The 288,358-nt window shown below is 40.2% G+C and overlaps 3 protein-coding genes and 1 long non-coding RNA gene across 29 annotated transcripts; 3 read left to right on the top strand and 1 right to left on the bottom strand.

Annotated features, from left to right (window-relative positions):
* Positions 1-9,827: 9,827 nt before the first annotated feature.
* AFDN (afadin, adherens junction formation factor) lies at positions 9,828-128,644 on the top strand. Of its 22 annotated transcripts, none has more exons than XR_014850817.1 (36): positions 9,828-10,319; positions 43,685-43,880; positions 45,392-45,507; positions 47,050-47,213; positions 47,667-47,827; positions 48,807-48,964; positions 54,103-54,214; positions 54,644-54,811; positions 56,180-56,224; positions 61,096-61,190; positions 61,929-62,191; positions 63,706-63,775; positions 65,928-66,043; positions 70,870-70,931; positions 71,807-72,012; positions 75,723-75,743; positions 76,482-76,627; positions 78,882-78,976; positions 81,031-81,296; positions 81,790-81,933; positions 83,082-83,280; positions 84,951-85,054; positions 86,529-86,615; positions 105,699-105,764; positions 105,923-105,996; positions 106,554-106,672; positions 107,724-107,918; positions 108,176-108,267; positions 108,705-108,893; positions 111,561-112,583; positions 112,823-112,915; positions 114,403-114,438; positions 118,905-119,039; positions 121,164-121,260; positions 121,371-121,458; positions 125,637-125,715. XR_014850817.1 is itself a non-coding variant. In XM_085055362.1 (36 exons), the coding sequence occupies exons 1-36, from the start codon at positions 10,203-10,205 to the stop codon at positions 126,612-126,614; spliced, it is 5,871 nt and encodes a 1,956-aa protein (XP_084911488.1). In that variant the 5' UTR covers positions 9,828-10,202; the 3' UTR covers positions 126,615-128,644. The 22 variants fall into 22 exon arrangements, 21 of the variants coding, with proteins under 21 accessions (XP_084911488.1, XP_084911487.1, XP_084911504.1 ...); XM_085055362.1 differs by adding an exon at positions 126,470-128,644 and having other exon boundaries at positions 118,911-119,039; positions 121,164-121,683; XM_085055361.1 differs by adding an exon at positions 126,470-128,644 and having other exon boundaries at positions 45,395-45,507; positions 121,164-121,683.
* Positions 128,645-132,743: 4,099 nt separating this feature from the next.
* Positions 132,744-172,852, top strand: KIF25 (kinesin family member 25). Of its 2 annotated transcripts, XM_085055382.1 has the most exons (16): positions 132,744-132,928; positions 133,623-133,688; positions 137,718-137,834; positions 139,718-139,856; positions 140,659-140,706; positions 144,154-144,257; positions 145,596-145,684; positions 147,169-147,211; positions 150,447-150,514; positions 155,453-155,527; positions 159,878-160,027; positions 161,093-161,266; positions 165,868-166,019; positions 168,537-168,734; positions 171,105-171,260; positions 172,454-172,852. In XM_085055382.1, the coding sequence occupies exons 1-16, from the start codon at positions 132,851-132,853 to the stop codon at positions 172,609-172,611; spliced, it is 1,815 nt and encodes a 604-aa protein (XP_084911508.1). In that variant the 5' UTR covers positions 132,744-132,850; the 3' UTR covers positions 172,612-172,852. The 2 variants fall into 2 exon arrangements, with proteins under 2 accessions (XP_084911508.1, XP_084911509.1); XM_085055383.1 differs by lacking the exon at positions 140,659-140,706.
* An 11,824-nt stretch (positions 172,853-184,676) lies between these two features.
* Positions 184,677-224,988, bottom strand: FRMD1 (FERM domain containing 1). Of its 3 annotated transcripts, none has more exons than XM_085055384.1 (14): positions 224,831-224,987; positions 215,459-215,623; positions 210,574-210,664; positions 201,705-201,784; positions 199,543-199,619; positions 197,697-197,883; positions 195,319-195,474; positions 192,729-192,794; positions 192,451-192,519; positions 192,086-192,260; positions 190,880-191,215; positions 190,614-190,742; positions 189,840-189,919; positions 184,677-187,785 (listed from the first exon to the last, which is right to left on the bottom strand). In XM_085055384.1, exons 2-14 carry the CDS (start codon positions 215,552-215,554, stop codon positions 187,498-187,500), a joined length of 1,830 nt encoding a protein of 609 aa, XP_084911510.1. In that variant the 5' UTR covers positions 215,555-215,623; positions 224,831-224,987; the 3' UTR covers positions 184,677-187,497. The 3 variants fall into 3 exon arrangements, with proteins under 3 accessions (XP_084911510.1, XP_084911511.1, XP_084911512.1); XM_085055385.1 differs by lacking the exon at positions 224,831-224,987 and adding an exon at positions 224,235-224,348; XM_085055386.1 differs by lacking the exon at positions 190,614-190,742 and having other exon boundaries at positions 224,831-224,988.
* A 28,989-nt stretch (positions 224,989-253,977) lies between these two features.
* Positions 253,978-262,668, top strand: LOC146439506 (uncharacterized). Of its 2 annotated transcripts, XR_014850820.1 has the most exons (4): positions 253,978-254,092; positions 255,103-255,197; positions 261,220-261,339; positions 262,169-262,668. It is a non-coding gene; the product is annotated as an uncharacterized LOC146439506 (long non-coding RNA). The 2 variants fall into 2 exon arrangements; XR_014850819.1 differs by having other exon boundaries at positions 261,220-262,668.
* The last annotated feature ends 25,690 nt before the right edge of the window (positions 262,669-288,358 follow it).

Consider the following 288,358-nt stretch of genomic DNA (forward strand, 5'->3'; position numbering starts at 1 on the left):
GAATTATATGTATTTATTTCCATTTACAGAGATTTGTGAGTGATTAGAAGCTTCTTCACACTTTCAGTCATCAAAAGCCTAGTTTTAAGGAATGAAATTAATTGTATTGCCACAGACAGAATTTATTCCTCCTTAAGATACTTTATGTTTTTTAAAAAGACATATGGCTAGAAAGAATGCTACTGTGCACATGAAGGAATGTTGTCTTAATATGCACTTCTTAAAATTAATTTGGTAATGCTTTGTACTCTCAAATGAAACAATACAATACTGGAAGTTCAGGAAGAACTTGATACAAGAAGTATGGCCTGATAAATGCAGAGTTAACCTTCATGCCAGGAGGCCCTGGAGAACTCAGTCTGTGTTCCAACTCCTACAGGCAGAAATACAAACTGTTGTTCTGCTGGATGCTAGTATCTCCTTTCTGAAAAGTCAAGATATGCTTGCCAAGTGCAGTGAACAGCCTTAGTACTTACTTCCAAGCTAGAAAAACTGTGTTACGTTGAGAAAGAGGGTTGTCTCTTCAGCTCGTTAAAAAGAAGATAAATTGATATCTCTTTAAACCAGCAGGTAAGAGATGAGTGTCTTAAAAGAAGAAAATAGAATGTACCAAAGGGCTATTCAACCAAACAGAGAAGTGTGACAAGTACTAGTGCCTGGAAGATGGATTTGGGCACATTGGATAGGACACACCTCTCAGCAGCAAGGATGATTAATGGCTGGAACAAACCCCATGAGGTACTTTATCCTCAGTCTCTTGCCATCTTCAGTTCAAGCCGTTATGAAAGATGAGACTTCACCACATGTAAGTCACTGAATTACTCTAAAGACCAGTTGAATTAAATTCTACAGTTTGCATTAAACAAGCCAGAACAAATCTACTGCTTATTCTGCCTCATACAGATGAGTTTTCCCATTGCTCCCTCTGCATAGCGGCACATGTGCCACAGTCCATGCCTGCAGCAGAGCATTTTGTATTATGTCTCCTTAGCAGATGATGCTTGCTTAGTCCACTGTAAATCAAAAGTTACAGTGAGAAGGAGCTGTAATCTCATCATACTGCCTTCTCACAAAATGGTAATTCTGGTGCCAGATTAAGGTCAATAACTGCATGGAAATCCAGCATAGGTTTAGTACTTCAAAACACCATACCCACGCTGAACTGCCCATGTCATGGGATGACTACACTGCCCTAGCTGTAAAATTTTGCTAGCAGCATACCCTGGCAGCAGAGAGGCCTACCACACCAACCCCTGGGCTGAGCATCATGCTCAGTGAGTTTTGTGGATCTCCCTGCTGCCACAGCATTCTTGATAGCAACAGGCAAAGTGACCAGGGCAGTCAGCACTGATGGGCCCAGAGCAGCTGATCACTGTGCTCTGGGGCCAGGGCTGAGCAGGCAGAGCCCCTGGAAGGCAAAATGCACAGCCTGGCAGCACACCCCAGCTTCAGAGCAGTGCCTCCAAACACTGGTGATTTGTCACACTAAGCAGTTTACATCCATCTGCCATAACCATGTCAGGTGAAGCAATTCTGCAGTCTTTCTGTTTGAATTCCCATATTCTGATAGATGCCATTGGGAGGCAAAGGACACATTTTTCAAGCCTCGTGGTCCAAATTTGTAAATGAAGACTCGAAGGTGCCTTTGATAACTAGGAATTTATGACATTTTTGAAAACAGGTCGTTAATCTAGGCGCCTATTTCTGTGCCTGTGTTTCTAACTTTAGTCAGAAAGCGAGAAAACAGTGATCTTCCCATTTTGAAATGTAGAAGTAATGTAATTCAGGAAATCCTTCGCTCACAGAGTTATACTCCTCCATAACCTTCTTCTAACAATCATCTTTGAATTCTTCATTTCTCATTTGATTAGCCTGCAGGGCTGGATCTGGATCTGGATAAACTTCCTTGGGATATATGCCTTGGAAATGGTACTTTGTTTATGTCAGATCTCCTTCAAACTGTTTATGGTTTGGTTTTCTTTTTTGTCTCGTAACATCTATCAATGCACTTTTACACTGTGAAAACAATGTAGGTACAAATTTTGAACTTAGCAAAACTGCATTTGGGAAAGTTTATCTGGGAGGTGTTGACTCTGAAGGTGCTTACAAGGTAGAGTATACTGTCTTTAGGATTTGCTTGAGTGAATAGATCCTACAGTGCCTTGCTGGATAACATTAAGTAATGACACTCTTAGACATTTCTTAACTGACCCGTGAGGGTCATTAACAGCAAGGTGTAGCTGTAATTGTGTCAGCCTGACTGTACTGGCCAGGAGATGCTCTGCTTTTTCCATTCCCTGTTATTGTACAAAATTGCACTCACGGGAGAGAGAGCAAAGGATACAAAATGCTGATGATTATTGTACAAGGGTCTGGTAGTCCCACTTGCTTTCCAGCAAGCTTTAATATTTATCACATGGTGATTCAACTTTACCCTGCTGTTTTGAGCTATGCTAACTGCTACACACATGCACAAAAAATTGGTCCCTGCCTCAGACCAATATGTAAATCCCAGCGCACATTGAAACACAGTAAGGAGAAAAGAAATATAAGGACCAAACAGAAAGGGGAAAGATGTGGAAGACATGGTAAAAATGTGAGGTTTGCAGTTAATGTAGCAAAAAGGTCACAGCACACCAACTGCCTTATCCATATGCTGGCATTTCACAAACTTCATGACTGTACTGAATTTAGAAAGGTCTGAAGGAAGTACCTTTGTGATTTTGGCTGGGTGTCTTCCCACAATAAAGGAGTGGCGTGGGATAAAGGAGAGGGTGTCTGACAAAAAACCAAAACAAAACAGAACAAAAAAACCCAAACAAACAAGAAAAAAAACCCAAAAAACCAAAAAAAACTCCACCCCACAATCAAAAAAAAGCACAACCTGGTATTAAAGGTTCTCACAGAGAAGAGTCAGGGCTCTGTTATTTTAAAGTGTATTTATTGAGTATTCCTGTGCTGGCAGATGTGGTATTAAGCACAGACATCACAGAGCGCTGTCTAGGAGGTGAGACAGAAAATAATTTTACATGGACTAGTTTAGCCACCTGAAAAGGACACACTAAAATGTAGCCCAGGTAAATCTATTTCTGCAATGTAAATAAACTTCATAGTATGCCCCCCACAGCTATTTCCTTCTTTACCCAGTTGGTTAGGGCTGAACTGTGACATCCATAAATTGAAACCCAGGTCCTTCATTGAGTTTGAGACATTTGCTTTAACACAGATGGAGCAACTCATCTTTGTGTAAATGAGATGACCAATACAGTTGTACCATACTCGATAGAAAAATGGCATCATTGGCCAAAGCAATGGAGGGCTTGGAGCTGAAGCCTATGCTCCAAGCTGAAGAAGTTGAGGGATGGTAGCATTACCCTCAAGGAAGAATTTATCTCACTTCTCTGTAGCCTTCTAAAATTACGGTTTAATCCTGTCACAAGATACGTGTCAATTGCTGTCTATATTACCTACAGAGGGAATCTATACTGACCCTCTTGTTGTAACTTTTAGACAATTCAGGTTAGCTAATATAAATCCCACTGCAGGTTTCTGCAGAGGAGTTCCCTAGTGCTTTCTGTTGCTTTTTATTTGTACAAACTCCACTTCTATTCCATACTTGGTCTGGATGAAGACCTCAAAATCACAGAAGCATTACTAAGGAAATGTTGTAGAGGGAGAGACTGACCTTTTTTTTTGCTGAGCAGGCACTTTCATTTCACAGGTTTACATCAATGTTTTCACTTACAAGCTTCCTGAAGTATTTTTTAAGGCTATAGCTCTCCACATACAGAACTCATCTATGTTATATGGGTTAAAAGAACAGCAATTCCTGGACCAAAGAGATGAATATCCATTACATTTTTAGCTTGTTGGATATTTCTATATGAAAATCCTTTTAGTGCTTTTTTACTGGTTCGAAAAACATGAAATAAAAACAAAAAGCCAAGAGCATGCTGACCCAGTTTGCTCCCAAATCAAAAACTTTTCTAACAAAAACTGCTCAGATGTGGCCAAACAACTTCTACTAATATGTGAAATGTACATATGAGTTATAGTCATTGTGTGTGAAGGAAGATTAAAATTAATGCTCTTTTAATTTTCTATACAATGTAGGCTTTGAAAGGTGTTATTTTTTCAGTCAAATAATTATAGGGTGGAGAGAATGTGTGGCCAATGGCAGGAGGTTAATTACATGACAAAACACCCACTACATCTTGCTCAAAGAGCCCTGAAATGATTACACATTGTTCTAACTAATAGCCTAGTTTGGACTGCTGGTTGGAGGGCTACTCTCAGCGTAAAAGAAATGCATACCTTCTACTTAAGAATCTTTACCATTTTCAAAAATAATGCTGTATACCACAAAGAGATTAGCTAAATTTCTGGAGACAGAAGATGTCAGTTTATTTACACGGTCCACTTGAGAATTTTACATAGACTCTATTTCTTCTTTTCCCTTCTTATGGCCAGCCAATTTCTCATCTTCTTTCACAACACAGCACTTGGGGAGAAAATACTTAAAAGCAGAGATCTGTAATTAAACATAAAAACCATCAGAAACCTTTTTTCATACCTGCAGCAGCTCTGAACTTTGCTTTAACTGATTTAATTTTATATTATATTGGATAAGGCCAGGAGAAATAATCTGATAATCTAATGTGTATACCAGTCATTAAATATCTCAATACTTCTGCTTTCAGAAAAGCACTCCCTGGGTGTAAAGGGTATTCAAGAAAAACATTCAGTATTTATCTGAAAATGAATCCAGCAGATATTCCAGTATTAGGATAACATTGACTGCTGACCTCTTACTGGGACCCAACTCTCTTCCCACATGCTTCTGATTTCCAGGAGCTGTTCACCTGAGGACAAACACACATCTTGCTGAAGTCAAACTGAACACTCACATCCTACAAGACATTTCAACTCTCATCGACCTTGTTGAACACAGATCACAGCACAGTTCAGTAAAGACAGGATAAAGGCCGTCTGTGCTCTGAACTACAAACACAGGTATGACTGAGCACCCCATCCACGCAGAGGACCTGCCTTGAAGCCAGATGCACAAGAAGATCTTCCAGACTCTTTCTCCACTGCTAAATGGCGCCCTGGGCCATTTCAGTATCCTGATCCATTCCTTCCTGCCCAACTATCTCTAAGTTAAATGGCTGCGAAAGGATAGCTCATAGACAACTCTCAGGCATGGAGTAGGAAACAGCATGTGTCAGCAACCACTCCAGCATGCAATTTGCATGCAGCCACTCTGTTTTAGAGCCAAAACAATTTTAAACCATGGAGGTGGTCAGGCTAGGTCAGTTGACTGAAAGGTCCTTACACTGCCTGTTTTATTAGTACAAATCTAGCTAGAGAGGTTTTGACAGAAGTATTTACTAATAAATTGCTTTGAAAGAGCTATACAAAATAAAAATGAAGCATTTTCCTTATGCAAAGTTTATTGACAGCTTTTGTAATTCATCAATATATAAACCAAAAAGTAAGATACATTATTAAGACAGCTGCCATTTTATACAGTTCTCTGCTTCCCCCTCCCTAAAAAGAGAGCGAGGATAATTGAACTGAAAAACCTAAAGATCTCCAAAACCCAATTACATAACTTGCCACACTTCCTGTTTTCCCCTCTTACTTGCATTTTAAAGAGGTCAAGGTTATTAAATATAGGCTTCTACCTTCATACAGTAAGAAAAGCAGGAACTGAACATACAGTAAAGATTTTTCATGTAAAGTGAATTTGCTCACTTAGCCTATATGTACTATATTTACTAATTTGGCTATGAAATTGATACTTTGATCTACACAGTGTGTGCAATTCGTGCAGGTGAGATAATGGTGCATTGAGAAACTTCTTTTGTCTCCCTGATTTATGGGTGCTTATAGTGTCCAAAGCTGCAATCCTTATTCTGGATAATTTATTCTCTTCAGTGGGTGTGTCGTCTATGTAGGGACTGCAGCTTGATGACCCAGGTTTGTACTGTTAATGTTGCTCCAACATAAGGTTTCACACTGCATTATGAAAAATTACAGCTCCAATACCTCTGCTCTCAGAACACATGCACACTTGGGAAGCCATGAGAAGGGTTACTTTAATAATTTTGGTCTTACATATGAATTTATAACTTTCAGTAGTGTGCTGACTTACACAGCGTGGCACTATACATCAGATGCATGCTGCCTCAGAAAATTAATGCTGCATTCTGGCAACCATCTGGGCAGCTGGCGAGCAGCCAGGAGACCAGCAGAGCATGACCCTACCTTCACGCAAACCTGCTCTATGCAGGAGAACTGTCTGCATGGACTGCACTAGCCAAGGAGCAGAAATGAAGGGATCCTGTACGTGGTTGTTGCTCATAACCACCAGATCCCTCAGGGACCGATGTATGCCAGTGTGATTAATGACAGGAGCTGCACAGACAGCAGACAGACCCTTGTGGCAGGTAACCACATGGGCACCACATTTCTTGATGTCCAGGGAATGGAGAGGATTGTAAAGGCTTCCTTGTATATCTATGTTTTCTCTTTAAGGGTCTCTCTCCTAGTTGGTACTCTCACCTGTGACAAAATTTAGCTTGCAAGCTCTACAGGGAAGGGCATTTATCTTATTTGTTCTGTAAAATGCATATTATACATTGAGTGCTGAACAAACAATCAGAATGATAGCTTACAGTAGCTTAGTTATCTTTAGCGCCTTTAAAAAGAACACTGTTCAGCAAGAAATTTTAAAAAAATTACCATTGCTTCCAAGGAAAGCAGTTTTTGTTTCCTATTCTTTTGCTTCACTTATCCTATTATTTCTTATCAAACATGTGATCTTCTAAAGACTTAAATCTAACTTTGCCACCAGCTTCAGTGGCAATACCTGCAGGAATGATAGCCTGAATTGGAAACTCCTCAAATAGTATTGTCTTCTCACTGTGTAAATGATAAAAATCTCACAAAGAATACAGAGGAAAATTCAATTTCATGGTTTCAAGTAACTTTATGCATTACCTTAAAAGGGAGATGCCTTGATGATAGTCAAACACACAATCCTGTTTATAATGTGTTATATGCATATAATGCTTTCCATTCATAAATATCTCTAATTTTTTTACAACTGTTCACAGGAATCATGTCACTCTCCAGGCTTTACAGCAGCTGTTCTACTTCTCATTGCAATGGCCCTATGAAAAAAAAATAGGGATTGCAAGTGAAACAGCACACATTTTCCACTGTAAACGAGCTGGTACACTGTAATTTCATGCTTTAGTTCCCTACACACTAGCTTTTCCAAGGAAATCAGGGCTCACACTTTATCTCCCACAGCACAATCTCTACGTGCTGGTCCTGCTGGTGCACTCAAACATCTAAATTCTTGTCTACACTGGTGTTTTTCTTAAACCCTGATTCTGTACTAAAGATGCTGTCATTTGACTGTTGATGGTAACAACTTGTTCAGCAGGTACAAGCAGGCCTAGTTTTTTTCAGTGCTGCTTCAGCACTGTCCAGCTCATGGCAGAGTTAATCAGCAGCATAGCTGCTGCTGGTATCTGACCATCAGTAGCATTTCCATTGCTCCTGCCACAAAGAAATACATCAGTCACTTGGGATTTATGGGAAGTGACATCTAAACATTATTAGCCTGCTCCAATTCTGCTCTGTTTGAGGGATTTGTTTGTATCCAGGATGGAGTCTAGCTATGGTTTAGAAATGCTGATTAGACACAATTAAAGTAGAAATAAATTCTCAGCTGATTATATACACCATGTGGGTCCAGCACAATGATAATTTTATTCCTGGTGTTCCCTGGCATTTGAAAACCCAGGCATGCCAGCAATGCTAAATCAACTACTTTCAGTAGCCAGTTTTCCCAGAGCAACCACCTCTTTTCTGCAGGAAAAACAATCTTATCTATGTGGCTTGTAACAGCAAAATGCTAATCTATGCACACCGTGTACCTAAGTCTCCTTTCTAATCCTGAAGTAATACAGCCATGGTTTCTCGCCCTGTGAATTGAACCAACCCATTTCAGCAATATCCGAACAGAGCTAAGCATACAAACCAGCACAACATTCCACAAATGTCACTGGTGGCAGAGCACGCAGATATCTGCCTTGGGTAGAGAGCTATCACATCACAGATTTTTACATGGTTTCTGGCAGGCACTGCAGAACATCCAATACTATCAGGTAGCACATTCTGGATTTGGAAAATTAGCCCATTTCTCCCTCTGCTTTTATGTAACAAGACTTATGTTTGGTTTTTCCTTTTCTCTATACTTTACACCTAAAAGGAATATAGTATAGCTTTAGTATGATGGCACTACAAGAACTTGAGGTTTTGTGTCCCCACCTTCTAAGTTCTCCAAGGTCTCTCAGGAAGGCTTTCAAAACCTCCCGAAGTTTGGGACCCAAGAAATAGGATCACTTTCTGTCCTTGGAACTGTAAAGACTGAATATGGCACAGTTACATATGTAGGGCAAAAGTATAACTGACCTTCACCTGTAAAACCAGAACTGCTGGTAGTTATGCAGGTGCTGTGCTACTGGATAAAAACAATAATTTAATTGCTTAATGTAGACAAGGCCTCTGAGGAATCTCCTTCTTTAAATAACCCACCCAAATCAAAACTCCATCAGCAAAACTCACTCCTCTGAACTCCCTCAGCAAAGAGGAACTTGAAATACTTTCCCAGGTACGCCGAAAAGGAAACAGTATTTCCCCCTTTTAAACCACCCGAAGAAACCAAAAAAGATACACACTTGGACAACCGAGTTCAAACAGGACCGTTCAAGTACTAAGTTTCAGAAGATGCCCAATGCACAACAAATACAGCCGCTGAAGCATCAGGATGCATTACTTACTTCTGCGGGTTAAGAAACAAAGCCAAATCCCCAGAGCTGGACTGAATTCCAACGTCTACACAATGGGCGATGCCTCTTAGGGCAAACTGACACGTTTTGTGTGAAACCACAGAAAAATGACGTGTCTAAAATCCATTAAAGCGTATCTGATGCTTTAACTTCTTATCAGGTTCATCGCAAGCTGTGGAAATTTCTGTCAATACAGCCTTTTTAGACAATTCCTTTCACGCGGCGCTCCCAACACACTCCATAGCCATTATCACACGCAGCAGCGCCCGGGGCACCAGCGGAGCGTCGCTCCCCTGGCTGTGCCGGGAGGCGCCGAGGCACCGCGGCGACCTGGGGGCCGCAGGGCGAGGGGGCGGCCTTGACCTGGAGCCACCCTCCGGGCCGTGCGCCCTGACCTCCGCCCGCGGGCAGGGAGGGCTGGGCAGCGCCGACATTCCCGCCTTAGCGCGGGGAAGGCACGGCGGGGCCGCGCCGGGATCCGCCCGCAGGGTCTTTGTTCCCGCGGCCGCGGCGGCTCTTTGTTGGTGCCAGAGCCCGACCGCGGGCCCCGCGCTAAGGCGGCACCCAGGGCTCCCGCCGCCTCTCCCGCAGGGCCTCCTGCCGGGATCCCGCATCCCGCTCCCCGCCGGGCCGCGCCGCCCCAGCCGCGCCAACGCTGCCGCGTGTCGCCGGCCGCCGTGCGGGGACTCCCGCTGCACCTGGCCGCGCCTCGCCCCGCCCCGGCCACCGCCGGGCCCCGGCCGCCTCCCCCCGCCGGCGGGAGCGGGGGAGCGGGAGGGGAGGGCGGGACGGGACACGGGGGGCACTCTCCGGAGGCGCGCGGCCGCCGCCGGCGGGAGGTGACGGCCGGCGGGAGCGCGCGCAGGCGCGCACACGCCCCGGGAGGGGGAGGAGGAGGGCGTGCGGCCGGGCGGGGGCGCGCACGGCCGGTGTGTGAGAGAGAGAGCGAGAGGAGGGCGATCCCGGGGCGGAGAAAGGCGGCGGCAGCGGCGGCTTCGCTGGGCTCAGGGCAGGCGAGCTGCCACAGGCGCTGCCGAGCCGGGAGATACAGCGGCCGCTGCCGACTCGGGGCATCCTTCCTCTTCCTCCCCGCCCCCTGCCCGCCCTTCCCCCTTCTCTTTCTCTCCTTCCCCACTGTCCGCCGGGGCCGATCGCTGTCGGCGGCACAATCCCGGGGCGTTTCCGCGGCGCCCGAGCCGGCAGCGGCCGCGGGGAGAGCCGGTCCCTCCCCTCCCCGGCCGGGACTGAGGGACACCCCGCTCCGTCCGGGGCTCCGCTGAGAGGGCCTGGCCCCGGCGCCGGCTCGGCTCCCCGGCTGCGGCGGGCTCGGCGAGGATGTCGGGCGGCGGCGGCGGCGGCAGCCGGGAGGAGGAGCGGCGCAAACTCGCCGACATCATCAACCACTGGAACGCGAACCGGCTGGACCTGTTCGAGATCAGCGACCCCACCGAGGTGAGCGACCCCTGCGGGGGCCTCCCGCCGGCCGGCCCGGTGAGACGCCGCGCCCGGGCCAGGCCGCGCCCCGCGGCAGCCGGGCCCCCGCGCCGCCCCCCGCCCCGGCCGGGGCTCGGGCATGGGCTGCCCTGCGCTGGCCGCGGCCGAAGCTCCGCTCCTCGCTGGGAAGCGAGAGTCGGGCCCCTCGCCGTGCCCGGGTGAGGGCAGGTTGCAGCGGCCGGGGAGAGGAAGGGAGCGCAGGGCCGGAGCCTTCCCCTCCTCCCTCTCTCCACTCCCGCAGGCACATGCCGGCCCGACCCTGCGGGACAGGCGGGTTCGAGGCAGGGGAGAAACCCGCGGGGAGATGGAGGTGGCGAAAGGGGGCGGGCAAGGGTGAGAATACAGGAGCTGCCCCCCTGCCGAGCCCGACACCGGCTACCTCCGTGGGCTTTTTTTTTGTCTGTCTGTGACTTTAACAGTACCGACAGGCGGCTGGTGGAGGAGGAGGAAGACTGAGAATCCCGGTGCTGGGCGCTTTTTGTGTTGCTAGCTTGTTTGTTTCTTTAAATATTCGTCTTTGTGCAGAAGGCGCCTCTTCCAAAGCAACCTGCCGCCTGTAGTCCCGCGGCTCTCCGGGCTGCTGGTGCAATCCCCGGGGTGGCTTTCCCAGGGCGTGACGGACGGAGCGCGTTGGCTCTCCGAGCCTGCACGCTGCCAGCCCGCCGCCTAAAGTAAATAGCAGGAGCAGGTTCGTAGTCCTGAGTTCACATGTTGTACTGGAAAAACACAGCGGGTAATTTCTTCCTAATGGAATGGGTGTTTCTAATGGCCGGGAGAGGTTGGGTTTTGTCCTTTTTTAAAAAAAAGAAAAAATGTAATAGCCAAACCACACCCTCCCGCTGCCCCTTGTCATGTTCCCTTTGGCTGGTTCGTGCTGCGCGTCTGGTTTGAAAGCAGCGAGGGGGGGTAGGGGGAGGGCTGGGGACGCAGGTTACAGCCCTGTTTGTGTGTGACACGGGCTCCCTGCTTACAGGGTGGAGGCTGATCATGTGCGTGATCCCGGGGAAAAGGAGGAAATTCACACTTGCTCTTGGCCTGGCCCTGGTTGTTTATTAACAGAAGCCTCTGAGAAATCACGTTGGCTTGGTCTTGGAGCTGGCTCCTGTTTCTGCACCCAGGTGCTGACTGCTAGCAGAGCCACGAAAAAGTGCTGAAAGCAATTCTAAGATTAGGAACTATGACAGCTTTGGGTATTTTCAGGTCTGCTCATTACAGACAGTTTCTTGATCACAAAGATGAGGCTTTTCTGTGATTATTTCCTACATCTTGCAAGATTTATTGTAATTAGAATTCCTGGCTTGCACTGGGCTTAGACTTTAACGATATCACTGTTGGCTGACAGTCACTTTTCCAAAAAAGTGGGCTGAAGCCAGTGTCAAGGAGCCTTTGTGACTGTGTTTCAGAACATAGCACAGTCTTTTTGGAATTGCAGGTTGACTGCTAACTGGCTGTGGCTGACCTTTTTTGTCTTATTAATGCATTTGTCCATTTCCAATAAGTTCTAACTCCAGCATGTCTTCTTCGGTGTTTATGGCAGACTGTGCTTGTGTAGTTTCGTTAGAAAGTAGTTTAACAAATCATACTTGCTTTAGGTCAGCTGTGCATATTTATTATCATAGTTACTAAAGTTTGCACAAAAGCTACCTGATTCATTATAGTTATTATTAAAAGAAAAAATTAATTTACTTGCATTCACTCCACACTTCTGCAGTTAAGCCTCTGAACCTGTATAGGAGCATACTCATGTCAGCGATGACATTTCAGTTGAACTACTGAGAGTGAAAAATGAAGTGCATGCATAATATCCTTGAATGTATGAGCTCTTTAGCGTGCTAGTTCTAGAAGCATTTGATAAGACTGCAGGTGCGTTTACATCAAACTGGCAGCAGGTAATGATTTTATAGATAAAGTATGTTTTCCTTCCAGATAATTACACTTAGAAATGTTCACATTTATTTTCACTCTTACCCTGAGCTGACACAAATCTGGCTGTATTTTCAACCCAGATGATGGTGTGATTCACATTTGTACTGTTTATCAGCTTAAATGAAAGCCCCTTTACTAGACTGCTCAAGAAGTGACAATCCTCTGTTGTTTCCCTGTTTTTCCAGGCTCAGCTTGACCACAAGGCACATCCTGCTTTTTGTAGGGACTGCAGCAAGTGTGGCATCTGTGAAGATGCAGTAACCTGGATATGACTTTTGGCTGTGTGTGCCTGAGCTGGGTCAAACCGAATCATTTTAAACAGTGCAGACATGGTTGTTGGTCTGCTGGGTTAACTTTGTAGCCCGAACTGTACACTGTCATCCAGGAGCTGATGGGTGTATGTATCGGTAGAGTTGATGCCTTGTAGTAATTCTTCAGGCATTTCCTCAGTGAAAACTATCTGGTTTAAGTGACTGGTCTTGTAACTTTCCTATATAAGAGAGAGTAGGGTTTTCCAGACAGGGTAATCACAACCTTAATGGAAGGGTTCAGGGAGATTTATATTTTCAGTAAAGTAAAGGAAAAGTGAAATCTAATGTAAATTGACTGGAGTTCTGGCAATATAGCTTAGGCATTGGCACTGAAAGGTATTCACATGTGACCGACTAATGTACCTTAGTATTAGTTTGAAATGTCTAGCTCTTTGGTGACGTGCAATTGTTCCAACTCCACTAGATCCTCTTCTCTTTACTTCAGCATGTAAAATGTGACTTTGTTTTGAAGGTAGAGTAGTATTTTGAAAGTAGTTCAAATGTGTGGGGTTTTTTTTCAGAAAAGTGGTTCATGAAATGAATCTGTTCGAGCTCCTGTTAATATTTTATTGAGTAGATGAGTCCTAAGGGATTAGAGATCTACTTGTCTACTTGCCTCTTTTGAGACTTAGGAACAAATTATTTGTTAAGTTATGTAAGACATTGAGAAGCAAAAGCCTTGGATAGGGCATATTGTTGTGTTACTAACTTTTTCTTAACTTCTCTTTGACTCTAATAATTAGCTAAGTCATTCAGTGCTGCTTTTCCCCAGCAAAACAGAAATGAAAACTTTCTGTTGCATGCTCAAAGCTGAGTATTCCTTCTCTGACTCATGTGTAAGGAAGGCTGAATACTTCTTGGGAGTGAGAGTTCCATATCTTCACTTGCTTTCAGTGAAGTAATTTGTGGACTCATGTTTGAGAGCATAGTGGTAATTTTAAATTTATTAGGTGTTTACCTATTCTAACAATTGTTGCTGTTCTGAGAAATCTGTTAATTTGCATGATTTTATTCTGAAAGTTTAGAATTCTTTTTATTCAGAAAGTAGCTGAGAGAAGCTCTGTGGCTTGAGAAGCTTATAAATGAACAAAACCAAAACTCTGCATTGACTAGCAGTAGTTTAAATGATAATGTTTCAGGAGTGCTGCTAGGTACAGACCTTTGCTGAAGATGTCTGTAATACTGATCATCATTTAAACTTGATGAAACTTTACACTTACCATTTAGTTAAGTGTCCGCTTTAACTTCTGAGGCAGCTACTCACTTTGGCAAGTCTGAAAAAAATACTGCAGTTTTTGGGGGAAGGTGGAAAGGTGGGGTGAATCATGTTTTTGATTGTAGATAAATTAACAGATTCAAATTGAAGCAGCATTTTTGAACCGCTTTTTTCAAATGTTTCCCCTTGCCCTTGTTCCAAGTATTACCAAGTTTTGTTGGCGCTTTTTCCTTATTTTAAATTTTTTTTTTTCTGGTCAAGCATAGAAACACAGTGAAAAGACTTAGACCTTTTGCAGTAGGAGATAAAATGATGGTTTTGATCTTAAGTCTTGGGTGCTTATAGCACCCAAAGTTTTCAAAAAGGAATAAGTGTGAATGAATGATTTTGTAATAAGTTCATAGAGTTGTTAAAAACCTTCTAGACAAGAAATTATTTGCATTTATACAGTGTAGGTTTCTTTTTTTTTTACTTTCTCCTTTAATAAAAGTGCTAACTGGAATTAAGTAATTGTTATATAAAATAACTGCACATGGATGTTTTGGGTGAGAGTAAGAAATGAAGGTGTACTGTAGACTAGTGCATTTATCACTATCGTGTAGAACACATATACATTTCCCTGAATGCATCTAAAACTTACTGGTTTAAGCTGCCATGTCTGAGCTAGGTGTTACAGTTATTGTTGGTAACAAAATAAGGTTTCATCTTTAATGTGTGCTTTCATAGCTGTATATGAGAGGAAGAGAAGTGTTGTGTTTTTTTCTAAACATGGTTTGTGGGCTAGGGATGCGAATTGCATTTAATTCTTTTGAAACAGACTTTTTAAAACAAGTGGGATTTTTTTATAACAATTGCCCAAGGGCTGGGGGATTGTTGTCAGAACCATTGATCTGTTGCAGTTTTGTTTTCTGATGGAGAATGCTGTTCTAAACTAATATCTGTGTTATCAGAAGTAGCAAGGTCTAATCAAAAAGCTTAAAGAAATAACATGCTTTGCATAAGAATAACTTGTGGTAGATTGACTTTTAAATGGCCATCATGTGAAAAAAAAAGAAGGCATTTGAAAAGTCTTCGTGGCTGTTTGCTTATTTTTTGTCTGAAAAAACTCATGTAGGCTTAGCAACAAGGTATTAGAAATAACCCTTTAGAATGTGGGTGGGGCTTTTTTTGGTGTAGTACTTTGTTTTTGTTTTGTATTTTAATACTGACTTCACATGTGCTGTGTTATATATGTTTGGTCTATTCAGTAGGTTTTAAATAGTTTTTTTTTTTGCTTTAAATACAAGTAAGCAATCTATTAACAGAAAATGTTGCACAGTACACTGGATGGCAGGATATTTTAGGGTTGATGGAATTTTTGTCTTTACTGTTTGGGTTCAGATCTGATTCTGGTTCATTAAGCATCACAGGGAAGAGTGGTATATGACATTAGCTTATAGTAAGCCTTTTCGTAGTAGTTGTGCAAGCTTGTTATTTAAATCTAGTTAAAACAGTAAGAAGTGGGAATTTTAAGGTTTTAACCCCCCTGCAGTTTATCTGCATGGTTGCTCACCCATGAGCTTTTAAACAAACTGGCTTTGAGGCATTTTTAAGACCTGTTTTTAAAATTGGTAACCTATTGTGTTGTGAGTGATACTAGTAGTGGAAGTGCAAGTCTGGAGCTAAGCAAACACCATTTAAATGGTAGCAATGCTTGTGCCTTCTCCACTAGTTGGATTCTACCACTTTCAGTACTTTAAACAAGTGCAAGTCTTCATGCTGTATAGACCTCAAGAAGCTGGTAATCTGTCTGAAAATACTGTCCTTTTAAGTTTGCCAAACCTGTGGTATGGTAAATAATTTGTCTTTGCAACAAATGTTTAAAGTAATATTTAGTCGGTCTGGAAAGGTGATGGGAATCCTGAGGACTGATGCTTGTGCTTTTTAGTGAACAGAATATTTTTCAATAATTGCTACCACTAAGCAGACACAGTTCAAGAGGAGAGAAAAACACTGAGGCATTAGTTAGAGGTTCGGGATTACTAATTGCGCTTTACTGAGTCTGTTGAGCTCTAGTTCTGCATTGAAATGGTTGGAGAAAAGAAGTCAGGGATGCAGGTCTGCTCATTTGCATCAGAAGGACTGTTTGGAGACCAGTTTTCCTTTAACTCTGAGTTGAAGTGAATAGTCTGTCTTTACAAATGAATTCTTAGTGCTCTCTAGATAGTACCAATTATAAGTTTGAATTAAGATATTGACCACAGTCTACAGACAACATAATGTAATGAAAATAATTCTAGGAAGAAGTTTTATGCTGTGCTTTTAATATTCCTCATAGAAGTTATTTCCTAAACTAGTGGCTAATTAGGTCCATGCAATTCAGACATAGTGGCTTTAAGAATTCCTTCCTGATGTGTGAATCTGTTCCCTGCCTAAAATGCCATTGACAAGCATTACTTTTCAGCTGAAAAACCCCATAGTCCTCTGGACATGTTAGGGATTTGCTTTGTTTGTGCAAGTGTGTTTTTTCTGTCAAAACTCTTTCTCTTTTAGAGAGGTTAAACCAAGATGAAAGGAACACACTTTTATGATTTTTGAAGGAAACCTAGCTTTATATTACATGAAATTCTGCTCTTGTGTCTAAATGATTTTGTCATCTAAAGGGGGTAACAAAAACTAAAACTTAGGTGAAATGTTGAAATGAACTGGTGTTTGTGGTGAGGCTGTAGATCATAAGAAGCCACTCTGATTTTACCTTCATGTTAATATCTGTTGGAACAGTTGCTTTGTTATAAGTGAAGGGAAATAAATTGTAGCTATGCAAAATTCAGAGCAGACATAAAGAATAATTCCTTGTTTTGACCAGTGGTTCTGATGAAGGTGGAACTGAAAATCACAGTGTGAAGTAGTAAACTAAATATTATGATAAACTTCAGAGAAGCCTAATTTAGCAGGTATTGCTGTTAGGTAATGTTGCTCTGTCTTTCAAAGTGAACTTCATGCTAATGGAATCCTCTTCCAGAGTATTTGAGTAAAGCACTACTTAGGTAATTCTTGATTTTTCAGGATTTTTGGCTAGAAAAAATATTTGCACATGGAATAGATCTTGAGTGGTGCTCATTTCATCTTGTGAAATTATCACATCTGTTAATTTCTGCTGTTAAGGTTGCTAGATGGATAAACCAAACAGCTATTTGACAGTTGTTCTGGGTGCATGCATGGCTTATAATTGCTGTTAAACTTTTTGCAGAGATTCCCCATTCCCCTCAGGTCTTTAATTTCGAGTAAAAATTACTTACTACTTTTCTGTAACTGTCCCTATCTGGAAGCTTGATAATATAAGATGAAAACTTAAGTCAATAGAGATAAAACTCTGTAGTAGTTCAGACCTAGCAGTAGCAGTCAAGCTATCGTCCTGGACTGTATCATGCCTTGTGAGCTTCTGCATAATGAAGATGTTTAAGGTTGTAACATAACTTCTTTCAGTGTGGGGATAAGTTTTCCATGTGATTGGTTGCCCTCAGTCATTGAATTGTAATTCTGCCTTTCGCTACTGTCTAGTTTGGTTCTCTAGTAAGACTAAAAAAATCTGCTTTGACATGAAACTCAAGGTTCATAGCTTTTTTTTTTTCCCCAGCAATCACCTATTTTTATCATACCTTCTTATTCTATGTGACTTTTATGTTTTCTCATGTTGAGTACATGTAACTTTGTAAAACCATTTTGTGTGAATCTTCAGGATTTTGGTCATCTCCTTCTGTTACAGGCATTGGATCATCTTCTAGCACAGATATTCTTACCAGGGAGCCATTCCTCTGATTTCACATTCATTCTTGTCTCCCATGAAGATGCCCTCTGTCTAGATATTGCTTTCTTCCTTTCTCTACACACTGAGCAGAACAGGGCTCTTTGTTGCCCTGGTCTGTCTTGAACATCTTTGGTGTAGATTACTCATTATTTTGGGAAGTTTCTTTGGAGTTTGAATTCTGCAAGGACTGGAAAAAGTCCTAGGACTAGGGCATCTGGAAGATCAGTATAGGGTGTTAGTTTTAAGTGCAAATTTGCATTTAAATGTAAATGTAAATTTTTCTTGGTTATATGTATTTGTAATACCTTTGAATTTCATCATATAAATAGAAGAGTCGGTTAGAGTTTATGATTGTACTGATGAAATTGGGTACACTCCTATAAGTAGTGTATTTGTTCATGTCACTTCTTCCAGCGAAGAGCAGAAATTACACATCATAATTTTTGAAAGTTTTAAGCTTTTACTAAATGCTGCTTGGTATATCTTAAGAATAATTATGAATGGATTTCTAATTTTACTTATGCATTCCAAGAGTATAAAATAAATTTGACTTTAAAAAATAAGAGTTACTACAGTGATTCTTTTCAAGGACATTAGAAAATGTGCTGTTTTGTTATGGAACTGGAAATTGAGTATCTGTTTGACTATGACTCCTAATGCCAGGCCAACTCTTGGGTAAATATTTTGGAATGGGTTTTATGCAATACAGTGCTAGTTGCTATAGAATGGTGGCAGACTGAAACAATGGCTGCAGGGTGGGGTTTTTTGTTTTATTTGGTCAATGTTTTTCTTGCTACTTTGATAATTTGCGCTCTTGTAACTACAACTCAGGAATATGAAAGCTCTCACAAAAACTCACTACCTAGCAATAGATAATAGTTGCTTGATGACCTGGTTTAAAGCTTCCCCTTGGTGAATTGTGTCCCAGGGTATGGCTCAGTATCTGTCTCTACTGTGTAGTTAGAGCACCTTTATAATGTGGAAAAAGTGGAAAAGAATGAGTTGTCTGGCAACAATATTTATTTGGCCAACAAAGTATGTTGCCCAGAGCAGTATCTATGAACTAAGGTTTCGGTGCATAGATTTTTTTCAAGCACTCCATGATGTGTTTAGTAGAGCTTTCTCTTTTTTAGATGACTTGACATGTCAGTCCACACTCCTGTGTTTTCTAAGAGGCAGGATACACAATTTGATGGCAGTGTCATGCTTTCACATATATTTTCATTTTGCTTTTACATATATTGCATTGCTTACAAAACCCAGTGGAAGATTAGAATCTCCCTTCTTAATGAAAAGTAGTGGCTGTTGGATAGCCCATGGTTGGGCAATAGTTCAGAGGGCAAAGAAATCCTCCCCCAATGTCTAAAACAAGGAAAGGTCTCCTTCCCGCTGCCCTCCAGATGATGCTCTGCTTCAAGCAGTACATCAGCTTGAAATTGCAAAGGACCCTTTAAACATTCTGTTGTTGTTCTCAATTTTAGTAAAAACAATTAAGCCGTGTTCTTAATTCAGAAAACATCAGGACGATACTGTCTGATAGAGTGTCCTCCTGGATGGGAAAATGTCTGTATGGAAGCAAACAAAATTGAACCAGGTTGTGTTTCAGAAAGCTTTACATTGTTAAAATTGTTTTCATAGTATCACTTCTTTTATGTTGAGGAATCTGGTTTGCATTCACCTTCCATGTATAGTTTGATAATATTTTCTGTGTTCAGATCATATCCAAGCATTGCATACTTCTTGTAGAATGCTGGGCATTTTATTGGGAAAGATGTAAGTTGTTTCCACTTAAAGTGATAGCCTTACTGAACATGATTGCTTCTTACTTTCAGTGTAGACAGAATGAACTTTTTAAGACTTCTTTAACACTCACTGTACGTATTCTGGCTGTTGAAAGACTGGGGTAGTTTCTTTTCATAATTGGAAAAGGAAAAGAACCTGAAAACTGTGAAGGAAAGACAATGTTTACTAATGAAAACATTGCTCTATCCTCCTAATTGATTTTGATGGATTTGCCTGCTAGGTCTAGTGTTTGATGTATAGTGAAGAAGCTCAAAAGTGGAGTTACTTAAGATTACTGCATTTTGTGATCTAATTCTTTAGCTTTTTTGAAGCCTTAAAACAAAAATAAAAGGCCAAACAACTGTTTCCTTCTTTAAAAATCAGTGAAATGCTCTAACAAGGCCCTTCTTTGTTTTGTGTGAGATGTATTGTAATACTTTTGATAAAGTCTCCAGCAATACTGAAACTGTATCTAGTATTACATGAAAGTTTTTCTTGTTGCCATAGTGTAGCAAGGACTATTTCAATAAATTCAGTTGTTATGCCTATAGCAAACTGTTTTCAGACAGATAAGGATTGATATGTAGACTTAAAAAAAAACAAACCAAAAGGAACAATGAAGTAATTTTATGCACTGACTACCGGCATATTCACCGAAGCCATCTACCAGCATCCAAAGACCTAATCAGCCCAAAGTGATGAAATGATTACAGTTCTGGGGAGTTTTCAGTATGTGAGCTGGGTTTGCAATCTGTCTCAGGTGTTCTAGCCATTTAATAGGAAAAAAAGAAAAGTGAAAGAAGAGAGGATTTGTTTCTCTCTCCTAAAGCCTTTGTCAGGATTTATAGTAAAACATCTAGTTTTCTATTACCTTGTGATTTCTGCCTGTCTGTAGCTTTTGACTAAAGTTGGCCAGTAAGGTAGGATCTGTGATGAAATTACAGTGCTTGAATTTTACAGTGTTTAAAATTCTAGTAGAATTTTCTGAAGCAATAATCAACAATATATCCTAACATTCTGATGCTGGCTCAGTAACTTGAGTATTAGTAGTTCTGAAGGAGTTACTAATTCTTATTGTTGAAAATAAATTGTGTTCTACTACAAGTTCCAGAATACTTCTGTCTCATGATTTACTTTCTCATTTGCATTAAGTTTAAGCTTGAACTCAAAAAATCAGTGCATCAAATTTTTGTGAGATTAGGCAAACTTGAAAACAGCCCTCTCAAAGTAGTCTTCGTTCATTTTGAGTGATGTATCAAGTCACAGCACAAAAGTTGGTAGCATTGTACCAATGTGAGACAGTCATGTACTGAAGCTCAAGTCTTGTACAATGTTCTGATATTGGTGGTTTGCAAAAACTTACTGAAACTCAGCACTTACCGTAAGTGCCTGTTGTATCTTCAGTGTTCCACATTTGTATCCAGGTCTTTGAACATTCTCGTGTGTATGGATGCTCGTAAATATCCATGTATATAATTATAAATACACTGTAAGCCTACCTTTTCTCCCTCATTTATTCCCACACAGACTCAGCACTGGATATCTCACATCCACAACCTTAAACCAGACACTCCAATCTTCCACTAGGGGAAAAATGCTAATTACAGCAGTCTTCAAATGTGTTTATCCTGCTACACTGGCTTCAGAGAACAGCCTTACAATTATCGGGCTCTGCCAGAAGCTTCCCATGAGGTTACAGATCAGCCAGTAAATCCTCTACACCTGCCATGTGGACTTTGTAGTTTGGAGTGGCCTTACAGTTGGACTTGTTCATAATCAGCTAGTCTTGGTGCTGATGGTGGCTGTGACAACAGGGTTTTCTTCTAAGGGAGTGCTTTTTTTGCCTGCTATACTGTTAAAACCATAGATACTTTTTCCTTATTTTGGAGAGGATTCCTTTTAATAGGCTTTCAGCTTGTGACATCTCTTCTGGATACCTGCTAGGTAGAGACAGACTGAGTTTTCCGGGTTAACCTTACACTGAATTCCTTAGCTGGTGAGAAGGAAATCTTGCACCAAGGGGAGAAATTCCTTCTTAACCACATCAAAGGTAGTAAGGGTGGTACTCAGAGCATGTAGAGCTAAATTTTTCCAAATCCTGAAGATAAAGAGGGTGTTTCTTTGTGCTGCACACTGGTCAGGACAATTTCTCTGATCCTTGATAGCCATGCCTTTTTCCTAGTGTCAGAGATCTTCTTTCTATGGTAATACCATGATGTTGTATCAGCAGTACTAGAAACCCGCAAGCAGAGTTAGGTACTGACATATTTCTGATACCTTTCTATCCTTAATTTATGAATTGAAATATTGAATAGCAATGTTCTTTGTCATGGCTGATAGCTGTGTGAGTAATCTGAAGCTATTTCCACCTCAGCAGCTGTAAAAGAGGATGAATACTTTCACAGGTACACACACAGTGTGTTCTTCAGCCACTTGTTCACCCACCTCTCAGCACTTCTAAGGCACAGAAAGAAGCAGGCAGTGTTGACCCTCTTCTGCCATTGCTGCCATCTGATTGCTGTCATGGAGTTCTGTCTTCTGCCACGCAGAACTGCCCATCTTTGATTCTTTTCCAGCTCTGTGATGTTGATGATACTGACCACAAGTACATGTTAGCAGTTAAATTTATATGTTGCTTTTTACTATGGCTTTCAGAAACTTTGGACAGCCCTTTTGCTGCCTTGTTCTCCACCCACAATGTCCATCTGACTTTAACATCATTAAATGCTGACAACATTTTAAAATTGGTGCTTAGTTTCTTTCAAAAATGTCTTTCTATATCTGCATATGTGAAATCTAGGTAAAAAAAAGGAAAGAACCAACTTCTGCAAGGTTAGGTTTTGCTAAAGCTTACTGCATTTGTTGCTGGGAAAAGCTGCTTACTTGCTATATGCAAGGAGAATTTTTTCTTTAATTACTGAGCTTTCCTGGTTGTATATGCCAGTACAAAATAATGTGGCAGTCAGTCTGACTTTTCCTTACATTGACTATCAATCTAAAACACTTTTGTAGGTAGAGTATTTATGATTTTTTTAAAAATGTGATGAGCAGTTTTGAGTCTTATTCTTGGAAGTGAGCAGTGGTCAGTCAAGTACGTTTGAAACTGAGTTCTATTACTTGATTTTTAATTTTTTTTTTCCTTAGAGTGCCTTCTCCATGCTGTTATTAAACAAAATTGGGGATTGGGACTAGATCTTTAAGGCCCCTTCCAACCCAAGCCATTCTGTGATTCTAAGATGACATTTATTGAGATCATACTTAGCTTGTACTTGAGTGCAGTTGTATCACCTCCTAAACTGTCTTGTGTTTGTATAAAGGACATCTAACGTTCTCCCTTTATTATAATGCCTCCAGGACAGTGGGATAGGAAAAGCGGTGCAGATACATGAAGTATCTGTTGAAAACTATGTTGTAAATTTAGTTACTATAGAGCCAGGAAAAGAAGCCAGATTTCTGTAAACATATGCAGTTAGGTAGGTCATCCTAATTTGAAATTTAACCTTATAAAAAGAGGGGAGGGAGTTAATCACATGGTGCCATATACCATCACACATCACACCATCTCTAGTTTAAATCTTAAGCTGAGTTGTATGGGATGGCAAAGAATGCCCCTTTTCTCTATTGGGTAGCTGTATACAGTAGGAAGAGAGTTATCTATCTTCATAGAAAACTTGAACAATTTTCATATTTGGGTGAAGGTGGTTTTTGTTTGGTTTGTTTTACTTGTTTCAGAACTACTTCTATACTAAATGTACATAAGACTGCCTCATTTCGGTCAATAGGTAGTTTAAGTTCCAAATTTGATGACTCAAACTGCTAAGGAGTTGGAATGGACCTTGAAGATCACCTAGATTTATAATCCCACTGCCATAGGTAGGGACACCTCCCACTAGATCAGGTTGCTTAAGACCTTATCTGATCCAGCCTTGAACACTGCCAGGGTTGGGGTGTCCACAACCTCCCCTTGAAACCTATTCCAGTGTCTCACCACCCTCACAATAAAGAATTTCTTCCTAATATCTAACCCTAAATTTTCTAGATTTGTACCCATTACTGCTTGTCCCATCACTGGAGTTCCTGACAAAGAGTCCTTCTCCAGCTTCCCTGTTGGCCCCCTTCAGATACTGGAAAGCTGATATGAGATTTCCATACAACCTTCTCCAGGCTGAATAGTCTCTACTTTTTCCCAGTAATTTCCTTTTTCCACACGTGTAGCTTTCTGGTATTCAAGCAGCTTGTAAGCTTTTAATTAAGGCAAGTATATATGTTTTACTAACATTTTTGAAATGAATACTGAATACAGAGAAATTCAAAATCCCCAAATACTTTGCAATAATAATTTAAAAAAAATCAAATCTTCTTGAATGAGTTACTTGAAGTACCTAATCATACGGAAAATTTGTGTCTCTGGTCAGTAATAAAAAAACCACAGAACAAATGATATGGTGTTCACTGGGACTATATGAAATGTGCATGTATTTTTTGTTTGGGGTTTGGTTTTTTGTTTAATTTGTTTTTATTTCTTTACAAATAAAATATATTTGTAGGAATAAGTCTGGAAAAGTTTGCTGTCCTCAGTAGTAGAGAAACATACATGCTGTAGTCAATATACATACTATACTGGGAGACATTATTGATTGTTAATTAAAAGGAAAAGGAGTTAGAGACTCCTTAGATTTTTAAATTCCTTTCTGCTTCTACGTGCTGCTGTCTTCTGCATACTGCTGTCTTTGCTTCCTGACAGAATTTTTGTTTTGGGTCATCTTCCCATACTCTTGCGACATACTCCCTCACTAATGAGAGAATAGACCTGTCTTTGGTGTAACTTTTCAGCTGTGTCAATCCTGATTTGCTACAAAGATTCTTTGGGTAATATCAGCAGTTAGTCAAAGCCTAAATTTTTTCACTGTGAGTCAGAGTATTCATGAAATCTTGTATGGTAGTATCACTTATGCCTTCATTAACTATGTTTTAATATCTGAGTAAGCCAAACTAAGTTACTAAATGCTTTTGTAATCTGAGCCTGTTTAAACTCGAAATAGTCCTGTTCGTGGTTAATCATCTGCATTAATGTTTGTATTGTAACTTGTCCTTGCTCTGTGTGCCACTGAAATGACAGCCCCTTGATAAGAGTAAAATTAAGGGTATGTGATAGAATTGTGTTTTAGAGCAAGAGAATGCTTGAAAGTAAGCAACCATTTAATTTTCTGATAGTTTCTTGCAATGTAGAGATGACAAACGAAAGGTGGTAATTTTTTAAGTGGGGTTAACCAAACATACAAACCATGTCACTGGCTGCAAAACTAACTGTTGGGCAGAAGTGCAGGGCTTGCTGAAAGTAAGAGTTCATGCACAATATACTGGCAAACACATTCTTCTGGCAACTCCTGATTAACAGAGCTGTAGATACTAGTTTTGTTAACCAGTGCTACATGGTAAAACCAGTAATTTGTTCTCTTCTAGAAGAAACCCTTAAAATAGAGCTGATGGCACTTTTTAAAACATAGCTCTTTGGTAACCAAATGTGCTATTTGAAGGTGAAATGAGCATGTTCATAAGTAGATTCCTCTGAGCAAAGTTACTTTTCTGATTTGGGAAATATTTCTTACTTTCTTATTCTATGTGAAAAAATGTATATATTTTCTGTATTTCTGACGCATATTACGTTACATTGGTTGCAAGTATAAAATTGCAGTGTAAAATTTACTTCAAGATATTTGACAGAATTAGATTGTATTTTCAAAATGAAAAGCATTTCAAGCTTTTTTTTTCATAAAGCTGATGTATATTGTAGAGGGTTGGAATTCAAATAGTGAACAAATTTTAGTTAAGCGTAAAACAAGATTGCATTGATTTAATAAAAATGTATTTCATCTGGGTTTGATAATTGTCAAAATCTGCTCCTTGAGATGACTTTCTTCTTGAAACAAGTAGAAAATTTTCAGTGCTTATTTCTGTAAATCTTACTGATGAGGAGGGTGTGGCATGTAGGACAGAGAGAAATGGCATGTCAAAGTTCTTGATCACAGCTTAAAAATGAATGGATACTGGAACTGCCATTTCTGACTTCGATGTTGTAAATGAGTCCGTCTAAGTTTACTAGTGTGGATCTGTCCAAACAGAACAGCTTACAAACTGGACACCTATACTTTACAGAGAAAATTATACTTTCTCTTTGTTGTTCAGTAGAGCCTCTGAAAAATTTGGCTTTTGGGAAGGGATGTTATATTTGCTGGTCTTGAACTCTCCCAAGGATGGGCATCCACCACCTCTCTGGGCAACTTCACCGTAGAGAATTTTTTCATAATATCTAGTATAAATCTAGTGTAATTCCTTTTCAGTTTAAAACCATTCCCCTTAGTCCTATCCAATATATGCTCTTGCTAAAAAATCCCTCTTCATCTGTCTTGGAGCCCCTTTTAGGTACTGGAAGGCTGCTGTAAAACTGCTTCCCCAAAGTCTTCAGTTCTCCAGGCTGAACAACCCCAACTGTCTCAGCTGTTGTCATAGGAGAGGTGCTCCAGCCCTCTGATAATTCCTCTCTTGATCTCTCTTTTATCTTGGTCTACCCCATTTTCCTTTCGTTCCTGCTTTCTCAGTTTGTTTTCTTCTGATGTTCTGTTGCTTTGGTGCTTGTTCTCAAAAACAAGTTTTATTGCTGTGGTTAGCTTGTTGTTAGTATTAGTATTAGTATTACCATTACCGCCCACTCCTGCCCTCCTGTGCCCCACATACCCTGTAGTAACTACAGGATAGCACCAAATACCTATTGATGGTAGTGAATCACTTTCCTTGTTCTACTCAGATGCTTGTGTGGAACTTCAAGACTGAACTTCATTTGAAAGTAACATATACAACCGGTGGAAATGTCACTGGTTTGAGGATATAGGGAGGGTAGGGAATATTGCATTTTTTTTTTTTTTCCCAAAACTGCTCCTTAGCCCTTTACTTAAATTTCCATGTTTCCCTTGAGTTTTCTGATCTTTCATTGTTTTTTGGTTATATAATCTTTCTTGAAGAATGAGTGTCTGTATTAAAAGAATTATTATTTCAGGCTTACAGTTCATTTTATCTGTATTAAAAGTGAAATCATTATGCAGTTCACTAACTACAAAAGTGTTGTGCAAAAGAAAACTTCTCAGATGCCAGTGAATAGTCAAGTAGTGGAACGGGTTGCACAGGGAGGTTGTGCAGTTTCTGTCCATGGAGATTTCTAAGAGCAGGCTGGATAAAGCTGCAAGAGAGCTTGATAAGACCTCAGAGATGACCTTTCTTTCACCAGGAGGTTGGATTGGAAACTCCTGAAGTTCATTTCTCCCTGAATTATCCCATAATGTTAGATAGTCCCATGATGTATGTAACCATTCCAGTTTATTTCCAAATGTGATGGATTGCATTGCATTATTAATGACTCTTCTTATGTGTTGTAGAACCACTTATATAGGCTGTACTGTCTCTAATGTCTACCAGTTGGACTTGTATCTGAAGAGAAATTTGCAATTGTTATGCTGCCACTTAAACTACATTATTTAGCTTTTTTCATCCCTTCATTTGTAATGCCCCTTCTTAAAACACACATGTTGGGACATCTCAGTACTGGAGCTCTCCTGCTGGTTGGAGGTCAACTTGTCTAAGGGTATCTGCCTGCCTGGCTGCTGTAACAATTAGTATTTTCTGTAGGTGAACAGTCTTGGAAAATTAGCCTGTCCTCCGCAGACGTTTAAATACGATCCTAGGGTACTTTGATTTGGAATACACCTCCTGCTTAAAGCATGGTCAGTCCTGATGCCCCTCAGGGCTTTTCCCATAAGGTGTTGAAAATCCCCTTAGGCCCAATAACTGCAGTAACTGGGCATCCTCCTTCACTAGCTTGATTAGTGAAATGGTGAATGTGGTGAAAAAGGTTTTCTGTATAGTCAGTTTAAAGGCTGCTTTTGTTTCGACTTACGCCCAGTGTTTCTTGTCATCCCACCATGCCCTGTTGATCACTGCTGCATCTTCTTCTTGGCCTCCATGCACATCCTATGAGCTGCTTTGTAGGTTTCCCCAAAGCTGGCTCTTCTCCAGGAGGAAGAAACCCAATTCCTTCTGTCTCACCACCTTAGATGATTCTTCAGTCTCCTGATCATTCTGTAGCCCTCTGCTGAACTTTAGCTTGTTTCTGTCCTTCCTGTAGTGACAGCCCAAAACCAGAGTGATGAGTAGAGCAGTATATAATTATTTTACTTGATCTAAAGCCCACATTCCCCTTGTTAATGAAACTAAGCATAATGTTGACTTTGCTGCCAGAGTATGCATCTGAATCATCTTCAGCTTGCTGTCCACCAAGATCCCCAGATCTTCTTTAGCAGAGCTTCTTCCCAGCCAGTCGTTCTTAAGCCTGTGTTGTTGCAAGACATTTTTCCTTCCAGTGTCAGAACTTTGTTTTTGCCCTAGTTGAATTCTGTTGAACTAAAAAGCCACTCAAAACCCCAAGCCAAAACCAAAGCAAAAAACCCCCACCAAAGCATAAAACCCCACCTTGAAGAATTTCCTTTGGCAAAGCATTTGTGCATGTACTTGAGTGCTTTGAATATTGAAATGCTTAGGTTCTTCTTGAAGTTGAGCACAGTATTCTTCTACCCATCCTATACAACCTTCGTGACTGAAAATACCTTAATGTTTCAGAATCACTTTGTGTATCCTTTGACTTAAGCAAACTGTGTTCTGCCAGTGTATCCTGTGTGATAGGTTGCCCAGGGCAGATAGGATGAGGTCCTAGTGCTGCAGGACAAGAAGTGTTTGTAAGTGGTGTAAATTGCACATGGTTTGGCTCCCATTTTCTGTTCCTGTGCTTCATACTTCTCCAGATCACCTGCCTGTATCAGTTACTGGAATAAATACTAGCAGTGAACAAGTTGTGCTGGATTATTTTTGTTGATATGTGTTTATTTGGATTAATACTTGCTTTCACTCCTGATTGTTAGTTTTATAAAACTGTATTTGTGCAGTATGGTGTGTTGACTAGTTCAATTACTTGTACTCAACCTCACGTTCTTTGTTTTGAATTCTGCGATTGCGATATGAGTCTCTGTGTGATGCTGAAAAATGGGCTATGCTGATAGTGTACCATTTTTGATACACTAATGGCCTAATGTTCTTAGGCCAGTATTAACGTAACAGGAATTTTAAACTGAAATAAACCACGTAAGAAGAATCTCAGAAACTCAACATTAAATTTTAGATGTTGATATTAAGTTTAAAGAAGCTATAAGTCACCTTTTCTGCATGTTATGTTTGAATCTTTTTTAATGCAGACTTGCTACCCATTCTTAAGTAGCAGAACTACTACTTTAGCTGATAATCCCCAGGTCCAGATGCTTGTTCTTGGATTTCCTTCTAAAGAAACATGGTTAAAAAGGTTTATTGTGCACCCTGGGAAGTCATTAGATCAGAACTTGTTTGTCTCAGAAGTTCAGAGATCAGAACTGGGAGTTCCTCATGAAAAATATCCTTCTGATAGTCTCCTTTCATGAAAGGAATCTGCTCAGCTGAAGACAGTCATAGCAATGAGGGGGGGAGACTGCTTAGGTTATGACAGTATGAAGTCTTACTGTTGGGTGAAAAAACTCTGGAAGGGAGCTGTTGAGTTGTATTCTGTAAGATCTGTAATCATCTGCTCTCTTAGTTCTAGGAATGAAGCTGCTGCCTAGTCTAAGCAATGTACAAATACAGAAATGTATTGTTTAAGTGCATTATTCTGGACTGGGGTGGATAGGAAGGGTGAGGAAGAAAGTAGTAATGTGAAGGATGCCTATGGGATGATTAAGTATTCAGCTTTTCAGTTGTCTTTATGTTGTTCCTATCTCCTCCCAACTCCACACACCCAGTCTTGTAACTGATGGTCTGACTGACCTGCACCCGGAAACTTCCTCACTCTTCCGTAAGCAGGCGGTGGCAACCCTTTGTGAAACAAAGAGCAAGACACTACAAAATGAGGGGGCAGTATTATTTTGGTTGCTGATTTATTGGATTACATTTGCTCTGATGCTAAAATGAGAAGTGAGCAAGTGATTCTTTACTACTTCAGATTCTGAGTACTTAATCAACTGAATCAATCTCACGGATGTCTTTTAACCCCTCATCATGTCTAAAAGTGAAGTCAGATTCCTATATTACCTGATATTGTAACAAAATGATAACTTAAGATGTCTTATATAGTTTTAAAGAAATAATGATATATTAATGTTTATGACTAGTAAAAGAACTGCCTTGCTACTTTGGTAATCATATTTTTTCATAAAACATGAGTAGTCTTGTACAGAACACTTACTCAACCCCAAAATTATCTGAGAGGTTGTGAATAGCAATTATAAAATAGTAAGTCAAACTTTTTTTTCTAAGTCTGGTGTGTGTATCTCTGCTCTGTTGTTTGAAAAACTAATGGTGGTTTCTGACTGAATTCATTCTGACAGAAAGTTGCTGGAATTGGTCTTTATGCTACTACCACATGATACCTTTCTCTAGATTATTTATGCTATTATGAAGAGAACTGCAAAGGAAATGAGGAGCTTCCTATGTAATCAACTGGTCAACTGCTGTTTCCTCTATCGGGAATAATGTTGGCGATTACTCACAGTCGCTGTGTTTGCATTGTTGTCCTGAGCATGGAATAAGAGACTCTGAAGCAGTAGGAGGGAAAGAGAAAATACAGTGGTGATGGCTGAAATACTGCTGTTAGAAAAAGAAAGTAGCTTTTTACTCTTATAGTTAAGCTTTTAAGTGCTTCTCTCTTTTAATGACTGGTGGCACAATGAAATGTTATCTTTAGCAGATTTAATTGAGCTTTCTAAACATGTGTAGCCCACCCTGCCTCTGGACTGACTTTAATTGACTGCTTCTTGAAATCTCATTTTCTTTTAATAATTTTGTTTCCTTCTCTGGCTTGTTTTGTTGGAATGGTGCTACTGTGGTCTCTGCCAGACTTCGGAGACTCTTGGGGCTATAAAACTCTGTCAGTGTTTGTGTGTGGACAACATCTGAGACAACATCTGATGCAGTGCTTTGCAGAAGATCTCCTGGCACTGCTGTGTAATTCCTCCACCATTTGTTTCATTCCGGCTTTAACTGAACCCTTGTCTTTTCATGCTCAGGGCATTTAAAAATATTTTGGAGGCTAGTGTTAGAAGCTGGTGATTGGAGCTCTAATGTACTCTGCACTCAGTGGCTCCTGATGTTTTGGAGAAAACACTCTTTACAATAGAAAATAACATCACCTTGGCATTTGATAACTTTAGTTATGTACTTTGTTACTTGTAGTTAAAGCAATAGAAAACTGTTTTTACTTGTGTGCAGTACTACTCATAGCTATGTCGTCTAGTACTAAAACAAAATTATGATCTAAGTTCTCCTCAGTTAAGTGATGTAATAGTTGAATTATAGTCTGATTTTATTTTAATAGCCTTTTTAAGGTCTGTGATAACTGAGTTTCAAATACTGTATTACTTTCATAATGTTTTGTTTGTTCATCCTTAGGCAAGTGAAATAGATGTTTAGACAGGGATGACGAAATTCCTGCATTCCCACAGATAACCAGCTTATTTTCACTGTAGAACCCAGCCTCTAGCATACTGCCGGTTGGTTGGGTTTCTGGACCTGCAGAAGCATTCCTTGACTCTGTAAACTACTGCTATTGGTTTTGTTTTGGGTGTCAATAGCTACCCAAGGGAAAAGTATGTGGATGAGATCCTAGATTTATAGCTTAAGCTGGTAAAATGGCTTTCTAGCAGCAAGAGAATGCTGCCTTCACTCCTTCTTCAGTTAAACAGGTTTGTTTGGGTTTTTTTAATCCCTGCTTTATGCTGACATAGGGTTTATGTGACTCCATGGTAAAGTTCTTAGGAAAGCTGGGAGACTAGGATTGATTCTTGTTGGGCATTTCTGTCTGAACTAGCTCATTGGATGCTAAATGCTTGTGGTGACACAGTTGAAATGACACAGGGCTGGAGTGGGAGTAGATAGGGAAAGGGAAAGCACCTTCCAATGTAACTGTTAGTTGCCGTTGGATTAGTTTAATGTCATATTCTCCATCGCTGCCACAAACAGGACATATGGAGTCATTTTTTTCTTGAGGTAGCCTTCCAGTAATCAACAATTAGGGACTTTCTGGGGAATTTATTTCTAGGTCTCTGTGACTAGTACATTCCATGTTCCGTTCTAATAATAATAATAACGTGGAAGATACATAAAATAAGAAAGTGTTCTCGTATAGAGATTTTCATGTTAGATAAGCCTGTTTAGAGGGCAGGACCCTTCAGTCTATGAACTTGTTTCCAGTCTGGCTAAAGAGACACTATTGTAGATTGGGAGCTAGTGTGGAACCCCACTGGAGAAAAGGAAGTTGGTAGTAACTGGAATGTAAAATGCTTGAGAAGGGCGCCAGCTCAAGTACAAAACATTAAAGGGTATTGTTATGCTGATAGCTGCATGGTATCTTCTCTTTCAAATCTAAAAGTAAACAGAGTAGTGAGGGAGTAAAATCAGAAGCAAAGTAATGTTTAGGTTGTGCGGGTGCCTTAGGAAGAAATCTTTTTATATGCTTGGACTGCTTTGAGCTACCTTTTTGTTAGAATGGAGGATTTTGTAGTATGAGAACAGTCAAAAGAAAATATCACAAAAGAGGGAGTGCAAAACTGTATCGCAAAAGAGGAAATGTACAACCAATGTCAGTATGAAGATACTGTATATGGTGTTACTGCAGAAAAAAGCCCTTTTTTAGCTGCCAGCAGTTGTTTTTAAATGCAACTAACTGAGGCTGAATGTCATTCACCAAGCACAGTGCTTGATGAAATTGTTGCCAAAGATTATACAACAGGATTAAGTAGGATTTGCAGAGAGAAGGCTATCAACAGATGAATTTTACCAAACTATTCAAATTACTATAAAGATTTTACACAATCTGTCACCTTGGTATTCCTGTCAACCAACATTAAGATAACTAATGGCATTAATAAACTGCTTTGTAAGTTTTAAGAAATGACCTGACTTCTTTAAGTATACAAATAAATACGTCATTCAAAATGAGTCTTCCTGGAGGAGTTTTTGAGTGACATAATTAAAAAAACCCAAACAAACAAAACCATAGCTCTCTTTGGAACATGCTCATGTTTGGAAGTTGTAATGTCAACCCTGTATTTCTGTTGAAGTGTTCAAGTTAATGCTTCTAATGTCAAAAACTGTGTGGCAGTTTCATGTGTAAATTCGACTACGTGTGTGGTTGTATCTGTAGTGAATGAATATCCTGTTTTCTGAATGTGTGGTAGAAGTAACCACAAGGATGTCTTAGCTTATGTGTGTGTGTTTACTCTAGATGAAGCTGCATATAAAAGCAGCGTGGTTGTGTCTTTGCCTATTATGACACAGATCATCTCACTAAATTTCATTCAACAGTGCAGATTTTCAGTTCGGGGTCTTTTTTCAGAACTGTTTTTGTAGATATTGATTATTCCATAGCCTGAAGTATGGCTGTTTTGCCCTTAAAAAGGAAAGGGGAAAGTAAGTATTTCAGGTAGGGAAGAAAAAAAAATAATAGTTCAAAAAGAGCTGTTTTGCCCCATTTCCATAGACTTTGTTACAATAAAATTGCAGTTAGTGGTACATTTTGGCATTATATTGTTACTTCAAAACTTTTTGACTAATTTTTTGAAATCCAGTCAAAGGTTGGATTTAAATCAGAGTGTTTAGTTTTGAGATTTGGGTGGTTTTTTTGGTTTTTTTTGGTAAAATCTTCAGGTTTTTTTCATGTAGATTCCCAGCTGCAGTTTGTCTACTTCAGGAGAATCAGGTGCTTGTTTTTCTATTAGGCTTGTTAGCATTCCTACTTCAAACTCCTGACTAATTAGCCTAGTTGCCAAAGCTCCTGCATGCAGAGTATCAGATAGCACCAGCATTTTTCTAGTTCAGTCAGTGTAGCTGGATGTCTTAACCCTGTTGGTGCTGATTCCAGCTCATCCCAAAGGCGTGAGAAACTAGGCTAATACAGTCAAGTTTATCATTATGGAGTACAAGTTGGCTCAAACTTTACTGGCTATGTCAGCATAAATATATGGCATGACCCTTGTTGCATTATGTAAAAATGACTCTGTTTTTTTGGTTCCCTTTGATACTCTGTTGCATTGTACTAAAGCCTGATACTAAAGTAGTAAAAATGCAGTGCTAATTACAAGAAATGAACCCAGGCAGCTGTTTATTTAAAGGATTGTTGGTGTCACTTTTTTTTGTCATGTAGCTAGAGTTTATTTGCTGTATTTCCAGTATAGAGGTTATGCTGAAAGCAAATAAAAATGAATACTTTTTCAAGTGAATGTCAGGTGGTTGAAGTGAGAGTGGTTTCTGAGCTGCTCTATGTATTTGTCATCGATGGATACCAGCTTGTGAAATTTGGGGTTTAATTGATCTGATGGTTCTTTGATTTAATCTCCAGCCCATGTCAGGAATGTGAAGTTGCCATTGTAAATGGTCAGAAAGAGACAAGATACTGGCTTTAGTTTGTACTATGTAGTGTATGTACTTCTGGACACTAGAGAATCCATGTGGGAGGGAAATGTTAAGAATAATTTTATTTGTGCCATCTGTAATAAAACCGTGATCAGCTTTGGGAAGACAGCCACAGAAAACCAGGCTTCATGAGTTTGATTGCTGGTGGAAATGCTTTTTTCCGTAATGCAGCTTTCTCTTGTAAGTAGGTTGACATTTCTGTCAGACACCAAGTTTTCACACAAAAAGAAATATCTTGTCAGCTTTTAGTAGTTTCACAGATAAATTTGAAAACTAGTTGTATTGTCACTTTTCATGGATTTAAAACTATTTCTGAGACATTCCTCAATCTGAGTTTTATTATAAAGGAAAAATGGTAATCTTTTTAAGTTGTAGAGAAATTATCATGTAACTCTGGAATCCAGCAATTTGTATGCCAGTCATAGAAATAGCCTTAAGACTACAGTATTCTAAACTTTAGTTTGTGACTGTAGAAAATTCATTTATCTAAATGCCATGTTTGTGGAATAAATCTTTGAAATATTTGAGAGATTTGCCATTCCTGTAACAAGCTGCAACTTCCACTCAGCTCATCAGGACTGCCAGTCTCTGCTAGGTTGCTGCATTTCTGCTGCCTTCTTTGGTCTGGTGCTTGTCTGACCTGTGTAAAGACTTCACAGCCAAGCCAGCATAGCCTGAGACAAAAAGAAAAAAAAGTGCCTCCTGGCTTATAGTGCTGTAGTCAGGTATGTGCTGATGCTAGTGCAGAAGTGGGAAGGAAGTGTCCAGCACAGCACAGGTTGCTGTTTCATGGTTCCTTCAAGTTAAAACAAAGTGCCAGCAGAAGGACAGTTTCCTCCCACTGCCAGCACTGACAATTTCCTCCGCACTGAATGAAGGGAAGAAGAATATCTTCCGAGTTAACCTGATTCATGTTGCTGTGCAGCTGCAGGATGCTGGTGCCTGGCGTAAGAGAGGAGGTGGGAATGAGTCTGACACTATGAGGAAGTGAGTTCTTTCTGCAGCACTAGAGTTTCTGTTGCTTTAAACTGACTGTGTGTCTATGCTTTTAATGTTAAAGTAAGGGCAGTCTTTTTTGTGGCCTGATTGGTGCCTGAAGATGCTTTAAATACAAGGATTGCAGCTCTGCAAGTAGCAATGCCAATGAAAAATCAGACTTCCAGTGCCTGAACTTGCATTCCCCCCTTCAATTTTCCTGTTGTGTTTTGGTTTGAGGTGGATGTAATAACCTGTTTCTCTTCCTCTAAATGGGACTGTTCAAAAGGAACAGTCTTTACCACAGTAAATAGTATGGACAACTCTGATTTATTTCACTGGCTTTTTAAGATGGATCTGAAAAATGTTTTCGGAGATTATCTGTACTTCGAATTCTTCTCCTTAAAGTTTTTTTGGAGTTGCTCATTAGCATTGGTCTCTTAGTTGCACAACAGTAACAGACTGTAGATAGTAGAATGGTTAGGAATATTCATTGAGGCCCATTGCTATTTGTTATCTTTTCTCTTTTAAATATGTCATGATTAATTCAAAGGAGGCTTTGTTTTAGTTTCAAGTGGCTTTTTACCTGGTTTCAAGTATGACTGAACTCTGCCTGTACCTCTCTTCTGTTGTTGGAGACTTTCAGAGTATTTTGGTACACCAAATGTATATCAGTTACTTTTCTGTTTTGTTTATGTCATGTCACCTCCTTCAAACAATTTTCCTAATAATAATAATTACGACAACTTTGTTGACAAGCTTTTTTTGGGTATACTTTTTCTCAGAGGGTGTGTTGACAGTCACTGCAAGGTCCTCAGTATTAGGGTATTGGGAGAGTCACTAAATGATACCAGCATCAATATAGTTTATAAAGGGTGATATGTTTTAACCTGGGGATATGATTAAATCTCATGTAGCTTTATTTTTATTTTGAATTTAATCAGTCTAATGAATGATTGAATAGTTACCAAACTGTTGGTAGTGCTTATTGTTAGAAACATTTTTTGTTTGATTTCTTCAGTTAGCTGCAGTAGGTTTCATTCTGTACAAAGAACAGATCTGCATGTTCTCTGATTGATTGTGAAAATGCTGTCCACTGCAGCTTAACAAAGCCCTGCAGGGGGCAGGCAGCAGCTGTGTTGCAAGTGCTGTGCTGATTTTGCCGATCACTTACTGTATGTTTGAAAATTAAGAGTTGGAAGCTAATGCCTGTCATGCTATTGAGAAGTGCCCTTGGCAAATTCTTTTTTCATTTTTAATGGCAGCTGCTTCCCGAGTCATAAATCTTTATGTGAAGACGCTTCATGTTGCTTGTGTAATAATGTCTTTTGTAAAAGGTTATGAAAACTTCAGTGTATTTAGAATGAAGTGTGGTTGATGTCTGCACACAGAATCTGGTGGCTCTGGTAAAAGTCTATTCTGAAAACAACTTGTTTTGTAGTTGGTAGGAAATACTCTGCTTCATCTGCCTGGTGTAGATGGATCTCTTTTGAAACTTTATTTTTTGATCTGTGAGGTGTAAGTTAGCAAGAAAGTATTCAAGATTACAGTAATGTTTGTTTCATCGCAAGAGCTTTTGTATTAATTAGTCTTGCTGTTGGGGACAGATAGGCAACAGGAAGTAGGGACAATGCATATAAAGAATACAGTAAAATACATCTGTGATAATTCAAAGTTCACATGGGTATTCAAGCTGCATTTATGAAAGTTAATCCTTTCGTAGAGGATGTGATAGTTACAGACTTGAATTTTGGCCTTAGTTTAAGATTTTGTGTAGCATTTATCATACTCTGCAGTGGGTTTTGCATTGACTTCATTGCATAACATTTATATTATGAAAATGTTTGTAGTACCTCTTGGGTTTTGGTTTTGTAGTAGGGCTGGTTCCTAAGATGTAATTTTCCTCAGGAAAATAAAGAGAGGGTTTCACATAGTTATGATCTTTTTTTTGTGGGTTATTGGTAATTCTCTCTGACAGAAAGCTCAGCTGTTGGTCGTGCTTCTGTGAACATGACAGTGTCTAAATTGTTGTGGCAGAATGAGTCATTCTGTAGTGGAAAGTCTTTGTTGATCCAGGTGTCAAAGGTTTGGAAAAGGAAGTAAAGCTGATGAATTCTTTTTTTTTTTTTTTTTTTTTTTAATAGGAGCTGTTTTTTAATCTGTATTGTTCTTCCTTTCTTCTCTTAGAACCATTAGAGGTAGTCTTTCTTTAATCATGAAACTGCACTTTTTCAAGTTAACTCAAAAACTGTAGCTTAACAGGAACACTGCTTTTCTTTGCTATGTGGAAAACAGTTTATACCAGCTCCCAGGATTAAAAACAAACCGTTTTGGAATTCGTTTTTAATAGTATTGTCTGTCCTGAAGTTTCAAGCTGAGCAGTCATTATGGGAATTGAGTGCTATAACTGGGAATGAGTGCTAGAAACCTCACCCTCATGTAATTTCATCATGCTTATTCCTGTACTTTTTAAGTGGGTTTTAAAATATTGCAGGAGATGCTTTTAAAAAAATATTCTTGTATTCATTAGAATTCCACAGATTTGTTGCATACATATGGCTTTCAGAGAGACAAAGGAAGGAATTCCATTTTACTGTGTAGGCTGAGAACAGGTCAGATACAAAGGCATTATATGAATGTTTCAGAATATGCTGCAGTGATAATACTGTTGCTATGCTGACTTGTTATATCAATACTGTGACCTGAATTCATTTGAATGCAACTGGTATGTGCTTTAATTCTAATTTTTGCACTGTGTACTGGTTTTATTGTTATTTATATTCTATTAGCAAAACTCCTGAGCAACAAGTACATGTACCTGAATAGTAATTGCAGCTTAGTTTTCCGTAGATTTTTGCCTGCAGAATTTGAATGGGGCATGAAGAAAGATGTGATGTTCTTAGTGCTGGATTTTGGTATTTTCTAGGTGCAGTCATGCAGAATGTGCTTGCAAGGCAAAGAGTGTTATCAATGCAGCTAAAAGAGATCAAAGATAGCCTCTTGGAGGGGATGCATATAAGGATTTCTGAAGGGGAAACTTGTATATTCTGCTGTATATTCTGCTGCTCCAGAGATTGAATAGTTTACAGAAGAGGTAGTGTGTAATATGCTTAAGTATTGAAGTATGTTGTGCTTTGTGATGAATACAGGTGGGATAGGAGTTTAAAAGCCTGTGGGTATTCTTTGCTGGCTTGTGAGAATAGTAGACTTGATCTCATTCATTGCTGTGCCCCACATTTTGAGATAATTCTCTCTCATTATCTCCTCTGACACTTTAAAGGAGGGGTTTCCTTTCTCATATGTGAGCATGGCTGTAGATTATGGCTCCTGGATGTTACTGCTTTGTTTGCAGAAGCCTCTCTGACTCTTCAGGAAGTCCAGGTTTCCCCGCTGCAAATCCCATTGTATCACACTGCAGGCTTTTTCCAAGCTTCATGTACAGTGCAGTCTTTCTTTCTACTTGTTTTTCGTATTCTTTCTTGACTGAGATATTCTTGTGTAAAAAGAATGGTATGGTTGGCAGAAAGAGATGCTTGGAGAAGAGGAGTTTTTTTTGTGGGGATTTTTTTGTTTTGGACAACCAAAGTATTAAACACTTTTGCCTTCCATAATTATTAACACTTTTCATATGTGGATATAACCAGTCTTCATAACAGGAGAGGGGAGCTTGAGATGCTCTTCTCTGCATCTTTTACTTACTTGCATTTCTCTATAGCACAAATTCGAGTGAGTGATCTTATTACCGATTACTGCTTTCAAGCAGAAATCCACCCTTGGCAGTAAGTAATTGGGAACTAGATTTAAAGATCAAACTGTTTTGAGAAACAGGAAACACTTTTGTGAAGCTTCATGGAAAACATTGATGATGACTGTTGTGATAACTTGTATGTCACATTTTCAGTTTTAAGTGTGACTCGAGTGTTCTGTGTGACTGACTTTGTTATGTATTAAAGTTTGTTTGCTTCCTGCTTTTGTAGTGCTCTTTTTCATTTAATGATGGTCTGAGGTTCTTGAGGAGAATTTAAGAGGAGGGCAATAGCCCTGAGAATGCAGATGTTTTCTAAGAATGCTTAATCAAAGCTTTTCTTGAGATTTTGTAGAATATTGAAGTCTTTTCACTTTGTGAAAGTGTTGTTTCAGATGTTTCATTCTGATGTTTTTGTGTGTTCCTATTTTCATTTTCTAAAGACTCACTTTTGGAATATGTAACCTATTGGTTTTGAAGCAGTTACTGCCTATTATTAACTTCATGCAAGAAGTCATAACTAAGTAATTTAAATGCTTTTATAAACTCTCTGTGCCTAATGAATAAGTGGTGCAGCTTACTTTTGTTTGTAAAACCAATGGAAACAAGAAACAATGGTTAACTGGCAACTATTATGTAAGTTGAAACCTTTTGAGTAGGATATGCTCGATAGTGATATAAAAGAATAATTATGTTTTGTATTTGAGAAAAACAGTCTTTATGATTTGAAAGGCGTAAAAGCTGACTTTTGCTATGGGCTCTTTAAAATATGTTTTGCAGTCTAGATGATCAAAATTAAAATTTTGTGAAAATTGAATGTATTTGTGTGGCTGAAGACTGGTCTGTATCCTCGTTCCTACATGAGCCATGAACTTGCACAGCAGATAGACAAAATATCTGACATGATCAGATGATAGAGCTAAAATGGATTATGATGCATATAAACTGCTGAGGGGAATTTAGGAGTGTTCATACACTTAAGTAATTAGTCACTCTTGAAATTCAGAAAACATTTTAATTTCTTTTTGGTAATTCATAAGTGGCAGTTCTTGTCATTAGAGAAGGATGATTTCAAGAGATTTTTAAGTGTTTTGGGGAGAGTCCTTCACTTACAAGAATACACGAGGCATTAATAGATACTTCTGTATCTACCTGGTTTAGGACAAGCAATTTTTATTGTTTAGCCTCTTCTCTTGACACATTCATTTTATAAACTGCAGTGAACATTCCTAGCAGTCTTGACAAAGAAATTCAGAAGTGAATGAGTTTCAGAATTTTATATTTCGTCCTCAAAAATAAACATTTTAATGCAGAGTTACAGTGGAAAGTGGAAATTTAAGCACAGTGCCTACCTTGTTGTCTGAGTGGTGGCATCAGTCTCTCTGTAGTTGGGATTTATCTGCTAAATACGTGGCCATAAAGTTAACAGTGGCTTGAACTGGAGTTATACACACATACAAATGCACATGGGATATCTAAAATAATAGTTAAGACTAGAAGGGTTTTTTTCTTTTTGTAGTCTCCTATTTCCTGATTTTTTGAGATGTGAAACCAATTACTTCCATGTCATCAAATACTTATTATTTAAGTCTGTAATAGTCTAGCAATGCTCCAAGGTACGGTTTGGAATATAATGAACATGAAACATTAAAGGGAGTTTTGAGAAGTGATAGAAGATTGTGTTGCTGTTGTGCAGACTTCTTTTTTAAAAGAAAACTTTGGAAAAAGTGGGTAGAGGGAGGGGGGGACGGGACAGACTGGGGCATGGTCTGTGGGGACACACCTTGAGAAGCTGCCATAGAAGGAGGATGGGGGAAATGGACAGTCAGTGGTCAGTGCATTCAGTTACTTTTATATCAAGATTGTCAAATGGCAATACTTCAGAAAAACACATTGCTTCTTTCAGAAAATGAAAACAAAACTTGCTTTATACAGACATCGTATCTTGAGGATTCAGAATGCAGTTTTGTCTCGTCTGCTTTGTTAGTGTCTGGAAGTAGAAATTACTTGTAACACTTGAACATAAAATGCTATCATTATTAATATTATTAGTATTAACAACGACAAAAATGGTAGTTTAGAAAGGTTCTTGAATTGTTGTTTACATCTTCTCTGAATGGACTTATGTTCTGTTCCCTTGCTTTTCAATCTCTGCTGTATTGTAAAAAATCTGCCCGTGAAGGGCATGGCTAGTGGGCAGTGGAATGTGTCCTCAGCAAAATAATCCCCTTTCCTTAAAAAAAAAAAAATTAAAAAAATTGAAAAATCAGCTGGAACATTATCTCTGTGTAGAAACTAACAAAGTACCTAATGCATGGAAAAGATTAGCAATGTACTTTTTTTTTTTAATTCTTACTTCAGCAGTATCTTGAGATGGTGATGAAGAAGACCTTGTATAAAGGGAAATAAATGTTCTAAAAGGGATATGATTGTGTTTCATTGTACTTCTGCAGAAAGCTCATGTATTATCTTTTGCAACGATGAAACAAGTGGATTGAAACCTTAAGTTGATTCTAAAATACCATTGCTGTTTTGTGAAGCATCATGGTTAAGAAGTACTAACAGAAGAGGCAACCATTTACGTGAAATCCGCACAAGGCAGTGTGTGGAATATGGCTCAGAATATTACCTGTGAGAATGCTCTCCTTTCTAGAGATCATGACATGCTTTTCCCACAAGAGCTACAAAACTTTCCAATCCACTTGGCAATGCAGCATACATGCCCTAGGAAAGCTTGGTAAAGCTGAAAGGGGCAAGTAGTAGCGAAGTACCTATGCCTGCTGAGAATTAAAAATTATGTGCTGGAGGTAGAGACCAAAAGCATGCCAGCTATCAAGGGAGATGTGAAAGGAAGTTGGCATGGCTGAACATTAGGCAAAGACAGTTACTAGAAAGTTGAAGTAATATCCAAATGAGGAAAAGCGTGAGGATATAAAGTCTGACAAGTAGAATAAAAAAGCATAAGATAGAAAAAAATTGAGGAATGCTTCCAAATCAGCATTTGCTAAGAGAGAACAAAGCAAGAAAGCAAGCTACTAGAAACAGGCAATGTTCGTCCAATAACTCTGTGGGAAGTGAGGATGAAGTAATTTTACTGAGTGGTCTGAAATTGCTCTGTTAGGTGGACACCTTCAGGTCTTTGGATGCAATTGCAGTGCGAAGCCAATACTGCGAAGGTTGTTTACTGGGTATCTTATCTGTGCAAGAAGAAACTTCATTAACCTACAGAATTCATGGACACGTGGTATCTGTTATAATAGATTGTGGAAAGGTCGATAGAACTTGGAAAAGAAGTTGTCCTTCAGACCTTTTGGAACTCACTGAAGGAGTTAGCAAGAACATATGTAAGGAAGCTCCAATTTGCTATGATAGCTAGGATTTCCAGAAGTCATTTGGTAGCCTTCTGCACAAGAGGGGTAAGTCCATGTATGGATAATTAGTTACTAATTAAGTATATATAGTTAAAGACAATAAATGAAGTGGTCAGGATGCTTTTCAGAGTAGCTGTTACAAAAGTGTTCACTGAGTAGTAGCTGTTACAAAAGTGTTCACAGTTGAAGAATTGAGACCACCTTTGTATAATTGTAATTAGGTTCAGAGTGTATGCAGAGGTGGGAGTTAGCTGGAGTGAGGAATGTGGAAACTGTAACTCCTTGAAGGAAAGAACACCAGTTTGGAAGTACAATAGATAGTTCTGGGGAACAGCAGTGCAGGCTCAGAGAGATTAATTCTGTAAATTGTTAGGATAACAACAGAGAATAAAACACAATCGGCCATTGTTTAGGTCCATAGTGCATTGCATTTGACTGCTGTATTGATGTAAGCTTCGGAGTATCCTGGGAAAAACAGTGCTTCTGTGTGCATCTAGGTGACACAGATGTTTAAGTGTACGTTATTTCACTTTTTAATTACTTTTTTAATATTCTTTTTTCTTTTCTTTTTTAAAGGTCTTCTGAATGATAGCGTAGCTTCAATAAATACCTCAGTTCTTTGCTGTTCAGAGAAATGTTGTGATGTGTGTTCTGTGATCAGGTGTACTGGAAAGGGTTGTGCTTAGCATAAAATCTATCACTGTGCTCAACACCTGAGGATTTGCCTATTTCAAAGCCTCTGGAGAGTGAAGACCAGAGCAGTGATTATTAACTTGTAGAGTAAACTTGGCAAAGTCAATTGGAGACGAATATCCTTGATTCCCCTTGAGTGCAGGGCCCCATAAGTAATGGAATTTATGCAAGGTGCAAAAGGTGTTCAGGTGGAGACCACTGGGGAGCTAAAATTTGAATTGGAGTTGTTGTTCAGACCAGTAGTGGAGTAGCATGAGCTGACAGTATCCTGCTGAAGCTTGGTGCGCTGCAGTGGTTCACAGGTTCCAATGGCTAAGGGAAAACACTTGAGGATGTGAATTTACAATAGTTTGAATTGCAGCTGCAGTCCCTTTCTCCACCTTGTGTTGGTGCTGGAGCTTCTTTTCCCTCACAGAATGTTTAGGGAGCTGTACCAAAGACTAGCCTTCTTAAAATATAAAACACAAACAAGTCAAATGGTTTAACTTCCTCAACAGGCTGTTTGTGGGGCAAACAGATGCCAGCGTGAGAGAGGAGTGCATGAAGGGGTGGAAAGAGCAGAGAAGATGATTCTGTGACAGCAAGCTTTTGTTGTTCCTTGAGCATACACTTTCACAGACTTGGGCTGCAGGGGCCTGTTCTCAGTAACAAAATATACTGAAACCAGTTTTCAAGGTGCATTTCTAGGTTTTATAAAAGAGGTTTTATTAATTCTCCTGACAATCGTAAATTTGAATACTTAAATATTCGAGTTCAGTATTTTAAGTAATATGTATTATTTAATTTCTTTTTGCAGCATAGCCTTTTTTGTTCAAGTTTATAGTGTCCTGGTTTTTAATTCTAGTGTCTTGAAAGTTTTGAAAACCAGTGCGATATCTAAAGGTCTGATATTTTCATAATAAATTTGTAACTAATAATAAAAGAACTCTGAACCTTATAACTGTTAGCCAGCACTCAGATTTGTGTTTTTATTTCTTTGCAGGATCTGGAGTTTCATGGAGTAATGAGATTCTACTTTCAAGACAAAGCAGCTGGAAATTTTGCAACAAAATGTATCCGTGTCTCTAGTACTGCCACAACTCAAGATGTGATAGAAACTCTTGCAGAGAAGTTTCGACCAGACATGCGAATGTTGTCATCCCCTAAATACTCACTTTATGAAGTGCATGTCAGTGGAGGTTTGTATTTATTCATTAAGTCCTTCCTGCATCCACACCACCATCGTGTCTACCACCAGCCAAAATACCTTTTGGTTTGCCCCCTGCTTCTGAACCACATGAGACCTGGGCTTTTTTATTCCCAAATATGTTGCTACTGATTGTTTTTTTGGGAGTGGTTTTCAAATGTAATTACACATACCAGGCCTGCAGTTTATGTAAGTTTCGATTATGATCTATTAAATGCTGTAATTGACATCCTGTTAATTTGTTGATATTTCTGAGAGTTGCTATTTTTAGAACCAGTAGGTAAAGACTAAATTTGTAATTTGAGAGCAGGAGTGTTAAAAAGGAGCAATTAAGAGTGCATCTTCTGTTCTTAGAAGTTGCGGGCCTTTGATAGGTAGCCTTGTAACTCATGTTCTTTTACTGCTAAATTGGGGAAAGTTTAGCTTAATATCATTTAAAGCCGCTGTGTGTCTTAAAGAGATCCTTTAATGTTACCTGTGAAGAACTTGGATATCTAAATAGCCTTTGGTACTGCTAACATTTGTGTCTGTTTCAGATTGAAAGGTGATGGTATGTGTGGTGGTGGTGGAGACAGATAGAGGAGAAAGTGGCTTTTGGTTGTTCTTTTTTTCTTTTTTTTTTTTTTTTGTTTGAATGACCTTAGGTTCTGCATTTGGAAATCTGAAAATAATTTAATTTTTTCTGCTTTAGATTTCTTTAAAAATCTGTTAGCACTGTGCCTGGAGTCAAAATGAAATTGTTTTCTTTGTGGAGCAAGTTCCTGCCATTTAAGATGATGCATGCAAGGTGCCTCAATCAATAGGAGTATTTCTTACTAAAGAAAAGTAACCACAAAGACATCATTGTTTTCCTGTGCATATGTACTGTCTCCTACTTCTCAAAGGGCAATCAAATGGCAAGACTTGGTTAAGTTTTTTAACCGCTCTGTCAGTTGTTTCTCCATATACTTAAAATAGATGTAATACATTAAATGAAGTTTTGTCATGGATGTGCATAATGTTATGTGGGTTTTTGATTTGTTTTATTTTTTTAAATGTCGTACTCTTGCTTAGTTTTGTGCTGTCTTTTTAGAATAGTATTTCTTGGGCTGCAATCAGACTGTGGTATAATTTAAAGTAAATTTTAAATAAGAAAAATGAGTATTTGGAAGTCCCAGGATATGTTATAAAGTTCTAAACATTTCTACTCTAGATCTCACTTCTCCAGAATGGTAATGTTGTGTTCCCAGACTTTGTTCTGGCAAAGGAGTTACGCAAGACTACCTTATGTGGGACCTTTAGCTTACATAGATAGATGGAATACACTTGGGTTCCTTGCTAGAAAGGGGATTTGTAATTCTACATTCCCAGGCTTTTTTTTCCTGTCCCTGTACTTAACAAGAAAACATCAACTGATGTGTTTAGTTAAGCAAGCCTTTTGGGTTTTTTAAGAGCTCAACTTACTTAGAAATCTCTTTGCTCTTGAGATGCCAAATAACTGTTACTGCTTTTCATTTTTTGAAGAAGAAAGAAGATTAGATGTTGATGAGAAGCCTCTTGTTGTACAATTAAACTGGAACAAAGATGATCGAGAGGGAAGGTTTGTCCTCAAGAATGAAAATGATACACTTCCTCCAAAGGTGAGTCTTTAAGGAGCATTCTAGTGGTAACAGCTGTTTTGAAATGTGTGCGAGTTGCCTGTGTAGGAAAACATAAGTTTTACTTTTTTAATTCCTGGAAACAACTGCTGCTCATGACCTTCAATATCGGGACCAAGTATTTCTAAATACTTAAATGCATCTTTGCAACACAGCATTTTTGTGATCTTATAGATGGCTGGTGATGCAGTGATTCATGTAGCTGTCTAGTACTGGAGCATGGAATGCCTAGAGAACTTAGAGCTTGCTTTGTTCTATTATGATGACTTTAAAATTTCCTCAAATAATGTGTGGTGCCAAACACCAGGAGGTAATCCTGTCTCTTGCAAAGCTTTTAAAAGGGAATGCCAGGGGGAGTTAAAGAGCTAAAAATTACCACCTCCCTAGGTAACTTCTGTTTCTTGAAACAAACAATGGAAGAGTCTTTCATTTTGTGCAGAGTTTTTTTTTTTGTTTGGTTTGATTTTGTTTTTTTGGTTTGTTTTTTTTTTCTCTTACAAATGCAAAATGAAGGAGCTGCCAACATCAGCCATACAAAAGTTTGCTTTAATATTAGCAATTTAAACGTAAAATTAGATTAGACTTCATCTCCTGAAGCCATATAATTATATGTATTATATGTAGCTTGGATGCTTATAGCTATGGAAAACATGCTGTTCAGAGTGGGCTATCTTAAGGCAAGTTTTTATCTTGTGCTGAGCACTAAATTTCTTTTGCTCTTGGAATTACAGCTTGTTAATTTTAGAAGTGCTTTGAGTATAGGCACATGAGCTTGTACTGCGCTTTTGACTACAGGATACATCCATGTTACAGGGTGGAAGGGAAAGTTAATGATATCTTGCACTACATGTACCAACCTTGCTATTCCTATTAATTGAATTAAGTGATCTTCAATCTTCCTTCTCCGCATTCTTCACTTCCTGATGGAAGCAAGAAAATCTGCATCTTCTTTCTCTCATGCTCTGTAATCTTCTCAACAGAAAGCAAATGAGCCTAGGATTACAGCTATCTTGTGTATGCAAGGAGCAGGAACTGAAGAAGAGCACACTGGGAGGACAACTCAGGAAAACACACCATAGGGGAAGAGTCCTCTGTGATGTTTTTCCTTCTGCAGTTTATTTTTATGTGGTGCTCCAACAGAGTTACCTTGAAAGCAGATTAAGCACAGCATTGTTACAAAGTATTTTTTACTGGGAAGCAAAAATTTGTTTTGCAGCCTTTCAGTTAATCTTTTGGGGCCAAGTAGATAGCAGGCATTACTCAAGTAAAATTCTGCAATTCTTCACTTTCTTGAGTAGAATCAGTTCATGCCTTCTTTGGAACATGACATGATATTTGCCTTCTCTGTGTTTTTCTTGAGAACATTAGTCCCCTTGCTGTGTAATGGAGTGTTGTTGCCTGGAGTGTTCTTTTTGGGTCAGTGATACTGTGTCTTAAACAGATTCATCTGCAGAAGTTAAAACCAATACTACCTTTTCTTTGGACTAAAATTGATAGAAGTTGTTTTAAACTAATTTATTTCAGAAAGCTCAGAGTAATGGGCCTGAAAAACAAGAAAAAGAGGGAGTAATTCAGAATTTCAAGCGAACTCTCTCAAAAAAAGAAAAAAAAGAAAAAAAGAGGCGTGAAAAAGAAGCATTGAGACAAGCATCAGATAAAGATGATAGACTTCTTCATGGGGATGATATGTAAGTGATTTAAACTTATATTTTAAAAATTTAATGATAGTTGTATTTAAATGCATTAGCAAAAGAAAAAGCATGACATGCAAGCACATGCTAACTCACCTTCCTCATGCCTTGCAGTACTGGAAATCACAATAAAGTTAGGGGTACAATGTAAAGTTTCTTTAATGCCTTTCCCTCTGCTGCTGTCTTTAAGAGGTAGAAGGCCTCTTGTTTTCTTTGAAAACTATTAAGTATCAGTCCTTTAATTGGTTGCTTATTTCAGGTGAGCATGGGTACATGAACAGTGTTATTCTTAGCAAAAGTGAAATTCATGTAGAAACCATTTTACAATAACTTAAATGAGTTCCTGTCTGTATGAATCCTACATGCGCTTTTATCCTTTGTGAAGTAATGACGATATATGGATTTTAAACTCTTAATGACATTTTTTTTTTATTTAAACTAACTTGGCAGTGAGAATTTTCGCCTTGCAGCTGAGGTTTACAAAGATATGCCTGAGACCAGCTTCACTCGCACAATATCCAATCCTGAGGTGGTTATGAAACGGCGGCGACAGCAAAAACTAGAGAAGAGAATGCAGGAATTTCGCAGTTCTGATGGCAGACCAGACTCAGGTACTTGGATTTCTTATGGTTAAGTTATAAACAGTAAACTTTTTACCAAAAGAGTATTCTTAAGGCCAGCAGTTCCTGTAAATTTGAGTTACCTTTTGCTTTTTCCAACATTTTTTGCATGTGTCTGGTTTATCTCTGGTGTAACTGAATGAAGGATTTCACAGGAGGGTGTTCTGTGGTGAGTGCAAGCCATAGCTTTCAGTGGTGGGCGGATTGATGGGAGAGAGTATGCTCCTTGAGCTTGCCAATAGTGCTGAACTGGGAAAGAAGGAAGGATGGACTTAGACTGGCAAACTGAGGAGGTCTGCTGAAGCAACTGTCATTCATTGTACTAAGAACAAGCTGAATGACCTGAAAGAGAAAATTCAATCAGTAGCATAAATAAAGGATGTAAAAGACTGATTGTTCTGCATAAAGGATTGTGGTTGATCTTGTAAATAACAGTGATTAATTATTTCTCATTCATGGGGTGGGGATAAAACAACAGTGTTTCTATAAACATCATTAGAAAAGAACAAATGAACCAGTGTTAGAACTGATAAAACCTCAAGTGATGTATTCTGTCTTTGGAAGAGTAGTGAAGAAAGAGGTGTAGAAAACATCATCTTGAGGGAAATTTTAAGTGGGCTTGTTAAAGAGAGGGGAAATTCTTGAAGGTCAGCACAAACCTCCTGTCAAGATGGAAAAGGTGTGTTCTTCAACCAGTCTTTGTCACTATTTCATTTTAACTTCACTAAGCATGGTAAAACACTGGGGAAAAGACTTGATTAAATAAATTGGGGAAGTATCGCTGGAGGTTTTAACCAATGGCAGAGATAAATCTCTTTTGGAGATGTTATGTAGTTTTTCTCATTATAGTGGAGTAATGCAATTATTTCTGAACTGGTTTGTTCCTATAGTCTGTTAAAGATACAATAATTGACTTCGTGTCTGTCTTTTTATTCTCTGGTTACATTGTTAATTTTATTTTGTTTCCAAGGTGGGACACTGAGAATATATGCAGACAGTTTAAAACCAAATATACCATACAAGACAATCCTTCTGTCCACTACAGATACTGCAGACTTTGCAGTTATTGAAGCACTGGAAAAATATGGTCTGGAAAAAGAAAATCCCAAGGATTATTGTATTGCTCGTGTAAGTTGCTAACACACAATCATCTCAAGTTTCATATTTAGTTGGATTTTTTTCTTGCAGTAGCTTCCAAGCTAAATGGAATGACTCAGTTCCGTGACAAACTTCACTTCTCCCCCCCAATCTAACATCCTCAGGAATTGGGAAGTGACATATCAAGTTTCTTGTTTTAAAACTTTAATATTTCAATCTTCCTAAATAACTGCTTGCGATATAGATAAATGTTAATACTGAAAATGGCATATTTCTTTATTTGGCACTGTGGTTTTATACCACTAAGCATGCTGAAGATTCACAGATAGATAAACTAATAGTTTGTCCTGTGAATACCTGAATTTGTGCACAAAACTATTTCCCTGAGCTAAGAGCATGCACTCAGAAGTGGAAGGGCTGAGGTGAGCTCCATTGTAGAAGGCATATGTTGGGTGCTGTTGCTTTAAACCTTGCAGTGGTAGCTTATTGTCATTACAAATTAGAAAAGATGAAACATTTGAGTGACATGCTTTTTTTCCCAGAACTTAATTATTTTATGAATTCTAAATGAATTGTATAATATTGCAGTTTCTTAGAGGTGTAACTTAAATCAAAAAGTCCCATGGGCAGTGCTGAGTAAAGATTTCAAACTTCTGACTACATCATCATCCGAAGAAGTGAGGCTTGGACATATGTGATGCTTGTTTGAGTACAGTGTTTGATCACATTTTTGACTATGACTTGTTTAATAAGCTTGCATTTTTCACTCCTTAAAATAATGAAAAAATAGGAGAAAAGTTTGTTTCTCATGATATTGTGTTGATTTGAGAGAATTATGGGCTACAGCAGATACACTGAGAGTGAATTTGGAAGATAGTTTTACTTCAATCTGTTTAGTTCAGATTTAGAGGCTATTATGATGTACTACAAAAACTTTGGGTATTGCAGAATTTATTGGACGGATTGCACCTTTATCAAGGAAACTGTTGCAAGTCACTCTTGTTGTAGCGGTGGTGTTCCCTTTTTCATCCTATTTTTTGATGTTGGGCGGAGATGTTTAATATAGCAAATAGTCTGAGGAATGTTGCTTTGATCTTGGGAAAGGTTAACAAAGTCTTTGCTGCAAAACAAATTGTTTTATATTAATTTTTTGGAAAGCACTTCTGGAAAATATTTTTTCTGAGTAACACATCTTGATACAGTAAGTTTCTGAACTGACATAAGTTGTGTGCTTAGATTTACATTTGAAATACATGAGTGGTCTTCACTGACTAATAGCAGATCTGTTTTTATAACTCTAAGTGTAGCAGATCTTATTTGCTCAGAGTAAGTTGTTGTAGTTGGCTAAAATCTACTTGGCCTTCCTCAGTGCCTCTGGTGATAGAGTGCTTGGCTTTTAATATGTTAATTCTTTTATTAATAAAGTTGAGTATTTAAAATCTAAATTTTAAAAATCTTCTTTTTTGCCAAATATCTTACGAAGTTGCTTTCCTTGCCTGAAACATTAAAATACGCAATTGTTAGCCTGATGTGTCTTTAATCACTGTTCTCTTTCTTGGAAACTCACAAATGCCTCACTAAATGGGTCCAATGCCCATTGGTACTCCTTTGTATTGAAGTCTCATAGCTGTTCTCTGCCCCTGTCATGGCTTTTGCCCCTATTCTTCTGACACTTCACAGTATTCTGTGGAAGACAAATCCTGCACAAGTTCCTATTCTTTATATTTTCTTGAGTTTAACTATTATCAGTGGAACATATAATTTCAGTTTCTTACTGGTTGGAGTTTTGAAACGTTTTGCTCCCTTTGAGTGACAGGTGAAGTGTCGTCTTTGAAGATTTAAGCAGTTCACATTTACTTAACTATTAAGATGGATTTTAAGTTACAGGACAAGACCATTATAAGGCTGTATAAGCACCTGTAATAAGGATTACTCAATCCTGAAGTTTCAGTTGAAAGATGAACATTGTAAGAATTTTTCAGAACATTTTGGACAACTTTTATTGTAAATGGCGTTTTCCTATTGGTTGTTTGCTTGCATACATTGGTTTGCAGTGTAACAGGCTTACCTTTATGCCCAGTTCTGAAGTGCTTTCCTGTGTAAGCAAGTAAACACAAGTTTGTTCCAATGTGTGTTTTGTTTGTTGCAGTTTGCTTGGTTTGAGTTTCTCTGAGTAGTACGGGGTTCACTGCACATCTCTGAAGATGTCAGATTAATCAGACAGTCTTCCAAGCTACCTGTGCATATTCACCCAGGGCATTAGACTTCAGGCATGCAGCAAACCAGTTAACTCTTGAAAGCAGAATCTTGATTAGACTTTTGTTTTTAGCATACACTTATTTTTTTACTTGAGGGTAAGGCATAAATAAGTTTTTGTAATGTCAAGCAAAAATACGCAGTTCATGGTGAGTAGTTTTATTGGGCTTTTTTAAAAAAATAGTCATTACAGACATAAGGCATTAAGTATTTTAGCAAGATCCGTTGGGGGATTTTTGTGGGCTTTTTAGTAGTGTTGTTGCTGTTTTGTTAGATTTTTTGGGTTTTTTTGGTTTTTTGTTTTTTTGGTTTTTTTCAGTAAGGGCATGTGCAGAGCCTATGTTCCCAGTAAGGAAAATTGTAGATTAATTACAATAAGCAGATGTATTCAAATGTGCAGTAGATATGAGGGTTTTCACTTAAGAAACATTAAAATGACAGAAGAGCTTACTGAAGGCCTGTTACAGCATGGGGTTTTCTTGTGTGAGATTTTTACTAAGGACGCATCTGATAGCTTGATCTCTTTATATTACTTATCATAGTGGGCTCAATACTCAAATACTTACCTTCTCCTACTTGTTTATTCCAAACAATGCTTTGGAACTTAAGTCCAAAGTTGCTATGGTCTTCACTTAAGTTTCTTATCTTGTATTTTCTGTATGTTTCACTGCATTTTAAATTAATAAGTATAGAATGGAATGACATTATGATAATTCATATGTGCTCATGAATGCGCTCGTGATGAAGCAGAGTGTATTTTTCCTAATTCCCAGTTCTGTGTTTGTTTATGTTTATAGACTGTTTCCAAAATTTGTGATATTAAGCTGGTTTGACCCACCTCTATTTCCTGTACTGTAGCAGAAATCAGGGAAATGTCTATGCTTGATCTCAGCAGTCTGTATAGATGAAAATTCATTAAAGGATATTTAAGTGCATCTGTTTTGAAAAATTCAAGCAAATCTTTGGCCATAAGCGAAAACCCAATCATTATACAAACTTATTTCCATGCTTTTCCATTATTCTAAAATGTAGGAATTTCAGCTTTGTGGGTGGCACTGAGGCAGAACTCACCTAAACTAGAGGTGTTTTCTAAAATGGAATCATAAGGATTAGAAGCCCTCTGGCCTGCAGGAGCTCAGATGTGTGGTGTTTTGTATCTTTCTTCAGGTTAGGTCACAGCCCTTTTTAATGTGAGGTATGTCTGAGTTATCAGCTCATACTTCCTGGGAGACAAGGGCAATGGTAAGTGGCTGGGAGGATGAGGGGAGCAGTGCTTTTGTGACCGCTCTTCTCTAGCTTGTCTAGTTCACCATTGCTGCCCTTAAGTACAGGTGCTTATCCAAGTTCCGTGGTAGAAGTAGTGTCAGGTTCAAGTAGTGCCCATGCAGTTGTATCTTACCTCTTCCTCTGGCTTCACTGCATTTGGTTTTTCTTTGGTTTGCTTCCCAGTCTGGTATTGGTCAGCCCCTGGTATGCGTGTATTTCTTGTATTGCAACTAGTTTCTCTTTCAAGGGCTTTGTAATTTTAAGATTGTTGCTTGTTGAATATGGCTTGAAACCCAGTGTGTTACCCTAATTATTCTGTAGATGTAATTGATTTTAAAATCTGAGATGTGAAATAGAGTGGTTTGGCAAGATAAGATTTGAGCGTAGGTGTGTTTCTGTTGCCCCCTGGTTTATACATTTTAATGTTTTCCTTGTTTTATAATATGTTGTCTATTTGAAAATCTAATGAAAGATAATTTAATTAGTCCTATGTTTAGCCAAGTTTTGCATAGAAAAATGGTTTAGGGATTACATACTTTTGATCTTAAATATACTTATTTCCTGCTTGGAAGAAGATGAAAGGATGTTGGAGGTGGATCTGTGAGAACTTGGTTAACACAGAAATGGGTGTGGAAAGGAGGCAACAAATGAGAGTGGAAAGTCTCTAGAGGGCTGCAGCGTAGTAGGGTACTGCAGCCAATGACTGCATCACTTCAGAAGGTCTTACCTTGGTCATAGTTCAGAGATGGGAATAACTTGGAGTAGTTTGTTTAAAATAGAACTGTCTATGAATTTTAATAACATTGTTAGGATTACAAATGAGGGAGTAAAATATATTTTATTTGATTTTTTGATTTAGCTTTGAAAGATCTGCCTATAATAACTGTAATACTGCCTGTCATTGTTACTTGTTCGTGATTGCTGGGGGAAGCAGTAATGCATGAAATCACAGACTGTGTCTCCTTTAAAGTCAGACTTCATGAATCAAGTTTTCCCCCCTTCCTCTGCTCTGTAAGGATATAGCTGTAGGAACAGGTATGGAGGAACAGTATGTAGTTCTGTTCCAAAAGTATACTTGGTTTTGTTTCTTCCTTAGAGCTAGGCAGCATGAAGAAATCATGTGAAATCCTCCAATTGTGCCCTTAGTCTCTTGTGTAGACTAAGTAAATTTTGGGTAAGACAAGGATGCAGGAGGTATGATGTAGCCTTTGTGAGCTTATTGTGCCTTTTCTAAAGATACTTAACATGTTGCATTAGCAAAATGAAAGGCCAATTCCAGTGTGTCTGGAATGTTTTGACTATAATTTGACTATCATCTCCACAGATTTTTTTTTTTTTTGTCTTAGCTGATGAGAAAGTGGAATAATACTTTGTTTACTGGAGGAAGATCTTATCTACTTTAAGTGTAACTTGCTTTTCTTTGCTTTTTAGACATATTTGGTGTTCTGGGAAGTGTGATCTAACTGTAGCAAGAGGCAAGAGAGGAGAATTAGAAAATCTTGGAAAACAGAATACGTTTCAAGTTACTGAATTGTTTGGCCTTCTCTTGTTATAAACAACACATGCAAAAGAAGTAATCAGAGGATATATGCCTGAATCCTCTAACTGTCCACTAACAGCTCTGAAAACTGATCATTCTTTTTTAGGTCATGCTGCCTCCTGGTGCTCAGCACTCTGATGATAAAGGTGCTAAAGAAACTATTCTTGATGATGATGAGTGTCCACTGCAGATATTCAGGGAGTGGCCTAGTGATAAAGGTATGTCCAAAGACCTTTAAGATCTTTTTGTGCCTTGGGTGTTGTAAGTCATGTTGTGGACCCACTGTAAAGTAAGAAATTCTAACATGTATTTTAGTGTGTTTTGGTTTTGGACACTTCTAATACTAGGGAGTATTTTAGTTATTTACTGTTTCATTATGCACTGTTTGTAGTGTTACATCATTAGGTAGTAGAAAGTTCTTATATTTCATCCTAAAGTTTCTAAATTATTCACTATATTGAAGTATGCTATTAATCTTCGTGTAGTTATTTTTAAGTTAGAACTATTTCAAAGAAGTTACAGGAATTTAGTAAGCTACAAGTAATCCTATGGGACACTTGCAGATTAATAGATGTTGGTTGTGTGATAGGGTGACTGATAGGGTCACTGATAGGGTGACTCAAAAGATGTATAATACTGTGTTTTAGGAGTACTGGTCTTTCAGTTGAAAAGGCGACCTCCTGATTATGTCCCAAAGAAAACCAGGAAGATGACTGATGGAAAGCCATTAAAGGGGAAGGAAAGAGTTGACGGGTCTGGCTATGGCTCTTGTCTTCCTCCTGAGAAACTACCATACCTGGTAGAATTAAGCCCAGGTAAGAATTCTGGTTATCTAATAATCTAAATTACATTATTATGTAGTACTTTGATTTTTCAGAAATAAGGCTTTCTTTGTAAGCACAAGAAAGTCTGTGTGGCAGGAAGTCTGTGCCATATGAGTTCTTCTGATGTCAGATTCTGAACTGGAGCTGTCTAAAGGTAGAGCTGCATGTTGCTGTAATATCAAAGCCTTAGCAGTAAATGTTTAGAGTGAAAAAGGGGGAGAAATTATTTACTAAGCTTAAATTTGATTTGCTTTATGTTCACAAGTACACTGTAGCATACCTGGTATTTGACACTGCCATACATGAAAAATCACATTTTTTAACAGGACAAGAACACAAATTTTTAAATCAAACTTCGATGTTAAATATTTTTCAGCCTATGTGGAACTTTTAAATCACTGGCAAGGCTGAGTTTCATTTTGGCATAATTAGAACTCTCTGGGCTTCATTGTAATTTGCAATTAATTTTATGGTCTAGAAACAGCCAGGAGAAATTGATTGTGTATAGCACAACTACTGATAAAATATACACAACTTATGCTCTTAACTTCTGTCGTCCTCATGTTTATAGATTTGGATAAGGACTTTCGGTTTTGGTGATTGAGTTATATGCAGCTCTTTTTCCTATTATATGTAACCTGAGTACACTCAGGTATTCAAGTAAATGTTACAGTTTGCAGACTGGTTGTGTACCCTTTAGGAAGCAAGGTTGGAAATTGGCTGAAACCTTTGCTTGATCAGAACTGCAAAAAATAGATTAAATTCATGGTCAAATAGTGTGGGATTTTTGTTTTAAATCCAGATAAAATTATCAGTACACAGAATACATGAAATGTACTATCATGTTCTACAGGTTGAGGTTTGGTTTGCATATTAGTGTTTTGGGTTCTTTTAAATAGTACTGTTTATTTCTTTTCTTTTTCTCTTACTTTTCATAAGATGTAGTATTTTAGTATGAGAGTGTTGTGCTCAGGCAGTGGTGCGAGACATCCATTAACAGAGAGAGTAAACCCAATTTAAGTGCTGCAGGTGTCAGCGCTGTGTGCTGAGCCTTCACACATTGCCTGTGGGACTGACCTATTGTTCATGCTTTTCTTCTAACAGCTTGTCACTTCTCTAAACAATAGGGATTGTTTCATTCAGTAGCTTTGTAGTACTGATGTCTTTGTATTCCACACAGTTTCTAAAACTGAAAGAGTTTAATGCACTTCATCCTGATAAATTGAATAGGTGTTGTCTGGCTACATTTTCACCCTTTCCTGTCTTTTCTTTTCTTGCCCTCCTCCGCATGTTCTGCATGGTATCTGTCCTGCTGGTGCTGCCTTCACCTGGGTCCTCTGCATGTGTTTCTAACCCCAGGGAGAAGGAATCACTTTGCCTACTACAACTATCACGCTTATGAAGGTAACGCTGTATTTGATACTGTTCTCTCATTAGTCACTAAAAACTTCTCTGGCTGTAAATCTTGTTTCTTTTTGACAAATGAAGAGCTGTCTTACTTATCCTAGGGGTCTTTTTTTTTTTCAAAAGACTGCTTCTGTGAAGTAGTTATCTGTCTTGTCAGTTGCCATTTAATTTTTTGATCTGTGAACAAACATTAAATAGCTCATGAATGTGCTGTTATCCAGAGTTCAATCTTCCAGCTCCAGTTAACAGCTATATTTCAGAGGGTGGTTTACAAGCAGTGTTGTAGTAGAAATAAAAGTTCTTTGATCCATCTGCTTGCAGAATTCATAGTTAAAAACTGTATTGGGTAAACGGCATGGAACTAAATTGTGCTTTTCAGTGTCTGACTGTGTTGATGCAGTGGATGAAATATGTCATAATTTTTATGTGAAATGGTGTGTAGACCCCTGGGAAAATGGCCTCACTTTCTACTCTGTGGTGTTCCATAGCATCTTTTGGTATTTCTGCTGCCTTGTTTGTGGTGTTGTCTAACGTTACTGATGTATATCAGAGATTAAGCACTTTAGACAGTAGTGTCTTCAGCAGTTTTATCTGTAGTGTTTGAAATTGATAACCTAACATAAAAATCATTATGGATCTATGATTCTCCTTAGAGTAATGTGCAGATGTGTTCTGGTTTGACCAAACAGACAAGAATACAAAGCCATTTTCTTTCATTGTGAAACGTGTGCCAAAATATTTTTTTCTTAAATTTTTATCCTGTGTTTCCTCATTTTATTTTCTAGACTGCTAAAGAAGTACTACATGTAGTAGTCAATGTTGCTCACCCTTTCTTTCACAGTTGTGGTACGATACTGGGGTTTAAATAACTGTGTACAAGCTTATCTCCAGTGCTCACTTGTTTGAAATGAATTCAGGCTTCCATTTCATTAACATTGTTCTTCCACAGAAAAGAAAAATTTCATAGAGTGTGCTGAACTAAATGGCATGGATGGGCTCTGAAGGAACACTTGACCATTAACGACAAAGTTGAAATTTGGTTTCATCTCACTGGGAAAAAAAAAAAAAAGGAAAAAAAAAGAAAAAAAAAAGTTTTTTAAATTTTCATCTCAGTGTGTGAAAAGGAGGTCTTCCTACTCTAGAGTCAGACTGTGTCTTTGGAAAAAAGCATTTTATGATACTTGTATTTATTATAGAAATAATTCCAGTAGAAACGTCCTCTTGTCAAAACAGTGGCTATTTATGTTTTTGTAGAAGAACCTAGCAGATTCACTTTCATGCCTTGTGCAATTGCACAAATTCAGTAAATTTGTTAATGAAGTATGTCCAGTTTTTCCACTGTTCCACAGCTGCTGATGTTGCTGTTTGTATGACTGTTTCATTGACTGAAGATTAGATTCTGTGTGGTAGAGGATGCACTTCAGTAGCTTGTCTGTAAATGTGGCAGTCAGCAATTGTCTCTGTATCCAAGTCATGTGAATGAACCATTAAACTGAGATGAAATCTGATAGTAATAGAAATAGACTTGATAGACTGAAGTGACATTCAGCAGCACTTTGAATAGCTCATTCTGTCTGGATTATCTGTGAGTATGGCTTTTGATGAGTTCAGGGTTGTTAATAACTTCAGTTGTTCAATCATAATATTTAAAGGCTGAGAAAAATGAAAAACCCTCCATTTTTTTAGATACAAGCTTCAGATCTTGCAAGCTTGAAATTAAAGTCACAAAGCATAAATAAAAAATAAAAAGGCAAAATTATAAGGCTTTTTTCCCTGCTTCATCACAAAAAAGAGCAACCTTGAACTGTAGAACAGGTAGCAGTGGGAGATGTGGAGGACATGCAGATATAACAACATGGAAAAAAGAATTTCAGGAGGTTGGAGAAGTTGGAAAGCCTTGGCCAGGGTGTTTTCGTGGCCAACCTTCTTTCTAAGAACAGAATTGCAGTATGGCACGTGTAACACTTTTGCACATTAGTTTGAAGGAGCTTTGTTGTCGGTTACAATTAAAAAAGTTTACCAGTGGCTCTTTTTACTGGAAGTGCACATCTTGTTGAAATTTAATAGTAGAATTATCTCCTGAATTCGATGGTATTTCAGGTCTGCCTAACCATCTCCTAAGCTTATTAGTGTTTAAACTCTTAGTAATCAGGAACTTGTACAGGAAATATGCTTTTCAAATGTAGATTTAACTAATTTTAACTCAAGAGGTAAAGTCCATTGTGTGACCGTTTTTGTTCAGCTTTGGGCTTACTTGTTTTCTATGAGCTGATCTTCATCATTTGGTTTGGTCTGGTGCTAAGTCAATAGTATTTCCCAGCATTGTTTCAAGCATTGGACCAGTGAAACCAATTGATGATAATTTCCAAAGTGCAGTAGGATTCATCTTTTAGTGGTGAAGTAATGCATTTCAAATATATATCCACGAAGAGTGGCCTGTCTTGGTTTTTTCTGAGGTTCAAAAATACATGTATGTGTTGCAAACTTGATGGGCTTACAGTGACTAATTTTTTCTGTTCACTACAGTTTTTTCTATAGCATTGCTATAGTGTGAATGGTGACTCGTAAGTGTATAAGCCAAGCAGTGAAATCTGTTTGTATTGCATCCTTTGCTAACATCAGCCTTTGTGGACTGTCATGGCACGGGGAGTAGGGAATAAGGCCTTTGCCATAGGCATTGCATAGGCAGTATCCTGCTGCACTGAGTTATGAGGGATAGATTCCAAACACCATTTAGGTGACATTTCAGCTGTTGAAAAACAGGAAATAAGCTTTACATTGTAATATAATACCATTGTAATATAATACCTTCCCTTCCCTCCTGCGTCCCTCCCCTAGAACGAAAAGGCCTTTCATCCTTCTTAGGATTTGTAGTAATTATCTTCAAGATTAAGATACCCGTCACTGTAGAAATTGGCTTTTACTGATGGAGTATAACAAATAACCCAAATAAATTTGAATAACTCCTTAATTTTTTCTCCTTTTTGTGGGAAGAAAAAATTGCATGTGTATCTAGTACTGTGGTTTTCATACAAGGTGTTTTTCTTGTTACAATGGACGTTGCAGAGAAATAAAGGTCTTAATTTGCCTCAGCAGAAACACTGTGATACTAAAATACATTTCTTAAGTGAAAACGCCCACACGTGGATGCTAGTTTTACCAACCTAGAATGTGGGTAGGAGGAGGAAATCCTTGACTTTCAGATTTGTAAATGAATGAAGGAGCTACTCTAGGTTTTGATGTGTAAGTTGTGGGGAGACATAATAAAAATTCATGGAATTTGGTGCAAGCAGCCAATGCATTCAGTAATCTGTTACATGTTTGCATTTAGTGATACTGAAGATGCAGCCATATAATTTGTGATTTAGCATTGTTAAGCATTTAAAATTGCTAGCAATTCAAATTGTTGAAGATATTGTACTAGCATTATCTTTTTTAGGTTACAGTGTTATTAAATGTGTGTCTCTCTAGACTCAAATGGAGAGATTTAATAAAAGGTTTATCCCTCTACCTGAAAGATGTTTAGAGGATTGAGTGCTCTTATGATTAATGCTTCTTTTGTGATGGATGACATCCTAATGTTATGGTAGTAATTCTGTGTTCAATAACTGCATATTACTATAGTATCAGCACTTAACTTTAGTATTTACAGTACCATTCTATGGACAACCTGTGCCTGGTGTCTTCATGTCCCAATAACATCCCAACAGTCCCAAGAGAAATTTTTTACTACCGTTTTATGATTAAGCGGCTTGCACTCTGATTTTAATAAACAGATCCTAGTAGTAATGCTAGGAGTTTACAGCTAGATTTATGGAGCTGCTGTTTATATTGACTTTCACTTAAAATTTTGAAGATGACTAATAGTCTACTGTAGACAGTATCAATGTATGTGCCATGGCTTTAATAATATTCTCTAATGCATTTTTTGAGATGACTTTAAGTCATTGTTCATTTCCGCAGGTAAGACATTTGTTGTCTTGCAGTCTCTCTTTTTCACAGCTTTGCTTTGGAGAAAATATTGGAGAAAAGTCAGAAATTGCAGTGTTACTTCAGTTTCTGTTAGTATTTAAAGTTGTAGGATTTTCTGGGATGTGGGAGGATTTATATGTATGCCAAAACCCATTTCTGTTAGGCCGTGAAGGCACCAGCTAAATGTGTACACTTTCAATGTCCAGTGGATCTTGAGAAATTTTACTCTGTTTGGACAGTATGTATTTCTGAGGGGAGTAGGAAGTTGGACTTTATTTTTTACCTCATTTTCTGTAAGATGAAAATATAGGTCAATGGGACTGTAAAAATAAGGCTAGAAGTGCTGAAGTCCTGTATATAAAAGCTGTCATAGATAAACATTTTATAAGATTGTCTCTTAATATTGCTCTAGTGCAGTATCTGATAAATTAGAAACAGTTTGGTATGTGGACCACTTGAGAATAGGTACTGCTGACAACGTGTACTTCAGTAAGATTGGTAGATACTATTATTATAGAGATCTACAGGTATTTGATTTTCTTCATCTTTTAAACCCATGCTGGTATACCCATATAAAATCTTAGAGATTTACAGAAGCTCTATTGCTTTAAACTGCTATGGAATAGTGAAGTTTTTCAGAGTATGTTCAGAATTGATTTGTGGAAACAAGTTCTTTGCATTTGTAGGAAACAGCTTCTCCAAGTAGGCTCTCGCTACTTTCAGTGTTCTTACATTATGATGAACAGCCAGGTTCCCAACAAATCTTGAAAGAATGTCACTCAGATTTTCTTTTTTTGTGAACATTGGTATTCTAAACTAAGTTATAGTAATGCAGAAATACTGTGTGAATATTTGAACTTTATTAACTTGCAAATTAATATTTGCTTGCTGTACAGATGGTTCTGACTCCAGAGATAAGCCAAAGCTCTATCGTCTACAGTTAAGTGTCACTGAGGTTGGAACTGAAAAATTTGATGACAATTCCATTCAGGTATGGAAAAGAGCAGACTCATGTTACAATACTGATCTGATCTCTGGTGTGCTATGTGTAATTGTGAAAACTAGTAAAATATGCTGTAAATGCCCTTCAAAGCTTGAAGGGTAAAATATTGCTGCGATTTTGTATCAATGGTCATATATATCTCTTTTAATTTGCTTTCCCTCTTGATGTAAGAGAAGGATTTTATTATTTTAAGCCAAGTTTTTAATATTTAAGGGTTTATTAATTAAAATGGGGTTTTCTTTTCTGTAACTGGATTCAAATGGAGCATATCAGTGTTACTGTAACTGCTTAATGGCTTTCAAGTCCTAGTCTCAATCTCTCTGAGGCAGGATTTTTTAAGTGCATAAAAGAAGCATATTTGTATCAAGTTCTTGCCAGGGAGTCTCTTACAGCACCCTGGGTCCATATCAGTGCAGTTAGTTAATTTATAATTGCTTGGATTGTCACATTTCACATCAAAACAGTATATGACCAAAAAAACGAAAACCTTTTCATTAAGGGATGTCTGCTGCACATGTTAGTTAAATGTGTGTTTTATTATTCTTGTTGCAATGAAAAATTAAGTGAAACTCACTGATTTTAGTACCACTTATCTCTTTTAAATTCATAAGCAAACAAAGTTAAATTATGAGTCTGTAAATAGGGTAAGCTGCATCTTGGTCTTTGGTTTTTATTTCTGCTGCAGTATAGTTTAATTCATTTTATGTTAATTAATTCTGTTCCCAGCTATTTGGTCCAGGAATTCAGCCTCATCATTGTGACCTCACTAATATGGATGGAGTTGTTACTGTAACCCCAAGAAGCATTGATGCTGAAACCTATGTGGAAGGTCAGCGTATTTCAGAAACCACCATGCTGCAAAGTGGAATGAAGGTTCAGTTTGGGTCTTCTCATGTATTTAAGTTTGTGGATCCTACTCAGGACCATATTATTTCCAAAAGAGCTACTGATGCAAGTCTTATGGTTAAAGGTCCAAGACACAAAACTGGGTGAGTAAAATTTATTTTCTTCCCACTAAGGTTAGGAAGGGAGCCTTGGGAAAAAATAATGAGAGCAATTACAAGTGTCCAGTGACTAGAATATGAACTCATTTAAAGCCTTAAGTATATAATTTTAATACTTGAGCTCCACCTTGTGATTTTATTTAGGATTAGCAAGTGTCTTTTCCATTATGAAGTATTCAAACAAGTTTTCCTCATGCTTCTTACTTCTGTGTTAAAAGCAGTATAATGCATTATTGTCATGTATTTCCCAGTTCATCCAACCCCCATGAAAAGTAAAGAATTTGCTGAATGTTTTCAGAATCTGGTTTTTGTTTTTTTCTCGGATAATAACGTTCAAAATTCCACTAAAAGGATTTGGAAATGAAGTAATCATTAAATGAGACTGTTAAGATAGGGAACTATATGTCTCAATATAACAACCACTTTATATAGTGTGATCACTTACCCTCTAGTTTCTATGTTGCAAGGACTGACACTCCAGAAATCCACCCTGTGGTTTCTCTGTATAGTTATATTTTTGATAGGTGCATAATAAAAACATTGATCATAGGTTTATTGACTCGTAGGGCTTCAGCTGTTTTGTTCAATGGCTATAGAAATATTCAATAGGAACAATCTTAAAATCAGTTTATAGAGCAATGGAAAAAACAACATCTTACTTTCCATCTTCTCTGGGTCCAAATGAGGCTACTATTGTTAACATAAACATTATTGTATAATGTCATTTGGAACAGTAACAAATCGGCTTAGAGATGAGTGACAGAAACATACCTATGAAAAGAAGCTTTTATGCTGAGTTAGTACAGATGTATGCTTTAACCGCTCTTATTTTTTCTCCACTTTATTTTCATGTGGATGAACACTCTATGCTTTTTGTAGGACCTGTCTGCAGGAACACCTCCAGCCATTTAGATGTCATGTAATATTTTTGCTTAAATCTTGAGTTCATTCTGCATTTAGCCTGCAGATCAATAAACAAGTGCTCTTGAAGGTTTACAGTCAACTGCAAAGCACTGTATTACTGCAGAGCTTTCTCTGGACAGTAAAATCTGTGGCAAAGGACTGTGGCAGCTTGAACAATGGATTTTTTTTTAATTCTTTAGAATAAAGAGATAGTAATATGCATTACTATGATTTATGAATTATTTACACTATGTTGTACATTCAGCACTGAGGAGCTGAGAAGAAAATTATAGCCAGTCTATTGTAGGGAACACATTGCCATGAACATATTTTATGTGTATTTATGTTTATGTGTATTTATATTTTCTCACTTGACTGGGAAGAAATTAGCTAAGAATCTGGTTTTGCAGGTGAAATTATCTGTATAAATATTTTTAGGCTTTATTAATATAAAAAACTGATACAGTATTTTTAAAAAGTTAATATTAACTGGACTCATGGTATAACCCTTGAATTTTAATTTAGTAATTTCTTGTTTGTTAAATGTTTAACAAAATAATTTCTAAAACATACTGGAAATGTTATCTTGCTTACAGAGCTGTCCAGGAAACCACATTTGATCTGGAGGGAGATATTCACAGTGGAACAGCTTTACCAGCAAGCAAGGTATTATATTATGACTAAGCATATATTATTAGCAATAAATAATAGCATATGTAAGTTAAAGCAAAATTACGTCGTCAGTAGTATTTGGGGAAGTGTGGCCAGTTCATCAGTCTCTGCAGCTGTTTCCCTTGTGGATGGGCTCAGATATCATGTGCATTATTATTTTAGATCTGGGGAATTTTTTCCCCAAGACTCTTTTATTTGAATTTGTATTGGCATTGGGCATGCAACTCATGTCAAGAGTAGTAACATTTTTAGAAAGGGAAACTCCAAACCTGAAGTAGTTTCTCCCCAAATTGACTTCTGGACAGCAGATAACATTCAGGTAGAGAGTCTTGTTAGAACTGGTGCATTGTTACCTCGTATGTACAGCATATGGCTGTTATCATCTGTGATGGGGTAAATAAATGTTTTATATAAAATGTGAAAAGGTGTTCAATTTTAATTTAACTAGGCTTTTAAAATTTAATGGATGTGACTTTAGACTTCAATAGAGCTCCTGTACAACACTGACTAAACAAACTATCTCTGCAGACATAATTATAAACATTTTATGAGGTGATAATATTTTCTTGCTTTCTTTCTGCACTGCCTTTCTGTTAATAGATTTTGTGCCAGAATTGCATTTGCCAAGAGCAAACAAACAGAATAAAATGACACAATGCTTAATGCCTTACTTGCTATGATCACATGCCTCAGATTAAACGAGAGAATGAATTATTTCAGTTGTATGAAATGTCGTAATCATCCCAGAAATGCATTCCCTTTTATGTTTTATTACTACTATTACAAAACTGAAATACTTGTAAATATTTAGTGATATCAATGCAGCAGTGTAGGTATTAATAACTCTGATAGCTTTTGAATGTATTTGCTAGTTGATTTTTTTTTTCTTGCTGCAGTCTTTGGATTCAGTTTCTCTACTTTGTAGCTTTGTGATAGTGCTTTCTCTTACCTTGTATGTTTTCTTTACCTACTTCTGATAGTAATTTATTTAGTGATATTTTAGAAGCAAGAACAGAAACTTTGTGAACTAATGAAATGTCTTAAAATATTGCAGAGTAAGAGTTTCTGGCTTTATAATACAGCATACTTCATATCCTATTCACAGACATTAAAAAATACTTCTATTTTTTACCTAGGCATTAATGGGAAAGTTTCGTTTCATTTTTGGTTGTGCTGTTTGAGAATGTGTATGACGTTGTTAAATCACTGATAAATCACTCATTTTCTAACATTTGCTGTCTTCTAAGTTTGCTTTTCTGTTTGGAAAAGGGGTAACAGTAACAGTAAGTTTAATGAAAGCTCTCTGAGGCGTGGTGGTGAAAAGTGATTTAGTTCAAACTCTTGCTTTGAGATGCACTTGTTGGCAGGTTTTCCTATGTCAAAGCAAATTATTTAGTCCCGGAAATTTCTTATTAAATGTTTAATCACTTCCTGTTTTACTAATGACTTATTTTCAAACTCTTGATGATGAAAATAATTGTTGTGTGTTTTGCTGCTTAAAGCAGCATGTTTGTCCCCTTCCTGACAGGATTTGATTGAATTAGAAATCATAAATTAAAAGCTTCCTATTAAGGAGCATGAGACACCGAAAGAAAACAAATTGAATGGTACATAAAAAAATAACACAGTTTGAATTGGAGATTACATCTTGTCTCAGAAATTTGGTACTGTCTGGCAGATCAGACTTTCCTTAAGATCAGGATAACTTATGGATCAGTAGTGTAAGCACTTGGAACTATTGCAGAAGCAGAGTGGGGGAGCATGGCCAGTTTTAAATCTGTAAATACATTTCACTTCATTCCTTACCTAAAGTTTTCATTCCCAACTCATTCTTACTTTGCATTAATAGCTATGCAACTTTTGATTAAAGAAGTTTGAAAGCTACATTATAAATTCAGCAGTGCATTAACAAAGAGCTGCTCCTAGCTGGCCGTTGTTGTCTGTTGAATTGCAAGCAGGACTCTTCAGTGCTTCACTGTGGCGAAAACGCCTGCTGAGCTGTCGCTCTCTGTGCCATACTCTCCTCTTCTGTTTCCCCAGCTCTTTTCAAGGCTCAGATTGACGCTTCATTTTAGTAGTGCCAGGCACAAATACAGGCTAATGCAGCGCTTGCATGCTAAGCACCTGTCCCACTGTTTTGAATTAGAGCACCAGCAGGCTGGACGGTGACAGGACATCCTCTGCATCCAGCACAGCCGAGCGAGGAATGGTGAAGCCGATGATTAGAATAGACCAGCAGGATTACCGCAGACAGGACAGCAGGTAGGAAACGTGTGATCCATTACTTCTCAGAATCCATAAAACAGATAGGTTTTTCCAGTAGATCGAACACTGAGTTAAAATATTTTAAATTATCTCTTTTTCCTTGTGCAGAATGGGATTTCCTTTGAGATCTCACTCCAAATAAACCCCAGGATTAACAAACAAAGCAAAAAACTTCATAATGCTTGAAAAAACTGAACAAAACTAATCCTTTGCTTCAGTATTCTCTTACTTGTTCTCTTTTTGTTAAGTCAGGCTGATAGTCATGTCACATCATTGTTGATTTGTGGTTAGGCATGTCATATGAAATGTCTTCAATAAGAGAAGTACAATTACTTAAAATTTTCATTTGTCAGTGGCAAGATGATGTGATTTACTCTGGAGGGTGAAATAACCAGGTCATTGCTATGTCTGTTGTGCTGTTGTCAGCAAGTATGGAGTCTCTGTCCTTGAAGATACTTAAAACCTGACTGGACAGGGCAGTGAGCAACTTGCTCTTGTTGACCCTGTTTTGAGCAGGGAAGTTGCATCAGATGATCTCTAGAGTCTCCTATCACACCTCAGCAAATGAGTGATTATGGGAATAGAAATTTTTTTCAAATCTTTCAGAAAATAAAAGGTTGTATTGCTGTCTACATAAATCAGCTTTTAAATTTAGATGAACAGCTATGATAAATGTATGAAAGGTAAAGTAAATGTGCTGCAGGGTTAAAACGTGCAGTGATCCAAGTTGTAAAGCTTGTAGTATGAAGCTTTTGTACCTTTAAATTGATTTATTATTCACTAGATGGAAAAGAGAATTCAAAGATGTGAGTGGCAGGAAAAAAATACAACCAAAAAAGGGCAGAAAACTGTGCTTCCACTTGAAATTTAATGTTCAAGTGTTGTATAGCAGGGACGTCTTTTAAATACTTTCAGTGAAGTTAGACTAGAAGACAACTCACTTGTACTCTGCACTCTCTTGTTAGACTGCCTGGTCATTTCCAGATTATTTTTTAGAATTTTATTAAGTTTGTGAAGATTTAACTCCTTCTTGAATTACTAGTATTTTAACTGTAATTTTCCTCATAAAAGATGAACAAAACTTCCTTCTGAACTTTGTATAGCCTGTCAGAAGTTCTTGAGGCTTCTGCTGTTAATATTTCTTGATCTGTGCATCTGTTTTGTGTATGAAGATTATTAAATTTCTATGAAGAGGATTATTTTGTGCTGTAGTTCTGTATTTCAAAAACACAGAGCCATCTGTGAGCTGTATCTTGGCTTCATTTTATTGAGGGTTTTTAAGCTTCAGTTTCTTCTAAAGAAGCAATTCATTGCTAGTCTTTACAAAGGTTTTTTGCCTTGGTTCCTTAGGGCAGAAAATATTTTCAGAGGCATCTAGATCATACTTAAATTTGTGATAATTACAACCTCAGAGATCTTCATTACCAGCCCTGACATATATTTTATTTCTGTATATATCTTACATGTCTTTATTATATGTTGTGTAATTGCGGTCTTATTTATCTAAATACAGTACTTTTATCATGTGCTCTTCCTCAGATACATTCAGTGTGTTTATGAAGTTAACAAATTAGCAAAGTCAGGATGTCAGATTAGGACTTGACAAATTAGGCAATGAGTTGCTTGAGTACACTGAATTTTTCCCCTTTGTGGATGTATTTTGTGGACCTTTACTTAGGTTTCCTCTGGGATGCTCTGGTCTCATTTTGTGGACTGTAAGGACAGTAATTGTGAACTGCTTTCTTAGTTTGAAGAACCAAAAATTCTGCACTGGCAAGTTCCAGGTTCTTGTTACTGTACAACTTCCAGCCCACACTAAATGTTCTTGCATGTACTCCGTGTGTTCATCACTGCTCTCTGAAGGTGAATAATAAGACAAATAAGACTTTCTTCCAGTAGTTCACTGAATGGGTTGAAGACCAAAGGTTAGAACTTGGCTGCCATGTTTTTTCATTTCTAGAAAGAAAAATAATTGAGATCTGAGAGCATAACTCCAGTTTACATTACTCCAGTTTACTGGGTGTAGTTGTTCTGATTGAAATGTGATTTTTGGAAATATAACGTAATGACTATTTAGTTACAGACTGGGGTCACACATGCTTATTAGATAACTGACTACAATTAGCATGAACAAGCATACAATAAAAATGAGGAAAAATTTTTTTCCTTTGGATACCTTTTAGGTGTTCTTCAAGATGTGTTTGGCTGGAAATAAGTATGATGATATGTAAGTGGTGTTAACTGAATGCAGCCACTTACCTTATTCCTAGCTTTAATATAACTTAAAAATTTTATCCATGGGTAGTGTGTTGACTAAAACAATCACACAAGGATGTTTCATTTTTTATGCAGTTTATCAGAGACAATCTAGGAAAATAGAGAAATATCAGGAGAATGTATTATTGCTTTTAATGCAATTTTAAAGTGTAATATTACCTGACACTATACTAAGAGAGGAGGCAACCCTAATCAATATTTTATGGCCCTCCTAAACCTAACTAGACTTTCAGACTGATTTAGCTCAGAGAATTTAATCACCACAGAGAGGCTTTATCTGTAAGAGCAATAACACAAAGACAATATATACTTAAAATGTATCTGTTAAAATGTGCTATCATATCAGAAGCACAGAGAATTTCTTCAACTTAGATTTCTCATGTGCAAAGCTTAATTAGAGAGCATTTCTTTTGTGTGTTCTTAGGGGAAGGTAGAAGGTGGTACAGGGGCTGGAACTAGATGATCTCTTCAACCTTCCAACCCAAACCATTCTATGATTCTATTGTTTGTTGAAAGGAACTCCTATTAGGGTAGTAAAATAATGCATTTACTGCATCTGTTCCTAGACAAATAATTTACAGGTAAAATTAAATGAATAATTTTTAAAGAATACTTTGTATTAATTTGTCTTGGAGGGCAAATTTCCAGAAGTCTGTAGCAATCTTGCACTAATATCGGGTCTCATCACTCATGACACATTGTCTCTCATTGGCTGGGAATCAAGTTCCTACATTTGTGCTGAAACCAATCAATATAATTTTGTTCTAAAGAAAATAAAATAAATCATCAGCTGAAATCTGTCACTGGTTTACTAGCCAGTTTATTAAAATATTTCTATGTCTTTTTACCATTCCTATAATGTCAGATTAAAAATTTTTCTGAAGTTGTCACTATAGTGCTGTTTTATAATGCTATGTATTAGTAGTTATTCTATGGAAGTAACTAAGTTCTTGGTGAAGATGGTGTACTTTTGACAGTGTGGAGGTAGTGACAAATGAATTAATTTAAAATTTATAGCAATAAAAAGTGATGAAATGCTACAGTTTACACACCAGCTGGGTGCTTTTCATGAAGAGAGCATGCTGTCATGTTTGAAATGTAACTGAAATGGCAGAAATTTGTGTACATACTGCCATGCTGTGCCTGTTACTCCTTAACTTTCAATTCCCCAGGAACTGGATTTCCTGAGTACTTCTTAAAATAAGGCATTATCTAGATGGCATAATTTGAGTTCTGTGCTGGTTCCAGGTTTTGCAAGTTTGTAAAACAAGCAACCAAATTCCCACCAAAACCCAAAGGTACCCGTAATTTTTTGATTCAATATGCTAAAATTTAATTTTAGCTCTTTTGACATCTGCCTTGGAAGTTATATTATGGTTATATTTTGGTTATTATATTATAGTTATATTTACTACAGGAGATAGCTGAATAAAGACTTTCAGTGTCCTATCTCTGCCTTGTGGCATAACTAATAATCTTCAGGAGAACAAGGCTTACACAATTATATTACATTCTTTATCAAAGTTGTTGGGGAAAGTAGAAAGCAGCCTATTGTGTTACATGTGGTTAAAATGGCTGTTGCATGCAAATGTTAAGCTTTTACTTGTTTCCTAAAAACAGGTGCCCAACTGCAAAAAATAGCTCAGTAAATGCGTTTGCTTAAGGCAGTAATGATAGCATGGAAATTAGGAAAAGGTTTTTCACCCAGAGGGTGGTTGGGCACTGAAACAGACTCCCCAGGGAAATGGTCACAGCACCAAGCCTGGCAGAGTTCAAGAAGCATTTGGTCAATACTTTAAGGCAAATGGTGTGACTCGTGGGGTGTCCTGTGCAGGGCCAGGAGTTGGACTCAGTGTTTCTGGTGGGTCCCTTCCTACTCAGGATATTCTGTGAATCTGTGAAATGCATACGTAAACTTTTGCAGACACCAGAAAAATCAAATCTCTGTTCAGTTTTCTACTCTGTGATTTCTCTGATGGGTACTGGTATGAAATAGCACTGCGCTGAGTTTCAGTGAGGACATAATTCTGGGGCTGACTGCTTGTTAATATAGGGTAGCAACAGCCAGGTGGGGGTAGGGACTGGATTTGACTTCCTTTTGCTTCTCACCAGAAAAAAGGACAAATAGGTTGACCAAGTCTTCATAAGTTCTGAGGGCAGGAAAAGCAGCAAAGTACATTTGTTGTAACCAAGTTGATGTTCCAGGCAAAGCTTCATTCACTTTCTTTCATGTGTCCATGAATAATTTGTTACTTGAATCCTGTGAATGGCAGATGGCAAACTGATCCTATCAGTCTGCTGTGCAGCACGGAAGAGGGAGTTCATTATATCACAGACTCCACAATTCAAGTCTGTATTTTTATCTGTTGTGTTGCTGGCAAATACAGCTTGGATGATTCTGGAGGAAAGGTGAAAAAAAGAATCATTTTGTGGAAGGTTGTTGTGTCAATATTTGGAACCAGTGTATTTGGAGAAATCAGTAATTTTACAGTAATTAATATCTCCTATGCAGATTATTTGTTTCAGTTTTTCTCATCTTTCTTTAGATCTCAGGATACCCATGGACCAGAACTGATACTGCCTGCCAGTATTGAATTCAGGGAAAGCTGTGAGTAAATTGTGAAGTTACAACACTAGCCTGTTAATGCTTTCTCCTATACTGTAATATTTCAGTCAGTTTGAAAACTTCAGGGTAATTTAAGTAAACATTAAAAAAAATAAAGACTACATAGATGCTAGACAGTCTAGTAGTATAACTTGTTTAGTTGGGAGGGTGAACAGACCCTTGAGATATTGAGGCAAGTTCATGTGTATCTTAATTCTGATTGCATTTCAACTCTTTATCTTCAGCTATTCAGATAAAATGTGAAAAAGATTTAAGTTCCTTCTCCTCAACAGTACATTGAATTCATTGTCTTCTGTATAGTTCTATATGCCTTGTATAATAGATTGCATCTTGGTCAAAATTCATTTAATATAAAATGTAATTAGGTCTACATTGTCATTTAGAGCTTAATTTTTTATTATCTTAATCCCCAGATTTTTAAGGCCTCGAATCTAGTAGAAAAATATCACACTAGAGGTTGTCCATACTTCAAATATTTGAAACTACATAGATTTGTGAGCAAGCAAAGATGGATTTTTATTATTATGGGAGCTTTGTTGGACTAAAATGTACAAGGGAAATCTTGCATTTTTCTGTTCCCTTGAAGATGCAAGTTTTCAGCAAAGAGATAGGAAACAGTACAGAAATGTTTCTCAATGATCAGATTTTCTAGTTTTATATAGAAGTGTGTTGTTAGTGTGCCTGACTAACTGTAGTACATAACAGACAATTTAGAGTTCAAATTCCTGTAAATTGCTCTCCCTTCCTACTTCTCCCAAAGAAATTCCTTTATGCCTCAAATTATGCAATTGTTTTCTTTAATTTTCTTTCTGTCTTTGGCTTTATGACATACTGGTTTTTTTCCTCTTTGTCTACAGCTGAAGATGCCTTCTTATCTGCCATTATAAATTACACAAATAGCTCGACAGTTCATTTTAAGCTGTCACCAACATATGTTTTGTATATGACATGTCGGTATGTATTGTCCAGCCAATACAGACCTGACATCACTCCTGCTGAGCGTACTCATAAAGTCATTGCAATAGTCAACAAAATGGTGAACATGATGGAAGGAGTGATACAGGTGAGTTACTCTGCCAAAATATGTCAAGGGAATTACCTACATGATGTTGATCATCTAGAAAACTTGCTAGCCTTTTTCTTAGTCTAACCCTTAACAGTGGTTGATTAAACAGTAACACCTGCCTTGGCTGCCCTTATGAAGGTTTGCTTTTATGTCAGTGAATCATGTCAGTGGTAAGAAACTCTCCTGAGCAATGTGGGAAGTTAGGGAGTGGCATAATCTGAAGATTATGTTCTCTGACAAGAGGTGACTCTTTTCTGGAAGGTAAGATCTTTGCAAACCTTTCTGGCTGTGAACCCTTGTAAAACAAGTTGGATGGGCTTATTAAAGAATACTGTATAGGTAGCTTTTGTTTGCACTGATTGATGCTTGAAATGAACATACTAAAAAGAATCGTGACTTTTTAATTTTGATCCTGCTACTTTTACAACTTTTGTAACCACAGAAATGGTAATAAAACTTGGACATTTTGAACCAAGCTGACATAACTGCTTTGTAAAGAGAAATACAAGTTCTCAAATGTTCCAACATTTTATATGTAGTCTAACTCTCTTCCCACTATATACTCTTCTGTAAAAGACTTTTACAGAAGCACAGGGGTAATTCTGTTTTGTGTAGAAATGCAGGATAATATCCACTGGGTTGTCTGTGATATTAGGCAATACCTTGCATTGTGTAACTGTTGATAAAATAGACCAGTCATTTTCTCAAAAAGGAGTGCTAGTTCATGTATCCACAGTAATTAATTAATTAAAGTTCTTTGTCTGCAGGTTTTTCTCAGAGGAAAAATTGAAATACATTTCTCTATTAAAACAGGTGTTTGTTGCAAATAGCTCTGCCAGAGTAGCAGCAAGGGCCCTGCTGCACTGAGTACTGTACAGGCATAACACGTGTCAGTCCTGCCTTAGAGAATTTAAAATGCAAGTATTACACAACAGCTTGATTAAGGGAGAGTAGGAAAGTAAACAACAGGAGTGGCATGCAACTCACAGCAAACCAAGATTGTTCAGTTTCTGTTCAGGTTTTGGAAAGATTTAGTAGAATTTTTAGCAGGGGAATGTTAGCATTAGACACCTCTGTAAACTTATACAGGAAAGATTGGGAGAAAATGCTGGTGTTAAGGACACTTTGCAATAAGAAAGTAAGATTAGCCTTCTGTGTACATTCCAAGGCTGATCGGAGATCAAAGGGTGGTTTGAATCTGAAGCAAAGAACTACTACATTGCTTTGAATCTTGATGTCACAGTCACTGGATATTTGATGAAATTGAAATGGTATCAAAAATTAATATTCAAGCTCTCTAATTAAGAAAGAAAAAAGAAATTAAATCTGGTTGTGAAAGAGCGGAGACTGTGGCTATAGTTGAGAACATGAGCTGGAAAGAGCCTGTACATAAGCAATTCAGCTGCTAGAATGGGAAGGAAACAGAGAAGGGGTAGCCTTCGAATATAAACTGCAAGTTACAGGTCTGAATCAAAGAAAGTCACTCAGTTTATATAACTAATGTATACTAGTAACAATGAATCTAAAAAGACTCGCAGTGAGAAGTATTTTTGATACCATTTCAATTTCAGTGGGAAAGCAAAGATGAAAGTTTTTCATTCTTAGTGTTGTATGGCTAACCATGTAGCTGCTAGATGATATTAGTGGAGTGGACTCAAACATCAGTTTGGTTTGAAAACAAATCAAAGCTAGAAAGTAGATTATCCTGTGAAAACGTTCATTTACAGCACTGAGAAGGGCTTCCCAAGTCACATGCAGCCTTGTGGTTGTTGTAAGCAAATGTATTTTCTACAATCCTGCTAATACTATTACAAAACTGTTAAACCCAACTGTTTGTCTGGACTGTCCTTTGTGAAAGGCTGTTTCTACAGCCTTGTAGCTCCAGCTGCAATCTAATTTCCAACCTAAATTTTAAGGAACACATCAGCAAGGAAGCAGTATTTGTGTTCTGTGAGAGATGATGCCTAGATGCAAGAAATGAACCCAAAGGAGTCAGAGGGTGCATAAAAATCTGGAGGATGTTCATTCAAATGTCAAACTGAAGGAGCCAGAGGAAAGGGGGGAAATTACACCTGGGACAAAAGAGTAAACCTTAAGTGAATTTCAAGGTTAACGGGCTGACAGCAAAGAAATGCATTGATTCTAATGACCAGTAAAATGTCTTCATCTTGGACCTGTCTTAGTGGAGTATAAATGGTTCAAGCTAAGCTAAGTCAAATTACTTCATCTAAGATGTAACATTAGTGCTTGTATTGATGGCTGTTGCAGTCAAATTATCATGCAATAAATTGTATCACAATAGCTTTTTTGTCTCAACTGTTTCTCAGCTGTAAAGCATTCCTGCACTAAGGGGATCTGAAGGTGTGAGAGACAGAGAAAACAAATGAGGAGAGGCAAGGGGAGAGAGGCACCCAAAACAGAAATAGTGAGAAGGTGCACAAACTCCTGTGCTGTACTGTGGGAGTAAGTTAATGGCTGAGATCCTAATTTTGCCTGCCTAGATCAGAAAGCTATCAAGTCTCTTTGTGAAGTTACTCAGGAAGTACTCGCTAACAAATTAAATCTGTGACTTCATATATAATATTGGTATCCAAATATTATAGATGACTTTGTATGAGATAGGGATAAAAATAGGAGAGAGCTTTGAGAAGGGTCAGCACTTTCAATAAAAAAGCAGGGTTAGAAATGTAGAATTATTAAAAAGCCTTTTTTTTTTTTTGTATCCTGGTTTTGTTTGGTTGGTTGGTTTGGTTTTTTGTTTTTTTTTTTTTTTCCCCAAATCATTCTGTGTCATTTTTCATCCTTTTTGAATTTTGAATTTGTTTGTAGGAGCATTTCCTTTTGTTCTGTGCCAACACATCTTCAGTCAGTTCAGAGTGCTTTGGTTGGAAAGGGGGAGGAAACAAAAAAGTAGCAATTTGGTTTTTTGAGCTCTAACTAAAATTAAAATAGTAACATCTCAAATATTTGCATCTAAGCTCACTGTGTTGCAGGTGGGGGAGAGTGATCTGCATAGAAAGCAAAAAATAATTAAGAGCTTGGTTCTAAATAATCAGATGAACATCCTGATTGGTACATCTGTATGTACCAACATTAACGAAACTTAGTGTGGTATTTCCTTTGACTCTTCTGTTATTTAAATCAGTCTTTTTGTTCTTTAATTGAAAAGCCATGTATTAAATCTGTCCTAAGTGTTGTATGTGTTTTGTTTACTTTTAAATATTATTGTTTCATTGTTTTATTGGGGTTTTTTTGTTTGTTTTTTTGAATTGGGGGATTTCTATTCCCTCTTTGTGTGTGTTTGTATATTGTCTCCATTGCAGTAGTGTGGGCAAATAGCTCTCAAGATCTGTTGTTTGGATGGGTAGTTACCCCGTTGCCTGCAAAAAGTTCTGCAAGGTTTCTGTGCCCCACTGAGCATGGAATAACCAATCTGGGATGGCAACTAGTTTAGGGCATTAATTCCTTGAATTGATTGTGATGTGTGGGCACTTCAGTTCATAGCTGTTGTGCTTCTGGTCCTATTAAATTAATTCATTTTTTAGAAGGAGCTCAATTGCATCATAGTTAGTGATTAATGCATCTGTGTATAACTGTGAACATGTGTTGTACCTTCATATTTAGTGTTTGATTTCTAAAGCTTTCATGATTGTTCACAAGTTTCTTTCTTCTATTCTGTTTGATTTCCTTCGTCCGTTTTACTCCAGGAGGTAGACCAGGTTGATCAGGTAGGATATATTGCTGGGAACTGATCCTAGCTATGTTGGCTTAGCTCAGTTTCTCATGCTGCTTCCATATCAAAATACAATACTCAAACAGCTGGACTTGAACAGTTCATAACACTCATTCAGCAACTGGAACATGCAGTACTAAAATCCTTTTTTGACTTTGCAACTTTTACGGCATTCCATAATTTCTGCTTAACGCACTTCAATGTGGATATGAAATGACCAAAGTTCTTTTTCTTCCCTTTATTTTCTTTTTTTGTTGTTTGTGGTTCCTATTCTTTGGATTTCATCTGAGGTTGCCTGGCCTGGCATTTGTGGTCGGGAGATGGTGAGATAGATCAGTACTTGATACTGAATCACGTGGTATCAAAGCCAGTGAGCGCAGTATCAGCGTGGCAGCGGGTAGTAGTGAATATGCGCTTAAAAGTGCACAGATTACCAGATACTGCATCTGCTAAGCTCTTTGCACTGTGTAATTAGATGCTTACACTGTGGCTTTCATTGATATAACTATTGGCAGTTTATTAGCATTTGATGTGTCCGGTGAACATGTTAAAATTGAACTTAGTTACAGCAATTGCGATATTACATGCAAACATTTTGCAAATATCTGGTATCTGAGAGATGTTTGGTGAAATGGGCAGAGGTACTGGTCTATCTTTTGGAGCCTTTTTAAACTGCCATGCTTTATCAGAAAATTATTTCCCTGTATTATCTCTTGCTTCTTTCCACTTACAGAAACAGAAGAATATTGCTGGGGCTCTTGCCTTTTGGATGGCAAATGCATCTGAATTACTCAATTTCATAAAGCAAGACAGAGATCTTAGCCGAATTACTGTGGATGCACAAGATGTTTTGGCACACTTGGTTCAAATGGCATTCAAGTAAGGCTATCAAACTTCTGTTTCACTTATCATTTTCTCTGTTTCTGTGGTTTATAGAAAAACATCACATTTCTGCCAGATTTTAGGTGTAGCAATAATGTCCTTTGTGTATTGTTAAATATCTGAGAGGGAAACTTAGAACAGAGGCTAGACTCACTTCTGTACATGGATGCCTTGTGAATATGGATCACTGAGTGGTGCACGAGTTTCATCTGTTAGATGGTCTTGTGATAGTTGACACTGCCAATTAAAATTTTAGGGAAATTTACTTTGTGTTGATTGCTTTCTCTTAATTTAATGTGAAATTGTGAGGAAAGGTTAGTTTTGTTGTCAATATGTGAATACATAGGCTTAAATATTCCTGGGTCTTTAAAGTAATGGATCTTGTGCTCTTTAAGAGCTTCTAAATATAATCTACTTTTATAATTCTCATAAATAGCAATTTGCACAGTGGTTTTTTTGCACAGATTTTTCTTAAAAATGGAAGGACAGGTTTTGTCTTGGAGCAAAAATCAAGCTATACTTGTCAGCTCAGGCAATTACAATACTTATTAAAAGAAAAAATTGAATGAAATATCCAAATGGGAAGGGAAAGCCTCAGAGGACAGTGTCCTTGAATAAAGATAGCAACATTGGTTCAGCATAGCATTAATCAACAAGAAAGGCTCAATTTTTGTTTGTATTCATATTTTTTCTTCTCCTCAAGCCACTACTGAACAAGCATTTCTCAGCCAATTTGCATACATGCAACTAATGTTTAAAGAAGTCCCTGTGTACCTTGTGTGACTTAGACACAGCCTTACCCTCCTGTAGGATAACTGTTTAAATGTAGTATTTTCATTTTCTGTAATATGAAATACTGTATTCTGTGCTCTTTTTATACTGTGACAGGATTGGGAGACCTAACCATGGTTGAACTGTTTAGCTTTGAGGGGCTGTGTTTCTCAGAAGAGCAATATGTATAATGTGTAAAACCTTGCATTGCTTTTTGAACTTTCAAAAGGTGTCAGGGGAGCACCAAACCCCTTTGTATGAACTCCCACAGCTTTTGTTTTTATTTTTTTTCTGTTGGTAAATTATGGGCAAATAGGGTATAGCAAGTAGCTATTTGGACAAAGTTTTTCAATTTTTATAGCATCTCTAATTCACTAATTGTTAATGAAGCTGTGCCTTTTGCCACAGCTCAGTGTCTTGAATTGGTGTCTTAAAATAACTTCCTGCTACTTCAGTTGGCCAGGTAGTCATCAAAGGCAGAATATTGCTGTGGCTAGGAAGGAATGGTGCTGAATTTTTTTCTCTGCATTATGAGCAGTCTGGAGGCAAAAATATTCCTCAATTTTAGCTGGGTGAATTTTCCCTAAGTATATTGTAACATGGCAGATTCCAAATGCATGTATGAAACTTTTGTAAATCTCTGGAATATATATTTAGAAGGCAAATGTAAAAGCACAACTGAAGTATGAACAGAAAGCAGTCTGCTGTGAAAATGTCACTTTACGGTAACTGGCACACTCCAGGACTGGTTTAAATTGCCATGGATTTTATTTTCTAGAAATTGTGGGTATTTAATTTAAAATGTTACCAGTGAAACAGAAGGGGAAGTTTTAGAAAGCCATTAAATATTTTCCTGTATACGTGTGTTTACAAATTGATTCTTTTTTTAGTTTTGGTTCTTAACAGAAAATGTATAAATGAATTAACAAAAACAGTGTTAAAGAAAACATATTGTTATTTGAGAAGAATGCTAAAATAGATTTTCATTCAGTGTAGTTAAATGTAAGAGAAATAAAAGAATCAAAAAAATTCTCACTCAAAGCACTAGAGCCGCTTTAGGATTTTGTGTTGGGTCAGAGTAAGAAACTTTTTTTAAGTACTACTCTTGCTAGATTTTAAAACAGAGAAAAGTGTTTTCTATTTGGAAAAAAATATTTTTGTAGACATATGGAACCCAAGTTTGGACTGACAGCATCTCTTCGTGTAGCATATGACCTTCTTTTTACCAGTGTGGTAGTGATATTGCATGTAAATGTCTGTGTTTGTCCCCAGACAACCTAATTCTTTTTCCAATGCTTCTAGGAAAGGCATGGGAAAATTGGTCTCTCAGGCCCTTTAAAAAGTATAATTGGGTTTCCTATAGTCACATTTGTAACACTGAAATTTCAGCAATCTTTTAATTTGATAGAACTCTTTTCTTTAGAACCATTTGTAATGAACACGTACAGAATTGATCTTTTTTTCCCCTATTGCCTTCCAGGTACCTGGTTCATTGTCTTCAGTCAGAGCTTAATAACTACATGCCAGCGTTCCTTGATGATCCAGAAGAAAATAATCCTCAGAGGCCTAAAATAGGTTAGACTACTTGATCTTTGTGTCTTCCAAACAATACAATAAATTGTTAAGAAAAAAATCTATTTATTACTACATTTATAGGTTACCTTAACCCCTGATAATTCTTTGGATCAATTTTGTATGGATGATTCAGCTCTCTGCTGAGTTTGGTTCCTTAAATCTTCATTCTGCTTGTGCTGGGGATTCTGAAATTGGATGCTGTGCTCCAGATGCAGTCTCACAATGCTGCATAGGAAGGATTGCTTCCCTCTCTCCTCCCTCCTGCTAGCTGCACTGCCACTGACTGAACAACTTAGTATGGAACTGGGTACCTTTCAAGCAAGGACACACTGCTAAATCACATTCAACTTGATGTTTACTAGGATCTCTCCATAATTTTCATCAGGGTTGCTTTCTGTCCAGGTGGCACTTGTCCTGTGCTGTTGCTCAGACTTACTCTGTCCCAGATGCAGGACTTGGCATTTGCCTTTCACCTTCTTGAAGACCCTGTCAGCCCATTTCTCCAGCCTACTGAGGCCCTTCTGAAAAATGCTGCTGCGCTTCAGTGTATCAGTATTCTGCCCCTGTTGGTATCATCTGTGAACTTGATGAGAATGTACTCCATCCAATTGCTCAGGTCATTACTTAAAGTCATTAAGCAGTGTCAGTCTCAGCCTCAAAACATGAGGGAAGCAACTAATTCCTAATTGCCGACTGGACATTGTATCTGCAAATCCCCCAAGTCCTGTGGTGCAGCCAATTCCCTCCATGCATTGCCATCAGTTTATCCAGTCCTCACCTCAGCAGTTTCACTGTGGAGATGTTATGGGAGATCAAGTGCCTCCCAGGTACTAAGGTCAGGCTGACTGGCCTTGTAGATTCATACCAGGCTTCCCTGCCGTGCTACTTGAAACATGATACTTGCTTCACAGCAGTGAACCATTTTGGGCTGTTCCTGTCCACGAGAGCACCCTGCTATTGTGTGCTGTCGCCCTGTGTCTGTAATCCTGGCTCGGTGACTGTGCTCAGACTTGTAATGCCTCAATAATTGTAGGAAAGGTGGTCTGCAGAGCAGTTAAATACAGTCATTCTGTTGAACTACAAAGAGTATTTATACAAATTGCATAGATACTTTCTGGTTCTTTAGGCATTAAACTTTCTGTTCTTGTTTTTTCCTGCAATGAGTCTTGAAGGAAGACTGAAGATGCACTACTATGTTTGTAGTGTGAGACTACTTTTGGGGATGCAAAACCTGAAAAAGTAGCAAACTGATACTAGACTAAAGGCAGATTCTGGTCTTATTTCAGTTATTTTTGAGCTGTCTTACAGATTTCTTATAACCTACAGGTAAATTTTTTTAACACAATCCTAAGTTTCAATTCTAAAAAAACTAATTTAATGGACTCTTCAAAAGAGATTTCAGATTGAAAGTATTGCTTTAAAAGAAGACCTGGAGATAAATGTGTTGCTTCCACCAGGAAGCAAATGAGGACGTTTGCTCTTGGTGATGCTAGTAGAAATCCCTATTGCTTGTTAGGTAATATTGCAATGAAGTAATATTAGCAAATGGGATTTTGAATAATGTTTTAAAAATGTAATGTGTAAACTGAAGGTGCATTCTATAGTTTAAGTGCATCATACAATGCAAATGACTTCTGAAATTTCTAAATACGATTTGATACTTAACTTCAAGAAGCTATGGAATAATTGGAATATGCATTTGAAACAGTTGAATATGAAAGTTTTAACTTGTTACAAAAACTAATAGAAAAATCATTTTACTAAAGTGAGGATGTGATTTAAATGTCAGGTTTAGACAGTTATGTACTTGAATGATAAATATTTTCCTCTGAGAATTTATTTTCATTTCAGGGGTTACATGCCACCTAGCATTTTAACATTGCTCTATCTTTAAAACCACGGAGCAGTAAATGTATTTCTGAAAGTCTGTGTAACCTAAAGAGATGTAGGTTCCACCTAGCATTCACCAGCCTGACTTGAGTGTCTGTGTTGTTGCCTAAACCAAGTGTACACTGCAGTATGTGAGCATGACTTGCTTTTTGTTTTATCTCTAGATGATGTGCTGCATACCTTGACTGGAGCCATGTCCCTGCTGCGACGATGCAGAGTGAATGCTGCTCTGACTATACAGCTCTTCTCCCAGCTGTTTCATTTCATCAACATGTGGCTTTTTAACAGATTAGTTACAGCCCCAGATTCAGGGTTATGTTCACATTACTGGGGAGCTATCGTTCGCCAACAGCTGGGCCACATTGAAGCCTGGGCAGAAAAACAAGGTTTAGAATTGGCTGCTGATTGCCACCTGAGCAGAATAGTACAGGTGAGTGTATTTGTTGTTAACACTTCTCACATACTTGTATATTCAAAGAGAATATTTGCCTGTGTTGTGTTCCTAGAGAGTAGCATGTGGACAAGTATAGCTTGTGTGAATCAATCCTGGAACATCGAGGTAGCATTGAGGTTAAGACAGAAAACATGTTTTCAACATCATTGATATTTAAGTTACAAGTGAAATTAACAGTGAACATGGCTGTTCAATTTCCATTTAAAAGACTGGGCTGTGACTATAATTAACAGAGACAGGAAGAGTAGCTGAAAAATTGATGTGCTTCATTTATGATAGATTTAGTATTCATCTTTTGATACAGGAGATATATTTAGTGTTTGTTTTGGGGATATTTATGTTGCTTCTGTTACAAATTTGGCTTCTTGCTTTCTCTTTTCCTATCTCTTATCTAAAGGACATTTAGACAAAAGGCTTAAGGATTAATCAGGTTTGAATTTGTCATCTGGGACTTTTTTCCCCCCTCTAGGCAACCACATTGCTTACCATGGACAAATACTCACATGCAGATGTTCCAAATATTAACAGTACTTGCTTTAAACTGAATTCTCTGCAGCTGCAAGCTTTGTTGCAGAATTATCACTGTGCTCCAGATGAACCACTCATCCCAACAGTAAGTCTCTTGTGTCACTCATTGTGCAGTTTTAACATACCTGAGATAAAAAAACACTGGCTGTATATAGCTATTTTCTCTTTGGTGGATGTACTTCACTGACTCAAGCAGGGTATTAACAGGAACCTCTTACACTGAGTTGGAAAGTGAGGTACCACTCTATATTGCACATACTCAGAGGTTTTGCTACATCTTACACCTTTTGTGGGTGAAATACAGAAAGGTGCTAGAAGAGAGAGTAGAGCACCCCTAAAATCTGGTTCTGTATGTAACCAGAAGGAACAAAGATTGATAATTTGTAGAAATCAAAGCATCAGGAACACTACACTGTTTCACATGTAGGATGTAAAAGTCCATGGATCTTGAATCCCTTCATACAAGCAGTGGACAGATTGTCCTTTAATGATCATATTGATACCTGGAATTTTTATTTGTATATATATATGTATAATGTTGCTTTTGGAACTGGATTTTTATCTTGATTTTTAAGATGACTGACTATTACAAGTTTTATCCATGGCAAAAGTCAAAAAAAGAGAGTGTGTTCCATGCAAAATCGTAAAAATATTGCTAAGATAAACTGATAGTTCACTGATAGCAAAAAAATAGGTAGATGCAGTCTAATATTTATACAGCTGAATGCATTGTTTAAAAGGTCCATTTTTCATTAACTTTAGATAATTTGTCTCTTAAATCAGAGGCACTAACACAACAGCTCTAAATGTGTTTGGGGGGGGGGGAGGAGGTACTTGTAGCTTGGAGATGTTTTTATATATTGGCTACCAAACTACAAAGTCTTTTGCTGAAGAACAGAACCTATATTACCTGTTTACACGTAGGTAGAATCCCATAGTTGCTTGGTTATTATCATTAATAGTTTTCAATTAAAAATGTGCACCACAAGTTTGGAAAATACTGAAGTGAAAATAAGAGCTTCTGTCACATTTGCTAATACAATTACCTCTAGGATTTCATAAAATAAAGCAATGGAGTGTACTGACTGTACATAGAGCCAAAGAGGTTTTATATCTGGTAATTAATTTTCCAAATTAATTTTTCTTGCAATCTCAGCATCATCTTAATATTGGGATTTTTAACTTGATGAAATTACCCCTTTTAGTAACAACATCTTTCTGCCTTCTGTCCAGGAGTTGATAGAGAATGTAGTAACTGTTGCAGAAAATACGGCTGATGAACTTGCTCGCAGTGATGGCCGAGAAGTCCAGCTGGAAGAGGATCCTGATTTACAACTACCTTTTCTTTTACCAGAAGATGGCTATTCCTGTGATGTTGTCAGAAATGTTCCAAGTGGTTTACAAGAATTTTTAGATCCACTCTGTCAGAGAGGTTAGTTCTTTTCTTGTTTTGCAATGATCTGTGTAGCAAACCCAGAGTGCACAATTTGTTTAAGTGTAAGCCACTTTTTCTTTGTGTATGTTTCAATCTTTTTATACTATGTTCAAGTGTTTACTTTTGCAGCCTATTAAAACTATTAAGGCTTTTTTAAAACTTGCTTTCTCCCTGTCCCTTTCATTCCACTTCAAGTCTAAGTAAGCTGTGCTGAGTTACTAGTGCCTGCTGAAACATTGTTTTGCCTTCGCTCCAAAACTTTTTTTACTTTTTAAAATTAATATGAATTGAATAGTTTAGTCTTTTTTTTTTTTTTACTCATCAGCTGCTTCCATATAACCCCATTAAAAAACTTCCATATAACTTCCATTAAAAAACCCCCTGAGCTTAAAATAGTTCTTTCAGTATTGATCAGTGTAAGAACTTACAGTTTGGGCATTTGTAGTCCAACAGATTTTAAGATGAGAAGTAGATGATGGATCTTGTGCTTGCATGAAAGGGACTTAAAGTTGAGAAAGTAAAGCAGAGGGGGTCTGTCTGAGCATTTATGGTAAATAAACAAGCTATCATCTTTATTTGGTGCTACTCAATTTTATTAGAATTTCTTAATTTTCTGCTTAAAAGCAATTGTAAAAAATTTGTACAGGAATGTCAAGGGTAAATAAGAGGCCATAGCAAAGGAGGCTATTGAAAAAGCAGACTCGCTCTATGCTACAGTGAAACTTTGCAATTGTTGCTTCCAGCTTAGTTTATTGAAAAGTTATATGCTTGCATTTAAAAGTAGGGAACTGACTGTTTCAAAAGTCTAGTGAGTAACAGATAATGTAGTCTTGAGACTAAAGGATACTAGTAGAATAAATCCTTTAATTAGTAAGTATAATTCAGTTGCCACACATATGGCTGTATATTCATTATAATAAGGCCTTTTCAAAATTTTACTTTTTGGGTATCCCTTAAATTATGCTGAGGGACTTCTTGCAGTAAAACAGTGTAAACTGAATTGATGAAAAATGGTCTTTATGAGGAGGAGAATATAATATATTTGGATGGAATGATTCATAATTTCCATGTGATGTGGATTCTCAGTGTCCCCAGGCTAGGAGACAGTGCTGGATATTTCTGATCTGCTGTGGCTTCTTTTTCAAAATTCTAGAAATTGTTCAAATAACAAAAAGTAAATCAAACGAAATGCCTCTTTTAATTGCAGTGTTGCATTTAAAAACGTAGAAGTCCAGCATTAGAAGTCCAGCAGGCAAAGCTGGACTTCTGCTGAATATATGCCAAATATATGTACTGGTTGGCTACACCCTCTGTAAAGTAGATTTCTGCATTACTGTCTTAAATCAGAGTTCTGGTAGTTTGTGTTTTAAAAGATGATTCGATGTTTCATGTCCCTTTTTAATCTTCTTGATAAAAGCAATATTTTTGCAGCCCCAGAGTTTTCTATGAGCTTGCAGTGTTTTTAAATAAGTATGTTTTTAGAAGCAACAGCTGTAGAACTATAGAATTTTGTAGATAGTAGCATAAAATTACAGCAAGCAAAGTCCATAATGGCATCTGAGATACAAGATTCAACATGTTAATGAATATAAAGATGAATACTGTTTTATTTTAATTAATTCTCTGAGAAAATACCATGACTATATTGATGTTACTTTTTCTTTTAGGTTTTTGTAGACTAACACCTCACCCGCGTTCACCAGGCACATGGACAATATACTTTGAAGGTGCAGATTATGAAAGTCACCTGTCACATGAGAATGCTGAGCTGGTAAGTATTGATTCAGTGAATAATTGTCGACTGCAATCTTGGCAAGCTGTTGAATTTTATGTGATCAGTTTTAGTCCTTATTAGGAAGAACAGGCTTCATTGTTAAACATGTAGTTCATCAGTGAATTCGTGAGTTTAAGGAATTGTTTGCAGATTTTTTTAAGCCACTGTTCTTGTAGCCTGTAGCAGGATTATAATTTTCACATAAGCAAACTTTGTCATATTCCCCTGATCTGAGAATAAACAGTGAAGAAATTTCTTTTAAACACAGGCAAAAATATATATGGACATGAATGTATAAATAACTTGTGAATGGAATTGCAGGCTGCTTTTATTTATAAACTGGCAGTTACCAACCAAATATTTAGCATTAAGTTCTTGTCTGGTGCTTTTTCCTGAAGAAAAAAAAAATCTTGAGTTTTCCTTTACATTATACTTAGTAAAAAAAGGTCTCACTTCAGTGCAAGACAGTTTTAAAAAATATTTTCTGTAGTAAAGGGTTTTTTTGTTTGTTCTGTGGTGGGTTTTTTTCTGCTTGTCTGTTTGAGTATTGAAATTACAGAGCAGATTGGTTTTGGAAAGATGGTGGCTTTATGGGAAATAATTTTTAGAGCAACTAAACAGAAACAGCTTTATAATTGTAATTAGTATTTTCAGCTTAAAAGCTACTTGCTTTTCTAATACTTGAACTCAATCAAAAATTACTATTTTTTTTAAATTACTTTCCTTGGCTTGTATTTTTACTTGTCATGGGTCTTGCAGAGCTTGCAGTTAGGTTTCAATATGAATACAAGGGGCTACAATTTACATGCTTCAGCTAATGAAGATTTTGATGGCAACTTTTTAAGTTGAGGAGCTGGCAATGTTGAAAGATGCAAAGAAAAAATTACTGAATGTGTTTGGGGACTCAGGATGTATTCAAGAGTATTCAGAAGTGAAATTTTTTGGAACCTCATTTCAAGGCTTTAACTCTGCCTTTTAAATTAGTTGGCTTTTTAATAAATTTGCAAAGATAATATAATCTTCTAGATGCAGCACTAAAAGTTGAGCTCTCCAAGTAGATCACCTTCACCTTTGCTGTAGGGGCCTGTGGAGTCTGAACTTCAGTTTTCATGAAAAGTTACTACAATTTTATAGACCTGTTACATTTCAAATTGTAATTCATTAGTAATCTCTTCACTGAATTGAAGGAGAAACAATGAGTAGACCTCAGAGTTTCAGTAGTGTAGTATAACACAAGTTTAGTAAATAATATGAATCTATATTAATCAAATGTTAGATATTCTACCTTTAAAATAGATACCAGATATCTACCTTTAAAATAGATACCAGATATATTATTTAGGATATGAGATCTGCTGCTCTAACAAAGTAGTTTTGTTTGTAATGAACTGTTTTGCTTGGTGACTTTCCTAGCCTGGCAGTGAATATGAACTTCTGAATTTTTTCTTCTTTCCCCTTCACTGTCTTATAGGCTCAGCCTTTGAGGAAGGAACCTGAAATTATCACTGTAACACTAAAAAAACAAAATGGAATGGGACTGAGCATTGTTGCTGCCAAGGTATGGAAGTCAGTTTGTTTAAGTGTTATTGAAAAAGCTTCTGTTTTTATCAGCCTACTGTGGAAAATCATAATTGAAAAAGTCTGTTTTCCCTTAACTTGGTTGTGCATATTGTGTTGATTATGCTTTTATTCTGATGGGAGAAAGTTTCTGTAGAATACACAGTTATGGACTATACAAATGGAAACATAATATGGATACAGTTCTTATGACATATAAATTCAAACCTCTACTACAGGCTTATTCAGTTTTTTCAGAGCCAAAAATTATCAGTGTTATTAAATAGGATTAATAAACAGACATATTTAGCGCTTCTGCTGAAAACAAAACAGTAAATACAAAGAATGTATTGTGTGGGTTAATTGATGAATAAATGAAACAATTCAAATACATAAATTAAAGTTTGAATACTTTCTGCTATGAGGACACCACCTTATCTTTTGCACAGTATAGAGGTGCAAAAATGGCTTCAGGTTTGCTTCTTCATAGTAGAGACCTACAGCATAATATCCAAAACTGTGGGTGTATGCTGTACCTGGGAGCACTACATAGTTATGTATAGAATGCACATACAGCTCCAGCCACCAGATGGAAGACTCCACTAGTTGGTTGGTTTTGCTTTATTAACTGGATCAAATAGCAGACATAATCTTTCGAGTTTAAAACTTGTTATAAATTATGCAACACTGATACTCAAAGGTCTGTGTTGTAATTACGTGGCGTCAAACGATGGAATAAGTCTTTCCTAATGTCTCTTCACTGTGTAGTGCATAAAACTTCAGAATACTGCTGTCCTCCTTGGCATTCAATGCATGAGCTGAAAACATGATTGTTTTACTTTTAAGTTACCTCACACAGTTAATTACTTCTAAACAGCACTCTTTTGGTTTGTTTTTTACAACTTCACTCATTTCATAGTCTGTTCTTGAAATGGTAATCTTGCACGGTATCACCTTTTAAGTGTTATTTCTGACATCTGTAAAGGAATACCTGGTGTCAGGTGTATGGTGCTAAACAATCAGCAGTTATGGAGGAAACAATTCGGGATCTGAAAAATGTAACTCAATATTCTGCTCTGATTTTTGTGGAGTTGGTTAATAATTTGAGAACCAAATACTTGATCTTGACACTGGATTGAATATGCATCAGACTTCTGACTACCATCTGCATTTCTGTTGAATGTTTCAAAATGTGCCATGGAAATTTTTTTCTCCACTTTACACTGTGAAATCTGATTTCTCATATAGAGTGAAGCAGCATATTACAGGTGGAAAAAGTTTCCTTTTTCACTGGAGCTGGCTGGCTTCCAGATGTTTTATCAACTGACATATAACTTCCATTAGTATGTAACAGTGCTCCTGGTCAGTGTGTAAGCTCGATCTGAAAGTTTTTTACAAGTTATTTAATGAATTTCATTATTTCTTTATCATGATCAGTCATGGAAGCTACAGTTTTCATCTTTTCACAGTTGCAAAAACACTGGTTCAGGCAGTCATTGCATTTCATCCTTCTGCTGTGTGCTGCTGTAATATTGGAACTCTGATACAAAACCAGTTCTATATTAAATCTTGGTCTGAAGTAAGCAAGAAACAGGTTGTTTTAGTTTTGATGTATGTACAATGGAAAATTCTGCTTAATGTGAAGTCATCAGATTGTTCATTGGATAGAAGTGATGGTATGCATTAAGTTTGAAACAAGTTGCTGTGGTAGTTAAGTAGGATTATTTTCAAGAGGTTCAAAGTTGCTTATTGTGAGTAATTATTAGCATGTTTTTCCTGTAATAGGCATCATTAAAAAGAAAGAGTAAGGAAGAATACAAAGGCATTAATTTTCTCAATGTGGTCAGAGCAGAACAGCTTAGAGAATAGGCTGAATTGACTGAGAAGCTAGCAAGAGTGGGTGCGTTTTTTCTTTCTGTTCTTATCTTGTTGACTTTTATTAGTAATTTTTTTCTACAGGTCTCAAGTAGTCTATCAAGTAGTATGACAGCATAAAAGTTAAAATTCTCATAATTTTGAAAATAGAGGAAGAAGTCTTGTAGTCTATTTGTTAAATTTTTCTAAACATTAACTGGATAGAATACATGAAATGAGAGGGAGAGGCAAGTGTGAGAATAGATTTAGATTTTTCTAAAATTTTTAATAGTAAAAGGTTGGCTATTAAGTGCTCATGTAGTTGAAGAAATGAAATCTCATACTTTCAGAAATACATAGTTGCTGCTGCCCTGCACAGGAACCCAGTTTGATTGCTGACCCAATTGTGCTCATTGAACTATTGGTTTCTAGAGTGCTTTGAAAATCTTGTAGCAATAGAAAATGCAGTGGCTGTTCAACAGATTGCCCTGTTCCAACCAGTGAAAGACAACCCTGGATCTGTTTAGCTTTTGTTAGGAAAACAGTTCTTTTCCTGTGATGTGACAAAATAGTTGCATTCAGTACGATGCTGTGAGAATACCTTTGCATGTCAGTGCTGACCTGCCCTTCTGCTATGTCTTATGGGCTTCTCATGCTTGTCACAGGCTTTGGATGAAGTTTGTTAAAATGCAACTTGATGATATTCTGGAGGTGGACAGAATAGGCACATTCTCAAGAAATCAAAGAAAAATAATACCAATGGACTGCTTTTCTTCCTTCTACCCATTGCAAAAAAGTGTGTGCTTTCCTAGTAAATCTGTGCTCATCTCTGAGGAAATGGCAAACATTTACAATCTAATAATTGCTTGAGTTTTTATTAGTTTTGAGATTTTATTAGTTCGAATCTGTGTCAATTGAGAGTTTCCAATGAGGAAATTAGATACCATAGCTTACATACACCTTTACACCAAATGTCAAGTGACTGTCACACTTTCTCTGCTGCAATCAAAAAAGGAGGATTGAAGTCAAAGCAAAGGTTGTACAAGTAAAAAGGGATGCACCTTACTTTGAAATGCTGTGCACCTGCTTATTCTTATTATAGAAACATCACCTTGGGATGCTAGGTGATTGCAAACATGTACATTAATGCAAAAACAAAACAAAACCTGAAGAGGGGAGTCATGGAGTATATGAAAGTGTTAGGTCCCTGGGGAACCCTGTATTGGATCCTCTTCCTACCTAGTGATAGGTAAAACGTTTAAGTGCATTACTTCTTTGTCACAGCTACTCATATTTTGTTTAATTAGAAGTTTTAAAGGCCTGCCAGGAGTTCCAGAGAGAGCAGAAATTCAGCACATCACCTGGTTCACCTCACTTGGGTGTTGTCTGAGGCAGGACAGCCCCTCAGAGCAAACATGTAGTAAGTGCATATGCTGTATGCAAACACAGCAGAGAAAACAAGTTTAGTTATGAAACAGCTGTTAGCTGCCAGAGCAGTGTAAACAGTGTTGTGCTTGTTTGGGTTTTGTTTTGGTTTTTTATAAATTGGGAAAATACCTAACAGCATTTCTTAAACTCAGTGCTTTAAACCAATTTTTATTTAAAGCTAAACTGTGTAGCTTAATATGTGATCCAAAAAAGTAACTTGTTATTCTACTGTTTGGTAGATATTGCATGTTTTCTTGCAGTAATACCCTGTAGCTTTATTAGCAATAGCTTTTGCAATAGGTATATGGAAATGCAGTTGGTAGGAGTGGTCGGGTGTAGGGAACAGGGAACAGTGTTGCTTTTTGAGGTTATGTGCAGACTTTGGTTGCTCTAACCCTGAAAGATGTTTTGATGTTAAAAGCTGCCAGACTCCCAACCACATTGTGGTTAAGTTTTTATGAAATCCAGATGATTTGGAAGCTGCGTGTGCATGCAGTTTACTTTAAAAATATATCACTTTTTTCGGGGCTTTCGCATGTGACTTCTTAGCCATCTGTGGGCCAGCACATTACTTCCTGTTTAATTTGGAGGTTTTTTGTCTTTAGTACAAAAGGGCTCCCTTTTTGTTATTTCTAGCAGTTTTCAGAGTTTAATAAAGCCTCTAAAGTAAATGGAAGTCAGAACAGCATAACTGATTACGTAAGAGTCTGAATATTGTATTGGTTATAGCTGGTGTTGATAAATGCTACACTGTGTCATAGCATCGAGCTCCGAGCTATCTTGATGGGTATCTTGGAAAATCCAGCAGACTAGAGCTGGTGGTTGCTGTTGAGGGCTGGAAGAGAAGTGGAGAATTGTTTTTTTTCTTTCAAGGATCTGTAGTCCCGGAGATCAAAATGTGGTTTTCTGTTGTTGGAAGAACAGAATCCATGGTAAGTCCGTTCAGGTTTCTGTTGGGACTGTTTTTCTCTGAAGTTTTACTATCCCTGTACTTTTTCCTGCTCTCTTGCTTGTTTAAACCTGCCAGTAGTTATTTGTTCATGTAGCAACTATGTAATACAGCATGCAGTTAAATACAGTCAGATGTTAGTAGCTAACTTTCTAAAATCTAGAAAGAAAAAACTAATTTTTTAGCTTGTTCTTCATGTGCACTTCTGAAATTTGTGGAAGTGACTATTAATATTTAAAGTTTCAGGTGTGATAACTACTGTTTTACTGTGCCAGAGCATGAATAGCATGACCTGTGATCTGTTTACTTGTCATATTAGTTGGCTTTAATCCAGGTTCCTCTAAAAGTCTGTTTTCCTCTTATAAAATCATAGTAGAATAATTAAAATTGTTGTCCCAAACAGTGCAAGATTTTTAATACTCTCTACACACTCTTGAAAAGACCAGAACATGCAAATTTGTTGCAGTTATGGTGTCTTATTCGACATGTTCACAGAGGAGAGGCATTTAAATTCTGTTTAGATTACTACTGCAGAAAAAGGATTCCCATGTTCTGCAGAAAGGATAGTGCAAGTTTTGTTATCAAATCTGTGCATGCTGGGTATATACTCATCAGCGTACTGCGATTTAATCCTTTAAAGTCTGGCACACTTCTACTTCTTGCCCAGTTATCTCTTAGGAGTATAACAGAAAAAGTTACCTTAAAATACATATGTATATGCTCCTACTGGCACATAAATCAGAGTGTATTTTCTAGGATTTTTTTAACAGGTAGTCAGATTAAGCAGTGCTTACTAAAATAGTATGAGATGTAATAAGGTGTTTTTTTAATAGAAACATTTTAAACACGAATATAACAGTTCAGTAGTAAAGACTCCAGGGAATGGACTTACTGTTCTGAAAACAAGTATGTGACATCTTACCCATAAATAATTTGCATTATTTGGCAACCTTGTTTGTTCTTAAAGGTTAATTAAACTATTCTAAGTTGCTTTAATTCTTTAATTTCTAAACCACTGCTTGTTATTTTATATTTACTAGTCAATTCAAGGTGTGAAATTTGAGGAGGGTTTGAGACTACAGGAATATCAATTTATTGATGTAAAATTTTTCTGAAAGTTTTTTCTACGAAGATCTTGTAGGTGATCCATGGAGAAGGAACAGGTTTAAACAGTCATTTATTTTTTTCCCCCAAAATTGAAAATTGAGCTTATGGTTAATAATACTGGTAACAGTATACAAATTTGGATCTCTCTAACCTGAGTTTGCAAGTATAGAAAGTCAATAAGATTTTTTAAACTGTTTGTTAGCTTTTTACGTGTGTTCTAGATCTTAAGATTTCAGATACCTCAGTATCTGAAGTCTTCTTGTGTCTGTGTTTTCTAAGTATTGAATGAAATTTTCTGGCCTTTCTTCCCATCATAAATTAATTTAAATGTTTCAGTAATAAGATTTGAAATTGTTTTGTGGAAGGTTTTTTGTTAGTTTTGTTCTTTTTTTTTTTTTCTTTTCTTTGTGTTCAATAATAATTCACCTCAGTTGTCTAAACTACTGCTGTTGCCTTAACAGGCTTCTTAGGAGGACTTTTGTAAAAACAGAGCATATAATTCTCATTTTCAGAACAGATTTCTCAGTCTTGAAGAAATTAAATAGTATGTAGACTGCCAGTTTAATCTTCATCATAAACAAATAAGTAGCTGTGTGTTAGAAATTTGCCTGGTTTTTGTTAATTCATAACTTCCAGCAGAGTTTTTGCTTAAATTTTGGCGCCCTGTAGATGTTGTATACAATTTTGTTAATGCTTTTATATCCTGTGTAAAATCTGAAAATTACACCATCGCAGCATGATTGTTTTTATCAGTAGCTGTGAGACCTCAGCTCTGCTCAAGCAGAGTGGGTTTTGTTTTATTTGTTTACTTATATTTAAGTTGATACTGCAAATAGGTGACCCAGACATTTGTATTTGAGGCCTTCTTAAAGATAGTGAGTTTTAAAATTCATGTGGCATTTCCTTATTGTACTAATAACCTCTGTATGCAGGCACTTCTTAGCATGCCTGCAAAAATTGTAGTCCATATATACTTTAGCTAGAATTCCTGTATCAGACTTCATTAAATTCTGGCATTCTAATAACTGTGAAAATTCTGTTTAGATACATATTAATACAGCATTTTAATTTTTTTAACTTCTATTAATGAAAAATACTTTCTGAACTGAATAAGTTCCGTGTTGACTTTCTCCTTAGTAAGTAATACTCTCACTTGGAGTAGAAATTTAGGCACTTAAAGTATGTATTAGTGTGCACACTGATCCTGGATTACGTTGTATCCATCTGAAACTGCAGAGGTGTATTATGTGGAGGTGCTCTGGGCTTTTTTGGGTTGTAATTTATCCTTAGCTATACAGCCAAGTGCCATTTCATTGACAAGTGCAGACATACAGGGTGGATTTTTTTCCAAAATAAATTGCCCAGTATGTCTTGCCTGTGAAGCTCAGTGCACAGACATAATTAAGCTGAAAGATAAGATCAGAATTGACTTACCGAGGAGGAGCATCACAGAACGGGCAGTACAACTTGCGGATTTGTACATAACTCTGTGTAGCTCTTAGTGTGTCACTGCTCATGGAGTATTTATAGCAAATGTACATTTAAAAAGTTAACCCTTGTCTGGTGAAATAGAGCTCAAGCAATATATTTTCCTTGAGCTCAGTGAAAGATCATTCCTTTGAAACAAAAGAGAAGTGGAATCAAGCAGGCTCATGTATTTAATTTCTTTTGTTGAAAATTAAGAGTGTCTTTAATGCATTTGTAGAATATCATATTAAGTTGCAGCATTTATAAAGAGGACTTCTTTTTCAGAAAGTTTAAGGATCTAATGAATAAAATTTGCCTAGTCTTTTACAAATGCTGTATATGAAGCATTTTGCCTTTACTTACTGCTTTTCCCATTTCATGAGAGTAAGAGTAAAGTAAAATAAATTAGGAACTGTTGCATACTTGATTCCAGTCCTAGTATACGATGTTAGGCCAGTTACTTTAGCTAGCTTTTTTTCGTTGGTTTGATTTTCATCAAAGAAGATTTATGTTTTTGAAGTACTCAGTTCCTGGAGTGTGAGAGAAATCATGCTCTTGTAAATTTATATATTTCCCTTTAGCACAGAAGATGCTACAGCTGTTTGTGTCAGTGTACCTGGTTTCCAGGCTGAACTCTTTTAAAATCCCCAAACAACTATACATGCACAAGAGTACAGTCAAGTATGATTTATTAATGCCATTTCAGAAGGTCCACTACAGAACATCCTGGCTTGTGCTGGGAGAAGCGCGTTTAGAAAATAAGAGAGTATATTCACTTGCTTGCTTTATGTGCAAGTCAATCTTGATTGCAAACATTCTTTTATAAAAAAGTAACACTTAACCTTTATTCCGTTAAAAAGAGCAACTAAACTCTTCATTCCTTTCTCTTTACTCCTTTAGAGATTACTTGTAAATAGTGTGTCTGGATACGCCAGACATAAAGTTTCTAGGTTGTTGTATGTTTCAGATATTGGATATACTGCTGCCAATCTGTTTTTTTTCTCTGAGTAGTAAGACACTTCTTTTTCATCTGTTTTTCCCACTCAGTGCTATTTAAAATTGCAGTGGAATTGGTCATAGTAGTTAAATGCTTGATGTTTCTTTACCTGTTGAATAATGTTGATTATCACCAAAGTTTGAATCTACAGTACTTGCGTTATTTAATTGGAAATACTTTGCCCACTTGTGATTGTACTTTGTCTAACTCCAGAAACATTTGGATTTTTGCCCTCAACATGGAGGAGTATGTGAGAGGGGAAAGCAGAAGTTTGTATGTAGAGCATGGGTCAGTTTTAAAATTCTTTTTAAGTCAGGGTACAACATGACTCAGTGCAGCTGTAGCCACAACTAACAGACCAGTTTTACGTACAGTAGGCTGGTTCACCTCATTTATATTTGAAAAGTGTTTCCTCTAATGATGACAGGTTTCCAAAGTGTCTGCATTGGTCTTGAGGCAGCACAGGCCTTAGCTTTCTCTGACAAAGTGGGGTTTTTCTGGACTTGAAAAATCAGAAAAGTGTGCCCTCACTGGAGGTGGGACCAGTAGCTACCAAGTTGGCCTTTCTTCTGCCTCTGGGCCCACAGCAAGCAGTTCAGTGAGTCTTAGGCTTAGTGTGTTTGGAACTTAAAGGAGATAAACTATATACTCATCCAGATACAACCTAAAGAATGCAGCTTTGTGGAATGTGAGTGTTTGGGTGGTCAAAAACCTTCACTTTTGCCTCCTGGAGAATAAATTTGTAAATTGGCTGCATAGTTTAGTAAACTGTTATTTTTAAAAATGCTTACAAGCTTGGGTTATTTAATTGCTTTTAGACTAATTACTTTCTGGAGCTGTCAGAGTGAGCCTTGATTCTTTTCCATAAATTCACGTTTAAGGATATTTATTACAAATTGCAGAGATCTTCTGTGTAAGCTTAAGAACCTGGAATCAGAGAATTAGCTTTGATAAAAATCAGTCAAATATACTCTGGGTGTAGTCAGATAAAAGATGGCAGGCCTGATGGCTGACATCAGGCTTGATAAAGCCACATTTCTATGCTGTTTTCTTTAAAGACATTTTAGTTGCAGTTGATTCATCCTGTATTAAACTGTTTCATTTTTATAGAATGCCACAGAGGCTTAAGTGACTTGGGAAAAGTGTCACCTGTAAAGCATTATGAGACATCCCAAATACCTTTTGTAAGGTGTATTTGTGTATGTACACACACGTATATGTGATAGCTTGTATAATTGTGAAATATCCAAGAAAATCTTGAAAATTACATATTTTAAAGTATCTATGGTTATGTGAACTACTAGAGTAGAGAGTACTAGAGTACTAGAGTTTTTGACATATAGTCTTGGTATCTGAAGCCACTTAAATTGGAGTATTACTTTGAAAAGGTGGGTGACTGTATGACACCTTTGTGGATTCAAAGTAAAATTGGAGAGTGAAAATACTTTCAGTTCAGGATTACTTTTTCATTTTACTGTTTATGTGAAGTGTGAAACCATTTACATGTACATTTCTGTCTTAAGTACATATACATTTCTGTATTCAAAGACCATTAGGAAGACTTTATGGCATTTTGTGGAAATGAAAGTAGGCTTTTAATACATTTAACCTTTTTTTTTTTTTAATTGTTCTTGAAGGGTATGTTTTTTACTCAGGTGTGATTTTGCCAGTCTTTATTGCAAGCTGTTCGTTGCTCCAGTTTTATCGGAGTGATAAACAAAGTATATGAAGTTCAACGGGTGTGGGCAAATGAGGCTTCAGAACAAGTAACGACAAGACCTTCTTGTTAATTGTCTGGAGCAGCACCGGTTTGGTTAGGTGCTGTGCTGCAGATATGCTCTGCAAATGCATAATTAATCACTTAATACAATTCTACTGTTATTTCTAACAACTGCAAAAGTGTTTCAATCATAGTTTTTGTAGTTCTAGTTCTCATTATAGCTATTGAAACAACTAGGTCTACTAAAACTGCAAGAGTATTGCTAACCTTACAGCAAGTACAGCTGTTTTGTGATCCACCTACATTAGGTGAGGCATGATGTGTGGGGATGGGAGTAGTTCAACTGTTAGGAGGTTAGCACCTGGTCAAGAGATGGACATTCTGGACATTCATTCCCACTAATACTTTAGGCTGGGATACTGGTGGAGCTGTGTGGTGTCTCAGCACCTCCAGGCCATCATTCTGCAGGTGGTAGGTCCCCATGTGGCATGTCACAGCATGGGTGGCTCACCTGGGAATGAAGCTGCCTCTTGACTCTCACTAGAAGGAGATGCCTGTTGTTTTCACCGTGCCATTGCAGCTGCTTGTCCTGGCAAATACCAGATGGGAAGGAGGAGCAGATAGGATTTCTTCTGCCTGCTTTTAATTCTTCTGTGGTGACTCACCAGCTCATGAATAGCTGTGATGCTGCCATTAAGAAAACTGTCTGATATTCCTGTTATTCAAACTGTGACTTTTATATACAGTTGCACGATGCGGTGTGTTCTGATTTGATGGCTGATGGGATGGATGTGAGCCAGAGTTTCATGTCTGTTATTGACAAGGAAGTTTTATAAAACTCATCTTGTGACACAGCAACACTAGCAATAAAAGCTGTTCTCAAGTACTTTCATTAAATCTGTTATGTTTATTAATTAATTTCTGTGGTACTTTTGTACATCCTCAATTTTACATCCTCCTGATGTAGGAGTAGTAGCTTCTTCTTTTAGATCACTGTAGTTTAACTTGTTCTTTTCCTCATTGGTCTGAATACTCCACAGAACCATAGCTATGATGGTTTGTTTTATTGGGTTGTTTTTTAATGCTGCCTCTTTTATTTCTGTAGTTTTCACAGTGATATTTTAAGGCAAATGCAGTATTTTGGGCACAATCCTTTTAGAGCGAGGTGGGGATTGCAAAATAATGCTAATTGTGCAAGCAGTTATGGGCTACTGTGTACTGACACATTGCTTGGTAGATGATGCAGATTGTAAGTTGGTGTGATGGAAAACGACTTGTTTCTTGTCTCAAAAACTGAGGTTAGACTACATTATCCAGCTCGGTCCTTTGGCTTCTTTAAAATGACAGAATTTTTGTAGTTAAGTAGAAAATTGTACCAGGCTTAAAAGGGGCAAATATACTTTTGGACCACAGGTATGAAATCTTTGCATGTCATTGTTTCAACTAAGCTTTTTTTTTAATGCATTAAATTGACTTGGCTCTGTTGTATCAACTTTACTCTCCTTCAATGCTCCAGCTCCTAGTGAATTTCTAGATTTTTTTTTTTTTTTAAATAGAAGTCTGTGTGACTCAAAGAATGAAAATCCTGTAAACAAATGTAATATTGGGGGAAAATTGCTTGTTTTCTTGACCTTTCTGGTTCTGTTTTAGTGAGGTGCTGTAGTGGTTAATTTCTTGCTCCCCTGCCCTGGGTCAGTGCCACCTTAAATATATTGTATCAGCTTTCTAGAGGCTAAAGTTGTGCTGACCAGAGGTGCCAAAATTTGCTCTATAACTGCTGTGGGTTGCCACAGTTGCCATGAGTTTTCAGAACTCTTCCAATCTCTTAGGCCCTACAGGAAAGTCATTCAGTCAATTTATTTATTTGTTTATTGAATACATTCTTTACTGAATTCCTTTGGAAAAGATGATGTGTTATTGGATCTAGCTCAGGTTTTCCAGTTGTCCTACTGCTTGTTTAGAATACAATTAGAAGTGAAAGTTTACATAGTCTTTGTTACTTCTTAGTTTTCCAAACATGAGTAGGTAGCAAGCACTTTTCCTGAATTAGTTGAGAAGAATATATGTATCTGTGTATAAGAGCACATTCATCAGTATATACCGATGTTATTTATATATGTTTTAAAAAAGTTATGTCTCAGGTGTGGTTTTAATGTTGACTTTAATTCTTGTATTTTAATGGGTTTTTTTTTTGGCTCTGGTCTGTCTGAATTCGTTAATCTCCAAGATGAATAGTATTGTTTTTTTTAAAAGAACTGAAAGCTCTTGCTGAAGTTCCAGCTGGTTAACTGTTCTCTGCTTCATAGTCTTTGGTCGTATTTTCAGGTGAAATTTGATTTTCCTGGACTCTGCAACTCATGGCCTATGAATAGTACTGATGTGAAACTCGACAATCATCATCATCCAATGCTTAATAAACCCCCTCTGTGTTTTATTTTCTTGTTTTGTTTTATTTTCCTTTGTGTTTTTTTTTAATAGCCTTAGGTTGTAATTTTAGATTTCATCTTGTAAGATTTTTCTAAACATGTTTTTGTTCTGTGATAAGAACTATTTTAAACTAGCCTGCCTTGTATAAAAGTAAAGCTTTTTGAAAAAGCTTCCCTATCTTTCTTCAGTACCACTTTAAATAATGCCAAACCCTGTATGGGGCCACACAGATGAAATAAAGGTAGATCTAAGGAAAGTAGAATATCTGGAGAGTTTTAATCTCTGGATTTATTGATAGTGTTTCATACCTCAGTTTTTCATTTATCCTCTTGACTTGTAGCTCCTTTTATTCTAGCTCTCAGTGAGGGGGAACTCCTTGTTTATTTAATTTTTACAAGGTAGTTTGGTCACTTAAACATTTTCCCATGCATTCTTTTCTTCATTTAGATTTAGGATAAAGACCAAGTTATCATTCCAAACAGACTTCTGTATGCAGAAGTGTCCTATGTTGATTTTGACCTCCCAAGTATGATTAGAAAATCTGTTAAAATTCTAGTTAAATGTGAAAGTTGTCCTTTGCCACAGAATTCCAACCTGTAAATCACAGCAAATTTAGGATTAATTATTCTCATACTCTGACTAGACTCCAAATGCATGACGAACTTGCAAGTGCAATATGTTAACATCTTTCAACTTCTGCTGTTTTCAAACATTTAATTACTTCTCAAGATAAGTGTGAGATGATAAGAAAATCTTTGCACAGGTATTGCATCTCATGCAAATTGTGGCTTCATCTTGGGTATTGGATCTAATAGTTTTCCTCAGTTTCCTCCATATGTTGGCTTTGTACATCTTAAAGATGAATAAGCCCAAGCATGAAGAACATTATTTTCAAGCATCTTTTAATGTTTGGACTCAGAGACCTAATAAAGCTTTCTGGGAGGAAAAGGGGGGTGGGAACACGACATTTTTATCCTATTGTGTAATTACATGAGTAAAAGTGCACTGTGGTTTTTTAGCAGCATACATTTACATTAGTTCTACTTATTCATCTCTATCCCTGGCTAAAATTAGGAATTTTATTTTACATTTAGAAGGGGAATAGGTGGGACTTGGCAAAGCTGGGAAGTGTTCTTGTCAGTGCGCTTGCCCTGCAGGCGTTCAAAAGCTTAAAATTAAGAGATTTTTCCACTGTGTAGTTTGCGTCTCTGCGTGGGAATCTGCATGTATGTGGGTGCTTGTTTTGCAATTGTTTTAAGGCTCAGCTTCCACTAGAATACAGTTGTTTTGCAAGACACTACCCAGAGCTGCCTGTAAAGTCAATAGGTGAGCTGTAGTAGGATTTAGGAATTTCAAAGAGTTTATGCTGTTGAGTTGAAAATAACATCATTCACCAAATAGTGGTATCAACCTCACTTAATGATCTAGGCTGCTCCTAGCAACCCCCTGTCCTGCACTGTTAAGAGCAGCCATACTGTGCTGTAAGCAATTTGGGGAAGCTGATTTAGTTGAAAACAAAGCTTGTATTTGGGAGGAGGGGAACTGGAGACGGGGGATCAGCTGAGCCTCCAGCCAGGACTGTCATGGGACCTGCCACAACACAGTAGTGCCTGCACAGCTCCAAGTGGGAGACAGCATGGGAGCAGACAGGTGGGTTTCTTCCTGACAGTCTGTATGAGCGCACTACCATTGTCATTGTAATTGAGTTATAGTATTTTTAAAATACTGAAATGTGTGAATAGTGCTTCACTGCTGGTCTCCAAACTAGTTCTCTCTGCTTTATGCACTTTATTTGGATTGGTTTTTGTGTACTGATTTTTTAACTGGATTGTAAAAGCACAGAATGGAGAAGTTCCTCATGCTGAAGCTTTGGTCTGATGTGCTTCAGGTATCAGCATTTTAAAATGCCATGTTCCCTTCTTCAGTCCGCAATTCACTGTTTGTTGAATTCTGTTCAGCTAGTAACTTCCTTGTGGAACTCTTTTTGCCCTAGGTTTCTGTTTTGGTTATGCATTGTAAAAGTAGATATAATTTAGAGTCTTCAGAATAGTGTTATACTCAGTTCAGTTGAGAAATTTCGTCACCCAGGTGAACTGAAGCAGCAGTAGTAGTTTAGTGGGTTTTTTCCTTAAATTATTACTTAAAAGGAAGGATTTCCCACATTTTTCCCCAGAAGGTTGTATTATTTTACTTTCTGCAAGGATTGTGGGAAAAAGTTGCATAAAGTGTGAAAGAAAATGGGTGGATTGGTAGCACTAGGAAGTATGGCACAGTGGATGAGGCTTTTAAAAAAATTTAGAATACACTACATTATTTTTTGAAATACACTTGAAAAGGTTTTGGGGATTTTGTATTTGGTTATTTATTTTTGAGAAACTGTGCTGTAGGTTTCTGTATGTTAATCTCAGGGAGATGGGATGAGCCATCTCTTCATGGTTACTGCATTCTTGCTCTCCACAGACATCTGACTCCTTTACAGTTGTGTTCTTCTGTTTGGACTAAAAGCCATATGGATACAATGCTTCTGGTATTCAGGACTGGAGAAAATAAAGTGAATTGAGAAGAAGGTTTATCATATTTTTGGTAGTGATACACACATTTTATTGCTCTGTTTTGTTTGTGGGGGAATAATTTTAATTTTGTTGACCTTCACATTCTTTTGCAAGAAAAGCAGGTTAATAAGTAGTTCACAAAGAAATCTGTTTTATTGTAACGTCAGTAAATGATAACAGGAAAATTCATGTGGTGTCTATGAAAATTGTGTTCGCTTTGGAGTCTAGTAGTGTGACTACATATTAAGAACCTTTTTGTGTTTCTATTAATTGGATATTTCCTTCTAATGCAGCCTTCTGGAAGGAGGAACCAAAGCAAAATCAAGTCTGTTTTAACAGAAATTAAGAACTTGGATTCAAATTACTATGAAGCTTAGGGTAAATGTTAAAGGGAAGATGATGAATTCATTTTAAGGATATTTAGCGCAAAGTCTTCCCAAGCTTGTGAAAGCACATGCAAGTTCTTAGAAACCTGTTAAATGACACGTGAGTTAGAGGAGAAGCTCATTGGTCCTAATAATATATAAGTAGATGTTGTAGCTGATAAATATATTTTTCTTTTAATGTAATCTGAACAGAGATTTATTTTTAAATAGTTTTTAAGCTTTCAAAATTCATTAGTTTTGAATTTTAAGTGTGATGACTTGGAGCTAACACATCTGCTCATAACTTCCTTTAAAAGAACAGGAAAGACATTGACAAACTGTATAGACATAAAAGCATGGGGAAAAGAAAGAACAAGGAGTAAAATGTTGGCTCCTTTGAATCATAATGAAGAATTTCTGTCAGGGTTTGAGTACAGGCGCAGTTAGAGGAAAAATCCGAGTGATACAGCATCTTCCTGCTGTGGTGCCTTTAGCCAAAGAACATAATAAAAACAAGTGTTAGATCTTCCTCTCCTGTGAGGAAAGGCTGAGAGCACTGGGGTTGTTCATCCAGAAGAAAAAGGCCCAGAGTGACCTAATTGTGGCCTTCCAGTATCTATGGGGGCCTGTCAGAGGGCTGCAGAGGGACTTGTTAGAAGGGCCAGACAAGGGGGAACGGCTTTAAACTGAAAAAGGGTAAGTTTAGATTAGATGGTCGAAAGAAATTCTTTACTGTGAGGGTGGTGAGGGTTTGAAATTGGTTACTCAGATAAGTGGTGGATGCCCCATCCCTGGAAGTGTTCATGGCCAAGCTGAATGGAGCTCTGAGCAGCCTGGTCTAGTGGAAGGTGTCCCTCTCTGTGGCAAGGGGGGTGGAGCAAGATGGTCTTTTAGGTCCCTTCCCACCCAAACTATTCTGTGGTTCATCCTGGTTTCATCCTTTCCATAATTTCAGAGTGCATATTATCTGTTCTGGGGGGTTTATGTTGGTTTTTTGTTGGTGTTTTTCTTTTTCCCCCTAAAGTCTCAAAAGAGCCCTACCAAGAATCTCTAATTCTGTTTACACTTTGGCATCTTTCAGCAGTCTTGTTCCTGGCTTTTTCCCAATTTAATTATGAAATCCAATGGAAAATGTTTTGTGGGGTGGGGGTTTGTTGTGTTTTGTTTGGGTTTTACTATTTAAAACAGGCAAGATGTGGTAGTAGAAGTAAGAAAGTGTTTTCTATTGGCTGATTAGAGAGATGATAAATAATTGTATACATACAACTCATAATCCCATTGGCTTTCAGTTTCTTGATTGTTGCTGAGGTGAGGAGTCCTTGTCTATTTAGTTGGTTCTCTCAAGAAAGTTATTCCATATTTCTGATGGTCCTTGTTATTCTCTGAACGTCATGGTTCTGTTGGTCTCATTTTGTAAGGGAGTAATCAGAAGTCTAAACAGTTTTCTAAATGTGACCCTTTTCGATTTTTAGTGACCATGGTGGTTTCTGCTTTGTTTATTCTTGTCTGTTAGTTCTGCTGGCTTCCAGATTTCTGAGCTGATGTAAGATGGCTCTGAAAACGGTGACTATACTTTAGGAGTTAAAGTCAGTTTAGAAACCACTCTGTAGGTATTTGTGCAATTGAAAATGTTTATTTCAGCATAACCTGCAAACCAGTGCATATATCGTGGGCTTATACAGAAGATTTCCACTTCATTTAATGTGCACTAAGAGTCATAATCAAGCATGAGAAAGGTGATGTGTACACATGGATACAGTGTCTGATGGAATACATGAGTAGCAAAGTCAAAATCCCAAAGCTGCTTGATTAATGTGTGCACTGTTTTAAGTGGCAGTGCTTTTCCAAAAGTTTGCTTGTTTTTACCTAATTTTTGTATTAGACAGATCTTTGTCTGAATTTCTGGACCTAAGAGATTCCTGCTAGCATCCTTTGAAGTTAGGACTGAGTAAAAATGCTGTCAATTCCAGGTGGCTTCAGAGGAATCTGGTTATCCTTGGTCAGTCTGGCCACCAAGAAAAGCTGCTGTTTGGTCTCTGCAATGACAGACGTGATGCATGAGGTTATAACTGCAAGGGTGGGTGGGTGAGTTGCTGTTAATTCTTTTTGCCCTTTGGAATTCAAGGAGCTTGCCTTTAGGTATACTTAGTGGCTGGAGGCAGAGGAAGGGACATATAAAACCCCTTTATGATTTAATTTTAAGTTCCCAACAAGGGAAGGTGGCAACTGGTTTTGCCAACAGTGCCCTGATGGGATCCAGCACCTTAGAAGGCTGGAGCATTTCTTCACATTTGGACCAGTGAAATACATCTTCACCCCATTACTGCTCCAGTGTTCAGCATCATGTGATCCTTCTCCTGCTCTTGGTTTTGACTTACTTGATAAATCTTCTGTTTGGCACATTTAGTTACATTATTGTTTGCCTTTCTTTTGGGACGTTTATGAGCATGGTGAACAGCACATTCATTTAGGGCTCCTCTGCAACCTTCCATTCCTTGTAAAAACTAACAACTTTGAATCCATTATTGAGCCTGTTACTAATACTCAGGGACAAGTTCCTTCATATTGCATGTCACCTTGAAGTCCTAAAGAACTCCTGCTTAAAGATCTTGCTATGTCCACCTTGAAAGTCTAGGTGTTCAGCTAGATTATCCTTCCTCATGTACATCTTGGTTGCTGGGGGGGGGCGAAGTTTTGTGAAGCTGATTTCATTTTTCATTACATTCGTCTAGCTGTCTTCTGACTTGTATTTCTCATAACTTTAGCCAATTTTTCTGGTATAAAATGAAAATTATTCTGCAGTTACTGCCGTGTTTCTTTAGAGCGCTTAAAAAAACCCAAAAAGCAACTAAATTCTTTTAATTGCCTTTATATTCTTTCTAGATAAAGAAAGTATCTGTATTTCAGTTATTCATTGCAATTTTCCTTTTTATTCATAAGTATGGGCTTAAGCAATTATGAAAAATTTGGACACAGAATGTTAATCTGGAATCATGAGACTTGAAGGAATTCTTTTTTCTGTGGCTTTTGTGTAAACATTGGGATTAACTCGAGATTTAATCAAAACAGGTCTTTCAGTTGCTTAGAAAACCATGTTTGTATAGCACTAGCTTTTGAACAATCTTCACCTTGATTCTTATTTTACTTTATTATAACAATGGGAGCAATGCATGCTTTTGCTGCCAAAAGAAAAGAGTTGAAAGTGGAGCAGGGGGGTAGGAAGGAGGAAGCTGTGTGTTCAATATCAAAGCAACTTGGGGTGTTATTTTAGAAAAATGATGTAACGATTAACACTATGGTCCATTGAAAATGTACGTAGCACTCTCCTAAGTGACTTGCAGAGTGAAATGGCACCGTTTGTTATAGTAGATAAATGACAAGTAATAGTCTTACTTTTTAAGGGACAATTTAAAGGTTTGTGATACTAACATTTGGACTGATTTGTGTGGTGTCTTGTACATTGGAGCATGTGTATGACACAACAGCATGGCTTGAATAGATGCTTTCGTTCTCGTATCTTGGATCTCCTGGTTGTCTTGCAATAAATGCACTGTTAACAGTCCTTTCAAAATGTAGCAGAATACTTTTGAGTATTTTGAGGAAGATGCTTTATGAACAAAATTGCATGGTTGTGCAGTAGACTTAAATATTGGCTCTGTCAATTCTAAAATACTTATGTCTGCTTTACTTGTTTATGTAAAGCTAGAATCACTCTTCATTCCTTTACATTCGCTCCTTTACAGTCCTAATGAATGTAAAAAAGCTTTTTATTCCTTTTTCTTGTAATCTTCAATTTACCTGTTTCATTGGGGTACAGTGCACTCTTTTGAAACATAATACAAAGAGGTCTAAATAGTAGTAACAACATGTGTGTAAAAGTGCAAATAAGTATTTCTTATTAGAAGGGGACTACAACAAACTTCTAAAGTTTAAGTTTTAGTTAATGTATTTTCTTTCTTATTCAAACTTGCATTAAGACCAAATACTCTTTGCTTCTAACAAAGCTTGCAGATTTAATAGGCTTAATATTAAATTTTTCATATGACTTCAATTGAATGTAACTCTTCTCTGTATAATTGTTTTTTCTCCAGTTTGAAAATACATAAAAGCAATGAGAAAGCAGAGGTTTGCTTAGCCATGTAAAATTCTGATTAAAGTTTGTGGAGTGCTTAGGAGAGCACATATAAATTAACTAAATTAATGCATCTTTCTCTGTAGGGTGCTGGTCAAGACAAACTTGGAATATATGTCAAGTCTGTTGTGAAAGGAGGTGCTGCAGACGTGGTTAGTAATATTTTTAAATATCCAATTTCAAAGGTGGAAAGATCCTTCGGAAATGCTTTAAAATCCTTTGTTTGCTAGAATGTGTGAATAATTGATGTTTTAATTGAGACCATGTTAGCATTGGTGTATGAATTTTCTTGTCTTGAATATGTATTTAGGATGGTCGTCTGGCTGCAGGGGATCAGTTGCTTAGTGTGGATGGTCGAAGTTTGGTGGGCCTGTCCCAGGAAAGGTACGGAATGCTTTCCTTGGTTGTTTTTACAGGAAGAAAATGTTAGGTTAATAACATACTGAAATGGGCAGAAGCTCAGTTTTTTACATTTTAGGCTTTGTCTTGGCTTTTGATAACTGCCTGTGAATAACCTTAGTAACAAGTTCAACTGTTTGTGTACTGTTCTTCCCTTCTTTTCATATGATATGGGTTGTCTGTATAGAAGAGATTGTATTATACATTTTAGTTTTGGTTTTGAACTATCTTTATTTAGCTCTAATTTTAAATATTTTGGCTTCTGACCATTAAAGCAGAAACTGGGAATAATTAGTACTTGCCAGTAGGTGTTATCTCTGTGCAACACCTACTGGCAAGTAATAAGCCCATCTTCTTGTCATCACCTTGTAATTATTTTCAAAGTGATTTTAAGTATTAATCAGAAAAAGAAAAGAGAGTGCTTTGGCAAGCAACAAATGCTAGAATAGGGGTGAAATGGCATGACATAGAAATTAATAATAAGGGTAACTAATACAGTGCCCAATTTAATTGTGTTTTATTTGCTTTGCCTTTTATTGCAGGGCAGCAGAACTTATGACTAGGACAGGTTCTGTAGTAACACTAGAAGTAGCAAAACAAGGAGCAATTTACCATGGTCTGGCGACCCTGCTTAATCAGCCATCCCCGATGATGCAAAGAGGTAAAGATAATAATATTATTGATGTTAGTAACAGCTTTGTAAGTCTGCTTTCTGCATTTATAAGAATGCAGAAAATATAATAATTTACAGTATCTTACCAAGTATTGCCATAATATTAAATCAGAAAATAAATAAAATTGCACAGGAGAAAAAGATTTCCTTTCGTAACAGAAGTTCTCATTTTGAATACTGTTTGAAATTTTCCTAGACTAATAATTAATAAATGATTTGCACATGTAGCTTTCAAAACTTAATTATGCATTTAGACACAATTCTGATCCGAATTAATTTTTGTTTTAACAACTAGAATATAATGAATATAAAGGGCATTAAACTGAATGGCTTTTTTGTCCCTTTCATAAGAGCTTTACTTCTCTCAGAATATGGCTTCCTTGTAACTACAGAGTACAGTGTAATTACTAGGAGAGAAATAAATAGGAACAGAAGCCCTGGAATGTATTTTGCCATTAAATTTTAATTTTTTAATTTTTTTTTAGACTAGAACTGTTGAAATGTATCTCCTTAAGTTTCTAGGTCTGATCATAAGAAGTTCTTGGATATTTTTCTAATGTTTGATTTTACCATCCTACTTCAAAACACTAACAAAAGACATATTAAATCTAATATAAAATAATACTGTGAAGGAAATAATTTTGTCAATGAAGACATTTTCTACATACAGGGTAGTACTACAGTATAGAAAAGAATGGGTTAAAAGAACAAATCCTTATTATCACAGTTTACAGCACCATCCCAGATGCCATATGCCTCAGTCATCCAGAGATCTTACAGTATAACACATTTGGCTTTTCCAAATATTGTATTACCTTGTCAGAAGTCCTTTTGAAGAATACACATTGAAGGAATTCTCTGTATTTGATACAAGATTGAAATTGCATCGTATTTTAAAGAGCAAAGATATTAAAATCTAGCATTTGCTTTACTGGGAACTTAATTTTTAATATAAGCTCAAGGTAGCTCTGGATTGGAAAAAAAATATGCTAGACAGTAGTTAAGTGAAAGGGAGAAACTACATATCCAACTGTTACAGTTTCTGACCGCCGTGGCTCAGGTAAACCCCGACCAAAGAGTGAAGGCTTTGAGCTGTATAACAACTCCACTCAAAATGGATCTCCTGAGAGTCCTCAGCTGCCATGGACGGAGTACAGTGAACCAAAGAAGCTGCCAGGGGATGACAGATTGATGAAGAACAGAGCCGATCATCGTTCCAGCCCCAATGTAGCAAGTAAGAAAGATTATCCTTATTTTCGGGGTAGATGCCTTCTCCAGTGGTTTTAGAGGCTGTTGTATTCAAAAGGGGGTCATTCTTTTGAAAAATGGATTAAGTTTAAAATACTAGTGTAATAGTAACATTTGGAGCAAGCCTCTTGCTAGAACTACTTAAAGAAAACAATGTAGTTATTTCGTGAATACTGTTAATTTATTAAGTTGTGTAAATTATTACTAACAGTCATGTAAATGCTTCCTTTAACTTTCCAACAGATCAGCCTCCAAGCCCCGGGGGAAAGAATGCTTATGCATCTGGAACTACCACCAAAATAACCTCAGTCTCTACTGGAAATCTTTGTACAGAGGTCAGAAGTGGCAAGCAGAATGCTGGCTATTAAACTTTCCTTGGCTGTCAATAATGTCAGTGTGCTTAAGTCAAACCAGTGTCTTACTGAACTATTTGACCACAATGCTGGTTCTCGTGACTGGGTGGAGTTTTGCTTATTACAGCTAATGAAAGGTTGAGACAGTTTTCAATGATTTCACTGAATTTTGTTAATGAAGTTGTCCTTGTGATTTCTTAGGTTTGTGCAATATTGCATACTCACTTTGAGACCATAAAAGCATGAGTCATAGCCACAGTTATATTTGATGCTAGGCAACCTCTTTGTCTCCTGTCCCACACGAGTAATGCTCTAATGTGCCAAAAGAAAATATTTGGAAAATGCATGTTTAGAAAAATCTTCCATGCAGATCTATGTGATTAGAAAATTCTACCTTATATTCTTTCTCCCTTCTTCAGGAACAGATTCTGCCACCACGACCTGAAGCTTATCCCATCCCAACACAGACCTATACTAGGGAATATTTCACATTCCCAGCTTCCAAGTCCCAGGATCGAATGGGTCCAGCTCAGAGTCAGTGGCCAAATTACGATGAAAAACCACAGATCCAGGCAGAAAGTAATCATTCTATCAATACTACCATGCAGGTGAGGAGTAATTTTTTTCAGTACAAGGAGACAAACCAGAAAGAAACTGCTTGCTTTCCTCTCCCAGACTGCTAGAGACTTTTTTCAGAATAGTCAGCTCTCTATAACTATACCATAAGACAGGAACAACTATACTTTTGCCAGGATGGGCTTGAGTTCAGTAACCCTATGCTTTCCTCCCCCTGCCCCCACTTCTCATTTTCCCCCCCCTGCTCCTTTCATGGAATTTATGTTATCATGTTCTGCAGACCTGTCACCTGGGGTATTTTAATCCCCTGTTAGAGGTAATGGGGTGTAAGTGGTAGTAGGGTTTGTCTTGTAAAATATTTTGTGGTTTTCTAAAAAGCAAACTAAATCTTCCATTCTTCCAGGGTTTATGTGGAAAAATGTTTGCCTGAAGGGTGTGTTGTTTAAGTAACAAAGTGAAATATTAAAATTGAAATAAAACAGTACTTTGAGACCTATCCAAGGTCTTCACTGAAGCACATTCCTTTCTCTCAGAAAAAAAGAAAATACAATAAATTTAAAAATTAAAATTAAAAAACAGAAAAATAAATATATAATTTCAAATTGTATCTATTATCAAAGTGCAAATGCATCTTGACATGCATCTTGACTTGAAATAAATTTACCCACATTGTACTTTTAGAAATTAAAAAATAGTGTTGTTCTGTTCCTTTTAAACAAGAACTTCACTCAAATCCATACAGGAAATTAAACCTAGATCTACTAAATCCAGTTACTGGATGATCTTTTTCTCTAATCCACCAGACTTAAAAATATCGAGAGAGAGCTTTTTTTTTTTTTATTTCTTAATTAGTGATAAGAGCAGAGACTTATACTATGATTATTTTGTTTTACTTTTGGACAAACAACGTCATGTAAATTATCTTGAGAGTCTATGTAAGTAAGCAAAATAAGGATTGTTTATTGGTTATTCACACATGTATGGGCAAGTGAATTCAGTGAGAAGTCAATTGAACAAAAACTTGGTGCCCTTTCTTTTTTTAATACTGTGGAGATCAAATCCTAATTATTTGGGCTGTTAAAAAAATAGATGTTTTGCTAAAAGTAGGATGGTAATTTTGAAGGGGAATGCTGCAAGTTGAACGACTGTGGCAAATCAATGCATAAATGTTTTGGTGAGTTTCCGTCCTTAACTCTTTCACATTTCATTATTTCATCTCATTTAGTCTTAGCTGCATAGTTAACTTCTTGGAGCTCTCTGTCAATGGTGGGAGAAGGGTCAGGTGGGTGGGTGCCTCCACAGAATGGTTGCAACCCATTTGTCTTAACTGAATTCTGTGATAATTGCTGCCCGGACATGCCTCTCTCCCCTGTGAAAGACAAGCTTGAGTGAGTAGCATAGATGAGGTGGTTAAAACTGGTAAAGATGAAGCCCATCTGTTAAAATTGTTGACAGATACTGAATTTGAGCTATAGCCTTAAGGCTGAAGGTAGTGTGGAAAAGCATATTGCTAAAGCAAAATAGAAGCTTTAACTCCTTACAAGCACTGGAAGCATTCACAGTTTTTCCCTGCCATACAATAGTTCTTTTAAGTTGAAAATTAGAGGAAAATGGACTTTTTACAAAAATAAAAAAATATGCTTTAATCTTTTCAGTGAGAACTCGGCTTGTAAAAAAACCTGCTAAATGTGTTTTCTGTTCTGAAGGCATTAGCAAACTGTTTGGCTAGATGCATCTTTACAGCAAATCTAACACAAATAAATGTGTATTCAGCTCTGTTGGACTAATAGAGCATAAAAAATACACTTGTTCCTCTCAAAGAAGGCATTGTTTAGAGGTCATGGTTAAGGTCATTGATGGAGGAAAATAAAAGGAGTTTGCTTTGTTAGTCTTCTCTCAGTTGTTGATAATTGGTGCATTATGTGTTCAGTGCTTAGCAGTTCCTGACATTCAAAATACTAATATTTGCTTCAAGAAAATCATTAACAGATTTAATAATCCTGGTTTATGGTCCAGTGTTCCTTTTCTGGTGGTTGTTCAGTGCTATGAGACTCTGAGGCTGTATAGAAAAATACTTGGTGTTTGATGCACTAAAGTGACAAAAATCTCAGACCATTCTACTCATGCTCAAGGAGCAGGTGGAATTAGACCTGCCTGCCTGGATTCCGTACCCTGACTGGCTTTAGTAATGGGAGCTTCCTATGGGGCCTGTTAATGGAGGAGGGTGGGCAGAGGCTCTCTCTCTCTCTCTCTCTGTGCAGCCTTTCTGTTTGCTTTTCCAATAGGAAAGATGTTCAGTGAAGCCAGCTGAAGTCTGAATGGCAGAGCTGGTATGACTGAGCCATGGCTCGGAGCTGCCAGGGCTCTTGTACTCACATGTGGGGGAGGGGGTGTCAGGGATAGTCCTGAGAAACTGTGAGCTGGGGAGGTTTTCAGCTTAAACTCCATTTTGCATTCATCCTTCCTCCCAGTCCAGTTACCAGGCAGTTCCCAGGAGCTTGCTAAGTCTTCCATCACTTGAATGAGTTAAGAAGACTGAGAAGAATATTTTATTGTTGGTTTTGGGAAACTTACTAGGCATGGAAATGCTGAAATTTGTTAAAAGTAATTACCTTCAGTAATAAGAATGTGTTTTTAAGCCATTCTCAGATATGCTTTAATGATGATGGACTGATATACCTTGTTTAATTTTTTTTCAGCGTGTAGCTCGTTCCCAGGAAGAGCTCAGAGATAAAGTTTTCCAGCCAGAGAGGAATCGTTTGGAAGTTGTTATACGGAAGGATGTGGAGTACATTGATCGGAAGTCAGAGAGCGATCAGTGGATGAATTCATCTGTGGATTCCAGCACATCTAGCCAAGAACACCTGAACCATTCCTCCAAACCGGTCTCGCCTGGTTCTTGTTTAACTAAAAGTGGACCTGGCCGTTGGAAAACTCCAGCCACTGGCCAGCCGACTCCAGTGGCCATTTCCCAGCCCATCAGAACAGATCTTCCCCCTCCACCACCACCTCCTCCAGTGCATTATGCAGCTGAATTTGATGAGCTACAAATGGATTTGCCTCTGCCTCCCCCTCCTCCTCCAAATCAGATAGGAGCACAAGCATCCTCCCAGGTAGCTGCTGCTGAGCGTAAAAAAAGAGAAGAGCATCAGAGGTGGTATGAAAAGGAAAAGGCACGTTTGGAAGAAGAACGAGAAAGGAAACGTCGTGAGCAGGAGAGAAAACTGGGCCAAATGCGTTCTCAGCCACTAATTCCTGCTCAGCCTGTGGTTCCTCCTGTTTCCCTTCAACAAGTGAAATCGGAAAAACCCTCAACTTTGCAGAGGTCTCAAGAAACAGTTATCCGAGAGCTGCAGCCCCAACAGCAGCCACGGACTATTGAGCGGAGAGATCTGCAGTACATTACTATCAGCAAGGAAGAACTGTCCTCTGGTGACAGCCTCTCTCCAGATCCCTGGAAACGGGATGCTAAGGAGAAACTGGAGAAGCAGCAACAGATGCACATTGTGGACATGCTGAGTAAAGAGATTCAGGATCTTCAGAACAAGCCTGATCGTACAGCAGAAGAAAACGACCGCCTCCGCAAACTCATGCTTGAGTGGCAGTTCCAAAAGCGACTGCAAGAATCAAAGCAAAAGGATGAAGATGATGATGAAGAGGAGGATGATGAGGTGGATACTCTGCTCATCATGCAGCGACTGGAGGCAGAAAGAAGAGCAAGGGTAAAAAGGGGATAATCCTTTCTCAAAAAAAAAAATTGTAAATTCCTAGCTTGGTGGGTTTTCATGCTTTGAGTATTTTGATGTTCTTAGAGGGTAAAGGAAGATGAAACTTTATTAAATGTCTTGAATTTTAAAGTTAATAACTTAGAGTGGCTTCACCAGTTAATGTGTTATGAAAGTATCAAAGCTACCTTTTTTAGAATTCAGTTTAGCAATTGAATTTACTTTTCTGGTTTTAGGGAGAGAAAAATTCCTTTTGGATAAAGGGATTTTACCATGTACCTAGAGTATGGTCAGAACGTAAAATAGGGCAGGAATTTGCTTGCAGAAAGGTAAGCAAAAACATTTGAAATTATGAAAGTCTGTAGGAGAATCAGGAATAAAAATAGTGTGATTTCTCCCTCCCCATCCTAATGTATTTACCTCTAAGAGTTTTTATTTGTAGTCTTGGGACATGAACACAGGCACTGAATGCATACGGTTTCCAGGGAATAGTGAGTTGAACAGACACTCCAGCTTGCAGGTCTGATCCAGCTGCTACCTCTACCTTTACCACCACCTCAGTGCTGACCCCAGAAGTGGGGAGCCATTGGTTGAGCCACTTGGTTTTGGGTGGTGTTAACGGCTAGTACACTCTGTCTAGGGCTCCAGGTCATGCATGCCTGGATTTTTCATGGTGTCCAGTTTAATCAGCATCTGACAAGGTTTGATTACATTAGCTTCAGTTTTGTGAAAGTATATATGTAATAAGATAATACATGTGAATAGTATGATGAAATTTTTAATCACTCTGCTGGTGGCTGTTGTCTCCCAAGACTCTGCTAAATATACTGTTATTGAGAAAAAGCTTCTATAGGAAAATCTGTTATTTTCTGAATAACAGCATGGATCCCCAAGGTACATACCAATAGCTATGCTTTTCCAGGTTTAAAAGCTAGCTCTGTAATATGTGTAGTGTCTTCTGTGTGTCTTGAAAAGTTGACTTAATTCTGTGATAAGCAATGTTTAATTCCTGAGAGATGTTCGGACATGCTTGTTTTGACATTCAGAAACAGCTAGTGGCTTGAGTAGGATCTGAGTTCAGGATTCTTTTGGCAGCCTCATTTCCTAAACTTACTCTTCTCATATTCGCTGCAGTCTGCATTGCTTTCCTTTTATTCTTGTGCCTAACTTTATTACTGTGTAAAACAAGATACCTCAAACTTGGAAACTGAGGAAAGGAAAAGCTAAATATGTATTTGGCAAACAGGTTGCCCTAAAGTCCAGCATTGCTAACAGGCAATTTGTAGCACATAGACAGTTACCTATGGGCATAAAAAATTCTCATAGAACTGCCATTTTAACAAACAGTGCTTTTAAAATTTTGCTGTAGCAATGTGTCATTAAAGCCATGTGTCATTAAAAAAAAAAAAAGCCACTTGTATTGCGTAACAATGTTAGTCTTCTCTGCAAGTGCTGGCTTTAAAACACTATTTGTGCATAAAGTTTTTCCAGCTTTTGGAACATTTTGAAACTAAAAAATAACAGTTGTCTTGAACTGAATTCATGGTTGCATTTTCATTACATTTCACTGCTAGAGATGCCAGTTAAGTAGCATCTCTGCAGAAGTCCTGAGGTGTGTTGAATGAATCAATACTGATAAAAATTTTGGATTATTTGTTTTCATTTCTGTATTTCAGGTTTATGTCCATTCAGTTCCTCATTCTAATGCAGCCAACTAAACAAATAAAAGAAAATGCTTTTGGAGTAGCTCAAGTCTAACCTATCTTTATTTACACTGTGCATCTTTCTTTTTTTTCCCCTTTCTTACTACCTGCAGCAGACTGCTGTGCCAGCAATCTCTGTTCTAGATTTGGTATGTTTGTTTCTTTCTCTTCGATATCTCTTTCCCATTTCAATTCCTTATTATTAATAATAACAACTCTATGTGCTTTGGATGATGATTTGGCATCTTTGGGTGTTCAAAGATCATTATACAGTAAGCAGTAAGTTAACTGCAAGCATGCATTTGAATGTTTTCAGATGTGATTCCTTTCCCTGTGTTTCCTTCCTTTTAGATGTTGTGTTCTGCTTGCAGACTTGTTTGTTGCAGCAGTGGTCTAATATAAAACTATGTATCTGCTGTTTTGTGCAATTTTGTTTATAAATTCTTACTAATAACTTTCAGTGAAGAGGCTGTGAGGTAAGATTGCTTCCTTTCCTTTTCTCACCCATGCAGGTTTTAAAAGAGCTCTAGAAACACGATTCCTTTCCAGTTTGAAGTGAAATTATACTGAGAGCCTAATAATACAGCATACTTTTTCAGCACATGCTGACACCCTGTTGTTTACAGGTGTTACAGTTTTGTCATTAACATAAAAATGGATTTTAAACTCAGAAATTACTTCTGAACTGATATTTCCATGTTGGTTGCATAAACACGCAATCATTAAGTTACAATATAATTTCGGTTTCAATTTGTTAATACTATTCTCTTGCATCTAAAACACGGCAGGCTTTCAAACTGGAGCAGTAATTGCTGTGACTCCAGCTAATTCTATATTTTACTGCACTCACTGGACATGGGGACATGGAAAAGGAGTTCTGTAGTCTTCTAGAGCAGAAATACATCCCCTTCAAAGTCTATTTCTGTATAGTTGATGTACAAATTTGAAAGCAAGGTGATGCTTGCAAGTCCTCTTAGTATAATTAATCTGTGCTGCTTCAAAAAACTGTAAATGGGTCAGTTCAAAATATGGATTTGGATATTCTGCATTGCCTTAGGAAAAAAATCACCTTTTGAAATGCATACTTCAGGTAACTTAAAAAATCTAAGGTGTTCAGTTTTATATCTGTGTGGTGCATGAGTGTTAAGCAGTTTACAGCAGTGAACAGGTGAAGCATTTCAGCTTTCTGAATTAATGGAAAAGCCAGGATTTTTCCGACTTAGTGTCTTATCAATATTTTCTTATTACTACGCCTATATTTTTTTGCTCAAAACTTGATCCTTAGATCTGCAACTAGATAGATAAAGTACTTTTCCAAGCAGACTGTAAACACCTGGATCTTTATGTGATGGGGGGTTGGTGAAGGCAGACGGTGTCATCAGCTTGAAAAATGGATTAGACAAATGCATAGACATCACACCTGCAAACAGCTACTCAGAGGATTACACCAGGCTGTACCAGCTGACAGCTCTAGTACTGTGCTAAATGCTGGGGGAATACTAGACGGAAATGCCAGGCTCGTGTGCAGCTCTTGCCATGTTCAGACACAGCAGAATACTGGGCTAGATGGCTGCATGGCCTGAATCACTCGATTTATGATGTTTATAAATCTAGCTTTAGAAAAAGACAGCATGCTAATTCTGAAATAGTTGAACACTACATCCAGCAAATACTGCTTTTTCATGATTTCATCATTTTTTATACCATTCACATGGCATTCCAGACATAAATGCATCTAAAGGATGCCACTTAATACCCAAGTAATTGTTAGTTTGTTTCTAAAAAAAAAAAACCCACCAAAAAAAAAACCAAAACAAACCAAAACTTTCCAAGTTCGATGGTTTTTTGGTATGTCTAGGGTGAGCATTTGTGATAGCTGTTCTGCTAATTACAAGGCTGAAGGAAGGTGATGAACAGTTAATGCATGAATTGTCAGCTTAGCTAGTGTTTTGTTTTTTAAATTCCCCAGGCTGCTATGAGATCTGACCCAGCTTTTTAGCTGTTATTTAATAAATAGGTATAAATTTCAAGTTCTCCTGGACTATCTTTTAGAGTGTTTTAAACAGTGCTTGGAGAAATGAACGCCGTCTGAAATCTGAGACTTCCTGGATGCCTGGGAATATCTTAACATTCCTATAGGGTCAGCCCACTGGCCCCTTTGCAAGGAGCAATAGCTCAGAGGAAAGGTGGGCTTCTTTGCCCTCCTAGGTGTAGGAGTAGTGCTGCAAGTATGTGTTGGTCACAGGGAGACAAAGTTGTGGGGCTGAGTGAATGGTTAGGTCTTTGAAGTAGAGCTGGGTCGAAGCAGAGGAAAATAATTTGGTGCTTTGTGCTCAGCTGCTTTGCTCGGTTACAGCTGGGAGAATGCTTTTCTCTCTCCCTCTGGCTGTCCAGATCACTTGTTCCTTCCTGGTACTGTATAAACGTGCGGCTTTGGAGGAGATGGGGAAGTACAGTAAATCAGGTGAAAACATGACTTTCAAACAAGAGAAAAACTAGTTGGGATAGAGAAGCATGCAATACTCAACCTGGGAATCTTATAGTTGTCCTACTGGAAATGGGACGCAAAGCTGATTTTTCTTTGCATCTTAAAAATTTGGGATGAAGTTTGAATTGGGTACTGTCGTACACACAAGAATTAGACACAAATGCCTGCAAGTGCTCTGGCATGCCTCACCATCCAGCTGTTCTCCCAGCCTTGGTCTGGGAATGCTCCAAAGTAGAAACTAGTTACTGATCATAAAGAAATTGAATGTTCTCTCTTAATAGTCACTATTTTCCACTTCTGCCTTCCATATAAATTTTAGCCATTTTGCTAGGTATCATGTTTATAATAGCCTCTGACCTGGATACACTTGGCTTCACAATTCTTATGATTCCAATGTTAACAACAGTTCCCAGGTGAGCAGTCTGTTCAATTTTGCCTTCTTTCTTTAGTTAAGGTCACAAGACAATTGAACAAACCAGTCCTACTTTCTCTTAAATTAGTTGGAGATTCTTTCTTGTTTAAGGGCTTTTTGAGTGGGAATATTTGCTGCTAAGCAAAAAGACATCCATGCTGTAACCTGGGAGCAGTTCAGGGTGTTTTTCTAGATGTAGTTGGGACAGGAATTTTCTCACCATGCAGTTTTTGCTTGCCTTTTTTTTTTTTCTCAAGAGGAAGTTACTTCTCTTGTATAGGCACTTGTGAATTACCAGCTGTCTTTCCTTTTGACAGCAATATTCTCTCCTTTGCTAAAGTAATGTCTTTTTAATAACTAAGACAAGAAGTCTTAATGCAAGCAGGAAGTTTGGTTAACTACTCTGTTCCCTGCTCTACTGAGCAAACTGAGCTTGATCTTTCTGTTTGTCATTTCCAGTTAGGAATGACAAAGTTTTAGCCCTAAATAAGGGGAATTTACTTGGAGGTAGCATCCTCTAGAATACATTCACCAAATTAGAGCCTAAATGAAGTGAATTAATTTTGTTCTTTAGCTTTCATGCTCAAAAATAAACAGTGGGGAAATACTTGTAAGAAAATTAGCAAAAATGTTTAGTCTTTTAAAATTAATTAATTGGGGAGGAAGATACTTACATGAAGGTTGTTTTCAAAAAGTCTATCAGGGCTTAATTTCTCTTTCTCTCTTGTACTGCTTTGTGTGTTAAGGGTCTTTTTCTGTAAGTGAAATTGGATTGTAAAATCAAATCCAGGAGTAGAAAAGTATCCCTGTTACATGCAGTTTGTAGCAAGATGAAATAATTTACTGATTTATACTAATAAGAATAAAAACCAACTTGTGTGGAGGGAAAAAAATACTTTAAAACATATGCTACAGTAAGAAATAACACATACTTGTATTACTATGCCAGTGAATATTCCTGTCCATCAAGGGCTTATATACTTTTAGCTTTAAAGAATCATGCCGAGTTTGGACTGTGCTCAGTTTTCCTATCTGTGCAGTATCATACGCACATATAAACTAGTACTGTCTGTTGGACATGAGTTCTTCTTGTGAGCTGGTTAATCCCAGTAGTCAAAAGTTTTCTTTCCCTCACTCTGCTTTTCCAAAGCACATCTGCTGCAGATAGAGTGGGAGACTTTATTTATCTCCTGAGACTATTTGCAGACTTGCTGAATGAGCCTGTTACTCTAAATGGATTGACCCTTTGACTAATGAGTCATGATTTTCCGGTGCTTAAATTATAATCCAGAATGAAAAAAACAATTGACTGCTGAAGCTGTGGGTTGTTGGTTCCATGTATTTAATTTCACTTTACTGTACCAATGAGACTATGGTTTTTAAAGCTCTTTGGAATGTGAGTAACCTCAGTCTTCTGCTAGGGGTTCATATTATGACTGCTAAAAATGTCACCCTGTGTATTTTATGCTTTTATGTATGTAGTTCTGTGCGCCTCTGTTTTGCCCTTTTTTGCCTTTTTTTTTCCCCCTTAAGGATTTTAATCAAGCCAATGTAACACAGCATGTTCTTCATGGCTGGAAATTATATTGATGTATCTGTAGCATATAGTTTTCTACTGAATCGGTTATTTTGAAATGCCAGTGTTTGGTTACATTTTTTTGACCCATCTTTCCCACATGAATGACCAATTAACATTAAAATTGTGTCTCTGTTAGTTACAGGATGAAGAACGCAGACGGCAGCAACAATTGGAAGAAATGCGGAAACGAGAAGCAGAAGACAGGGCCAGGCAGGAAGAAGAGCGCCGACAGCAAGAGGAGGAGCGGACCAGGAGAGAGGCTGAAGAAAAGGTTGTGGTCTTATGAGTGCCACAGGGGTTCAGCCTGGCCACTGCCAGCTCAGTGTTGGCTCAGCAGGGGTTGAATACCATAGCCCTGGTGATAAAGGTCGTAGCACAAGGCTTCAGTTTGTCCAATCTAAACCAAAAAGTAATTAAACAAACAGCCCATTCCTGCTGGCTGGACTTGACTAGTATTGCAGAAATAGTACTGTGGGTTTACCAGCTGCAGGTTTTTAGCAGTGGCAAGAGCCTTTCTGAAAATCATGGAAAAAATCAGTTACTTCCTGTTTCCCTTCAGCTCCCAACATAACATGCATACCTTCTTTATTATCATGGCTCAGTTAGTGTTGGGTTTTCCTATGTGCCAGAGACGGCACTTGAATATTTTTGTAGTACTTTTGTAATATAGGTACAGAGAGAAGAACAAAATAGAGTGGAGTAGTGATGAATATTCCATATTGTTTTTTATGTCGGACTGTGGGAGGGAAGTGGTTTCTAGAAAGCAGGCAAATAATTTCAGTAGATGTGTGTGCAGTAAAATTATAAAAATTCAGGTTTGTAGGTTCCTTCAAAACTTTATATATGAATTTGAGACGCTTTACTGATAAAACTAGAAGACAAAGCAACTTATTTGACTCTTAGCATGTTTCTTAAGGCCTTTTTGTTCCTAGAGGAAGCAGTTACTTTTGTTCAGTTTGCTTGTTAGTCACACTGACTTCAGAATGAAGAAAGAAGGCTAGCTTTTAAAGTTGTTCATCTTGGAAGATTGAGCAAATACATTTAAAAAAACCCCAAACCTTAGATATATTAACTGTGTTAATTTATTTTTGTTAGATTGTTTTCAAGCTTTGTTAAATTGTTTCCCATAAACAGTATGGGTTGATGAGTAGAACAGGTGGTAATAAGATAGAAATGAGGAAGGTGTATCTGGAGTGAGGAAAGTAAAGTATTTAAAAGTATAATATAGGGAGCTTAAAAAATGCAAACCAAGAGAAACCTACCAAGGCTTTCTTAACTTCTGACAATGATGTAGCCAAATGACATTTGGATCACACACTTGACTGACAGATGTTGACTGAGATACTTCTACCAGCATCTACCAACTCAGTACCATCAGTAAAATAGTTTTAGAGAGTAGTACAAGGATATCAATTTCATGTCTTTGCAGTAGATGAACAAGATCAGATTCATTTATTATGTTTTTCAGCATAACTGACTCAGTCTTGGACAGATAAGCAGATAAGGTGAATTTTCTTAAACATGTGGACTAAAACTAGAAATGATGGTTGTTCAAAATGTCATATATTCCCAGCAGAAGTTATACTGTGCTTATACCAAAGGGTATTGTAACATACACGCAGTTCCCAAATGCACCTTCTCATTTGTTATCAAACAAACTGCTGAATAAACCCCTGTATTAATTTACAGTGTGTCTGAGACAAGAGCTGAACAGAATTAAATGCTATTTAGTTTAAAAACAGAACAGTCTTTTAAAGTGAAAAAAGACATAGAAGATATTTAATGAACTTTTAAATTGTTAGTGTCATAAATATCATTAGCATAGTTTCTGTTTTAAGTGTTTTTTAAACAGCATTTATTTGACGTCTGTTTTAGGAAAGTTCTTTGTAATTGATTTTTGTGTGAAAGTAGTTTTCCTGGTGTTTATACCAGAAACTTTGTTAGGAGTCATCTATTCCAAGGTTCTGTTGATTAATATACATTGTATAAGCATGAAACAAAATTACAGAGTTCTTTTTTTAAGATGGTAGTTAATTTTAGTTATTTTCCTCTCCCACAGATTCTTTACAGCATTAAAAATCTGCCCCTTATTAACTGTAGTTACATTTTGAGTAATAAATGTTGGAATGCCCTTAGTTTACACAGGCAGTTGCTTTAGTGACCACAGGCAGTGGTAAATCTGTAAATAACAGCTACACTGTGTTACTGGATGACTGCTGGGTTTTTGCACAGTAGTAAATATTCTTTGTATGAGTCCATATAGATGCCCTGCTTATTGCCAGAAAAGGAGACAAAAAAGATTTACAGAAGATGTTTGTAGCTCAGTGATAAAAAGCTTAAATCTCATAGATTGAAATGTCTGACTGCTGCGTTTCTGTTTCCTGTGGGCTTTCAGAGGCGCCAGGAAGAGGAGTATTACAGTCGCTTAGAGGCTGAAAGGCGCAGGCAGCACGATGAAGCTGAGCGAAGATTGCTGGAACCTGACGAGCCTGGTCTGTACAGACCTCCACTTCCACGGGAATATGAACTCCCATCCCCAACCCCTTCATCTAACGCTCCTCCTCCCCCACCTCAGCGAAACACCTCTTACCTCAAAACACAGGTCCTCTCCCCTGACACGATTTATACTGCCAAGTTTGTTGCATACAATGATGATGATGATGAGGAGGAGGAGGATTCCAATCTAGCAGGTCAGGATAAGTACTCCAGCACAAGAAAATCTTATGGTGACTTTCCTCCTGCCACCCTTAAGCCACAGCAGCCCTCCCGCCAGCCTCGCCCAGTTTCAGATGGCATCTTTCTTTCCAACTCATTCCAGTCATCTGCAGTCAATGCCAACAGTACTACTGTCAAAAAAAGCCAGCCCCCACCCCCATCAAACAAACCAAGTTTCATCCATGCCAGCAGCTCTAAAGGTAGACAAAATGAAATCAGTCATCTCTACAAAACTATCCTCGTATTTTCAACTCCAGTGCTCTAGATTGAATCACTTATTTTGTGATTTCCCCTTCCCTTAATCACTGTTTTCACTCTGGTGATCTAACTTCAATCCTGATATTAATAAGAATCCTTCAATTTTTAATTATTTTGATCTCTCCAATTTTCTTGCTCTTTATCCAAACTTTTCAGAAGTAAAAATTCCATCTTTCACATATGAATCAGAAATTATTTTAACTGCTACTCAATCAATTCGAAGTACTGTTGGTTTTGGCTTTCACTCTGTAGCTTTCAGTGATTTGTTTTGTATGACTGACCACTGTTTACTCAGGGCATCTGGAAGTGCACCTTTCTTGAACACAGGAAACCTCTTCTAATGGGTTCATGGACAGAACTTACCTTCTGCTTTGTTATTGGTAACAGGGTTCGCTCTCTTTAATAGTATGTGCAAATGGCTTTAAAAATTACATTTGTAGATGTGGTCCTTAAATACACAAGCACTGAGAGAAATACAGGTCTTGCAGTTAGTTTCATGTATTAGGCACCATTCCTGAAGTTCTGCTTTGTACAGTGCTGTTTCCTTGCAGAGAGACAAAAATCTAAATTTTGTCTTAGTACTGTTTGCTTTACGCCTTCCCTTCCCTTTGACACCTTTGTGTTTCTTTGACTCTTCATCTTGTTGTTGTATAACTCCAAGTGGCCAACCATAATGGATTTTAATTTCAATTAGAGCTCTAGCTGCTAGTAACTTCAGCGCCATATTTTATCTACAGAGTACTAGTTGAGCTATACTCCTGAATTCAAAACTAATTCAATCCAAAGTTTTGGGATTTTTTTAAACTGCTGCTGTATAGGAGAAATCTTGTATTCTTGACTCTTTGAGGATGTCTCACTCTGATAAGTTTGCACTTTATTGATACAATACTTTGTCTTTAAACAGCAGCAGCTGCTGGTACTTCTGTATTTGTTTTCTTCTGTATTCTTTTAAAGGAAGTGGTGGCCATGACATTCTCTTAGTTTATTCTTTTCACTTATGCTGGAGGTTAACAAGTGCGTGACAACCAACTCCAGCTGATCAAATCATCCTTCTAAAATGAAAACGGTAGCAAGTTGCCCGACATGCCAAGGGAAAGTGTTTATACTGGCTTCTAGCTGAATGGCTAACTTATTTTCTGGATTCAAGTCTCAGTGACACAGGTGGAAACCTAGACTATGGTATATCCATCATCACGTTTTGGCCGCCTAAAAAATTAGGAAAATCACTCACTTGCTTTATTCAGCAGTGTGCCCTGGGCATAGGGAGGATATTAGCCTGCAAATAGGTTCCATCTATTAGAAGCACTTCTAATCCCACTGCAATAGTACGTGAATCTGATTTGGGACATACGTGAGGCCACTGAGCTTCCTGTCTGCATTCTTTCCAATTGAGGCTCATGTCATCATTTTCCAGCAAGGCATCCTTCCCTTTGCAGGGCAAATTAGCATCTGCTACAGTTGGACTGCTTCCAGTGCTGAAGAGAAGCTCTGCACAGTACTGTGTAGTTTTTAATATTGCTGAAGGGACAGTTGAGCTCAGTTATAGTTACTGTCCCACTGCTGCAATTGATGATTAGTAGTTCCACTGTTTGGGGTCAGCACAGCACCCAGGTTGCATAAAAAGAGTATCCACAATGATTCACATGTAAAGGCATGGGGAGCCTGGGTATTTACGAAGGTGTTGCCTGTGAGATCTCAGGATATAGTAGTCTCTGTGGTGATAGTCTCTCTCCTGCAAGCCCATCTGTCACTCCTGTCTGGCTCTGTAATGGGTTCTGGATCTTAAAGGAAGGTGAGGGAAGGTTTTAGCTTTTCAGTGTGTTTTCATTAGACTGGAGTATAAGCAGACATTCTGGACTCTACCTGCTGTGTGCTACCATTATGCCTGCCCACTGTGCAAATGAAGCCACTGATAAACCCACAGCCAGTTTTGTATCAGAAGGACTTCAGCTTTTGAACACTGGATGTCACAAAGAATTAAGAATATTTTGAAATGGCAGGCTTCTGACATGAAACTTCGGTACTTTATGTCTGTACTGAATTTTTTTTCTTTCAAAGGACTTTCTTTTTCTAGAAATTCTAATTTGAAACTGACTGTAATAAACAGTAAAATATGCCTTCCATCACAGTTCATAGGCTTCCAAAAGCCCTTGCTTCCCTTCCTTATTTGGTACTTTGAAGGCTGTACATGTAATGAATTAAGGAATGCTAGAGCCATCAGTCACTAGTTGTCACCACCACTCTCCCTGCCTCCCATCATCCGCACCCCAGAATGCCATTTCCTATATAATTGCATTTCTAATCCTGCTTTCTGTTACTTTTAATGGAAAAATGAGTATCAGGAAAGTGAAATGTTCAGTGGTATTGTGTGTGCACATTTGTTTTTCCTGGAAAACAATCAAAACGACAGTCTACAAAGATTTGGTTAGGATTTTGGTAACAATTAAGGAATATTGTAGTATGATGCTTCGCCTTTAATAGCCTAATTCATAAACCATACAACTAATTCTGAATACTCTTATTTCGTAATTTTTAAAATAGCCATGAGAACAGGTTAACTTCACTTGATTGCTCAAGCTTCTATGAAGACTGCCTGCGTAACGTACAAAGCCGTTTGCACAAAATGCAGAATTCACTGTGCAGTTTGACCATCTCCCATCTCGCTGACTCTGTTACATTCCTGTCCTTTACAGCTCTTTCCTGTTCTGAGTGTTAACTCTAGTAAACCACGCTTCTGCAAATTTTGCTCTCGTGCCTTCTTCCACTGGGTCTCTTAAGACCATTGAGTCTGTCAGCTCTCAGGAAAAAGCCAATACCCAAATGAAAACCGTTATTGTAATATAAATTAAAGTATGAACCACAGCTTGTGGATCCTACTTCCCTTTTCAAAGTAGGGAAGGCAGTACTTACAGGAATGTAAGACCCACGTCTGAGAAGAAAAAAATCTTCATATACCTGGCATACCCAGTATCATTTGGTTTGCTGCAAATTTTTGGTGGAAAAAAATCTGCCTACAACACATTAGCTAAATTGGCTTGTGTGTTCCAGCTTTATTTGCATATTACTGAATATTTACGAGAAGCTAGATGTACCAGTGGAAGACGCAAACATCTCCTTTTGTACCAAAGAAGGTTCACAAGACATAACATGTACAATATTGAGACCAGAACTGTCTGAAGATGAATCTGAGTAGAGTACTGACACTTCTTTCTACTCTTTTCCTGACAGTTATTAAGAGAATATGGTCTTAAATAGAAATTAAATCATTAAACTTCTGATTGGAAATAAAAGGTTTTGTCTTGTGCCCTTCAGAAAGAATTAATATAATGTGTAAAACCTGTGTGTTATATCAACTTAAAGGTGCAGTGCTGCAAGAGTTGCTTGAAATTTAAGGGCGGGAGTAAGGGGGCATCTTCTGGATTATACAATTTGCTTACTCAGACAAAACAAAGACTAAAATTCTGATTCTCCTGAATTGCAAAGATGGCATGTACTAATCTTTGCTTTCTTTTAGCCTCAGAAAGAGAGGAGCTGCAGCTAATTTATTTCTAGTGGAGCTTGTCACAGGACAGTGAAGAGTGTTGCTCTTTCTGTCAATCTCCTTGAACAGCTTCTAATGTCTGTATAAAGACCATGATTTGGCATGTGCTGGATAATCTAAACAAAATGGGTTCTGACTCAAAATTAGGAATAAAAAAATTAAGTAGTTTTAAGAGGGTTGGAATTTAGTAGAACTGGGTTTAAATCTTCTAGAGGTCAGATGACCTGTGATTATTTATGATTCTCATTTGAGATTGATTCTTGAAAGAAGCACTGCACCTTTTTGAAGGAATACAATATAAAACCTTTCTGTTGTAACTACAGTCCTTCAACTTATTTCTTTCTTTTGCATAAGGAATAAATTCATACACTGGATCTACAGGAGCAGCTGCTGGGGAAGTTTATCGGGATCCAAGAGACAAAAGATCTAAAAGGTGATATACAGGAGTCCATTTACTTTTATACAGTTGACTTGGCTAGCTGCTGCAATATTTTCTGTTATCATTTTATCTCTGTGGGCTACTCAAGAGTTCTGCAGTTGGCTGTATTATGGGTTACTGTAAAACACAACTAAATTCTCTCCACAAGTCCTTAGATGAACTGAAGCACTTCAGAGGAGCAACAGATTTTGTCACTACAACTAAGTAAACCAAATGACCATTGTAAATTAAAACCTTCAACTGGTTTAGGTGTATTGATAAATCTGAACAGGACTTCTCCAGTGGGATTCTTACCAAACTTGTAATAAGCGTAACTAAGACAAGCTGTATATATATTTCATACAGGCTTTACCATGTAGCATACTGAAAATCTGACAATAAAAGCTTTGTCTTCTAGTGCTTTTTCTTAAAAATGTGCTACCACAGAAAAGCTTGCTAGTTTAACCAGAGCAGTAATGCTGTGCTAATATTGGCAGAGCCTTAGTTTATGCCTACCCTTCATGTTGAAAATTAGCAAGCATTTCTATTTATTTTAACACGTGATAAATGGTCAAGCTATTTATTTGTCTTAACTGGTAGCACAATGTCAGAACTGAAGGTATGTGTGAGGAACAAAACCTTTCAGAACACAGAATGGAGACTCCTTTGCTGCAGTCAAATAAGCTGTCGTTATGTGTCATTAAAAATGACTATATTTAAGGATATTGTAGATGAAAATTATAAAAAATACTTTTTGTTTCCTTTCCAGTCAAGATGCAGATTTACCTGGAGCACCAGAAAACTTGACGTTCAGGGAACGCCAGCGACTTTTTTCACAGGGTCAAGATGTATCCAATAAAGTAAAAGCTTCTAGGAAACTAATGGAACTGGAAAATGAGTTGAACACAAAATAAGTTTAAAGCACCTTATCAGATGTAACGGATGATCTCCAAATTGAGGGAATGAGATGGGGGGCACACTACTAATGAACAGAAAATGAATGTTTTCTGAAAGGAGTGACTTTTGATTCCTCTATATCTAAGACTGTTAATTAAGACTTAGAGATGTTGCAATAGCAAGAAAACTGATTACTTTGCCAGGAGCTTGTGGTTTATACAATGAAAGCACTGTAAAATTTTAAAGATATGAATCACGTGAAGGTAACTCTTTGTTTTTTCCTGTTTTGGGGGTTAATTTCTTTTGCACCAGACAAAGTAGCACTTGTCAAAGATAAGTTCTGTTTCCTGGTGTTTTACAGACACACTTTTGTTTTAGCTGCTGAGCAGAGAGAGTGAGAATAGCTTGAACTGCCTAAACTAAACTGTGCACTAGAAATTAGTATCTTAGGTTGTTTGACAAGAAGCCAATGTCTGCGCCACCTTAAATAAGATTTCGTATGCAAGTTTGACATTCTGTATGGTGTTCATAGAAGGATCAGCATATCAAAACAGATCTTACCATTACTTAGTACTGGCATAACACACATTCTCTAGATAGAATCTTGGAATAAAAATGTTTCTATTCCTATGTATTTGTTGGGTCCAAAGTGGATGCCTAAGATTTTACCTGTAGTTATGGAAAAGTCTATGATGTTGATGCATCCCCACTATATGTGCTTCAGACTTTGAAAAATGTGAAGATAAAAACCTTTGGGTAAGTGTTTCATTAAAAATAATGTAAGCAATAGATAGTAGGCTACACCTAGTGGCCATTCATCAGCTAGGACCAAAATGTTAGTAGTGTGTTAAAGGCAAGGATTCTGGTTACAAGGTGAGCAGAATGGATGTGTATGTTTTCTGAGAAATTCAGATTAGAAGTTATTGGACAATTAGGCATGGAACATTGATAAGTCTTTTATTATCAGTTCAGCAATAGATTTTTTTTTCTATGGAGATACGAATTGACAGAGAAGAAGACTTAAGTGTGAAGCATCAACTACAATACTGCAGTCTGGAAGTGGGAATGTTTGTAAGGTCGTTAACAGAGCTGGTGTGCTGGCGAGGAACCATCCCTGCTCACACTGAGGAAGCAGTGCTAGTGAGCTCTTCTTCAGTCTATCTGGCTTTACTGACATCCTGTTACTGTTGTACTGAAAGCCTTTTTGGCAGTTCAAGCTATTATTTCACACTGTTATAGCCTTATTTAATTTTAAATTGTTAATCTTCTTCCTCCCACTATTCCTTCAGCTATGCTTATGTGGCTGATGATGTTGGGAATAAGGACCTCATCAGAGTCTTTCTCATTGTGTGATGTTAAGACAATATATATTGTGATTCCAAACAAATTTTCTATTTGACAAAGCCCTTTACTGGCTTTAGATGATTTTTTTTTTCCCTGTATCATATTGTTCTCTTATAAATATATATTTAGGGACTTGTGCACACTTCCAAATACAAAGGGGTAGACTTTCACTGCCTTAGGAAAGAAATCACTTTTAATAAGAGTTGTATGATAAATAAATGCAAGTTAATGAAAATTGGAGTGTAAATATTTTTTACGTATTTCAGGTTTCTTATTTGAAAGTGTGCTTTTACCGTTTCACCTGTTAAATATGAAGTAGAAGATTAAACTGGTTCAAAGTGTTAATGAAGGATCTGCATGCTTGCTATGTCTGTTCATCAGGAAAAGCAAGCCTCTCCCAATTTATCTTGAGAACACTAGCAGCCTTACAGTGACAAATTTTTCTTGAGGAAAAAAACATATGCTGTGGCTGAATTACTGTTGCTGCTAGACTCTGAAAAAGGCTTAGCAAAAAAATACCTATAACCTTCAGTTGAGTGGATTTGGCCGCTATTGGGCATTCGGGTCAAGTGTGAATATGTGTAAAAGTGCTTTTCATATTTGTCTGTGCATTATTTGAAAAAACATCAAAACTGCTGTAGTTTCCCATTTCTACTGTATTTCACTTGCAACCTATTTTTAATAAAGTTTGTATTGTATTTAACTTTGCATTAAATGTTTTTGTACTCTTATTTAATTCTGTATTCCTAACAACATTATAAACCAGAGGGGCTCTTAATATAGTTTGCCTTGCCTGTCCTCTTAAAATGTATTTACAAGCAAAGTTGGTGTATCTCATACTAAGTAGATGAAAATCTCAATTTTATATGGAGAATCAACAAAGGAGGCTGACCTTCACTAATCAGAGAGGAGAATTTCTCAGCCTAATGTTGTTTGATACTGTAGTGCTGACTTGAAAGAAGTGATTTTTACAGTTTAACCAGCAACTTGCAAAGTAGTAAATATCGGTGGGGTCAATGATACAGGCTAGTCATACTGTATTTGTATCCTCCTCAAGTGCAAAGTTGTTTTTCTAACAGCAAAGAGGAGCCAGGAACCTGGCATCTTTTGGAAAAGTAAATAGTATATGCAGAGTCTCCACTGGGGTTGCAGTGGTTAATGGGAGTCAGCAGTTTAAGCTCTACTTGGGGAATAGTATTCATCCATATACACTGTTTCTCAACTCCTTTAAGTACTGTCTGTACTACAGTCTTGCTGGTTTTTGAGGAAAAAGCAGGGAAATGAAGATGTTGATAAGTCCATAGTATGCGTCCTGTTCCCAGAATTAATAAGCATTAAGAATTAATATACTTGATCATACAAATTCCTGTTTGTAAGTCAAGCAATGAGCACAAGACTGTTCTTTACTTCCTAGTTCAATTAGGTAGCACAAAACACAGCGATGGTAAAAAATGAGCTTCAGTAATAATAGTCTTAAAACACACGTAGTGGCTGCTGTATGTGATGGTAAGAATTGGCTCTTCCTCCTGTTTTGTCAAATTTACTGCTGTCTCAGGGCCAGTGGCTGGCTGTGTGGCCCAGAAGGCAAAGCCTCACTGGTTAAAAATTTGGAGTCGGCTGACTTCTTTCCCAGCTGTAATGGCAGGTAAACTTAATGTGACCATGGTGCAATACACCTGCCCTGAGAATTTTTTATTGTTACGGACAGGTGCTCAGAACTGATCTACAGTTACTAAAAATGTGGAATGAAATATTTGCAGCTTCACAAAATAATGTTTCAGGAGGTTCAAATTAACCTCCTGCAGGCTGTGTGCAGTACAGCAGTCCCAGGTTACCCTCTGCTGAGTGTGGAGAATGCCATCTCATACAGGCAGTAGAAAAGGTGGAGGCATACAGCAGAACCTCTCCATGTTTGGCAGTAGAGGGATGATTGCCTTCTCTCTTGGTATTTTTCCCAAATGTTTTTCTACCTGTTTTGTTCCTTGTTACTGCATTTTGGAATGCTGTAATGGACAAGTCATCAGAAGTTGCCAAAGCTGGGACCTCTTAGGTCTTGTTGGTTCCACTGCTAGGGTTAAAGTGAAATGTATCAGAAGTATTCAAGACAATGCTTACTTAATAGTATCCTAAGATTTATAATCCACTGACGGATTTTATAATCCACGTATGGTATTTCACTGATGCTAAAATTAATAGAGTTAAACGAGGATTTAGACAATTCCATTGAATTTTTGGCCCTGAAGATCCACAGAAGGATCTGTAATATGGCAGGGCTCTGCATTTACAGGGGGAATATGGGATTAAGTTGGTAAAAGTTTGGAGAAAAAAAATTCTTCAAAGTAGAGCATCAGTGCAGAAGGGTGTGCTGGATTACAGTCTGGCAGCATTTCCAGAAGATAGCTGGATTTTATATTTTTTTGCCTAGGTCTCACCAACAGGTTATTTCATTCCTTGCCCATTCAGCAACCTCTCCTAAGCTTTGGAAATAGAAGATCCCTAAGGAGATTTGCTGCTATTATGGTGAGTCACCCATCATACTGTGATTTTGTGGTTTTATACTGATGGGACAATTTTCAGTACTATTTGACCTTCAGAGGTGCACAGAGAAATTACTAAAGAAGAGTAGTGGATGCTCAGTTTTAGGTTACTACTTCAAATTAAGTATTGTCTGTTACAGCCTACAGAAACAAGATCCCTAATCTCACTAATAGCGGGTAAAATACAGAGTCGGGGAGAGATTAACCATCACACTTCAGAGGTGGTCCTTCTGAAATCAAGTTGAGTTTTGCTGGAAAATGACATTGTTCTGACTTGAGTGCTGCTGCAGGATAAGCATTATATATAAAATCACAGCTCATTGTCAAGAATTCTGAGTCACACCCCTCAAGCAACTAAATCATTCTCCCCAAAATAGCTGATGTTGATTAAAATCCTGTCTGCCTCACTTAGTGCCAACATCTTGTAACATCCACAGCATTGCAGCACTTGTGAACTCTTTTTTAGCCTGTATCCATTTGTCAGTTCTCATTTTTCCATCAAGCAGAACTAGTTGCAAGGAGGAACTGCTGAGTTACGTTTTTGTGTGCCAAACCCAACTGCAACCAGCCAGATGTGTCTTTTTTTTTTTTTTTTTTTAAACGGAGGCTGGATTGTAGCAAATTGTTGGAGATGCAGGATCACAGAAGATAGTGGATAGACCTGCACAGTAGTGTTTGGTTTGGTCTGTGATAGATGGACTGCATCTGGGTTCCTCTGTAAAGGAGTATTATTCATTATGTGCTAGACATGGAGGGGTTCAGTACTGTGTGTCTTTGGATTTCCTACTGCCCGTAGGAGAGCACATTTGCCATGTTCAGTAGACAGTAACTTGAGACTGCTGTTTTGCAGAACTGGATTCCTCTATAATTATCACGTTGGTTTTGGTTTAAAAAAAAACCAACCAACAACTGTAGGGCAAAAATAGTGCTATTTCCCACTTCCAAGAAGCTGACATGTCTGTATCTGGCATGGTTACGTATTTTATAGCCAAATAATAACTGCTTTCAAGATCATGTAAATCTTTCAGTCCAATACAGTAGAGCACTACGTAACATTGCTAATGTATGTCACATTTTCACCTTGGAAACCTCCATGTGAGCAGCCATAGCCTGGATGATCTCAGGACTCGCACATCAGCTGAATCCACAGGTTTTGTGCTTGTCCCAAGACCAGCCCTAATGCTGGCCGTGTTGCAGTTACTAAACAGCCTGTGGTGCATCATCCAGCCCAGTGTCAAAGCAAGGTCAGCTTCAGCTGCTTGCCCAGGGCTGTGTCTAACGGGTTTGAGTAGCTCCAGGGGTGGAGACTGCATCCTCTCTCTGGGCAGCCTGGGCAGTGTTTGCCTACCCTCACACTATCCTTATACTCCTGCCTCTTGTCCTGGCCACTGGGCGCCACAGAACACAGTCTGTGGTGTTCATACTCTCCATATTCTCTCCATCAAATACCCCGTATTTGTGCACATTGACCGGATTCTCCTCAGCCTTCTCTTCCTCCAGGCTGCACATCCCCCAGCACGCTCCATGTAGCAGATGTTCCTATCTCTTAATCTTCTTTGTGGCCCTTGGAGCCTTAGCCCAAAGCACACATCACCAACTGCTCAGGGGGAAATCCTGTAGCCAATATCGGAGCTCTCGGCTCTGCCCTTCTCCTCCTCCTCCTCCACCCTTGTGCTGGTGTGAGGTTTGTGCCCCTGGGCACAGGAACCCGGCAGCCTTACACTGCCCCTGGGAACTCCAGCCTTTTCTCCTATTCCTGCACTCCCCGCCCTAATCCTTGGCCTTCGTCTCTGAGGTCACCTGTCCCAAGGGAAGCTGTACACGGAGGGACCGCCCAGCCCCTCTGGACAATGGACATGCACCTCTGAGGTCACCTGTCCCAAGGGAAGCTGTAGACGGAGGGATCGCCCAGCCCCTCTGGACAATGGACATGCACCTCTGAGGTCACCTGTCCCAGGGGAAGCTGCACACAGAGGGATCGCCCAGCCCCTCTGGACAATGGACATGCACCTCTGAGGTCACCTGTCCCAGGGGAAGCTGCAGACAGAGGGATCGCCCAGCCCCTCCGGCCAGCACCCTGACCGCGGCTCACCCTGCCTGCTGGCGGCGCTCTCCGTCACAGGCACTACCATGGCCCCTCCGCGTCCCGCTCTCTGCTTGCTGATTGGTTGTCCGCCCTGCCACTCAGGGACGGGGCGGGGCCTGCAGGCGCTGGCCCTGGCTCAGCCAATCGCAGCGCATTGGCTAAGGGGCGGGCCCGTCGCCATGGCAGCCGCGCCACCGCCCCAGACGCGTCCCGGGTTGAATGCCCGCCGGAGCGGCAGCCGCAGCCGGGGCAGTTCTCGCTCCGCCTCGGCTCGGGAGCGGGGAGGATGATGCGGCCGCGGCGCGGGCTCGACCCGGGCTCCGTGTGGGCGCAGCGGCTGCGGCAGCTGGAGCAGCGGTTGCGCGTGAGGGGGCGCGGGGCGGGGCGGGGCGGGGCCTGCGGGCGGCACGTGCTGCGGGGCGCGCCTCGCCGCCGGGCGGGAGGGCCTGCCGGGCGCTCCGGGGTACTGCCGCTTCCCCGGCCGGGATCCCGAATCCGGCCGGCTGTGGGGGCTCGCTGGGCCCCCACGTGCGGGAGGGAGGCTGCGCCAGCTGCGGCTGCGATAGGAGTAGCGAGCAGAGCAGTGAGCGGCTCCGCTTCCCTGCGAGCGCACGAGGCGCCTCTGTGCCCAGGGAGCGTCCGGCCGCGACACCGTGAGCAGCGCTAACAGTGCTGCCGGGCAATGCAGGCTTACCTGCTTGTGTATCAGGAAATAACACAGTGCCTTTCTAAGGACCACGGTTCTGGAAAACGGCAGGACGAGGTGGTTTCGCAAAGCAAAAGCCGTTTAAATTGTGTACCTATGCGTTTCCACACAAGCAAGCAACGTGACAGAAAGAATAGAAATAAAGGAATGTTAAGAGTTTATCCTAATCGTTGCATACTCGTATACAAATATTGCTGTGATTAGGAGATGGGGGACAGGTAGTCCATTGATCTCAGAAGTCTGAAAAGCAGTGGAATATGATAATGAAAGCTGTCATAATGAAACAATGTTAATCAGACTAAGTTTTTTTTCATTTTCATTTTTGTGTATTTGTGTGGGTTTTCCTCCTTAGACCAAAGAAGAACGAATAGTTGTCCTGGAAACTGAAAATGCTGCTCTTCATCTAAAACTTGCAGAGGTGACTGCTGTTTATTTTTTCAAAAAAAGAATTCATGTGGAAATAGAAACAAATGACCCTGAAATCTGCCTTTCTCTTTTCAGGTTTTGCACTCTTTACCAGTTGGGAAAAACAATGAAGGGATTAAGGCTCAGCATTTCTTTCCTTTTCAAAATCATAAATGGTAGCAGTAATGATAGGCTGATTGAGTAACCAGAAGTTGGCTTGGATTTAAATATTTGTTATTGTTTTAAATCTGTAAATCTGAACTGAGGGAATGACTCTGGAAGTGTTAAATACAGAATATTTCTTCTTACAGGGAACATGTTTGTCTAAAAGACAATGATAGATTTTTCAGGAATACTTTTTAGACACAAGATGCTTTGAAAAGAACTGTTCATAGATTGCAGGAAAGACATTTAATTGTGAGTGGACTTACCTGGGATGCCCCGTTGTGTGTGTTCATAGCACTGGTGTTACACTTGTCTAGAAAAGATGAAGTAGTGTTGCACATCTACCTTGTCACAGAGCTTGTCACACAGCAACAACTGGATGCCCTCATTTCTTTACATCCTTCTGCAAAAGCAGAGGTTGTTCCTAGATCCTTACTGAAACAAGGAGCTGAATAATAATATAAAATAATACTGAATTATAAAATAATATATAAATAATATATAAATAATATATAAAATAATACTGAAATAAGGATCCTTACTGAAATAAGGAGCAGCCTATGGTAATGTTCGGGGTCTTCAAAGGTAGGATTCCAGAAATTTAAAGAATTTTGAATATAGATTTAGGCTGGTAGAGTAGAGCCAGTGGTGAGTATTTGTGGCGATGCAAACTGTTGGCCAAGAGTTTCTAGTCTGGGCTGAAACATTAACTGGTCGGGTGACCTCAGGGAAGCCATTTGCCCTCCCTGTGGGATGGTTAACACCCGTGGATAAAAGTGGGCTTAACATTTTTCAACGTCTAACTGGAAACAGGTGGTCCATCTGAAATGAGTTTAGCTTGATATACAGAAGAACACTAATTTATTCTGAGAAAATGTTTTTATTGTCTTTGTTCTGCTTTACAATATTCACTGAAAGCCTTAAGTATTTCAGCTGATTATTTTTTATCCTCCCAAGCACAAGAAGTAAATTATTCTAGCCAGTAAGGTATATCAGATGTACGAAGGAGTTGCCTGTGTGTTAGAGAATGAAGCCTTGTTTTTGAAATAGAGCACTGCTTCATTTTATTGAAAACTGCTGGAAGAAATGGGCACCCACAGACACACAAGGAGTGTGGGCAGTGTTACCACCATCAGTCAAAGAATGCCAAATGAAATCCTTTGCAATAACCTTGCACTGATGTTTTTATTCCGGCAGGTATTTAAATACACTTAAAAAACTTGCCTCTTCTCGGTTAATTTGCCCCAGTAAACCTGAAAATATGAGCTGAACGGATATCTATGAAATAGTTTTACCTTAATTGAAGACTCTCTGTTAAAAACAATACTAACTGAAATTAGTATTATTTGAGGTTGTACAATATTGCACCATATGTCCTAATATTTTACCAGCTGTGCTTGACTGTCTATCCCTCATCCTTCAGATCTGCTGGTGGAGCTGCCTGAGTGATTGATCTGTAACAAGTTCAGTCACAGTGACCAGGGTTAACAGAGGTCTCATTATTAACTTGTAAAAGCTAATTGGATTCGTTTTGGCTGGAGTGAATTGGGAAGCTTTGGAGACAAACTTATGAGGATTGCCATACATTAGGATTTGCAGTGTAAATATTTGTCTATAGGTTGCATCAGTCCAATTAAAATGTTATCTCCTGCTATGGATCTTCCCTTATATCCTTTAGATAATGATGAATTTCAGTGCTTCTGCTGTGTGCTACAGCCTGGTATATTGTTATCCCTAAAGCATACTGGAAGGGTTGTTACTGAACATAGGACTTCCTTTTGTCCTATTGTTTTTTCCTATTTGGAAATCTGTTTATCTACCTGTATGGCACTTGCTTTTATTAGCAGTCTTTGAGGTCCTGATCCTGCAGCCTTCTTTACATAAAGCCAAGTGTGCCAGAATGGATCTGATTGCAAAACTGAGACTTCCCTTTGGAGAATGCTATTGAGTAGCTCAGTTTCACTTATAATAAAGCTGACTGTAAAAATGTTTTAGTTGATTTTTTGCTTCTATGCACAAGAACAGGTTTGCAACTTCCGGCCTATGAACAACTCTGATGAATGTTAAAACTATTTTAGTGGAGAAAACCCCAAAATCAAGGCAACATTTGCAATAAAGATGATAGTGGAAGTGATGAGAGGGTGACTGCAATGACAATAGCATCAACCTTTCTGCTTTTCTCGTTAGTGTTGAGAAATATGGAGGGTCAAGGGGAATCTGTGCAGATGGTGCAGATTAGGTGCTAAAAGGAGGTTTTAACTACCCTAAGCTTACTTAACAACAAGGCTTGAGTACTGCAATTGCTTATACACATATGCTTTTCACGTGTGATTAGAGATACTAATTCTGATGCACTGCTCATGTGCATTTTTGTGAAGCTGTTTGTAAATACTCCATCTGAGTAATGTGAGTCTTGAAAATCCACAGATTTTCAGAGTGTCTAAATACTGTAAAAAGTCAGTCTCAGTTTCGGGGAGCTTAAAGCCTGTAACAATTTTAAAAAATTATCTTCCTGCTATTTCTTGTAAGAACTTTTTATATTAGTGCTAAGGTGGTGCCTTGTTGTACAGAGCTTCCAGATGCATTTGTAAATAGAAGGTTCATGCTTTGTGAAGCTGAAAAAGCCACATGAGAATATTGGTTTTGAAAAGTGAAGTACTTTTTTTTTAACTACAATCTTCCTTTATCTTAAAAGCTCTAGGATGTTATGTTGTTTTTGCTGATATCATCTGCAGTTAAACTGCAAATAAATGTTTGCTTTTTACCTATTGTTGTCAGATGATTGGAATAAAATCAAGCCCATTGTGTGAGTAGATTTAGCTTTTTCATGTCTTTTGTTGTATTCTTGTATGCTTTGCTAATTTAAATAACGGGGAACTGCAGTCACAGAATTTATGGTGTGAACAAAGTAAGAAGTAAGTCTGTGCAAGAGACAAGTGCATTTCAAAAATAAAGGGAGAGGCAATTAGTACGTATTAAGGAATAGAGATAGATGTCAACAGGTGGCCAGGCAGAGTACAGGAAGAAGTTGCAGCTTGTTTTAAGCCGAGGGCTGTCAGAAAATGACAATTTTAATGTAATACAGATTCTTGTATTCTGAAAATTGCAGATTTTCACAAGAAATCTCTGTGGAGATTTCATGATTTTGCATTAATGCCTGTAAATATTTACAGTTGTATTATTTCTGTTTTCCTTTTGATTTCAACATCTCAAAAAATTCCCAAGTTGGCCATAAAATTGCTTTGGTGTGATAGGTAATTTTAGGCTGTTAGAAAGTGTTCTCCACATCCTTAAAAATTGCTTTGGTTGCTCTGATCTCTGAAGACCCAGAGTAGAGCTTTATTGGCACAGCCTGGCACCATTGCAACCTTGCTGATTGTGATGGAGTTGGTGTTATCAGGGGGTACAAAGTTGGGGGCTGTGTGTTACCAGCTACTTCAGGACTTCAGCAGTGAGCACGTGTATGTTTGTCTTTGTTCTGTTTCATGGCCTTCCACAGTGCTTTCTGCATTAAATCTAGTTTCCAGGAGACAATCTAGCTGTCAAACTGGCTTTTTTCCCTTAAGTGAAGGCAAAATTTTAACCCCTTAAATCTACCTCAAGCATAAGTAAGAGGGTTTAGGTACTGTGAAAGCATTCTAGTAATCTGGTGCTCAGGTTTACGACCCTAAGAAAGTAGAATTTTATGATGTTTGCCAATTACCGTGAGGTGATTCTTCACATGATTCAGAAAAAGATAAAAACAAAGAAATTGTGTATTGGCAATATCCTGTGGAATCAGATAGCTGAATTACAAGTATTTACAGAGAAAAGGGGGACAGAATGCAACAGGAAACATGAACATTTTAAGTGATTTTTTGTGATTTTTTTTTAATAGTATCAAGGGCTGGCTGGAAGAAGCACTAATGAAGTATTGCAGCTCTATGCTGCTCATGGCCAGCAGCTGAAATTGCAGAGGAGTTCTGTTGTAACCCAGCTGCATGGAGCAATAAAGGTAAAGACATTTAGAAATAACCTAGGCATAATCTATGCTCTAAACATTTACATGCTTATCAAATATAGTAAACCCCAGAAGATGGTGTGATATGAATTTGATCTGTGGCTTTATTGTATTCACAACAGAGCTTGCAGTGAGGTGTAGCAATGATTTCATAGTGGTTTTTCTGTAGTAGGCTGCAAAGTCACCTGAGAGGCTGGTAAAAGTGGATGCTCCTGAGCTCCAGGATCTTTCATATAGGCTGCTATTAATACCTGAGCTAGAAATTTTTGTAATGAAACCTTTGCAATTCCTAATTTGACTGTCATATAGACATCCCCTAAAAATCAGTAATTGTGATATACTTTAACCAGATAGGCAAATCCATTAAAAAAAGCATTTGTGAGCTCCACTGACTACTAAGAGTTCTCTGGGAGATCTCAGGAGATGAGTAGTTTTCTCTATGCTCACTCAGGTTGTTTTAATTTTGCATTAGAGAGACTGAAACTGTTCTCCCAGTGCCAGTACCGCAATACTTGCCTTTGTTGAAGTACTTATGTGTAAAGTTACTCCATAGTGAGTCCCTTTTAGGGACACTACCAAATATCAGCTTTTCTCAGGACATCACTGTATGCCTGCATGAAATGACTTACAGGTATCTCAGGAAAAAATCTGATTCTTAGCAGGCAGAAGGATGCATCTTAACTATAGCATTGTTGGACTAGATGATTGTTGTAGGTCCCTTCCAATGGAACTATTCTGTTTTATTCTGATTACAGTGGTTCTGCTTTGTAAATTTGTTGGTGGTTTTTCACATTTTTGGTTAGCTAGAATGGCAGAACTGCTTGTGATGCAATACCAGTGGACTGAGTAAACTATCAGATATCAGTGAATACTAGGAGGGAGCAAAGCTCTCCAAAGACAAGTCTAGATGAACAGTCATCCTGTACCCATAATAACAAAAAAGTACTTTTTCCCACTTAAATTCTCTGGCTTTCAAGAGTGAAAAATTGAGTGATTTTGTCCCTTTAGTTTAGATTGCCTTTTTGTCATTGAAACTAATTGATTAATTCAAGGTCAGTATCACAATTGGAAAAATAAAATGTCACAGAATATGTAACACTTTGTACCAGACTGACAGTGAAACATCACAGTGCTTCTGTGAGATAAGGTATTGTTAAGTTCACTTTACAGATGCCTTTACATGTCTATTTCAGGACTTGGATGTCAAGAAGTTTACTAATCCTAAAATCAGGTCAATTTGTTTTTATTTATTTGGACTTGTAAGTGAATATAAACTGATCTTACAAACATTTAGAAGTCTCATCATGTATGTTACACTGAGTTACATCCATAATACAGGTACTTTTCTGAACAATAACAGTTTCTGATCTTTTCAAAATACACCTATTCTCACTGGAAGACATAGAATTAGCTTTTTTAGGAAATGACTTAAGAGTGAATCCTAGCAATACCTTCTGATTGCAGTGTGGAAAATGAAACTAGTAAGGGATATATGGATCATGATTTTTTATCTCTAAATCTGGATATGACTTACAAGTGGACAGAACACACACACGCTCACACATGATTATTTTTGGCTGGTGGAATAAGAGAGAGACTTGGTTATTCCTGAAGCTGTGTTACGGTCAAAGTGTGTGTGATAAGATGATAAAGATCCATAAAGTCTTGCTGAAGTTTTTAGAAAATTACATTGGTAAATCTCGTGCAAGGTCCTTCTCTAAACATGCTGAAAGATATACTCCTGAAGGCTTCCTTCCATCAAGTAGGGGGTTCTTTCTGCCTATGATATCTCACCATAATAATTTGGGTTGTTATATTGATTCTTCTTAATTGCTGGTTTTGTGTCTTTATAACATATTTTTCTTCTTACTGAGAAGAGGCTTAAGCAAGACCTGAAGAGCCTCCATTCATTTGCTCTTGAGCTTTCAAAAGACTTTCAACGTCAAAGCAAGGCTTGTCTTTACCAAGTTCTGGCAGCAGTCCAGGGGATACAGCTGCAAAATGAAGCAATGCAAAGTAAGGCTCATTGCACTTACATTTCAAACATGTAACATCAACAATGTAATTGTTAAATGTTACTAACATTAAAAGATTGTGTTTGATTTTTTGAGAAATGTGTCACTGAAATTGTAGCACTTGCTTCTTGTTTGACATTAAATCATGAAGGAATTCTGAAGCATTAGAAGAAGTACAAATAACTCTGCAGAGGTTATGACTGATAACTTGGATTTGTCTTTTGTGTGGATTACAGCTGCTATTAGACTGCTGCTGAGTTGGCTCAGCTGTAACATTTTTAAACTGAAGATCTCAGGCTTGTTATCTTAGCTATTTTAGAAGAGCCAAATAAAGAATGCATTGCTTTATAAAGCTGAAATTTGTCTGCTTTTGACTGTACCAGAAAAAGACTTGGCTGATTTGAGAGGTTTCTGAAAATACTGCCTGAAATAAGGATAGAATTGATTTTTAATATTACTCTGTATTTATTGAAAAAAAAATTACTTCCAAATCACAAACAAGTTGCACTTGCTGGACTGTAGATACTAACAGCACATGGACTGCTGTTTTGGAATTCAGGTGCTTCCTTGTTCATGTGTACTTAGGAAGGAGACCTGGTGCACTGGTGCTCTCTGCCCTCATCACTGAGGACTAAGTGCATTGGTCCTACATGTAGATCCCATGGTATGGATCTCTGCACCTGCTTTCAATATCCTTGATTCTGGTGAAGCTCCTTTCAGGCCTGAGAAGCACCTGACACATGCAGTGCTTAAATTGTATTGAGCTAGTGGCCTGAGGAACTAACAAATATACAAATTTACAGTCAGAGACCTGTGTGCTGCTCTGATAGCCAGATGTTGCCACTTAAAAGGTACATTTTTCTCCTGCTTTTCTTTCCTTGAATTATTTCACTTCAGGACTGATTTGATTCCGTGTGACTCCTCATGTCAATAGCAACAAACAGCACCCTTGGTGATGGATGTTTACAGACCTTAGCCCTGCATGTTATGTATTAAGTTATGACTAAAATTTATTTGATTACTGTATTATCAAATATAGCATCCTTATAGAGAAAAATGATCAAGCAAGGTGTCTTTAAAACAGAAAAAAAAAAACCCGAAGTGGAAAATTAACTTACATAAAAAGTGATTTTTTTCTCTTATGGAAGCAGGGGGCTAAATGAACAGAAAGGAGTTTGGATTTGGCACTTGAGCTGTTGTGGTGTAAATCATTAGTATTCCTTCAGAGGCCTGGAAAAATTCTGTTGACTCTTCTCAATTTGCACTTCCTGGTGCATTGTTCTTTGACATCATAAGCAGGAGAAGCGTCCCTGACTATAACAAAATAGTGTGTTGGTACTTTGGTGGATGACTTTTGGTTTGAATTTGGCTGTTTTTCAGTTCTCTGTTAAATGTTTTAGGTGGAGATTCTATTGTTAAGGTTAAATATGACTATTGGAATTGCCATCCTTAAATTACATATAATCTTTTGTAGACAGAAAGCCCTAAGTATATATTCTGGAGACAGTATATATTACCAGTTTCATCTTAAAATAGAGATGGAAAACAAGGGAGAGAATTATAGAGAAACATTTGAGTAAGTTAATGTCAAGGTTGCAGTTGACATGCAACAAACTACAACACTTTCTTGTAATAACTGAGTAGTCCTTTCCTTAGAAATATTTACTCACAGTCTGAAAACCAGGCTACTGCCACCTTTACCACTGGAATTTAAGAAGCAGCAATTCATGAGAGAAGTGCCCATTATTCTGTTGTTATAGGCCTGTTTCCCTCATGAACAAAGCTGCTATCATTTTTGCTAAAAATATTTGCCACCCAACTGCAGTGATGCTACTGAGACAGATGCAGTAATTCAGCAGATTTTTGGAAGGGTAGGAATTTGTAAAAATTTAAGATTGCCTTTTAGATTGCTTCACCATGCAGATATTCTCAGAAAGAAAAAATGAGACTTTCTGTGCTGCTGCAGCCCAATGACTTAGATATGCTTTGCAATTCTGGGACACTTTCTCTCTGGGGTGGAAAGGAAGGAAAAGGAGCTTATTTCTCATTTTGTCCATATGCTAGCACCTATGGCTTTGCTCCTATTGGAGAAAGCTGAGTTCTGCACTGTGCTAGTGACTTGTGTTTGTGGAATGTGAACTACCATAATCTTTTATCCTCAACTCCATGGGTGAGTCCACCAGCTCAGCTGCCGTTTGAAAGTATTTCTGTCTTAGTGTGGAGTAAGAGAGGGACACTGGATCCAGCAACAGAAAAATGGGCATTCCCAGAAAATTTCCATATAGATCAATGAAGTGGGCAAAGGATGGGGAAAAGGGATGTCTATAATGGCTGCAGGCGTGTAGTGAATACTTCTCTTGCATAATGAAGAGTGTGTTATTAGTATTTTGAAAGAGATGGTACCCCATGTCTACCCTTAGGTAAGGATGAATAGCTTCAGCTGATGCCAATCACAAAACTAGGAAAATGTTTAATAAGTTATTATATTTGTATCTGTATAACCCTACTTTAAGAAAAAAATGAAAGTTCAGAAATAATTTATGCGTTAGGAAACTTGGATCTGTGAAGTTTTTTCATGCTGCACATAAAGATTTATAGAAGATGAACATTAAAATTGATGGTTCAGTCTTAGAAATATCAAAATACCATGTGGTACATGCAGCATCTTGACCCATTTTCTAGAGACTGCAGTCCTCCACCTGTTGCTCAAAACCTCGCATGTCAAATTAAGAAAATCCAGGGTTGATTTCTGTTTTCAAAGTTATCTTCATTGTAGAAGTGCTAGTCAGAAAAAAAAAAAAAAGAGTAATTATGGCCTAAATTAACTGAAACTGGATCTATAATGTCCAGTCAGCTTCTCAGAGTCCTCATGAAGACACCACTTTAAATATTGGAAAAAAATCTGTAATTTTTTTTTCTCAAGCTTGGAATAATGGAAAAGTAACCCTCAGCATCTATTGCTTTGGTTTACTGCTTATTTAAGAGACTTAAGGAACTCAAAGTGTACACAATTTTGTGTACACAAATTTGTAAATGAAGATACTTATTATGGAGATTATTTAACTAATCAATGGATTCTAACCTTGTGTTTTAAAAAATATAGTATTATTAGGGATCAGTGACTGTAAGAGGCCCTTTTGACAATTTATGCTAACATATTTGCATGGGATTCTGCAAACCAAAGCATGCTAGTGGTACTTCACATTCAGGATGCAAGAGAAGGATTTTTCATAGTGAAACTCAGGCTTTGATTCCCCAGCTATTAGCATCATGTTTCCCCTGTGTACATGCACTTGTGGAGGAACACTTTGAGCTGGAGGTGAACAGCGTGGGTATTAGAAAAAAAAGATCTGAGAAATCTCTAGTGTAGACAAATGTCCCTTGAAGTTACCTGATTTTTAGTCTGTACCACAGACAATAAATCATATGTGTGACCATGCTGAGATACTAAGTCTGTTCCTTGCTCTGTAAGGTAGTACACACCGAGGCTGGTGGCTATACTGCTAACTCAGCTCTCAGACCTTGGTACTCTACATCTCCAAATTGCTCACTAATTGCTGAGGAGATTGATTTCCCACTGGGGTTTGTAAAAGCTTGCTTTTTACACAAGCTTATAGTCACATCATGTGCCTTCTGGGCTCTGTGTTTGTTTTAGGTCTGCTCAGTGTTAATGTAATTGGGCTGAAATAAAAACCATTTGTGAAGTTAGAAGGCTTTTATAATGAGCCATATCGCTCTTCTTAGTTTTGTGAGACTCCCTAGGGTTCAAATGATGAGTCTTTCCTATGAAATCCTCATGGAGTGATGGACCTATCTTAAAGGGGAACCTTACAACTGTTGTAAAGGATTAGTAGTACTGTAAGTGAGGCTGAGGATAAATGACAGGTTAACTTCTTGTAAAGTTAGCCCACATGAGTCTAATAACTGCTGATGTGGTCTAAGTCTTGCAAGTGACAGCCCCATCTAGCAGCAGACTGCTTCAAGTTTTAGGTTTCAGGCTTCACCGACAGATAACATCATTCTAACTAAACTAACATATTTGAACTGCCTTTAAATACCTTATATTCTTGAATGCTTTTCAAGACATCACATGTATACTTGTGGTAATTATTTGTAGCTTCACATAGCAAGAACTATGATAGGATTTTTCATAGGTGTCTAGTAAATCAGAAGTTAACCCTCCTAACTGAAATTTGGTAGAAGTTGAGAAGGTTTGTGCTTCTATTTCCTGAGGTGCTACTGGACAATTCCTTTTGTAAAGTCATGGAGTTTATTTCTCTGAAACTGCTTTCTTCTAGTGTTTCAGATAAAAGCTTTTGATCTTGAGCAGTCTCTACAAGAGGTGACAGAGAGATACGAGAAAGAAAAGCAGAAGAGGAAGGCTCTACATAACAGCTTAGTTGTAAGTATGTTTAATGACAGAACATTGGCTTATTTGGTTGAAATTATTCCCATAATTACCTCCCAAATAAAAGTAAAGAATATACTTCACGTGGATATATCACCTCCCACAGCTGTCTGGGGACACATATATCTCTATCTCTCTATATCGTCTCTCTGTCAACATACATATCTATCTGTATATTAACATGTATATCTATCTGTATATCAACATATATATGATGTGTTTATTTGCTGAGGCACATTTGTCTTATTATAAACCCCATCCCTTTCTTTTTACACAAACATCTTCCAAATGCACTCATGTGACATACTGCCCTAAAGAGTATCATCCATTTTGAATAATGGACAAAAGTTGAGTTTCTTCATCCTCTTCCCTAAATTTGCAGCTTCTGAAATTGTTTCAAAATTCTTAAAATTATTAACCTGAAATTGCAAAACAGTCATCTTTTATTTTTCCAAATATGTCTAGCTGTATCCTGCTCAGCCATTAGTGATGGTTCACTAGGGATTAATTTTTTCCTATTTGTACTTTAAATTTGCTCTTCCTGCCATCCCTACGAATGACAAGTTTTGGGTTGCCTGATTCAGGACCTGGTTTTTAGAAACACAAGCTGCCTTCAAACAAAATTTTTTGAAGTTTTTCTGCCTGGGACAATGAACCTCTTCATTGAAAAGTACTTGCCTTCTAAATTTTGTCTTGAGTTGCAGTTTACTGAAAGGATATTTCCCAGAGCAGTGGGGCTTTAATGCCAGTGGTCAGTAGTCCTCACAGGCAAGCTGTGTTCAGTCACACAAAATGAGAAGAACTGATCACCAGCAAAAAGGAAGAGATAAACTGAGGTCTAAAATGGCCTACAGGGAAAAATCAGCTACTGACCTTTAGTCATGAGGGAGCACACAGTGGAGAGGAAAATGTACAATGTTTTATATTCCACATCTTCCTTGGGACTGGTGGAAGAGAAATGGAATGTGTAATGTCTGTTGAGTTACTACAGGTATCTGAAGAAGGTCAGGTAAGGAGGAAGGAGAAGAAAGAAGAGAAGGAAAAAATGGTTCAGAGGGTTTTGGTTTTTTGGGGTTTTTTTTGTCCATATGAACTGGAGAGGGCTATGCAATCCCAGTGCTCTGAAGAGCTCATACTTCCTCAAGTACTTTCTCCTACCTTACTAAGACAAATTATATTGGCTGTACTTTTCTCCCCACAGAGTCTAGGGCTATGATTTGATAAATACCTGCTTTCTTAAACATGTTCATTAATTTGTCTGTTTGACAAATTTCAGTGTATTTAGCCTCTCTGGTAACTTATGTTAAATACAGATTAATATTCTTACGCCAGGAACTGAGAGGAAATATCAGAGTCCACTGCAGGATTCGACCATTGCTACCTTTTGATGATGCTGCTGGAGTTTCCGTATCCCAAGACAGGTAATTTGTTTTGGTTGTGTTAGATCCTACCTGACTCATAATTAAAATACAGAGAAAACAATAGTTACATTTATATGAGAACAACTGTGCCCTTGGTTTTGTGTGTGTGGGGAGACAATGATGGTATCATAAAAACTAATTGCTGTTTTCTTTCTCCTGCTAAATTGGCTCTAGCCAATCTCATCCCCCTGTCTAAAAGCATGTCTACCTCAATACAAAGCCTTAGCTGTTCTGCCAAGCCAGGGTTATCCTTGGCTTGGCAAAAGTAACACAGCTGCAATCAGTTTAGAGTGTATTCACTATGCTATACAAATTCTGGGATGCAGTAATGTAAGAGCTGCCAGAAGTCGTGGGTAGAGAAACACACTCAGTGTTACAATTGTTTTGTCATGCTGTAGAACACATTGGCTGTCAGCATAAACATTGGTAATTCTATTTCAGTCTAGTTTGGCTCTGCATCCCTAATTTATAATACATTTACTGTAACTGATGTGTCAAAACATTCCAAGATCCAAAAGGAAAAGAGGGATTAGATGCAAGTATCTGCTTAACAAGCTGAATTCTCCATAGATGACTAACATGAAAGAAAGTAGGGATTGAAGTGTATACAAAGAAAGAAAGAAGGGGAAAACTAGGTGGGTGGCTAAAAACCAATAATATTATCATTTGCTTTATCAGTAAATAGCTGGTTATTTTACTTTTACTGCCTGGTAATTCTAAAAGAGTACATTCAGTGTTTCAAAGTTTATTAATTTTTGGCAAATCTTACAAAAATTTTTTTTAATTAAAACAACATCAAAAATAACAGAAAAGGTATTTCAAGGAGCCTGAAGCTGAAACTTGCAACAACCTGTGCTTGGTATATCTGGGAAGGAACCCACTCACTTATTTGTTGCAGTATGAAATAGTGCAATCAGGTGCTGACTTGCAGTGTAAAACAGGATGGACTGGGCCAAACAAACAATTGTCAAGGGTAACTTTTCTTAATGTATCGAAAAGTAATTTAAATAAAACTTAGCTGTAAAACTATGGACTGATTCTCCAAAAACTTGCACACATAAATAAATTTACATACCTCATCAATCGCAGCCAGTGTTTGGTCTAATTATGGATTCAAGACCAGGGACAAATACCTGAAAAGAGGGTGTTTTTCTAAAGTGAAAGCCTCTTATTTCAAGCTCATGCAACAATCTCAAAAGAATAGAATGGCTTGCATGTGAATAAGTCTTAATTTGGTTTGTTCTAAATGTCTTTTCTAAAGCAGATTATTTTGCTTGATTGCACTTTAGCTTGTTTATTCACAATTAACTCTGGTGTTAGTATGTACATAGGGTACAACAGTAGTGGTAATTCTGAAAGGTACTCTTCAGACAGTGTGTAGTTCACAGACACTTTAAACACTGGTTTTCCTCAGCTAGGTGAAAAACTTGTGGTTTGAAAAGTACCTATTTTTCCACTCTTGGTGTTTTTTTCTTCTCTTACAGGCAAAGAAACTTTTCAGAAAAAGTGGCATATGCAGCTGATGATGTGAGTATTTGATGGTGAAATTCAAAAGCACATTCATAGATATTAGAAGAAGAAACAATAAGGGCATGGGAACTATGAGTTAAAAAAATAAAACCAGCAAGGTCAGGTGGTGCCCAGATATGATTACCCATGGGTGCAATTGCAGGTGGTTTGTGCTATTTTCATCCTGACTCTTTATAGTGGTAATAGCTTGGAGCTTCTGCTGGTGCAGCCATCCTCTAACCAGAGGTTGAATGTTTGCAACAGTCAAACTGCTGCCGACTTCCTGCAGTCACTCCCTTTGAGCCACTTGTATGTGCTGTAGCTATTTCTAAAATTATGTCAGGCTTTTTAAAAATTTTACTATTGCAGCACAGCTAATGGATTAGGAGAGAAATACGATACCTCAGGAACCACAGCAGCCTACATGGTGCTGCAGTCAAGCATGTTAAAATGTCCTGGCTTAGATCCATCAGAGGAAGAATAATCATTGAGGTTGCAAATCCAAATGACATTCCAGCATTAATTGAGGCCATTACCAAGGTATAAAATTTAAAAAGGCACAGTAGTGTGAGCTAAGGTCAAAGTATTAACTTGGGTTTTAATTTTCTTAGCTGCCATAGTTCTTAGCTGGCTGTTCACTGTTACATGGTGATGAGCCAAATTCTCTTTTATAGTGCAGTGTTTGAATATATTGCTGAAGTGTCCTACAGTATGTTATGCATTTAAATCTCCCAAATTATAGTTTCATTAGGCAGATCTCACTTGCATAATGTGGATAATTATATATATCCATATATAGGTATGTGCAATTAGGTAACTAATGGAGCACATGAAGAGACAAAGAAAGAGTAAATAAGTCAGGAGATAAAGAACAGGGATCTGTAATGGTAGACATAGTATTCTGGATATCCTGACACATTTATTGTATTATAAAATACTGCAACCATTTCTGACCTATTAAATTTCATTGCATAAGGATGAAATTAGGCAATATTTAGGTTTTGGATTTTTTCATATAGCTACCTGATGTATTGCAGTATCTACATGTTTACAGGGAAGGCAGTGTCTGCTTGCTTATGCCAGTTTGTGAGTTTTCTGTGATAGAGGTGCTGAGTTTATTAATTTTGCTTTTTAGATCATGACTGTATTTCCAGATTTTTTTTCCTGAAAATACTTTGTGTGTAACATAACCAGGCAGTTTTTTGTCATGATCATGTTAGAAAGCAGGGCCACATTTGAGAACTGGAGTCACGGAGACTACATAACTTCTGTTTAGTGTCTGAGTGTTTTTTTCTTTTGTTTGTTTAGAGATTCATATCATTCTTAAAAGACGTGGTCTTTTCTAAAATCTTGCTCATCTTGTCTAGAGAGTCATTATTCTGATTCTAAGCCTAAAAACAGCAAAGGATTTCACTAGATGTACAGAAGAGTACTTCATTTCAGTTTTTGAGTTACTTGAAGATTTTTGATTTTTTTTTTGCTGTCCTGTGTATGCTCAGCTCCTCAACATAACATTGCCAACCTTCTGAATCTTTCTTCTGAAGCTTGTTGTGCAATAACCACAGAGAGTGATTACATACCACACATCGGGTTGAACCACTCCACACCGATTAGGCCACTGAGCAGTGCTGGTATTGTCACTACCTGAGAAAATGAGCAGTTGAGGAGGTGCTGAATGCACAGACTCTTCCTGGTGGTGACAGCCACAGGGGGAATGGGTGCAATCTGAAATACAGGAAATTCAGCCTAAATATGAGAAGAAGCTGTGAGGGTGGTCAAACACTGGCACAGGTTGCCCAAAGAGGGTTTGGATATACATCTTTAGAGATACTCAAAACCTGACTAGACTCAAAACCTGTATATTCATATATACAAATGCTTATATGAAACATCTACCTATTAACAGTCACTTCTTTTGTTTCTATGTTACGCAAAGAGAAGTTTTTTCTGTCTCATGTCTCACATTAGAGAAAGCTGGTCTGCAAGTAAATTTTGATATCTGAATCAGAAATGTGTTCCATAATTCTATATCCTTTTCAGTTTTTTTCCTTTTTCCTTCCCCTGAAGCCTGTTTGTTAGTGATCCTATTAGAATTTCTGTGTCAGGCCATTTTGTACCAGTGTTGTACTGACATCTGTCCTCAGCTAAATTTGCCTGTACTGGCATGGGTAACATAACTCAGTCTGTGAAGTAAGTGTTTTATCATGATTAGTTTAATAATGTTACATTTCTTTTCTCCAAAGAGGTAGAAATATTTGTAAACGCAAAGCAAAAAATTTGCTGTTTATTAGCCCTTTGCATGCTGGACACTGTTATGTGATTGTCATTTGCTCAGCTCTTTATGATTTTAGTCTGTGGCAATGCTTATTTGAAGGCCACTAGTTCAGCACTCCAAGCTACTTGTCTGAAGCACGTTAGGAATTTCAGGACTCCCATCAAATGCAGTAATGTAACCACAGGTAAGGTAGAAAATATCCTTGAATTGGATGAAGTACTTTGTGTGCTAGAGAGCTTCCACCCAAACTGTTGTAAACCCCCACATCTTTCTTCTTTGCTTTTCCTACCAATAAAGCAACATTTGCTGTGAGGAGCAGAAGGGCGCAGAATATGCTACATAAGCCATGTCAGGCTGCTGTCACTGTACTTGGGTGATAGTTTAAAGAGCTGCTTACATATTTGTGACACTTAAAAAGCTACTGTTAACTCATCTGGAAAGTGGATTCCACTAAAAACTCATGGAATTCTAGGGATTGTGGTAGTGCAGCTCTTTCTCTTAGTTGTGGACTAGCATGTTATTTAATGAAATTTAATGAAATGTGCATCTTCTGCTTAGTTCTAGACATAACTGTACATGAAATCAATCTGAAAAGGCACTGAAAATTTGCCCAACAATAAGAAAAAGAACTCTTTCTGCCTGTGGTGGCAGTTAGGGAGGTTGGGGTTTCTTGCCTGTGACTTTCTAGGTACAAAAAAAGTTCGGATAAGGGTTTGGATCTTTCTCTTTAACTTAAGTGCATGTTTTGTGTTGGTTGTTACTTAATAACCTGAATGAGTTTTGAGAGCCTTTCCTATGGTTTTGTGAATTCACTGCAGTATAGAGGCTCTAAAGCCTCATGTATTGGTGACTGCTGGAGAAGGGCCTTGGACTTCCTGATCCTTAAAGCTGTCACCTGATACATCAGAATTGATGCATATTTGTTTTTGTGTGTATGCCTGTGATATTAACTATAGACAGTTTGCTTTTTTCTCTTAGGAAACCGTCCTTGTCAAATGTAGCCGTCCTGGTCATGCGTCAATAAACAAGACTTTTCAGTTTGAGAGGTGGGTAGTCCTGTGTAGCAATCTGGATTGCTGGAAGGTTTGTATAGTGAAGACTAATTTGTTTTAATAGGCATTAGCTAGAGGGTAATAGGTTTTTTTTTTGGTTGGGTTTTTTGAACAGGGGAGGTGGGGGCAGAATTCTTGCATTTTTTTTTAAATGTGATGTTTGTGTTCTTCTCAGGACAGAATAATGTACTTCAGAGTAGTCTTCTCTCTCCATAGGGATTACTGATATGCCTAAATTTGAAACCTGTATAGAGACTTATTTGACCCTTTTCACAATTTGTCATGATCCCTGTAACATAAGTTAGCAAGGTAGCAGGGTGTTTTAAAGATAAGGAAGTCATGTTTTGCCTTTCAGTACTTAAAGGGAGCCCATAGGAAATGGGACCAAACTTTTTAGTAGAGCCTGTTGCAATAGGAACAGGATAATGGTTTTAAACTAAGAGAGAGTCAATTAAGACTGGCTATAAGGAAGAATTTTTTTACAATTAACATGTTGAAACACTGGAACAGGTTTCCCAGAGAGGGAGTAGATAACAGATTCCTGAGGTCAGGCTCTGAGCAACCTGATCCAGTTGATGCCTCTGCCTAGGGGGTTGGACTAGGTGACCTTCAAAGGTTCTTTAAAACCCAAACAATTGAATTATTCTACGAATTGGGGTGGATTGCATGATTTCAGCATTAGACACAGAGCATAACTGTGGCAAAAACTGGACTGAGCACTTGTAGGAGTTGATGTTTGAACAGCCTGAGCATAACAAGCAAGATAGAGCAGTGGTGTGGGAGTAAGTGCTCTCTGAGGGAAAGGCTGCAGTGTGACTGCTTTCCATATTAGATGCTCAGAAATCCACAGAGATTAATTGGATTTTGAATGCACCATTTGTGATAAAGGCTTTAATGGGACAGCAGAGTCACTGAGTCTCTGTCAGTGAGATAGAAAACTGCTGGGAGTCAGGCTGAAGGATGCCTTCTGTTCTTTCAAAATGGTACTGAGCTGGACCTCTGAAAATAGGAATGAAGAGTTAAATAATATGAATGAGAACTTTGTCAACGAAGAAATACAAAGTTTTACCCCAATTTCTATTTATAATGCAAACTTTGCATCTGCTTATTGCAATGACTCATAGGCTGTCTGCCCTGAGCCATGCTCCAAAACCCTCTGGAAACTGAATAGAGGAGGACAATTTTATGCTTCCTTGCTTGAAGGCAAAACTTGATTTAAAGTCACATGTACCCAACATGAATTATCTGTTCTAGTTTAAACTTAGGGTCTGAGCCTGTTCAGCCTAAATTCCTGTATGTTTGCTAAACATTGTTACTCATTGACACTTTCCTCAGGGCATTCTTCTGTAGTGCTGCAGTTTTCTACTCACAGAGAATGGGGACTGCTGTCATGTAGGCCACCAAGCCCCTGAAAAATCTGAGATAATGCAGCTCTTGGGGAAGCTTCACTGATGATAGGTTATAGGACTCCTTTGATTCAAGGCATGTGAGATCCTTAGGGTTCATGGCCCCCTCACAATGTCTGCTAAGCTGCTCAGGGTAATTCCCTTTACTCTTCAGCTGTACCTAGCCCAGCCATACCCCTTGAAGTAAACACAAGAATTGTGCTGGAATTCAACTCTGTAGAGCAACACAGTTAATGGTATTGACACAGGACTCCAGAGGTGCTGTGATTCTGGAAATGTGGTGTAGATTTGGTAATCAGGAAAAGAGTTAAAAAATGTAAGTCCCCCAAAAAATGCAGTTCTCCAGGAATGTTTTTTTAGTGTCCCAGTACAGCAATTTTTTTATAAACAGAAAAGCATATGGTTCTTATGAACTCTAAAATGTTTATTTTTTTAGCAGTGTTTTATGGAACTAATAAATGTCAAAATATTTGATTTCAGCTCAGGAAGAAAATTCCAGCTTTCAGCATGTTATGCTTTTATAATTTTATTGGCAAATCAGTTAGCAAGATAAAAAGGAAGCTCAGAATTTTCAGTGTGAAATTCACATTAATCACTACACAGGGGCAAATCTATCATTCTGGTGAAAATACATGGGGTTTTTGAAAGAGATTCTTTGGATTTGCAGGGTCTTTCATGGTTTCAGATACCTAATGAAGCGGGTGCCCATGCTTCAGCCAGGGCTGTGGTTACAGTGTAGCATAAACTAGTTCAAGACTACTTTAAAACACTTTATTTCAGTATGGATAGCATTTGAACCACTGCAGCTATGTAGTGGCAGTAAAACCCCTTTAGAAATTTGAGTAAATATTTGAGTAGTTACTGTAACATGGAACCACATGCCTTTCCTTGGATCAGCTACTGGAGCCTGACCTGGACATAGCTGTACTGAGCCCAGCTGTGGCTGTACTTGGAAGAAATGGCCTCAAGCTGCACTAGGGCTTAGGTGTGTGTCCAACCTTTGTTCACGTTGGACATCAGGAAGATTTTCTTCACAGAAGGGGTGCTTAAGCACTGGAATGAGCTTCCCAGGAAGGTAGAGGAGTCACTACCCTGGAAGTGTTCAAGAAATAACTGGATGTGACACCTAGTGCTATGGGTTAGTTAACAAAATGGTGTTCAGACAAAGGTTGGATTCGATGCCCTTGGAGGTCTTTTCCAAGCTAATTGATTCTGTGATTTTACTTTGCTGTGCAAGTGAACTCCTAAGACTGATTCTAGCCTGAGTTGTGTCCAGTAGCAATGTGTTTGCTTTCTTAGGTAACAAAAGTCATCAGCTGTGAATGCTTTAATCTTTAAAACGCCTTTCTAAGTTTTTTTTTCTTTTTTTTAAATGTATGTAGTAGCTCTGAGATGTTTTGATGTGTGAAGAAAAAATATTTCAACACATAATGAGTTAGAGACCTAGTTGGTTAAGATGGAGGACTGGGTGCTAATGAATATTTCATCAATTGCAGATGATAGATGAAGCAGAGAAAAGTGTTTGGTAGTGCTTTTGCTCTTTTATATTGACCTTGCAGATTTGATGTGCAAAGTTTACTGAAGCATATGCTCCATGTGCATGCAAAGCAGGGGCAGTGTATTCAGTGCCTGTGTTCTCCTGGTCCAAACTGTGCCACATCCCTGCATATTTGTTGGTTTCTCAGTGCACTATGATGGCACATCAGTGGAATGGCAATACAAGCAGTATTTGTCTATCAAACCAGACAAGTGCTCTTTTCCTGATTAAAGAGAGTACATTTTCATGCAGCTTACAATTAGTCTGTGGAACACATTGCCACAGGATGTTGCTCCGGGCCAAGAATTCAGCAAGATGCAAAAAGAAACTGAATGCTAATTCTAATAATATTTTTTTTGAAACAGAGATTCAACTCGTATTTCAGTTTTGAGGCCAGTATACAGCTTTTAAGGATTAGGATGAGGCACAGAGATGAATTATAGTATCTCTAGCCACCATATTGTTTCTTGCTCCTTCCTTTGGCTGTTGTCAGGAAAAATACTTAATTCAGGGTGCTGGCTCCAATTCTGTATCTGTTTATCTGTGATCCCTCTGTACAACCTTATTTATGGAGAGCATGAATACAAAAACTCTATTTGTGCAGTCTATAGACTGTAGCAGAGAGATTATGGTCAGATATACAAAAAGGCTTGAGTAAATGCTGAACAGCACACTTTGTCTTCATTCAGTTAACCTTATAGTATCCTGCACAATCTGTGTGATACAGTTTAGTGAAGTGTACTGGTATACAGTATACACAGAGAAGTGACTACATATTTGTAGTATTTGTAATGTTTGCAGCTACCAAAATTTCAGTTTCTAATTAGCCATTTTGTTGTGACCTATAAAGAGCACATATCACTCATTGGAAAACAGAGCTAGACAAAAAAAAAAAAATCACCACAGAAAGATACCAGAAAAGGAAACCTTTTCAAAAGATAAACATTCATACCTCAAATATTTAACTGTGGGTAGTGACATTCATGTTTTAGATTGTGCTCATCTTGTATAAACAATGGGTGCTGCAGGCTGTAATCTTGAGGAGGATACATTTTTGGTGTGCTAGAGAAGAAATGAATGAGCTAGGATATCCATATTTTATGATCAGAATTTCCTCTCTCTGGTGATTTCCTGTTTTCAGGTCTTGATTTTATGTTGTACAAACCTGAAAGGGTTGGAGAAAAAATTTCTTTGAAGATAACTGTTGGGGTGTTTTTTCTCCTTGCATTCAAAAAACATATGAAGTTGTTTCAGACATCATTGTTCTGGCCCAGGTATTGAACAGTCATTGCTGTTTTCTAAGAGGTGGAATAACTCACGCAGTTTAATTGTCTTCCATTCGGTTTAAAAATAGGTCTGCACTCTACATAATTATGTAAAATAAAGTCTTCCCTTGAGTGAAATGTCGATTTCAGGGCAGGTAGTTCATCAGGGTGGGGATGGAAATACCTTAGGCTGATACTGCCCACAAAGATAGTGCATCTAAACATGACCTTCAGGAGCATTCTGATTTCTGCTGTGCCATTGAGTCTTCTGAGACAAGTCCTTAACAAGTTTGCAGCCTCTGTGCCTCATTTTTTTTTCCCCCCCAAACTTTACCCGCATCTTAAGGGCAGTACAACCTGACCACTGTCTTCCATAATGTGATACAAAGGAGGGCCAGGCAGCAGGGCTATTTCACATTCTAATAGGTAGGAAAAAGTAACAGGGATCCAGTGCAGCCTAAAAAAGGACTCTGTGTGCCAGAGGGGCAGGTGGGAGGTTTAGGATGAACTCAGAAATCCACCTATGTGTTGCTCACTCCAAAACACACAACAGCTGCTCCCAAAATGTGAGTGAAAACTTTGCAGTTTTAATTTTCAGTTCTCTGACACAGAAATGTCAGCAGGTCGCAAGTTTTAGGTAACTGGCCTACAGTTTCCATAGTCTGTGTTCTTGTGATAACATTCATATTTTTTCTTTGGTTAATCATAGCACTTTTTTCCTCAGAGTTTACAATGATTTGGAGTCTCAAGATGCAGTATTTGCAGATGTGGCCCCTTTGCTAACATCTCTCCTGGATGGGTAAGTTAAAAGGGTGCAGTAAGAAAGCTAAAGCACAACAATTTACTGAAATATATAAATTTAAAAAAAAACCAAAACTTTAACAGTGGGAATCTATTTAAAATGTATGGCTTTGCAGTTCCATTTTCCTGTTTTCTTTCTACTCAGCATTGAGTGAATGTTGTTTCCCTGTATAAACAGGGAAAATATGGATTACAAAATTTAGCAGAGCAGACAAATTTGTGAAAATAAAAAAACCCCATTTTTTCTTCTTATCTGCTTCTGTCAAACTGATGCATCTAATGGAGGATGTTGTCCTTTTTCTTTGTGTTCTTGTAGGTTATGTTTTATAACTTTTCCCGTTGCAGACATTGTATGATACATCTTTTCCAACAGTGTGTTCACTAGGAACATTGTGTTCAATGTGAAAGGCCTGCCAGGGCCACTCTCTGTTCTGGTTTTGTGTCCAGCACAGGCCATACGAGGTGGCGCAATTGATTCCTCGTTGAACCAGAACTGAGCATTCTCAGTCATTCTACTGCTCCTTCAGGCACTGGGGTGAAACAGAATTCTGGTTTGAATACAAAACTGATAAGTAACAAGCACAATCAGAAATTACTTCTGACTACTGAAGCTCATAAAGTGTGGTTTTTCAAAAGTACTGAGCCAACTTAGGTTACTCTTGCAAAGAAGCTGAGAAGTGCATATTGTTATAATCCTTGAGGCTTGAAGTGAGATTTATACATCACCTCCTTTCTACTCCTTTTTCATCCCTATTCCAATACCTCTTAATTATATGGTAGGGTTGTCATGGACTTTTCCCTCCCTGTAGATGAAAAGACAGTCCCTTTCCATCCACAGTTGAACAGTGGCAGTCCTTGTTCCCAGCAGCCTGCTCACTGAAGCTTCCAAGTTTCCTTTTCTCTAAGAGTCCTAGAAGAGGTATCTAAAGATACTGTGAATATTGGGAATTCCATATGCCACAGAGGGGCCCCCACAGGCTCCCTGGCTGAGGGAAGTCATGGATTGCATTATTCTTGTTTACCAGCGATGAGTAACCACAGTTTCTTTAGCTGAGCAACCAAGGGACCACTAGGTTGCAGGAGTTTAAAGAAATCTTAAAACTCCTGGTTTCTCTCCCTACTTTTTGGGGGTTTTTTTGCAATGATTATAATTTTGCCTTGGTTCAATATGTCCTTTAAGTGTCTTCAGACCTATCTGATTTGTACCTTGACCTTCTGTACTTCCCACTTACTAATTTTTACATGGGGAGAATCCTGTCCTAAAAGCAAATATTCTTGTATTCAGTTAGGAAATGTTCTGTTATTGAAAACAAAAGACCTGTCTTGTTCTTCCAGAAGTGCTGTTTAAACAGAAGCAGATTCTCAGGGAAGGCGAGTCCGTGCATATGAGCACAGAAGCCTTCCCACTGTAAATGGGAAACAGACATACTTAGTCTGAACCTTGAACCTCTTTGCTGCTCCTGATTGTTTTAGTCTGGTTCCAAAGTGGTCTGTAATAACTTTTAGCTTGAGTAGAAGGGAGTGTTCTGCTCCTTTTCCTTATTTTTTCTATGTTTTTCTTTCTTAATGGATTGTTTCATTTTTCAGTATAAATACACAGGAAGAAAAGATTGTTCCATATGCAAAACAGACAAAGTACAGCAGGCATCAAAGTTTACTGTGAGCCATACAGGGCCAGGAGGGGAGTAAGATAACTTTTCTTTTCTTTACAGCATTGAAGAATCCAACTTGATTGTTTATTTTAAAAACGAATAAATTTCTCCTCCTTTGGTTTTCTTTAACAATGTTCTCTCCTAGTGGTAACTTTTCTAGAGTGAACAACCACACTCTTTTGAGGAGAGAAGTGCTACAAAACCATTGGGATTTTAGCTTCAAAATAAGAACATTTCTAAACAAGAATATAACTGTTATATATCATAATAAACAAAGTGGAGAAGGAAAAATATCAGGGTGCATAGGTGAATCACAGTCAAAAATCTTCAGACTTCTCTATTTGAAACATTTATGCTGGAGCTAGAACACCAATGAAGTAAACTGTGATAAATAACTATTATTATATAGGTAAATATAAAATAATCTGCAGCTTGTGTTCTTGTTGAACCCCCCAGCATTTCCTTATCTCCTGTGCCTACCTAGATAGAATACTGCTTTGGCCAACTTTACCTCATTTGGGCTTACTGAAAGACGGCTTTGGCTTTGGCAGAGAAGTTGCCACTGACTGATACATGATTTGCATCGCTGTCTCCAATGTTACAATCCCCTGCTCACTTAGCTTCTAATCATATCACCTCTACCTTGTCAGAACAGACATCTTTTGTCCATGATGTTTACTGTCTTCTAACAAGCAGCAATTAAGGAAAATTTGAATAGCTGGACTGTAAGAAAGTCCTCTAGGAGAGACTTTCAAGAAGACTAATTCTGTTTTCCTTAAGGAAAACAACCACTTGCAAACATCTGGCTCCCTTTGTGGTTCCAAAGATCTGTTTAATTTTGAAATAGGGCTAGAAGTCTCAATAAGCTACAGGCTGGCCAGGCAGTGTGCATCAGGGGTGGAACTGTGAAAATTACTCATTGTTACTCTAGCTAAAAACTACCCAAATTAGTGTGAGCTTTCCTACTGAGTTATGTCAGCAGTGAATATTTCAAGAAATCTCTCATTGCAGATTTACAGCCCTAATTTCTATCACATTTAATTTTACTGCAGTGCTCTTTGTTCTCAATTACAATTATCTCCTTTACTTCATCAGATCTATGACTAGACTCCTATTTAATACTCTGCATTAAATGCTAAAATCTGGAGGGATCTTCCTATAGATTAATTGACTACAACTTTGGCTTCATATTCCCAGAAAGGGTACCCAGGTATTTTCTGTGTGGCTTATCAGCCCCCATTTCTTTCTAACAAGTGAAAGCTTTCAAAATAATCCTGAAATAATTGCTTCTAGGCATGTTTAATATGCAAAAAATCGCTGAAGTAGCCATGTAAGTATTTCATGACTCAAAACCATACATTTAAAACAATTAGATGAGGGATGTTCTTTGAAATATGCTGGCATGTGCTTGAAACTGCATTTTTGATATAAGGAAAAGCATCAGATAATTAAAAGCAGCTGTTCCAGGTCTGCCCACAGAGGAGGTAGCTTAGGCAGTGAAATTTTATTCCCTGGCAGAACAGGATCAAGCCCATTCTTGCAACTCTCTAGTAGAGCAGAAGTTTCTGTAAACTGTGCAGCGCTCCTCGTGTGTGAAGGTTCTGCTAATGTCGTATCTCCGAACAAACAAGACAGTCTAGGGAGAGAGCAGTCTGTCAGCACAACTGCATGTCTTCCAGGGTTTTTGCTGGCACAGTACAATGGTCAACATCGAGGTGCTGGCAGGGGCTGCAGAGCAGGCACAGCCAATGGGGGGCTAAACTTCAGCTGCACAGCACAGTGTTGGAGACCTCCATACAAAGCACTACTGTGGCTGGATGCATCTATATCCACCTACTTACTTTGCTTAGCATGTTGACTTTGATCTGATTGTGTTAGTAACACACTTTCTAGATAGGATTCATACATCTCAGTTTAGATTCCTGTGGCACAGACATCCACAACAGTGCTAACAACTGTAAGCTATCCTTTTTCTGTTATTATATTCAGTGCAGCAAAAGAGGCATTTTTGTTCATTAGCCATATTTACTTGTCTACTTCAGAATAGGTGGCTGTTCCTCTGCACTGACATTGTACATTTTCATTTTCTACTTGTCCTTATCAGAGCAGGTCCTGCCACCTTTGTTCCAGAGTAGTCATTGTGTGCATGCTCATTCTGAGCTAGTGCTCTTGGTTTAAAATTTGTGTCTCCTATTATTAGGGCTGTCTTCTCTGACTGAGGGCTATGACTGATGAGCCTGCCTGAAAAAGGCTATGAGAGATGAAAAGTTCCCAGCTGTTAAGATAAAAATGCAGTGGTTTGCAGCACAGTACTGTAACACAAATCAAGCCCAGCAATGGTTTACCTTAAAATGCTGTACTGAACTGCAGTGGTTCAGGAGCTGATTAACAAGCACCTTGGTAGTGCACAAGCTGGAAGTTGGGCAGATAAGGAGGTCTAACAGCATCAGTCATTCCAAGATAAGGATCCCTTAAACTTCTTGAAAGCATCCCCTCAACTCTGCTTGAAAAAGAAAATATGTTTAAGTGGTTTTAGGAACAGCAATTACTGTCAGACTGTGAGATCTGCAAAAAGAAATCAGGGGCAGTTGTATTTATTTTCTTGTTTGTGTTCCCAAATTTTTTGGAATTTGACTTGCCACCTAACAGACACATTTGGTAATGGTAAAATAAATTAGAGTCGTTTTATTTCTCAGGTACAATGTGTGTATCATGGCTTATGGGCAAACTGGAAGTGGGAAGACATACACAATGTTGGGACCACAGTTAGAGGGGAACTTAGCCTTCTCCATGGAAGAGGAATCAGAACTTGGAATTATTCCTCGAGCTACCCAGGAAGTGTTCAGGTAAAAACTAAGTAAAGGCTTGCTGTCAGTGGCAGTTATTTTAAACTGTATAGAAAGGAAGAAATAATGTTTGTTATGTATTTAGCATTGCAGATTTCAGCTACATGATGGTTAATATTTATAGCTTCTCTGACTATCATTTGATATTTGAGGTTTTATACAGATTTCTAGTCTCTCACCTGCTTAATCCAATTTTCTAAAACAATTCGATTATGCAGTTTTACTCTGTGTTATCTGTCCATCTGGCTTTCAGACTCTTAATTGACCTTCAGAAAATGTTTCAACCACAGTATGGGAGTCCAAAAGACAATTAAGTTCCTAAAAGTTTTGTGAAAATTGACAATTGGAATACATGAAGATGATTCAGATTAGAACCCAATCCCAAGGAAGAAGGATAGCAGACTTTTAAACTACAATCTGTTCGTGTTTTAAGAGTTCTTAGATTTTTTTTTTAGTTGAACCTAATACAGGATTGAACAGATATGCTGCTATGTTATAGCAGAAGACACATTAGAAGTTTTTCCAGCTAAGCCTGTTTCTTTTGGAGAAGGTTACAAGCTAAATTAAAGAACCAATTTCGTAAGAGAATAACTGTCTAACTGTAAATACTCTCCTGAATAGAGAAACCCTTAATTTATGGATTTTCTGAGGCTGTGAACAGATAACTTCTTACAGATACAGTTTGCCATCTCTGTTCATTGCTTGCACTCTGCCAGACTTTATATTCTGAGCTCTGAGTGCAATAACTGCCAGCAAGGAAATGGTATAAAAAAAATCCTGAAGTTGGAGGCTAGTGGAAAAAAACAAGCTGGCACAGCTGTTTGGAAAATTAAATTCTATTTACTTCTTCATGTATAAATTAACTGTATATTCTGATTCTTCAAGTCAACATTAGCATACAGATGAGACAAATTCACGGCTGCAGATACTTAGTAAGCACTTTTATCAGATTGTAATTATATTACAATTAAAGAATAGATCTCTATTTACAGGCTGTTCACTTGGGGTTTGACTTCAACATTTTTGGGCTTTTTTTCTTCAATCTTTCTTTTATTTCTTTGCCAGGCTTATTTCAGAAAAGCCACCAGGAAGTTACTGGGTTGAGGTTTCTGTTGTAGAAGTGTATAATAATGAAATTTTTGATCTTCTGGCCAAAGACAGTTATGGAGTATTTGGCGTCAAACGTGATGTTGTCACAACCAGAGAAGGGAAGAGCGATGTTCCCCTGCTGACGCACGAGTAAGTTCATGGCTTGTTCCTACATCCCAACATGATCTGGTGTTAATGCCATCTAGAGCTGCCACAGAATTGCAATATATTCACCAGACTGCTTCTAAACAATAAGTCTTTACCATATGCAAAAGAACAGTTCTGTTTCTGTTAGCTCAGTCTATTAGACTGCAGTTGGCTGCAAATGTCAAAATACTTCCAGAAATAACTGCACAATTACTTTGAGTTAGACTCTCCTGTGTTAAGTGCCTTCCACTCAGAATGCCTGAAGATTGCTGCATATTCTGTTGTTGCTGGATCTATGGCATCTTGTCAGCTGTAGAAAAAGAAGGCGTAATCTAGCCACAAACACTTTCCATTCAGTCTTACTAAATTATAAATTTTACAGATTATAATATAAATTTACGTAGTAGTTGTAAATTAATTTTAAGCAGTTGTATGGTGTTACCTTTCCCTACATGTGTTGAAGTTAAAAAAAATTAGAATGAGATTTTAAATGATCTTTTAATGCAAATACCCATCTTAATATTGCTTAATGTTCTGTTTTCATAACTGGAGGTATTAAAGTTGTAATTGTTATGTTGGCATTTGAACCGGTAGGTCTTGAAAATCGAGGTTCTTTAAACTAAAAGCTAAGAAGCAGAAAAGCTTCTTACCAATCACTTTTAAGATGCACCTTCCCAGCATCAGTGTATGCCAAGTTTGATCCTTATTTACATAACTTGACAGTGTAGGCAGAGCTAGGGTATTTAAGGTTACAGCTATATTTACTTTAAGGTTACATCTATATTTACTTTAATGCCTTCTTTTACTTACTAAGCATTACAGAGACTTGTTCCAGTACTCATGGGAATGATTCTTGGCATTATATAAGTGTGGCATACAAAGCAAATGTATAGTGTTTTCTCATTTTATATAAAAAACTTAGCTTAGGTAATTAGATGTTAAAAATCATGTGTTCATAAAATTTCATCCATTAATGAGAGGAAATCTGTTTCAGATGCTTCATTTTAGTAGTGGCTGTGGTGTTTATCCTAGAATGTCCTGAGTGGGAAGGGACCCACAAGATCATTGAGTCCAACTCCTGGTCCTGCACAGGATAGCCCCAAGTATTACATTCCAGTGCCTGGCCTCTGGGTGAAGTACCTTTTCCTAATATCCGATGTAAAACTTCCCTGACACAACTTCAGGCTGTTCCCTTGGGTCACCGGAGAGAAGAGATTGGTTCCTGTCCCTCTGCCTCCCCTCATCAAGCACTGAGGTCTTCCATCAGTCTCCTTTTTCTCCAGGCTGAACAAACCAAGTGACCTCAGCTTCTGCTTATATGACTTCCCCACCAGGCCTTTCACCATTTTCATGGCCCTTCTTTGGAGCTTATGCTAGTTGTACCAACATTTTATGGAAAAAAAAAGTTGGGACAAGCAGTACCAGTGGCACCCGAGAGGTGATGGTACCCAGTGGAATTAAATTGGACAACTCTCTGTAAGCACCCAGCATGAGAACAGATTCCAGAAGGGAAGCATGTGCATTACAGAGATGTCTAGAAATATAAAAAAAGTGTCCTGCTCCTTGAGTAAATAATGTTTGTGAAAAGAAACATCTTGCTCTATTGAAATGTTTATATTTTATATATTTTTATTAAATATATATTTATATAAGCATTATATTTTTCTATGTTACTGGGGGAAATGTGATGTTTTTCTTCACTTCTCTATAATAATTCTTGTCATGATCTAATCTATACTTTTCCAAGGGGAATTAGCAGTCAGATATGAAGTGCATCCCACGCCAATTAAAATAATATGCCTCCTCAGTGGAAATAATTTTGTCCTGTGGGACTTAGTCACACAAGCAGACCAGCAGTTGTTTGTTTATGTGGGTTTAATGCTATTGCCAGCAAGCCTTGATAAAAATACAAGAAGGTACTGGAGGATTGTGCAAACATACTTTTATTTTACCTAGTGATACACATTTATTGATTTGTGCTTTCTAGCAATTTAATTGCTCATAGAAAAGTGGGACCCCAGAGAAATTGTCAGGTGGTTTTTTTCACTGTGGGAGCTATAGAACTCTACCTTTCTTTCTATGAAATAATAAGCACTGCAATGTTCTCTGAAGGATTAGCAATTGTATCTGGGGTATGCCTACTCTTTAACCTCTTTGATCTTGAGGTTAAATACAATTTCCATAGAAGTTCTGCCAGCTTGATTGCACTCCGCATGCTTCATAAGAACTTGCAATGAAGGAAAAGTGACTGGAGCTTAAAATGATGAATCCTTTTGCCCTCTCTGTCTGTATTATGCTGACTGGTGGGTTTCTCACTGTCTCTGTTCTTGGACTTCCCCAAATGTGACTCTAGTCCAACTGTTAGTATCTAGTTAAGGCTCTGCTGTCAAGGGAATGAAAAATTCCAGAAGATTCTGGAAGCAGAACTTAACTTGTGTGTGCTGAATCTGGAGGAGCTAGTCTTTTTCCTTTGACTAGACAGGAAAGGAACCATATGACTTAGGAAATGAAGACGGGTGCATGTAGTGTAGGCATGATGGCAGTTGAACTTTCCCTGTTTCATCAAAACCTCCAACTTGTTTTTAATTATGGTATTTCAGTAACTAAGATGCTAGCCTGGCATAATTTTATTCCCATCTCTTTTCATAAGTTTTGGGGAAGGGAAAGGTGAGAAGCAGCGGGACTTGTGCCATAGAGATGAAGAAAAAGCTGCAATAAGGTTTCATTTGTCCTTCTAGTTAATAAAATAGCTGCTCTGTTTATTTCTGTAAATTTTAATTTACGGCAAAAGAACCTGGCGCCTTGAACTAAAACTCCTAAAAGCCACTTATCTCAATCAGTTAATGCTAAATCCTAATGCAAATATAAATAAAAATATGGACTTGTATCTCAATTACAATGCAAGCAGTGAAAAAAGTCCAATTCATAAACAGGTTATATTAATAATTACACAGAAAGGTTAATAAGAAAAAACAAACCCAAACAAAGTAAGGGAACCATTGAATGAGGCCACCCAGCTGTCTGAAATCTAAAGTAAACAGCTGGTGCTTTGAATAAAAACACATCCTCATTTATGATAATATTTCATCTAGAATATATTGGCCTGCTGGGTCTCATTGGCTTCTCCATATATCCATTAAAGTACAGTAGGCTCTTTCCTGCTAACATGTTCATCTTACTGAATCACAAAAACCTCAGTCTCTTTCTTCTTTTATAGCTTGGTTGACTTTGGAGAACTTTCAGCATCAAATTTTTAACCTAACCGCAACAGGGCTTCTCTCTGTAGAATCTGGTCCTGGAACGTGGGGCACATAGAGCACAATGAAGTCGTAGAGATTATACTAAAATATTATTTCTGTCAGTCCTGCTGAGGAGCTACTGTGCCAAGCTTGCTGCACTGGGCTGGGGATGTTGCTTGCCTTCAAAGGCAGCTGCAGCTTCCCAGCAGTAGGTGAGCAGCACAGACAGCATGCCCTGAGGCCTCTCTTCCTCAGCAAATGCAGCAAAGGAGCAGCAGCTTGGAGCACTGACCCTTTGCCAGCTCACTGCAGCAGCTTGCAGAAGCTAACAGCCTGGTGCTGCATCCTAGCCAAGGCTGCTTCCCTGTCAGGCCTTCCAGTCCTGGCTGACTAGCCCCTAAAAGATGCAGCTCAAGATTTGGGAAGGCAGGATCTGTGCCTCCGTGGATGTGAGACAATAGTCAGATCACCCCAGTGTGAGGCTCTGACTGTAGGCACTGGAGCCACTGCTTCCCTGCTGGTGCCAGGTCAAACAAGCAGGGAGATATCCCCAATGGGTGCCCAAAGGTGGAGGTGTCACAGTAGAGGCCAACGTGTGGCTCAGATTGATAGGGGAAGTCTGTAGTGATTGTTTACCTCATGCAGCCCTGGATACACAGGGTGTGTGCCTATAGATGTGGTGTGGCCAAATGCTTTTCTGTTCTTTAGATGCCCTTGCTTTATTTTTTGAGGATTTTTTGTGTGCTAGGTCTTTGCCCTTTGATTGATCATATTTGTAGTACTTCCTTTAAGTGGAAAACAGATAGATTGAGATGAATGGTCTATAGAAACTTAAGCCTATCTCTTCTGACATTGTGCTCATTGAACAGTAGAACTGAACTTTTTTCCAGAGATTCTGCATTAAATCCTAAAAGTGAAATATGATTTCTAGAGGCCCAGAGAAATTTTGGGGGGTGTTGCCTAATTCTATACCTAAGAAAATGTGCTACCTTAGCATAAATTGGACAAATCCACTTCTGTGAGACCAGAGATTCCAGCAATGTCTAAACCTGTGTCTTTTCTTCCAAAGTGTGGAGATGTAGAAATTTCCATTGCTTCAAGAGCTGTACTTCTGGACCTGCCAGGCTGACAGGCTACTTCTGCAGCACTTTCAGGACTACATCACAACTTTTGTCTTGAGTTTTCTTCTTTATCTCACCTGAAAAAGTCTATATACACTTGTTTGTGCAGCTCAAAACTGATAATAGTATAAGGAGAAGAGCAGGGAAGTGGAAATGCTGAGATTCTCATTCAAGTTGTCAGCTTTCTTGTGTGATTTTTCCTGCAAGTCAGTTAAATATCCTTTCTGTTTATTTACTTTTTTAGGACTGTTGAAAATGCATCTGAATTTTTGCATCTAGTCAACAAAGGCCTACAGCTGAGAGTCAGGCACCCAACACTGGTTCATGCTCATTCCTCTCGTTCTCATCTGGTAGTGACATTGACCATAACCACAGTTGTCTTTGGAGATAGCTTTGGTAAGTAGGATGTTACTAAAACACATCTAGAGCCAGTTGGTTTTAGAAAAACAGTCTGTGGGCAGGGAGATTTTCATATTGCTTTTTCTTCCTTTTTCCAACGTTTGATACATTCCCTCAGTTCTTTTCCGCTTTTCTAACTTCTACGTACCTTCTTAAACAACTTTCATATTTGAAGTTATTTAAGACCACTTTCATGTTTGAATGCTACTGAAACTTTCCATTTCATAAAATCTTAGCACTTTTCTTTACATGTTTTGACTTACAGAGCTGTTGAAGTTTTATCCAGTGAAGCTGAAGCAACTTATGAATAAATGTTATTAGAAAGTCATAAAATAAAGTATAAGACAGTTAAGATCTCAATGAGATAGATACTCAGATAAAGTACTTAAATCACTTAGAATGAATAATTACATGTCATACAAAGTTTGTGGTTAAGCTAACCATGCATTTTAGGGGTTATCATATGCTTTTGGGTAAGAAAGAATTAATTTTTTACCCCCTGCCTTGCAAAAATGTTCATTAAATTCAGAATCTCTTGAACTGTTAATAATAGGCTACTATATGAAAAGACAAAATACTTGTCTTATTTACTGTGGCAACATCAATACTTCTACTTTTCACTACCACAGCAAGACTTAACAGTTTATTGGTTGAGCAACAACTTCCTTTTGGGGCTCTTGGGAGTAACTTTGTTTTCTTTTGCTCATGTTATAATTAGGCTCTCTGCTTCCAGTGCTGTGGTCCATCTCCTTCATATTCTGCAACAACAATATGCTTTTGGAAAGTGGGAAATATTTAACATTTTTCCCCCTTAGATTGCTATCAGAAATTAAACCAACAGTATCAGCAAAGCAGAACAAACAGTGCCCTCACTTAGCTATGGGCCTTGCCAAAAGACACAGTTACTTCACAAGTTGCAGCTCCAGCATTCCTGATGTTGACTCTAGCCAGCTCCAGATTTTTGTCAGTCAGACTGATAGTACTTTTCTAAACTCAGTGTTTGTGCCATTAGCACAGCAGCCATCTTCTCTAGTCCAGAATTCCCTTTGCCACTTCTAATTGCAGCCTGGCAGGAAAGCTCCGTAGAAATGTCTAATTGTTGTTGAATGCAGACTCTGGTTCTTACTCACAGCGCATGGATGAAGACGTGCACTGTAAGGGAAGAGTGCAGAACTGCAGCTGGTACCTCACTGCAGCAGTGGGTGACAGCAGAGCCTGTCTTGTTTAAAAGGAAAGGATCCTGATTTAAAAGCCAGGTGCCATTGTCAAATATCTCAACACCAAATATCTAAGTCACTAAATAAAAAGTTGTTAAGTCTGTTATGAGTTCTGCACCTAAAGCCAGGGTTGACAAGGCAGCACTTTTCCAGGCTTGATTAAGGTATTTTAGCATTTTGATCAGTATTATCTGTTGTTTGAGGAGAGCTATTTCTTAATTTCATTGTCTAAAACTGAAGAGGGTTGAGGGATTTGACACTGTATGGCCCGAAAACATTTATTCTGTGTAAATCAACAAAACTGCTCTTGCCTACACTGTGAAGAGCTGGCTCAGGGTTTAGCAGCAGCCTATTTGGAGAAGTACAGAGCTCTGCAGTGCAAGTCAGTCTGCTCCTTAGTCAAGTTTTGCAGTTGGAAACTTTGTACTATTCCAACTAGAACTCTTTAAGCTCCCAAGGAGGTCTGTTGCCTCTGTGACCTGTAGCAGAGTATGTGCCTTTTATTCTTTCACATCTTTCAGAGAGAGAAGGAAAGATAGTTTTGATATTTTCTCAGTTTTGGTTTTCATCTGCTTGGGGAAATCCCTTTTGCATATATTCCTGCTAAGCTAATAAGCAGCTTAGCAGGAAAGTAGGTTTCCCAGGGAGTGTCTTTCTCTTCCTTCCCAGGAGAGAGTGAAAGCCAGATGCTTCTGCTGAAGGAAGGATAGTAATAGGTAACCAACCTGAACAAGTGGGAATACTACTATTGAGGCTAATAGCTCATCATGTGGAGATCTTGCAGTGGAATATGAAGGCTGAAGGAAGTCCAGAGGGAACAGCATCAAAGGACAAAATAGAATAGGCAGGATAAATTTTTTTTTTTTTTTTTTTGCCAGAGCACCAGCAGGTGATTTTTCAAATATGTAGAAAGCCAGTTTCCAGAATCTACTGCTTCCAAACATCCAAATCTCACTTTGGTTGCAGTCAGTCTAAAACTTTAAAAAATGCCTCTTTAAAGTCCTTACTGGACTCCCATTTCTTGTTTTCCACACAGATGTGTGAACAATGGGGATACTGGATACAACACAATCTACACCAAAACTTGTTACCAACTACGATCAGTTTGATTAAAACTTTAGGGAAGATTGAAAAAGTCATTCAGCCCTCCCATGCCATGGATTTTGACTTGTGTATTGCTTCTGTTAGAATAGCCTGAAGCAGCAGATACTGTACATCCCCTATTGATGTCCTATTTTATTCCCCATCTCAATTTTCAGTGTTAGTGAGAAGCTCTTGTTTTTTTTCCATCAACCAGGTACTTTATGGGAAGATGAACAAACCAGTCAGAGACTAAATAAAGAGACTTCCTGTACCTTTCAACAAAAAATGAGAGACAATAAATCCACCTCTTCTTCCAGAGCCTCCTCACCAGTGCAACTTGAAGCAATTGATAAAATGAAGCAAATCAAAACGAGACTGCAGCTGGTGGACCTGGCTGGGAGCGAATGTGTCGGTAAGTGTGTCTCTTCATGGATCCTCATGGATCTAGGTTACAATGGTTGCCTTAGTTCTTTATGGAGGGATACATGCTACCCAGCTCTCACACAGGGGTGGTTTGAACCCACAGATCCTAGCATAAACAAAATTTTGAGGGCTGATTGATCCAGTTTTGCACTGGTATAGTTTAACTCAAAATATGACCATGTAAGCTTGAAATAAGCCCAGGATGGTTACCCATATCACATATACTGTTTGTTCAGACTGCTTTTATTAGGCCTGTTTTTCTACTCTGAAAATTAGCATGTCTTTGGTACAGAAATATTTAAAGGGCATAAATTACTTAAATATTACAAATAACTGTAATAATTGATACACCATGTGTGGATTTTTCTGCTTTATTTTGCAAAATGTCTTAGGGGAAATTAATGTTGAAAAGATAATATTGTTTTCATTGTTTCTTCAAAGCGTTTTCCTCCTGCCTCCTCTATGCACACAATAATTTCAAAAACTTGATTATTTCCTAAAGGACAAGCTTTCTTACCAAGAAAAACCATACAGCCAAATGTATCATTCCAGAAATAATGTTTTGAAAAGTGAACCAGTATTATGAAAGAGTCTTTTACTTTACTGCCAAGAATTCTTGCTTTTGCTCACTGTTAAACTTTTGTTCTACAGAGAAACCTAATATAATACATTATTTTTTCATTTGCTCTAAATGTTGAAAACATGTAATTGAGCAACAGGGTGTGTGTTTGTTCTCCCAGTTAAATCAGGACAAACATTTCCTTGGTTTGGGGCTCGGCAGGCCAGATCCTCCAGTGATGCCAGAAGAGCTGTGCTCACATCAGTGTCAGATGTGGCTCAGCACACGCAGCAGACTGACCTCTGCCATCAGCTCTGCTGGTGGACTTACTCTGGTGAAAGTGAGGGCAGTGTTGACTCATAATTGTTTTAAAATGTGCGCAAATCTAAGTGAGCAGCAGTACCTCAGGCTTCTCACACACGTAAGCACCCTGCCCTGCTCGATCTAGAGCCAACCTGGGTCATTTGCAGTATTTACAAGCCAAACGGTCCCTCTTTAGCAAACTAAGTTTCACTCTGAAAATGCTTCATCAAAGTTCATCTAAGCAAATGTAGATAATTAGTAGTTTAAACATGTACCCCCTCCCCTGTTTGCAGTTTTCTTCTTTAGGAGGATATCTCTTATCCCAGGAGTCCACTTTTTCTTGATATACGAGCAATCCTGGGGATGGCTGTATACATAATGACCCCAGTAAAGTTAGCCTGAGAATTATCCTATCTTGGATTTTTATCCACTCTTTGGCAGGGTCTTCCAAACTGTTTTGCTCTGTCTCTCTCTGATAAGAGATTCTACCACTCCAGCCTCATCCTCTCCCACAGTCGCAGTTCTCTAGCCTTCACTGTCCAGACTTCTGGGGTTTTTGCTATTTACTGTACCTTTTCACATTTCCCTCTTGAACTCTTCATTTGCTCTCCCAGTGTGGAAAATGCTGGCCTAAGGGGAAAACAGTATTTCTAGCTGCTCCCTATATCTGTCTAGAGGTGGGAGAGTAGGCAATAGAGGAAGCTGTTGGCCCAATCTGATCATCCCACTACTATCAGCTCTGCCTGACATGGATCACGTGCTCTGGGTAAGGAGAAGTGACTGCAGGTGCATCTGCACCTCATCCACTATCCTGAAGAAAGCCTGAATTAGAATAAATTTCTCTTCCCCAAATGGCAGAGGTAAGGACAGCAGGAATTAATTACGCTTAACTACACCCTCATCCAGACTGATCAAAGAGTTGAGCTTGCAGCACCTCTTTGAATTGGTGCAATGTGTTGCATAGACAAATTCTTTACAGTGTTGCTCAGGGGCAGCAGCTACATACAACCATGCTGGGTGGGTGGTAGAAGGGCATAATTTTCCTTTATCTATTTTCTTACAGCAAATTATGCCATAAAACACCACCTCACAGGCTTTGGTGAACACAAATCTTTCCCACTAGTGATTGTTTTACAATTTTCTTTCTGCAGCTTGTGCCATCAGTGCCTCTTCTCTTTTTCCTAAGGGATACAGATGGGGCACCTAACTATCGTAAAAAATGGTGGAACAAAACAGGCTTCTTTTTGGGGCCACTGCAGACTTGTGTTTTCACAAGCAGTGTTGTCTTGTCTGATCTTAAGGTGTTCCTACTTGCTTGGTTCCTTGTTCTTAATACATATGGAGCAAAAATGCATTGCACAGGTGAAGAGATCAAGTTTAACATGAGATGCTTTGGACCATCTGTAGACACTGAATCTTCTTTAACCTTTCCTCTGCATTAGAGTTTTGAAGCAGCTTTGCTTAGTGTTACCACTGCCTTTTTCTACACTCTACCAGGTATGTCTGGGGTGACAGGGGCAGCACTGAGAGAGACCTCCTTTATTAACCGCAGCCTGTCCGCCCTGGCCGATGTTCTGGGAGCAATAGCAGAGCAGCGAGCTCACGTCCCGTATCGGAACAGCAAACTGACACATCTGCTTCAGGACTCCGTAGGTGAGGGATTATTCTGACTCCTGTTTAACAATATAGATTTCTTCTCCTAAGTTTTCACTTCTTTTGCTGTGTAAAACTAGAAGATGATCTTGCACTCCTTGCTTGAATGTTGTGGTCTCTGGTTCAAAGACTCTGGCGCTGGAGAGTGAGTACACAGTGAGAGTTCTGAACTCCTGAATTCGGCTAAACCTTACTGTTTCCAAAGTTCAGTTGAAGAGCAACACCTCAGTTGGACCATGTAAATAGTAAAAATTGCATTTCACTGGTGTTTCATATCAGGTACAGTTTAAAAGTTGAACTTCAGTCTTTATTACTACAGGGTAAAATAATTTACTTGCATATTTGTTAACATTGTGCCCTGTGGCAGCAAGACAAAGGAGAAACACAGGACATGTCACTGTGCTATAACTTTTTCGGTTTGGGTCACTTTTTCTTCTTTAGCTCCTCATCTACACAGACAGTTTTAAAACAAGTGTTATTCCTGCAGTAATGTCAGGTTTGTGTCCATGCATATAGTACATCAGTCCATTTTTCTTCAGTTAGAAAATATTAGCCCCTTTTTCTTTTAATCTCCAGTTCAAGACATTGATAATGAATGAGGTATCAGTTCTTCAGAGTTTCTGAAATACTAGGAATTTTTGCTTAAGCTTTGATTTTCGCTTGGTACTGGAGTCACAACTGTGAAAAGGGATAGCCAAAAAGAAGTGAGTTTAGGAGCTATGTTGGTTAAAACCAGGCTCCATGCCCATACAAGTCTGTTGTTTGACTTTGGTGAAGTGTTGAAAAGGGCAGTTTCCTCCTTAGTTTAATCATTCTCTGTAAACTTCAAGTCTGTTTTGTTTTATTGGCATACAAGCCATTTTTACCATTGCCCCAAATTTACAAACATTTGCCAAAACTTAAATAAGTGTCTAGAGCCATAACATACATGCTGATTAACTGATGAAGCTAAAAGGGGAAAAAAATCTTCATTACAAATTGTGAAACACTTAGGGGCAAATATCATATTGTTAGATATAGACTCCCCATGAAGGAGCTGTCAGTTTTCAACAGCCCTCTTCAGGAGCAGTCTTTTGCTTCATGAAAGCAATGGTAACCTGTGCTCATTGTTGTGTAGATCAGTATGTTACCAGTGTATAAATGACTGAAAATAATGATGTAAATGAGTATGTTTTGTGTTTTCCCTGCTTTAGGAGGTGATGCTAAACTGTTGGTGATGCTGTGCATCTCTCCTGGCCAGAAGTACCTAACAGAATCAATGCAGTCTCTGGGATTTGGAAGTCGTGCTCGGCAAGTTCAGAGAGGACAAGTAAAGAAAAAAAATTTCACAGTGCTGAGTAAAGCAAAGTAAAACCTAAGACTTCTGTGGATTAAAGTATCATTAATGAGTTCCTCAGAGTGAAACGTGTATTGTTGTCCTTAAGCCATTCTTTTAGATATCAACTGCAAGATAAAATAAACAATCCTCAATATGGCATTAGTAAGCAATAAATCTGCAAATGATGCTCTTGCTCCAAAGATAATAGCAAGTATTGACAACAGCTCCCAGCCATGGTGGAATGGCAGAGAAATAAACTGGGCTTTAAGACGTGGCTGTGGTGATGTGTTTCATTAGTTCTACTTGCCCTAAGTCAACAGGGCCCTGATTTAGGATGGTTTTCTGAAAGGCCAAGGGTGCATCCTGTTTTCTCAGTAGAAGTCAGAAGTCTAAATATCATTCCAGTACTTCAAAGCAGGAAGTGAAATACTTCCTTCCAGCTTGGATTAAAATAGAACTTCAATTTGGATTGATTTTCTATCTAGCATGGATGGGATCATTGCTAATACACTAGCGACAGGTAGGAGTGTAAAGGAACCCAGCAGCTGTACTGAATAGAGTTTTGTTCTCTGGTTTTAGGTAGGAAATAATAGCATTAGTGAGATGGAGAAAAATGAGTAAGGCTATATCTGTTATCCCTCCAGAATGTAGTTTAGAAAGCAAAGGAGGGATTACACAACTTTTTGAAAACACACTTAAGTTAAATGGTTGGAATGAGTCCCAGCTCTGCTGAGTTCATTAAACCCACAGCTTTGCCTGTTTGAGGGGTATTTTTGCACCATGAATGCTGAGAAGCCCTGAGCTACAGATCCTAATGACCCAGCTTGTACAACTGTCCTAGTAATATGGCCTGTTGTTTCACTTGCATTTCTGAAGCAAGTTAAACACATCACAACCTTGAAGCTATGCCTGCAGGTTAAAAAAGGATAACCACATGAATAAAGCACCAAACAGCAGCTTGTGGTATGCTGTTTGTCACCTGCAAGAGGCTTTCACCCTTTTACACCAATGGTGGGACAACATCATGCAGGGTTTGTGAATGAAGTTACACTGGGAGAAGTTTCAATGAAGTTTAAGCAATATTAGAGATCAGAAGTAGGCCCAAGAAGAGCAATTGGGTTCAAGCAACATCTGATGTGTTCTGTGCACTATTACTGCTCTGGAGAGGCCTCAAGATCCACTCAATTTTTTTTCACCAGCAACTACTCTGCCCCTAGACTGGGAGAGAGGTCATTTTGAGGTCACTGCAAGAAGGCTTAAATTGCAGTGGCCTGCCCCAAAAGCTGGAGTTTATAGTACTCCAAGTCACTTAACCTTCTCAAGCACAAATATTTATCCAGAGATTATGTAGCATACTATTATTGGAATTTCACCCTTGAATATATAACAGCTGCTGTGTTGCTAGCAGTACTCTGGTGCTCAGAACACAAGTATCCAACCAGAGAGCTGTAATAACACTTGCTTTCCTGAATAATGTCATGAGGGTAAAAAATGCTTTAACTTGACCTGATTCCAGCACTAACAGAGGGGTAGGAAAAAAATCTGGCCACAGGAACTTAGGTAGCTGAGTGGTCAGGAAGGCAATTTCAGGTGAGAAAGTGTCATAGTGAGGAATGCCAGCCTGGTAAATGAAATGCAGCTTCAAGCTCACCTTAGTCTCTGGACAGCTGGGCTACCAAAGCAGCCTGGATTACAGCTCAAAGAGAGGTTAAGTAACAAGGGCTGATTCCACCAGCATTTATAAGTTCCTCAAGTATTTTAAGGATTTGACATTTCTGTGTTACACGGAAATGCAACTTATCATGAGTTGTGCTTGCTTTTCTTTTTCTGAAACACTGCTCTTCAAAACTTAGGATTTATTTACAATCTGTGTTGTAGGAGAAAAGCAGCAATACTTATTGAAGCAGAGAAATAAACCCCTCAAATAAGAGCAAATACCCAAAGGTTAAGTTTCTACATTATCTCTGCCAAACAGAGAGTATGCAGCATTCCCTATTCTTGTTTTCCTTGTCAGCATAGTGTATCACTCACTGATTGACCTGCACAATGGAGTGTACAGGATATGCAGGGCAGCAAGGCTAACATTTTGTTCTAACAACTTTCAGGTTTGGAATTTCCTGGGTTATAGAGATGTGATTGCTCAATCCCAGTGTCAGAAGGGAAGAAGGGTAAAAGTTGTAAGGGTGAAATGGCTTTATTCCTGCATCTAAGCTGAAGTGTCTAATGTCCCAAGAGTCACTCAGGCCTGCCAAAGGAGGATATTCAGACATGTAACTGATGTCTTGAGGAGCAAGGAAAATAGTATGTGCAAGATGCTATATTTCTTTGCTGTCATTTTTCATTGTTTAGATCTTTCATGCTTTGAAATGACATCTATTTTAGAAAAGCAGATGTGACAGATATTCACAGAGCTGACCTTAAGATTTCCTTTATTGATTAAAGCCTATCCTAATAACCCAGTCTTCACTACCTTGGCACTGTAAAGCCAAAACACACATACCAACACTGAGAGAAACAAGAAAAAGTGGTATTTGAAAGCATTCTAGAATACTGAGATAGAAGGGCGTATATATCAAGAGAACTTGCTCTTGTGAATACTTTGGTACTCAGCATCCTGGTTTAGTGTCCAGGTGGCCAAGGAGCTGATGGTGAGCAGCACAGCAGCTGCCTGGGAGGCCCAGGGTCTCACAGTCATGGAGATGTACCCCAGAATACCTTATTTAAAAGCAGAAGCAGCTTCCACACTCCGAATTCCCCTTGCCTCTGCACCCTATTCACACATCGTCTAACCCATAGGCTAAGCACCCCCCCAGAAAGCAAAAACTTTGGATCCAGTTCCAAGACAAATGTTTGAGCTCCTGTCTCTCCCAACACATGTGAATGCTCTGGCTTGAAGGTCATTCAGCAGATCTGGAGATGGGGCAGGGAAAATGGGACACTGCCAGACCAATTCCCAAGTCGTAAGAGCAGCAAGTGCTTTGTCTAAGATAATGTACACAGATACGTGTACATATAGACCTACAGAAAGTTAGCAGAAATCTAGAATCATGCAATAACCTATGAAGTACAAGTCCAAAATTTGGCCCAAAAGTCTGTACTTTGGTGCCCTCATTTCTCTGTGGATTTATCATTACAGATGGAATTTATCAGCTTTGGTTGGTGATTCGCTTTGCAGCAAAAGGAAAGGGATCCTGTTAATCACTTTTGGCAATACCTCTGCCTCCCTAGTCTAGCAAGGGAGTCCAGGCAAAGGGTTTAGTGCCCCAGCTGTGCCACAGCCAGGGAAACTGATGGCTCAAGGACCTAATCTTGTAGAACATACAGCAACTGTGGAGGCTTTTCACTTACGTTTTTCAGCCTTGAAGCCTACCATGCCTGCCCAGCTCTGCAGTGCTGGTCCAACACGTCTTTCAGCCTTTGCAAATCTGTCCCCAGTTTCCTTGCAGCACTCAGCTTTCTGAACAGGGCAAGGCAGCATGCAATGAGGCAGAGCAGATCACATGGCACAGGAGCAGGTCCCCACCAGTTCTCTCTGAAAATTTACTTGGCACCTGCAAGGAACATCTTTGGTGCAGGGCAGTTTACCATTGTTTAGCTTCGAGTGCTAAACTCACACTACAGTTCACAGCACTCTGCACCCCCTCCAGAAAAGCCTTTAATGTTCCTCATCACCGAGGAGCACCCTTATCAGCAGATCCCCAGAAAGCATTGTGAGCCACCATTGCTTAAGAGCGCTGCATACCACCATGGGGTTAAAACAAACCAGTAATTAAACCAGCCAGTGCCTTTTGCCCACTCTTAAACAAAACCTTGACCTATGCAGACATTTGCAAATTATATTTTTAATTTCCATGTGTGGCTTCATGACTTGGCAGCAGCCACACCACAAACAGAGCCTGATTTTAGCCAGGCTAGAAAAACCATAATCAGCATTGGAAGGTTCACAAAAATGTTTAATTTGTTATTAAATTGCTGATTCCATTTTATGAAGCACTTTTCCAAACCCTTGCAAAATGCAAGGAACAGGCAGAATGAAGTGGTTTTTGGAAAATGCTTTTGGCTCCTGCTGTGAAGAAGCAGTTGCAAGCTGATGGGCTTGCAGGTCCCTTCCAGACAAGAAGAAGCAGCAGCATTTGCTCATGGAGGAGCAAACAGGCCCAGAGTGTGGGGATGCCAAAGGCTCTGCAGCCTTTCACAAAACCAACTTGGCATTCGAACAAGGACATTAACCATAGCCCCAGCCAGCCCAAAATGCCAAACATCATATAATGCAGGGCACAGGGAGATCTAATTGAAGGGTATGAGAATCACTGCCTACAACTATTTTTGCCTTCTCTTACATCCACTTTTATCAAATCAGGTTTTATCTTGCAATGCATCTTCCTCTTTTTATTTTGTTTATTACAAAAAAAAATCTAAGATAAAATTTGAGCCTTCTTGAGTTCATGCAAGTATCTCATGAGATTAGTACATCTTACTCACAGACTTGCAGGCCTAAAGTTGCACCTCTGCTCTTTCCCTGGCGAACCTCAGCTAAGTCAAATTATCATCCCCTTGTTCTCCCAGCTCCTTTGGCTTCATGTTTAGAGGTATCTGCTCCAATACTTATCCCCTCTTCCCCTCTTTCTATTACATGAAATTACTATCCTGGCTGGGATGAGTCAATGCTCAGAAGTTCACTTAAAGGCATGCACCAGAAGGAGTGGTTTTCCTTTTCATTTTCCTCTGGACCTTACTTGCGTCCCTCTTCTACATAAAACAAGACAAAACAAATAAACCAAAAGCACCACGAACAAAAAAACACCACCCCACTACTATAAAAAGTTTTGGAAGCCACACCAGAAGCTTTGAAGCTCCAAGAGACAGAAGATGGTAACTCCTCCCTCACTTCAGATGTCTGGGTTTTTTGCAGCATGAGCCCCCTACACCTCCTCCTGAGTATGCACAAACGCAGAGACTCTGCCTACTACATGTTCTGAGCTGGCACTTTGAATTATACAAGCTCCAGGATAAACACACAATTCAGAAACGAGAGCATTTTGCAGGGCAGCTGACACGCTAGTGAGCAGTCCTTCTTTAAGCTTTAGTCCTGGACCTCCAGTAATTCCAGCCTTTTGGCAGGACAGCAGCAATGTTCCTGTCACAATGTGCATTACACCTGCTCTGATAAGTTATGTTTGCATTTGAGATCCAGGTGTCCACAGTCCTTTTCCCCTGACCCATGTCCCAAGCCCTCTCCAAGGTAGGTGGCTCAGTGTGGGAGGATGCATGCAGTAGCATGGATGACTGCATGCATCCTCCCACCAGGGCCAGGCATGGACAGCACACATAAGAATCCTACAGCCAGCTATGCTCTGGGCCACATACAATGTCTCAGTCACAGGGCAGTGTGGTGACGGGAAGACTGAAGGCAAGGCACAAGAAAGCAAAAGTATCCAGCCCCAGAAAAGGCCATGAACTTTTGGACACCATCTACTTCCCAAAAGGAGAGGAAAGGGCAAAAAAGGAAAGGGCACAGAGTCCTGAGGAAGCTGTGATAAAGTAATGGCAGGCACAAGATACTGGAGATGCCATGACACTGACCATACAATGTTAACTCACTGAAGCCCTGAAAACTTGGCAGATCAGATTTCATTGGCACTTGGCACCAGGCTAAGTAGCTAAGGTCCCATCCTCATTGCTGAGATTTTGTCAGATCCTGGTCAGAGTCTCAGCTTAGGCACCTGCTTTTGACAGAGCAGGCCTGAGAGTCCCCTGGAGAAATGCCCTGGTGTTGTCGCTGTTGAGCAGCTAGCAGAGTAAGGAAGTCAGTTCTCAGTGGCAAGAAGGAAAAGGCCTTTATTGTTTTGATTTCATCATATATATAGAGTTTTCAAAAGTCACCCAGATTGGTCAGTCAAAAACCTCCCCCTAGGCCTGACTGGCCAGGTCTGCACCATCCAAGTCTTGGGACACTGTTTTTAATAACATCCAAACCTTATCTTTATTTATAAAACACAAAAGGATTTCTCATGGGAAAGACCTGTGCTAGCCACATGGTGTCACCCACCCATTCTCACCAAGTGGCACTGCCACCAAGGCCGTCCCTACTGGTGTCCCACTGCTACATCCTGCTGCCCCCTTCACCTGGCTACTCATGCTGCCAGGCATTTGTGGTCCACAGCTGGACAGGGCTGCTCCCAGTCTGGACTCAGAAATCACAAGAGATGTGCCCTGGGAGAGGACACTGTTGGACAATTGACATGTGTGGAGCTAAGGTCTTCTGCAGCTCGAGAGACCAGGACTGCAGAGCTGTTCTCCCAAGAGAATCCCAAGCTCCAGGCAACACAAGAGCCACAGATAAAATAAGGGCAATCAGGAGTAAAATAAGCTCTAGCCTAATGATGCAGTGAGCACAGAAGACTTATGAAGGTCCTGCCAAGTTATTGCTGCCCTCACCTATGCCATTGCTGCCTGTACGTTACTCCTTACACGAACATATCCCAGGGAAGAGTCAGCAGTTTCACCATTAGGACACACCAGACAGGAGGAAAGTAGAAGCAGTTTCCAGGCCACATCCCAGCAACCAATATGGCTCATAGAGTGAGCAACATTTGGGAAAGACAAGGAAGCAAGCAAGGCTCTCCTTACTTCTCTCCTGGGCAGCTCATCCACAGGACCACAACACTAGAGACTTGTGGTAGCTTCTCCCAGAGCTTCTGCTGAAACCTTCTCTCTTACTTGGCTCTTCACTGCAGAAGACAACTGATTTTCTGTGCCTTGATTGCCTTGATTGCCTTCCTCTGGAACACCCACCGCCTGGACCTGCTACCAGCTGCAGCAAGTTAGACACCTGAGCCACTAGGAATCCTTTGTAGTCCCCACTGTCAGGCAGAAGAGAGTGGCTTAGAGACAGCATATTAGAATACACTTCATGTTCCTCCACACCTGGGATGTCACCTGGACACTTCACTGTCCCCAGTGTCACTGTGCCTTGTGGGGCTCTCTATTTTAACCATTCCTCCTGAAATGGGAAGAAATTGTACTTGGACCCTTGTGGGCACCTGCCTGGATTTAGAGCAGCAGCTCTGAGCTCAGGACAGCCTCAATGAAGCAAGGCCAGAGTGGTGGCAGTAGCAGTCTGGGGCAGCAGCTTTGAGGAGCCTTTAAAGTTTGTTAATCTTAAAGATACTGGGTTGTCCAAAAGCTCAGCTGATGCTCTGCCAGTGTCCTTGGGAAAAGAAGCCTGTAAGAGCTCCTATCTGCCTCTGTTTATCCTTAAAACAGGATAAAATTGGCATTATGGCTGTGGAGCTCTCCCTAATCATGCTTGCACTATGTTTTTCAGCAGTAACGCTGAAAAATTTGGAGCTCAAATGGGTTTGTGCTTAAGCAGATTGGAAAGCAATGGTTTGTACCCTCTCTATTATTTGCAGAGCACATGTTAAGCAAAAATCATACCCAGCTGTTCCCACAGCAAACCCTGCTGCTCATCCCGTGGCAGGATGTGGCTAGCTGAATGCCAGTGCTGGCAGCCAGGCTGGGCTGGGACTGGCCAGGGACACAATCTCTCCAGAGGAGCTGTCCACACTCCCAGCCTCAGGGCATTCTGTAATGTGGGCTTGGATCTAGATGTTCCAAAACACACCTGTACTTGAGGCTCTCCATTGCCCTTCTGGCATGGGCCCCTTGAGCACTCCTAATGCCAGATTCTCCCAGCCAGGTATGCTGGGAAGCATTCCTTGTTTTCCTTCTTACAAGCTGTAAGCCTTATGTAAAGGTATGATTCAGGGAGCTGGGTTTCCAAAGAAAACCTAGAGCACAGCAACACCTTCATGCACATGTTCCCTGCCCCCATCTGCCTCACCAGCCTTAATGCACCCACTCTGGTGACTGGCATGTCCTTCCTGACCATCCCAAGAACAGGAGCTCCCAAAAATGCATCACATAACCCATTAGCACTTTAACACAGGAACAGAGCACTCTGTTCATGTCTGACTAAAAGGATCACAGGCAGAAAGTTTGCACCAGCCACAGAAAGACCACACGGGCAGAAAACCCACCCTGAGAGCAGCAGTGGTGCACTATGTGTGCCACAGGAGAGGAGGGGGACACGGGTGGTGTCACTGGTCCTGCAAACACAGAGAGTTAAGGATCCATCTCAGGGGATAATACAGATAAAACCCAGGCTGGCTTCCTGTGCCTCCTCCATACACCCAGCAAGCCATTTAACCCTAGATACAGGAGTGCAGGCATAAACCAGACAGGAAAGATTTCACTACCACTGCCAGGAACAGCAATAAACTGTAACACAGACCTCATTTCCAGCAGTGGGTACCTCAGAACAGGGCAACAAGCCTCCTCACTCTCATCCCCAGAAGTTACGCATGGAGGAGAGAAAAGTACCTGGCTTCCCACAGTGCAAGTTTTTGCTCAGGAATCTCCATCCCAATAGCCAGAACTGTTTTGAATGCACTTGAGTCTGAGAGGGTGCTGAGGGAGGGAAACCTCAAAGGCAGCATCCAGCAGAAGTGCAGGGAGGGGATGCCTTGATGCAACTCTTCCAGTCTGAAAGCTCTTAATTTGACAGAGACCCATAGTCAAGGCTTTCTTTTTTCACAAGGGTGGAGAACATGGATGTGGGAACTGGTCTCCATTGCCACGATTGTCAAAGAGCTCAGGCTGTTTGTCAGTTGGTTGTAACAAAGGGGCTGAGTACTTCCTGTGCCTAATGCAAAATAATTTTTCCTACACTGAATGCTCTGCTGTTACTAAAGTGGTATTTTCCACATGGTGGCTTGAGACTTAAGGCTGCTAGCATATGCCATATCCAATTATATCATTGCATATTGAGAACAGCATTGACTAGAGAAAGAAAAACAAAGATTGGTATAAATGTATTTATGAGATTTAAAATAAAAATGTGATGTTTATATTTCCAGGAATGAAAACAAAGCAGAATTTTAAAGTACCACAGCTATGCTTTTCAATAGCCTATACTCAGCTGCCCCTGAAGTCTGCCAGAAAGGATAAACACAATTTTCGATCATTACAACTCTGCAATAGAATGACAGACTTCCCATGCAAGGCTTGCTATCTGGATCTTATCCTAACAATCTCCTCCTTACAGAGGCAAATTCAGGGTTCAGAAGATATAGCAGTACCTTGCTGACTAGCAGCATGGGCTTCAGGGCCAGCAAAGGAGGAACTGAAACTACTTTGAGGTGGGTTTACTTTACAAAATGCTGTTTGGATGGGAAGTGAAACAAAATCCTTTCTGTGCATTTCCCCATCATCTCATTGCTTCCTCCAGTCCATCCCTGCTGACCGAAGGCATTCCTGCTGACACCAGACTCACCCTCTCCTGTGCTCCCCTCCTGCTGAAGCCCACACCAGTTGGGGCTGGCACACATTGTGCCATGCCAGGAGGGTCTTGTGCCAAAGGCATGCCATACCTGTGCACTGCCTCACCAAGACAGGGGCTCAGCCACTGTGCCAGCTAAGCTGAAGGCAAGGGCAGAGGGGCCCAGCTGTGAACAGGCAACAGCCCAACGCTAATATTCAGCTACCCAAGGAGGTTGTGGAGGAGCAGCTGGATGGTGGGTAAGTGATTGCAATGGCACTCAGATGCCATTAAAAATTCCGTACAGAATTGAAAATTCAGTATGTCTGATTTCCTGGGTGCACCTAAGGGAAATACCAGTGGTGCTGCTCTGACACTGCAGAGGTTCTGCAGAAAGGATGCTCACTCCAAGACAAGGCAGCTCAGCACAGAGAAAAAAAACCAAACTGAGTGGTACTTGAAGCTCCCCTAGACCTGTCCTGTCTCCAGCCATGGTCGAGTGTGACACTAAAGGCAACTACAGGCACAGAGCTGGCTCAGCACACACACACAGCCGTGCTGTCCCAGCTACAGCATCGCAGTATGCAGCTGCCTGGGCCTCTGGGACTTCTCATCCCACTGAGAGGACCTGCCTTTCTCAAACTACTTGTGGGGTGAGGGTCTGAATTTATATGAGCGTTTCACGCCTAAAGCATCCCGTGCCAGGGATGACCAGAGGTTAAAAGGCATCAGCGTTCTCCTCAGTGCGGTTTAGGTACGCATCTCTCCTTGCGGCAGCTGGACCCCCGAGACCTGCAATCACTCCATGCTTTTTGTGCGGCATTCAGCGAGCGCCCCACGGCCGATGCTGGCTTTGGGCTCTGCTCACTCAAGCACCGATCGCCCCGGCCTGCCCCGTTCCAGGAGCGACGGTCAGTCTGGACCCGCAGGGTTCTGACAGAGGTTGCCCGAGGCGAATCGGCACCCCTTGGCCGGGCCGTAGCCTCCGTCCCGCAGCCCGGCCGTGAGGCAGCCGCGGCCGCCGCGCTCCTCGGGCGCCGCCACACGGCCCGGCTCTGCTCTGCTCTGCCCTGCCCTGCCCTGCCGCCACACGGCCCGGCTCTGCTCTGCTCTGCCCTGCCCTGCCGCCACACGGCCCGTCTCTGCTCTGCTCTGCCCTGCCCTGCCCTGCCGCCACACGGCCCGGCCCAGCGGCACCCTGCAACTCTCGGTGCCCCAGCGCAGCCCGCAGCCGCCACGGGCCCGGGAGAACCGCCAGGGGACACGCTGCGTCCCTTCCTGCTCCCCACGCCCCAAACAGTGGGTGTCCAGGAGAGACATGAAGGCAGCAGCCAGGCCTTCGGCACCACGAGCCCGGGAAGGCACTCCAGGGAGGGGGAGGCGTTAGAAGTGGAGGCAACGGAGACGAGGGTAGGGATGAGGGAACAGAGCTGCCACGAGAAGCCCGGGCAAAGTAACCAGGAGACACCCGACCCAGACAGAGGAAGCACAGTTGCTGGTGGGCAAGGAGCTACAGCTTTCCATTGAGAGGCTTTAGGACCAGTTCTTGCTCAAAAATGCTCAGACTCTTAAAACACTCTATCAGTCTTCAATGTCTCAAACTTCACTGCCAAGAAATCCATTGAAGAGCTGCTCTCAATTCACCCAAAATACTTGGGTTGTTTTACCCATCAGCTTTAGCACACACCTCCAGGTCCTACCTCCATGCAGCTCCCACACCTGGCATGCCTCAAAACAGATCCGATGTAGTCACCACATTGTCCCCATCCCACACTGCGTCACTTGACTGAACCCACACAGGATGTGCTGGCACCGTGAGAAGCCCCATCTCCTGAGACAGAATCATTCTGGAAGTTCTGGTCAGCAGCAGTCCACCCAAGGGGCAAGAAAGTGCTATTACTTGCCAAGCAAAGAAACAAAGAGAAGTGACAAAGTCCTTCAAATTTGGGTAACTAAATATTTACCTGTTATTTACTCCATCCAAGCTCCATGTGTAATCAAATCACCCTCTTCCAGCATCCCCAAACTAAAGTTCGATGAGTTTCTAAAGTCCTTGAAAATTTATATACTGGAAAGATAGGAGGTACTGGACAAAATTATGAAGTACAAGAAGGGAAATAATAAGAATAGGGGCAACACTACAATATCAAAGTGCATAAAGTAAATTCCTTTAGAATGCTAGCTTTGATGCTCCGTAACATATCCAGAGAAAAGGAAAAAAAACATTTATGAGAGACTCCCAGTGGGCAAGCTTCTTCAAGAAGAGATCCAAGGTCATACTGTGGCACTCCTTCATAGATTTATGACTCAAGAAAAGAAAACTTTGCTTTATCCATGCCAGACTCCAGGCCAGCAGCTTAGGTGACTTTGGCAGTGCTGTGCAGCTGGCAGCTGTCCTAGGATGCAGCCCCCAGGAAGATGCTCACAGGATCTCTCTACATCCCTGGGAGTTCACACGCTTGGTTTTCTTTACCTACCACCACGAGGAGCTTAACTTGTCTCTTCAGTCAGATTCAGCCCCCTTGAGTGTCCCACTGACTCCAAGCTGCTCAGCTGTGTTCTCAAGACCTGACAAAGGCCGCTCTGGCATTGTGCTACTGAGAATGGCAAGGAGGAAGAGGAGTTGTTCCAGTTGTTCCAGTGACTACAGTGCCTCTGGGTTTGTCATCACAAGCTGAGCTCATATGGATTACAGTCTGGCAGCAAATTAACTTCTACAACCCATCTCTAAATCAGTAGACACAGTCTTCCTTGGACATGAAAAAAAGCTACACAATTACCTTTTTCTATCCATACTTTATTGCAGGTATACATATAATTATTTATATTTTATTTTAAACAAGAAATTCCTTTCATAGAAAGGAGAAACTTTTACCATTAAAATAAAGTGATTATAACATGAGTATTTTACAAATATGTACAAATATTGGCAGCTAGTTTCTAACATCAGCTGATAAATGCTTACACACTAACGTCTACTAAACTATCAAACCCAAAAATAATGAGACCTTCTAAATCCAAACACAAAATAAATCTATTGCTAGCAGAAACAGGTGGTTTTGTTTTTTTTATATGAATACAAAAGTTGCATAATATATATTCACAGTGCTCATAAGATATTGATTCATTCTCAGTCAATACACAAAATTGTCTGGTCTCCCCTTCATATGTGTGTGTCGCTTACAGTAGAGGGAGCTGCACAGACCACTGAGAGAAGATGGTCAGACCTGCAGAATTTGCCTTCCCTACCAGCCATGAATAAATACAAGAATGCCCCAGGTATGTACAAGGCAGTGGATGCTCACGAAAGAGTCAGTTACACTGTTTTCATGCATTGGTGTATTTTGTAACCAGCGGCAGCAGAATTACAGCACTTCACCAAATCCTTTGGATGCCTGGTAACTGCAAAACCAGAATAGTGAGCTGCCTGGTGGCAATAAACACTTCAGTGATGTGGTTAGGCTGAAGCAGATATGGATGTGATTGTCTTTGAGAGAAGTGTGCACATGGCGCACATTAATTTTATGACACTTTTCCAAACAATTATATCCACTGAATTTTGACCTTTTTTCCCTGTTAACAACCATTCCCAGAACCACAAGTAACTGTGCATCTGCACAGGTGGGAGGGCAACATCACTCCAGACCTCCCCTTCACCTTTCTCATGGACAGTAAGAGCAATCCCTCCAGCTCAGTGGTGGCTGCAAGAGCAAGCAGCTCTCTATTTAGGAGAATTTATTTTGGATGCAGTAAACATACCTCAAGTACTTTGCAAAGGCATTTTGGCTTCGTTTGGAAAAAAGGAGAAGAGGCTACAGTGAACACACAGCTCCTAATTGTTCCTTAGAAAAAAAGAACAGTGTGAACAAAGAGGGCACGGTCAATTAAGTTGTGGCTACAGTGAGCCTGCACCCATCATTCATTCCTCAAACACACAGCTTGGGTTTGGTGCTGGATTCATGTCAGAGGATGGAGAGCTGCTAATCGCACTTCAGTAAATGCAGATGCACCTGCATGCCCTGTCTCTCCACCACACTCGCACAGTAGTAGCAAGACAATGGACTTCATGGATTTGCTGCTTCAATGGCTTATGGGAATGTAATTTACCAGACAAGTACTGAGCTTGCAAGCCCACCATCCGAACAGCAGCTCAAACCTTCCTTGTCGTGGTCTGGTTCCTTCCTTTCCTGAATTAGGCTACCTTCAGCTTTTGATGACCAACACTGCACAACACACACTTCCCCAACCAGCAGAATAGTATTCCTCTGCTTCTAGAGTTTGCCAAAACACACCTACAAGGCTGTCAAAAGTTGGGCACAAAGCTGGGCCTTCAAGTACAAGCTTCCCAATGCTGGGAATTGATTGAGGGAAGGAAATCAAACCTACATTTTTTTGCATGTAACAAGGTAGCAGGATGTTTTTCACAGCAAACGCTTGAATCAAACAGCATAATTACGATGATTTGCCTAGCGAGAGCCAGCACAGCCAGCTCCACCACTCTGCAGATCACCAAACAAGTATCCTTGGTCTGGCACACAAACACCCTATGCTTCCACCATGATCAGCCCTGAAGCACCACACACACATATTTACATGACCTATCCATGACTAAGTAGGACACAGTCACTCTGTCTGTCGAGTGACTTTCTCCAGTCCATACTTGCCTCCTAAGCAGAAGGAAAAAAATCTAAGGAACGGATTTATTAAAAGCAAAGAAAAGAGCAACATAAAAGTATGAATCAAACCAAGGGGTGATCATGCCTGGACAAATTCTCCAGTCACACTCCTCTCTTCAAAAGCCAGTCAATTACTGCTCTTGCCCTCTGTACTCTCAGAAGCAGCCAAGTAATTTGTTTTATCTCCTCCCTATCTCCCTAAGGATATAATGCCAATCTGCATCACAGCAGTAGACAGCTGACAGTCAGTTCCGTTTGTTGCAATAAAGAAAAAAAAAAGACCACACATTGTATTTGGCTGGATGCTTACAACAAAACAACAACAAAAGAAGAATAAACTGGCAGAGCAGGTCTTGCTTCCAGTGCAGCAAATAAGCAACTTGTGTTCATTACAACTGAAACAGGACAGACACTTTTATACACAGCCCCCTAAATGTGCTCAGAGTATATCCTGGCCTGACAGCTGTTGGCAGTGTTGCAGCAGCACAAACTGAAGACAACCAAACTATCTGTACACTAGCATCAAGAGACATGGACCACAAGAGAAAGGCAGGAACATAAACTGACATAAACTTTAAATTTCTTTCTGATAAATCCATTTAGACACAGTTTGCTTTACTAGCTCAGCATCAGTTTTGGTCCACTGTTTTTTGGTTTTTATGTTGTTTGTGTCACTACCAATGGTGCAGGCCACTTCCATTTTCTCCTCAGAGAAACACTTCCAATGCCAGTGTTAAGTGCTACACTCCAGTTGATCTGCCCTGTAGCCAGGTCTGCAGAAGTGATGCCACTAATTGATTTGGAGCTGAATAACAAAGCCGCTCACCATCTCCTGCAAGAACCAGGGTGACATCACATGTGTTAATGAGGTATATATTTCCACGATGAGCTGTTTCCTGGGATGGAAGAGCTCCAATCTCATTACACCACAAACTCCTCTGGGAGCTGGTCCTCTCCCAGAAGATCCAAGGAGAGGCAGTTCATGGATCGCTTCCCATAAAGGGCAGACTTGGTTTTGCAGTCTGCTGTGGAATACACGCAGCCATAGACAGACAGCTTGTCCTCGAGGCTGCAGCCGAAGGTGTAGCTGTGGGATGTGTCTGAAGACAGCGTGGCACTCAGTGACGGGTGCCGCCGCTTGTACAGGCGGATGTCATCCAAACTCTGGCTGTGCTGGTCCGTGCAGCTCCTGCTTTTGGGCGATCTGACCTGCCAGTTCAGCAAGACACACGAATAAAAACAATGAGCTCAGATAAGCCTAAGGCACCCTTAAGCCTAAGAATATATGCTAGAAGTTTCCTGAAATTGTTCTTCTGCTCTTTCAAAAAAGCCCCACCAGCCTTCTGAAGGATGTTGGCTTAAAGAAGTAGCTGTGAACAATTCAGAAGTTACAAGTGCATTAAGCTGCCCTGCCACATTGAGCTGGATCCTGATGTGGCTGCACTGTGTCCTCAGTGTCCAGTATACTGTGTCCTCAGTGTCCAGTACAGTGGATGGAACACTTGATGCATACTGACACCTGAGCGACCTCACGCTTCTTGGCAGATCCGTGCAGTTCTCCTCAAATAGACAAAGTGCACTTCACAAAAAACTACCCCAACTGCCTGAACACACTGAGTTAAGTCTAATGAGCAGAAAGGAAGGTTCAGAAGACAACTGTGCAAACTACTGGGTTACAGTGTCCAGCAATGGCAATGAACAGTTGCATCTACATAATATTTTTCTATAAAGAGCAGCAACAAATTAGCAGTAATTCCCAGAGACACCACCTTGCTACATAAGCCTCTGTGAAAGTATTATTGACCATTTGAAAGTATTTCCAACTTCATCATTTGTATTTTTTCTTCCTCTGCCTCTTTAATAATCACCTCTTAAATGCTAATATTAAGGCTAATTTCAGGAATATCCTTTTGAAACCAAGATACTTCTGTTGGCAACACAGAAGACTTCCTCCCAGTATCACTTCTCTCAATGCCATGGGAGGGGAATTATAAAACTATACTGAGGAAACCCTGTGCTGGGCTCACCTGTGCTCCCAGAAATAGGAATATGTTGCACATCCTGGCCAATGCTAAAGAAACCCTGCAGCATTTAGTTACATGGCCTTGTAAGGAAGGTTTTGGTGGCTTTCTAAGGAGGTACCAAGTATGTGATGCATAAAAGTGGCAGCCAGGTCTTTGCAATCATATAGACAGTCCCGTGTTGAGCAGAACCATTTTTATAAAACAGATTCCTCATGATCACTTAACAGCATAGACATGTGTTGATAACAGCAGTGACTTTAAAAACATTACAGCTTTAAGCAAGATGCCCACTTCCAGATGTGAGCTCTTAAGTTTTCCTCGCAAATAGAGGAATAAATTTATTATGATTTGTACTGTATGGTCTTTAGCTTTGGAAAAAACCAAGATTTTATTCAAATCTCCTACAGTCCTTTATGGACTGTTTTGCTGATAAATGAAAATTTCTTACTGCTTTTGACTGGGTCCAGAAAGAAACATGAAAATTTTTTAAAGAAGTCCTAAGAAGTGACTGAAATTCTTGTTCAGAGCTTTAGAATTCTCTCAGCAGATAAGGCAAATGTAGATTAAGAGAGGGAAGAAAAGGTAGAGGCGCTTTTTTTTGTGGTTTTTGTTTTGTTTGGTTGGGTTTTTTCAAAAAACCACATTCCTACCCTAATGGGTAAAGCTATACTTTGAAAAGAGGCCTTAAAAAGACATTTTAATAAGCTTCTTCCAAATATAACTTCTTCTGTGACGCACTTTACCACATATAGTTACCCTTTCTCAACTGTTTGATGAAAAGAAAGCCTTGACAACAAAGCCTTCAGTACACACAGAGTATAATCACACAAATGATATAATAACTAGAGCTTGAGCATCTGGTTTTGCTCTGATGTAAGCTACTTCTGGCTTCAGGAGCAGGAAGATGATCAAGTTTGCAACTCAAATCCAAACTGCATAGATGGTCTCTGCTCTGCATTGCACTGAAAATCTGGCAGTGGTGGATGTCCCATCCAGAAGCCCAAGGTAGATAATAACTGCCTTGCAAGATCTGCTGATTGCTCCAAACCTTCCTATATTATTCTGAACCCAAATGCTGCTCTTATCCTATTCCTGAGAGCAGTAGCTGGCTAGCAGCTGGTTTTGGTTACATCGTGTAAAAATCAGTCAAATCCAAACTAATCCAGGCCTCCTGATTTACAGTTGTCTCCATTACACTAGACCTTGGTTCAATGCCCTCCTGAGCATCCTCTCCCTTACCTGATGAAGGGATTCCACACTTTGGCCTCTCATTTTGATTAGTGTGACTTGCACCACAGACAGCGATTCCTGATTTATAGCTGCAAAGGAGAAGCAGGAAGTGAAAAGCATTGCTAGTCTGAGGTTTTGTGGGCTGTGGAAAAGGGAAGTTGTTCTCACAGGCCACATTCAAGCAGTGCTATCCTCTAAAGATAAATATACATCATTAAGCACCCTCAGTGCTCCAGGAGTTTTGCTCACAAGTACTCATTTTTGGCCCTAAAGATCAATGTTTGAAAGCTTTCAAGAAAACAGTTTCTTGCCAACTTGTCCCATTTCCACCCTTCTTGCTTTCCTATAAAGGCTGTAAGTATTAAGGCCAGACAGCTCCTGCATAATCCTGTTGCCTAGCATTCCCCGTGTCATAAGCCACAAAACTTTACCTATGAATTCCTGTGAGTATCCCATTATTCTGTGGTTGAACCCCTTGGCTGTTTTCTGGCATACAAGACTTTAAAACATATTCCTTCACTACAAAAGGTTTACCTCAATTATCTTTTTGTCATTAACTGAGAAGGGAGACTTTGAAGAGCACAGAGGAGAGCAGCACTGTACAATACAGAATGGTGGCCTTTAACCGCTAGATGAGCTGCCTGCAAATCCTGTTGCAACAGGGCAGTAAGTAGCACTGGCAGCTGTTTCGAAGGAGACAGTAGTTTTCTTAGATCCCTCAGGTTATGCCTGTTGCTAGAGCCTTGAAGAACAGCACTGAGCAGTAGCAGAAAGCCATCTCACCTTGGCAGCTAGCAGCATCTAGAGGCAGGGATTCAACAGATTCTCCCACAGTGGCCTCCTCTAACTGGTCTCCCTCTAAAGGCTCATCTACTGGCATCTCCTCTGGCTCATCTACTGCCAGCTCAAGCTCTAGGAGGAAGAGAGCAGCAGGAGAATGGTTAGCATTACACTTGTGCTCCAAGCTGCCGTACAGTCTCTTACTCCCTTTACTGCAGGAAAAGACAAAAGTGGACTTAGAAGTTGCTCCACATGTCCAAATTCTTTACCATCATCCTGAGCGTCATCTTCAGCCCGCCCTTTGCTGCCACTGTCAATGCCAGAGCTACTGTAGCTGATGGTGGAGCTGCAGGATTTCTCTTTCCTATGCACGCGGTCAATGCCGAAGGGCTCATCCACCGACATTTCCACGGACACGCGGTGCCTGGAGTCAGCCTCGATGCCGGAGGTGTGGGAGCTGCCGTGACTCCCCGTGGACTGGCGTGAGAGGCGCTTATCCCTGCGGCTGCCCCCACTGCTCCCGCTGCCACGGGAGTTCTTGTCACATGGGTCCAGGTCCATGTCTAGAGTGTCACTGATATAGGACTCCCGGTAGCGCTTCTTCTCTGAGGAAGACAGAAGGGAGAAACCAGTGAGAAATTTAAGGAAGGGTAGCAAATATATTCAGCAAGTTCTGTTGGCACAAGCCAACAACTAAGAAACAACTGCTGCAGCTACTGAACAAATAAAGGGACAGCTTTGTATTTTGTTTGCTCAACAGATACTGGGATGCTCAGGTGGTTGTAAAAGCATTAGTCATACTCTCAGTTACCCCGGCATCTCCCAGATTAGAACAGGCAGGTAGATACAGAAAACAGTAGGTTTCAGAGTGAAGGTCAATAACAACAACAGCAAACAAAAAAAGGGAATTGCTTAGTTAACTTAAGTGCTCAGTCTGTAAAACCAGATGCATTGATTGGTTCTTGAAATACCCACCACTGTGTGAAGTCAGCTAAGAACAAGATTCCTGTGGCTGGAATTTATTAATTATTTATTATTTCTCCCATGGCTTGTATGTGCTGAGAGTAGTCAAGAAATCCATGAGACACTAATAGACACAAAACAACATGGGGCCTTCTGCCCACAAGCACTTGATCAGTGAGCCTTTCTACAGGTGACTTGCACATGCCACTGGCTGAACCCACACAGCTCAAGGCCACTGCTGTAACTCCACTGAAGAGAAAGACAGAAACCACTTAAAAGGAGATATTACCCCTCTACTGCTCTCACACAAACACAGTTGACAATGCAAGAGGCATAAACACTTCTAAGGAATGGACCTGAAACATCTGTAACACCTCTGTTTCTATTGCTGGCTTCCTGATAAGGCAGAAACACCATTAATTAGATGAGAGCCGCCACCATGAAACAACAGAAGAGACTAACACGCTGTACTCTTCCCCTTACCAAACTCACTTGGGTGTTCCCTAACATACCTTCAGCCTCCTCCAGCTTTTGGATCTGCTTCAACACTGGCTGAATATTCAAAAAGAGCCGGTGGCTGTTGCTGAGCAGCTGCAGCAAATGCCGTGACCTGAAGGGGCAACCCGTGTAGTAAACCAGTTTCCGTGCAGAGGGCAAACCATCTGGCTGGATTTCAAATTTTTTGCCCTGCACAAGGAGGAAAAGATGCCAGAGAAATGAGCAAGAGCACACTTTCAGCCATGCGGCTACCAGAGCTAGCTGCTGTCTCGTGCGTGCAAGTGACAGGACCTGACACGGCAGCACGGGCAGGCTGACAGCTTTGCCACATCCCAGGTTGACAGCCACTGGCAGATGGCCTCCATTCCGTCATACTCACCAGAAAGGCCAGCTTCCCAATGTGCGACCAGGGAAAGTCGTAGAGGAGCTGGCGAACGTGATTCACCTCCTGCAACACATCAAACTCAGAGTGACACAGGGACTGGCAGGTACAGGGTGGAGTCAGCGACGTGCAAAGAATTTGCAAACAACCAAGAATTTGAGATATGTGGAGCCTGGTGTTCACAGGGGAGGCAGAGGAGCCGCAGTGAGGGGGGAGTACAAGGGAACTGGGCAGAGTTAATGCTACACCAGAAGGCTTTCACAGCAGTCTGTTACCTGATAGATGTGCATTCCTCTCAGGGTCAGGCCCAGGATAACTGTCGGTCGATCCTCCTTCTTATCCTAAAAGAACAGAAGAGTCAAAGGTTAATCTACAAAGACCACGCTCTTGTTCTGGCACCTACTGCAGGAGAGGTAGCAGGACTCCTCATCAGGCAGATGCCATCAGCTCATTTGGTTTTTATTATGTTTGCAAAGTGCACCTTGCCTTGTTGACCCCTGAAATATCTACACCTAAAATCCCCTCATGCTGGGAGGCTCAGGCATTTCACCAGCATATGTCCTAGCTGCCCTGGACAGGGAATCCTGTAGCTTTAGTGATTTGAGAGTATGGACAATTACTGCTCTCAGAGCTACCTTGTTGTGGCTAGCACAGGTTTTTCCCATGAGAATTTTTCTTGTGTTTTATAAATAAAGATAAAGTTTGGATGTTATTGGAACAGTGTCCCAGAACTTGGACAGTGCAAGCCTGGCCAATCAGGCCTGGGGGAAGGCTTCTAACTGACCAATCTGGGTGACTTTTGAATACTCTATATATATGATGAAATCAAAACAATAAAGGTCATTCCTTCTTGCCACTGAGAACTGGTGCCTTCATTACTCTGCTAGCTGCTCAACAGCGACACCTTGTAACCTCTCTTGTAACCACGGGCTCTCTCTGCTGTGCCCATGAACGGGCACCACTCTTGTCCTCCAGGTAACAGCCCAAAACAGAAGGGGAACCCGTCCCCTTCTCCTTGCCGCAGCACTGCTGTTCCCATCCAGAGATTTGCTAGATCTAAGGTGTACCTTGGCTAGGGGGGAGCTAATCCCCCCAGCCCACTTACAGGGACTTGCATTCTAACATTCAGTCTTGGTGTTGGGATCAGGTGGTTTTACATGTTTATACCTGGGTTGAAATACTGTCTGGCTTTGAACTCATGCTGCATCTTGGTATGACATACTTGGTCTCTAATCAGATTCTTTTGCTTGAAGACCAAAAAATATAATAAAATAATTATTTCATCATCTAACACAGCAGAGTTAGGGAGGGGAACACTTATTTTTTTGCTAGGAGGAAAAGTAGGAAGAAAATTTGGGGGAAAAATGTATGGACTCACAGAGCTCAAACTTTACATTATAACTTTCTCTCCTCATGTGGCTTCCAAGATACAAGCCTTGTGCCATTGCATTACCTCACCCTTTGCCCCTGGTACCATCTTCAGTTCAAAATCACTAAGAAATATTTTCTGCCTCCTAAGGGCAAAGAGCTTTGTAAATCAGGACTGGTCTCCCTCAATGAGAGATACAGGGGTGTGTTGTGTTCTCTTTTGCAGTCCCCAACCTCAGTAGAAAGCCATGAGGAGGGTGTTAAGACAGAAGTGACTGCTATTGAAATCTCAGGGCAGCCAGCACATCAACACCTTCACCTGGCACCCCTGTGCTCTTGATCAGTGATTTGTGACCCAGGTGTCACCTAGGATGAGGACCTCTCACCACAAAATGAGATAACTGTGTCACACAGCAGGAATAAGAGCATATTATGGATCAAACAACACATGGAGGAGTACACGATGCCTAAGTTCACGTCAGACAGGAATTTGGATTTTAAGAGCAATCAGTTTTACAGCCTTGGTGTTTTCAGATATAAAATGTATCATGTCCTGCCAGCTGGACTTCTTTACGGCATTCAAGTGTAACTAACTCTCTCATGACTGCATTATTAACAGCATTAAGAATCAAAACAGGACAGAAGAGAGGTGGGTGAGCATCCATGGTTTGCAAGCCACTAAGCCTGGAGTACAGATCAAAACTTATTTTCTCTAGAAAATGCATGTTTCTTCAGTAACTAGAGCTGTTGGAGATGTTCAAAGGACATGGATACTTCCCACTCATAATTCCCACTGAGCACAAAAACCCAAAAAGTTTAATTATGATTCTGAGAGAGTATCTCCATTAGGAAAAAAGGCCCAAGCCATTCCTAATTGCATACACAGGTCTAACCTAAGTGGAACATAAAACTTCTCATTAGTCCTATTTGTAGATCTAAATACTCTTAGCATGTGAAAATGAAGCACATTCTGTTTGAGCAGGCTTGGGTAAGGAGTATAACACGCAACGATGTAGAAATCCAAAACTGCTGAAAAAAGCATACAGCTGAAAAAATGCCAACCACTGTGTCCGGGTTGGAGAAGGAAGGGGATATGAAAGTTAAAATGACTCATTGTCACCTTCAGTTATTACATGACATTTGTGTGAAAGCTGACCAACCTCTTGTCATTATTTCAATGAATTGCAACAAGAAAAAAAAAGAGGCTTCACTGATTTCCTTGGTGCAATTCTACTGAAAGGCAGGGACAAAAATGAAGTTTTGCCATTCCTGTGGCCAGCTTCTTGGCCAAGGAACAAAACTAAATTCCAGCTATATCTGTATAATGGCAACGGATTTGTCTGTGGGGACAGGCCTCATTGGCTGAGCATTTTAGATTTGTTTGGCCTCTCTGAATCAGAGGCAACCATCCCTCAAACAAACAGAAAGAGAAAAATGCAATGGTGCACTCAATTAATGATGGGAGAGAAGTTCAAAATAAGAAGCTCTTTGTTTAACCTTCTGCAGCCTGTAGAAGTGGACAGGCACATCTTCCAGCATGCAGGACTCCTTAATGAACTTCAGCACAGCTTCCTTAGCACTCAGCCCTTGCTGCTCTCGGTGCATCTCTGGGGCATGTTTCAAGATGTAGTCGCTCCCCCTCTTCGCAATTATCTAAACCGCAAAGAAAACAAACAGGTCAGCAACTCTTCAGCAATCCCCACAAGAGGCAGCTGTGATCAACAGCAAAGCAGTGACTGGAGGTGGAGGAGGTTCATATATTCCCTCAAGATGTTAGTCCACGTTTACCTCTACCTCCCTGGAGGATAAGCATTTAAAGCAGCCCAGATGACACCAATGTCTCCAAACAGATCCTAGTGGCAAAACTGTCACAGACCAAGACTACAGAGGCTGTGTCAGCTCTTTTCACTTTTAAGTACTGGAATTAGTTTTCCTAACTCTTGGCATCCATAAATGTTTATGGGCAGATAACAAATACTGCTCTGCATGCCAACACAATCAGCAGCAACATCTCCAAACAGGCAGAAATACTAGGCTTTACTTTTAAGACCAGAAACTACACATGAGGCTTATTTAGCATTTCCATTCTCAAAGGGATGGATAACACTATCTCAAGGTATTTTTTATCTATTGGGAGTGGTTGGCAGGCACGTGGCTTCACTAAGCAGTAGAAAAACCTGCACTGGGCCTTTGGCTCCTGCCTGCAAGTGCCCAGTTCCCATGTTTGCCCACATGCCCTCTCCATACAAGGCTACTGGGAAGCTCAGCCCCCTCCCATGCCCAACAGGTTCCTTTCAGGCTGTGAGTGGCAGTGACAGGTAAGAGGGATGATTGACTGAATTCACTTCACAACATCCCCCACCACCAGGGGCATTTGAAATCGGATTGCATCAGGTACCTGAGAACATCCCACTAGAAACAACCTGTCCTGGCTCAAAAGAACCAGACCCCATCACCACCCAGCTCCCACTTACATTTTATATTAAACTCCTCATTTACTCTGTTTGCTAACACCTCTGCATGCCTTGCCAGATTAGTTGCCCTCCCACAAGGAAGGCTGACCTTGGTGGAGAACAACATCAATGCCATCAGCTGTGCAGCGTCAGCAGAAAGATCTGCCAACTCCACGGTTCAAAGCTGGGTGGGTCAGCCCAGGGCAGCACTGCCTCTTCTCACTGGCACGAGACTTGGGGCAGCCCTTGGCCAAATTATATGAAGCACGTGTTGGAGGAAGAGATTGTGCTGGAGGAGGAGATTACTCACTATCTCCCCATGGGAGCCCAGGGGTAGGGAGAGAAGCGTCCCCATGCCTGCCAGATTTTGCTGTTTGTAATGATGTAATAAATCACCCACATACTTGCTTGGGGTTGTGGCTCAGTGCAGGTGAGCCAGGCTTTGCCTTGGCCTTTGCAACATTTGCCAAACAAGCAAGTCTGTGATAAGCCTTTTAACTGCCTCAGAAACAGCACACCAGACCCACCTTTTCCAGCCCTTTGTCAGCTACCTCCTGACAGGCACCCCATAACAAGGGATGACATGGAATAAGAGGCTGTTATCTGGCAGAAAGGCACACTGCTGCACAGCAAGGCAGGCAGGCTAGGATCTGTGCATAAAAGAGACTATCAGTTTTCCTTCACCAAGACAACTCCTGTCACTGTTCCAAACCTTTTCCCCAAAGCAGGAGACACTGCCATCTTACAGGGGAGATGCAACTTGCCTGGGACAAGCAGCCAACTAACAGCCTTAGCTAATTTGCCTTCATTTGACAACTTAATCAGCCCTTGGTTTTTAAGTGTCGAAGGGCACATGTCTCATGCACATGCTTATAAACAAACATGCAAACCCTTTCGCTTTCCTCTTATTGCACTTAAGACAGAGATTAATGGCAAAGCAAGCACCAGAGGCATTGCACAACAGTACTACCCTGTATGGTTTGGATCTATCCATCCCTGAGGCAAGCATTACAGAGATGGGAACAAAGGGCAACGGACTTGGCTTTGCAGCCCTGAGGTTTTCTGGAGAGCTAGGGTTGTGCAGATCTTGCTGATGTACTACTGGAAACACACAACCCTTTAAGCCATAGAAGAATTAAACAAAGACAGCTGCACTGTCAGAGTTATTTATGTGACACCAACACATTCCCTCACCAAGGAAGGATGTACCACCCACCTCACTGGTGAGTGAGTCCAGGAACGTGTGCCTACATCCAGTAGAAAGACAGGAGATATCTGCTGAGGTAACTTCAGGGTGACACTCTACCTGTCTGCCTGATCATTGCCCTGGGAGGTGGGGAAGTCACATGGCTGCAGATAGGTTCCACCTTGACATGCTGTGTGCATAATCTGTTGATTGAAAGATTCCCCCCACATACTTACCCACTGTGGGAAATAAGCCTGAGGTTCAAAATATTTGCCAGCATGGACCTTCTCCCTGTAGTTGCCCAAGTCTGCCTGTAAGCTGTAGGCAGCCAGCAAGAAGTAGATTTCTTCTTTGTGGTTGCAATGAGACATAAGTACTTGCTCTTTGAGATGGTAGTAGTAGAGCTGCCGTGCCACTTTATCACTGCAAGACAAAGGCAAATTTACTTCAAGAAGAAAGTTCAGATAAGGCCCCTCAAAAACATCATCCTGCTGAGAAGGGGGATTAAATTTTGACATGTCTGATGTGAGCCAATGCTACCCTGATACAGTTGTGTGTATAACGAGCACCAAACCAAGATCAAGGTCTTCTCCCACTAAGTGTTGTACAAACACAAGAAATGGTAGCTTCTACCTTGAGGAGCATGAGATCTAAGAAGTTAGGGCAGAAGGCAGATGAAAGAAAAATCACATCACACCTGTTTTGGAGACTGACTACAATCAAGCACTTCTGTTTCCCTGGAAAGCCTGTATCAGCCAGGAGAGTGAACTCCCTTGGATTCCCAGTCCTGTTTCTTGCACACCTGTCCTCCTTTGCCCTCCAAACTTGGCACTGCTTTTTTGTTTCACCTTGCCTTAGGCTCATGATACTTTTCAACAGCTAATTCCCTGCAAGGTAGATCAAAAGACACAGGAGCCCAGGGCCTGTTTTTGTCTTCTTCCTCAAGCTGCTAAACAGGGATTGTCTGATAAGGCATAACTATGGGATTGCTCTGATAAGGCATAACTATAGCCTTGATAACCCACACACCCCCTGCCCTCAGAGATCATGGGAAGCAGGCTGCTAACATCTACTGTACATGAGGTGCTGGGCACTACAGTCTGCCTGTAAAAGTGTGCATGTACAGTTTGAAGGGGCCAGGTAACTACCTCTGCATGGCTCTACAAACCTCTCCAATTAAACTACTAGTGCGAGAGAAATATGCCTGTGATGGTGAAGGATATGTACCTTGGGAGTGGCAGAATGATACATAACTTCCCTTTGTACCAAGAAAGCAAAATGAAGTAAAAAACACTTATCAGCCAAACAGACTCCCTAAGAAAGAGTTGCCTGTATCTAAAAATGAAAGACTGTGCAGAGAGAAAACCTAGAAAACCACAAGCTTTGTTCAAAACAAGAACAATGCCAAAAATTTGGTAAAGATTTTAATCCACCTAAATGATCCCAGCTCTTGGCTTGCCCTGGGGACAAAGCCACACCAGAAGCGCTGATGTAAATTAACTCTGTCAGTTGTTCATTTTTAACTACCTCATCCTTTGTTCTGTACCATGGGTGAGGGTGGTGCTGTTTTGAGTGCAGCCCATATTCCATGTGAATGGACTACAAATGCAAAACTCTCTAATTTATGAAGTAATTTCTTTTGTCCCTGTACAAAGTCCATTTCCAGGAGTAGACTGCACAGAGCACTGCTCAAATACAAAAACCAGATCTAAAACATGTGCTTTAGAGTATAAATAACTATTTTTGGTATATTTATCTGATGCTTTTCATACAACCAAAAGACAAAAGCAAAAGAGTGCTAATTGTGTTTTGATAATGTCGTCATTCAACCTGCTCTTTCAACACAGATGGAAAAGCAGTCACAATTTTCCTAGGGATATGGAGTATGATTCAGGCAGAAAACATTCATGGCTGAGTGAGGAAGTCTGTGAAGGTCTTAAAAAAAAAATTTCAAGCAGATTTTTTAAACTTATTTTGATGAGCTCACAGAAATGAGCTTAACAAAGAAACACTATTTTTCTTGCACTTTAAGAACACGCTGAATAATTCAAAACACAGTAATTACCCCAGAAAGGAACTTACCCTATTACTCTTCCATTTTCTACATAGTATTGTACTCTAAAAAACGCAACAAATGGAGGGCTGAATTTTTCTGTCCCCTAGAGCAAAGACAGAAGACAAGTTATGGTCAGCATCCAAAATTCCTGTTACTCCATCCGGTAATGTTCTTTTCTCCCAGGTTCACTCACCATACTGCTTTTAATTTTCTACTCTTAGCTCTTGGCAAGTTTTAGGGGGGAGTCTGACTGGCTTGGAGGCTCATGACAATGAGGCATCACGAAACATTCAGACAGGCTGAACGACAAAATAACCAAGGAAGAGCAGAAGATTTTTGGACAAGAGGGAAGAGCTGGTGTAAGAGTCCCAGTGTAGCCTGGGGAGACCCAGGCTGGCCCAGAGTTACCTAGCTCAGCACCTGGCAGCACCACAGATGCATTCATGCTGAACGCAGCAAGTTTAACCCAGCCTCCCTCAGAGGGCCAGGCGAGGCGGCAGGGCAGCGTGCCCCGCTGGCACGGCTGTGGCGTTTCCAGGGCACTCCTAGGAGCAACCAGCCATCTCTGCACCACACCACATCACTCAGCAGGGACACAAGCTGCCACGTTCAGCACTCACTGCCTGGGGCTGAGGCGCACCAGCCTGCTATCAGCTCCGTGCCTCTTGTTTGGCAGGGCTGGTGTTTAGTTATTCACACGTTCCTGCAGCCACAGACCAACAGGCAATGCTGTTTGCTTCACACTGAGGAGGGCTGATACAAGAAAGCCAGCATGAATTCTGTTGTTTTAACTACAGCCTATCTTTCTGACTTACAGGCTTGTTTAAACAGGAGAGAGAAAAGAAAAAAGAGGTAAAAGAAGAAAAGAACATCTTACTAGCTCATTCTCTCATCTTTCTTACTTTGCCACTTTAATGTTCACACAGGTAACTTTGCTCCCACAGGCAGTTCCAACGATTTGCTGGTCAGACCCATTTCACTGGGACAAGGTACATGGCATGCCCTCCACATCTGATGCAGACAGCTTTTTGACCATGTAAATATCTCCATTTTATTTCTGGAACATGTTCACAGTCACCCTATTTTATCAGCTGGATTGGGCTTTCCCTCTGAAACCTCTTCATAGGAATTAAATCCTTGTCAACTAACCCAGTCCAACAGCCTAACTAATCTCAGACTGTAGTATTGCCAATGGCAAGTCATTCAGTCTTCTATGATTCACATCACACCAGAGGTTCAACACTTATCCTGACCAGAAGGTGCTGGAAGAATTCAATCACAAAGCAACCTCAAAGCATACCCCATCCCAAGGCGACCAGAAACACCTGCTTTAGGAAGCTCTCACTGGCTGGACAGACAGCCCTCCACATGACTGTGGCTGTCTTTGAACTCTCACTCGTTTGGGAAAAGCAGAGCACATGCTTGGGGATAAGAGAGATCCCCAAACCTCACTAGTCATCTTCTTGAAGCAGCAGAAATGGCAAGTGTGCCTACTCTGCAAAAGAAAACCCTTAAGCAAGGTGGAAAAAGTCATAATGACCCAATTAAGATATCTGAAAGCAATTCCATGCTATACTTTGTTTTAGACTATGGCTCCTCTATTAATGACACACACAAACAGGCGTTCTCATGTCTGAATGACCAGCATTAAACAATTACATAGGTTTGTTTTTATTTCATGTAGCTTTTCCCTCCCTTGTCAGGCCTGTCTAGCCTAAAGAACTAGGATTCTTCTCAAACAAAATATCTTTTCTCTCCCTTCACTGTCCTTTTCCATGTACACTGTGAAGAGTCACAGCCCCAGCCATCTCCAGCAATCTCCCCTGTATCAGCTTCAAGCCACAAAAAGTCACTTTAGGCTGTTTTGCCTAAAGATAAAAATGAGGTCTCCAGGCTAAGATCCAGACTAAGTTCAAATGGAAAACTGACCAACTGACCTCCTCCACTTCTGTAGCAGCCAAGCAGCAACCATGTGGTTACTATTGCTCAGGTAAAGTTGTGTAAGGCGCTGGTTTAGCTCTTTTCATTAATTGTACAACTGTGCACAAGCCATTCCATCTTACTACTGAAAAGTACTCTGCAGACCATCTTCAAGAAATGCTTTATGGACCTTAGTTTAAGAGTTTTCATTTCATTGTGGAGTCAAATAAAAAAAGCAGCAGCCTCCAAAATTAAACACCTCGCTTACTTTGGTGGTCTCTTTCTTCCATTCCTTTGAAAAGTATTTGCTAAGCTTCTGCTCCAGGTCTATAAAAACATATTCATTATCTGAAAGATAAGAAAAAAGGAATTTAATGTTAAATAATTAGAAATTTTTAGTCATTAAACATTTAGATGATTCTACAGAGTTATTTCCAAGCAATATGTTTTAAAACAAAGCTAACGAGGGATTAGAGAGGGAAGGGAAATATCAGAGTACTGTGAAGTACGTGTGCTACCCCAGACAGTATGGAAGGAAGGCCACGCCTTCAAGAGATGCTGAGCTAAAGGTTCCCAAATGCCTTAGCCAGAAATGCAAAATTCCTGCTTTATAATCAAGAAGCCATTTACAAAAGGGAATCATCATTTCACCAAGCTAATTGTACTGCCAGCTTAACAGATGCAGTTTTTTATTGCTATTAAAACAGCAAGCCCTACCCAAACATGTATTCTGCCATCACATAGCACCGTGGTCCACCATGCAATAAGTGGTATTTGCAGAGCTGGGTATTTGACAGGTTTCATCCTCTGCATGTGAAGGGGGATCCTCTGAAAGGGTGAGAAACAAGAGGACCAAACACAAACGCCCTCCTCGGAAGGTCTGGTGTCTCCTGCTCACACCCAACTGCTTTCATATAGGAAAAAGATGAATGAAAGGAAGGCAAACCTGGCCTGCCTCAAAAGACTAAAGGACCAGGACTTGCTCTCCACCCTAGTGTGAGTGAACAAGACGCAGCCTGAATGGCACATCATCTTGAAAGAGCTTTCTGCTGCTTTCAAAGCTGGTGTTTCATAACACTGCTTACCAATTATCAAATACAAACAACTCAGCCAGTGAAAGATTTTTTTCCTGAGTCTTCACGTCTCTTAAGAGAAAAAAAAAAAAAAGACAAGACCTGGCAGGTGTTTCAGGCTGAAGCAGCAATGCCAGCTGAGCACATTCACCTGACCAGTCCCTCCACTCTTTGATCTTGCTAAGGACAGTGTTTTAACAGGTGACACAAGTGCCAAGATGAAGAGCTTGCTCCTTAGACATGAAAGGAGCATGGAAAAAAGGGGAGAAAAAAAATAAAAAAGAACTCTTCACACTCTCCACAAAACAAACTTCTGCCCCTTAAGACCAGCCCAGACTTCCAAATGAGAGCCTGCACTCATGTCTGCATGGCAGATGCAGCACTGGCATGGCCAGTGTTATAGCAGGTGTTGAAGGGGGCTCTGAGCTACCTCACAGCCACCCTTCCAAAGCGTTCCAGATCCTTACAGGAGCAGATACAGCAAATACTTTCTTTGCTAGCTTTCAAAAAACAAGCAAGCAAAACAAACCCCTGTTGCTATCTCCTTCAGCTCCTACCTCAAGTTAAAGAAACCACACCTGGTGCTATATAGAAGTGGCTCACATGCCATCCTAATAGGAAAACCTTCTGTAAAATATTAGCAACACTGGACACAAAAAGGACAATGCTCAAAAAAGTCCTTTTTCCATCTCCATGCTCTTTTCTGCAGTGTACTGATTGCAACTGTACTTTTAACATAATTATACTTCTGTTTATCACATTACTTGACATATGACATACAGAAACAAAACAGTATGTAACAGCACCATTGAAATGGCTGTACAGAATTTCTGGAAGTGTTGCTGGTAGGAATTTAAGTGCTGTAGCACACAAGATGATAAAGAAGTTATTTTGCTGGTTTGACAAGGAGTGGAAGAGTTTTTATCATCACAGAGATTGCATCTTGTACCTGCTTCTTCACTTCTGCCTGTAAGATAGGGTGGCTTGGGGGCTCCGCAGGCCCCAGCCCTTCCTTCTCTAGGTCCACTAAGATCAGATAACACTGCCTTGAAGAGGCTGATAGAATTCCTTATCAGTGAGAGAGAAGGGTTTGTTCATGTTAGACTTTTCTCTGTCCCTTGTCAGCTGCCAAGCTGGTAAGTATCATTCTGTAAAGCTTTTATTAAAAAGTAAATAAAAGCTCATTTAGGAATCAATTGCACAGCAAGCGACAGGAGTGGGATAACATGAGCACAGCACCCAGTCCCTCCCTGGCCTTTGGCAGTCCTGGAAGCAGGGCAAGCACTCCACTGTGGGCTCCCCAAATGGCACAGGGTTGGTCCTGATGGCACAGCAGTGCTGGCTAAAGCCTGTACCAGCTCTGCCAGCACTGTGGTCTTTAGCTGCCACCTTGTTAAAAGGCTATAACAAGCTGAAGGGTCAGTTTTCCTTTCTAGCTCAAGAATGATCCCATGCCCAGAGACATTTGGAGAAATACATGAATTATTCCTCAATCAGGAGGGAAAAATTGCAACAGCAAGCACAGTGACACATCCTGAACCATCCCATCACACCTGAATACCAAATCAGAAAGGGAAAAAGTGTGACAGAACAGTTACACCATAGTAAAGCCATTTATTAAGCCCCACAGCCCCTTTATATTGGTCATGTGAATTAGGTTAGAGCAATGATTTTGTGAGGGTCCAGATGTCATACCTGAGGACTCCAAGTTATTACCATGCCTGCTGAGAGGTGCACATAAACCACAAGAATAAGCCAGGCTACAGGAGGACAATGTATCATCTCTCCCTGGGGGTCCTGCTCCTCCCCGGCCCAGCATCCTCCCTCCAGTTCAAGAATGCAGCACTGCATTCCTGCCTTAATGAAGTTAATACTGCTGGAATGTCAACCTGCAATGTAAGCCTCCATCTACAAAAACAAAGAGGTATATCCCTCTGCAGCCCTACTAGTTTGTGGATGGTTTTGGCTTTTTTTTTTCCCTTACACTGGATTTGTGATGCAACTGAAGAGATCTTTTGCCAGGTGTTAAAACTATGTCTGCTTTGAAAACAAGCATCTCAAACAGATATGAGGGCACTACTCAGATATTGCAGCACCTCTGAGCAGTGCTGTAAAGGACAATATAGGAATGCACAGATGGCCACCTTTCCAGGGAAGAATAAATTTAATCTGTGGATCCAAACAGGGCTGGATACTCAGCATGTACAAACTGTCATTGCATCACTGGTCTCAGCTGAAGGACAACTGAAAGGTACTAAGAAGCTGACTGAGAAGCATACACACTTGCAAATACACTCTCATCCACCTGCAGCTACTGGCATCGAGCTCATGAATCTCATCTCAGTACTGTAGGTGATCTTACACATACATCAGCTTCTCTTAAAAGGTTCTCTCATATATGTGTATACAGATACCAGACCTGGCACAACACACCAGTGCACTGCATTGCAATCCCAAGAAATGCATGTGGACAGCCAGCTCATTTGCAGTAAGGCAATTTACACATTTCTCCCGATTTCACCTTTAAGAACTCTCAAATGAGATTGAAAGTCTATGCTGTAAAAATCACATTTCAAATTAAGCAGTTGCCAGACATAAAAAATACTCACTGCTTCTACTCTACAAAATTAGTTTAGCACATCTTTCTTATTTGAAAAAACATAGGACATGCATTGTTGCAAAAAAATAATGGGCCAGGTCCCCAGTTAGAAAAAAGTGACACAGTTCCAGTGAGTGATGCAGACTTAAAATAGGCATTATTTATACTGCAGGGAAAATGGCAATAGAAAATTATGGCTGCAATACAGGGTCAAGTCAGTTCTGAGTAATTGTTAACCTAAAGGCCATTATTTTGCATTAACCAGTTCCTCCTCATCTCATTTTTTATGAAAAGTAGTAAGTTCTCTGCATAAAAGCTAAGTAATGGTGAATGACAAAAACCTGTTCTCTTCCTATGCCCATTTTGGGCTAGGAGCAAAAAGAAATTCCCCAGAGGTGTCCTACCAAGAGACAGAGCTTAGGCCTCATAGGCAGCCAGGAATATCCCATTAAAAATTTGGCTGAGTCAAGTATATTTTAGTAATACAACTAGACAGTCCAGAAGAATAGGGTTCAAATAAAATATGAATTAGTGTAAAGCCAAACTTCCACACAGCAAGAATTTTCTGCCCAAAGGAGAAGGGGAAAAAAATTATCCTTGGCTATTGAGCTTAATTTCTCCCAGATGCTTCAAGAAGCTTCATGACAACACCACTATGTCCCTTGAGGTGCAACAGGAAAGAGAGCAAGAACAGGACAGAGGGATGCTGGGGTTAGGAGAGAGCTGAAATTTACAAAAAAAAAAAAACCAAACCAAAAAACCAACCAACTAAAAGACCTCACACTAAAAAATACCTCACAACACATGCTGCAGACCTCACATAACCTGAATACCAGCATGGATTTTTAAAATTTGTTTATTGAAGAGCTGGCTACACACTCCTTTTGCATGTGGATCTCCCCAAGCTTCCAAGTGTTAGTGATCCGGGAGAATCACTATCCATATGGCACCTGCTTCCATCACCTCTACATAACTTCTCAATCCTCTTGGTGTTACCTTTGAAGCCAACAGAATGAAATGTTTTCCACTTTCTGATACCTGGTTGATTAGCTTACTAAAGGGTCTAAAATAAATTGGTTCAGGACAACCTTGTGTTTTTAGCTTTAGCTGGAAAGTATATGTATCCCAAGTGAACGGAAGAATCACAACAGAGGCTGGAAGTAAAGCAAGGAAGGTCCTGGCTGAGGTCACTTCAGCTGGGCTGGACACAAGGCATATGGAGGGCAGCATGAAAAGAGACAATATTAAGAAGACCAAGATCCTCTGTGGCTGTTAGGAAGTGCTGAGGTCTGAACACTAAGCTAAAGGCTCAGTCATTCCTGCTAATGGATAGGTACCGCAAGAATTTTATGTTGGCATCTTACATTTAGCAACAAGGCATGCCCAGGCAACTTCAGACTTTGGCAGTGTCACGGGAAATTCTTCTGCACAAGAAAAGCTGCAGAACCATTTCCAGCACTGCTCATCCAGGAGCAAACAAACCTTTTGCAATTCTCAGGCAAGAGAGCACTTGGCTGGATGTTGTACTGATCCCAAAGGAGAAACAACTGGCAGGAGGTACAGGCAAAAAATTGCCTTCATAGGAAGAGACCACGTAAGGGTAAGAGACTCTCTAGACATTTGAGCCCCTGCAATTCCCTCTAGGTGGTACATTTCTGCACATGTTCTTCTTACATTGCATTTAACTCATTTGAGGTACCAAACTCACTGTAATAGAGTTGTACCTTAGGCTAGAATACAGGAGAAATTCGAAAAGGAACTTATGAACTTAATATGCAAGCAGATTTAAGAGAGGACAGGCAAGAAGCAGAGACAGTGAGAAAAGACTGGTGTGTAGAAATCATCATAAGGTATTTCAGAGAACTTCTTTTTTTCTTTGTTTCCTAAGAGACCCTTTGTTATAAGAGATACCCACTTAATACAGAGATAACATGGTAGCATATTCTGTCCATGAACTTAAGTACTGGAGGATATACAAATGTAGAGGAGTTACCTGGAGACAAAGTGGTTTTAATCACTGAGCTCCTTGCTAAGCACATGCTGGGAAGCATGGGCCTGGCAAGGTGAACAGCCATAGCTGTAAAAACCGAAGTATGATCCTTGAGGCAGGGAAGCTGAAACAAATAGATTTGGTTTTGTAAGAAAGACAGCCTGAAAAATTCCTAAGAGGACACAGAGACAGTGGCAGGGTACAGGAGCTGCAGTCTTGCTCCTTCCCAATTGAAGGCTTCCATCTGCTTAGGTCAAGCAAGGTTTGCTCCTAGAAAGGCATCACCCAAAATCCAGGATCGAAGGGATCTTGGTTATAACAACAAAGGAAGCTTCGCTGTTCTTTGTCTGCTGACAATCAGTTTTGTTTTAGAAGACTGAATATGTTGCTGCACACACTTTCTGATAACAAGAGGGAAACCTCCTGCAGGGCACTAGATAAGGTCGACCCCACAGGAGGATTTGCCATGTAAGACCTAGCTGCTGAAGCCTATGGGACCAGATTGAACCTGGCAGGGTCACAGGATCTTTCAGTGAGCAAACTACAAGGGAAAAAAAAAGCACTCCAGCAGCAGGAGCACGCACGGTATAGCCTGCCTGATGATCCATGACAAAATCAGAAGAGCAACGTGTCCTTAGGTTTGTGGGACCTCTCATTAATGCACATTCCTGAACCTGATTTTCAAAGTGATCAACCTCCTATACACACAAGTTTTTTTCTCTCCAGATATATTTGGTTGAAGTGGTTTTCCTCTTGAGAATAAAAAAAAAACCTCAAAAGCAGAATGGATGAAAAAATTCTACCCTGACACCATACCATTACTGTGACCTTTAATCCTGAAGCTTGCCCTCAGCATCTACAACAGTGAGAAGAGAAGGCAACATATTTAGGCAACAAATGCTGGGAAACATGCTACGAGAACTACAGCTTGGATCTTACAGCATTCATGGTTTGCAGTTTGCTCTGTGCTTTGCAGTGCCGTTTTCCTTTCTGCCACACTTAGGGGTTAAACTTCTGTTTATGATTAAGGACCCCAACCTCTCCCCCTCACACACATACTTACTACGAGACCAACTGAGCATTAGTGTATCTGTACAACGTCTGCAGGTCAAATGGGCTCCTAATCCAGATAATCCATGCAGTGTGATTGGCTACAGTTCTGTAGAAATCCTTTAATTTTCATTCTCTTGCTACTGCTGACAGTCAGGGTTTTGTTGACAAATTAGCAGCAAAGTAATGGATGCAGGTGGATTAGAATACCTCATTTTGCATGTGGCAGTATCAGATCACCAAAAAGAAATACTCATTAAAAACCCAGGAAAGATATATCATTATTAATTCAGAGTGGCTGTTTTTTAAAAATAGAGCTGTAGCACAGAAGCAAAAGCACAATGCAGAAGAGCATTACTTTGTTCAGAAATGTAGATGCTTCCCCTCCATTTTTTGGACACCTAACTCAGCCTGTGCCCACAGGCCAGGAGCAGGTCCCCTTCACAGGCTCTGTGGGATGTACACACACTCGCTGCTCAGCCAAGGCAGACAGCTTTAGTACCCATAAGGCAACCCTGGAAATGCAAAACTCAGCCAGGCCTCCCCACAACCTGACCTGAGCGCTTCCCTTTCTTCAGATGATAGCTTGGTGTGAAGTCAAAACTCCCTGAGAAGCAGGCAATGCCTTAAAGGCTACTTCCAAATGCCAGACTCAGAGTGCTACACTTGCTATGGAAGCAAGACCTCAGCTACCACAGGCAGCAAGGGAGATGATAACCAGTCTGGTGGCCTAAACAAGGCAGAGATGAAATCAAGTTGCGGAACAGAAAAAAAAAAAAATCCTTTCAGGAAAACAAACTTAAAAGAGACATTAATTCAGGCTGCTGGACTCCTGCAACTCTTTTCCTTGACTTTTTAAGAGCTTTGTGAAAGAATTAGCTGCTCTAAAAAGGAAGAATACTGTTGTGAAATAAGAAGATTGCTTCCACTTAAAGCTGTGGACAATATACTCTATACTCTAGTCAGAACAGCTTCATTATGCTGTTTGGGATGTTGTGGTTACAATGCATTTCCAATAGGTTGAAAGGCATCTCCTGCAATAGGGTATTTTGGGACCAGAACCCCTGTGCTTGACAGGGTGAAGGAAACTGCTTCACAGAAAATGTGTGAGGGAAGGAAAAAGCAGGGTATGGAAAATATGAAACAAAAAAACATGTGAAGGGGGGAAAAAGAGAACGAAATACAGGAAGAACAGGAGAAGAATTCAAATAAAATAGGAATGAAATTGCCCTGTCTTACAGGTGAGGACAGGGGCTACAATTTCAGCCAAGATGTCCTGCAAATGGAATAGGCAAAACCTGATGTTAAAAAAATGTGGCAAAGGGGAGGATTCAGAAACACAGCTGATTTGTGCAAAAAGTTAAGAGTACTCAGGTCTTCCTCACATTAAAAAAAATGCACTGATTTAAAGCACAGGTATATTAGGCTTATGGAATCTCTTGGAAACTCTAGAAACCTTATGGAAATAAAAAGCTTATGTTCCTCTCAGTTTGAGTGCTGCACTCAAGAAAAGCAGTTCTTACAGAATGCGAGCATAAAGAAAATGAGACAAACTTAAAAAAACCCCTTATTTTATCCCACATATTTGTAAGGAGGCAAAAGAAACCTTATTTAGAAGGACTTCCAAAGGACTACTGTCATTTCAATTAAATATCTAGAATTTTAGAAGTAAATAACACATTTGAGAATGTTTTTGAAGGACGTAAAAGTCACAGGGTTTTTGGAAATGGAGGGAGGCAGGATAAACAAGATGACAGATCCATTTCTAATTACTAAGAACTGAGGTGTGGGAGGGAATGCCCATGCTCACACCATACCAGAAATGTGATCTCTCATATCAATTTCCTTCTTTAAGGAATCATCTTAACACCATTTCCAGGCCAATACTAAGCCACAGTACCAAGCACACTGGACTTTAATTCATGGAATACGAAGTTTTGTATTTCCCATGTGGTATTTCAAAACCCAGTGTGTTCCACATATGCATTCAGTCCCTTACAATCATTTGAGTTTCCTCCCCACTGCCACATTCTTTGTGTGTGACTTCAGAAGATAAGTAACACTGTCAGCCCCAAAGTCCCTTCAAAATTCACCTCCTGTTCAATACCTACAGTTCTGAATATAGCAACAAATATGTTGACTAGCAACTCCCACTACAGGAGAGAAAGCAAGCTCCACAAAGAGGTGGAATCTAAGAACAAAGGTGGAGAACAAAAGCCCCCCCTTCACTCAATTTGTCTGCCCACATACCAAAGATCAAAAGAGCTCTGGGAAGGCTGTGCATAATCTACATACTTGGTGACCTTATTACAATCGAATTCCCCCTGCAGGCACAGCCACTGTGTATATATGCACACACTGTAAATACACAAGCGGGTCTGTGGATGTTTGCCAAGTCACTTGCTCGTGCACTGAGTTTGCTTACTTTTAACAATGCTGAGGCCAAAGAAGTGAGGCTCTTTAATCTTCACTAAATCACAAACTTGCTGAAAGAGCTCCTGTCCAGTGGCTTTGACCTGAAAGACACAACCAATCCAACGTTACAGATGGCTCATACACCTGGATGGAGCAACTCTTCTTTGTGTAGGCCAAGACATTTTTGAGTACCAAAGCAAAATACCCAAACACAACCACACCAGAGAACATGCTTTGTTTTCAGTATTATTGCTATTATCTCAGAATAATAATAATAATTAATAATTACATAAATGAAAATACTGTCTTCTTGCAAATTTTTTCTGAGACGTTAGGAGGAAAAAAAAAACCCAAATCAAAAGTATTCATTCAGGAGAACCAGGTACAAAAGTACGCAGACAAATACAAGACTCTGAGTAGTGCACAGGTTAGAGATGAGCTTGCTCTGTACCCCACACAGAAGAGCTTGTTCTGTCTCCTGCTGACTTCTAGTTACACAGCCATTAACATCTTCATCTTTGGCAGCTGTCACCAAGAGCCTGTAAGCCCTTGCTTGTTTCCCTGCACACTGAGACGTTCCAACACCCCTGCCTCCTGTAACACACAGACTCCCCCAGAAGGAGCATGGTTCTGGTTAACTGCATGTGCAGACCAGGATGTGTACTAACATGGGAAGACTCCCCCATTAAACGTCCCCCCATCTACAGCCTCATTTCCCCCTGCCCCACTGCACCACCTCAGGAGCACTGACAGACAAACCACAGGCACAAACAGAAACCCCCCAGTCCACAGAGGCACAGGGGAAGGAGTTCAGAGAAAGAGCAGAGGGAGAGAACAGAACAGCACTGACACAGACAACCTCAGCTCAGGCCAGGGTGCAGCCAGCTGCAGCTGCACAGTGGTCCAGGACCCTGGAATTTCATTACCCCACTGCTGGACGATGCAGATTAGCAGTGCCAGGAGCAGCTGCCTGGAGGGGTTATAGTGCAGTGCTACCTTCAGAGCAACAAAGATGACAGGGCAAAAGTCAACTGCTTAACTCTCCTGCAAACCAATCACCATCCTAATTTTTCAGGCTCTTTTAGTGTAGGTATGCCACACACCCCAGAAACTGGCTTGCATTCCCCTCCCTGCCCCAGGATGTACCATGTCACTAGACATGGACAATGGGAAACAGGAGGTCATTTAAGTACTCATTTTCCTCTTGTTGACAAAGCATCACTAGCCAGACACTCACCACTGTTTTATCAGGAGCTTTGAAGCCTGCACTATACCAATGCAAACACGTGTGTGCTTTGAGGAGGGAGGAGGTAGTGCACAGTTCTGATACTAGCCAACACCACATCTGCGTCTTATTATGAGTCTCCATGTGAGACTGCACCCTTTGAGTCTTGCACCTAAATGCAGTGTTTGCTCAGACACCAAGAACACACATTTGGAAGGTAAAGTTGGGCACAGAGCACTCTCCTTTGCCAAAGAGGCAAGCTCTGAGCATGTTCTCCTGCCTGGGAATGATTTGCTAAGAAAGATGTGACCTACCTCTAGCCAGAATGGTTATGAGCATACAAAAGTCACTGGCAGCACAGGACTCTCTGTAAATGCTACACAATGAGATGAATTTTCTAAATGGCAAGCTTTCATACCTAAGGGAAGAAAAACCTGCTTTAAGATACTTAATTCTAGGGAACTGAGCACTTCAAGTGACAGTTTTGTGGCACTCAGCTCCAAACAGTGATTTAAGCAGATTTCTTGCACAGCAGGTATGTGACTACTACCTTGTCCATTCTCCTCTTGGCACTTCCCTTCTGTAACAAGTTCTACTCCCAGCCTTAAAGGCTATGCAATACCAATTACATGTGCAATTGCTGTTCCCTTCTCCTACTTTCCCCTCTGCTCAAAGCAACCAATACTTCCCTTTGCATTTTTCATCTGTGCACTTCTCTTTGGACTTTCCTCCCTATGCATATGGTTCCTGTGCCAAGATCAATTCCAGAAATGCCATGACTCATTTCTTCCACTGAAACTCAGCTTTGCCCCACATCAGGCTCAGGGCTTCCTTACACGTGAAATTTAGTCCAAAGTGAAATTGAGTGCAAGTTTACAGAAGGTAACTGCTGTTCCAAGGTCATTCTGAGTACAAATATGCACATGTATTAGTTACCTATGTCTATTTTTCTGGTACACATGCTTTGAAATGTCAGCTCTCCTTTTCACAGAACAACTGAAAAACTTCAGACCTATGCTTGCCATTCACTAACACACAGGACCTCACCAGGCTTCCTTCACTCCAAAAATCTCTCCCACTTTGCCTTGCTATCCTCAGGGTAGCTGGTGACCTGCAGCACCCACTAGGTCCCCTCACTGCTCTCCTTCTCCTCATGCTCACAGCTCCCCTCACTGCTCTCCTTCTCCTCATGCTCACAGCTGGTCCCAAGAAGGCAGTTTTACTCCTCACCATCCCCTCAAACTCATTGTACACTCAGGAAGGTAGACATCAAAGTTAAGAGATACTCGACTGTGGAGGAAGAGAATTTAAAATGGCTCCTGCTCTTCTCTTCAACAGCACTGTTTGTGAAGGGTGTAAGACAAATCCGTTTTAAAGAGGAGGCTTCAATCTATATGTGACCACATAAAACACATATAGGTAAACTCTTATCTGGAAGGGTGGAATTTATATGGGAGGGAGGAATTACCTGCATAAACACTGTGCTTATCATGGGAAGGATCTATAATTTATTCTGCTGGAAAGATAACCATTCCTACCTACCTCACTGAGCTGCAAGCTTGTTTAGTATTTGCATTCCACACTGAAGAGGTTAAAAGGCTTTGGAAATCTTTAGTAGTGGCATTATTAGTCTAATAAATGCACAAAGTATCATCTGTGGTCATGCTAATTAAATTTGGGTTCTACCAACATCACTAGAAAATTGCCTTGATGTTTTTTTAAAAAAGAAAGATCTTTCCAGCTGTGAAATCTTAATTTTTGTTGCTATTTTGAATAGGTGTTGTGGTAAAGTCAGAAGCCAAATGAAAAGCTGATCCTGGTGACTTGCCCAGCTGTAACAGGTCATGTTTCACTCTCTATGCAATTAGGACACAACTGTGTGTTGAGGTCTCATGTTTTGGCTCAGGCAGCTATTCCCTTTCACATGCAGGGATCTCCAAACGCATACTTTCCCAACTTCCCAGACATGAAAGAAAGAGGCATCAGAAAAGACAAGGGAAAATGTCTTTCAAAGGCATACAAAGGGGTGCTGTGGAGGATTCCTCTGCAGGACAAGGTGGTGATGCACAAGCCACCCCAGTTTTTTTGAGGGGCAGCAGGCTGGGACAGGACAGGGTTACAGAAGGGGACACAGCACCTTTCCTCTGTCCCTGTCAGCTCTCAATGCAAAAGAGCATTTCTTATGCATATAAAATATTTTGAAGATATTAAAAAAGGCACTCAGATGGAGCATTTAGGAACCTAATTTAGTGGTGGACTTCGCAATGTCATGTTTATGGCTGGACTCAATCTTAAGGGTCCTTCTCACCCCAAATTTATTTTACGATTAACTGCAGGTTTTTGTGATTTACCAAAATATGACCCAGTGGTGAAGAAACAGCTGCATGCTCCATTCAGGCACAGGCACAGCGAGGAGCAGAGACAGTGTCAGCCCTGCTGGCATCCTGCCCTCCTGCTTGCCAGCCTGCACCTTCCCCACGGCCGGCCAGCTCCGCTATCTCCCATCTTTAGCCTCCCTGATAAAAGCCATCAGAAGGTGAGATTTAGGGTCAGCTGCAACAGACCATTACCCAGGCCTGTACACCTGCTTCCAGGAACTTAATTAAATCATCATTTTGTGCCTTGCACAAAAGCCAGCAGATTGCAGAAGCCTTCTGGGGCAGTGGATGGGCTGGGTTTGAACCAGTAACCTAGAAGCAGAGCGTCCCAGATTTTGCTGTTAAAGCTTCATTCCATGCAGCCCTTGAGGCATTTTCAGTTAAGGACACTACACTTACACACAGCAGGTAGGAAAATTCCGACATGGATTTTGAAGATTAGCACGCATAATTTCAAAAGCCACCATTTCAATCAAGTGCTTAAAATAACAGTTCACCTCAACTGTCTTCTCCTCCTCCTTAGAGCAGAGCAGGGGGAAAAAATTACCCAAAACAAAGCCAAATCTCCCCAGCCCACACATGAGTGCTCACACGCTCTCAAGAGAGCACTTATCTTTCAGACTTGCTTGTCCTCTGAACGCCAAGTGCCTCTTGTCAGCTCAGTTTCTCACAAGTTCAAGGAGCAGCCGGTGTTGCACAAAGAGGCACCGTGCTGTGCAGACACCGTGCCACCCTGGGCTGCCAGCTCAGCCGGCCCTGCTGTCACTCGTGCACACTTCGAGGCATTCGAGGCAGCAATCAAAGAAATGAAGTGACTTACTTCGATTTTTTGTGTGTATGGGTACTCAAGAGGAGGGAAAAAACCCCACACTCCGTGGCTGTTTGCCTTAGACTCTTTGAAGGGATCTGCAGGCTATCAGAACCAGTGATAGCTGGACTCTAAAAGACTAAACAGTCATGTGTTGGGTACACTTGCTAAGTAATCAAGGTATTTCAGGTTCAATTTTTTTTTAATTTCTGGATTATTATGAGCAGCAAAACCACTCAGATATAATAAAAAATAAATAACAACAGAAAAAGAGCAGAGGGGACCACCATCCTCTAACACAGCCATGACTCTGCGAATGAGTTGAAGCTGCCCAATTAGGAAATGGAGCACCAATTACCCTAAGCTGGCTAATAGCCTTTCGGTCAGCAGACCAGCACCAGGCTTTTGGGAGAACAATGGGAGCTAACAAAACTGAACCACGCCGCGCTGCAGCGACCTCCTGGCCTCCCTCCCGGCCACTCACCCCGACGGCCAGGCTGAGCTGCTCGCGGGTGGGCAGGAAGACGCAGACGCTCCGGATCTCTGGCTGCATCCTGCCTGCCAGCAGTGCCCTGCTCATGGTGGGCAGCTCCACGGGGGCTGGGGTCTCCTCTCCAGATGGGTGTCAGGCTCCCTTCATCCCATGTACCTGTTGAAAAGGTGAGAGCATCAGTGCCGTGCCTCTGCTGGCAGCTCACGGCACGCATATGACGGGATGTTTAAAAACAAAAACACTCCCAACAGTCATTCATTTTCCAGGCCAGTCAATGTTTCCACCAGCATCACAGCACAAACCAGGCAGTGTCAACCTTTTAAACAGCTTGAAAGTCCCAGGAGAGTGCCATAAAGCAATGAGTTCTCCTTGGAATAACAAACCAGACTCAAGGTTTCCAGACTCATACAAGTGATAAGGCAGGTGGCACCTTGGGCCACTGCCTGCAAACACCCACGGCATGGGGGAGTGCCTGTCCTTCAGCCAGACACCTCGCTGTCACCCAAAGCAGATTTCAGTGGCTGTCAGCAGGCAAGCATCAGTGCAGAGGACTTCATCTGAGCTGTCCTCCCCCTCACTCCATCCCTACTCCCTGGGAAACCACTGCCTGAAATCCTCATACCTCAGCTCAAAGGAGGAGGTGGAACACAAACTCACAAGGCTGGGCAGCTGTGTAACACCTTTCACAAGGTAAGCACTGCCAACCTCCTCTCAAGGGCTGAGCCCAGGCTGCACGAACACCTTAGAGCTTAAGCTCCTTCCCTGAGCCAGCATATACAATGCTTCTTAATAGAGCAATTTTTGATTCAAGTTATGTAGAGCATTCCTTATAAGACAGAAGTACAAAAAATGCAGAAAAGGGGGTTATTAAAGTGCTTTTTTCAGAACAAGTATTTAGTTTAACGAGACCTTGGAGTTTTAAGAAGATTGCTCTAAATTAAAAGCAAGTGAGAAAAACACATTTGACTTTCTGGGACAGGTGAAAGCTGCAATTAACTGAAATATTACGAGGAAAATTCTGATTTATCTTCTCTTATTGATATAATTACACTCACATGCTCTCAGCTGTGGACTACCCACTATTAACAGCTGTATATAAATTACAGATGTCTACAGAATGACTTGAGGGCAACAGGTCACCACTATTATTGCTAGCTGATGTAATTCATGCCATAAACTTTATCAACAGCATAAAGACCTCAGAGTATGAACTTTTCAACATAAGGAGCTTTATCTTAATTGTCAAACGGTTGCACTGGCCAGTCCAGGTTCCCTCTCACATGGGATATTACAGCCAGTGAAGACATTCCTGGGGCTCAGAATAAAATTGAAAATAGGACCAAAAAGTGACCATAAAAAACCAAACACAAACACACAGATTCCTTTTGACAACTGAAGAAACTGACTCCTACTTCTCCCCAACCTCTATAAAAAAAAGCTTCTGGGAAGTTTTTTCCCACACCTGCTTTTTCCATTTGAATTTTTAGGAGAACAGCTGTGGACCCTTGGAACAGGGAAGTAAGAAAGGCAGGGGAGGTGTTTTTCTTCTTATGATTTAAAACAAATGAGCTCTGGACCCTCCCACAACAGGTAAGGGGTTAAAGAAGAAATGTCCATAATCTAAAGGGGGAGGTCAAACACAAGCCCAGCTCAACCTTCTCTTCTTCAGAGGTATGTTAGGATGTGATAAAACATAATGAATCATTAACTTGCTAGCAATGCATGTTTACACCTTTAAAAAAAAAAGTTGTGAGTCAAGAGTAACTGCCCAACGAAAACAAGTGACCAGAAGGAATGCTCTTACTTAAACATACACAATTTCAGACTGCCCATATGCCATTCTTTTGTTTACCACAGATTCCAACCTCTTAACCTCAATTAAACCATAAAAGCTCCCGCAAATGCACCGCAGATGAATTAATAAAAGCTGAAGTCAATCATCAGCCTGTGGGACACCCTACAGGTTGTTTGTTTTTGTTGTGTTGCTTTTTTTTAACTAACATCATGTTTTAGCTCCTGCAGAAGTGCATTTTGAGATGTAATTGCTTGGTCAAAGGCCCAGCAAGTCTATCAATTAAAACAGTCAAAAGGGCTATTTGTTTGTATTCTTCTGGTATCAGACAGGAAGCTTATTAGTGCCCAGAGTGGTGGCACAGCTTATTTAGCAGTGTTTATTTTACCTAAACACACATGCAGAGGATCTTTGGAAAACACGCCTGTCATTAACTTCAAGCCTTCTCTCACTAAGCAGCTCAAACATGCTCATAAAAACTCAATTAAATCTTCCCCCCCTCTCTCCACAGACCCTCAAGTTGCCTCACAGCACAGGGCCAGAACCTCAGCAGTTGCTGGGTCAAAGCAGGAATGGATGAGCTTTGCCCCAGCAAGGTGGGTAAGAGCAGCAGAGCCCTCCATGGAAAGGAGTTGATGAGAAGGAAGGAGCCTGTTTGCTTCAGGTATCAGCAGGATGGCTCACTGAAACACCTCACCCACCCCATATACCCAAAGACACAAGGATGACCTGCCACCACTGAATTTAGGGCCATGCCACCACCAGCCTGGCTGGAGGAAGGTCTCATCCAGACAGCATGTGTAATGAATGTCACTGTATTTTACACACTAGTTCATAGCACCATAGCAAACTGGGTCCTAATTCTCACTTCAGCCTCTAGGTACAGCCACAACCACATGTTGAGGGGATAAAGGGAATAGATGAACGAGCCGTAACTTACCAACTCAGAGTAGCAAAGCAGAACAAAGTTCTCATCTACCAAGAAAAAAGCACAGGTCATTCTGTGCTTCTCTCACAAACACCTGGCAACAGGCTTTTGAAGGTTTATTGCAGTAAAACACATGCTTTTGCTAGGGCTGATAGAGAATGAGCACTGAGCATCTCCCTGATGAAACCTTCCCACAGTGGCCCTATGGCCTCTCCTCAAAAATCGTCCAGAAACATTAAGACTCTTCTCAATATTTTCCAGACATTATCCAGAGATGTCTTAGGCTTCTAAGACAACTAGACTCTTAGGCTGCAGTTTCACAAACAGCTTAAGCAGCTTTAATCAAGGCAGTCCTGCAGCAAGACAGACAGACAACTGCCTGGAAACAAATCTGCCTTTGGCAGCAACCCACATTTGGGCTGCCTTGTACTCATGATGAAGCACAGTCAGAAACCTGAAAACTCCCTCACCATCCAGGTATTTTGTCCCCTCAGATGCACACTGTAGGGCACCAGTACTATCTGCAAAACAGAGTAACAAAGAGCCTGAACAAGTAGAAGGTGTCATGATGGTACATATTAGCCTTTCTCAGTGATTTTAAAACTCCGCCCACCTTCTTTGACTATCCCCTGCAATAATGAAAATTTCTCTGAGAAGATGCATCAACCAGGAAGGAGTGGAAACAAAGTTGCTTGTCAGGGCAAAAAACAAGACTGAAGCTAAATAGCTTTATGTCATGGCTGTAAGATGATGTTGAAAGTGTCACCTGTGACCAGCAATCAGGACAACTAGGTCACATCCTGCAGCTAATTCCCAGAAGCACAGTGACTTTTCAAATGTGTCTACCTCAGCATCATTCCAGGACTAGCACAACATATCCAAGGGCATAGATGCCACAAGCAGTTAAGGTACCAACCTTGGTATCCACACATTGCTTTTGGGGTAAAATACACACCTGTCTTCAAACACCGAGCACTACTTATAGAAAACCCCTATTCAAAGCTGTTGAACAAGGAATACCAAGACACCTCCCAGTCACTTGGGTGCTCTGAAGAGCCAGAGTCCAGAACCAGTGCAGCTTGGCTGCGGACAGGTGCAACACTGACAGCAGAGACAACCAGCTTCAGCCCCCAGATGTGGAAGATACAACTACAGCAGGCCTTCTGCACCTGGGTCAGATCTGACCACAGTCCTCTCACAGGGATGGGATGGGATGTGGGCCTGGCCCCCACCTTTCCCCCAGGATTTTCAAGAGGTGCAATGCGAGATGCCTTAAAAACTCCAGGACTGTGAACCCAAGCAGATGTGACAGGTGGGGAAATCACTGAGCATTGGTCTTAGATACCAGCCAACATCCATTTTTTCCTTTCTTCCTGTACAAGCAGCACTCCTTGGTGACACTGAGCTTTAACAATAGCAAGGAAAATGCTTTCTCGCAGGTCTTCATCGCAGGATTAGAGCAGCTCTTTGTTAGGCTTGACTGCTCATGCACCCCACCTTGGTGCTACAAAGCCTTCCTGCCTCACATCAAGCAGCACGAGTTGTAGAAGATGAAACATGCTCTGGTGCTTGTAATTCTTCTGCTCTGCACTCCCTGCAATGTGGCCACAGTGCTTAGGAAGAAGGGATCTCCCTAAATTCCATGGACACCCATTCCTAATCTGGGACCATGCTGCTATGCTACTCTGTAGGCTATCCTAGTCCTTAAGCTTAAAGACAGGGACAGCTCTCCTAACCCAGGGATGGTGACATTCTCTTGTAGCCAAAGAAAAGTGATTCACGTTTTCGGAAACACTAACGAGTCCTCAAGGAGAGGAAAAAATGCTCAACAAAGGACAGAGCACCAAAGGAGGTGCTCCTGCAGCACACGGAAGTGAGAGGGCAGGGCAGAGGTGGCCAGGACCATGTAGGGTAGCTGCCACACTTCCATCCACCTCTCCAATGAGATGAAAAAAGCTCCTCAGCAGTTTGCTCCCTTTGAGGACAGCATAATGTGAATCACTTTATGAACTTAATATTTACCTGAAATCAAAACTGAACTCAGGAGTACTTTGAGAGAAATAGACAATGAGTATTAAAAGCTTCAGGCAAAAAGGGACAAATTAGGATCTCACAGGGATCATGTTTTTCCATCACTTCCAAGTGATGGAAAGTGGCTTTGAATTTTTGAATACAAAAACATGCAGCCTTTTAAAATACATTATTTTATCAGAAAACTATGCAACACTTAGCAATGTATATGTTTTAAAGAACACCCCTACAATAAAGTCTGCATCTAGAGCTCACAATTCTTTTCCAGCATGCCTTTTTTCCTGGGAAGACAAACAATTTGTTGTGGCAAGATCAATGGATCAACTGATACTTCCTTTTTACTGACTGGTAAAAGTAGAAGTATGTACCCTATTATGTCTGACTACCGACATGTAGTTTCTTATTGCTGCATAATCTACTGATAGACTTGTTTATTGAATACCAATCATTTATAAGCCTTCCTCATGCTTCATAAATCAAGCACATTAATTAAAGTTTAAGAGTAAGGAGCAGTTTAAAGTACCAATTGGCCTAGGCAACTGCAGAACCACAGGAAAGAACCAGCAAAATATGGGACTGAGCATGAGCCAGCCTCAGTATCCATTACACCTCAAACAGAGCAGCTGCCAAGGAAGCCTGCTCAGAAATGCCAAGCTCCATTTTCTCAGCTGGGTCCCCAAAACACATCACATGAGATCTTGCAACAGTTAAGAGCAGTGAATTGCTGGAATAGCCATTCAGTAATAGCAACCTTTCCAACCCTCAAACACACAGACACTCTCTTTGGAGATGCACCCTTAGGGAAATCTCATTTATGGGCATGCATATGCACAGCTGGGAGAGCAGTAAAGACAATGCCAGTCCAGGACCTCGGTTTGAAGAGCAACAGAGATGCTTCAATTTAGCACTCCAGTGCTAAAGCACTCCAGTGCTTGGCAATTCTGCCATGTGGTGCAATCTTTAGTAAAGACCATTCATCTTCTCTGTCTGTGGGAAACAGGAGAGACAAAGTACAGGCAGCAAGTTTTTCACAAAAAGGGAAAGCAAGGCTTCCTTCACAGCCACTGCAACTGTCAAGAAACTTGGGAAGAGCAGGGAGAGCAGCAGCAAGACCTGGCCTCTCTACTTGCAACTCAGAAGAGAAGCACCTTCCTTATATCGTGCAAATTGCAAATGCACATCATCTCCTGACCCAAAAGCCTATCAGTTAATTCTCCAACTGGAAACATATTCCTTTTTTTATTCTACCAAGGCTATAAACAGTATTTCTCCCAAGGGGATCTATTATACTCTTGCCTCCAGCAAAACAGATGAGAGATACTCTTCTACAAGTCTATCTTCACACAAGTTATTTTACAGTGATAGTATTTTGTCACTTGAGCTAGGCTGAACTGATTTGGAATGGATCCCTAAGACTCCAGAATTATTTTGCAGAGCTGTCTAGAAATGTCTTCATTTCTATTCTCACCAAGATCTTGTAACAGTCGTAGAAGCAGCAGACTACAAAGTCTTTATTAAATAAATAAATAAAGAGCAAAGCATCTTTATAATTTCACAAACAATACCTTGAGTTGCAGGACAAATAAGGAGTGACATGCTTTTTTTTTTTTTTAATCATGATATATCATGTAGCAAATTCTTCTGAGTGGGAATAGTTTTGCTACCAGTAATAACCAGGTAAAAAAAATAAATTGGCTTGCTTCCCCTGAGGAAGGGAAAAGTCCACTACTGATCTCATGGCATTTGAATCACTATCTAAATATTCAGACCAACCAGGCAACTTTTGCATCAGTTTGCTTCTGACTTTCTCCACCTCAAGTGTACAGCTAGTCTTGAGCATATATATTCAGAGCAGAGAGGAATACTGATTTATGTGAAATGGACAAAAAGGAAGATAGAACTCCACCTGGAACACAGCTTGCCTTTATTTCAAGTGTGAAAATGCCAATCTGCCAATAACTTGGTAAAATTAATCCAAACAGCAGGATCTTTATGATTAGATGCAGTTTCAGAGACTGCACACAGCACTGCCAGACATCAACTCCAGCAAAGCAATGGGGAAATGTGAAGACACAGGCAAAAAAACAAACGGAACAAAAAAACCACCAAAACCCCAGCTTTACAGAGTACTGCATTTTTGAGGCAATGCAGAATTGTGCAAAAATAGGAAATAGAGGGAAAAACAGAAAAATCAAACATTAGATATGGTTTAACAAGAAGCAAATTATCTTGTCCTGTGATTCCCCAGTGAGCAGCTCCTCCTTGTCAGAGGATTTTGTTTGGGCCAAGCCTACTGCTTGTCTGTGCTCAGCTACTAACCACACACTACAAATTAAGGTACCACTGCTAAACACCACCAGGATAATCAAGCAGCAGCGCAGTAACACGGAACTTTCTGCAAGAAAAGAAGTGTAACCCTGGAGCACAGTAAGCATGCAAGTTATTTACATTGTCTCGAGTTGGAGAAACAGTAGTACAACGACTTTACTACAAAAACCAACTGATGGAGAGTTAATCACTGAATTCATATGCTTTTTACCTGCAGTGTTGGGAACAGAAAAGAGTGCTGTAGCTTTAAAGTGCTTTAAAGCTTTAAATCTTTGATTTAAAAAATCCCAAAAAACCAAACCCAAAATCTAAGGGAAAAAAAAAGGCAAAACCCAAACCCCCCCCCCAAATTCACCCATAAGAAACCTAAATGATATGGCCCTCACCTGCTGTCTAAAAACTTCTATCAAAAAAAGACTTAGAAGAGAAAACCACATGTAAATCCAAATGTTTTTAGTGTCACTGGTCTTTATCCCCTTCTATCAAGTTCATATAAAAATCTAGCTAACAACAACAAAATTTGAAGGGGAAAAAAACTGTTCAAAAAGCACAGAGAGTAATTTTTTGTAAACCATTGCAAAGAATCACTACAATTCATATTCTTCAGTAGCATTGTGTGGACTTATTTTTGTCTTACTCTTTTTTGTTTCCTCCCCTCTTTTCTTCCTTAAGGTGATCTCTACAAGAAGCACAACCCCCTCCCCCCTTCTGGATTCCATTTTTTTTTCTGATTTGGCACTTCTCATCTGAAGCCAAAACACAGGCTACTACACAGACTCCCACCATCACCAGTGGAGAAACCAGAATACTTTGATTAACAGTGTTAAACTGTACAACAATTAAATGGGAGAAATAACAGTGAGGCCAAGGCATTCTGTTGTCATTCCAAGTTTTCCAGGAACGAAATAAAAACGACTAAACAAATTAATGGGTCACCAGTTGTGGTTTGACAGTTTGGGTTTTTTAAAATATTTTAAAAGTATATATTGTCAGGACCCGGGCATCACAGCAATACTCTGAAGAAGGAACAAGGTTCACACAGTGTGCTAGTTTTCTGGCGTGGTGGAAAACCACAGATGTGCATTTTAAATGCCACAGGGGAGTTAATCTGAGAGCCTGTCACTGCCGAACAGCAGGAGAAACATCTCTCGATGCCGACGATGACGACTTCTCAGCATAGGAAACCCAGAGCCTTTCCCTGTAAATCGTTGCCAAAAAAGAATTCCAAGAGGTGGAGAAACAGCGAGGTACGGAGACTGTTTCCAGTCTGACGCCCACCCCTTCTCCCGGGCGCACACACCTGCTGGGACGCTCTGCTCCTTCCCCGTCCCGCCCCGTGCGGAGCGCCGAAGTCCCTCTCGGCTGTCAGAGCACCCAGAGCAGCCCCACGAGATGCCTCCAGCCCCTCGGCCCCTCGGCTGCCCCGAGGAGTGGCGGCCCAGGCGCTGCACCACAGGGCGAGGGGGACCCGCGGGGCCGTGTCCCTGTCACCGTCCCTCGGCACCTGCGAGGCAGGTGGCGGCCGACCGAGCGCCAGGTGGGACGCGTCCCACACTCGTGCCACCGTCCGGCCCCACGGGAGCTCTCTGGGACGCGGCCAGCCGCCTCGGGTGTCTCCCGCCGTGCAGCCGGCGTATCGCCGATCCCACCCCAGCATCACCCCACCGCCCAGCACCGGCGAGACCCACCGGCGGCGCCCGGCCCGCGACACCGAGGGACGGATAAGTCACCGCGACTGCAGGCTCCTTCAGAGCCCCGCTCCCCCCTGTCCCCAGCCTGTGCCTGCCCGCTCCCGCTGCCTCCGTCCGCCAGCAGCAGCCAGGAGCGCGCAGGGACAGCCACAGTGGCGGCTCCGACGGGAAAACCCCCTGATAACGTGACACAGACGGAGATCGCCCCGGCCGAGGCTCGCACCGCCCAGCCAACCACAAAGTTGTAAATACACTTTCGCAGCCGCTGCCGCCCGGTGGGACCGATCGCTGCCCGCCGCAGCACGGAGCCTCTCCTGGCTCCGCGGGCAGCACAGCCCTGTCCCAGAGCCCTCGCTCCACCATTCGCTCGTCCCGGGCGGAGGGCGCAGCCGGGCACCCCGCGGGTCTCTCTCTCCGCCCGCAGCCGCAGCCGCAGCGCGCCCGGGGGCTCCTCTGGCACCGCTCCCGCCCCGCACCCCGGACCCGTCCCCTCGCCTTTGTCCCCCGCAGCTCCCCGGGACCGAGCCCGCCTCCCCCCCGCAGCCCCGGGACACCCCCTCGTCGCTGTCCCGACAGCGGGCCCGCGGACTCACCGCGGGGTGGCCCCGGCCGCGGAGCTCCGCCGTGCTCTCCGGTGCAGCATCCAGCGCCCGCCGCCTGCCCCGCTGCCTCGGTGGGCGCACGCCGGAGCCCGGGAGGAGGACCGGCGGTGGGGCGGAGCCAGCCGGGGCGGCACTCGGGGAGGGGGAGCTGCGGGGGTGGGACGGGACGGGCGCTGTGTGCCGGGGGAGCTGCGGGGGCAGCCGCCCTGCGTGCGGTGCCGAGGGGGTGCTGACGGGGCTGCGAGGCGATTTTGTTCTCAGTGGGTACTGAGTGAGCCGCACTGGCAGCAATGAAGTTTGAGTAGGGGAAATTGCAATTTAGAGTGACCGCAGCAAGTCGCTGGAACTCGGTCCGGGTGGCTGTGCCGCAGCCAGGTTGACTGGGCGGTGCTGGCAGGGGGAGATGGCACAAAGCGTAAAAAGGTGCAGTGTGAGAGTCGGGGTCGGATCTGGGAACTCCGTGCCTGGAGTTTCGGGAGCCACCGTGCTCTGGAAGGAGGTGCTGTGCTGCACGCATGGCATAAACCTTCTTGCTTCCCTTCCTCTTCTGTGTCACAACCTGCTTTTTTAAGGTAGTGATTTTCTGCAAGAAGGCTGACATCAGCTCAAGTTCTGTAGTGTTGCTCCCTCATGAGTAGGTTGTTGCTCAATTTCCCCACATATCCAGTTGCATGTGAGGATGCAGCCGGCATGGCAGCTGGGCTGGCAGCAGGCTGTAAGGGGAGCAGGTGGGAAGGCTTTTGAACAGTGTTGCACAACTCCATAGCAAAAAAAATTGAGATTTGCTCAGGAGGAACCACAAGAGTGAGCCTGACTTGCTGGTGTGACATGGCCACCTGACAGGGTAAGGGAAGCAGGGCACCAGGACACCTGTACTTACTGCCAGGTTTTACTCTTGCATTTGAGGTTGGACATGAAACTGACTAAAATCTCAGTCTTGCTGGCGTGGGTAACAAAGAGGACAGCTTACTTTTGCCTCTTCCCAGCTGTACTGTAACCGTGAGGCTGCTCTGTGAGCACAGGGCACATCTCATCCTACAACAGCCTTCTGAGAGAAAATATCGGTGTCTTACTGCTTATCTGAGCTAATGGGTAGGCATCTCATTTCAGGAATGGTTCCAGGGCTGTGGGTCCTAGATGAACAGAGGCAACTCCCAATCACTGAGGTGAAGTCTTTCATGACTTGTTGTTTTGTTAAGCCAAGGCTGATCTATGTGGTTGCCCTCTCAGCACGCCAGCTGTTTCTAATGCTATTCTAAGGTGCCTAATGCATGGTTTCACAGGCAGATGAGTTGGCATGACAGCTTCCTTCTCTCCGTAGAAACAAGTTTCACTGTTCATTTTTATTCCTTACCATCTTCTGTCTCCTTCACTCCCTTTGCTCATGGCAGTAGCATCTTCTTTAAGCCAGTGCTGGAGCACTTCAGGTTGCTAAACTGGTCAGTCTCACTAAATGGACAGAAAATCCCAGCTTTTTTTTCTGGAAGAGTGGTCTGTTGTATTGGTGGATTAGACTGTCTCATGGAATGGCTCAGCTGGTGCTGGAGTCAGCATCTTTTAATACCACCTACACTTCCTCACTTGTTTTCCAGCATGGATTGCAGGATTGAATGCAAGGGCACAGAATCTAGTGTCCCAGTATAGACTCTGTTGTTGAACCTGTTCTTATTTAACCTGCCCTCTACCATGCATAAAGCCTGCAGCGGAGCCAGCACAGTAGTCTGATCACAGGAGAATTTACTGCCATGCTCTGACAGCTAGTGGAGAACTTGAAATGTTAGCAAACAGCTCTGAAAAGTTGCTGCATGCTTCTGGGTTTTGATCATTTGGAAAAGAAAATGTTACAGTAGCTTACAAACTCACGGCTCCAGTTTCTGTGACAGGGTCCTTTAGCTATCACAGAAGAGAAGCACCATGTCTAGGCTGTTGAGACAGGGTGTGCTCCATGGCACAGCACCTTAACCTGCTCTCCTTAGCATTTGCACTAGAATCCTTAGGGCTCTTACCCTAGGGTTATTTCCTTCATGCAGAACCTGAGTAGGAGAGTAGGAAAAGTGTGGATCGTATGCAGGTGATGTTCCCAGTGTAGCCATGATCATAATGGAATATAGTACAGAACGTCAGGCAGGATTACCTTAATTGGAAGTATAGTAATTATCCTGCATTGCTGGTCTTCTAGGACTGCCTGTCACCCTAGAGAAAACAAGCTGCATTTTGAGAAACATCAGAACTGCAGGAAAATTGAGATAGTGTCAGCCTGCTTGTTTTTGAAGGAGACATCAAAGTGTTGGAGACTGAAGATATCTGTGTTCCAAGGAAATACCGCTGCAAGTTTTCAAAGCATCAACTCACTGCAGTGCTGATAAGCAGATTCATCCAGCTCACTCTGTGAAATGGAAGCTGAAGAGGGGATTTGTGGATTGGTTCTTAACAGCCAGTGTCTTCGGAAAAAAGAGTGGCTTTTGTAAGCTGCTGTCTCATGCAGAGTCATGCTAGAATCAGAGGGAGTGCATGCAAAAATAAAAGTTTGCAAAAGCATATGTCTTTACTCATGGTCTTCTCTGCATTGCATGTAGACAGAGATCTTCTAGTGCAAAAGGGAAAGCTGGAGCTTGCCTTCCCTCTCTTGGAAAAAGTACCCCTTTCCTTTTCTTATAATAATTATTGAAATGTGTGTAGGAGATAATTTTGTTGCTACTATTTATTGTCTAGTTCACAAGCAGGACCTCGGCTTGGAGAGAAATGGGTTGCTTGTAGAGTTTAAAAACAAAAGGAGTTTTCACTAATGATGTCGGGGAGCTGAAGCTGGCTTCAAGCTGTTGAAGTCATGAGAGGATGACTCAGAAGTCAGAAATTTGAGGCATTCCTATGTCTAGCGTTTAATCAACAGGCAAAGCATTGGGAGGTAAGCGGAGGAAATCAATGGCAAATCAAAGAAGAATAGGTCAGCTATTCATTAGAGAAAGGATTGATCTCAGGGATATTAACAGAAAGGAGGGCATGAAATGAATCCTAAAGAAAAGTTTGAACTGTGTCTGCAGCAAGCTGGTAGTCAGGGAGCTTTAAAAAATTACTTGATGGTCTTGCATGAAGTGCAATTTGCAGAACTGCATTCTCAGAGTCAGATTTAATCAGCTGCACTCAGAGACTTTCTAGCCATAATGCAGCTCTTGCAGGAGTAATAATTATTTGTGTGTTTTTCATTGTGTATACAGTCATCATAGGTATTACACATGAAATTATAATAATCTGCTTTCTGTCAGCATACACGCTGAAGCAAAATCTAATTTGGTGATGTTTTCAGTGCATGCTAGAGCTTGATTTTGCTGGCTCTTGCTTTATTCCTCGAAAATCATCGATCACTTCAGTGGGACTATCCATCACGCTAGCACTTTCATGATTAATGTGTTGCAAAATCAGGTTTAATTTTGAGCTCTGAGGAGGGAATTTTTTTTTTTTTTGTTTTACATGTAAAATATCAAATTTATCTAAAATTTTTATCTAAATAAAAATAAAGTTGCAGTGTAGCTTAGCTGCTAGTAACAGTATTGGTTACATTATTAATAGTAATTAGTCATTATACCAAAAGCAGTATACAAGGTATAGATATAACTGGTGAGGTTTGAGACACCAGTTTACATTAAATAAAGGTCAAATGGTTGTTGTGCTGATCATTGACCACATTACACTGCATGTGAGGCCAAGATACAGGTCTGCAGCCATAAACGGCTTGTGGACACTTGAGGGATGGCTCCTGTGCCACAGATGTGCCATGTGGCTGGTGAGGACATGGGAGACTTTACCTTATACCCTGTTGTCTCTGGTGCCATATATGTCACTGTGTATTGTGCCTTTTATCCCAGAGGATCCTGATGTACTTCTTCAATATGTTTTGTCATTTGACATTTCAACAGAGACACCTTCAGGTAGTAAGGGAACAGCTGCATAATGTTGCTCTGTCAGCAGCCTTTGGAAACCAGGTGGGGAATCAGGGTAGGGAGAATGGGTTCATAAATCAAATTTGGCGCTAGAGCACAGAGGCTGTAACTCTTACCCTTGGCAGAGTCTCTGTGGGACTGTATTTACTGAAATGGTCACAAGCAACATTTTATTCTAAAGAGAAACAGAGTCTTTCAGTAACACTAAATCATTTAACATCATTATAGGCTTATGATTTTATTCTAACTCTGACCAAATTCCCAGGGCTCTTGGTTTCCAGATTTCCTAACCCAAGCTCTAATCAAGCCCAAACCTGCATTAATTACACAGCCTCCTGAGATCCCAGCTAGTGGTGGCACGGCCACTGGCCATGAGGAGTTTGCATGTTCTCCCTGAGAGGACCCATTTGAGGTATCTTTGCCTATACATGTGCTCTGGCAAGTTGGTATCTGCAGCTAAATACACACAAAACGCAGAAGCTGCTGGTACAAATTCCTTTCGGGGGACAGGAGCTGTCTGCTGATATTTCACCATACACTGCAATTCAAACTGTGAAGTTTTGGTTACGTTCTGGCAACTTTGAAACCATGCCAGAGCTATTAAACCCCTGCCTAGGTTTGCACAGTGCCTATCATGTCTCTGCTAGACTTCGATCACAGTGCTAAAATAATTTCATGTCCTCAGCATGGCAATCATATACACACATTGTCATTCACTGCTTAATAAAGAATTCTCTCTGGCTGTCTGTTCCCTGCAAGTTTTCCTCTCTCAGCCCCGAAAGACAACAATCCTGCCAAAGCCATACCTTGCAAAGGAGTAAATGGCTTCTGCAGTCTCTGAAGGTGTGTTTCACACAGGCTTTTCACTTTGTTTTGCTTCCTTCCAGCTATGTGTTTTGATTTTTGTTTTGATTAGAATTACTGTCTGTAATATTGTTTTCCTATTTTTCACTTTATCTCTCTAGCTGATTTATATATTCTTAATCCAAAAGGAAGAATAACACCACTAGATGATGGGGAAGGGTGGATTTTGTTTACATAAACTAATCAACTTCAGAAATATTTGGAAGAATATTCCATGGTTAAGTTTTTTATAATTTCAAATGGAGATTTTTAATTTTTTTTTCTGTATTTCTCTGTTCTTCCCCAGATCTAATAATAGAAATGCCCGCAATTATAGAGTATTAATAAAAGAGCAGTCGAGTCAGGAAAGAACCAGGAAGGAGTTTTCTACAAAATCACAGATTTTTTTCATGCCCAAAGCATCGCCCTCTCCTCTTTTTTGAAAATCCTGTATGTGTTCTCTCTGATCCCCACCCCCCAGCAAACTGGGATGTGGAAGTAATGTAATCTTGGCTGCTGGGGTCCTGGCTGCAGCCTCCTGCCTGGGGAGCACCTTGCACTGCCACACAAAGGAGAGCTGGTGTTTCTGGAGGGGGAATGGGGAGGGGGCTGGAGTGCTTGGGGAGGGAAACGTGCCTGGGAGCAGCTCCACCAGCTCTGAAATCCTACGTGCAGGAAACAATCGGCTGAGCCACCGCTTGCAAATGTCCCGGCGGCCCTCTCTCTACCTTCTGCTGCCAGGCAGTGCTGCAGATTTCCTTACCCTGGGAAATCTTGTGCCCAGATAAGAAAACACGGGGAAAAACATTGAGAGAAAGCCAAAAACAAGCATACAGTCCTGCAAGTTTAAGGGAAGGGATACCCTTATGTGCTGTGTCATCCTGCTTCTTAAATGAGAAATGGGGGATGAAAGGAGAAAAGAAAGGGGCACATTTAGGCTGAAAATTTCCAGAAAGTAATGGCACTAAGATGATTTGAATTACCCACAGGATGAATTTAGCCTGACGTGTAAAATCTATTTCTACCATTATCGCTGCTAACCTAAGCCTATTCACAGATAATTACAGTCAAGTGCTTACCGTGCTCTTGCTCATCTGTTTTTCCCTCCTGCCCATTTAGTAAATGCATCAGTTATGTATTAACACTGGTATGCTGTGTCACAGCAGCAAGAGCTTTGAAATTAGGCATTAGGAGCAGAATAGAATATGACAGGAAAGAACTAATGAAATCTGTAAACAAAGAGTTGTAAAAATGGTTATTAGAAGTCAGTTATGTTCTAGCAAGTTAAGATCTTAGAATGAAATAATTTGAATTACAACAATGTCAATGCAAATGGAGGTCAAATGTGATGTTTGGCTAAAATGCATTTCCAATTTTTGCATTACTTGGGGCAAAACAGAGCCTAACGTGAAGAAAAGTCATTGCTTCTACCTAACTTAAATGCTATTGAAATTAATGAAAAGTTATCTTCTGCTGTACAGTATGAATCACCTGCACAGACACATTCTATAAATACTAGTCTCTCCACCATGTTCTGGATAAAATTACTAATGTGTAGGTCCTGTTTGCTTTCTCCTCATCACATTACCTGGCACTGAGTAAGGGGTTTGAATGAATTCCCAGTGCAAAGCCAAGAGATGATCAGGAAGAGTGCTATCTGTCCATACAGGAGATGACATTAGAAAAAGTGCCAGAGGTACGGGATTTATTCCACCCAGAGAGTATATTTTGAAGTATATTAGTAAAAGAGGCAACTAGATCTCCCCTCATTCCTGGTAAGTTCCTTTTGAGCAGTCAGGTGGGTGCCCAAAGGTGGAGTTAGTCAGGGTTTGCTCTCACCTCTGAAAATGGGGGTCAGGTTTAAAGATGCTCCACAAGCTCCACACAGCTCCCCTTTTTCTTACAGATAAGGCTCTGCTCCTGCCCTTCACAACAGCACCACTCTGGTCAGGCTTGCTTACCTGGTGTAAGAGCTTCTGCTTATTTTAGTATTTTTCTTGTCTCTGGAGGGGGTGGTGGTTCTTCTGACTCCTGAACAGAACAATTTACTTAGAATTTAGTGTTTCAACCTGTCCTTCTTCAGGAAGAAGAAATGTCTTCTTCCCGAAAATAAATTGAGTTGATATGAAAGCTTATATCAAGAAATAATAATCGCATTTCACCAAACTTCAATAGTTCTAGAGGCTGCCTCGAGGTGTTAAAATGTCTGCTGCAACTCACCTCATTAAAGTACTTCTGAATTGAAAACTATTTCATCACATTATAAACATTTCATCATGTTATAAAAACAACTTAGGTATCTTATAAGTATAAAAAATCTTGAGCACTCAAAGTCCCTTGTAAATAAAGAATGTGGCTGTGAAATATAATCCCTGATGGGATTGGTTTCTGTCCTTTAGAAAGGACATTACATTGAGACAGGCAAAGACAAAGTAAAAGCTGGAGATGATGGCTGGTAAGTGAAAAAAAGGTGAAAGTAATAAAAAATGTACACACAGAGGTTGCTAATCTGCAATGACTGTAAGCATGTCTCACTGACTTCAGTTCTGAATAAATCATGCTATCTATACCAAGGTTATCTCCTTTTGTCATCATACATCAAGTAAAGATGAGAAACACAAGTCAGCCTGGTTCACTTAAAGTTGCTTCCAAAATGTATTCAAAATCTGCAAAAGGTAGGAAGTGTTCTCTAATTCTTTGTGTGTATCAGTTATGTTCCATAAAAACTATTACTGCTATTGATTTTTTTAATCTTTTAATTCAAGGTTGAGGATTGAGTTTTGGGGGTTTGTATGATTTTTTTGTTTGTTTTTTTTTTCCATGGGGAAGATGTTCCACAGCCTCTTGGAAATGATTCCATAATGGAGTCCTACTTTTTAAAAATAGCTGGTTCTATTCCTTCCATTAAAATGACAGAAGAAATACTCATCTCAGTAACAGTAAAAGCAAATTTTAGAGTTACCCCTTGCCATCTCCAGTGGTAAAGCTGAGCTGTAGCAGAGGGAAGTCCTGCTGGCACGGAAGAGAGTTCCTTTGGGGTGGGTCTCATTTTCAGGGGGTGCAGTGGGCTCTGGACACTGCCCCAAACATAGCACTTGGTCATGTAGATGTGAGCAAGCTGCTGAAAGAGAGCTTTTCTGCAGAGGTCAAAGCACTTCAACCAGGCATCTTATGCTGTAGTATCTTCCTTTTCAGGCCACTGAGAAATTTCATCTCAAGGTACGTAGCACTTTGTAATGCCCATCCCATATTTCCGTCATTTGTTTGACTTCCTTTTAGGTGAAAATTACTTCTTTTTTCATCAGTTTTTGTGTTGAAAAGAACAGTAAAAAAATTAAAAATAGGTAGTAATTTCCAACTGCCATGCCATGTGCCAATTATGTGGCCGTCTGTGCTCATCAGGTTATTTTGTTTTTTACTTACTCAACTGTGACTCTCCAGGGCTAAAAATAAGTAGGGTAAGTACTTTTGGGTACATAGAGATACCTTTGTCATGCTTTCAGTCATGTGTCAGGTGTAGAAAGCCAGTCCAGAGTCCCTGGACTGACAGGTATAAGGTTGTTTCTGATATCTACAGCATTTTTGCTATCTAGCTGCTCTCTCCCCTACAAGCTCACCTCTCTGACACAGAAAACAGAATTTCCAAAAGTATTTGAGCTTGATCTCATTTTACTTCATCCATAAATATCCATTTGTGTGCATCCAGGCCTGTGCTCCATTTCAAAGCAGGGGAACATCACTGGCACTGATGCACTGGGGATGCTCAAGGATGCTCTTCCATGTGTCCGCACAGGACCTGAAAGCTCTTCCATGTGTCCACACAGGACCTGAAAAGAGATGTCATGACCTGCTGAGGAGGCAAACAGATAGCATGGCTCGTGGCTGACTGTGTCACTGCCTTGTGGTCTCAGCTCCTGGGTGGCAAGGGGCAAATTCCTGCTCCCTGTGTTTAAGGCACCTAATTTATGATACGGTTTCAGGTTACAGCTAAACTGGTCCAGCCAAAGGGAATGTTCTGCTCGTCTCCTTCTCTCTGCCTTCTGCTGCTGCTGCTTCTTTGGAGTGCACCCTAGTGATCGTACAGCTGCAGGGTGAATTGGTCCATTCAGCCTACCCTAGAAAAACTGATCTATTTTTATACCTCTGTGCTGAATTGAAGAGCCTTGCTCCAATAAGATACAGGGAGGGATGGCAGGGACTGCAGTTCGAGTTGCTCCAGTGGCAAACAACCTTCTCAGCAGAAATGCACTGCTTTATAGGGTTTACTGAAATGTCAGGTGGCACCTAAGTCACAGAAAGAAAAGGCCTCAATCCTAAAATTTCGTGCTTTCTAGGTCTGATGTGAAGCAGAAGAGTGGGAGTGGACAGCTGGCGTAGCTGCAACTGGGAGATAGTCTATCCATTATTCTAGCAGAGAAGATACTTAGCAGAGGGAATTCTCCAACTTTTCATACCATGTCTTTTCTCTTCTGGAAGTTTTGGGGGTTCATATATACCTGCCTTTCCCAGTGTACATTCTCTTGTGTTTATCAGCCAGTTTAAGAAAGAAACAAAAAAACCTATCTCTGACTAGCTGTGGGAGGTCTCTCTCTCTACTGTGACTGTACAGATAATCTCACCTAAATTAGGTAGCATAAGTAGCTCTCAATAGTCCAGGTCTGTGTAGGCACCTGACATCAATGATTTTAATGAATTTGGGCTTCTAAATAAGACCTCAGTTGTCTGGACCTTAAGTATTTGATTGCACTGCTAGAAAAGAAAATTTAGAATTTCTTGGTTAATTGTAAGTGGGATGAGAGAGAGATTTCGATATGAAACACTGTTTGTGACACCTTCAGTTTTGGGGACTAGAAGCTTGCCCAAGTCCATGAAGATATGCTGAGCCATGTATACATTTGGGTAAGACTTGGATCTGTAAATAACACTTGCAGATGATTGCAAGGACTTGAGCTACAGAACTCCCCCCGACTGGGACACAACTCTTCATGAGGACAGGACTATTCCCTCACTGAAATTGTCAGTAACTGGTTGTTGTTCATGCTAATTTACTAAAGGCAAATATTGTACTGTCACTGCAGGTGCTCAGAAGCAAAATGCAACTTTGTCTTTGTTAGGACCTAAGTTAAACAGCATCATCCATCCTGTATTAACTTACCCTTAGCCTTACATGGGATAAACTGATGAATGAAGCCAAATACAATGAGATAGTGAACAAAAAACAATGTCAAAATTTATTTGCGTTTAGTCAGTAGCCCAGGAATGAGAGCTGTGGTGGTTGTGGTGATGAGCTGGAGGAATGCTGCTGGTATTAAGAGCTCTCTGCTGTGTCACACATTCCTGTGTTTTGCAGGATCTGAAGCAATTAGCCTCAGGAAAGCTCAGAGTTTATTTCAGGTGGGTAAACTCTGTTTTCTGGTCTTTTGGTCAGTGGTGGGAAACATTCATAGCAATTGAAGGAAAGATGAACGAGCTAGATAAGAATTTGTTATCTTCCAGATGGCAGGTTATGAAAGCAGGGAAGAGGGCTGCGTCTGTCAGGTGTAGGCTAGGAATGACAAAGAAATTTAACTCCATTCCAAAAATGTTAACCATATTGTTCACGCTCAGCAGTGAGGGGGCCTGTGGCTGCTGTGAGATTAACCTTGTGACCCCGACAAGAGTTTAGACCAGCCTGTCAAAAGCATTATGCTTGAAGGCAGTAATCATTCTTTATTAGAAGAACAGTTACTTTGCCTGGTTTCTACTGCCCACCTATGAATTGCATTTTGGCTGCAGCACCACCTTTAGGAAATGGTGTGTAGTTTAATTATTAACAACAGCAGATTCCTAAAGGCTGTGGACAGCCTCTTCAGTGTGGTTTAATTTGCCCTTAAAAAGTTGCTTGATGTAAAAATTTACTTACCTGGTGTAACAGTGATTTTCCACAGGGCTGTTGTGGGGCTGATAGTAGACTGTAAATTATTTCAGAGCATGTAAATATTTGTATTAAAGGAAAATGGGAAAGTTTGTACTTGTTATTTTCAAGCAGACTTGAGAGCTAAGTTTTCAGAATGGCTGTGTCTATTTATGGCCATCAATTTCGGATCATCCTCTGAAAGGCACCTGTTTGAAGAGCTGCAGCATTGAAACCATTGCAGCCTCGGTGGTCCAGAGAAAGGCTATTATGTGGCATTAAGAGCTCATACAGTTGTAAAAAGTGAAGTGAGCTTTTTGGCCCAGAGGCTCTTCAGTAGGTTTGCAGAGAGTCAGCTGCTTCTGAGTGCTCAGCTTCCATGGCTTGGTGGAGGTATGGCTGCTCTGCCAAGTCCTCAACAAAAACTACAGTTGTAATAGTTTCCCACAGCTGTGGGATTTTTTCACATTTTTTCTTGACAATTTCTTTCAAAGATAAGGTGTGAGGTGATTTGGTATTTTGTTCAATAGTCTAATTCACCCAGTATCACTCTGTAGTGGTTCAGGTATTCTGTCACAGCTGTATTACAGCATGTGCTTGTATTTAATATACACTGAACAATAAAATAACTAATTTAGGCCACAGGATATATTCCCTGTGGTCATAAAATCCAGTTTCAAAGTACATGAAAAGCATTTTTTTAAGGAAGAAATACTCCTTTAATAATATAATTTCATGTGGAAAGTGCTGCAGCAACTTTATAGCCACATCATACCACTTACACAGTTTCCTGCAAACATCTGCCTCCTCGTTGCACCTATTTGCCTAACTTTCCAAATTTCTGACCCCTCAGGCTCTGTGGATGCTGAGAGTTACATTTGGGAACATCTTAACTGAACACACCTTCTGCTTCTTTTTCTTACCTTTATAACATAAAGGAGATAGACAAAGGATGTAATTTCTACTTTTCAGGAGCACTGTGGCTGTTCATACTGGTAAAGCAGTCTAGAAGTACAAACTCTGCTACTGCAGACTACTAATAACCTAGAAGAAGCTAAAACAGTGGCATTCCTCTAAGTTCTCCTTTCCCAGTTTCCATGCTATCCACTTTGAGGTGTTTGATTTATCCCTGTGTTTATTTGGATGGGGATGCTGTCACCTGCTTTTTGCAATCAATAGATGCTGCCAGTGTGATTGTAATAGGGCACGTTCAGCTGCAATCTCCCTTGGGACTGGGAGTATCTCTCTCCTAGCCTTTCAGGACAAAAAGCTGCAGCCAAGCCATTCATCTCAGGGTACAGGCATTACACCACAGGGGGAGGTGCGGAGTTTTTAATGCATGAAGTCACTGCCATTCACAGCGAACTAATGAAAACACTGTCTTTAGCTACGTTTAAAATCCCTTGGATGCCTGTGTGTGTGCGTGCGCACTGAGAAACAGATAATTGATACTGTGAGGTCTTTGATACCTTTTTTCAATGAGGCTAATTGTCTCTGCATAATTTTTGGACAAGCCAGCAATGGTGATGTTTGGTTGCTGCCTGGGATTAGCATGTTTAGCAATAGGAGAAGGAGAAAAAGAGAGAGATGGCATCCAGTACCTAGGTGATGGGCCCAGCTCAGTGACATGCATCTGAATAAGACATGCCTATTTAACCCTAGAATCATTTTTCTAGCTAATCATGGAATGTGCATGACATTTGTTATTACTGACATTATAATGCATCCATTCACACTACTAGAACTGCTAAGCTGTTCCCACTGAAAGTAGTGGAAGCTTTGTATAAGCTGAAGAGAAGCAGAATTGGGTCCCACTAGAGCAGGTCAGGAAGCTTTTCCACTCAGCTTTATTTTTAGGGAGCTGGATAACTGAAGCAGAAGCCCTCCTGCTGCAGTTTTGGTAGGAACACATTGGGCAGTTATATGCTTTTTAATAAACTCTATTTCCACATTATAAGGTTGCTTTAAGAATATCTTTGAATTTCTTGGCTTTCAATTAAATGTAGTTTCATTTGATTTTGCTTTATCTTTACTACAGAGAACATTGTAATTCGGTTTTCATTCCCATCAGAGCCACTGTGTGATTATGAAGTCACCTCAATGCATGGCAGGTGAGCTAGAAAGCTGAGAGAGCAACATTGGCCCCCACTCTTCTTGACTCAAGAGCATTTCTTGTCCCAGTTTTGTCACTGACAGCGACAAAAGTGCTAGCCATTTTGCTTACTGATTTTGCACTGGGTAAAAAACATCACTGGTGCACTTGACTCTCAGAAGTGCTACAGAAATGTCTGAGGTAATTTGACAAAGTCACAGTAGTGAAAGACACAAATAGGAAGACACATGGTCCAAAACATTAGACACTTAACTCACTGATGCGTATGTGCATATTCTGGCACCCTATGCATATTTGAAAAACTGGGCTAAAATGTACTAGGACAAGATGTCAGTATTAAAGCACTCTGCAGTCTGCAATTAGGTGTGGAACTGGGAAGCTTTTGGTTCCCAGGCAGGAGTTTTCTCAGTCCTAGCTGGAGTTACATATTGGTTTGCTGTTGCACAACCAAAGAATACCGTAAAGATTGTTTTGATCGCTGCATATTTTCCACTTGCCAGTTTTTTTAACATTGTTTGAAATACCTCCTCCACTTTCTTGTTGAGAGCAGAAACTAGGCTCACAGAACAGGCACATTTCTGCTGTTTCTCAATCAATCTGGCATGTCAATGGTGTGATGCCGACATTTTTGTTAAATTCAGGGTGGTGTTAAAGAGTTGATTTGTCCCTGTAATGCCCTGATGTGTTCTGTTTCTGCACATGATTTAGACAGCTATCTAATTAAAGGGGTTTAAATGTAAAAATAACATTGCTCTCACTTTTTGTATCTGGCGGCAAGCCTCCAATTCCTCTCTCAATATTCATTACCTGTAGAATGCAGCAAAACTCTGGGGACAAGAATACTGTTTCTTAACATTTACACAGCATTAGGTCTACATCAAGTCACCACTCCCTGGAGCCTAAGTCTCTAATCAATATGAAGCAATATCTCTTGAGGATACACTGGGGTAGAATTAGTTGAATTATTGAAGACAGTGTGTAAGAATTCAGCTGTGTCCATAGCTGAGATATTGAACTGAGAGGACAGTTCTTCTTTCTTACTGTGCACCACTATTTTCAGTCCCATATTCCAGCATCAAGAAATAAAAATATTCTGAGGAAAGCCTTCTGTCAGTATGCTAGAGTCCACATGGGGAGACATGGATGAGCAAGTTAAGCTGACAAATTGATAGCAACACCTGAGTCCTGTCCACTGCAGAGCTCCTGCCCCACTTTTGATGGGGCTGTTTTAGAATAAAATAGTTCGGGTTGGAAAGATTTAAAGCTCTTCTAGTCTAACAACCATGCAATGAGCAGGGACATCTTCAACTAGATCAGGTTGCACAGAGCTGCATCCAGTCTGACTTCAGATGTTTCCAGGGATGGGGTATCTGCTGCCTCTCTGGACTACCTGTTCCAGTGTTTTACCACCTGCATTGCTAAAAAAGGTCTTTCTTAGATCTTGTCTAAATATACCCTCTTTCAGCTTAAAGCCATCCCCCCCTCCGCCTATCACTACGCATCCTAACTAAAAAGTCCCTCTCCAGCATTTATGTACCCTTTAGGTACTGGAAGGCTGCTTTAAGGTTTCCCCAAAGCCTTCTCTTCTTGCTGAACAACTCCATCTCTCTGAGCCTAACTTCATAGGAGAGATGCTCCACCCCTGTGATCAACTTAATGGCCCAGTGTGCTGGTTTCAGCTGAGGTACAGTTAACTTTCTTCAGCGTGGTTAGTACAGCTTGGTTGCTGGCTGGGGTTAAACCACAACAGTCCTTCTCTGGGTTCACTCCAACAGGTCCATGTCCTTCCTCAGTTTGGGGGCCCCAGAGGTGGATGCACTACTCCAGGTGGGCTCTCACCCGAGCAGAGCAGAGCAGACACCACTCCTTCAACATGTTGGTCATGGTCCTTTTCACAGAATCATAGAATCATTAAGGATGGAAAAGACATCAAGCCCAGCCTTTGACCAAACACCAGCGTGCCCCTAAACCATATCACAGAGGATATGATGCAGCCCAGGATACTGTCCCTATGGCAGTAGCAGCAGGGCAGGAGAGGACGTGCAGGCCGGAGTGAGGCAGCCTTCCTGGGGGCCAGGCAGCCCTCCCTTTGAAGTCATGGAACAGTTTCCAAGTGCCATTTGTGCCCCTGGCTCGGTTTGCATACACACGGCATTACCTCACCCAACAAAGCCGCGTCAGGCAGGGCCGCACAATGGCGGGGGCTGGCTGTGCCCCATGGGGGGCTCCCTGTTGCCCTGGGAACGCCGCATTCCAGCATCAGCTGCTAATGTGCAAAGCATGCTGCTGGGGGCTGGCCCGGGCAGAGCATGGGAACATTCTTGCATACTTTATGAGACAGAAACAAACCGACTTTCAACAGAACAACAGCCAGGCATAATCCCCCCCACCCCTCGCCCCACCGCCTTTGCCCACCCCTCCCAAACCAAAGCACTCCGGACCTTTGTGTGAGAGCTGGGAGGTTCATTTCCAGGGTATTTTTGCCAATAAAATGAACCCAGGATATGTTCTGATCCAGGAGTGAATTTTCCACGTCTTGGGAAATGAATGGCCTTAGTGTTGAATGCCTACAGAGGAATTTCCTACAGTCTTTTAGGCCAGGACACCCAGGCATCTTTAGCCAGGCCCTCCCGTGGAAGGTTAACACCTGGGACAGCTTGGACACTGACTGATCTAACGCCATGGGCAGCCCTCTGCTTTCTCAAGCCTCCTTTCTATTGTTTCTGCACGGACAGATTCCCACCTGCACCAAGAGCACCAAAACATGGCTCTGCTGCCCCCAGAGCCCCTATCCATGGTGAAGCAGCCTGATTATTTACCACAAGATAGTGGTTCTGGATATCACCACCAGGTTTTGTGGGAAAAGAAAAAGTGAGACCAAGGAAAGCAAAATGGCACTGAGGACAATTTCCTACTACAGGATTTACTGAGTGCATCAGTGTGTGAATGTATGGGGTTCTCAGCTTAGCCCCCATTTATGGGCAGAGCTGGCTTCAGAAAGTTGTCCATGTGCAGCAGTTACTTGTGTTTTTTTGCTTCTACATGCAGAAAAACATGCAACATCACCTGTGTAAGGCAAGCTGCAGTTCCACAAGGCATCTGTCATCCTTTTGCACTGAAATACTCTAAATCCCCTCTGTGGTTGTTTCAAAAAGCACCTTTAGGAGATGTGATGGGCAGGGTTTTTATAGCTGGTTTGCAGTTGATGGCCGTTGGGGATGCAGGTTCAATCTGCCACTGACAATGGTTCTCAGATTCTGCAACTCAGTGCCCATTGATGCGGCTGCTGGAAATAAATTTGGTGAACGGCCCTTGCTTGGTGGTAATCCAGTAAATAGTGTCTGTTCCTAAACCAGGATTTTAAGAGGCAGCTAATGCTGCAGCACCACATGGCAAGCTCTTTAAAGGAACAGCAGTTGCAAATCTCTCTGTCTCATCTGTGCTGTGCTGGTGCTAATAGCTGCATGCTGTACACAAGGCTCTTTCAACTAAAGATTTGAGAGAATGCTTGCTTTTGTCTTCCCAGTTTGTTTACTTGGTAAACATGATGTTATGCTCTGTCAGTTCAGCTATTTGCTCCCCCCCACCCCCGCAGTCTTCTTCTGGAGATTCTTTATATCTTCCTTTCACACAGCATCTGAGGAGAGAAATTGCTGTGCCATCTGTCTGTAAAACTGTTACTCTTAATGAGTAGGCTGGATCATAGATACAGCGCTTACCTCACCCTTTTTTAAAAATAACTTTTTTGGCATGAGGATGCAGCATTTTTGATCTAATGAGAGCACTAAAGTGGGATTTACAACATCATCAAGCCTGGATTCTTCTTGGGGCCCTGAAGAATCTGGGGACACATCTGTAGCAAATCCCTTGCATGTCTAGTTCAGTGCTTTCAAACCATGTTGGTCATGACCGAATACTACTATTGTTCCTTGCCCTCTGACACATCTCTTCATCCAGTTGATCCTCAGCTGAGTGGTTGCACATCCTTGCAGGCTGCCTTCCCCATGATGGAAGGATTCCTGAGCTATGAGACACCAAGCCTGGCCATGTGCAGCAGTGCACAGATGTCCTACAACAAGCCTGGAAGCAGTCCAGCGATGTTTACACTGTACAGAATTTGAGTTAACAGTTTCAGATGTCCCCATATCATGTTCCCCACTGTGTCTGATTCTGTTCCCACGGGTGAAGGCAGACCCAAAGTGTATCTTATAATGTTCACAGCACTCCCTAAAGCAAAAAGACAAGTAGCATGCAAGGTGAGCCTGTCCTCCAGATTGGCTGCCCCCATGCACCTACAGCCTCAAGAATTTGTCCTGTTCAAAGTGCAGGCAGAGACCAAAGTGTCCATCTGCCCGTCTCACTTTGTGTCTCCACAGGGATGTCTCCATACCACCACCTAGGCCCCAATGAGCAAAACCATGGTGTCTTTCAGAGAGCCAGCATATGTTTGCATTAAGAAAAAGGAATGCCTGAGGACATCTGCCATAGTGTTGCCATCAGGCAAAATCTGATCCTAGGCCAAAGAGAGGCAAACGTACTGAAGGAAACATTTTCTATACAAAGTACCTTTCTGGTGAGCAATCTTCCCCAGTGACTGGGAAAACACATGGGGTTTTCAGCTTGAGGCCTTTCTGCTCCCCATGGCCTTTTTACCTGTGCATTGCTCCAAAACCAGCTATTACTATTCAGAGCTGATCCAACCTTGCAGCCCACCCCAGAGTGGGAGCTGCTGGCTGCTGTAGCGGTTGCATTTGTGAAGTCCAGCTTTGACTGCAGTGCTGCAGGGAGTAGGGACAGCCCAGAGAAAGCCCACCAAAATCTAGAAACAAAAAGTAATGCATAATTTAGAAGCTGCTTTGCTTAACTGCGTGTGTGTCACAGCATTTCTCTGAATGGAGGGATTGGGCTGGGCCATAGCTGAGCTCTTTGCTCTATGGCCAAGCTATTACTAAGGGACTCAGCACTGGGCTGAAGGGCTGAGTAAAGGAGGCAATCCCACCAGTTCTGGGAAAAGCACCTCTCCATTGATGAGGGTAAATGCACTGTTGCTGAAAATGTTGCACAAGCACATCCCCCTCTTGGCAAATAAAAGTCCATATCTATCGCACTCTCTGGAATTTTGTAGTATTTAAATCTCCAGATCATGTAGCAGGGTCTCTGATATTCCTGAGCTGCTGACTAAAGTAAATCCAAAACAGATTTTGTTTGGCTTTCCCATGGCTCAGTAGTCCCCAAAAGGTGTTTTTATTATTTTAAGTATTAGGCATGTGCATGGGAAAGAATTTTGTTAGTTTAGCTCGACCACTCCCTAGGAGTTTTCTTGTCTCTCTCAGCGTCTCCTTACCCTCAGGCTGCTCATATCTTTCAACAGATCTCACTACTGGACTCAGCAGCTCTGCTCCTCGTTCCCTGCCTTTCCAAGCAGATCCCAGCAGGGCTGGGCACCCACCACCCTCACCAGGCAGGGGGAACCCGTGGCCTTTCACAAGGAAGAGGTCACTCTTTTCTAGGGCAGAGACTGTGAGTGTGAAAATCATGGCCTAGTGTAAAAGCCAGCGCAAAGCTGTACACTACTTGGATTCCAAACAGATTTCAGACTCTTTCTCAACCAGCATGAAATCAATATATAAGACTTCTGCTGGCCTTCTGCATATTAGTGAAATCCATTGCTTGCCCTTTATTCCAATCCACTGCTTCTTGCTCGTTCTGTTTCTTGTCTGAATAACAACAATGCACTGTAGTGCTTTTCTCTGCCTAAACAGCAAGGAGAAAATGCTGCATTTTACACCACGTGAAACTTTCCCCCAGTTTCCAAACAGAGTGGTAGGTGAGCTGCGATGGAAGAGGCAGGCAAATAAATTAAAATGGGAAATAGGGAGCATGTTTGAACATTCAAGCAGCTCCAGGGTAAAGCTATCAAATACTTCTGGAGCAGAAGGGCCAAAATGTTGTTCAGGAGTTTCTTAAGATCAGCAGGAGTCTAATATACTGAAATTGTTTGTGAAAAATGTAAGAAGAGATGCCAAAGGCAAACAGATTATTGCAAACCAATTCCTTCCTATTTGTATTTAATACCATTTGTATTACTTGAATGTTACGCCTCAGTTCAGAAGAAAGCATCATGCTGATTTTCTCCTGGGTTCCAATAGCTTGTCAATCATCACACAGGAAACCACAAGCTGCCCTCAGTCCCACTGTCCTTTGTTGGAGCTGGCTGGGTTCACAACATGGGCACAAAGATGAAGCTCCCCTCTTTTGTTTAGCATGTCCAGGTGCTCTTTGCTCACCAGGCTCCTGCTGTGACTTTGTCTTTTGTTAGCTGGAAGCCCAGGCTCTCAGAAGGCTGAGATGATCAGTCCAGGCAGAACAAAGAGTAAATGTGGGTGAAGTGATGAGATGCAAGAGAGGGTAGAAAAGAGGTCGATCTGTGGAAAAACTGGTCCTCTGGTGTCACCAGGGCAGTGTCTGCAAGATTATTTGCACAAGGTGAAAGAGGCGAAGGAAGAAAATGCCGAGTGTGTGATGTTACGGGCAAAACAGGCTCAGCTCAGGGAATTTTTACTTACTTAGTTTATTGCCAATTAACTTGGCTTCTAATCACTGATTTGAGTATTAAGAAAAAGAAGCCATGAACAATTAAACAAACACCTGGGTAAGCAGCTTTCTTGACTCTTCCCCAGGCACAATTTCAGCAAAACATCTTTCCTCCCTGTTTCCTAGCCTCATCTCCCCCTGTTTTTGATGTGGGCTACACTCAGTAATCCCAGAGATTGGGGCCATATACACAATAGGTTTAGTCTGTTGGTTTTTCCATTACTGGTATTCCTTTGGTCATCTGTCATTCTTATGGTTTTTCTCTCTACTTCATGCCTCCTACAGTTTTGCTTGTTGGCCACAGGCCCTCAGAGTTGTCCTTCCCCTAGTGTTGATCACCCACAGCCACAGTCCCACAGGGGTGTCCCTGCCCACTCTGGAGTTGCCCATGAGCCACAGGCCGCCTCCTTTTAATAGGGAGCTCTTTCACCCAAGAGTGTGTCCTCAGCTCCATGTTTCCACAATTATCTCTGTTTTCATTTGTCTCCCTAAAAGAGTTCTCTGGATATATCCTGCCTACAATAGCAACTAGTCTTCCTGAAATGTGTGAGCTGGGATACTGTGGGATCCTCTGCCTGCCTGGCTGCAGTTCTGGTGTGTGGTGGTTTCGGAAATGGCTGGACCCAGCTGTGAGTGGTGCTGGGCACATGGACCGCAACCACACACGTCCCTACCACAGACCCTGCTGCTGGAACCCAGACATTCATGAGGAAACATATCTTAAGTGAGACTGAGAGATATAGAAACTAATTTTTTCCAGGGAATGGACAGACATAGGAAAAGGAATGCAGCACACAAGGAAGGCATGAGAAGAGTGAAGATATAGCTGAAATTAATCTCGTGTATAGATAAGCATTTACTCCTCCTTGTATGATATAGGAATACTCAGTAAAATGGTAAAGCAGCACTTTGAAAAGGTTACTCCAGAATTTCTACTGTAGAGTTAAAAGCTTATGTGGTATTAGGGAACAGTAAAGAGCAGAAAACAGATCTTCTCCTCCTGCCAGTGATGGACCCTCTTTCTCATGCCAATTTTTATTTTCCCTGCATTTGCTATACTGATTCAAACACCAAGAATCCTACTGTAAATTATTTTACTGTCATATCCCATTTATGTTTTCCTCCTGTAAGGGCTGAAAAGGCAAAGAACATCTTGGACCTGCTGCAAGAATTCCAGGCATTCCTGCCCTGGTTCCCAACTTTTGTGGAGAGGTTGCCAAGGGTTCTCATAGCCCTCAGGAGAAGGAGAGGGAGAGTCCCTCACAGGCTTGCTCCAGACTTTCAGTTCCTCCTCTGAGTGACCATGCTTGACCTGTCCTCCTAGCAAATGTCCTACATGAATGGTCAATTATGTGACTATTGCCAAAGTCCTTATTTTGCAGTGCAGAATTTCTTTCTAGGACTGCAAGATGTGTAGGGTTTGTTGGCATAGGATCATTGCCCTCCTGGAATAGGAACATCTGACCAGATTCCTCAACATAGCTCCAGTTTTGTTCTTACACATCCTCAGCCATGATGAGAGGCCACCATCACCAACATCAGAATATTGACAATGTAGTGGCTACAGCAATCCCAGCTGATGTGGTAGAGGGCTCTTGCAATGAGACTTCCAGAAAATCTCTGTCCTGCTTCTCCCATTTCACTGCTCTCCTCCCAGCTTGTGATGAATAGTCTGTGCCAGTTTAAAAGCCTTTCCTACATCACAGAATTGCTTTTCAAATTTCTTTTTAATGATTAATGTAAGAAGGAGTCTATGATTGCCATAAAAATGATGGAATGAGAGAAAGCTCTTGTTACCTTGACTGTAAATCATCCCAGAGATCCTGATGTAATCACCTACCTCTCTGACTTCCCTTCCAGGGTTTTTGATACAATCATAGGGCCTGGACTTGCTCAATCCCTACCTGGTACAATTTAGCTATGCCTGCCTGTGATTTGGGTGATCCACCAATGGCAGCAAACAGATTTATCTTTGCAATTTTGCTTTTTTTATACCTCAGAGTTTCAATCTGTCCTTCTTTATAGGGAGTCTTCTCTGCTTCTTCTTTCAGGTAGGAAAATATGTGGTCAGGGATAACATCTACTTAGCTTTTGTCCTCCAAAAGTTAAGCACTTAGTCGGTGCTACTTGTCTGCTTTTTTAATCAATGAAGACAGAAACCTGCTCCAGAGGGCAACTGATACTGCTGAAATAGATGTCTAATATGTGGGAAGAACTGTTCTTTTGAGATGCCTTTATTGTTGTCTCCACTGACTGTAGATGAAACTCAGATAACTAGATTAACACCCCAATTTTAGATGGCTAAAGAACTGTTGATGCCTTGGGGATGGCAAAAGCTGGGTTTTTTTTTAAACTGTGATTGACAAAGCAACAAGACTGTCCTTCAGCCATTTTGTACATGACACTTTCCTGGGCTTTTGTGAGGATGGAAGGAAAGTCACAGAGGAGGTGGAAGGCTTTCCAGGAGCCTGAGCACTACCACAGTCCAGTGTTGGGCATCTTCAGGCTCAGTCAGTGGCTGGGTCTCTCATGACACAGGGATGGTACAACACTATGAGTATTCCATCATGTGCCACAATGGAGGGCTGAATGAATATGAAAAATGAGGTGAAAGAGAATGACAGTGAGCTTGCAGCTGGCCCTGCTCCACACAATCTGGCCAGGGATGCTGCAGTCCAGGAAGGAAATGCATGGAGGATAAATGTGTGGAGCAATTGTTACCGGCCTGGAGCTGAAGGATGCTTTGCGGATATGGTAACACTTTAAATCAAGGATTTCACCTTATATAAAATATTTATTTTGTGCCTTGTGCTCAGTATTTTTGAAGTCTTTATCAGTTTATGGAGTTTTAAAAGCTGGTGTCACTCAGTTGCTTTTTAAAGATTTTCATATAATGTTTAGATTCTGCAGATGTGGAAGAAAATGTCTCTTTTTATAATCACAAACCTCAAAACAGCCAGGTAGGTATTTTGTGCTGCTTCATTATGATTCTTACTTTATCAATGGCGTTGAAGAGAGTCACAACTGTTCTTGGCTGTGCTGGAGAGAATATCTGTTTTGCTAAGCTCAGGCTATGGTCTGCACATTACTATGTATTCACATGCTTAAGTACAGTTGTAAGTAAGCTCTAATAAATTAAAGAAATACGTGTGGTTTGACCACAGGGAACATGGCAAATGTCTATACACAGCACTCCTGTCCCAAACCCACTTTGTATTCAGTGTAGAAATCAACTTCTTCCTGCCTCACAACAAAAGATAAATCTTAAGCTATGGCTCCTGTTTAATGGAGAAGTTTCACGACTTTCTGTTCCCCTGTCTTTTGTTTGTTTTTCAAAGCCTAAGATGAAAGACTCCAGCACAAGTTGCCTGCTGTGCTCAGCCCCAGTACCTGTTTGGTGAGGTCAGGGCTGCGTGCTGTCAGGACCAGCACTGCTGGCACTGACATCCTGCCAGCAGAAAACGGATGCATCCCAAGGGAGCTGAGTGTGAGAGCCTTTGGCACAGCTGTGGGATATCCCCTGGGTGAAATCCTGCCTTGCTTAGCCTGTGGAAAATCTCACTGATGGCAGACAGGCCAATGAAGGGTCGAGTGCTATAGCTTTTCTTGTGAAATAAAGATGCTCAGGGCTGTTTTCTGCCCTGGAACTGACTGGCACAGTCTGGAGATACCCAAACTGCTAAACTCCATGCATGCTGGGCTCAGAATTTGCCTGGGAGAGTTCTCATAGGCTCCCCGTGCAGGCAGCTGAGCTGAAGCCCTGAGCTCTGCACCAGTGTTGATGTAGCTCAACTGAAGCTGAAATTTAATAACAAAGCAGACAAAAAGACTTGTAATAAAAATGCCCATTTTTCCTCAGAGATGATCAAATAATAGACAAGATGACTAATTTGTGATACGGAGGCTTTGGTTCCCTTTGCCTAGAATTGAACTCTTGTTGTATGTGATGCTTCCAAAGAGCCCACAGGCTGTGTAGGCCTTCCCAGACCTACACAGTACATTGAAGCACACAGTTTTCAATCCTCTGAGTATTTAAGTCTAAATCCTCTGAGCCTCACTGAATTTATATATTTGTTAAAATGACTATTATTTGCATTGGGGCTATCTCAGCTGCTTGTCATCTGAGAGATGTGAAAGCTCCTGTTAGCCACATTGTGATAACTTTTCAGATACCAAACAGTATAAAAATAATGGGGCTAAAGCCAGAACAGTTTCTGAGCCAGTCAGGTTCTAGGGCTGGTGCATCACATGAAGTGAAATGAGACCTGACTGGGACAGGTACAACTGGCAGTGCTACAGCTCTACATTTGTGAATTCAATGCCCTTTCAGTCCCGCTTGACAGATGGTAAAGGAAACACTGAAAAGTCACTGCAGTGGTCATTCCAGGTGCTCCAGGTTACCCTTATAGCAGCCCCTCAGCATATACAGTTAGTTCTCCCACCTGAGTACACTGCACAAATGTAAATGAATTCTCTCTATGTATTTATATTCCCTATAAATTGTCTCCTTGGTTACACATGGCCTCTTCTCAAATGCAGCTGCAGGATATAACTGACATAAAAGTAACTTAAAAATATTATGTTTCAAAATGTTAGGAAAATCACATATTTTAGAAGCAAGAGATAGGGCTCTTTAATTTTTGGCTGCTGAGGTAACTATGCTACTAAATCCATCTGGTAGTCTTATATGTGTAAAATATGTTCACTCACAGACTTCAACTATAGTCTTAGGAGTTCAGAAAGATGTGCAGGAAGTCTGACCAAGAAGCTCGGACCTGAATTTTTTCATAATTATAGTGTTCTTTTCTTTTATCCTCTTTTTTTACAACACAGCTGAAGATACAAATATTTTTCCAATGCCTTCACTGAAGGCTTTTGTGTTCCACTCCTCTCCACAGATGTCTGGGATTTGTGCCTGGCACAGGGTTGACACATTTCATGCTGAACAACACTTTCTGGGGCGGCAGTGGGAGAGAAGGAGAGAAAAGAAGCAGCTTTTGTGGAATGAAGAGACATTGCTGACAGCTGGTGAGATCTGTGTGAGCAAGGACTGGGCTTTGTAGACCTGTGAGCCAGACAGTCACCCCAATGTGAGTATGTGGCCCCAAACGTGTGCCTGTGCACTCTGTGACAGACAAGAACAAGAATGTACAGACTCAGAAGACACCCTGGTTTTGGTGCCATCCCAGTTTCTCACACAGCTCTCATCTGTCTCCTCTCCTACAGATGTTTACACAGGACAGGACTAATGCTTTCTCTCCAAAGACTCAAAGAGAGAAGTAGGCAAGCTGAAGACCCCACCTTCCCCCTAAGTCCATTCCCAGGCCTGGTGTAGCAGAGAACAGCCTCATGCTCTGGTGGCACTGAGTGGGGGGACAGCCTCCCAAACAGTCCTGGTAAATCCAGTCATAAGACCAGTACTGTAAAGCACTAATACACATCAATTTTGTTCAGAAACTCTGTGGTTAAAATCAGAGGAAGTGCAGATTTGTTGATACAGCCATACCTGTGTAGGAGCTCTTGACCAGACCAGTTGTGTCTGTCAGGGAACACTGTTCTTCACACCTTTGGCAGAGGTATCATTGCCAAGCAGAAGTCTGTGCTGTAGACCTGGCCTCACTCTATCCTTCATGTTTTGCTGTGAGAACAAAGGCATTTTTCACACAAGATAAGAAAGCAGAGGAGGAGGCTGAAACAATGGTCAGTTGTTTTCCACTCAGGACAGTATTGTTCAGTGGGTTTATCTTATTAGTATTTTTATCACATCACCTCTCAAATGTATCTGTACTACCTGCAATATCTCAGGAAAAAAGAGAAGAGGCAAAATTGAAAAAAAAAGGAAGGTTTGGAGTCATTTAACCCATTCATCTATGGGACTGGACAGCCCAGCTCCTGCTCCAGCAACCTTATCCTCATAGACAAACTTCCCAGTTTAGAATGAGCACTGGACAGATGGGCCATGCTGTGGTGCAGGAGTTGGCAGAGAGTGTCCTGAAGCTGTGCTCCAGCCTTGGCAATGACCATTGCACAACTGGGGACTGTGAGGATGAGCATTGGAGCAAACATGTCTCTCACTGGCACCCTGAACTGTGTTCCATGTTTAAATAACTGGTGGACCAACAAGAGGAGATAGAAATTCCAGAAATCCCGGTTACTCTGCATTGCCTTTGCTGTTTGTGCTGTACCTGATATCTATTTCAGCTGTTGGAGATAGAGTAAAGGAAGAAGATAATAAGGAATAAAGAACTGTAATAAAATGCCAGACAGGCACATTACAGAAAGAGAACAAGGAAAGCATAGCTGCCTTGGGTACAATAAATCTTATCTTTAAATACTTTAAGCAGCTTTCTCACAACTATGGATCCCTTAGAGAGACTTAAACTGAAATAGTTAGTTAAGGAACTAAAGTCCTAATTTGAAATCAGCTCTTAAAAGCAGAACTAAAGTCCTATCTGTATTAAAACTCAAACTGAACCTGGCTAGGCAATAATATATGTCTCTAGGGTGGCTTTGTAGCCATGTATTTCCAAGAATACTATAAGCAGCAGAAGGTTAGAAAGAAGGATTGATTCTCTGGTGCTGTTGGAATGCTGGCAATGGATAGAGTTATAGGCAGTCTGAGAACAACACTTGTCAGCCTTTGAGAGCAAAACATGTGAATATACTTCAAGACAAAAAAATATACAAAAAGGAGATGTTTAATAGACACAGTCCCGTGCTTCCCTGAGATGAATTCTGATACAGAATGCATTCTCTAGCTTACATATAAACACTCATAATGCCCAAGTCATGTCTGTGTCTGATAATAAGTTTTGACCTTTCCTATTCCAGCAGCAAAATTAAAGAAAAACAATAGAAGAGGTTGGACAGGAGAGCCAGCATACTGCTGTGCCAGGAGAAACAATCTGCTGCAATCACAGAGCCAGCAGTCCCCTCTGGGGTATCTGGGCTGGGTCTGACCTTGGGAGCCCAGATTCATCACTCCCATTGGCACTAGCAATGTCACCTGTTGAAGCAGATCCTAGCTTCAGCTGCCTGCTCTCCCTTTTGCTGTGGAGCATCCCTCCCTCCCAAACAGTGGCAGGCCAGATGCTGTGCTTGCTCCTCAGCTGGCCTTGCTCAGTCTATTTCAATAATGATTGACTGAACTCAGAGTGGTGAAAGGGACAGTGTGGCAACACAGACTCTTTCCCATGGGAATCTTCTTTTCTTCTTCCTGTGTTTTTATAAATAAGATAAAGTTTTGATGTTATTGAAATGGTCTCTGGAAAGATAGGTGGTTCAAGCCTGGCCAATCGGCCTAGAGGGAGGTTTTGAATTGGCCCAATCCAGACGATCTGTGAATGTCTATATAATTTCTAAATTAATTAATAAATGCAGATTTGTGCCACCTGGGACTCTGTCTGGTTTCTTCACTTCCCTAGTGGTTCAACAGCGACAGGGCAGTTCAGCAGAGGAGAGGCTACCTGTTCTGCCAGCTCTCCTTCTGTGGGAATGTTGATTGCTAAGGGATTGGGATAGGCTCTGACAGTTTATATCATCATATCCAATCACAACTTTCTGAAGCAGAGGTCAAAGTCTCTGATGAAGCCACTATGAACAGCATTGGTCTTTACGTGTGATCACAGCAGTGGGGCAGGGAAACAGCTACAGGTGGTTACATTCTTGAGATATAGAAGCTTTATCTGACAATGACTGCAAATCTGAGTGGTAATTCCCACTAGAGGTAATGCATTTTTTACCATAGGCGTTACCTGAGATAAGGGCAAGACTCAAGAGGTGTGGTTTCTGAATGTGTTAAAAGACTTTCCTTCTCAAAAGATGAAAAAAAAATTATATATATATTTGGGGCTCAGGAGGACATACTTCCACTATGTGGGCAACTTGTGGGCAACTTTTCCAGCCCTCCTCCCCTCACACCTGTGTAGGCATTGCCAGTACATCTGAAGAACAGTTCTATCCTCAACAAGGGCATGTAGTGACAGACAAGGAGGAATGGTTTTAATTGAAAGAGACCAAGTTTAGATTATTTATACAGAAAAAATTCTTTGCTATGAAGCTAATAAGGCCACTGGAACAAGTTGCCCAGAAAAGCAGTGGATGTCCCATCCCTGGAAGTGTTCAAGGCCAAGTTGGATGGAGCTTTAAGCAATCTGGTCTAGTGAAAGTTGTCCTTGCTCAGGGCAGGGAAACTGGGAACTAGATGATCTTTAAAGGCTCTTCCAACCCAGGCAATTCTGTGATTCAATGATCTGCGTGGAAATTCTCCCCATCAAATGCAATGTGTCCAGAGTTTAATGAATTGCAGCAGCACATGCTTTGAGGCACCTGCTGAAACAATACTTGCACTCATGTCCCTAATTCACCTACCTGATAATTTCTGTTCAACCTGTCAACATGGCACATATGAGTGCAGCTACTGTGTGAGCACATTCTGCAAATGACATGTCTGGCTTGGTAAAACAAATAAGGCAGCTTTTTTCTATATCTCAGTGTAGTTATATTTTGCTAATGTATTTTATGTCTCAAGAAAAATATCTCTGATTCATTATAGAGTAATATTGACCAGGAACATTAAAACATTACCTCCCACCCCCATGACTGAAGCTGAATGCCTAAAAGTATATATGTTGAAAGAGGAATTTTGTGGGAGACAAAGAGAGTTGTTATTTACCTCCAGAATTCAAAAGCAAATGCTCTTCTCTTTGTTGCAATGACAAAATCTAAGTGGTGTGCCTTCCAGAGCCATGTGGCTACTGCCCAGAGGGCTCTGCTCATAGGTCCCAGCTACCTGGTGTGAAAAGTAGTTCACCTGGAACTACAACCAGCAGATTTGTTCAAAGATTACATCTTTACACACAGAATGGTGTGAGGTGTTTTTCCTGAAGATGGCTGGAACTCAAAGTATGAAACAAGGGCAAATTGAAAAATGTGCAAGGGCAGCTTGATTCAAGTATGTTTGATCTGTTTTTTGCCCTTCCTTAGGCAAAATGAGTTAGTTCAGAAGCAAACTTCATTATTATAGCGAGTTGGCAGCCAAATATGCTAGAGGTACACTTATTTGTTAAATAAATACAGGGAGTATGCTTCAATGATTCACCACACCCACACCAAGCGCTGCATAATTACAGGCTTGTTGCCAGACAAGCTAGGGTTGTTGGGTTTTTTGGGGGTTTTTTTGCAAACAGAGGTCTTATTCATAAGTCATTAATAACTGGCTTTGATGGAGGAGATAATTTCTCACAGAAATGCTAAATGATTGTTCTAAGTGCACTTCTACAACCAGAAAGGGGGTTGTATTTATTTATTGCTAATAGTCATTCACTGCTAAACCTCAAAAGATAAGTTTTCTACTGGATATAAACCTGACTGAGATAGCAGAGTATTATGTAGAGTAGGGATGCTCTCTCCAAGCACCACTGCATGTTAAGAAAATTTGGCTTCAGTCATTCTAAAATGACTACTAACTTCTATACACTTCAGTGTGTCTAGCTCCTGTCTCAGAAATATCTCTGCGGCTTTCCAGTTGGCATCTTTTACCACATTTACACAAACACTAAAAGAGCAGGAGGGATTACCTTCTCTGGCAGTCATTTCCTGGTTAATGTTCTTAGCCATATCTTAAGCTGTCCTTAATGGGTGGTCAGCAGTAAGAGCCTCAGCTGCTGGCAGAGCTCCAAGCACCACGTGGCTGTGCTGCTGTGGTATTTTCAAAAAAGCTAGAGGCCAAGAAACTGGTTAAAGGGCATTGTACACATCCAGTTGACATCTTCAGCTAGCTTACCTCCTAATTCCAACAGATCTGCAGGAATGAGGCCTTGTGGCTAGAATGGGAGGAGGAGGATGTTTTACACTGCTTGGGAGGACACTTGGTGAGCATCCACTGCTGATGAGGTACCCTCTGTGCTGTGGGATTACAACTGAGAACTACAGCCATATCCACCCAGCTCTGCTGTCTCATGCTTCCTTCTTTACTTTCATTGCTCTTGTTTAGAATTCAGCCAAATAACAAAATCTCAGCAATTCTCTATCAATGCCATGTGGTCTGTGCATGACTGCCCATGTTTTGGTACTGCTGGTGGGAATAGCTTAGGCTAACAGGTCTTGACTGTAAAAGCAGCTGATAGGCAGAGTGAGGCAGAGTATTGCTCTCTCAGATTTTCTCTCTGAGATAATTGCCTCTGTAGGAATCAAAGGGGTCATTTACTATCTCTTAATCCTTTTTCTCTTCCATACCTCTTCTGCTTGTTCCTCTATTAGTATTTTTCCCATTTTGATGATAAAGGCACATAAAATATATCAAAACATTCCAAAGTATCTGTGGCTAGCACAGGCTTTTCCCATGAGAATTCTTTTTGTGTTTTATAAATAAAGATAAAGTTTGGATGTTATTAAAAACAGTGTCCCAAGATCTGGATGGTGCAGGCCTGGCCAATCAGGCCTAGGGGGAGGCTTCTGGCCGACCAATCTGGGTGACCTTTGAAAACTCTATATATATAATGAAATCAAAACAATAAAGGTCTTTCCTTCTTGCCACTGAGAACTGGTTCTTCTTTACTCTGCTAGCGGCTCAACAGCGACAAGTATCAACACACTTTCTGCACAAATTGTCACTTTTCCCTACAGTGCTGCTAAGGATGGATGTACTGCGCAATGAGTCTGAGTCCCATAAACATGCACTTCTGCCTTCATGTCTGGATTCTCTTGTTTTAGAAGCTTTCCAGTTTTTTTGATTCAGATTTATTCCTCTCATAGTTTCTTTATTCTCAGTCTCTGATTCTCTCTGACATTCATTATGGTAAATATGGAAAGGCTGTCACCACTGTACAACGATTGTTGTTTCAATCACCCTTTATCTCTGGCTGATTTATATTTCTAAAAGTTGGTCCAAGGAATAATAGTTGCAACAATGTGTGAGGAACAATGGCATCCCGTGTCTTACAGAGAGAGGCCGGATCACAGTCAAGAGACTTGGAGGTAAGCCACTCACTAGATTAGAGCTGCAAAGTCTACAGTGGGTTGAATGGGAGAGGTGGAGGGGAAGCTGTGAAGAAATCTTTCTCAAAACCTTTAATGCGTGGCATTTTTGTGGCTTTCCCTCTCCAGGGGCTGATATTGCTAATCCTTTTCTAAATGGTGTTTGAACACCGCTGTCCTCAGGGTTCCACCCATCTCCCAGCTCCATCTCCTTTTTCACTGCTCCTTTGTTTATGCATCCTGGTCTAAATCCTTATGGGATCGATAAGGAAAATAACTGCCTTGGCATTGCACAGTGCAGCACCAGACTGCTTGCTGAAGTTGATTAGCACTGGTAAAAGAATATTTTAGACTGGCTACTTGCCAGGCTCTGGAAGTAAGCCTGGCAAGTAAGCTCCCCTTTCCTTCCAGGGAAGCTTTACAGAGAGAGAGACATTGAAAGAGAGTGCAAAACACAGTGCTTGTCATAGGAATGCTGTCAACTATTCCCAGGTTACTGAGGACCCTTCATTTTGGAGGAATAATTGGGGAAGACTGACTGTAACCCATGGTGATATCTAGCTGTTGGAGACTAGTGATTTGCAGGTTGATATAATTGTTCTGCAGCTGAAAGTGATCTTTTGTCCAAGGGGACACAGCTTCCTCTTTTCATGTGGGATATCACATTTTTCTCAAATTAGTGGAGCTAACCCCTGCTGAAGGTGTGGTTTAGAGGCTGCAGTCTCAAAATCTACCCTGATTTTTCCTGTTGCTTTTTATTTACTAGTAGAAAATGAATCCCCAATACAATATAAACACAATGCTGACATAAATCTCCCTGAAATTTCAACAGGATGTGACGTTCCCACTCTCTTTCTTGTTATCCGTTCTACTGCGAGCCCTAGTTACATCTGAGGGATTATTAACCAAATACATGTAGTCCATGCTCAGCAGAGAATAGTCACAAATAAATAGATTACTAATTATTGGATTTTTATTACCATTTTGCTGCTCTGACAAGTTTTGTTTACTAAGTGGAAATATGCTGAGCATGTTAATATTAGCAGGATACAGAAGTGTGATGGAAATCAGGCAAGTCAGATAATAAATGTTTGTTTTATGATAGCCTGTGGGAGCTGTCAATGGGAGTCAGTGGGAGCATATTTTTTAGGCAAAAAAAGTACTCTTCAAAACAGGATATGGGCATCTCCAGAGAGATTCATTGAAGGAATGTCCAGATGCTAGACCACTCTTCTTAGCTGTAAAGATGGTTAAAGGCATACATTCATTATAGTTGCCTTTTATTTTATAGCCTCACTCAAGAAAGTGATAAGATAGCAAATAGCATTGTGCTCATTCAACTCACTGGCAAACGACGTGGGGTAAAGTCGGTCAATAAAGCTAACTGTACCTGGACAGTCTGATTAAATGCATCATTAACCAGTTGTCAGGACTACTCCTTCTTCAGTCAACAGACTCAGTCACTAGATATATCACACTTGGACATCTCTGAGGTTTAGGATTAGGTCTGGCCCTTCAAACCAAAGCTGCAGACCTCTTTCAAATGAACAAAAGCAGGCTGGGTTGCATTGTCTGCAGACATGTGCTCTGCAAGGCTATGCACCCTCATTCAAACTAATGACAGCAACAATAGTGAGTTAATAATAACAGTACCAACATATCAAATTGTGAAAGAACAGACCCCTAAGACGAAGGTTGCTCTACTTAAGTATGTAATGCCTGTGGATTTATTTGCCGGGTCCAGACATTTCCAACCACTTTTGAAATGGTCCTCACTGGATGTAAGGTGCCATTTTTGCCTCATTAAGGCCCATATGAAATTGAAGCTCTGATTATTGGTATTAAGATTATCAAAGGTTATAACTATTGGTAATGCTTCTGTGAGGGAGGCCCTGGAACAGGTTGTAACACAATGTGGATGCCCCATCCCTGGAATTGTTCAAGGCGAGGTTGGATAAGGCTTTGCATGGCCTGGAGTAGTGGAAGATGTCCCTGCCTGTTGCAGAGGAGTTGGAACTAGAAGATCTTATAAGGTCCTACCTAAACAATTCTATGATTCTATGATTATGTGATAATACATAGTTTGGAAAAGATATAGCAAAAGAGATATATCTTCTTCAAGGGATGACAATTTTTCAGCCAGATGTTGGATGGGGAAGAGAAGGCAGTGTGTCTCCCTACTGAGGTCTCTCACAGGCTCCTTTGGGATGTTCTGCTCTGGGTCCTCCCTGAGACCCCAGTGAGTGCTGCATCTGCAGCCTGACATAGTCAGTCAGTTCCTACATAACAGTACTTTATTACTAGTAAATGACTGAAGCTGTTTCCTTCACACTTGGCTTCGACCCCATAATCTGTTTAAAGAGTTGCAGAGGAGGGATGAGGCAGAGAAGTAGAGCAGCACTAAACCAGAGATGTTATCAACAGCACCAGATAAAGTCACTGCCTGCTCTGGGAGGCAGCACAACTGCACAGTTTCATTCTCAGGCTGGTCTGGGGATCTCCTCCTACCACCTTCCCTTTGCAGGCAAATCCTGGCCCTTTTGCTTTCTGAGGTTTACCAAAGTACTCCAGAATGAGTACACAGAATCCAGCTGTGCCATAATGTAAAGAGGGCTGCTGTCCTGGCTGTGACAGCTCTTGTGGCTGGGGACACAGGAGAGAAGCGTGGTCTGCTGGCATGCAGTCAGGCAGCTGGGGCTGCTACTAGTTTTGTCTTAAAGGCCAGAGGAAATTTTAAATAAATATTTTCTTCAGGAGGGCAAATACCAAGGCTCAGTTTTAATGGAAATATTAATCCCAGAGGGAAGTGTGCATCATGTGGGGCTCTCACAATGAGACACAGACTTCTGAAGATATTTCTTAATGACATTATTTATGTTTATTTTTCAGTGCTGTGGTAGCTCCCAGGAGCTATGAACCAAGTGCCTCTTAACCTTGGGACTTTATAAACACAGGCTGAAAGGGTGATCTTGTTCCGGAAAGCTTTCTCTCTTTAGAAAGCTGACATCTGAGCTGATGCTGTTTTACTTAAATTGAGCTAGTAAAATATACAGTGAGTGCCTGTTTTTCCAGCTGGGTGCTTACCTGTCTCTCTCTCTCTCTCTCTGTGTCCTTTGTGTGGCCACATGTCTTTCACCTTTATGCATTGTGGCATCCCTTGTGTGCCTTCATCATTTCCAAGTGTGCTTAGATTCAGTCATGCCTGATAGTCACTTGGGATATGTAAATAATTTTTAAAAAGGAAGAAAATGCATTTTCCCCCAGTTTTCCTGACTTAATTTCATCATATTTCTGATAGGAAGAATGATGGTCTATGAAGGAAGGTAGAAAACATTACTCTGAGCCCTTCTCAACACAGTCCCTGCCCTAGCTTGAAATGGGGCAAAAATTAGTAGTTTATAAGAGCATCTTCTCTTCATGGATACATCTTCCTTTGCATGATGGGCATCTGTCAGGTTCTTGTCTTTCCACATTGTTTATCACTAATTTTCCCTGCTACACACAATAAAAGATATGAACATATAAGAGGCAACTTCTGCTTTGGTCAAAGTTACATCCAAGTGTAATTTAATATTCCTTAGGGAAATAAAAAGTCACACAATTTTGATGATATTAGGTTCCTTGTCTGTATAAATTAAGTCCAAACTACTTTTTATCGTGCCTGGAAGCACTGTTGTCACTAATAGAAACATCTCATGGAGAAAAGGTATTTAATTTCTCTCAGTTTATTATCTATGTAATTGCTGTGGCCTGGTTTGGCTTGTTAAAGTTAACCTGGAATTAGTAATTTAGATGTTAGGCTCTGAATTAGTGGTTTGAGACAGGTGTTCCATGAGTGTCTGAGAAGTGCTTGGGGCCCAGTTGATGATTTTGAAAGCAGAGCTGGCCAGGGTCGAGTATTAAAGGCAGGAACTGTTTCAGACATTCTCAGCAAGCCAGATCCTCCCGGTGGTATGAGGGACTCCCTGCAGCAGGGCTGGGAGCACCACTGTGGTCCTGCCCATCCACCTCCATGCGTCCCCGCCCTCCCGACCCGTGCTTCTCTGCCCCTTAGTGGCTTAGCTTGGAAACCCAAACAGGCTGAAAAATAACCCCACAAATGAAGCAAATAGTCTGTAGTTGGTTAAGATCCCTCAGCAGATGGCAACAGACGGTGTGGCCTCATGATGAGGAAACGGCAAAAGAAAGCCAGTGACAGAGAGAGGGATTACATCAGGGCAGATTTGGATCAGCCCCAGGTGCTGTGCATCAGCACCCTTAGAGACCCAGGGCAGGGATGAGAAATATGGAGAAGAAACACTGTATTGCACCCAGCATGAGTTGGAAATGTGAACGGTAGTTTAAAGACACATGGAATGGGAATTCACCTGAGTGTTGACCACACTAATTCAGTAAAACTTGTGATGCATTCAGCTCTTCATAAATCTCATGGGCTATTAAAAAAGGTGATCAAGAAGGAAATACAAACAAACCATAAAGCACCTTGAGAGGTAGGGAAAAGAGAGCAATTATGTACCTACTAATAACATTAGGGACTAAGAGGAACCCACTGAAATTATCAGGTAGTGAATTAAAAAGAAATGGAAGGACTATGAAGGACTAAACATGGAACTCAGATATCCAGGGTCCCAGAGAGTTGTTCCACACACCAAACTACACTGGTCAAGCAAAAATTGTAAGAAAACATTTTATATATTGTAACATACTTCGACTTGGAGAGGGTCTAGGAAGTCATCTGGTCCAAGCCCTGCTCAAAGCAGGACCAACTGTAATGTTAAGTTACATTTTTATGTGATCTAGTATAATCAAAATGTCCATTATGTATTGATGTGTATGTGTATGGACTACTTTTGCTCTCACCTTTAATAACTTTTGATTGCTTGAGTTGCTAACAATGGTCTTGCAGTGCACTAGAGTATTTCCCAGCACTAGATTTGCAGAGGCAGGTGGGTATTTGCTGTGCAAGAGTTGCAACTTGTCCTAGCAATTATAAACCTCACCTGCAATTATTTTTAGGCATGAAAGGGTAAGCTAGCTTTAAAAAGCGTGTCTTAAGAGTTGTATGAATCCAACAAAATTGCAACATTGCCATGCAGAAATGTGCTGAGGCATGTGAGCCTTTGGCAGATTCAGCCTGCTGACAGGCTGGATCCGGAGTGGCACCATCTTAGTAAACCAATTAAATAACGGGTGCTAGTTTCCTAAGGGTATGGCCCAAGGGAATTTTGAATTGTTCAGCTGAAAGTTAGAATTAGTGAATCAAACTCTTCCCTGAATCAGACTAGTTAAATTGTGACCTCAGCTTTCTTACCCCAGATTTCCATTCAAAAAATACAGGGCTTTAAACTGCAAATATACAGTAGAAGACATTAGATTTCCATCCAGTTTTAAAACGAAATCATTCTCATTTTCTCATAAGCAGCTGCAATGCGTTTCCAGAGTATGATAAGAAAAAAGTTTGCTTTAATTGGGAATAAAAAGGGAAAATTATGGAAGAGGATAAATCCACATGAAGGAATGCTTCATAAAGGGCATGAAATTAAACAGTTAGGAAAGTTTGAAGCTATGGGTTCATGAACAAGCAGAAAACTACATTCAGGAGAAAACTTACAACTCAGTCTCTGATCTAGGTTCAGATACATAGGGCAAGGAATGGGGGTGCATGTGGAAGGCTAAGCCCCACCTGGCAGTGGTACTGACTGGAATGGTGGGTGACACCTTCAGGGACATATGGCAGGCAGCCTGCATGCAGCTGGGAGCTCCAGAACTCTGAGACCTCCAGAGCACTTCTGTCTCTACTGTCTGCATATGCACTCTGACCCTGAGGTCTTTGCAAGGCAGCCTACTGCAGCACAAAAGCACGCTAGCTTGGGGAAGGAGTGCAACAAGCACATCCAAGTAGTGCAGAACAAATAAACAGGATCAAACTAAAGGAACCAGGAGGCAGAAGAGAGGTGGGTTGACAGAAATGGCCTGTGGAAATGAATGCTTGCATATACTTTCTCTCAATTGCCTACTGCAGCTTTCAGGGGAATATCCCACAGGACACAGAAACCAAGAGACCATCAATCCTTGGCCAGGAAGCAAATGGGTAAAGGGGAACAAAGAAGATTAAGAACAGAGTCTGCAGACCCATGAGGAGGTGAGAGCTCCCCTGGCTCACAGTCCAGCAAGGCAAAAACAAGGGCAGGATTCCTGGGTAAAGCACAGGTCATGGGAGATGGCAAGGGACTGGGAGCAATGGTGAGGACAGGATCAGTAACACAGTGGTGTCTGCTAACCAGAAACTTGGAAAGGGTCCAGCATCTGCTGATGGAGAAGAGCCACAAGTAAGGTAGAGGGGTAACCCAAAGGGACAGCCACACCCTGCCCTGAAGAAGGAGAGCAGCATGAGGATGAAACACCAAAACGTGAAGTGGGTTTAATAGGCATCCCAAGGCTTTGAGGTGCTTCTTTGTGCAGTGGGAGTTTACTGAAAGACATGTCCTCAGGAAGAGTTACAGATCAGGAAAGTCCTGACGCAGTGAGTCAGAAAATTTTAAAGTAGTATGCGGAAAATAAGACTTGGAGAAAGTCCTCCAGAGGCTGGACGAGGGGGAATTTGGATGCAGCAGCACGCTTGTTTCTGCACATCAGTTCACCAGCTTCAAGGATAAAATGTCTGTAGGGAGCCACTGAGCCACTCAGGTTTCGCTACCTGGAAACCTTTGCTAGCGATGGCCAGCATCCAGCAGGTCACACAGCAGCACCCTGTTACTGAGCTGATGCTGGTTTTCGAGCTGGTGCTGACCTGATCAGTGACCTGCTGGGTTCCTGCTTTTGCCACAAGTAGGGAAAAAGTGCCTTATCAATCCAAATTATTCGCCCCAAACTTTGGGCCTTTTAACCCCTGTGCCTTTGCTGGGGAAAACAAACAAACAATCAAACAAACCAACCAACCCAACCAAGCAATGTTTGTTGTCATTTTACAGTGATGCTCGTTCGCTCTGACACCAGCAGGGACAGGGCTGCCGCTGTGCCGTCCTGTCTCAGAGCAGAGCTCCTCAGGCTGCCCGGGAATGCCCGGCGATGCCGAGCGCGGCGGGGCGATAGTCCCTCTCCGGGAGCATCGCTGCTCCGAGCGGGCGGAGCCGCAGTGCCACCTCCCGGCTCGGCCGCGATGGAGCTCAGCTCTGCCCAGCAGCTGGGACAGGGCTGGGTTGGATTCAGGCCGAGAATAGTGTTGATAGCACACTGATGTTTTTAGCTGTTTCTCAGCAGTGTTTACCCCAAGTGAAGGACTTCTCAGTTTCCCATGCTCTGCCAGCCAGCAGGTGCACAAGAAGCTGGGGGAGGCGAGGGACAGGACAACATGGCCAGGATAGCAAACATATTATTATCAATACCAATATTATTAATATTAATATTAGTAATATAATTACTGTTATTAATGGGTTTTTTGTATTATTAATATTACTACTACTACTACTATTACTACATCTAATTTTGTTTCAATTATCAAACTATTCTTATCACAACGCATGTGTTTTGGGTTTTTGTTTTTTTCTGATTCTCATCCACACAAGAGGAAGGGGTGAGGAGTAAACTAGCAGCTGTGTGGTACTTAGCTGCTCTCTGGGACTAAACCATAATGTGGTACGATCAATTATGTTTTTCCTCTTGAAATGCTGTTGCTGTTTTACTTTCACTAGCACACCTCTTAGGAGGAAATGTATTTTGATTTCTCTGATAGAGTTCACATAAATATCGTGTGAATTTGGTCAGTAGGTTAAGAGGAGATAGGGTGTGTAACAAATTTCTCCAAGATTTACCTTTTTGTTGCTGAATTTGATTCAGCTGTGGCAGTTTCCTGTTAAGCCTGGGTTTGAACATGGTTGTTTTTCTGCCTTTCAGGTCCAATGAGATCCTACTAAGACCGAATAAGTTTATCACCCATAGGTTACTAATTTCATAATTCTAATGGTCCAGAGTGCTTCATGAATTATGTTAATGTGCTGGAACTGGATTTTTTTTTTTTTTAATCCTGCTTTGAATAATTGCCCCATTTCATTATTTATAGATGTAGATGTCAGTGCACCTGGGAAAGCGCTTCAGGGCACTACCACATTCCCTGCTCAGACACATTCATTCCAGCCTTGCTTGCCACTGTGACAGGCCTTGTGTTGTTACAGGTCTGATCTCCTGCAGCAGCAGGCAACCGTGACCATGTAATTGCTCTCCTTTGCTCATGTGGTCAGAGAAGTCTGGAAAATCAGTGCTTAGGGTGAGTGCCCCAGAGAAAGCAATATTTCAAAGCCTGAGCAAACCAGTGAGCTGGGGAATTTATTTACCCAGAGTCGTTAGTTTTGATTTATTTGTCTCTACTGAACCTCCTGACCACGACTGAATGGTTTTTGTCAAATGATTTTAACAGTGTTGGATAGTTGTTGAACAAAAGGCATACACACCCTCTCACAGCTGGTGCAAAAAATACATGATTTGAAGCCTCACCTGTCCTCAGGACTTGCTCTGAATTGTTCAGATTTTGCCACACCAGATGATAGGGACAGCTTTGTTATTTAGGCTACAGATTTATAAGTGCTGAATTGCTGTAAATTGACACATTGCCTCCTCTTTTTCATTTAAAATGAAAAGGTGAAAGAGCACTGATTTCTCTCATCACTGGCTCTTTCTAGGAAGCTCAAGCTGGATCTTTTGCTATGGTTGCCACCTGAAGGCATGTGTGCTGCAATGCCTCCTGTAGGAGGATGTTTTGACATCTGTCCTGAACCAGGCTGAGAATTCAAACCCAAAATCTTTCATGAGTTTCTGCAAAAAACCTTCAAAAAGGGAGGTATTTAGTATGGAATCAGTTTAGACCAAAATTCTGCTTAGAATAACTCAGACTTTGAACTAGATTTGCAGATGTTTGACTTTCTGCAAGCCTCTTGGTGGGACCTGAACCAGACTTTACCTTTTTCTGACTGCAGATTTTAGTGACTAATACCTAATACTTAATGTTCCTTTTTTACATACTATAATGTACTTGCCATAAACCACTCTTACTGAAGCCAAGTAAAAATAAAAGTCCCAGTGCTACATGGAGTTCAAATTCTGAATTCTTCACAGAAATGTTGACAATTGCTGCTCCCTTTTCCTGCAGCTGCCCACACAAAACCATTTTTTGTGTCATTGTTAGCCTTATTACCAATTCTAATCAGAATTCCTGAAAATTATTTGAATGCAACAGCTATACCCATGTGTATAAAAAGTTTGTATGAACACATACACACACATACCTGCCAGTCAAGAGGAAGGGACATTGGTACATGCCTTTGAGACCAGCTATTGGGATCATCAGACTCTCACCATGTCAGTATTTTGCACCCATGAAAGCCAGTCTCAGAGGAATTTCCAGATGCTGCATTTTCCAGTTCTGAGACTTGATTCACATCTCAGAGCTTGACTAGTGGAGATATTTTGATTACAGGTCTAATTGCTAAAATAAACCCCAAATGTCTAGATAAGTAAAAGCCCAAGCCTTGATATAGTTTTATGAAGATGTAGGTGATGCATGCTGAGCATTTTATTAGCAGGGAATAAGTAATTATTATGTGGGTTTTTGTGTGCTGGAACATGAGTGTGTTATGGCCAATTTCACAGGTCAAAAAAAGCAAGTGGTGATGAAGTGTGCACATTTTACTGATGTTCATTTATAAAACTCATGTTGCTCAACTGAGATTTCTGTTCTTGTGGGTCATGTAGATCTTTGGAGAAATTATTTGTAAAGCTTTGACATGTCACAGTGATATTTCTAGGCCTGGAATGACCATGAACAACAGACTGAAGAAAGGGAAAATTATGGCTTAGGTAAAAAGGGAAGAAAGAGAACCAGAGAAATTAAAAGGATGATGGCATAAGATGGGTGGACTTTGGTGGAGGTGGGGGAAATGGAAGAAGTAATATTTGTATGGAGATTAAAAATAAAATGGAGCTAGAAAGCCCTTAGCAAATGGCTGATCTTGATTTAATCCAGTGTGACACATTGATCCATATAATCATGTAGCAGTTTCATTAAAAAAAATCCCTAGAGTTTAAATACTGTGTATTTGGTAATGAGCTGCTCTATCATATGATGGATTTAGGCAAACACATTACAATTCCTTTAATGCCAATTTTATAATGTCAGTTGACTGGTGACACTGAAGACTTCCAAACTGTAACTGTTTGGCTGAGCTGACCTCTCAAAGCCTATAAAGCTCAGGGCTAGAAGTTGCTATCAAGTCCTCCACATCATCCAGTCTCCTTCAGGTCATTTTCCCTAGACCCACACACATCTTACGGCGTGATCATTTGAATGCAGTGGGGCAGATGTACCAAGGCTCCTGTTGAAAAAAGGGAGCTTAAATCATCCTGTGTTGACTGGTCTTCCTTCTTTGCTCAGAATGAAACTCAGTGCTTCCCATAAAGGTTTAACTTTGGCTCTGAGTTAGTTCCTCAGGCATTTCCTAGGGAAATGTTGGCATGTAGAGCTGGGACAGAATTGTTGTCTGAGCCTTTACTGATGGAAGGTGGCTGACTTCACATGTAGTTATCCCTGCTCAAAGGATACACTGAGTAGAAAGTAAATTTTCTGTCAAGTGTTTCCCAGACCTATCTTGCAGAAGGGCAGCAGAAAAAAATCTAGAAAGAGTATAAGTCCCACACAGCCAGCCTACAGCACTACTCTTTTAGTTAGAAATGTCTTCAGGTGCAGGTAGAGCTGAGAAGTTGCTAAGTGGTTACTGTAATGCTCAGTGCTGGGGACAGACATTCCTGCCAATCTCATGGAACTCAAAAGGATCTGCACAGGCTGAATGGAGGCTACAGCAGCTGATCTTGTGAAGTTTTTATGCTGCATCACAGATGGAATGAAAACAGTAAAGCAATTCTACCACGTGGGCATGCCCGTGGTGGCAGGAACCATCAAGAGAATAGAGATGTTCCAGTTCACCAGTCTGTGGAGGAGGGTTCTGATTTGCTTTTTGGCACTTTCAAGGATTGAACTGGTTCAACAGGCAGGATGTCATCTGAGTTCAGAAGATCTAATAAAAGAAGTCATACCTGTCAAGGTCTTTTCTTTCCAAAAGGCTGCTCTGAATCAATACACTGGAGATAACAGCTTTGTACAAGACTGGCTGGAGCAAGGGTTGTTTTGATAGTTATGAATTCATGACCTTCTCCCTCAGCAACACTGTGACTTGAAGCTGAAATATTCTTGGCAACTGGAACAGTAAATCTCAGAAATGGGGAGGGAGGGAGTCACGAGGGGAGGAATGAGATGAAAGGCCATGGGTCATAGCAGGGAGTGCACAGTACCAGCAGGATTAAACTTCCCTCAACCTGTTGTATCCACTTTTCATGATCCTATGGGATCCTTTTTGGATCACAGAGAAGAGCATAGCTGTTTTATTTTTCACTGTGGCCAAGAAAACCCCAGCTGTCTGTCCCTACCAGGATGGGCCACCACACTTTTTTCCCCCAGCTTTTCTTCTTTTCATTTCATGTGTGTTACACTCTGAGAACACCCCTGAGTAAAAATACAAAAAGTAATCAGGAGTGTGATTATTTTCTAAGCACCATAAGTGAAGGATGACATCATCTTAAAAGAGCATGTCTTGACTAGATCTTCCTTGTAAATTACCAAACTTATTATTCAGGACACTGGACTATTTCTAACTGAGAAAGACTTCACTACAAAGAGAACTACAGATGACATACACATAATAGGTTGTAAAGACCTCAGCGGCTGAGAACACAAATAACAGGCTGGACAACTTTTCCAGCCCCTATGTTGCCAGTTCCAATCCAGATATTGGTATAGTGAGTCTCCCAAATGTGAACCAGCATGTATTCCTGATGACTTTTCATTTGCCTCCACTAAGTAACATGAGGGTTTCATGTTAGTCTCAGGATGACCTCTTAGACATGGAATAAATGTTTTTTCTATGGCTGAGTCAGAGCAGAAAATGATAGCTGGGAGAATCAGTGGCTTTCAGCCACTGCATATTTCCCACAAGTCAATGTACCAGCTGAGACAGAAGTTTTCAGTACCATTTCAAGTGCTTTGGAAAGAGATGTGCTTATTTATTTGAAATTTTCTACAAGTCCTAAAGAAATAAAAAGGGAGGAAAGTATAGAAGCAGCTGGTGCTTATAGCAAAGACATCCTTCTGCTGTAATAAGGGTTTGGGTAGAGCTGGTTCTTTAGACTGACATAGGGGAAAGGAGGAATTTAATGCAACTGATGGCCCTTTCTCTGGCTGAATTATGTCCTGTGAGTTAATCCCAAGAGTTCTTGACAATATCCTTGTTTTCACTGTGGCATTTACTCAGACAAGGAGGAAAAATGTGATAAACAGCCTAAACCAGTTCAAAGTATGCAAGAGCATTTCATGCTAGCAGGAGATCAACCTAACTTTTCCTTTCTGCAAAAGCTTTCTGGAAGACATCCAGCAGCCTTTAATTCCAGCAGTTGTATATCTGCATTTTCAGGCATTTGTATTCTAATGGTTCTTTAGCTTTCTTTCTTTTTTTTTCTTTTCTTTTCTTTTTTTTTTTTTTTTAACTAATGATATTGCTGAATATATATTTAATTGACCCTTCAGGGTATTAAACTAACTGAACATTTAGGAAAAGCAGCCAAGTCTGACCTTGTGTCATAAAATAAGGGAGCTTGCCAGAGCCTGGACATAGAAGCCTTGTGCATGAGAGCTTGACCAAAACACAAGCAGAAATCTGATAGCTGAAGAAATACCCCGTAGCTAATGACATGTGAACCAAGGAGCCTCTGTGAGATTAAGTATCAGGTACTATTACACTCTGCTGCACTAGGACATCTTTTTGGCTCAAAGACCTATTTATGCTAGAGCCCTTTACCAGGCCTGGGCTGAGTGTATAAATGCAGACCCTCTCCATGAATAAGGAGGCCTTTATTTTCTTGTAGTGAAACAGAGGTCCAGCTGTGACCCTTGCTGGCCCTGGCTCCCACCTCTTTCCAGAGCTCTCCTGAAGCAACTGACTGACTGTTTGAAGTTCCACGGACCAACAACAAGGGGAATTTGTATTTGGTTCCGCTGAGTCTTAATGAGACCTTTATTATTGCTTGTCACTGCCTCTACTGATGCCAGAGCTCAGGGACTTTTTAAACACATCAAGGCACATTTTAAACTCTTACCCCTAGGCAAATTGGCCACTTTGTCTGATCACAGCCTCTGTGCTGATATAAAGGTCCATCTGTGAGGTTGCACAGACAGCTCTTGTAAAAGCCCCACTGACCTCGGTATGTGCTTCAAATGTTATGTACTTAGTAGCAGTCAATAGCTTCTCAGCTGCTGGGGTTTTCTTAGGGCTCTGTGTCTTTATCACCATAAGGGCAATATGTAATCTTTGAAACAGTTAAGTAGCTTTTAGCAAGGTATTGGAAAGGTGAGGTGGTAATAATAGCTGCAGAGTGGCCTTCCTTGTTAGCCGAAGTGCTATTGATAGGATCTTGGCATTTTACACCATTCAACTGCTCTGTTTAGAATAGGAGGGCTTAGAAACCTTGAGGTGCGAAGTCTGCAGTAAAACTATACAAAGAAATGATTTGCAGTTTACTCTCTGGGCTAAAAAAATATCCAAACAAAGAAAATAAATAGCTTAAATCCACCAGACTTGAAAAAATTTGAATGTGAACAAATATTATATGTATAGTTTTAAAGATTGTTTTTAACTTTAGCAAGAAAGAAAGCAATTTAGATCCATTGTGTAATAAAGCTGGTTTGGAAGAAAAAGCAAAATGGTGGATTGAAAAGTCCATTTACAATTACAGGAGAAAATATTATAGGGTATGTGCATAATAATAAATTCAATAGCACATGCTCTTGAGTACCACTTCTTGTCTTCCAGTAGGTGAATCAGTGTTTGCTAGAGTCTTGTTTAATAACACTAAAATATGTACTGATTATGATGCACTGTTTTGGGAGAAATGCTTTTGATTAACCATTTTAAATTTTTTTTTACTCAGATGTGTTTAAAAATCCTTAGTGTACTGAGGTTGCATGTTTTTGCAGAGCTAGGCACATTACTTGCTCATTCCATAACTTGTGGTGTTTAACTAAGGTTTTAAATCACACATTCAAACCATAGCATCTAGAACCCTGTATTTTGAATCTAATTAAGTCTCCAAGTAATTCAGAAACTTTGATTTTTTTTCCCAACACTTCTGTTTAAAAATAATAATAATAATAAATAATCTTATAATAAAAATAATCTCAAAAACTAAAATAAAAGTATAAACATTCAAATCACATGAAATGTCAAAGAACATTCAGGAGACGCTGTGATTTAGAAAGATAGTAGGGAATTGTTCTTATGCACTTCTGCTGTTTATTTTGATATCTTTCCTTGATGCTTCAATTCATTTTTTGACAATAATTTCCCAGATTTTCAAAATGCTTTGAGCTTTAGCTATTAGCATATAAAATAGGGCTATGATGTCCTGTTGTCATTTCCAGCAGCGTTACTGTAAGTGGCACATATTTGGCTGCTTCAGAACCTAAACACCCTGTATCACTTGTCTTCACTGAGTACAGAAAGTCATTTCCTTCCTCCTGGAAAGACCATGCTGTGATGACAGCTGAAGCTTGTGCATTGCAGGCATACCACACAGTTTAGCTTCCCGGAGATGTTGGCATTGAGCTGCCCTGCTGAGTAAAGAGTGTGCACCAAGGTATATAACAACAAAAGGGGAAACTGCTTTCTGTTCTTAGCCTGAGCGAGTCGAGTTTTAAAAACTGCTGTAGCATTTTAGTGTTGTAAATGAAAGAAAATCACAGTCCAAGCTGCTGCTTCTTAGAGTTCAATCTCCGTCTTGTTGCTGTGCCTTTTTTTCTCATGAGAGGGCTCCCATTACAGTAGGACATCTGTCCAGCTGGAGAGCCTGGTGCCCTTAACAGCCTGAAACAGTTTGGTGTTTACAGATGGTGTAAATTAAAACTGGATTGTGGATCAAAAGCCATTTCCATGTTGTCTTGTGATCTCAGTGACCCTTGGCTGGGACCTTACATCATCAGGAAGGGGCACCACTATCACTGTCATTTGGTGGAATCACCTATTTCGTTTGTACCAGGAGCCTGATTTCAAATGCTAAACAGCACATTAAAAAGTGAGTAAATAGATTAAAAATGTTCACACCTTATTTCTATTTTAAAACAATTTCTTCCATCTGTCTGTGGTCTAAGCAATGCTGAATATTTGTACACAGCACAGCAACTGTAATCATCAGGAAGCAATTTCCCCCCTAACTATGAGGGCAAGGTCTCCCCCAGCCCTCCTGGGGTGATGAGCAGTCAGTGAAGGAGAGTGAATTGTTCCCTCTTTGACAAACAGGCCTAATGAATGCTGCATATCTATAAAATTATAACATTAAACTAGAGTTAAAAATGCAAAAATAATACATATATAATAGCCAGAGTTTCAACTGCTGTGCTTCAAAGGTTTTCAAAGGTGTGTAAATGTTGGAAGGTGTGGGATTTGTATGAGCTTGTAAGCAGATTTGGTTCTTAACTTCCGTTGCCTGCTTTAAGAGATTTTGAAGTCTTGGTGGTCATCTCTTACAGCTTTCAGCAAACTAAACAACTTTGAAAACCTTCCCCCGAGGACTAGAAGAGGCTCAGAGTATGTGGAAGACTGGCAGTGAATAGCAGCCTTCATTTTTTTCTCCAAAAGGTTGGCCAGTTCAGGGGGTTGGCCGGCTGCTGTCAAGAGGAGCAGCTTTTAGTGCATTCTCCCCACCATGCAGGCTGAGCACTCTAACCTATCTTGTATCAGCCCCTTTGTGAGGCAAATCTGGTATGAAAATTCAGAACTGATGAGAATAGCAGCTTGTTAGTTTTACCCTGAAAGCCTCCTGCTAAGGGATTGATGTTCTGGTCTGTCTTGTGGGCTGCTGCTCCTGCTGGCAGGGTGTTTGCAGCTATTCCTGGGGAACAGCTGGCTTTTCAGCATGAATGAGAACAACAGAATTAGGACTTACATTTTTTCTCAGCCCTATCTCAAGCTAAACTAATAGCCCTCTTCCTAATGAGGATGGTAAGGACTCCATAGTTTGGCCAATAATTAGCTCTGCTGCAGGTCAGAGGTGTCAGAGCAGATGGTTTTGTTCCCCCACAGTGGCTGATAGAAGAAGATGGTCCAGGATGTTGTGGTTGTGTGTGGGAAGCTGCTTTGCTAAGGCTGTCTCAACGAGACATTGGCAAACCCCCTGACTGAGTTCCCTCCATATTTGCATGATTTTCCTGTCAATGGCTGTTTTACTTTTCCAAGTATAGGGGTGTCCCATTGAGTTGCAGACACTGAATATGTGAATGTCTCTCAGAAACCTGGAGGAATTAGGCTGGGTAATGGAGACAGGGAAAAGACATTTGCTTTCCAGTGAGGAGTGGTGTCATGGCTCATCCTGACAGTGTCTGGATCCTCTGATGAAGAGGAACTGCTGCAAGGGAGCTTCTCTTGGCAAGACATGTGCTGCTGCTGAAGTGTAGCACCTCTCTTCTGCTCTGGAGCACATGGAGTGGTCATGTGCACCAGGACATGGGTGCTGCAGCAGGGCAGGCACTGATTCTGATCTGCAAAGGCAGGGGAGAGCTGCAGGGAGTCATCAAAAGTCACCAACTCAAGGGTCTTTCACTCAGAACTGACCTGACAGACATGAATTTCCCCATGAAAAGGTAATTGAGATCTCTGACGCTTGGGGATGGTGTTGGGATACTTTCTCACTAGGCTTGCCAGTCACAGCTGGTAACTGAGGATGCTAACACATGAGAGTGACAGGTCCATTTCCCCTTTGCAGTATGGTTCCTGGCAAGGGAATCTCTAGTCATGGCTGAAATGGGATTTTGTTAAACAATCAAAAAGTCTCAGCAGTAGGTTTACGGGTATTTTCAACAGTAACTAATGAGCATGTAGGTGGCTCAGGTGAACTTAGATGCCCCAGCTAAAAATCTGATTGAAAGCTGAAATAGCCATTAAGTTATTCTTTTATTTCTGTTCATGGTGAGACAACAAATAGATCTGGAGTTCTTCCAGTCTATTTGTGATTCCGAATTATTCATTGGATTTCTTCAAGTAATTGACTTTGCAAATCTTCACATGTTCACAATAGCACAGTTGCATATCACAATTCATGCTGTGATAGTTAATAGATATAAGGCTGTGACCCTATTGAGTATGAAATCTTGGCATTAGTGAAAGCAAACAAGAGCTTTGACATTAAATTGAGACTAGGATTGAATCCTAATACAGTCCTACCAAAGCCTTCTTTACACTCTCTTATTCATGGCAGAGATGAAGTTTAAATAACATATGTTGACTGGGAAATACGTGCAGCCTGATCTGTTTGAAAGAAAAATCAAACATCTGCGCCGCATCAGTTGATTAGTGAATTTTAAGAACTCACACATGAATCAGTAAATTGGAAGATTAAGCCTCCTTCCCTGCTACCAGATCACGGCAGGCATTTTCCTTGAACTTCACTTTGCTGACAGGGTTTGGCAGATGGTGAATTATTTTGCTCTTCATGAATATTTTTCAGTGGCTGATTGACAGCTGATAGGCACTTTTTCTTTCGACAACAATAAGCCATATTTTCCCTATTGCTGTATTTATGGAGGCATTGCTTTTCTTGTTTCCAAATGTGACATGGGTTTGTATGGTCTGGACCCTCCCCAAAAGCACGGGAAGCTCACAATCCCACACTTACTCTTGAGGCTTTGCAGGGCTGGGGCACCGTGCCCAGCATCCAGGACTTCGGGGGCTCCCGGGAGTTACCGCAGCAGGAATAGCCAGCAAGGAGAATGCAGGCAGTTTCCCTGTTTGCACAGGCCAGGGCTGATGTATTTGGGCTTCGCACCAGGAGATGGCAGGGTCGTGCTGTCCATGCAGCCTTTTCCAGCACTACTGACTCATCCCCTGTCTTTCTAGGATGGGATTTTAAAGCTCAAGGTATCGAGCCTGTGACTGGCATTTATGGAAAATATACTGTATGTCCTCAGCAGTATAATTAAGGAGCTATCACTCTTGACAGTGTTAAATGCACCAGTTTCAGACACGACAAGCTTTATGAGAGTGCAGATGAAGGACAGAAATTTCAATTTAGGCTATTTCTCCAGAAACTTTTGTTCCACCTGTTGTTTTTCAGACATCTAGAAAACTGTGCAACAGGTGATATCAACCCAACTTTTTTCTTGACCTTTTCTGCTGGCTTCTTCTTCCCTGTGAGTTTTCTTTTATTAAAGATACTCTGAAAGTCAATTTGGTTTTGGTGTTAGGTGTTTTTTTCTTCCACCTCCCATTTTTTTCTTTTTTCTGTTACAGTCATCTTCAGCACAGCTTTTCTTTCAAGCTCTGAAAGATAGAGGGATGATGGTTTCATGCCTACCATATGGAGGGAAACCTTTAGTTGTTCTACCTACTAAGCCCACCTTCGCATTCAACATTCGCAAAATCTTACAGATAAAGAAAATGTTGCTGCCTGTTGCCATTGAGAGAAAAGTCTACTTTGTCTTGGAGAAAAAAACCCAAACAAACCAAGATAATTTATGCTGGTCTCTCAGTTAATATAATAACTTTCCACTGCTAAATTTTATATCCACAGACTAAGTGTAAGGTTTGATGGCAGGGAAGTTTTGGACTTCTTTTATGTGGTGGCTGAGGCCTTGCAAAGTACCTCGAAAGCTGCATTTTTGCTTTTCTTTTATGTGTGGATAAGGGGGTTGCCATAAAAATGGAATTGTATTTTGCAGTAAATCATTAATCATATTAATAGCAGTGGCAGTGATTAATTGATCAGACAGAAGCATATTCCTGATCCATGATAGTCACTGGAAATGTGGTCTGACTTTTTGGTCAATAGCAACTTTTTGCTTTATGTCTGGGAGACCACAGTCTCTGCCACCTGTGTGGACAGTGCCCAGAGCAGCACAGGTGCCCACAGGTGCCCATCCTTTTTTCAGTGCTATCTCATTCCTGCCTGCTCCAGCTGTGTCTGTGGGGTGTTTCAGCAGGACATGAAGAGTGTGCAGGATCTGCTGGGTGACTCGTTGAGGACTGGGGGAGATTTGGCCAGAGGCTGCTGTGCCCCCATTGTGATTGCCATGCTTGGAAGGGTGCAGGGTCAAACCAAGCCAGTTGCTGCTGTGTCCAGGACAGCTTGCCAGGCTTGTGCCAGACATGAGCCCTTGCTAAACCCCCATGTAGGCAGGGCAGCTGGCTCACCACCCATTGACCCATGCCCAGCCCATCCCTGACCAGAGATCAGCTCCTCACACGCCAACTCCACCCAGTTTATATACTGGGCATGCCATTCCATAGTATGGAATATCCCTTTGGCCAATTTGCATCCTGACTGTGCTCATGCATGTGCATCCTGGCAGAGCATGGGAAACGAAAAGTTCTTGACTTGGGGTAAACACTCCTGAGCAACAAATAAAACATCAGTGTGTTATCAACATCATTCTCATCCTGAATCCGAAACACAGCACTGCACCAGCTACTAGGAAGATAATTAACTCTGTCCTAGCTGACACCAGGACACTGGGCAGGCTTTCCCCCCTCTCCCTCCTCCTTGGTGCCAGAGGGCTTTAATGGTGATGGCTGTCTCATAGTTGGACAACATAACAGCAGCAGGGCAGGAACAACAAGTAGGCAGTGTTAAGTCTCTCTTTGTCAGGAGCCCTGGATTGTTATTACAGTACACGCTCTGACTCTGGCATGGTTCACCAGGCACAAGAAGGACTTTAGTCCTGAACAGCACGCATGATTTACAGCTGTCACCTTTATATTGTCCTACTGCCAGAGCCTCAGTAACCAGTGGCGCTCCATGCTGTGTCAGATTAAATGCAGGGCACAGCTGAACTTCTCTGCAGTATGACAGACACCAAAGAAAGAACTCCTGTCAATATTGAAAGCAAATGGCTTCCCTAGTTTGAAGGTTGGTTTTAAACAACCTGCCCAAACTGGTTTAGCCTGGTACCACCAGATGTATCAGCCAAGGGAGCCAATTTACAGCCTAGAAAAAAAATTTAAGCAAATTTTCCCCTCTCAAAGAACCTCACTGAAATCCCCCATGTGAAATAGTGATTTAGTACCACGGGCCACAGATAAACCAGACATGGTTGTGGCCATCTTGCTTCCAAGTTACTGAGTGAGATGTTTTGAAAACCCCATAATTCACTGTTTTTGTGCCCAGACCACTTCAAGAAGGGGACAAGGTTGGTGTCCACTGTAAGAGCTATTAGTGCTGACACACAAATAAGGGAACCATGTTCCACAACAGGCCTTGAAATCAGTTCATTAACATTATCTCTGACTTTTTTTCTCAGCTGCCCTTTCTTTTGTTCCAGTGCAGAGCCCTTTTTGTCAGCTTGCTCCCATTTAATTCAGTGCACCAGCTGGTCTCTGCACTTGTGAAAAGGGCCTTGCAGTGTTCTGCAGTAATTACTTTGCACACCCTTGCATACAGCTGGGGGAAGGCATTGCCCCGGTCATTGGTAAGATGCATTTTTTTTTTTTACAGACTTAGGGGATGTTTAGGACAGTCTGCCTCTGCCTCTGCAGAGGCAGTCTGCTTTTGTTTGGCTGCCTGATCATTTTTGAATGCTTCCAACTAAATGAAAAGGAGCAGGAAGTCTTTGCATGTGGAGGTTTGAATGAGCAAAGACCGCTAAACAGGAAACTGCACTTTTGGTGCACTGGGTGCATTTAGCAGCCAGCACTTCTGCAGCCCAGGGATGTTCACAGCAGGGGTTTACCAGAGCAGGCTCCCCAGGCAATGCTCTGGGTCAGGCACAGTATCCAGCACTCTATGTGTGGGAAGGAGTGTTGCAGAAGTACTTGTAGACTCTCTCAACCATATAAAGTTATTTTTTTCAAGCAATTTCTCAAGTCTTTTCAGTCTGTTTTCTCCTCTTAAAACCTCATTGTTTTGCTTTTTTTCCCCCCTGAGATTTGAAGGCCAGGTCCCCGTGTAATTGTATGAAACCTGGAGCGACTGTCCTAGAGAAAATACCACACATGCTGGCTGTGCTGTTTAAGCAGAAGACAGATAGGGTCAGAAAGGCCAGGTCAGCCTAGGGACTGGCAGTGCCAAGTATCATGGCACAGAGAGAAACTGAGCACCAGGAACACTGCAGAGCATCCCTTTCATAAGGGACTGGCAGTGGTGGCTCAGCTGGTGGCATCAGGAGTAAAAGCAACCTGCCACAGGCCTGTAAGGTCATGTTCAAATACTTCCTAAATCGTGTGGGATTTAAAAGGGCATTTATTACTGGATGAATCTGGGGAAAGGGTTTTTGGTGGAATTTCAGGTAAATTTGCCTTTGTCCCTTTCCCCTCTTGAATCTCTTGGACTGCAAAATACCTGAAAAATCCAAACCTAATTCCCTTTAAATGCACAAAGCTTATCCCAATTTCTGGTGACTGACCTAAGCAAATCTTGGCTTGGTGACTGTTATGAGTTGGCAATATTCCATTTCTAGAGGCTTCTCTCTCATAAACACCTGTCCTTCATGTCCTCCTTGGCTAATTTTCTCTGCTTTCCACTGCAGCCAAAACATCATTCAGTTTTGAAGGATTAGGAGCTACCACTTCCAAGCAATGTCTGGAAGAAATTTTTTCAGCAACAGAAGATGCTCTAACAGAATTGCTGGAAACATTACTTCCCAGCAACCTCAGGAACAACTTGACAAAGCAGAAGTGCCCACGGTGCAGCCTATAGCTGGGACATAACCTGTACTGCCCTGGAGCACGGATCAGGGCTGCCTTCCTACTGACTGGAGCCTGGGAATGCAGGTCTGGTGGTGTTGCAGGGTTTCCATGGAAGGTGGGAGCAAGTGAAACTATCTGCTGGCTGGGAAGACAGAAGGTACTGTGCCTGCCTCTATATAAAGGCAATGACTTTTGAAGTTATTAAGAAAGTCTTGCTGCCTTTGAACACTGCCTTTAAAACAAAGCATGTGGAAACACAGATAAGATTGTGCCAAGATTGCCAGCTTTTTTTACTCAGAAATCCTCTTCTTTTTTTGCCAAATAACTATCCCTTCAAAAACAGATCTTTAAATTCCCTGAAATGGGACCAAAACTTGGCCCATTTGCTTGACATCTTAATATAAGAGTAGTTGTTTCCCTGGGCCACTATATGGATCTCAAATTTGGAAACTGCTGTTCATGAAAATATTTGAATGTGTGGGGTGAGGTTTATCAGATCACCTTTGGGACTCAGGAACACGGCAATCTGCAGTCACACCTCAATTAGCAATTTTCTCTTGTGTTTCACATTAAACTCATTTTGAAGTCTTGCCCTATCTGCATGATGAGGGCAGAGAAATGACCAGTACTATGGCTAATCTCTGCCAGATTCAAAAGGAGGTACTGAGTCTACTTCTACGACAGATATTGAGCCAGTAATCCCAAAATGAAGCATCAAGAAGAGGTCGACAGGTGTGAAGGACCAAGAGTATTGAGGAGACTTTCTTGACAGACAGTACAACAGTTACTCTTCCTAGAAGAGCAGACGGAGCCATAAGGAAAAGACAACAGAGTGGAAAGGAGACACAAAGTTAGACTGTGAAAGGTTGTGTGAAGTCCCACACAAGCAAAGAAGAGAAAACACATGCTTTAGTGCTATCTTGGATGGGGTCCAAAATGTCTTATAAACATGCAGCTAACATAGAATGGTCAGGATCTGTTCTGGTTTAATTTGGGTATATCATGTTTAAATTAGTGTGCTAGCTCACGTCAAGTACATGCTTTCTAATTACATTTTGAAAGGACATTTTCTTTTCTGAGAAAGATTTTAAAAATGAATTGGTTATACTTCAGTTTTGTTGACAAAGATGGTTTCAGTTAATGAAAGACTAAACTGGATGCATTAAGAATGAAAGGAATATAAACCATATGCTGTAATGTTTGGTGCACTCAAAATAGTTCTTCTTTCTACTGGATTCCCTGGGGCTGTTTTCAGACTGGAGGTAATATATATACTTCATTTTGTGCTTTAACATGAGATAAGCCAAACAGGTATAAGTTGCAAAACTGGGTGCTCTTGGTCCACTTGGAAGTGCATTTCTGCTAAAAAAATGAGGACACTAAGCCTGAATGCCTCATTCTTCACCAGAAAGTCAATCCTAAAACTAGAATGGTTTATTTTTAGGGTTGAAACTTGCTCTGTCTTGCTGCTTTTCTGTATTTTCACTGGAATTTATGGAATGCATCAAGCCCAGAGTGCATCCTTTTTGAATAAAGAACATCTCGTACTTTACACTGAAGACTTTGGTATTCTTTCCACTGAAGGCTGCAAACCACTCTTTGGAGGGAGAGTTTGTATTGTTTTCAACAGTTGCCTATTAACAAGAAGACATTAAAAAAACTTCATGAACATGTCTCTCAGAAGCAATTTAAATATTTTCATTTTAGGATATTTCATTTTAACAACAAATGTTGGCCTTGGCTTCAAGAACCACCAGTCCTTGAACATTAAATTATCAGCTGCAGGGAGTACATATGGTTACAATAAAAAAAAACATGCACAAAGTTTATTGTAAGGAAAAGAATACCATTCAATCTGATGTTATTCCTCTTCTGGTTTTATGAGAGTTTGGACAAGGGATGGGTAGTTGTGAATTGGTTTATGAATCCCAAACAGCTCTTGTATTTTGTTAGAAAAAAATGTCTTTATACTGTTTGTATTCAAAATGTGTTATATGTCCCCTAGATCTTGAAAGGCTTTGAGCAATTGCACCAGGAAGATTGCTGTCTTCAGTGTAATACATTCTTGACTGGCTCTATTAAAATCAATGTTGCATTTCTTGTAAACCTTGCAGTATGTACAGTCCTGTTTCTGTTTGAGATAGTGGGAGTATTTTAATCAATTTCGGTGAGAATTTTTATGTATGTAAATAGAAGAGATGTATTCCCTTTATCACAGATAACTACCATGTCCCCTTTCTCCCAGTGAAACACCTTCTTTAGCTTCTCAGCATCCAAGCTGTCCTGGTGAGGTCTGCAGGATCAGTCTTCCATGTCTCTAAATTAAATAGGGAAATTATTACCCCCACCCACATAAGAGAGCATACCTACCTATATGGGAAGTTGTTGCCCAGAACTGGAATGGAGAGAGCTGCTCACCTGCAGCTGTACCACTGCCTGTGTATGAATCTCTTCTGCTTTGTAAAACACTGAGACACAAAAAAGTTTGCATAATTCCAGGCAGTCACAGATGCCCTTGCTTATCCAGATCTATTCTACCACATCTGGTGCATCTGTAGAAAGAAGGTTATAGAGTGTTGACAGGGACATCATGAATCTTGGATATTCTGAAATTAACTTTGCAGTCCCTACTGTTGTGTTTGTCTGCTAGCCTTTTGCTGCTTATGTATTTGATGATCTTTGGGATTTTTGTTATTGTGTGATATTTTTCACTCTTCTGGTTTGTAGATGAGTGATTGTATCTGCAATAGGGACTTCAGAAGCCAGTCATGGACATGAGTACTGGTTTCTGATGATGCTCCCAAGCAACTGCAAGCTTCTTTAGGGAGGTGTCTGTGCCTTTTTCAGTGGGAAACTGAGGCACAAGGAATGCTGCAGAAGACCTCTTGTAGATTAGTCTTTTGTCTGCACTTTACAGTGAGGTATATAATGATGACTTTTTGTTGCTCTTTGTGGAAAATCTGATCTCCCTTTTCTGAGTCAGTGTGACCTGCTTCTTAGCTGGGTAATTTTTAGCTTCTCTGCTAATCTTTCAAATATATTTGTTAGTGCTGCAGTTTAGTGTTGTCAGGTCAGGTTTCAGGTTCTTAGCTCTACTCAGAATTCCTTTGTGAATCAGGGTGTTATATCTGGTTGTATCATCCTCTCATCAATGTCTTTAATCTTCTGAAATTAATTCAATATGAAGACACACTGTACCAGCAGAGAGTGCCTTTTCTATTCATTAAGAAACAAAACAAAAGCCCAGTAACATCAAATAAGTGGAGCTTTTGTTGTTTCTACTGTGGCGTCCACACATCCATTTTCTAAGCCGATCTTGCCTACACAAAGTAGGTGTGATGATTGTCAGCATTTATATACATTGATCATATTTCACCTACCATAGCCTTTGTGAAATTTTACAAAAAGGATAGAATACTTTTCTTCCACCCTTCTCTGCTTTCTAGCTTTCTCCCTCTCTTTCTAGGCAGTGGTATGTGTCTAAGGAACATTACCCCAGAGCTTGCTGTGCTACAAAGTACAGTCTTCATAGAAGTGAGCTGAGAACTGAGCTGAAGTCTAAAATTTCCAGAGAAAACCTCTTTCTCAGCTAGAAAAACTGTTGTAGTTCATCACTACATGTAGTCCATGAAGTAAACAGCTAAACAAGGTATTTACAGTTGCCCACATCCATGTAAATATATGTGTACACCATATATATTTACACCTGTGGATGGTATATGTGGACACCACAAAGCCTGAAGTAAACCCAGCAGATGTTGTTCTTAGAGTGAAATGGAGCTTTTCACTTTCCCCTCACAATCACCTTCACAAAGATATTTTCTGATAAGCCACAATCATGAAGACTCAGCTCTGCTGAAGAGGCAAATACATTAAACATCATCCACTGTTTAAAAATAATGATTGTTATTTAGAGCACTGCGCTGTTACACTTATAAACCCAGAATAAAATATCTATGTATGCAAAGATATTTTCAGAGTGGTTAACCCATCTGAGTAAAATCAGAAGAAAGCAAATTTTCATTAGGAAGTGCCATCATTCAGCTGAATAATTGAGTCAGATGGTATATGATTAGTGTCAATGTTACCAGCTTCCAAAATGCACAGTCTAACAGGCATCCCTCCAACTGCAAGCAATTTCTAGATCAGTTAATACCTGCATTTTTGCTCATTTTCTAGTTGATTTGAATTCAGAACAGCAGCTTGGAAGAAAGGGAGAATTTTGTCATCTAGCAGGCTTTCAAACAGCACTAGCAGAAGCCAAATACTATTTCAACCTAAGCTTGTCTTCAGGTGCTAGGAGTTAGGGTGGTATACATACATGATTTTCTGCTACTTATAGTGACATTTAGTATCACGTAAGAGCCACGTAAGATACTTGCACAATTGAAGAAAACTATCAAGAAGCCTTACTCTTGAAATTATTTATTTCTACTTTTCAACAGCTGATCCTAACCTAATTAAATAATAGATGAGATGTCTCAAATGTTAAATCTGATTAGATTTCTATTAAAGGGGGTAATGCCTATTCCCCTTTGGCAGCATCTCTTTCCCCTTTGGTAATCTCTGGGTTTGAATAAAATTCTGAATCCCATGATGATGATTTAACTTTGGTATATTGATGTGACCATATAATTACTTTTATACAATTAGCATCTTTTAGTAGAAACTGCAGAATTACATACACTTTCTTGGCTGTTTTTTTCTGCTCTAAAACTTAACTGCTTTCCCTGCTTCAGTCATTTTTTGGGGGGGTTTATTGTTTTGTGTTTTCTTGGGTTTTTTTTTAATATTTGGGTCTTTTTAGCTGCAGGGGCTTATAACAGAAAATAAAATATGGTAAAATATGTGTTTGAATTGAGCAAATGAAGCAGCTCCTGGTATTTATATTCACCTGTATTCTGTCGTTCAGACTAGCTAACAAACTAACCTCTGTCAGAGGAGGAGGTCATATAGTGCTTTATACTTTCTAGCAGAAAATTCTAATAATGTTCTTAGGATGTCACCTTTTGGAACACTTAAAGAAAGCATGCTTACATGAGGAAAGCAGGAAAGCAGACATTCTAGGTTATTCCAGGTATAAGGAATTTTTATTTGAAAAGCTTTACTGAAGGTCAATTTTTGTTCTATTTCCCATTATAGACCTATGCCAGAAAGAGAATTTTGCCTTTAACTGGTTACCACATGAAAGGCCAGAATCTGCAGTTACAGGTGTATTTTTGGGCCTCCTGCCCTCTTTACAAAGAGCTGCAGTCCCTGATGCCTTTCATGGTCCCTGCCATGCCCCTGTTTGGAGAGCTGGTATGATGCTTCAGATGATTCCCAATGCATCCAGTACTCCCAGCACAGTTATGGCACCACTGTTCTCTTACCACCCCCAGATCCTTAGCCATGCCCTGGATGAGTGGAGCAAGTTGTTTGCTTAGTAGTAGATGAAGCTCAACATATTCTTCCAACATATGCTTAACTACACATTCTAAATCGCTTTTCCTTCACATGGGTAGGATTACCTTAGGAAGCGACAAGGGCTGGTCTAAAACTATATATGGGAAAGTACTGCCATACAGGAGTGACAAAGTTGAGAACACATCTCTTTAAAAAGAACTTGTGAGTACTCTCAAGCCCAATGACTTTTCATTCTCATCAGCTTTGAAAAGAAAAACCCAACATTCTCCAAATCATTCCCTCAACCATTCTCTTCCCCCCACCCCATCTAAAAACCTAGCTAATTATTTGAAATGTATTAATATGTATGTATAAAGATGAACTTGGAATTACAAACATGTAGGTATTGACCCTTTAACTACATCACTTTTTCTTGCAGTGCCCTTTGAGGTCGTCCTCTGAAATTCAAAGGAACTGACAAATGTGGGAATTGCAGGTTCATTTCAGGAAAAACTATCTCTGACATGTGTGCATTTGTACACTTCTTTATTTTAACACAATGTAGGAAGATGAAAGCAAGGGTAACAGTAGATAAAGCACCTTTTCTTTTTCAGCTGTAGACTATGCAGTTTCATGAGAGTTACTTCTGAATATTGCAGAAACTCCATGGTGGCATGTTAAAAATCTCGCAGAAAAGCAGACTGCTCACGTAACAAACAAAAAGCAGTGAATGCTGAGACAGAGGAGTTTGTGTCTGTCCTGTTTACCTGGTGATGCCCTCACTCTCCAGTGGGGAGTTGGGGTTTTACAAAATCAGCATCTCTGTCTCTAGGTACAATATTTTTTTGCTTTTAGCAAATCTAATGGATTAGTGGCTACACAGTGGTTGCCTGTTGCAGTGGTATGAACCTTTTGAATGTTTATTCCCAGAAACACTCAAAAGGACAGCTGGAAGGGACCCTCAGGAGTAGAAGACCTCCAAGCAGCAGTCCTTACCTACCTGTGGAAGGCAGCACCCTTCTCAGAAGTACCAAGGAAGAACAGCTGATACATGAGTGAGGAAGAACCCATGAACCTGGGATGCTGAGAAGTGAGAAAGGAGCAGACTACCCAGCTCCTTCTTTGGGATGAGATGGAGGGATAAGATAGAAATACTGAAGATGTTACTGGGTTGTTATTTTTATTATCTCCAGTGGCAGATCATCAGTATTAGAAGAGAAGTTCAGTAAGTGATCTGCTGAGGTACCCTGCCAATGTATGTGTAAAAGGAAACAAAATAAGTCTTGGAGAGAGTCATACCTAAGGCTGATTAGTAAATACAACCACAAAGCAATTTTTATCCTCCTTTTTCAAGCCAGCAGTATTTTCACTGTTTTTTTGCCATTTTGTTTTAGTGGCAGAAACTTCAGCCTGCAAAGATTTTCTATATGAAAACAGTGTTTTTTATTTTTTTTACTCTAAATTTAATTTAGAGCAAAGACCTACATCTGATCTAATTTGCTTATGTACAGAGGCCCAGATCTTTTCCCTCAGTTATTCCTTTACAGACCTCTTTCTTGCTATGCTTGGTCATCTTGCAAGAAATACAGGAGGTTTTGGAATTTCTGCTATTTGTTGTTTTAGGTACGATCCATAATAATTAAAAGATGCTTTTACATGACTTGACAGTGTTACAATCTAGCAGCATGCCATGAACACTACACCAAACCTTTGGACAAACAATGTAATTCTCCTCAGAATAGACCTTGAATAAGCTACAAAACCAGCTTCTTGCTATGCACATTCACAGGAATACCTCTTCACTTCCCTGCAAAATTTTCATCAAATAAGCAGCATTTGTTATGTGCTGGTGAGGTCACAACCTCTGGCATAGTCTGGAGAGACATAAAGTGCATGGTTCCTTGCTGGGACTCTTCTTCTTCCCTTCTTCACTCACCAAAGCTGTGGCCATCTGTCTGAAAGGGAGCATGCCTTTCGTGCTGCTGTTGTCCTCACTCTTCCTACTTTTCTTTCCATATTTACCTACAAACCATGACTTCTTTTTGCTCTTCATGTGGCTGCCATTTATAGCCTGTCTCTATTACTGATGAGTATTTTTCTTTTTCAGCTTTGGCTCCTGTCTCTTGGACGTTTTTCCCCACATCTCATGGCAGTAATTCTGATGCCTGATCCTGACTCACTCCATGAACTCGTGCTGCATATCAGTCCATGGGAGGCACAGGGGTGAAATCTGTTGAGAGGTCAGGGTTTGATAGTGCTGTTACCTGGGGTAGAAGAGAAAGCTGAAGGAATTATGGCACATGACACAAACCCTGGAATATGAGTTGAAGGCATAAGGCCCATAATACAGATAGAGAAGTCAGTGACTGAATGGGCACCAGAGACATTCCCTCACATACAAGAGCACCCTGTTTACCAAAATCCTGTCAGCACATTACTGCATCTGGAGTACTAGTAGAAGGGTTTCTTATTAGCGTCTGGTTTAGAGCTGTGTAGTAATTGACTTCTTTGTTTGTCTGACCTGACTGAACAAAACCAAAAAAACCCCTGTTTTATTTACATGAAACAAAATGTGTTTATTTTTCTTCGTAAACTTAGATGGAAGCAAATAGAAATTACCCAGAATTTAACAACACATTTCTTTCACTCCTAAATAATACATTTTGTGTGGTGGTTAGACTTGGAGGTTAAAGGTTAAAAAAGAAAATACTTTGTATAATCTGGACAAAATATTACATGCTTGTGCACTCTTGAATTTGAAATGTTGATAAAATTTTCAAATTTTCTTTTTGTTTTTTCTTTTTGTTCTACTTACATGATATATGGCTATTACTGAAACAGTATTTTTTTACAAAATTCTTTTCTGCAAAAAAACCCTTACCTAGCTTTTTCACAGAACATAACAGCATTGTATCCTCATAACCTGCTCTCCAGTTTGAGCCTCATTCATGACCAGTGCCATAGCCTTCAATAGGACTGTGTGCTTGAGCAGGGGGTTGCAGATTTAAATCAGGCAATTTAATGTTTCCAATTATAGGAAATGTATCTGGAAGGATGCCAAAATGCTAAATAGCTTGATAAAAAAGAAAGGTTCCTTGTTTCAATTATTTCTTATTCCACTACACGCTTCCCCTGCCACCACTTAATTAGAGACGAGAACTCCACAGGAGATCCTGTTCTTTATTAATTCATTTTAAAGTTATTAACTGTACTCACAACAGCAACACCAAAGCCTGAATTTAATGGCAATGTCTGGGCAAGGAAAGGCAGTTCAGTGGGTATGTCATTAGCTTGGCACTGGAGTGGCCATATTTCCCGCTCCTGACAAGGCCTCATCGTTCAATCAATTCACTTGGACACAGATGCCTAGAGGTGTTTCATTTTGCTCCTGTGAAATTATGAAAGTCGGGAGCCTCTAGTGATCAGGTGCTTTGTCTCTCTCTGTGACAGTTCCTGCTTTTGGAAGGGCTTGTGAGGATAGCTATGTGAAGAATTGCTCTACGATTATTTAAGAAGTCGTGAAAGCAATGTAACACATGTATTTTTGGGCTTCATGACCACATTTTCTTTCACTTCGTAGTAACTTGTGGGAATGGGATGAGCTTTGCAACATGTTGGATATTCATATTTGGCCAAGTGTCAAGTAAATACTTTCTTCCTCCAGGCAGAAGGACTGGGCCATGTTCTTTTCTGTAGCACCTATGTGCTTCCTGAGACAGGAAACTGCGAATAGTAACTGAAAGCTGAGACTGTGATTTTCATGCCATTCAATACAATTCTAATTTAAAAAAGAGGCCTTCTGAGTTAATGCAGCAGAAGAGTTTGCTACTCCCCTAAGGATTATGGAGTTTAAAGGGTCAGAGCTTCTTGTAGCAGCTAGTTGATAACATTAGGAGCTTAATGCTTGTTTGGATTTTGCTAGCAAAACATAGGTAAGATAAGAAAAAGAACCCACAGCAAAATTTACAAACCAATTAGTCAGCATTATAACAAGTCACTTCACAACTGAAACCACCAATAGAAATGTTTATATTGGGGATTTATGAAGCCCTTTGAGCTATCTTGTTTCTGATTTAAAATGCTTGGGTTTGCTCACTGAAATATTCTGCTTGCAACAGCATTGGGTTAAATACAGTAGAACAACATGTTAAATTGTTTGTTTGTCTAATGACTTGTGGGACAAGTCCTCACTCCTCACTTGGTGCAATTTGATTTTATTGGGATTATGGGCTCAAGAGCTGTCGCTACGTAATTAGTTGTCAACTAATTTGTTCTAAGGCAGGATAACCTGAGGAACATTTTCACTAGCGATAGTTACTGAAATGTGTATTTTACTGTTTGTGTTATTCCATTGCTGACTTTCACATTTTTCCTTAAAGTGCATGCTAGGGAACTTTACAAACCATAGGGCCCTTATTACTCTGTGGCCCTGGATGTTGATTTTTCTGCCTAGGACATCTGTGACACAGCTGTCTCTCTATCCTCCACTGCTTTACTGTGCAATACACCAAATTCTTTTAGGAAGAGGCATAGCCTGTGTTGGCCTTATCACAGCATTGCAGTGAGTGGTGAGATGAAAGCTGATGGAGCTGCGCTGAGCAAACCTGGCCACACCTGCACCTTGACAACACCTTGGACTATCTCAGAGCTCGCAGCCAGTCCTGAATTAAATGTCTGAAGCAATCCTGCTCAAATTTATGATTTCTTCTTTACTGTGCTCCAGAATTTACTCTAAAAATTCTCTTGAGTAGAGTACTGGCTCTTAAGCATGTCTGGCCCTGGCGGAAGGCCAGGAACTATTCCTACATCACAGTGCAGATTTAGTCCTTTTTAGAGATGCTAAAAATCTGTAGAGGGTATCCTCTGCTTCTGTGTGTGCCCATTGCCTCTGGGCCCAGGTCATCCAAGCAAGATGCTTCTGTTGAGGAGCCAAGATTGAGCTTCTCAAGGCAACTCATGGGCTATGTGCATTCAGTTTGTGTAGCTGGTGTTGAATCTAACACAGAATTCCTTGGGAAGGAGGAAAAATACATAATTGACTTTCAAAGGCCAGTTGCTACAAAGACAGTGATATTGTCAGAAACCCAAAATTACTGGACCTAAATTCCAATTAAAGAGTCATCATTATAAAATATTACACTACTCAGTTGTATTTACATGCAACAATTGCATTTCATTATTTTTATTAACTATTCAGTTGTTACAAAGACTCATTTATGACCACTTAACAGCCAGGCTCTTAATATTTGTAGTGCAATTAGCCTGAAACAGTCTTGAATAATGTCCTGTTTACAACTGAAGTAATAAAACAAGAGCACCAGGGGACAGAAAGGCTAGTTAAAGGGGACAATTGGAGAAACAATCCAGAGTTGGATGGCTGGAAACATGCTGTTATTGCTCCTGTATGGGGTAGATTTATGCTAAAGGTGATTAAACCTTAAAAGTATTTGGTTTCTTTTTGCATTTCTGTTTGGACTGGCTGGACCTGATTCTCATTTACAGCCAGACTTCTTTGCACTTTCAGGGGCAGTATAAAAAGTCTTTAGGAGGATATTTACTGCCAAAGTAGTCTAAAAAGGCAATAAAAATCAGACTGGACAAAAAAGTTAATAGAAACAGTATTCCTACCCTTAAGTTCTCAATATTTTATAAAGGCTGTGGGATCTTAGGGAATTAATATTAGTCCTGTGCAATGAACATAGACTGACTGAATCCAGATATGTTGTGCAATTAGTGCCAACCTCCAAACCCTCCCAAAGTATGCAGTGCTTGGCCACCACTCATAAACTGAATGGGTTAGCAGTGATTTGGGGACTCTTGCCATGCTTCCAAATTCAGCATTTTATTAGGAAAACTATTCACTGAGTGCCTGCCACATGCATATTTTTTAGGAACATAGTTTTACAGTTCTACATGTGGGCTCCTAATGAGACAAAGCTAAAAATCAAGACAGCTGAAGAATAGGATATTTTATGATTGTTGTCAGCAAGTTCTGAGTCTTACTCTTTCAAA

Source organism: Lichenostomus cassidix, chromosome 3 (genome assembly GCF_008360975.1).
Source record: "Lichenostomus cassidix isolate B80296 chromosome 3, HeHo_3.0, whole genome shotgun sequence".
NCBI lineage: Eukaryota > Metazoa > Chordata > Aves > Passeriformes > Meliphagidae > Lichenostomus > Lichenostomus cassidix.

What these genes read in the sequence shown, in the direction of transcription:
- AFDN (XM_085055360.1), top strand. Translation starts at nt 10,203, where the DNA reads ATGTCGGGCGGCGGCGGCGGCGGCAGCCGGGAGGAGGAGCGGCGCAAA. An exon ending in CAGCTTTACCAGCAAGCAAG is followed by an intron (nt 63,776 to 65,927) that starts GTATTATATTAT and finishes GTTTTGAATTAG; the next exon opens with AGCACCAGCAGGCTGGACGG. An exon ending in AGGTAGACCAGGTTGATCAG is followed by an intron (nt 75,744 to 76,481) that starts GTAGGATATATT and finishes TTCCACTTACAG; the next exon opens with AAACAGAAGAATATTGCTGG.
- KIF25 (XM_085055382.1), top strand. Translation starts at nt 132,851, where the DNA reads ATGATGCGGCCGCGGCGCGGGCTCGACCCGGGCTCCGTGTGGGCGCAG. An exon ending in GCTACCCAGGAAGTGTTCAG is followed by an intron (nt 160,028 to 161,092) that starts GTAAAAACTAAG and finishes TTTCTTTGCCAG; the next exon opens with GCTTATTTCAGAAAAGCCAC. An exon ending in GGCTGGGAGCGAATGTGTCG is followed by an intron (nt 168,735 to 171,104) that starts GTAAGTGTGTCT and finishes ACACTCTACCAG; the next exon opens with GTATGTCTGGGGTGACAGGG.
- FRMD1 (XM_085055384.1), bottom strand. Translation starts at nt 215,554, where the DNA reads ATGAGCAGGGCACTGCTGGCAGGCAGGATGCAGCCAGAGATCCGGAGC. An exon ending in AGCTCAGCCTGGCCGTCGGG is followed by an intron (nt 210,665 to 215,458) that starts GTGAGTGGCCGG and finishes TGTGTCTTTCAG; the next exon opens with GTCAAAGCCACTGGACAGGA. An exon ending in AGATGCTGCTAGCTGCCAAG is followed by an intron (nt 189,920 to 190,613) that starts GTGAGATGGCTT and finishes TCTCCTTTGCAG; the next exon opens with CTATAAATCAGGAATCGCTG.